The sequence below is a fragment of the Zootoca vivipara genome, chromosome 5 (assembly GCF_963506605.1).
Source record: "Zootoca vivipara chromosome 5, rZooViv1.1, whole genome shotgun sequence".
NCBI classification, from domain to species: Eukaryota; Metazoa; Chordata; class Lepidosauria; order Squamata; family Lacertidae; genus Zootoca; species Zootoca vivipara.
In genome coordinates this window covers 92943306-93187098 of record NC_083280.1, presented here as the reverse complement: position 1 = coordinate 93187098, position 243793 = coordinate 92943306, and the positions used below count along the sequence as shown (strand labels likewise).

The following is a 243793-nucleotide window of genomic DNA, read 5'->3' as shown; positions in this document are numbered from 1 at the left end:
TCTCTTGTGCCTGAAAGATAGCATGAATTGCTGTTAAATGTATTAGTAGCTATAGGGCTGATCTTTGGTAGATGCTGGAAAGTACAAAGTCCTTCAAAAGAGGAATGATTACAAAAAGCATGGGAGTGAATGCTTCTTGTCAAGTTAACAGCTTATCAAAGATCTCACGATGAATTTGTAAGGTTAAGAGAAGCCTGGAGTCTATTTGCACCATATCTAATGAATCAATTTTCTGTTATGGGTAATAATTCTGAATGCCTGAATATTCTTTAGTAAACTGGAATACGCTAAAGTTGTGAGAGCGGTTTTCTGATTAAGGTGTCTGGCATTTTCAGCCTTCTGTCATTATAAATTAAAGGCAATTGAACTGATGGTATGAAATTTGGAATGGGTATCCCACACAGAGGATAATCTGGGTACATTCTGATTATATTGTATTTTATAGTAGACTTCAATGTACTGGCTATTTTAATGTTACTTTTAAAGCATGTATTGTCATTGTAAACCTCATGAGAAGAGAAGACTCCCTGGAGAAGACCCTGATGTTGGGAAAGATTGAGGGCACAAGGAGAAGGGGACGACAGAGGACGAGATGGCTGGGCAGTGTTCTTGAAGCTACGAACATGAGTTTGACCAAACTGTGGGAGGCAGTGGAAGACAGGAGTGCCTGACGTGCTCTGGTCCATAGGGTCACGAAGAGTTGGACACTACTAAACGACTAAACAACAACAACAACCACCTTGCAATTGTACATTTTTACATTTGTGAGGATTTTTTTAAGGGCTAGCTGTCAGTTAATTAAATGAAAAAAGTATTTAATTAGCATTAAAAAGAGTATAAGGAAGCTGCCACAGTAAATAGGGTGCCACCACCCAAAAGGCCCTCTCGCCAGTGACCACCTGTTGCACCTCACTTGCTTGTACCAGAAGCCCCCTTCACAGCTACCTCTATTAAACCAAAATCATACAATTGTCTCCTCAGAAACACTGCTCTTCCTGAGTTCTGGGGTGATCCTGAGCCACTGTCATGGATACACAGACAAGAGCCCTCAAGTCTACTGCCAAAGGGAGCAGATGAGCTCTGTCTTAATTCTTTACCTCTCCCCTTTCCCTGTTTTGGAAAGAATTCTAGGGCATGTTCTAGGCAGTTAGCAAGCCTCTTAGACCTCACTATCACAGCATACAAAACTGACAAGAGTGGGTACCAGTGAGTTGTAGGTGCACAAGTCTTCCAGGCAACTTGCCTGCCATTACTAAACTGCTCATTGAGGAATCTCTGACAAGCTGGTGAGGAACGCTGGGTTTCCCGGAACGCAGCTTGAAAACCACTGCACTAGATCCTTACTAGACCCTTGGGCCAGGACAGATGTTGCAGTTGCCATGGGAATGCTGCTAAAAATGGCCTTCCTGCGGAGAGTGATCTTCCTAGGGACCAGCCAAGAGAAGCAGTTGCTACTTAGAATTGTGTTACAGAATCCCATGCCTTGATACTTTGCTCCACCTTCCTGGGAACCACTGGAAGGAACAGGGAGATTTGTAATGTGCAGGATAGTCGCCACAGGGAGGGTGGTTGAGCGAGGTGTGCAATTCAATCTTAGTGCATATGACAAGCCGTGGATGCGTTTTACACATCAGCACACATCCAGAAAGGATCGTCCCGGACTGCAGAATCCGGGACTGGCAGCCGTGTGACACCGGAAGTTGCGTCGACGTAACTTCCGGTGTCGTTTTGCCCTTCTATGGGCACCAAAAATGGCCACCGTCGGCTTCAAAAGTCGCTTCTACGCATGTCAGGAAGTGCGTCGACGCAACTTCTGGTGTCGCTCTGCCCATCTATGGGCACCAGAAATGGCCGCCGCCGACACCGGAAGTCATGTCTATGCACTTCCGGACATGCGTAGATGCGACTTTTGAAGCCGGCGGTGGCCATTTTTGGTGCCCATAGAAGGGCAAATCAGAAAGAAAAAAAATGGCTGCCGGCAGGAGAAAATAATGGAGAAAAACGGGAGATGAAGTGATACGGGGGACCACCGGGAAAAGGTAAGTAAAAACGGGGGTTTCCCGGGGAAAACGGGGTACTTGGCAGCCATGTCAGATTCACACATCAGAAGGTGAGTGATGATCACCAGTATGAAAAGGAATTTGATCAGGATCCTATGAAAAGCAGCCTGTCAGCAGAAGAAGGGAATGGAATCTACTTTAAGGCCTGTGGAAATAACTTTTGATTCATTGAATTCAGTGGGTTATGGCAATGCATGGAATTAATTTAACTGTGTTTTGTCAGCAAATCTGTTCCTTCCCAATTCCACATCTAATTGCCCCTCAAAGCATATGTTGCACTGCATGTGTTCTCTGCTGATCCTTATTTAGCACTTTAAATGAAATAGACAAAATATCTCACTGTGCAGTCAGAATAGTGTTCTGTTGCCAGGGGAAATAAAACTCCATTTATCTAGTGAACTGCAGTGCCAGAAAATGGATGCTACAAATGCCCTATTATAGTGTTTGGTCATCATTCCTGATCCTCAAAAGACCAGTCTGTGCTACTTCCCATTTGTACCTTCCTCAGTCTCAACATAACTGCTTGACGTAGCTCAAATCTTCTGAGTCTCTGTGCCATATGGAAAGAGAGCTGTCAGGAGTTAGCCACTTCACATCGGTGAACAAAAAAATCAGGAGTGTACCCATTGCTTGGGCTGGCCATGATTACTTAATTCATAAATGCAGCCTTACAAGTAAGCAATGAGATACTGGGCATGGCTGTTTCCTCATCTCCATCACTTCCAATCAAAAAGTTAACAGAGCATGAATAGCAGGGCAAAATCCCATCTCCCAGTTGGGTGAAACAGCCAAAGTGGTGCCAAAATGTTCAGCATGGTGGTTTCTTCAATGAATAAATGGCGGAATGCCAAGTGTGGGCACCCACAAGCTTCCAGGGAATGGTAGTGGCTTCAGATTGAATGACATGGAGTACAAGGAAAAATGTGGTTTCCTTTAACTGGCATTAACTGTGCGCCGGAGAGGCAGGAGAAGAAGTTATTCACAGATGTGCAAAGTACAAGGCCCACATCTTTTGCACAAAGGCCACTATTTCAGTCCAGTTAATTAAGGAAGGGTGCTTCCATACAGGAAATGGATCGATTGCCTGTCTTGCTATGATTCTGGTATGGATCTGGTATGGTATGGCAGGGATATTTAAGGGAACCTGAATTAGAGCAACTAGTAAGAATGTAACACAGTTCATAATAATTAGAAGCCTGTTGGAATTTTTAAAAAAGTATATTGATAATGTGTCTGGTCTAATATTTGTATTTTAATTGTATAAGAAAGTTAGGCTAAAATTCTGTACCTACCTGCCTCCAACTCAAGGGGACCTGCTTCTGAATAGATATGTATTGTTGTTGTTGTTGTTGTTTAGTCTTTTAGTCGTGTCTGACTCTTCGTGACCCCATGGACCAGAGCACGCCAGGCACTCCTGTCTTCCACTGCCTCCTGCAGTTTGGTCAAACTCATGTTTGTAGCTTCGTCCTCTGTCGTCCCCTTCTCCTTGTGCCCCCCATCTTTCCCAACATCAGGGTCTTTTCCAGGGAGTCTTCTCTTCTCATGAGGTGGCCAAAGTATTGGAGCCTCAGTTTCAGGATCTGTCCTTCCAGTGAGCACTCAGGGCTGATTTCCTTCAGGCTGGATAGGTTTGAACTTCTTGCAGTCCATGGGACTCTCAAGAGTCTCCTCCAGCACCAAAATACAAAAGCATCAATTCTTCGGCGATCAGCCTTCTTTATGGTCCAGCTCTCACTTCCATACATCACTACTGGGAAAACCATAGCTTTAACTATATGGACCTTTGTTGGCAAGGTGATAGCAGTTATGAAATTAAAAGACGCCTGCTTCTTGGGAGAAAAGCAATGACAAACCTAGACAGCATCTTAAAAAGATATGTATAGGATTGGATTATTAATTAAAAAACTATCTACATTTTGTTTTAATGCACAAAATACGTTGATGCATTCCTAAAGTGATAAGCAACTTGCCCAGGGTTGCCTTATTTGTTATAGTTTTATTATATTTTTAGCTTGCAGATTAAATCAATAATAAAAAGGATACAAGTGTGAAGCAAATTCTATAAGTGCCACCAAATTGTTCCTCGGGGAGACTATAGTCTGTGACAAAATGCTACCTTGAAGCTTTCAAGTCACTTTCTTGCAAGCTCAACACACACACGAGCAAAGAAATCTGTACATTTATTCAAGCTTGAAGGTTTATGTTCTTACGGCTCTGTCTTTTGAAACACCTGATTACTGTGCAAACAGAACTCCATTAATGAAGACCCCAAAAGAAATGTTCAATGCAATTATACAGAATTGCCCCCCTCCCCATAGAAGTTCATTGTTTTCCCATCATTAGCATAGATACTGGTAACAGCCTATGGCCAACGCCTTGGTTCTCTTTTCCAAGATGTGAAACAGCATTCTTCTTGTACCCCAGACTTTTAGAAGACATCTGAGGCAGTCCTGTTTAGGGAAGCTTTTAATGTTTAACAGACCATTGTATTTTAATATTCTGTTGGAAGCCGCCCAGAGTGGCTGGGGAAACCCAGCCAGATGGGTGGGGTATAAATAAAATAATTATAATTATACGAAGGCGATGGACCCAGCTGAGGCTTGGAAAATACTCTAAAGATTGCTGAGGTTGGTGGGGCACAACTCAAACCTTCTAGAAAGCCATTGCAAACGCAGGGTACATTTGAGCATGGTATGAGAGGAAAGTGGTTAATTGCTACCTTTACTGACTGTTTCAAAGGAATAATTATATCTTTATTAAAAATATATAATTACTTGATATGGAACTGCATATGTATGTGGTGTAAGGTCCTCACTTGGAAGCCCCTGAGACCCCAGTTAAGGGGGTCAGTTGCTTCTCTTGCCACCCACCCACCCATCAACTCCGGGCTGTTTTCTTCATGTGCAGAGTTGCTGGCCTAATTTTCCCCCACCTCCCAGATTCAACTTCTTTTATCCTGCTGGACAGAATTTGAAAAAGATTATAGAATAAGCCAAAGCATAGGAGGAGGACACAGAAACCAGGTGATTCTGGAGTTGATATAAGGGGTGATCACTGGTCTGAAACAGGGCAGTCTGAAACAGTTTTCTGGCCAGACTGGGAGGGGGAAGTGGTTGGTCTGATAACACCAGCAGGCATTGTTTTAGGGTTCATTTACACTTCCACTTGCCCTGCTGCTCCCCCCTGGGGGAAACCCACTGTTTGACGCTGAATTGGAGCAAATGTCAATCAGGCAGGATGCCGAGGGGCGGGGTGAACCACCCGGTGGCCCACGCGCGATGTCCGTATGCACACACGGCATCCCATACGGACTGCACGCGCCCTCGTCCGCTCTACAGCTGGGGGGAGGCAGGGGCCATCTTGTCACCCCCCCGAGTGGCACCCGGGGCAGACCGCCCCCTCCGCCCCCCCACTTCATACGCCCCTGCAATCAGGTTGTCTCTAGATCGACATTTGCTCCAATTTAGTGTCCAAGATGGGTTTTCAGGGCAGAGCAGTGGGGCAAGGACAAAGACCCTGGGACCCATGCCTAGTACAGCATAAGCAGAAAACTGCTCCGACCCATGGCGCCTAGGCACGGGGCAAGGAGCAGTGTGGATGACCTCTTAGTTAAGCAAACTCAAGTGACCTCTGTTCAAGACCAACAGCAGTGAGAGTCTATAATGTGTCTATCCTTTAGAAGAAAGGACAGATGGAAGGGACTGAATTTGCTCACTGCTCCTGTATGAATCAGATTATCAGCAAAACTTAGCCTATGCAGGCGACAGCTGAATACATTCGGGAAACATCTGTGCAACACTTGTGTGAGTGTGTGCTTCTACATCTAGCTCAGGCATCCCCAAACTGCGGCCCTCCAGATGTTTTGGCCTACAACTCCCATGATCCCTAGCTAACAGGACCAGTGGTCAGGGATGATGGGAATTGTAGGCCAAAACATCTGGAGGGCTGAAGTTCGGGGATGCCTGATCTAGCTCCTCAGGATATGTGTGCCTGTTTCCATATGTGTGTGTCCGTAACCGGATTGGCGCTTGTGGTATTCTATTTTCAGTCAGGTTCTACAATCCAGGTTCTACAATCCTTGGACTAGAAGCAAGATTTGAATGGGGTCTGAATCTCTGAGTGCTTTGGAGAGATCCTGGGCTTGTCCGAGGTGAAACGGGATCTGTACAAGGCACCTCAAATCATAGCAGGGACCCCCTGAAGTTTTTAACCTTATCAGATAAGCAAAAAATCAGGGTGGGGGATGAGTGAGGTAGGGCAAACACCAGGGCAAGGGGATTTACATTGCGACTGACAGGTCAGGCTTGTAATCAGAGGGGGTGATTTTACTCAGACTCTCCAAACCCAGCGCTTTGGGGAAGGAAAGTTAATCCCTTTTGGTTAATCCCAATCAAATATAAAGAAGCCTAGCACACACACACATGCAATGCTGAACCTGTTTGCCTGTAATTTAACAGGTTTCTTATCTCAGGACACCTGTCTCATGTCTGCTGTTTTGAGGCCAATTTCTCCCAAAGCTCTAGGGGAGAGAAAGATTCCCTTTTTACCCCTTCCACCCAAAGAAACTGTAAAGGCTACACATATGGAGAAACCACTGTGCCCATCATTCTGAAATTTGGCAGGTTTCAACCCCTCAGGAGGGGCTATTATGACTGCAAATTTCATCCAAGTCTGCCAAAATTAAAAATTATAGACATCTCCTTTTTATTTTTTAAATGAAGATTTAAACGTGCCCAACACAACAAAATTCTGAATCTAGTTGTATTTTGAAAGGATTTCATCCACTTGCAAATTTCATCCACTTACATCAAATGGGGGGGGGGGGTGAATAGCGAATGGGGAATGTATTAGGATGCAGCCAGACCGAGGCACCTGAGCCGAATCAGGCAGCAGCACCTGAAGTACTTCACCTCAAGGCAGGCTGTTTTTCAGAGAAACAAACAGGCCCCAACCAAATATTGAGGTTTCTGCACTCCATACTAGAAACATGTTACTTACTTATCTGAAGGATATGAACACAGTCTATGTAAAGTATAATTGATTAATTCACACTGAAATGGAGAATGCCTGTGTGTATTGCTGAAAGGGCTTTAACACGGGGAAATTCCACTGGAGTATAGTAAGTTTTCTAATAGCTAACATGTGAGTGTTTAACCTTAGATCGGGTGACAAAGGTTTGCCATTTCGAAGGGAGTTGCCTTTGAGTCTTTGTTCCCAGGCTCTGTGGAAGTAAGGGTGCATAAACAAAGCTCTCCAGGAGCACACAGCCTTAGGCTGTAATGCAATCCCATGCAGAGTTATTTTTCAGGTGCTGAGCCTGTGCTGGACATCACAAAATATTGTATGGAATTATTTGGGTGTATGTATTTTTGATGTTTTTTGTTCTGTTTTGAAGAAAATTCTGCAAGTAAAACTTTAATTAAACTTTTGGGCCTTGACAATGTTTTATTTCCAGAAGGAGTCAGCTTTTATGCATTCAGTTGCTTCAAGCTGAACAATAATAATATCTGCAATGGTCTATTTGAGAGAGAGAGAGAGAAACTGAACCATATTCCTATGTTGTAAAGAACGTCAAGGCACACAGTACTCGTACAAAGGCTGATTAAAATACCATATTAAACGGCCTCGGTCCAGTATACCTGAAGGGGCGTCTCCACCCCCATCATTCTGCCCAGACACTGAGGTCCCGTGCCGAAGGCCTTCTGGCGGTTCCCTCGCTGTGAGAATCCAAGTTACAGGGAACCAGGCAGAGGGCCTTCTCGGTAGTAGCACCCGCCCTGTGGAATGCCTTCCCACAAGATGTCAAAGAGAAAAACAACTACCGGACTTTTAGAAGACATCTGAAGGCAGCCCTGTTTAGGGAAGCTTTTAATGTTTAACAGATTATTGTATTTTAATATTTTGTTGTAAGCCGCCCAGAGTGGCTGGGGAAACCCAGCCAGATGGGCAGGGTATAAATAACAAATTATTATTATTATTATTATTATTATTATTATTAGCTATTTGGGAACAGTATAAGGGCATCTGCTTCCTTTATATCTTGGGTTCATATTAGTCAGCTCGGCGGTGGCGGTGGCGGGGGGGGGGAACGGCGCACTGTTGCTATCATAATGCAAAATATATCCGCAGCCTAAACATGCAATGTAGATACTGTTCTACACCTCCTTTTTGAGCAGTGATATACTCATGACTGAAAAGACCCCATTATTGTTGATGAGTGAAATTTTCAAATACTATATTGAGTTGGAAGGCTGGAACATAGAAGACTCATACCTAAAGGAGCATGCAATCATTAACGGGATAATAAATATAGAAACTCTTAAGGTCATTTCTGGTGAATCATCCTTATTTCATTTGAAGTGGAAGTTTGAGAGAAAAATTCAAGGGTGTGAAGAGAGGTTTTTTTAAGGTAAAAGGTAAAGGGACCCCTGTACATTAGGTCCAGTCGTGACCGACTCTGGGGTTGCGGTGCTCATCTCGCGTTATTGGTCAAGGGTGCCGGTGTACAGCTTCCAGGTCATGTGGCCAGCATGACAAAGCCACTTCTGGCGAATCAGAGCAGCGCACGGAAACGCCGTTTACCTTCCCGCTGTAACGGTTCCTATTTATCTACTTGCACTTTGACGTGCTTTCGAACTGCTAGGTTGGCAGGAGCTGGGACCGAGCAACAGGAGCTCACCCCGTCATGGGGATTTGAACCGCCAACCTTCTGATCAGCAAGCCCTAGGCTCTGTGGTTTAACCCACAGCACCACCCGCGTCCCAAGTTTTTTTTAAGGTATTGTCAACCAAATGCTGAAGACTTGTGATGCTACTAGCACTATATCATGTTGTGACCTCCTTCCAATAAAAGGGTTAAATCCATCCTGGTGGTGGTGGTGGTCTCTGTTCACTGCATAATTTACACAGAAGTAGACCTACAGTGTACTTCTCCTGATTTATTGTCATGTGCACAGCAGTAAACCATGCATCCAAATTTCAACTTCTTACCATAGAATCAAATAATTGTAGAGATGGAAAGGACCTCAAAGAAGGGATAACTTCCTAGAGCAGATTACCAAACATTCAGAAGGGATAGATGTGATAGTCATGGGGAGACTTCAACTTCCCCAGTATCTGTTGGAACTCAAACTCTGCCAAGAATATAAGGTCTGACAAATTCATCCATTACCTTACTGGCAATTTCAATTCTCATCTTTATAAACGACTTGGATGAAGGAATTGAGGGGAAGCTTATCAAATTTGCAGATAACACCAAACTGGGAGGGGTAGCTAATGCTGCAGAAGGCAGAAAGAGGATTCAAAGTGACTTTAACAGATTGAAGAACTGGGCCCAAACTAACAAAATGAATTTCAACTGGGACAAATTTAAGAATGAAAAGCACTTCAGTGGCTCTTAAAAGCTTTCTTCAAAGAAGAAGAGAACTTGACAAGCCCTGAAATTCTTCTCCTGTTCTGATGAGAATCCAAACTGGAAAAGAACCACTGGCTTCCCTGATGGACAAGTCCTTTGCATGGCCACAGAGAGACATCTCTCTTATCAAGCAAAACCTGGGGTGGCTAGGGATTGTGGGCATTTTGGTAGCCCAAGACCCACATGCTAAAAGAGTTTCCTCCACACTGGATCACTCACATCTAAAGCTCTTAATCCTGATGTGGCCGGGCGCATATGGAGACAGGGAGACAGTACCACTGTTATAATAGGAGGAATTCCTTCTTCTGCACAAATATTAAAGGTGCAGAAGTTCGGCATAGTAGGCTGTTCTTGTTATACAATGCAGCTGATGGAGGAAGCTGGGCTTCCCTATGGCCATCTATTAAGTTGAGAAACATTTTTCCAGCTCTTAACTCACGGCTGTGGACCTGCAGCCTACTCTCATCTTCTGACTCAGCAGCAGCTCTCCAGTTATCACCTAGGAAAAGGTGAGCCGAAATATGTGGTGCATGACTCAGACTTCTTTATTACTGTATTGTTTTTGTCGCCCCTATGGGACACTTCTGGCTGCCACTTCTTTTATCACCTGTTGTGACGTTACTAGCTCCATTATTTGCACAATCATTCAAATTTTACAGCCAGCTCATTCTCATCTGATTGTGGTTGTCTTTAAGTGCCAGATTCTAATACTGAGTTGCCTGAGGCTGCAATCCTACGCCCACTTATCTGGGGGTAAAAAAGGTAAAGGGGCCCCTGACCATCAGGTCCAGTCGTGTCCGACTCTGGAGTTGCGGCGCTCATCTCGCTCTATAGGCCGAGGGAGCCGGCGTTTGTCCGCAGACAGCTTCCGGGTCATGTGGCCAGCATGACAAAGCTGCTTCTGGCGAACCAGAGCAGCGCACGGAAACGCCATTTACCTTCCCGCCGGAGCGGTCCCTATTTATCTACTTGCACTTTGATGTGCTTTTGAACTGCTAGGTGGGCAGGAGCTGGGACCGAGCAACGGGAGCTCACCCTGTTGCAGGGATTCGAACCGCCGACCTTCTGATCAGCAAGCCCTAGACTCTGTGGTTTAACCCACAGCGCCACCTGGGGGTAAGCCACATGAAATTCAATGGAAAGGCTGAGGAAGCACGTTGGGGCTTACGTTTCACAGGGAAACGTAAGCCCCATCCATGCCTTACTCGTGTGGAGTGTGTTACTTTGAAATAGGGCTTTTAGCTCCACTCCTGATGTTGCATTGTTCACCGTTGTCTGGAGTGAAAAGCCCAAGGGCTGAGCTCCTGCTTGTGTGTATGAGCTCCCCCTGGTTAGGGTACACTTGCCCCAGTTGCATGGAGACACCTCTGCATGAGAGTAGTTTGTGGTCATGAGCTTTCTCTTCAAACATGCAGCTGCCTAGGGAATGAGTCACAATATTCGGGGTGTTCCTTAAAATATAGGTCTGCTTCAAGTAAACATGGGAGAGTAACACATGAGAGTAACACATGGGGAGGGCTTTCTTTTAACAGCAAATGTCTATATTTTTTAATTCCCTATATGTACACAAGAACAACCCACCCATTAGCTGTCCTTTGTATTGCTGCCAACATGGATCTGAAGCAAAGGCAATCTTGTGGCATGTGAACCAAAATGCGGCCAATTCTTGAAATTTGCACTTCTCTGAATTTTCCAGCGGAGATTCCCAACCCAAAATCTGCGCAGAACTGCATATATCAGTGAAAATAACATTAAAATGCACAATGTTTGAGGAACCTTTTTTTTATGATGGTGGTGGTAGTGGGGTTTAAAAAGAGAGAAACGGAAATATGCAAATGTGTCCATCCCTAATTTTTGTTTAACTAATGGAGGCTGAAACCCAAATAACTTACTGCAGTGGTTCCCAACAGGTGGTCCGCGGACCCCCAGGGGTCCGCGAGCTATGCCAGAGGGGTCCGCAAGTTGCTATTAGAATAAAAAATATATTAAATGTATTTCGTATGATAACAGATTTTTTTGTTTTGGCCGCTTCCTGCATGAGCAGAGTCTAGCGCAAAACTAGAATTAGATAGAGGCAGTAGTTCTGCTGTCTGCCGTTAGGTGGCGCTTTACAAACACTACTGTTTTGCAAAGAGGCAGCGCACGCATTCTACTAACGCTCACCTCCCCAAGATGCTTTGCGCGTGTCGGCTTCATTTGTGCACTACTGCGCAGGTACCCTGTCTTCTCCATTCCCCTCCCTCCTCCCTGGCGCGCGCTGCCTCTTTGCAAAACAGTAGTGTTTGTAAACAAAGTGTGGTTTTTTGCGGAAGCTACAGTTCGCGTAGTTAAAAATGGACCGTTGGTTAAAAAGTGGTTCGTTAAAACGACAAAGGCCTACAGATGAAGAGGAAGATAATGCATTTGATGTTCAAGTAAGTAAGTCAGTGACTCTCGAACCGATCTTGCCAGTGTCCATTGGAACCAAATCATTGGTGTCCCTTGAACCTAACCCTTCCAAGATCAGTGTTAAGCTTACTGGAAAAAATTAGATTAGGAATTAGGAATTAGATTTAGGATTAGGAATTAATGGGGGTCCTTGTCACAATAGTGGCTCGATGAGGGGTCCTCGAGAAAATTTTGTTGGGAACCCCTGACTTACTGAATTGCAACTTCAGAATAAAAAAGGATCCTATTGGTTTTCACAGGGCTGGGGTGGGGGATTGATATCATTTGCTGTCCCATTCATACTGCGCAGGGTGTGTGTTTGTATATGGAATCATTATGGACACGGTGCTGAAATACTTGTATTAAAAGCTATTAGTTTCTTGTGTTTGATGCATCATAATCCTGTCTGCTGTTGCATTTCCATTAGTCCACAGGTAAATTACTTTCCGGGTTGCGGTGACGGGCAGAGGGGAATCATTTCCGAGTGCTAATAGATAAATACAAATCAGCTAAAATGGGAGAAATGCAGTTCCATCTCCACCAACAATTTGTCACTGGGTCTACCCCCCGGCAAATCTGAAATCTCAAAGAAAATGGCAATTTGAGCTGAAATAGATTCAGGATGCTGACAGGAATTACAAACATCCTGCTTAGTTACAAATGTGGAACGCTCACTTTCAATAGCTCTTATCTGGACAGTGCAGCTTTCAAAACCATCTCTAATGTTTTGAACCTTGGGACATAAGGAGGTAGACATATCTCTGACTTCATTGCTGAAGGTAAAATTAGATGAGAAAAGGAACCGAGTTTCAAAAAAGAAAATATATATGGTTCATGGCACCCAAAAGGGTGTGTGTGTGTGCATGCGCGTACACACACATATATGATTAGTTCTACTGCTATGTCAATTAACCTGGAATGCAATCTGTGCACCATTTCAAAAAATGAATGTTTGACGCACATAGTCAACCAATTAAACGGGACTGGAAATATATTTCTGTCCCTTGAAATCTATGCCAGGTGACAGATATAATTGCTACAAAAAAATGCAATTTGGAACCCAAAGATGCAGAACACAATTCTGCAGTCCAGAGTCAATCATATCTGTACAGTGGAACCTCGGTTTATGAACACCTCGGTTTATGAATCTTCGGTTTACGAACGCCGCGGACCCATCTGGAACGGATTAATTCACTTTCCATTACTTTTAATGGGAAAGTTCGCTTCAGTTTATGAATGCTTCAGTTTATGAACAGACTTCCGGAACCAATTACACCCATGCTTCGGGTTAAGTGCGCTTCAGGTTGAGTACTCCGCGGACCCGTCTGGAACGGATTAATCCACTTTCCATTACTTTCAATGGGAAAGTTCGCTTCAGTTTATGAACGCTTCAGTTTAAGTACTCCGCGGACCGTCTGGAACAGATTAATCCACTTTCCACTACTTTCAATGGGAAAGTTCACTTCAGTTTATGAACGCTTCAGTTTATGAACAGACTTCCGGAACCAATTGTGTTCATAAACCGAGGAACCACGGTACTCATACAAAGGCTGATTAGAATACCATTTTAAATGGCCTCGGTCCAGTATACCTGAAGGAGCGTCTCCACCCCCATCATTCTGCCCAGATACTGAGGTCCCGTGCCGAGGGCCTTCTGGCGGTTCCCTCGCTGAGAGAAGCCAAGTTACAGGGGACCAGGCAGAGGGCCTTCTTGGTAGTAGCACCCGCCCTGTGGAATGCCCTCCCACAAGATGTCAAAGAGAAAAACAACTACCAGACTTTTAGAAGACATCTGAAGGCAGCCCTGTTTAGACTTCCGGAACCAATTGTGTTCATAAACCGAGGTACCACTGTATTAGCAAAGTCACTTAAATAATGCAGAAGGACTCCAGAGATAAGAGTCCTGATAACACTTTACTAAGCAAAACAAAAACGGCGTATAATTAGAGGAGAAAGGAACAGAGAGTTTGTGTATTTCTTAGGTCAGGTCTTTTACATATCAGGGAGAAATGTAACTAAACATAAAGAGGAAGACTCTCTCAGAACTATCAAGCCAATAATAGCATGTGTTACCTCAGTGAATATCATGCCACTCTGCTTGGTTGCTAAGCACCTGTCCTCTCCCCAGCTACTTGACTTTAACACTAACAGAATTAATCCATAAGTTATAAACTGAATGATCCCTGCTGTTGCATTTCCAACAATATGTGAGAAAACTAGAGATGGGTACCCTTTTGAGAAATTAACTATGTAACGAAACACAGTGTTAGAAAGAAAGGTCATACTGGCTGGATCTACACTGATCTGGGAAATGCTATAAAAAACAGCTATTAAAAATATAGCTCCCAATGCTCCCAATGCAATTTCCCATTGGTGATAGATCGCTGCACTGGTGTCACATTTTTATAACACATTTTTAACGTTATAATTCACCAGTGTAGATTAGTCCCCTGTTCCATTCCCTATTACACAGCAGTAACACACCAATGCCAAAATAGCCTTGATTGAAGAAATAAAAAATTGCAGCACCATGACATGCATGGGGTGTCCTTCATTTTCAGTAAGGTCTCTGCACACCCATATAGGTTCTGAGCCCCCCCCCCGTTGAATTGCTTTTCCACTCGTAGCAGTGATGGTGAGTAACGTTTGGGGTTATGCATTTCAGGCCCATATGAAAACTGAGCTACCACTCGAGCGGATAACCAATGGAATCTCCGGCCAGTATCTGATGCACAGCATTTCCTCCGCCACCTTTTCAGATCACTTATGCATCCTGCTAAAAATAAAGCAGCCCTTAAATAAGAGGACTCGCTAATTTGTTCGAGCTCCTAAATTCTATTTTTAGGCCAGTTGCAAATACTATGACATTTGTGAGATTCTTTCCTCCTGCTTCAATAAGGAATTGCCAGGCCTGTTCCCTTCCTCCTGGCAGACCTAAAATAAATTAGCACCTTCTTCAGTCCCAGGAGAATTTTGAATTATAAGGAGGAAATGTCTGTTTGTAAAAACGTTAGCAAAATAGAAAAAAATTCCTTCAGTAGCACCTTAAAGACCAACTAAGTTTTTATTTTGGTATGAGCTTTCGTGTGCATGCACACTTCTTCAGATGCATGCACACGAAAGCTCATACCAAAATAAAAACTTAGTTGGTCTTTGAGGTGCTACTGAAGGATTTTTTTTCTATTTTGCTTCGACTCAGACCAACACGGCTACCTACCTGTAACTGTAAAAATGCTGATATAGAATAAGGCCCACCTTTTTGAAAGGGGGGGGGCTTTTTAAAAATGCTTTCTCCAACTAGTTTTTTTTTACATTCAAATTAATGTACAAAGGCCACTACAGCTGGCTCATAGGATCTGGCTTCCTACTGCATTTTAATTCAATTAACTTGAGTGGCTTCTCTTAAAAGAGTTGAGCTTTCTGTTTCCCAAAATAGCTTCCCTGCCACGAGGAGATGATACTGCAAAGCATCTACTTTTTTTTTAAGGCCCTGCAGAGATAATTAAATCAGCATGGTGATGTTTTTGCATGTCTGAAATCTATGCTCTTGTCACCCCACTGGAGATCCAGGTTGCCATGGCTCAGTAGCAAGGTCGCAGTGGCAGTAGTGTGGGCAAAGGTGCTGTATTGGTGACACTGGCAAAGCTCCAGTGAGGTGCAATGATGGGGGCAGGGTGTCAGCTGGGTGGTGGTCGGATGCACCACCCAAAGCAAATGGCTTCATCTCGCTGAATGCAGAGACCACCCCTGGAGAAGTATCAATGTAAGATTCAGCTGCCAATGCACTTAGCTTCTGGAATTGCTGTGTGTGTGTGTGTGTGTGTGTGTGTGTGTGTGTGTGTGTGTATGCATGCACCATCTTGTTTCATTCAGTTCCCATAATGTCTTGAGCTGGCTATGCTTGTAGTTCCAGGGGGGAACAGGCCTTTTCTGTGGTTGGATCTACACCAGGCATAAGCAAACTCGGTCCTCCAAATGTTTTGAGACTACAATTCCCATCATCCTTGACCACTGGTCCTGTTAGCTAGGGATGATGGGAGTTGTGGTCCCAGAACATCTGGAGGGCCAAGTTTGCTGATGCCTGATCTACACACAGGAAAACCCCTACTATGAATAAGTCAGAAATTAAATGGTTATAACGAAGGGGGGGGGAACGCCAGGGAAAATTTCCTAGAATTTGCTCTCTAGCACCATCTGGGGTTGCATGTTTATAATGCATTCAAAACACTAGGTGTTTTTTTTAACTAATGTAGCTGAGTCCTGAGTGTGCTTGTGACCTAGGAATTGCTTATTCTCTAACATGAAGCATCCAAAAAATGCCTAAACTGCATTTCTCCACGACATTTCCCATCTTTGCTTCCAAACACGAGTCTTCAATGCATTACTCTGATAAGACCTCTGTGATTTGCCTCAGTTTCATAAGCTACCTCCCTTCTCTTTTTTGTGGCTCTGCTGAGCGACTGATAAAGGGATAGGCTTCATCATTACTAAGCAGAGCAATTTAGGAACTAAATAAGGAAACAAATCTCTTCAGGTTCCCAGTATCCCTTTGCCTTTCCCCCTTCCCATCTTGAACTGCCACTCTTATACAGTAATTCCTTCTTCCTTCCTTTTCAATCTTCATGCTCCATCCAGTGTTATGGTGTGGTTTTTGGGTTTTTACCCAGTTTTTTTTCCCCATCAGTAAAAATTATGCCGTACCAGACCTGTTGCTTAGCATTCAGGAGACTGGTTATATATATATATATATGCTAAGCAACATATATAAAAATAATGACATGTTTCAGTAAGTTAGATGTTGATTTTCTAAAACCTGGCTGCAAATTGCAGAAACATTATTGCCTTCTTTCTTGTTTGTTACTAAATTGAATTCATGCAACACATGAGAGAGAGAGAGAGACAGAGAGACAGAGAGACAGAGACAGAGAGAGATGGAGAGAGAGATCTTACAGCATTATTTAATGCGAAATTTCTTGGAAGCAAGTGCCAGTGGTGCAGTGGGCAGAAAAGGCAGGGAAACATAGAGCCAGGATACCCTGAGCAAGAGTGGTGATGTAATCTTTCAGAGTGCCAGTGAAACTGTCAAAGTCTCCTTGCTCTGGCAGTGAGCATTTTGACGTTAAATCTTGCCTCACCAAATTATTATTAAATTACCAAATTATGATGGAGGAAATCAGGGAATGAGAACAGTAGCCAAGCAGAGGCTAGGTACTCCTTTCATTTTCAAATATCTAATCCAGGGGTCAGCAACCTTTTTCAGCCGTGGGCCGGTCCACTGTCCGTCAGACCATGAGGTGCGCTGGACTATGTTTTGAAAAATAATATGAACAAATTCCTATGCCCTACAAATAACCCAGAGATGCATTTTAAATAAAAGCACACATTCTACTCATGTAAAAACACCAGGCAGGCCCCACAAATAACCCAGAGATCCATTTTGAATAAAAGGACACATTCTACTCATGTAAAAACACGCTGATTCCTGGACCATCCGTGGGCCAGATTGAGAAGGCAATTGGGCTGCATCTGGCCCACGGGCCTTAGGTTGCCTACCACTGATATAATCCTTCAAGCACCTTGACAAATAATCCATTGTGGTGGGAGGAATGGTGGAGTCATGGGAGAAACATAACCTTTTTTCTGGTCTGCAGTTCTGGTCTGGTCCATTTTGTGGTGTGCAATTGCACTTCTGCATCAATACAGAGCACAAAAACCCTGAACTTTTGCAGGAATTCACACAGCGACAGTGGCTGAGTGATGAACTGCAGAGCACAAGCCTGGAGGGCAAGATGCTTCTGCAAAGCAGGAACTTAACGTGTGTCTTTCCTGACTCTTCTGTTGCTCTCTAGGGCAATCGGTGGAAATGGAAAGGTCTTTGTGCTAGAACTTCTCTGGAAGGCATTAGGCAGCTGAAGAAGGAAGTTGCTTTTACCTATTGTTTCCACTGTTACCAGATGCAACTTGCCTGGTGGAGCAGAGCCGCAGTCACAGCCTCCTGGAAGCATCGCTGGGGCTGAGCGGACATACACCCTTGTGCAAATAAATGTTGCCTATAGCCCACAAATTCTCAATGGGATTTACGTCCGGGGAATTCCCTGGCCAATCAAGTACAGTACCTGTATTTTCTGCTCTGTCATGAATTTCTTCACCACTTTCGATGTGTGACAGGGGGCTAGGTCCTGCTGCAATATCCCAGTACCATTAAAAGGTAAAGGTAAAGGGACCCCTGACCATTAGGTCCAGTCGTGACCGACTCTGGGGTTGCGCGCTCATCTCGCATTATTGGCCGAGGGAGCCAGCGTATAGCTTCCAGGTCATGTGGCCAGCATGACAAAGCCGCTTCTGGCAAACCAGAGCAGCACATGGAAACACCGTTTACCTTCCCGCTATAGCGGTTCCTATTTATCTACTTGCATTTTGACGTGCTTTCAAACTGCTAGGTTGGCAGAAGCTGGGACCAGGCAACGGGAGCTCACTCCGTCACAGGGATTCGAACCGCCGACCTTCTGATCGGCAAGCCCTAGGCTCAGTGGTTTAACCACAGCGCCACCTGGGTCCCTAACGGTACTGTGTCCAGTACCATTAGGATACCTCTTTTCCAGCTCTGGAATAACTCTCTTTCATAGAACCTCAATATATTGTGGCAAGCGCATCATTCCTTCTATTGGCTGCAGGTTTCCGACACCATAATGATCAACTGACTTTTTGTGTTTGCTTTGAGTACAGGGTTACGAGTAAGATAGAAAACATGTTTTGTTTCAATTAATTTGCAGCAGTGAGACCACCAGATTGGCTCCACCAGTGTCCCCACGCAGTCCCCTGGCCACCACCCGTCTCAGCCCACGCAGCCCCAACCTCGGCATCCCCTTCCGCTCCTGTTAGGCAGAAGGGATGCTGCAATGCTGGTGTTGCTGTAGCTCCAACTCACAGGGTGAGCTGCTTGTGTTACTTTCTACATTGATTCATTGACTAGGTGTTTGTTTTTAAAGATTGTGTCGTTTTCTTTTTCTTTTATGATTTCTGGAAGTGCCTCCAGCCATGGGATGAAAAACAATAATAATAAAGGAAGAGCTTCAGAGTACAGAAAGGGTTTGCCAAGTTGTGCAATTGGTTTTATTATAACGCTTGAAAAATAACTGGAAACTGAGAGCTTTGTCTTGCTTTTTTCCAGAAAAATAATTTTGGAATAGTAACAAGCAGCTTAAAGATAGCAAATTCTCCTGGTACATTGAAGGCTAAAGGACCGGCCCATCTCTGTCTCGTCCTCCCTAAGGGCAATTGCACACAGAGGAGCACTTGGCAGGGGCCTCAAAGGATCACCCTCGGCCTTCCTGGCTAGCCACCACTTCCCCAAATCTCTCTAATGGTGAGCTTTTGGGGAGTGAGGCTCATCATTTAGCAATGGCAATACAGTGGTACCTTTAGTTATTAACTTAATTCATTCCGGAGGTCCGTTCTTAACCTGAAACTGTTCTTAACTAGAGGCGTGCTTTCGCTAATTCATTCCGGAGGTCTGTTCTTAACCTGAAACTGTTCTTGACTAGAGGCGTGCTTTCGCTAATGGGGCCTTTTGCTGCTGCTGGCACACAATTTCCGTTCTCATCCTGGGGCAAAGTTCTCAACTCGAGGTAACTCTTCCAGATTAGCGGAGTTTGTAACCTGAAGCGTTTGTAACCTGAGGCGTTTGTAACTCGAGGTACCATTGTAGTACAGCTCCTTTTCCTCCTAGGTCCCTCCCCCTGTTATTGTGCAAGTGGCAACAGTAGAAAATGTGCTGGCAAATGAGCCGCCATCTTGCATCCCCATAATGCCTCAGAGCTGGTGTCAAATGGTGGCCACTACAAAAAATAAAATAAAATAAAAAGATAGTGATTATTCCGAGAAAAATCTACCAAGTGACTTTCTTTTCCAAAAGAACGGGGGGGGGGAATACTCTTGCCTTCTGGGGGAAAAAAAGGATCACCCCCATGTTGAGGACATTTTCCTCAACAGCTCCAGTTGGATGAAAATTTATGGGAAGATGTGCAACAGTGTGTGTTAGCCTATTATCCGAACAGAACGTCTGTCCATAGGTTTCATGATGAGTCCACACACAATAAAAGGAAATGGAGAATTCTGACCATTTACTTCACATTTAATTAGCTGATAACAAAGAGAAGCAGGTACTAGACAGGAATGGTATTCAACATCTACATGGACTTCCATTTTATTTCAGGAAAAGTCTCTTAACTGGCAAACCCACATTGGCAGACTCTTTTTATTCCACACAGCCTGTTAGCCCACAGGGTGAGTCTCTCCCTCTCAAAGGAGCAGAGATGTTGCCCGCCTAGAGCTTTTGCCATAATGCCTGCTCCACGCCAGGTGGCCAGCCTCGTGGCTGTAGCGGTGAGCGAACGACCCCAGAACCAATCTCATGGAACACCTGGCAGGGTGGTCAAAATTGGCCTTCTGTAAAATGGGCAAGGCAATCCTAACCCCAGCTGGGCAGCAGTGGGGTGTGATGAAGTGCCATAGCCAGGCCCACATCTGCAATGGCACTCCTCATGCCAGCCAGGACACAAGGTGGGTGGTGGGAAGAAATGCTTTGCTTGGTCCAATGACGTCAAGTGATGGGTGGCCAGCTCAGGAACCTGGGTTGGCTCAGTTCCTTCCTGCAATGGGAATGAGCCACTTGGGGTGTGTGTGTGTGTGTGTCTTTCTGTGGGCTACCACCCACACTTCCACCTCCCTGCACTTTCCATAGGGAGGATGTTGAGGTCTACATGAGAGGAGGTACATCCCTCCAGCAATGGAGGTCAGAGCAGCTGTTTTGGAACGGCTGGAGGGAGACTCAACATTTGGATTGCCTTAGAAAGACGGACCTTGCAGTGGGACTCCGTTTATTAGCCAAGCCTCCACTCCAAGGTAAAACTTTTCACCCCGCATCTACCCGTCAGCAAAATGTGTCGATTGATGACCCAGTCCTGCTTAGGACTGTCTCGGTGTATGAATGAGAAGATTAATTTAGAGCACTAGTGGACTTAAAAGGACTAATTATCCTGGAGTTACCTTGGAGGAAAAAATACCAAGTTTAAACAGCAGTTGCGGCAAATGAAAGCCGAGTGGTGAGGGCAAAACCGATTGGGGATAGAAAATGACATCAAGAACATCTGAAACAATGTGAACATGTAATTTTGCAGTGTCACCTGGAAATTGCCAGAGAGAGAGAGAGAATAAGAACCTCTCTATAGTTTTCCCGCAGTGCTAATAATCTATTGCATCATATTGAAATTTAGAATATATATACTGCACAGAGCAGAATGAAATGCTGTTTCATTGCCACAAGAGGGAGTTTGCATGAGCTTTTGAGACTTTGCTCCTTTGGTTGGTGGTTATAGCGACCTCCCAGAGAGAGAGAAAAAACATCTGGCATTATCAAATGGTACTACTTGGCTGTGGTTCAGATGCAAATGGAATCAATCAGTCAAATGTAGGAATAAGTAGCAATTTCCTTCAGGCTTTTAACAATATTGATGGCTCTAAGAACCAGGGATGGGCACCCTGTTCATCATTTCCAAATTAAGAAAATGCATTAGTGTGAGGTGGAGTGCCAAAACGAACCTTATTGTATTTGTGCCACATCTTATGAGCCTAAGTGTGATCCAGGTTGAGCCCCCTGCAGAAAAAAGATGCAAGACCTGGGCTGATGGGAGGCAGATTATGGCGAGCAAATCCTTTGTGGAAACAAGCGTGAAGGAGGCAAGGGGTGGAGGAAATGGACGCTTGTGTTAATCTGAATGTAATTTTAGTAAATATGGAACATTCTAAATCGCATGTGCTGGGCACACAGCAATTGGAACCTAAGAAGCCCTGGTCCATCCTGCTCAGTACTGTTCACACTGATTGGCAGTAGCTCTCTGGGATTTCAGAGAGAGTGTCTCTCTTCCAACCCTCCCTGGAGGTGGCAGAGATCGAACCCGGGACCTTCTGTGTGCAAAGCAGGTGCTGCACCTCTGAGTGGTGGCCCTTTGTCCTAGTGGTGGCCCTTTGCCCTAGTAAGACGATTCTTCCTGGTAAGTTATTCTCCCCAAAAGAGGACACTGGAGTCGGGCTTCAGAGTTATTGGTAAACGGAAACAGAAATCGAACAAAGATATTTGGGGCACAGCTAAAATTAGTCATGATTAACTGCCCTTGGTATCAAGTGCGATTTGAGTTAGCGACAACTAATTCATTGTTTTCAATGAGATACAATCATTGTTTGCTTTTGCTATATTGTACTCAGTGTCCCCCCCCCAGCCTTATTTGTTTTTAGTCCTTTTATTTATGACCCTTCATCATTTCTGTTCACAGCCGTGGCTCCTGTCACATACTCAAATGGATTTCTGCAGCAATGAGCCCTAGAAACTGCTCTTCAGAAATGAAAACTGGAACCTGTGGGACACAGGATATATGCCACGTCGAAAAATCAGCAAGATGTTTGTGAAATCAAAACGAAACCATACATTGTTGCTTTGTGATGCTTTAGCATTTGTGTTCACTTAAATATCCCCAACAACACACTAGAATATACAGTACAAACATGGTCCATGCTTGATTAATTGGACTAAATGTTGAACACGATGATTGTCAGATTGTCCTTAAATGGAAAACTCATTGTGGAATGATATAAGTAGACCAAAGAATTAAGCAGATTTTCTTTTTTTGTAAAATGCATCTAAACAGACATGAAGTGTATAACTTACTAAAAACTCATTTCCCCCCCATTTCCAGTCTCAACGTTTCATATATATTTAAACCTGTATTCGGCACTAAATCCAAGAAGGATTTCCCTTTCCTTAGGTCCAAAAAAAAAAAAAAAAGCTTTCTTCAATCCGTGGGATTTCTTTTTCCCATCAAGAGTCAGCAGTGTGCCTGGGAACACGGTAATGGTCAGGTTTGATGCGCGCCTTCTTCTCTTGTGGATTGGCATACTTCCACTTGGATGGAGACATCTTCAGCTTTTTCCTCTTCTTGTCCGTGCACCACACTTTCTCACAATACTCCTCCACTCTCTGGAAGTTGCTGTAGCCTATTAGCTGCAGGAACTCCTTGTACCAAGGTCTTGAGCCCTGCGGTATGCTACTCTGAGCCGGGCAGGGCATCTTGTGCGATGCATCCTCCTCATAGTCTTTGTTGAACATGTCGTCCACACGCTCTTCTTCCACAACTTCCAGTGTGATCTTTCTTACTGTGTGAACAATGCTGTGTTCCACTGTCTGGCAGAAATACGTCCCGGCGTCCATCCTGTGCAGCCTTAAGAACAAGAGGCCAAAGTCCACTTTGAGTACCCTTTCATCAGTCTTCACCTGAGGGTGGGCAGCAAGGAGATGGTGTTATTCAGTGGAAATAAAGCAATACAGTAATATCACATGAGTGTGGTTTTTAAAATAATATAATAATAATCAGGAGAAAGGAGGTAATAAAGTATAAGGGGAATTAGAAACAGTACGACAGGATAACAGAATCGTGGAGTTTCATTGGATTTCTGGAAAGGGTCTGGAAAGATTATCAGGAGCAACCTGGGTGCAGAAGTTGGAACGAACTGAAGCATAATTTGTGTACAGGCCTGGCTCTAGGGGTAGTCTTGGTGGCGCGAGGCGCCAGGGTGCCGAGCTGGTAGGAGGGCGCTGCGCGCTGCGCCCGCCCACCAGGGTGGGGGCGCCGGAGCGATCTCTGCGCCACGGCACCAGGGCGCCCGACCGGCTTGAAATGGCCCTGTTTGTGTGTGTTCATTTCAAACATCTTTGAGTTCAGTGCAGTCAAAAACTAAGCACCTTAAGGCACCACTCATTTTAATAAGAGAGATCAACTCTTTAACTGAAATCAATGATATCTGGAGTGAAAGTTGATGTGCTCGTGGGAGATCCGTGTGTCAGAATAATCTAATCTATAAAAAGTGCAAGAGGTGCTTGATAACACAGCATGAGTGTGTGAGATGCAGATCTTGGGTTTTCCTGGTGGATTAGAGGCTCGACTCTAGGAAGGGCGCACAAGCTCACAGCTTGCTCCTCTGACCATGATGTGCATGACCTGCCTATTCACGTCATGTGTGAACTGGTCCACAGAGGAGGGATTACATTTCAACGAAAACTGCATCATTCCCAAGAACCCTTCCCCACAATCTAAATAAACTGGTTATTTAAAGGCGGTATAAATATTTACAGAGCAACCTTTCCTTTTAATTTAAAAAGCAGTAAGCACAACAGAGCGTTTCACAATATTGCACAATATTGTGATGATAAGGATACAGTGGTACCTCTACTTACGAATTTAATGCGTTCCGAAAGCACATTCGTAAGTAGAAAAAAAATTGTAAGTCGAATCCCATAGGAATGCATTGGGAGAAAAAAATTGTAAGTGGAAGCAACCCTATCTAAAAATTTGTAAGTAGAAAAAATCCTATCTAAACCGCATCCAAGATGGCGGACAGAGCTCCGTTCGTAAGTAGAAAAATTTGTAAGTAGAGTTATTCGTAAGTAGAGGTACCACTGCATGATGATGGCTGTAAAAAGGCCATTGATACTGGAGGATGTGAAGTAGACAAGGGGGCCCGTGCAAGAGAGGTTACACCCTTCCATTCAGTGAGAAAGTACCTCTTCCTTTCGTGCTTCGTGTGCTCTCTGTACAAACCAGATGACTTTGGCCTGCAAGGTCCTCGGTATACATTCAAGGAGAGTGCTGTTGTATTCTATTCCGTATGCTAGTCGCTCTTCGGTCTTATCCAGGATGTCTCCTATAAAGAAGGAAAACACACACAAAAACCTGGTAGGGTCCTTCACAAATACTTATTTGTCTTCACCCGGGCCAGCCCAAGCCATTTTGCCACCTGAGATTATAAAGATGGGCACCACTGCATCCTTGCAGGGCTGGTAGCTGCTGCCCACTGCTGGCAGCAGAGAGAAAGGGCCTCAGCTATTGCGAGGCTTCACCAAAACTCCTGGTTCAGGCAGCTGCTAGCAATGGAAGCTCAAGGGGCATGGGAGTGCCTGGCCAGGGCACCCACTCTTTCTGGCAGACCTGTAGGGGCCTGGGCAGGCAGCGAGAGGCACTCTGTCTGCCGTCTCTCCCAATCTGTGAGGCAGGTGGCTCAGGGTGGCAAATGATAGGACTGGCCCTGGCCTTCGCACTGAGCCCCCTCTAGACTTAGAATCATAGAGTTGGAAGAGACCACAAGGGCCATCCAGTCCAACCCCCTGCCAAGCAGGAAACACCATCAAAGCATTCCTGACATATGCCTGTCAAGCCTCTGCTTAAAGACCTCCAAAGAAGGAGACTCCACCACACTCCTTGGCAGCAAATTCCACTGCCGAACAGCTCTTACTGTTAGGAAGTTCTTCCTAATGTTTAGGTGGAATCTTCTTTCTTGAAGTTTGAATCCATTGCTCCGTGTCCGCTTCTCTGGAGCAGCAGAAAACAATCTTTCTCCCTCCTCCATATGACATCCTTTCATATATTTGAACATGGCTATCATATCACCCCTTAACCTTCTCTTCTCCAGGCTAAACATAACCAGCTCCCTAAGCCGTTCCTCATAAGGCTTCTAGGAAAAACTTTAGGCTTCACTTTTCAAAAACAAAATAACAAATAACTTCCATTATAACGACTCGTGGCAATTGAGGATTTATCAACATATGCCTACCTCGAGCAATTTATTATTGTTCTGGTTCCCAAGATCATAGGAAGTTACCTTTTGTTTTGAACAAAATGTTTGCAAATGGTTTTCCAACTGGAAGCAGGCTCTGCTGCTGATCTTTTGTTAAAAGTGCCAACAAAGCAGTGTCTGCCAAAGGGCTGCTTTAGATAATAGGTTTTTAATATAAGCATTGCATGTGTGTGTGTGATGTGGATTGCACTGCCTCTTTCCTGAAGGAAATGAGCGGTTCTGTGTCTGAGTTACAGGATGTCAGGAGTATGGGCAGGAGCCAGGCTCTGGGGCCTGTAGTGCTTTGCAGGACTGGGGCCTGCCTCAGCTTGTGCTGGAGAAGCAAGGAGTGGTCACTCAGGTGAGGCCTCAGCTTGTGCTGGAGAAGCAAGGAGTGGCCACTCAGGTGAGGCCACTTGATAACTCACTGCACCTGGTGGCAAAGGCTGGGAGGGATAAAAGCTCAGCATTTCCCTTTGGCTCTTTGCCACAGCAACGCGATCCCTGCCTTGTTGCATCTGGCCTCTTGCTCCTTGACCCTCGGACCTTCGCCTTCGTGATGCCCTGCTTCCCGGCCTTTGATTCCTCAACTCGTAACCTCCTGCAGCTTGACCTTCAGCCCCACGCCACCTGGACTTTCATTCCTGCTTCCACACCACCATCTTGCCCCCAGTCCTGACATCCTCAGGCGGGCCTGCTACCTCCCGCCCACCAGACCATGACACAGGATTTTGCAGAATGTGCATGCCTAGCAGTACTAACTTTTGCTTTTAGCCCCTCGAAGTGCTCCACAGAGCTACAATACCAGATTGAAATAAAGCATGACACTTGCACCAACAGGGCAGTGGGGCCAGGCATGCGAATTTCATCCACTTCTGTCAAAAGGGGGAAAGGTTGTTGTCATTTTTTTTTTCATTCCCCATGAAAGGAGATGCTCTAGCATCACCATCAAACCTTTATTGGCATCACTTACAAACATTCAAAATAAATAGGCCAGTGCGATCTCGTCGCCATTTCAACAGTACAGTCACTTGCCAAAGGGAAGAAAAGGCAAGCAATCTATTTCACCTCTGTGGGTCTCCAGCAAGGGCAGGGTCCTGTAATGTACTTCGGTAGCAAAAAATCAAAGAGAGGAACTTAGCTACTGTCTTGGTGAGCTCCTGGTCTCTCCCCTGTAATAAGAAGCGTATGACCTCTGACCCTGGTTTCCATATTGGGATACATAGTCGGTCTAGGAATTGTTGGCGGAGATAATCATACATTTAAGGACCATGTGAGCTAGAGTTTCCACCAAGTGGGCATCACATGGGCAGATCCTATCTCCTTCTGCCATACCTGCGAAGCTACCACAGAGGAGGCTAGAGGGATTAGAATGGATGTTCTATCTAGTGAGATTCATCAGTAGTCTATATGCATACCCTTTGATTCAGCTAAATGCTTGCAAACGGGACTTCTTGCTTTCACATTCAGGAGTTAAATTAAGTCTGAATGGACCACCACTAAACAACAAGCTCAGACTTAAGAACTTGGTGGGATCTTCAGTCTTCAGTGACTGCCACTGAGCAAATGATTTTGTTGTCCTGAGGCCAGAAATTAGTCATCAGCTGATCTTTATAAATTGCATAAACTTGCCAAGAGAATTTGCAGCCCTTTGCAATCACATGCCATGCTGAATAGAAGGCTCTTTGTGGATCAGTCCTCCCATAGGCTGCATTAGTGCTAGACCCATGAATGCCCACTCATTGTGCTCCTTGAAGAATAGCAGGTGGCCCCAGCAATGTCTTTTGTCTCTATTTTATAATTTGCCTTTTTTCCATGATAAAAACTTCAGTTTTTCTTAGAATTATGAATTTGCCACATTCTAATCTGAAGGTCTCTTGAGTATCTTACAATCCTATCTAAAATTCCAATGCATTTTTTTTACAGTTAAATATGGCAGTGTGCTATATATTCTACTGCCAATGTTCAGCAGCAAACTCTTCAGAGAATTGCATCAAAACCCTAAACAGTATGGAATTTCCTCACATCACCAGACAAATGTGAAAAATATTTGCGTTGTGAAATATTTCCCTTCCAGATTCTAATCTGCCCTGCATGGAATCACAATTCCATCGAAGCCTTCTCTGGCAAGGTATTTAGCAGGAGAAGGGAGGGTCAAGCTCTTTGGGTCCGGTCCACAAAATGATGCCTGCTATCTAAATGGTGCACTTGGGGAAAGAATGAAAGAGATCGGTAATTGTGAGTTCTAGGCAGGTTCAAGGATATGAATGCATTATGCTTCTGAACCCTGCTAGCATTTCTTTCTCTCCAGATTTATATATTGCTTCACAGCTGCTTCATTGCAAATTCTCTTTTGAAACTTCATGTTGGGTCCTTGTACTCAAGATTAACAGAGGCAGAACCATTGGAGGCAAAGGCCAAGTCCAGTAAAAGATGGCTGCTACATAGAGGACAACAAGTAGCAATGCTGACCAAACAGACAGATGTGAAAACTGGTAGCTAGAGAGAGCAGCAGGTGCTTAGGGAGACTAGGCAGGTAGAGATTATTGAACAGAGCGGCAGGCACCTGTTAGGCTTGACCTGGAACGATTTATTGCCAGGCCAAGTTAGAAAGAACTAGTGAGTTCATTTCTCTCTCATTTGCACTGAATGCTAAGCCAAAATTTGGCTTACTGTGAATGAGTAAAAGTGATTCTGGAGAAGAGACTGTAGCTGCTTTGCTGCTCCCCAGTTCTTTTCTTGGTGTGCAGTGCTGAACTAAGTAATGATTTCGCTAAGTGCAAGGGGGCTGGATAAGGCCCAAGACCTTTGTTTATCTGGCCCACAGCAACCGCTGCCCCCCACCCCCTGCCCACTCCTATCTGCGTGGCAGAGGGACCTGCTTCTGGGTCGGAGGAGCACTGGAAATAGCTTGTGTGCATGTGCAGGGGCCTATGTGTGCGCAAACACTATTTGCGGTGCTCCTCTGATCCGGAGGCGCACTAGAAATAGTGTGTTCGCACGTGTACGGGCGCACGCTCCCCCGCCCTCCAGCCTGCCGTGCAATCGTCGCTGGAGACCCCTGGCTTAGTGTGTTGTCCAAACCTGTGTTCATGGTTTAGCTTCCCCAGATAAATCACAAGACAAACCATTCTGGGAGTCCATGTCTGCTCCTTCATGCTAAGCAAGCCATGGATTGACTTAGCATTTTAACACACACACACACAAAATGGCTGGCTAGCACTTAACACTAAGTCATCTCTGGGAGCTGATTTGCTCATTTGCATTAAACCATGCTTTGCCTTAGCATTATGTGCAAATGAAGGCAATGGCAGCCAAATTAACTCACTGGTTCCTCCTAATTTGACGGCTAGAAATCTAGGGCTGCTATACGTCCCGGACATTACCAGGATTTCAAAGGCGGAATTGACGTCCTGGATCTTAGCCAAGTCAATAGAAAAATCAATCTTCGTAAAATTGAAGTCCTCCTAAAATAAGCTTTCAGGGTGTCCTGATTTTTACTTTTTGAAATGTGGCAACCCTATAAAAATCATCCCAGTCTATAAATCCTACCAGTGACCAGGTGCCCATGTTCAAGTTCCAGCAGATCCTGACACAAACTTGCATAATTCATCAAGTCTAGCACTCAAAAGGTTTTCTCTTGACAATTTAAGAACATTTTCTTGGACCACTGAAAAAACTACCTAAAGGTTTCATGTATCAAAGACCTTTGCCTAAGCCAGTGATGGGCAACCTTTTGAGCTTGGTGTGTCAAAATTCGCCAAAAAACCGAGCATAACTCGGGGGGGGGGGTGTCACTTTGAGAAAAAAACCATAATTTTGCAATATTTATAGTTTAAATAACAAAAATGTATAATTGTAATATATTACTGTATTTAATAAACCAAAAACTAATTATTTAACCAAACCAAACCAAAGACCCCTTATTTATCACAAAGTGCTGTTGTTGAGCTTTTTGGGGGGAGCTGCTGACCAATGTTTTGGAGGTTTTTTGGGGGGTGCAAAAGTTGCTTTGCTTTTTTGGGAGGGATGCCCCAAAGCTGCTGCACTTTTTTTGGGGGGGGGGAAGAGAACAGAAATAAATGACGAATAATACCTTCGCTGGAACTAACACGCAGCACCGACATAGTCTGCCAAAGGGCCAAAAAACCCAGCACAGAATGGGTTAAAAATGAATGCTGTCACACCCAATCATCGTCTGCCAAAGCGCCAGAAAAACATCACAAAGGGTTAAAAACCAATCTCTGGCTACCAGCAACAACAACCCAAAAAAGGATCCTGGTTTTAACAGCTTGTAGCTTGAGGAGGAGCAGGAGAACAAATGGGGGGGGGACAACAACAACAGCGCGAATGGGCCGATAGGGCGCGTGCCAGCAGTGAGGGCTCTGTGTGTCACGTCTGACACGCGTGTCATAGGTTTGCCATCACTGGCCTAAGCAATAACCCAAACCATATCTCCGATTAGGCTTGGTTTATACATTTATATACAAACTTGTATTGGCAGATCGTCAGGATGATGTACCTAAATTAATGAAATCATTGATTTAAGTTCTCGTAGGGTTCTTCTTGAAAAAGTATGCATTGCTAAGTTCCCTGTATTTCAAAGGTGGGGAATCTGTGGTCCCCACACTGTTTCTGAACGACAAATCCCTTTGTACCTGGCCATTGGCCATGCTAACTGTGCCAATGGGAGCTGGAGTCTAACAGCCTCTAGAGAGCCACAGGCCGTCCATCTCTGATGCGCTGACTCACTAAAGCATTCTAACGCACAGCATGAGAATTACCAAGAAATTGCTGGCCGAAGCACTGCTGAGCTGCATTTCCATGACGGACATCTTGTCTGCGGAAACGTCTAGGGAAAAGTAAAAAACAACAACACACAATTTGAAACAACACAGATGATCAAGCTTGTGAACAGCCCTCAGAAGCCTTCCCCTATTCCGGTGGGAAATTCATAAGTTTGTGTCATCTTGAGCTCCTTTAACTGAAAATGCTCTTCTAGGGTCTGGAAGGAAAATGTCTAGTATTTTAGGGAAACCCATGAGAGGTGCTTATGGAAATTTCATTTCCAGAATCCAGAGTGGCTACAGAAGGTCTCTAATCTCTGCTATTATTAAAGGAACACCCAACCAACCTTTGAGATCGGGGATCCAAACAGCATATAAACAAACAAACAAACAAACAAACAAACAAACAAGAAACTAGAATATTGGGAGAAGCCTAGGCCAGAACCTTTCTCCCTGACATCTAGTATTCTTTGTAGATAAATTAATTAACTATTATTAGATGTGGAGGAAAAGTTCACCTTGCAAACACCCTACAGCCCAAATGGTATAGCCTAGACATAGGTATGTCATCAGGTTGAGAACTTGGCTTTAGACTGCTTTGCCTCGAGGAGGGGACCATCCCTCTCATGTTCAATGAGCCGCAGGCCCTGGAATAGCTCTCCTCCTGTTTGCAGAGCACCTGATATAGGTGTGTAGATTAAGGTCGTTTCCTTCTTAGTGGCTGTTTGGTATGCAATATATTCTGCAGGAGCTAATGCCCTCTAGGCAAACACGGTTAGAGATGCTTCTTGCATTTGTGGACTGCGGTAAAGCTAATAGACTGAAAATGGCCATTGTAGGGTCTCCAATCCCTAGTGAAATTAAGGCCAGGTGGCACTGTGGGCTAAACCACTGAGCCTAGGGCTTGCTGATCAGAAGGTCAGCGGTTCGAATCCCTGTGACGGGGTGAGCTCCCGTTGCTTGGTCCCAGCTCCTGCCAACCTAGCAGTTCGAAAGCACATCAAAATGCAAGTAGATAAATAGGAACCGCTATAGCGGGAAGGTAAACGGTGTTTCCATGTGCTGCTCTGGTTTGCCAGAAGCGGCTTTGTCATGCTGGCCATATGACCTGGAAGCTATACGCCGGCTCCCTTGGCCAATAATGCGAGATGAGCGCGCAACCCCAGAGTCGGACACGACTGGACCTAATGGTCAGGGGTCCCTTTACCTTTACCTTACATGTAACTCAGGGACCCAGGTGGCGCTGTGGTTAAACCACTGAGCCTAGGGCTTGCTGATCAGAAGGTCGGCGGTTCGAATCCCTGTGACGGGGTGAGCTCCCGTTGCTTGGTCCCAGCTCCTGCCAACCTAGCAGTTCGAAAGCACGTCAAAGTGCAAGTAGATGAATAGGTACCGCTCCAGCGGGAAGGTAAACGGCGTTTCCATGTGCTGCTCTGGTTTGCCAGAAGCGGCTTTGTCATGCTGGCCACATGACCTGGAAGCTATACGCCGGCTCCCTCGGCCAATAATGCGAGATTAGCGCGCAACCCCAGAGTCGGTTACGACTGGACCTAATGGTCAGGGGTCCCTTTACCCTTTACCTTTACATGTAACTCAGCTAGAGGCATTTTTTCCCTGTTACATTTCTTTCCGCCTTCTTCCCCGCTGTCACTTGCCTACCTTCCCTCTGTGCTGCTAGACAGAAAGTTCAAATAACAATATATATAACTATACCACACACACACACACACACACACACACACACACACACACACACACACATGCCTAATTTGCAATAAACTTTGTTATCCAATCAAGGTGCACATTGTAGGGAAGGATTCTTCATATTTCCCAGTCCAGATGGGGCAATGCATTCTCCACCCCAATCACTTCCATGTGGAACAGCCAAATTCTACTTGGTTTAAGCAGATGAAAAATCTAAAGTTATTCTGTTGGGAATATTTCCCTGAGTGATGTTCAGGAAACGTGACGACAAAGGCGGAACAGTTTTGGAGATTCCCACTTTGTCTTCTACATTTAAACAAAATAATGTGCCACTATTGGAAAAGAATATTTCTAATCTTTGTTCTGGCCAAAATATGAGTGTAATCAAAGTTTTCCTTCATGTATTTTCATATCTCTAGATAATAGTGAAAAACTCTCTGGAAGGGATTTTGTGGGTGGATCAATCATGTGTTGTTATAATGATGTCATTTGATTGACAGATGGCCAACCCCACCTTCTTTTTTTCTTTTTTACTGTTGTTTTCATTGGTCTGGATTGGAAAGGGAGCGGCAGAAAGGGTGTTTTAGAGGGTGTTCCCCAGTTAGCGATTTTCACTTATGCATGTGGGGGCCTGGAATGTAACCCCCTGCATAAGTGGGGGGACGTCTCTGTACTGATTTAATGTGTAGAAATGTAGACATCTCCATGATTACACAGAAGATACATAGTGATAGTTTGGTAACAGATATCTTGAAGTCTGTCCCAAGGATTTGGGAGTCATGTATTTTGGGGGAAAGGAAATACAATTTATGCGTTTAGGAGGGTAACCAACCATCATGCTACACTTGCAAGCTTCGCATGGGCATCTGCTTTGATGGCCTCAGTTTAGGAAGTGGTTTATCGATTTGAAAAACACAGCACAAATTAGGTGTGCGTATATATGTCACCAATTATGCATTGGTGTGCATTTTTGTGTGAACTGGAAACAACAACAGTGAATACCAATTGTTTTCTTTGGATTGATTTCCGTTCTTCACATGGGACCAATAGGCAAATATTGGACATTTCTTTTTCCATTGAAATTCCCAGACATTCTTATTGGCTTGGTACCATTGTTCTTGAGAAATAGGTCCATCTCCCTCCCCAGTTTTCCAGGCCTGTTTCACCTTCCCCCTTCTCCCACCAACTGCTTTTAAGTGGAGGTGGGGGTGTAAGAAAAAATAGGGAAGTCTGATCATGCTTCACACATCTATGAATCTTCAGCTTTGAGCAATCCCTTCCTAATATATCTGCTCCCAAGCCATGAAGAATATCTGATTGTAAGTTTCTTTCTTCTACAGCCAGACGTACTTCACGGTTCAATGCCTGAAACTTTTGAAACAAATCAACGTTGTGGTGCTTTCTTTCTTTCTTTCTTTCTTTCTTTCTTTCTTTCTTTCTTTCTTTCTTTCTTTTTTGCCCTTTAAACATTTATTATTCACTATATTGTATCTCCTGAAATATGTCCTAAAAACAAGTGAAAAGAAGTGCAGGGCACCTGACTGTAGAAGAACAATCAAACATCATTCTGCACATCACTGTACACTGATAAATTAATTTACATTTCTAAACACTGTGCTAATAAACAACTGCCTACAATGAGTTAATTCAGTTTCCTTGTACAACAAAGCCCCATCTGCACTATAAATTTAAAGCAGTATCATACCATTGTAGGCAGCAATGGCTTCTCCCAAAGAATCCTGGCAACTGTAGTTTGTTAAGGGTGCTAAGAGTTGTTAGGAGACCCTTACTCCCTTCACAGGGCTGCAGTTCTCAGAGTGTTTTTACAGCCAGTCCCTCTTCCCAGGGAACTATGAGAATTGTAAGGAAGCCACGGCCGTTTAAAGTGGTACGATTCTGCTTTAAATCTATAGAGCAGACAGGGTGGAGGGGGGTAGATTTCAGGCACATAGTACTGGAGGGACCTCGTAGGGCATCTATTCTGACCCCTTGCTTGATGCTGGGAATCCAGAGCTGGTGCATTTTTTTAATGGATGGCTCTCCAAACTCTGCTAGAAGACCTTCAACAAGAGAGAGAACGGCCAAAGGCACTTCCTAATTCTGGAAGAAATGGAACCATCTCAGCCTGGTCTGGAGAACCTATTGCAGAATGCGAATTTGCATGCAAGAAAAGAGTCTCACCTCTTTGCCTGTGTTCCTGTTGGGTAGTATCGGGAACAAGAGATCCCATCCCAAGCACAGTAAGGATCCCTTGCGAGGCAGCAGTCGGCGCAGGCTGTTCCATACATGTCGCACTGGTGGAACTTCAGTTGTGCAACGGCGGACTCAGACCCGATATAAATTTGTTGCTGTAAGGAAAGCACCAATATTAGAGAATGTTGGAAGGCTGCTTCTGTTGAGCCATAATAGCCAGTTTCCAGAGTTCTATTGCATGGTGGAAAAGGACCAAGAAACAAAGCCTATTTAGGGGACCTGTTCTCCTTGAAGAGCAAAGACACCCTCAAAGTGTAACTTAGCTTTGGTGCAGGGAAACTAGAGGGCAGAGGCAATACAGCACCTCCAACATTTCTAAGCAAAGGCAGGACATTCTGGGATCAAATCTGAAGCCAGGATGGCTTCTGTAAATCCAGGACTGTCCATGGTAAATAGGGGCACTTGGAGGGTCTGGTTCCTGTGTTTCCCTAACTCAGGAGCTAGCTTTGGCCTCTCTCTAGGGCAGGGTGGGGCAGTTCAGGCTGACAGAATGGTGTCTTGCCTAAGCTCATCTTAGTCACCTGCACATCAGCATATCATCTTCAGGACCCCCCAGAGAGATTTCCATTTTGTGGCCATGCTAGAGTGTGCTGGAACCACGGAAATGCTTTGATACGATGCCATGATATATATTAAGGTAGATAGACTGCAGAGTCTGACCATTTTGCCTTAAAACAAAAACCCTTGAGTTTCTCCATTGAGCTGTGCTACGTTTATCAACCACTGAGTTTTCATCAAGTTCCCATTTCACTCATGAATCAGGATGACCACTGGCTTACTTTGCAGCTGATGTGGGACACAACATTTAAAACAGCTTAAGATAAGTGGGGGGCAGGGGGTGGGGCACATCTGAATATTTCATAGGGAAACAGTGCAGGAGAATGTGTTGATATTCAAAATTCCAGCATCTCTCCATGGAAACTCATTTTATATGGTATATTAAGTCACACCACGGTAGCAATGACATTTTATTATCAACACGGAGGCATTTTCCCACTTTCTGAAGTAAGGGGAAAGACAGCAACAGCAGCTGTAATGATCAATGCCAGTAAAATATTATGCTGTGATCCTAATTTTATTTAATGAAATTATACTGGTTTTTTAAAATGTGTACATTTAGGATTGCCTACTCAAGTACATTTTGGTTGGCCTAATAAAGGTATTGCCTTAATATGGATTATTATCATTATTTATTGTGTTGTGGGCCAATATTGTGACCCTAACTTTTTATGTACTCCAACAGTACGCTGTGTTTATCTTGAAAGATTAACATTGGCTCCCAGTATGTTTCTGAGCACAGTTCAAAGTGTTGGTGCTGACCTTTAAAGCCCTAAATGGCCTCGGTCCAGTATACCTGAAGGAGCGTCTCCCCCCCCATCATTCTGCCCGGACACTGAGGTCCAGTACCGAGGGCCTTCTGGCGGTTCCCTCGTTGAGAGAAGCCAAGTTGCAGGGAACCAGACAGAGGGCCTTCTTGGTGGTGGCGCCGGCCCTGTGGAACGCCCTCCCATCAGATGTCAAAGAGAAAAACAGCTACCAGATTTTTAGAAGATTTCTGAAGGCAGCCCTGTTTAGGGAGGCTTTTAATGTTTAATAGATTATTTTATTTCCTTTTTCTGTTGTAAGCCGCCCAGAGTGGCTGGGGAAACCCAGCCAGATGGGCGGGGTATAAATAATAAATTATTTATTATTATTATTATTATTTATTATTATATCTGTTGGTTCCTCTGCATTCACACTTTGGAGATTATCAACTCCTGTAAAGACATGGGTTGCTCCTGAGCATGCCAGCCTAGCGCAAAGGCTGCTAGGGTGTTAAAATGAGACCAGAGCAGGGAATATTGAACTACGGTAATACTGCAATGCAGACAATGAGGAGAGGAGTACACACACAGTTCCTTGAATCTTAGTCTGGGATTCTGAGTCTTCTCTCTCCAGCTCTTTCCCAAACTGTTGCCTCAATCTAGTGACAGGTAAACTCGCCCGGCTTACTGGTAATTTGTTCCATCTTTATCAGTTTTCTTCAACAGGTTTGCCTCCTCAACGAGAATGAGGCTACAGAGATCTGTGAAACATCTATAAAATAACAATCTTGCTTATCTAATTTATTTTTTGCTTCCAACGTCCTTTCACTTCCTTCAAAATTTCTTTTAGTCATTTCGCCAGAGCATGACTCTCAAAATTCACTCTGAATTTTGCTTCATATGAAACTCAGTGGTAATTCTAATTTATACATGGCATACATGATCACAGTCCCGAGTCATGTAGCCTTATCACAGAGCAACACTCACCCTTTTGGAAGAAATCTCCATGGATATAACAGGAGCTGGCACCTGAAAGTAAAGAATTTTCTTTGATTTAGGAAACAGACCACCTCTGTAGATAACACCCACACACCCACACACCGTGATATTGATTGAGATAGATAGATAGATGATAGAATGTTTAACAAAACGTTTATTATTTATTTATTTATGAAGGCTTCTGCACAGTAGCTCTGATAAAAATGAAAGGATGCTGTTACCAAGGCAGCAGTTAGAGAGCTTTGAGGATGGAAAGGCTTCATTTGCTAAAGTTAAATGCTGGTGGTACTGTTCTCCAGGCTGAGTCCATTTGGTGTCAAATGTGCCCAGTGTGTACATTCTGAAGTTATCCCTCTTTGCTTACATTTTAGGATCAGTTGGCATTTCTACTGCAGTTATTGGTAAGTCTGACAGGCTGCGGTTCTCAGAACTGAGATTTTTAGCAATTGGTTGCTCCCTGTTTCTTGGACAAAATGGCAGATTTCTGGTTTCTGAAATGTGTGTGTAGGTCAGCAGTAGTCTCGCCTACATAGTGGACATCACAGCAAGGTATATATTGCTTTAGTGATTAACCAATTCTGATATATAACTATATTTTGATAGAGAATGAAAAGCACTCTAGTAATTTACAGGTGCTCTTCCAATGTTGCTGAATATTCTGTTCCACAAAGTATTTATAATAACCTGGACATCATCATCTCATTGTCTGGGAGACAGGGATTATGACGCATGGTGCAGAGAGGCATGGATTTCTGAAGAAAGAAAACCAGAAGAGGAGAGCAACAAAGCATTCAAAGGAGTGGGATTATTATCACCTGGTTTGAAACAAGAAGGCAAAGGAAGAAGAATTTGGATTTGATATCCCGCTTTATCACTACCCTAAGGAGTCTCAAAGCGGCTAACATTCTCCTTTTCCTTCCTCCCCCACAACAAGCACTCTGTGAGGTGAGTGAGGCTGAGAGACTTCAGAGAAGTGTGGCTAGCCCAAGGTCACCCAGCAGCTGCATGTGGAGGAGCGGAGACATGAACCTGGTTCCCCAGATTATGAGACTACCGCTCTTAACCACTACACCACACTGGCTCCTCCAGGAACGTGGAGGCCGTGCCATTGATAGCATTTGACCGATGTGACGACCCGTGTCCCACTCTACCTTACTATCACTGCGACACAGGAATCCAGAGGGGAAAACACCCACCCTCTGCTCCTGCCGCCTCAAAAATCAACCCCTTTTACTGATGGGTTTCTTAGTAAGGAGAGCCTTCCAGCTTGCGTGACCTGGTACCTTAAGAAACTCTAGGCTGTCCCACGGAATAACCTCTTGCCTCCAGTAAAGGGTCTCCCTCAGTTGGATTCCCCACTGTAGAAGTATGCCCTATGCACTCTGGCAACTTCTTGGCACCTCAGGTTACCCTTCTAAGCCTCCTCCGTGTAACTCCAGGACACAAACTGCCACCTCTCTGCCTGAGGTGAGTTTTGCCCTCTCTTGAGCCACCCCGGCTGTGAGTCCTGGTACCTCGCTGGAAAAATAAAGACGGACCTTTTTTTTGGCAAAAACAGAGATGAAGTTTTATTGTGTTAAAAACATAAGTGTTTCTTTAACGTGTCATTTATTAATTGGCTTTGTTCCAGTTGTACAAAATAAACTCAGTCAAACATTTAACTTTAAGTTTTCCTAGCCTCTTCACTGTCTTCAAACAAGCCACCTCATAACACCACACTACACCTTCCTCCCTCTCCCTCCTAACTGACCAAACCGACTCTCCCTCCTTTTTTAAACCGGGCACAGTCCCGCCCCCATCAGAGTTCTAAGTCAGTCAGGCTGGAGGTGGGTTAACTCTTTGCCAGCCGGGCAGAAATAAACATTTTAAAAGTGCTTCAATTTGTCACATATCTCCCCCCACCACAAAGACATTGCGTCGGCTTGCTCTTAACTAACTAGAGCAATGCCAAAGCAATGGGCTTGGGGTCCAAAATACTTCAATGCATTCTATAACATTCATATTACAAAGTCAACTAAATTAACATCTCATAAACTTGTACACAGATAGACCTTGTGTGTCATGTGTTAGATTATAACGCCTTAGCACAAATGTTTTGCTAGGGTTCCCACCATTTCATATAATAATTTGCATCATTCTATACCTCTCAAAAATACCTAGACAAAGCGTCCGCTATGATGTTTTCCTTCCCACTTATGTGCTTAACATCAAATGTGTAATCCTGTAACTGCATGCTCCACCTGATTAACTTGCTGTTGTTACCCTTCATTTGGTTTAGCCATTTCAGTGGTGAGTGATCGGTATATAGGGTAAACTTTCGGCCCCACAGGTAAGGCTTCAGTTTACCTACGGACCACAAAATCGCTAGGCATTCGAGTTCTATGGTAGAGAGGTGCTTTTCCCTCTCCAATAGCTTCCGGCTGATATATAACACCGGGTGTAAAAACCCTCCTTCTCCCTCCTGTGCCAGTACTGCACCTAAACCAACACCTGATGCGTCCGTCATTAAATTAAAAGGGCAAAAGAAATCAGGTGCTTTTAAAATGGGCTCTGTCATCAGAGCAGCCTTTAAAAGTTCAAAAGCTTGTTGACACTGTGATGTCCAGATAATCTTGTCCGGGCGGCTTTTCTTCGTACAGTCACTCAACACAGCCGCGTGAGTGCTGAACTGGGGGATAAAACGCCTATAATAACCTATAGCTCCTATAAAGGCACGCACCTGCTTCTTAGTTTTGGGAGCCGGCCAGCTTCTGATGGCTTCCACTTTGTTAGTATCTGGCCTGATCACTCCCCCTCCGAGAACATGGCCTAAGTATTTTACCTGTCTTTTCCCCATCTGACACTTAGCCGCTTTTACTGTTAAACCTGCCGCTTTTATCCTCTGGAAGACCACACTTAGGTGTTGTAAGTGATCTCTCCACGATGGGCTAAATACTGCTATGTCGTCAATGTAAGCAAGGGCGAACGTTTTCAGACCCCTTAGCATCCTATCGATGAGTCGCTGGAACGTGGCTGCCGCGTTCTTTAACCCAAAAGGCAACACTTTAAATTCAAACAACCCATCTCTAGTGATGAAAGCGGTCTTGGGCTTATCTAAGGGATCCATTTCCACTTGCCAGTACCCTTTTGTTAAGTCAAGTGTAGATATATAATTCGCTTTTCCTATGGTCTCAACCAAGTCGTCCACCCGTGGCATGGGGTAAACGTCCGGCACGGTCACCTGGTTCAACTTTCTGAAGTCTACACAGGGACGAAAGGTATTGTCTGGCTTCCTGACCAAGAGCAGGGGCGATGACCAGGGGCTGTAAGAGGGCTCAATTAATCCCAGTGCAAGCATCTCCCTGATCTCTGAAGAGACCAAGTCGGCGTGCTCCCCCGTCACCCTGTAAGGAGGGGTAGCTATGGGTCTTGCTTCCCCCGTATCTATTTTATGAGTTGCTAGGTTGGTCCTCCCTGGGATGTTTGAGAAGATTTGAGCAAACTGAGCAAGGACTATTTTTAACTGCTCCTTTTGCTCTGGGGTCAGACCTTCATCGAATGACACCTCTGCTAGAGTTGTGCCATTACTCAGCTCTCCCCACCCAGTTAAATGAATTCCTTGTGACATCTTCCCCTTTACTTGTAACACCAACTTATTTCTGTCAAAATAAGGCTTAAGTAAATTTACATGAAAGTTTTTACATCGGTTCCCTTCCCCATCTAACTCTACCAAATAGTTCACCGCAGAAATCCTCTCGACCACTTTGAAGGGACCGTCCCATGACATCTCCAACTTCTTTCGACGTCTTGTTCTTAACACGAGCACACTGTCACCAGGCTGGAAAGATCTGTCTCTTGCGTGTGCATCATACCACTGCTTCTGTCGACGCTGTGCCTGCTGCAAGTTGTGAGCAGCTTGCTCCCGTAGCTCTTGAAGGTCGCTCTGCAGCTCCTGTAGATACGTCACAACATCAGGGCTGTCGATCTGTTCCTCCCCTGACCACGCTGCTTTCATCAAGTCTAGGGGTCCTCGTGGCTGTCGTCCAAATAGGAGTTCAAAAGGACTGAACCCTGTGCTCTCCTGCGGCACTTCGCGATAACCAAATAGGAAGTGTTGCAGCCTCTCATCCCAGTCGTTAGGATGATTGATGGAATAGGTTTTTAGCATTCGGCTCAGGGTCGAATTAAATTTCTCCGTCAAGCCATTCGACTGTGGATGATAAGCCGTAGTTTTAACATGCTTAATTCCACAAAGAGTTAAAAGCTCTTCCATGGTCTTGGACGTGAAGGATGTCCCTAAATCTGTTATAATTTCTTTGGGGAATCCCAGCCTTAAGAACACCGACATGAGGGCTTTTGCTACAGTCTTGGAATCAATGTCCTTTAGAGGTATTGCTTCTGGATAGCGCGTAGCATAATCCACGAGGCATAAAATAAATTTATTCCCCCTTTTTGTAACTCTGGAGATAGGCCCGAGGATGTCCACTCCTACTCTGGAAAAGGGCTCAGTAATTACAGGAATAGACTGTAACAAGCCTCGCGTTTTGTCCGCTCTTTTGCCTGCTTTTTGGCAGATCACACAGGACTTGCAATACTCTTTGATGTCTTTGCCCATCCCAGGCCAGTAAAATCTTGCTTGGATTCTATCACTAGTCTTCCTAATGCCTAGATGCGCTGCTGAGGGTGCGTCGTGTGCCATTTGTAGCACTTGCAACCGGTAAACTCTTGGCAACACTAACTGTTTCTTCCTTTCCCAAACAGCAGCAGTTTTCCTCCTCCTAGAAATTCTATACAGTCTTCCCTCAATGGTGGTAAATAAGCAGGGGTTCTCCACAGTTACTTCTGCAGTAGGACTTTGTGCTTTACTCCACAGCTCTTTTATAGTTTCATCCTCTTTTTGATCACTCAAGAATTGGGCACCGTGCTCCTGGACCACTGGCACGCTAATCAGCCCTTCATCCTCACCAGGCTCTATGGGTGTCTCTATAACTGCAGGAGGATTACTCTCAGTGACTTGAGACTGTGACCTAGTTATCACTTGAATACGGTGCTTCTGACTAGCTAGGTCATTCCCTATTAAAAAGGGCACCTCCAATTCATTTAGGATTCCTACTCTCCATTTGCCACAAAATCCTTTGTAGGTAATATCAACTTCAGCTAATGGTACTTCAAAATGTGGGCCCCATATGCCTTTTAAACTATAGGACTGACCCTTGAGGTACTGCTCCTTTGGAACAAATTGTGATTTGACAAGTGAGACTTCTGCTCCTGTGTCCCTCAAACCTAAACAAGACTGACCATTTAATTCAATTGGCTCCATGTAATCTTGGTTGCACTCCTGCTCAGCCCTCCAGACCTGTAAGACCTTAGAAGTAGTCTCAGCTGGACTGTCTGCTTTCTCTGAGCCTTCTGTCTGAGGCGAGCTATTTTCCTGTGACTGCATTACCAGTTTTACTTGTTTAGCTGCAGTAGGTGTAGTTTGCGACTTAACCAGCAGGGGGCACCTGGCACGTACATGGCCCTCACGATTACAGAAAAAACAAGTGATTTTCTTAGACCCTGTCTTGTCAGAAACTGATTCCCTGACAGGAAAATTTTCTTGCCTGTCTTTATTTTCTCTGTTTCTCCATGGATTACCCTTCTGTGAGTGTTTTGGGAATGCTATTTCATTGAAATCTCCTTGTAGTTCATCTAAGACCTCTGCAACCTCTGCCACAGTTTTCAGTTTTTTATCCCTCAAGAACCAACGTAAATTGCTAGGGATTTGCTTAAAAAATTGTTCTAAACAAATTAATTGTTTTAACTCATCAAAGTCCTTCACTCCACTCCCTTGAATCCATCTATCAAGTAATTTATCTAAGCGGCTAGCTAGTTGGGCATAAGTCTCTTTATGTTCCTTTTTTGCCTCACGAAAAGCCTTTCTGCTTTGTTCAGCCGTGAGCCCACATCGAACCCTGACCCTTTGCTTAAATACTTGGTAACTTGACAGCTCTTCTTCCCTCAGGTCAGCATAAATTTCACTTAGTATCCCACAAATTTGAGGTCTTAAATAAAGCATCCAGTTCTCCTCAGGTATTTGAAATTCCACACAAACGCGTTCGAAGGTAAATAGAAACGATTCGACATTATCGTCCTTTCCAAATTTGGGGAACCTTTTTAAATTAATTGCGATACTATCATTATTAACTGGGCTACTAGTTAATTCTGATCGCAAACGTATCTCTTCAAGCTTCATTCTGTCCTGTTCTAATTGAACCCTTAACCTCTCGGACTGCATTTCCCTCTCAGCTTCAATTCTGGCTTTTTCTCTCTCACTTTCAATTCTAGCTTTTTCCCTCTCACTTTCAGCTGCTATCTTTTCCCTCTCAGCTTCAATTCGGGCCATCTCAATTCGTAGTTTCATCAGTTCCACCTCAGAACCTGGGCTTCCCTCAGCCCCTTCCGTTCTTACATCTCCTTTTGCCTCTCTGGGTTTTCTTACGTGAGTCATTTTCCTCACAGGAAAATCCTGACAGACTCAAACCAAACTAGGCGCGTGAGCTTTGAATTTCGATCACGACGCTGCCACCAAAAATGTGACGACCCGTGTCCCACTCTACCTTACTATCACTGCGACACAGGAATCCAGAGGGGAAAACACCCACCCTCTGCTCCTGCCGCCTCAAAAATCAACCCCTTTTACTGATGGGTTTCTTAGTAAGGAGAGCCTTCCAGCTTGCGTGACCTGGTACCTTAAGAAACTCTAGGCTGTCCCACGGAATAACCTCTTGCCTCCAGTAAAGGGTCTCCCTCAGTTGGATTCCCCACTGTAGAAGTATGCCCTATGCACTCTGGCAACTTCTTGGCACCTCAGGTTACCCTTCTAAGCCTCCTCCGTGTAACTCCAGGACACAAACTGCCACCTCTCTGCCTGAGGTGAGTTTTGCCCTCTCTTGAGCCACCCCGGCTGTGAGTCCTGGTACCTCGCTGGAAAAATAAAGACGGACCTTTTTTTTGGCAAAAACAGAGATGAAGTTTTATTGTGTTAAAAACATAAGTGTTTCTTTAACGTGTCATTTATTAATTGGCTTTGTTTCAGTTGTACAAAATAAACTCAGTCAAACATTTAACTTTAAGTTTTCCTAGCCTCTTCACTGTCTTCAAACAAGCCACCTCATAACACCACACTACACCTTCCTCCCTCTCCCTCCTAACTGACCAAACCGACTCTCCCTCCTTTTTTAAACCGGGCACAGTCCCGCCCCCATCAGAGTTCTAAGTCAGTCAGGCTGGAGGTGGGTTAACTCTTTGCCAGCCGGGCAGAAATAAACATTTTAAAAGTGCTTCAATTTGTCACAACCGACCAGTGTCAAAATTCTAAAGAGCTCAAGTAGGAATTGTGTTAGGCTATTTACATGGAAGTTTGGTGTTGGAGCTCAGGCAGAAACCATAATCAAAACCACATATTATAACAATACATTGCAGCTTGGTGTGTTGTTCTTATTCAGCAGTTGCAAAATTCAGCAATTTTCATAGTCACAGTCCATACACTCTACTAGGGAAAATGTCTAATTTATAGGCTTTATTTATAGGCTTTATGGCTGAAATTCTGTGCTCATTCAGGGTGCTTAAAACTTATTTACCCCAATGAGCTTTAAGTAGCCTCATGTGTGTGCAGGACTGGAGTCTCTGCGGTTTGGTGGATATGAAGTCAGACCGAAAAGAATACCTTACTTTGAACACTTGCAGCTCTTCAAGAATCACTTCTTCCATCGATTCTGTGTCCTGGTTGTAAATTGTAATGACTTTCAGTACAATCCCATTATCTGCAGTCGTTTCAGAGAGAAAGAGAAAGAGAAAGAGAGACACACACAGAGAGATTGAGAACTCAGGACTGGTAACCATATTTATTTGTGCACCAGTAAAGTACAAAATCCTTCCAAACAAATATGACCAAAAGAATAGAATGTGATTTTTCATCCGCTCTAAAATATGAAAATACAAATGGCCAGAGACATAAGAAAAAGGCACAGTTCTCTTCCTCCCATCTGTGAAGTAGATTTGGCAGAGAGAGAGAGGGGGGGGCAATATGACCAAAAATGCTTCTGGCTGAGTGGAAATAGGACTTCCTGTTCCTACCCCAGCTCTGAAAAATCATTTGAGCTAGCCCTATGACAGCTCTATAAGGTAGGTCACTCATGAATATCCTACAAAAGCAGACCCTCCAAGTGTCCCTATTTTCCAGGGACCTCCCTGATTTACAGAAGCCATTCCGGTTTCTGATTTGATCCCAGAATGTCCCACTTTTCCTAAGGACATCCCTATTTTCATTGGAGAAATGTTGGGGGTATGGAGGTATCCAACCCCTGAGCCATCTGAAGGGAAGATTTTTAATGTTTTATTATGTTTTATATATGTTGGATATATATATATATATTGATCCTTCATGGATCAATGCCTTGCCGTGGCGAAGGGGCTTGAATAACTCAGAGAAGCTATGAGCTATGCCATGCAGGGCCACCCAAGATGGACAGGTCATAGTGGAGAGTTTTGACTAAACGTGATCCACCTGGAGAAGGAACTGGCAAGCCACTCCAGTATCCCTGCCAAGAAAACTCCATGGACAAAGACAACAGGCATATAAAAGTTATGACGCTGGAAGACGAGCCCCTCAGGTCGGAAGGCGTCCAACATGCTACTGAGGAAGAGCGGAGGACAAGTACAAGTAGATTCAGAGCTGATGAAGCGGCTGGGCCAAAGCCGAAAGGACGCTCAGTTGCGGATATGCCTGGAAGTGAAAGGAAAGTGCTGTAAAGAAAAATATTGCATAGGAACCTGGAATGTAAGAACCATGAGTGGAGGTAAGCTGGATGTGATTAAAAATGAGATGACAAGAATATATATCGACATCCTGGGCATCAGTGAACTAAAATGGAAGGGAATGGGCGAATTCAGTTCGGGTGACTATCATATCTACTACTGTGGGCAAGAATCCTGTAGAAGAAATGGAGTGGCCCTCATAGTCAACAAAAGAGTGGCAAAAGCTGTAATGGGATGCAATCTCAAAAATGACAGAATGATCTCGATACGAATCCAAGGCAGACCTTTTAACATCACAGTAATCCAAGTTTATGCACCAACTACCGGTGCTGAAGAAAGTGAAATTGACCAATTCTATGAAGACCTACAACAACTTCTAGAAATGACACCAAAGAAGGATGTTCTTCTCATTACAGGGGATTGGAATGCTAAAGTAGGGAATCAAGAGATAAAAGGAACAACTGGCAAGTTTGGCCTTGGAGTTCAAAATGAAGCAGGGCAAAGGCTAATAGAGTTCTGTCAAGAGAACAAGCTGGTCATCACAAACACTCTCTTCCAACAACACAAGAGACGACTCTACACATGGATATCACCAAATGGGCAGCATCGAAATCAGATTGATTATATTCTCTGCAGCCAAAGATGGAGAAGCTCTATACAGTCAGCAAAAACAAGACCTGGAGCTGACTGTAACTCAGATCATCAGCTTCTTATAGCAAAATTCCAGCTTAAACTGAAGAAAGTAGGAAAAACCACTGGGCCAGTAAGATACAATCTGAATCAAATCCCTTATGAATACACAGTGGAAGTGAGGAACAGGTTTAAGGATTTAGATTTGGTGGACAGAGTGCCTGAAGAACTATGGATGGAGGCTCGTAACATTATACATGAGGCAGCAACGAAAACCATCCCAAGGAAAAGGAAATGCAAGAAAGCAAAATGGCTATCCAACGAGGCCTTACAAATAGCGGAGGAGAGGAGGCAAGCAAAATGCAAGGGAGATAGGGAAAGATACAGGAAACTGAATGCAGATTTCCAAAAAAACAGCAAGGAGAGACATGAGGGTCTTCTTAAATGAGCAATGCAAAGAAATAGAGGAAAACAATAGAATGGGGAAAACCAGAGATCTGTTCAAGATAATTGGAGATATGAAAGGAACATTTCGTACAAAGATTACCATAATCAAGGACAAAAGTGGTAAGGACCTAACAGAAGCAGAAGACATCAAGAAGAGGTGGCAAGAATACACAGAGGAATTATACCAGAAAGATATGGAGGTCTCGTACACCCCAGCTAGTGTGGTTGCTGACCTTGAGCCAGACATCTTGGAGAGTGAAGTCAAATGGGCCTTAGAAAGCACTGCTAATAACAAGGCCAGTGGAAGTGATGATATTCCAGCTGAACTATTTAAAATTTTAAAAGATGATGCTGTTAAGGTGCTACACCCAATATGCCAGCAAGTTTGGAAAACTCAGCAATGGCCAGAGGATTGGAGAAGATCAGTCTACATCCCAATTCCAAAGAAGGGCAGTGCCAAAGAATGCTCCAACTACCGCACAATTGCGCTCATTTCACACGCTAGCAAGGTTATGCTTAAAATTCTACAAGGCAGGCTTAGGCAGTATGTGGATCGAGAACTCCCAGAAGTGCAAGCTGGATTTCGAAAGGTCAGAGGAACCAGAGACCAAATAGCAAACATGCGCTGGATTATGGAGAAAGCTAGAGAGTTCCAGAAAAATGTCTATTTCTGCTTCATTGACTATGCAAAAGCCTTTGACTGTGTCGACCACAGCAAACTATGGCAAGTTCTTAAAGAAATGGGAGTGCCTGATCACCTCATCTGTCTCTTGAGAAATCTCTATGTGGGACAAGAAGCTACAGTTAGAACTGGATATGGAACAACTGATTGGTTCAAAATTGGGAAAGGAGAAATATCAACAACCTCAGATATGCAGATGACACAACCTTGATGGCAGAAAGCAAGGAGGAATTAAAGAACCTTTTAATGAGGGTGAAAGAGGAGAGCGCAAAATATGGTCTGAAGCTCAACATCAAAAAAACCAAGATCATGGCCACTGGTCCCATCACCTCCTGGCAAATAGAAGGGGAAGAAATGGAGGCAGTGAGAGATTTTACTTTCTTGGGCTCCTTGATCACTGCAGATGGTGACAGCAGTCACGAAATTAAAAGACGCCTGCTTCTTGGGAGAAAAGCAATGACAAACCTAGACAGCATCTTAAAAAGCAGAGACATCACCTTGCCGACAAAGGTCCGTATAGTTAAAGCTATGGTTTTCCCAGTAGTGATGTATGGAAGTGAGAGCTGGACCATAAAGAAGGCTGATCGCCGAAGAATTGATGCTTTTGAATAATGGTGCTGGAGGAGACTCTTGAGAGTCCCATGGACTGCTAGAAGATCAAACCTATCCATTCTTAAGGAAATCAGCCCTGAGTGCTCCCTGGAAGGACAGATCATGAAGCTGAGGCTCCAATACTTTGGCCACCTCATGAGAAGAGAAGAATCCTTGGAAAAGACCCTGATGTTGGGAAAGATTGAGGGCACTAGGAGAAGGGGACGACAGAGGACAAGATGGTTGGACAGTGTTCTCGAAGCTACGAACATGAGTTTGACCAAACTGCGGGAGGCAGTGGAAGACAGGAGTGCCTGGCATGCTATGGTCCATGGGGTCACGAAGAGTCGGACACGACTAAACGACTAAACAACAACAACAACATATGTTGGAAGCCACCCAGAGTGGCAACCCAGTCAAATAGTAAAGTAGTTATTATTATTATTATTATTATTATTATTATTATTATTATTATTATTATTGAATACAATGTGCCTATTTTCATCAGAAAAATGTTGGAGGGTATGCACAATGTGAGGTGGCAGCTCTGCTACAGCCATGCAACTGAATTTGTGGTGAAACTGTGATGTGAACTGGTGACCTTCTTGACCAACCAGTATCATTGATAGTAACAAAATGACAACAGCATATAACAGGCTTGTATTAATAATAATAATAATAATAATAATAATAATAATAATAATAATATACCGACCTATACCCAGAGGTCTCAGGGTGGTTCACAGAATAAAATCAAAATATAAAACCACAAAATACATAATCAAAATTTTAGGCCCAGCTCTAGGATTATTTAACACAGGCAATCATCCTCAAAGTCTTAGGAACAATGTCACCAGAGTGGTTTGAAGATCACAGCTAAGGTCCCTTTACAAGGATGGAGTTGTGGAAGACGGCAGACTTTACCACTTCTAAAAACTTTTAGTTAGAAAACACAGCAATAAATCTTCAAACTGAGAAAATGGCCCCCTTTAGAAGTCTCCTGCGGAAGGAGAGGCCTGAGGAGGAAAGAATTCTACCCCAGCAAAGAGCGGACCGAGTTTTAAAGTAATTGGACACTAAAGTGATCTGACAAGCGTTTAAACTATGTTACTCCCTCACAACTCACAGCATGCAAGTACTCAATAAATCGGAATCCTGCCCAGAATTCATACTGCTCAACTTCCAACAATTTGTTCAAGTGCAGAGCGGAGAAGCCACATCTCAGCTAAATCTAGCCCTCTAGAACACAAAAAACATCTGGCATGTGGGACCCCAGGAGCCAAGGCTGGAGGAGGGCAGTGAAATGAGTAGCCCAATGGCCATGATGACAGAAGTGTAGCCCTGCCCATCACATGGAATTATATCTGAAGAATATTAGCTTCATTGCCAGGCAATGGACATGCATGCCCTTGCCTAGTGCAGGGGTGGTGAACATGTGGACCTCCTAAGTTGTGGGACTCAAATGGCCACCATCCCAAGGCAGCATGGCCAATGGGCAGGTAACACAGGAGTTATAGTACAGTGGAACCTTGGTTTATGAACACCTCGGTTCACGAATTTTCGGTTTACGAACGGCGCGGAACCATCGGGAACGGATTAATTCACTTTCCATTACTTTCATTGGGAAAGTTCGCTTCAGTTTATGAACGCTTCAGTTTATGAACAGACTTCCGGAACCAATTGTGTTCATAAACCGAGGTACCACTGTACTACAAAATCTGGAGGGCCACAGGTTTGTGATTATAAATCTTTCACCCAAGAGTACTAACCCCCAACCAGGATCTTAGGCATCCAGGGAATTCTCTCTCTCTCTTTTAATATACCATATCTTTTCCTTTAACCAAAACACAAAAAAACCCAAGAAATGAACATTGACTAGGGAGAAAGCACGTCGTGAGCATCAGCTGGGAGCCAGAAATTCAGGCCTGCAGGTAGCCAGGCCAAGGAAGACTGGTCAGAGTTCACCTAAGTGCATGGGAGCTGAGTTGGGGAAGAAAAGAAGGGAAAGTGGGCGCTTTTAACCCCTCCTCTTGCTTTTTCACTTACCTGTCCCAATAAATAAGACATCGTATTGCCCGTCTTCTGCTTCCACTCTGTCTACGACTATTTGTTTGAGGTTGTACTTCCCATCCGTCTTCACAAGAACTGGTCTCTTATGAACAGGCCTAACCGACTGATACATCAGTGGATGGCTCCTAGCAAAACGGATTGCTTCATCTGGATAGTCTTTGGTGCTCACGTACAGACCTCCATTCACTTTGCTGGCACACTAGGAAACACAAAGCAGATTACAGTTATGATACCGATAGCTCTCCATGGAAGAACACAAAGCTAGTAACGTGTGGATCCTGATTTATTTTGTAAGATTAAAGCTGCCCCCCTATACACGTTTACTAAGATAAAAGCACCACTGGACAAACTGGGACTCACATGCGCTGCATGGAGTAGATAGAAAGTTGTAACTGTGAACTTGTGATCACTTTGGAAGTTGGCTAATGCCAAAGCTGGAAAAAAAATGTAGAAAACAGAGCAGCTGCAGAACTTGAAGATTGAGGGATTTGTTCCGACCTGTGGAGAGCAATGATGCGTTTCAACGACTTTCCCTTGAAATGTAACTTCTCTAGCAGTCTGTCTCTCAAATGGCTTTCTAAACATCTCTTCTCCAAGAAGAGTAAAATAGTTGATGGGACAGATTCAAAACAATATTGTTATGAGTTATGGTGCCTGACAGTGAGAGCTGTTCGGCAGTGGAATTTGCTACCAAGAGTGTGGTGGAGTCTCCTTCTTTGCAGGTTTTTAAGCAGAGGCTTGACAGCCATATGTCAGGAATGCTTTGATGGTGTTTCCTGCTTGGCAGGGGGTTGGAACTGGATGGCCCTTGTGGTCTCTTCCAACTCTATGATTCTATGACTTGTAGGTGCAAGGCTCCCCTAAGTCCCTGGGCATCATAGGTGTTTGAATTTAATGAATGCTTGGAGAGTTAAACTGGAGGTCAGACTCTGAATAGCTGGACTCAGCTTTGTGTGTTCAGGAGATCGCCTGAGGGATGGACCATTAACAAAGGCAGAGATGGGCCATTGGCAAACTAAAGACTCTGTGCCAGCTGGCAAATGGGTTGAGCCCCTCCCTGAGCTCTGAGATGGTTCACAGAGACAAAGCAGAGTGGAGAGTTTAGGGTTGCCATTGGAAATGATGTGGGCTGGAGGAAAATAGTTGCAGTCTGTAAAAATGCAGCAAGCTGGAGAGAGGCTGAGCCACATCCGGATTCTTTTTGAATCCAAGGCTGCTGTGGCCATGGCAGAAGTCAGACCTTCTTGGAGTGTGATGCTGGAAACCCCTCCATCCTAGGCACATCAAGAAAGTAGAAGATTATACATCAGCAATTTGATGTTTGCTTCTAGGGCAGAGGAAGCTGTCGTCCCCCAGACACTGTTGGACTCCCAGCTCCCAACCGCACCAGCCAGCATGCTCGAGAGTCAGGGGCAATAGGAGTTGCTGTCACAAGTTTAAGTTCACTAACTGTACAACTTATCACCAAGCTCAAAACCATGGAGGGACCTGGTTTGAACAGAGACATAGGATTCTTATCTCATTATACATGATAAAGCGATCTTCAGCCATCTCAACCCTTGCTTTTTCATGCAAAACCATTTGCAGCCGTTTTCAGTCATCAACAGCTATCAGTCAGTCAATCACCCACTTCCACCACCCTTCTGAGTGATACCCCCTCCCCACCCCACCCCCTCCCCACCCCTTCTCCACATAAGCGCCTGGGGACTCCTATTTCAGTGTATCTGAAGAAGTGTGCATGCACATGAAAGCTCATACCAAAATAAAAACTTAGTTGGTCTTTAAGGTGCTACTGAAGGAATTTTTTTATTTTACTTCGATCCAGACCAACACGGCTACCTACCTGTAACCTGTACTAAAATAGACACATTTTTATCCTGAAAAGGAAGCTTTAAATTAGTTGATAGAAGTAGCTCCTTATAGAGTCTTCTGTTCAAAAGTTGTGCACATTAATTAGAACCATTTAAGGTTTTTGCTAGAAATAATCATTTTATTTCCTACATGGCTGTTGAAAACAGTGTGGTTTTAAGAGATGGTTCAAGCCCAGCCACAGTAGCAGGCTCTCCCTATTTAAATTGGATTTTCAATCAATAAAGTGAAATAAAATACTCTTTATGTTTACTGGAAACATTCGGTCTCAACTTGCGGCAGGGGCTGTAATTGACTCTAATAAACTCCTGCACTTGTCAAATGGGGCAGTGTTTATTTTCTTTTCCCTGGGTCTTGGCTATGCCCTGACGTATTTGCTCAGCCTCGGTTTTGAAGTGCATTTTCTAATCAGCCAGCAGCGGGATTTTCATCATAAAAGGCGTCGCATGCGGCTTTCAAGCAGGAGCTCGGACGTCTGGTTTCCCACGTGCAGCTGCAAGCCAATGAAGCAGAAATGCCAAATACTGTTGAAAAGTCCCAGCTTGAGCAAGATTTGAGAATGTATTATTTAGATGGATTTAAAACAAAGTATTGGGAAAAAAATATATGTGTGTAAATCGCTTCCAGGCTAACTTAGGCCTTCAGCACATTTTGGGCGGGTATTTTATTATTCTTTAGGGTTGCTTTGTAGTGCTGCTTTTGAAAGCACCATGCTGGGCATTAAGCAATTAAGGGGACTGTTTAGAGAGATGCCAACAGCAACAGGGGGAGGCTCTACGGAGCTCTAGCTGGGATTTGCCTTAGAATGAATCAATGTTTAAGATCCAGTGCAGTGGTGTGCGGTCAGTGGACTAAGGAGGGGCAGACTAGTCCCCTAAATGTTCCCAGTAAATTAGAGTATTAAAGTATCAAAGCCTGGTGCCTCCTTCGCAAAGCCCAGGAAGCTTCTGCCCGGCTTAGGGAGGCAGGCGCGATGCTCCAATGGGGTCCAAGAGCCCTCTCACCACCTCCCCAAAGCACTCCTGGTCTTTGGGAAGGAGGCAGCAAGGATCCAGCATTCTGTCCGAAGGCTTCACCCTCCTTCCCAAAGCCTGGGAAGCTTCTGTCCGCTTTAGGGAAGGAGGCACGATGCCCAGGCACATGATGTTGCTCCTCCACATTGCGCTCTCAACCTGGCACCTTCGGCCCTAACTGTTCCCCCACAAAAAAAAAATCATTGCATGCCACTGACCCAGTGGCATGAATACCATTCCCCCCCTGTTCATTTGCACCAAGTCTCTGCTTACTCAAAGGAGAGGTGTTCTGACTGAGAAGGCAGTTGCAGCAGTGGACTTTTAATTGCCAGAGGAACGCGGCCAAAATAAGTAAGTTAAGGAGTGTGCCGTCATCCTTTCCCAAGTCAAAGTATTTTAGGTCCTGTTCCCACACCCAGGATTGCAGCAAAGAATTCCCTTAACTACACCCAGTATCATGATAGAAAGGGAGAGAGCCCCATGTAGATGTCCCCCACCCCAGCCAAGCCCTAGTCACCCACAACATCTGGGAGCTCTGACAGGCCCCTCCAAATCAAACACCATGCCAGGTTGGAACAGAGGCATGGCAGAGTGTGGAGGGACCTCTGCTCTAGCTACATGCAGAGAAGCAGGCTTCTGCTTATGGACCTTCCTTTCTGGGCCAGGCAAAGGGCATATCTCACCTAGGATTTCTGCCAGTGTGAGTCCCACTGATATGGAGCAGGTTTTGCCCCCCCCCCCCAAGAAGCAAGCTTCAAGTGCAATGAATGGCAGCCCTTTGTTCATATGGGATAAAAGCAAAGAGTGATGACTCACCTTGCAGCGAGTCATCTGGAGAGACTTGGGAATTATGTTAGACTGTTGTTTATTGATTATAGCTTGGCTTTTAATACCATCCTTCCAGACATTCTTATCAAAAAAGCTGATGGAACCAGACCTTTCTACTACCATCTGTGACTGGATTAAAGACTTTCTGAGGGATCGGACACAAACAGTGGGGACTGGGCCTGTTACATCTACCTCCCTGAAGCTCAGCACTGGCACCCCACAGGGATGTGTGTTGAGTCCCTACCTGTACTCATTGTACACATATGACTGTATTTCATCTGATCCATCAACTGTAATTACAGTGGTACCTCTACTTACAAATAACTCTACTTACGAATGATTCTGCTTACGAATGGAGCTCTGTCCGCCATCTTGGATGCGGTTTAGATGGGATTTTTTCTACTTACGAATTTTTAGATAGGGTTGCTTCGACTTACGATTTTTTTCTCCCAATGCATTACTATGGGATTCGACTTACAATTTTTTTCTACTTACAAATGTACATTCGGAACGCATTAAATTCGTAAGTAGAGGTACCACTGTATTAAGTTTGCAGATGATACTAACATAATGGGTCTTAATTGCAGGCGGAGATGAAACAGCGCAAAGGGGGGAGGTTCAAAAAGTATCTACATGGTGCTTAGAGAATAACTTGCACCTAAATATTAATAAGACAAAGGAGATGGTGTTGGACTTTCGGAGGAAGAGAGGGGAACTAGCCCAGTTGTATATTGGGGGTGGGGTTGTGTGGAGAGAGTCTCTTCCTTTAAATTCCTGGGAGTTTACCTTAGTGAGACCTCACTTGGAACAACTCTATAACTCAGGTGGTTAGGAAGGCCCAACAGAGACTCCATTTTCTCAGGGTCTTGCGAAAGAACAATGTTAAACAACAATTGATGACCTCCTTCTTCCGGTCCACAATAGAAAGTTTCCTCTTATATTGCATCACAGTGTGGTACGTTGGCTTGACAGCCACGGACAGAAAGTCTTTACAGAGGGTGGTGAACGCAGCACATGATATCATGGGCTGTCCCCTGAGCTCACTAGATGACACCACAAGGGATCGTTGCCATAGGAGAGCGAGAAAAATTCTCAGGGACGATTCACACCGCGGCAAGCACTTCTTTAATCTTCTACCCTCAGACAGGAGATCAGTTGTACCAACAGGCTAAAAACAGTTTCTATCCATGGGCTGTTGGGCTGCTGAATGGGAAATAATATAGTGCAACTGACTTTTGGGGTTGGTGTATTGTGTGACAAGCACACAGAGTGCAATGAGATTGAGTGTTTTTTTTGGGGGGGGGGGAGGAGGCTCGGTTAATTTCATTGTACACAGGTTGTACATTGACAATAAAGGTATTATTATTATTGAAGTCAGAGGCATGTTTATGGGCCCTAAACCGACAAACTGCCCCTGGCAACTCCAGTTCTTATCTACAAAATTTGTCTGTTTTTTGTTTCAACGGTGCTCTATTTTATGACATTTGGGGGGTGGAGGGGAACCTCTCTCACTTACTGATCCAGGCCTTGGGTATGGCACTTTCCCTTCATACACAGACCAGTGATATTCAGGTCCCTCTTTATGAGCATATGGTCCATTGAAAGCTGCCCGGATGCTAGCCATGTGATAGACACAGATAGCGTATCCTCGGAATATGTTGCTGCAAAACAAAAATCAAGAAAGACTCTGGTAACCTCATGTTCAGATTACTGCAATACACGTTACATAGGACTTTCCTTGAAGGCAGTGCAGAAGCTGCCGCTGGCATAGTGTGTCACTAGAGGGCTGTGGAGGGTGTACTGACCATAACACACCAATTGTCCAAGAATGTCATTGGCTGCTGATATGCTTCTGGACCCATTTCAAGGAGTCGATGTTGACATACAGTGGTACCTCTACTTACAAATAACTCTACTTACGAATGTTTCTACTTACGAATGGAGCTCCGTCCACCATCTTGGATGTGGTTTAGATAGGATTTTTTCTACTTACGAATTTTTAGATAGGGTTGCTTCAAGTTACGAATTTTTTCTCCCAATGCATTCCTATGGGATTTGACTTACATTTTTTTCAACTTACAAATGTGCATTCGGAACGCATTAAATTCGTAAGTAGATGTACCACTGTAGCTGTGGGGAGGACAGGTGCTTAGCAACCAAGCAGAGTGGCATGATATTCACTGAGGTAACACATGCTCTAATTGGCTGGGTAGTTCTGAGGGAGTCTTCCTCTTTATGTTTAGTTACATTTCTCCCTGATACGTACAAGACCTGACCTAAGAAATACACAAACTCTCTGTTCCTTTCTCCTCTAATTATACACCGTTTTTGTTTTGCTTAGTAAAGTGATATCAGGACTTTTATCTCTGGAGTCCTTCTGCATTATTTAAGTGACTTTGCTAATACAGATATCATTGACTCTGGACTGCTGAATTGTGTTCTGCATCTTTGGGTTCCGAATTGCAATTTTTTTGTAGCAATTATATCTGTCACCTGGCATAGATTTCAAGGGACAGAAATATATTTCCAGTCCCGTTTAATTGGTTGACTATGTGCGTCAAACATTCATTTTTTGAAATGGTGCACAGATTGCATTCCAGCTTAATTGACATAGCAGTAGAACTAATCATATATGTGTGTGTGTACGCACGCACGCACGCACACACACACACACACACACACTTTTGGGTGCCATGAACCATATATATTTTCTTTTTTGAAACTCAGTTCCTTTTCTCAATTTTTTCCGACTTACAAATGTGCGTTCGGAATGCATTAAATTTGTAAGTAGAGGTACCACTGTATAAAGGTCTGAACAAATACTTGAAGTGGCGCCTCTTCCAGTATTTGTCAGCCTGGATGTTAAGATCTGCAGGGATCTCTCCAATGAGTGCTATCTCTTGGGACCTTCTCTGTGGTGGAATCCCTCCCCCTGAAGATGCACCCAACATTTCAGTGTTGAGTTTGCATTGCCAACTTGAGACGTACTTATTCACCCAGGCCATTGGGATGCTCTTGCACTTGGGCTTGGGTATTACTATTGATTTGGTCTGCTGCTATAATGGTATTATGGGGAAAAAACCTGAGAAAACGGCTTCTTAAGTTGTATCGTATGTTACAAATGCAATCACAATGGTTGCATTTTTGTGCTTGTTTTATTGAAATATTGTGGTCCACCCTGTGATCAGTTGATGAAGGGCAGTCGATAAATAAATATTTCTATTCTATCTCTAAGTCTCAGTCCTCTATGTCGATCGACACCTCAGAAAATATATCTAACCAGACCCTTCATTTGCTTGTTTTCACATTCACCATAAAGCAGGTTCCTCAAAATGTATCCATCTTTCATCTAGGGTCAGGGCTGGCTCGCCCATTGACTCCAGTGGCGCGGGGTGCCAGGGCGCCGGGGCGCTCAGGGGGGCGCTGAGGGGTGCCCCAGCAAGTGGAGGAGCTGCGCGGCGGCCTCCCTTTTCCCTTCGCCAGCCGCGCCGCTCAGGATCTCTGCTCAGGGAGGTAAGCGAGCGGAGCAGGGGCACTAGGACCCTGTTTCGCTCTGCAGCGCCAGGGTCATCCCACACCCCGGCGCTGCGTTTCATTGGCGTTCCTGTTGGTGGGAAGGCTCGGATGCCTTCCCACAGTCTAGGACTCTCCCCGCTGCCCTGCTGGCTCCGCGGGGCCGGGATGCCGGGCCTCTCTGCAGGCCGCACTCTCCCTTCCCGGCCCTGTGGCTCTCAGCTCAGCTGAGGCGTCACCCCAAGGCCTTCCGGCTCGGGAGAGACGGCACGCTCCTCCAGGGAAGATAAGAGCTTTCCTTTTAAAAAAAATGGAGGGGAAGAGCTGGAGGTGCAGAGGTTTTTTTTTTAAAAAAAAAGAGTGGGGGTGGGGGGTGCCCGAGGGATCCCTGCACCAGGGCGTCCGCTGTGCTAAAGACGGCCCTGTCTAGGGTAGCTATATCAAGATTGCTTACCTTGTAGTGTTGAAGAGTCCAAATATCACAGGGTTTTTGTTATCCCGAGTGTGGAGCAAAAAGACGTCCTCTGCAAAGTGGAGGTATGAAGCTGGTTAAGTATGAATAAACATTTATGGAAGAAAGTAGTCCTAGTGACTGCTTATGCAACCTAGCAAATGAATAGGTTTACATTCTTACTTCGTCTCATCACCACTGACACACAGGGCCATTTTGGATGTCATGGCAAATCACAATCGAACACGACCAGAACAAGCTGCCGTGTGTCTTCCCTCTTCTCTTCTGATATGAATGTGAGGACAAGTTGAGAAGGTTTTGCTTCCGTTTGTGATCGTCCACAGTTGAGCGCTACACCAGACGGTTTGTTGTAGCAAGCAACTTTATGATTGATAGTTTCAAACAAACTATAGTTAAGATTAGTTGCAATTTCCTGGCTTCAAATCTCCACTCAGCCATGAAGCTCACTGGGTGACCTTGGGCCAGTCACCATCCCTCAGTCAGGCTGACGTACCTCACAGAGGGAAGAGGAGAGCCAGGCACAGCCCCTTGAGCTCCTTGGAGGAAAAGGTGGCATATAAGTGTAATATATAAGTGTAAATAAACCAATAGTTAATTAAAATAAAATAAAAGGAAAGAATCTGATTTCCTCATGGCTGTGCCAGAGGAGGAAAGGGGTGGTGTGAAGCATAAAAGGCCAATGCAAATTTTGACTCATTCTTAACACAATAAACCATGTTTCATCACAATGATCAAACCAATTCATAGGAACCTAGCATAAGGTTAGTTCCAGTCACTTACGCACAGCTGTGAAACTGCATGAGTTTACAATGGGTTATGCCTTCCATCTGCAGTCTAAACCACAGAGCCTAGGGCTTGCCAATCAGAAGGTTGGCAGTTCGAATCCCTGCAATGGGGTGAGCCCCGTTGCTCGGGTCCCTGCTCCTGACAACCTAGCAGTTCGAAAGCATGTCAAAATGCAAATAGATAAATAGGAACCGCTACAGCGGGAAGGTAAATGGCATTTCCGTGTGCTGCTCTGGTTCGCCAGAAACGGCTTAGTCATGCTGGCCCCATGACTGTACACTGGGTCCATCGGCTAGTTAAGTAAGAAGAGCACCACAACCTCAGAGTCGTACGCGACTGGACCTAATGGTCAGGGGTCCCTTTACCTTTACCTTTATGCCTTCCACCTATGCAGAAGCACGAAGCTCACCTAGCTCATCAAAATGTGTGTCGATTCCATTCATTCCTGGCACAGAGCAGATCAACCTGGTTTTGAGGAAAGTGGTCCATTTATTCACCAGCATCCGTTGTCCACCCATGTCATTCTGGAGAGGAGAGAGCAAGAAAGAGAAGACAAACGTAGGGACAGGTTAGACATGCTGTGTTCTCTTCCTATTGGAGGGGAAATTTTGAATCACAACTTTGCTGCTATAAGTAGATTTGACACTTCCAGTGTATATGAAGACTTTATGGCTTTAACACCAAGCCAGCATTTTTTCTTCCCTCACTTGCTTTGCATAGTATCCGACATGATGAAGAGTTTTGGAGAATCTGGAAACCTGCTCAGTATTTTGTGACTTTTTGGTTGGTCCTAATAAAGATCTTTCCCTATAGTGGACCCCCCCTTTTTTTCCCTTATGTCCTACAGTGACCAGCTTTGCTTTTTATATAGCTTACATTATTACTCCAGGGTCTACATTTTATCTAAACTATCAAAGTACTCATTAAAAGCTGTAGTTTAGTAATATAATTTTTAAATGAAAATCATGCCAATAACAAGTTTTAACTGTCGAGATATTATTAATCCCTTTCCGATTACTCAATTCTGGCACATCCGTGACGCAAATATGCTAGCCAATTACATTCTTTGTTTTATTAATCACCCTTAGCATTAGTTCAGGGAGATTAAGAAATAATGACCCTCACATTTGTTTATTTCAGACTTGAGTTACTTCATGAAACTCATTCTGAAGCAGATGGTCTGGGTGCTGTAATCCTAAAGCAAAAAATCTTGTATATAATGACTACATTTACCTATTGCCCTCCTTTCCTAAGGGTGCAAAGAAACATTTCCCTCTCCCCCCAGGGCTGAGCTATAAAATTACATCTGTTCTGCAAATCTGCATTAAAAGCTGGCTACGAATGGCGATGACTTGCCCTATTCTGTGACATGCATTGTGATTTTTTTTAGTTTTAATTTTTAACGTTAATATAGTTTTGAGTAAACATGTGCAGGACAAGGCTGGGAAGCTGCAACCCACTAAGAAAACATGATTAAGATCAGGCGTGGGGGGGGGGAGACCTCCAAAGCATGCAAAGCTCTTTTGGTTTCTTCTTTTGGGCTTAATGCTGAGCTTTTGTCATTTTATTTTCCCTCAACAGAAGCCCTGAGTTAAATTTAGGAAAGCGTGCGCACACACACAAGATAAGGAGCAGACCAAAATTTTGCATGTGGCCTGCCACTCAAGTGACTGTTTTCTTTCCATAGCCAATCCCTTTTATGTTTCTCCTCAAGTTTTACTTTATGCCACTCAATAGGGAATGAACTCTACAGGCACAACTCATTGCTGAGCTATGCCAGAACCACAGTTAGGTGGGTGGTCACAACCATCTCCCACCCTGTCTCTGGACGAGGGGCTCTTTAATATGGATCCTGGAATAAAATCAGAATTCAGGCTTGGGTGTTCTTGTTCTCTCTCTCTCTCTCTCTCTCTCTCTCTCTCTCTCTCTCTCTCACACACACACACACACACACACACACACACACACACACACACACTTTTAGCTTTCCCAAACCCAAAGCATCTAAACCCCAGAGCAAAAAGAAGGAACACACTGTAAGCAGAAGTTTTATCATAAAAGGTTTCTTACGGCACACACTCTTCCGACTCTGGAATAGATGGCGTGAGCACCTGTCTCAGCCTCTAACGCTTTCTCAGTAAAGAAGAAGTAAACCTTGTGATCTTCTCGGTCTTCGTTGTCAGGAATCATGAAGGAGCTTACAAATTTTGGTTCTTTAAAAAAAGGAGATACCAAAAAAGCAAAAGGAAAAAGGGATGAATCAAATTTATTTTAGAAAAACACTAGTAATCATGCATATATAAAAACATGTGTAAGTGCAACCAGATAGCACACTTTTTATTTCATAAATTATGGACTGACCCAAGGCAGACATGACCACTGAGCTATCTATGGCTTTAAGAGGGGGGTTATGGGTCACAATCCAGGAACATTTGGAAATCCTGAAAACCAGAGTGCCTTCGTTTCTAGTCTCTTCATGTGTATCATTAGGAACTAAATGGGCAGACTCTGGATCTAGGGCACGGTTGGGACAGGGAACAGGAAGTCTTCCCATTCAAGCTTACAGACCTGGGAGGGTTCGGACACTTGGAACTGAGCGAATTCAGGCACACGTCTGCAAGCGTTTTATCTCAATGAAATATCAGGACTGCAGATCTAAGCTTGCCAAACTGCTGCAGGGCAACGCAGCGACACAAAGGAAGCCCAAAGTCATTGCGCCTTCAACTGCGGTGATGAATTTGCAAGGGCTGCTTGAGGTTAATAATTTTAGAAGGAGTACAAATGATGCGGACTGGGCATAATGTGGCCTATACATCATACACAGGATGCTGGCAGATTAGCTCTGACCGTGCAGCTCATAATAGATTGCTCGGGGGGGGGGGGGGCTTAAGTGGTGAGCAGGTAAGCCCACAATGAGATTCTCTCTGCTTTTTGGAGTGAGATAAAGGCACCAGAAAGAGGGAAACATTTACCAGCACATGTGCATCTTCCAAATTCCTGCTTAAATGTGGCCACAAAGTGGGGCACTGGGAGGTACTTCAAAAATGCACAAAGACACAATTTTTAGTAATATTTGCACCTCCAAATGTATATGAAGACAAAGAAATTAAAAACTTCAGTTCCACAGAGGGCAGGCCAAACAATTTCCCACTCAAATCACCCCAGACAAATTGCTAATTTCCACCCTACTCTAAATCATCCCAAATCTGTTCCTCTTCAATGCATTTGCCCCCAGTTAATTTCCGCGTATATCCTGCTCTAAATCAATTAAATTCCCCTTCACTGACACACATTCCATAACCCCCAAATCATCTGTAAAGTAGTCTTACATTAATTCATTTCCTGAAATTAATACACACATACACACCCAATTCTATTTATTGCAAAATTCATGAATGACCCAGAAGCATGTGAGACACTTCAGGAAAGATTTGGGGGTCCCTTCCTCATGGGTTTACCCTAGCAATACCTCTTGGTCCAGATCCTGGCTCACAGAGAGGGGAAGCCAAATTTCCTCTCCAGTATACAGTGGCACCTCGGGTTACAAACACTTTGGGTTACAGACTCCGCTAACCCGGAAGTAGTACCTCGGGTTAAGAATTTTACCTCAGGATGAGAACAGAAATCACGCGCCAGCGGCACGGAGGCAGCGGGAGGTCCCTTTAGCTAAAGTGGTACCTCAGGTCAAGAATGGTTTCAGGTTAAGAACGGACCTCCGGAACCAAGTAAGTTTGTAACCAGAGGTACCGCTATACTGCTCTAATATTTGGAATGTGCCTAAGTCCTCAGGAAGATAGCCTTAAGTACAAACATACATTTGCAATAGATATTTCTAGTAAATATGAATGGAACTGCAAAGCAATAACCACCAAGATCTCAAGGGGGACCAAAAGACAAACTTAAAAACTGTTTCATGCAAGTGAATGAACATATGGAGAATATCAGCTTTGAAAATATTTGTGTATCTCCAACTTACATATCAATATTTTTTTTTTACACACATACACAAAAAAAAAACCCTAAGATCCCTTTCCAATCTTACTCTCTGGGGTTCATTTATTTTAATTTATATTAGCCTGAAACTTGGCATGCATTTGATACAACCATCTGTGGCTGTATACAAAACAGGAATCAGAGCTGTTGAGGCATACTGATTTGCCACTGGGGGTGGGGGGGGGGTGGGGAGCAAGACACTGTGCGAGAGGGATGTGCAGATTTGAAAGCATTTCGCCTCTTTTGTTGTCAAATTGGAACCACGTGACTTTGCCCTGAGAAACCAAACACCGACGTTTACCCTTGGGATAGACCAGAATAACTCAACTCATCAAGGCTCTATAGGGACGATCCTTTGACAGTCATCATGGCCCTCAACCTACACGACGCTCACAACTTAAGCTAAAATTAAGAAACCCAAGGGAGTGAGTCTTCCTGAGCGCACATTCAAAATAGCTCGGGGCAATGAGAGAGTCAAACAGCGAGTCAGTTCACACACTCAGGTGCATGAGGACCTAAGTATGCATGGTAGGTGAGCTGATGCACACGTCTTACTTCTCCCACACCTGACGTGAGCAAAATAAAGCGTGGTGTTATGCACATTCATATACCAGATGTCTGACTTTCCCATCCCTTTTCGTGGGGGAAGGATCAAACAAATCGTGTCTACAAATGTCCATCTCAAAGGTCCAGGGGGATGGGGCATGCCGATTCTTTCTCTGCCTATGGAGTCCTTCTCAACTGACTGATTCTGTAGAATTAGCAGGGAATGATTTGGGTCTGTATGAACTATTGGTACTGCACAATTGGCCAAGCACACGATGTTTATGCTAACCTAAAGGACCCAATGCACAAGTTATAGCTGGAATCCCCAGTGCCCTCTCCCCAATCTGGACTCTCAAGCAAAAAGTACTGTTCCCCTGAGATCTTTTCGAGGGACCACCACTGATATTGCAAATATTGACTGCTACGGGGATTAGCAATGATTTGGAGAGGACTTTGCAGGGAGGATGAGGCTAGAACCTTGCATCGCTGAAGCCTTTTAAACCTCCTGGCGCATCTGGGCAAAACACTATGGTTCATTTTCATGATTACTATTATTAAACAACGAAGATTTCTTACGGACCCCTTGTACCTTTCAGCAGGCGCTCATCGTCTGGCTCAGTCCGGATGTGTGCCGTGCGGCCCATTGTGCGGAAGATGGCAGCATCTCGCCCCCAGTAGTCACTGTAGAGCCCAGCGAACAACTCGCCACCTGAAGGTCAGATGCATATCCATGGTAAGTGGAGAGAGGGTTGCCACACTCACACGACATACATGTTACATCACAGGTGAGGTGTTTGACCAGTCCTGTGGACACAGATTTTCCTGCATCGTACCACTTCAGGGTGCAGGTAAAGAGTTGCATACTTCAGTGCTTCTCTACAGCCCTTCTAGAGGAGGGCAGGGCAGGGACAGGCGGAGAGCATGACAAAATATAGCAGGGAGGTTTCAATCTAGATTTCTCCCTGGCATTCTGTTTTCCCATGCGCAGGGATGTGTTGATGCTGTTGTCAAGGCCCAAATTGTAGGCCCAAGCGTTACAGGAAATGCTGTTCCCATGCAAGTATGAAGCTGGCGTAAAAGCTTGAGGCAATTTACAGTAACCTTTTGAAACATGAATACAGTAAGTCTCCACTTTCCTTTCTCCCAAATCTCCTCGCCCCCACCATGCTGTGTAAGAAGATAGATTTATTTTCCTACATTAAATTACTTGTATTCTACGTTACGAGTTCAAGATTCCGCTCCAGAGTGAACTGCAAGGCATTGGCTGCCCGATGACATTTTCTGCCTCACTTGTCTTTTTAAAAGGGGATTTCATAATGTACTTGGCTTTCCCCCTTTCTCAATGTGCCTTACATTTATTTGCCACTGGATGGCACCCGTATACCACAAAAGAAGCAGAAGGAAGCCAATCCTTTCAGAATGGGAAGAAAATTAGCCCTTTGACAGTCTCGATTAATCTGTGCAGATCTTTTACTGCCCTCTTACAAAAAACTGAATACTTTCAACTTTTTTTAAAGCTATAAGCAAGCATATCTGACTAACTTTACTGTTACTGTTATGGTTTTTAATTATTATCATTATCACTATTACTACTTTCCCTCTCTCTCTTTCTCGGATTACCAATCTTTTACTTGCTGTCTGCAAATAAGTGTGGATCTGATTTCAGTGCAACTGGTGCTTTTGGAAGTTACTGATGCTGTAGTTCCTAATCATGACTCTAAATATTCTGCAGATATGGCAAACCCAGAAATCTTTACTGGTGCTAGCCAACCCACGTGGAGATCAGCTTCGCCACAGGAATAATACCTTTACAAATAAAGTAAACAAGTTACAGCAGTTCTTGAGAAAAAGGAATCCTTACGTATTTGAGATGGCATGAAAACCGCAGTCTCCAAACACCTGAATAATCACTTCCAACTTTGCAAGGTGCCTGGGCTTATTTAGCCAAAACAGTATGACAGCTCACCCTTGCAAAAAGGGGGAGGGGGTTATCAGCGTCCTTGGAAGAAGCATTCTTTTTTCCCTTTTTTCTGGTAAACCTGCATGCTTGCGCTGAGGCTACAGTTCGGCTTAGCATTACATGCACACTGTGTGGTGTAAAACTTCTACAAGGAAATTTTCTATGCATGTGTGATTTCCAGCCTTTCTCAGAGTACAGACATCCTTGGCAGAATGAAGGTCATGCATGACTTATGAAGTAAATTCTTAAGCTAAGTTTTAAATTCGTGAGGTAACTTTGATTTCCCAGAGGAAGTGTGTGTGTTGGTCGAGAGCCAAGGGCTTTACAGTTCATTATGTGGAGGGTCTTCCCACTCTTTCATGAGATAAGGGAAATTTGAGCATTCGTAGAGGCATTGTCACTTTGCACACTGGTGTTTATTTTCCTACTGGAGAGAACGCAAAGCCCTGGGATGGCTGCTTTGGAGCTGCCAGCACCGATTGCAGTCACATGCAAAAGAGAGAGTCTGTCAGGTGCTGTTGCTAGATGCAATTTAAGCATTTCACTACATGCATCTTGTCAGAAGCAAAGGGAGCAATCAAGCTAAAGTTAAGCACTTCAAATCCCCCACCAGTTTCAGTGGGAGGTGGTGAAGCAAGCACTCTTATTCTTCTGCTGGAATCATAAATCTGGTGGGATCACGTCCACAAAGTACTGCAATTTAACAAAAAATTAAAAGGGGATATTGGTAGCATTCCAATTCCACAAATATACTTTGGATTGCATCCAATCTGTTCTTCCATTCATGAAATAGTTTTTTTTGACCCAGTGACGGTTTGAAGAAGAAAATAGTTTGCAGTCAAATGTTAGGTGTGCTATGTAAAAATAGACGTCGTTTAATAATTGCAAACTGAACTATCTGGATCTAAAACTATAGAACAGGTAAGTCTTCTTTGTTAATAAACATGTGCAGAGGGGAGTGGTCGCAGATCAGTAACAGAGCATCTTTTTGCCACTGCATCTGCAGATAGGGCTGGGGAAATCCCCTGTATGAAAACCTAGAAAGTGGCTGCCAGTCAGTGTAGGAAACAATAATGAACCAGGGAGAACAACACGTCCTATGTTCTTGTGCATACAAAGCGCAGTTTCATACGTTCAAAAATTATAAGCGGATCCGCAATATGCAACTTGATACAGAGCAATTATCAGATCTCCATTATACTGCTTAGAGAGATGCCTATGCTTGTGGAACAGAAATGTGAATACTTAGTGATTGCTTCCCCTCCCATACCCCCATCTCTAACAATGTTATTTATATTGTTCTTACTTATTTGAAATATTTATATCCTACCTTCTAGTCTAAATCTCTAAGTCAGAAAATATACATATGGAAAGGGCACCTAAATGGGTGTATTATTTTTAAAGTGATGACAAACCTGGACAGCATCTTAAAAAGCAGATACATCACCTTGCCGACAAAGGTCCGTATAGTTAAAGCTATGGTTTTCCCAGTAGTGATGTATGGAAGTGAGAGCTGGACCATAAAGAAGGCTGATCGCCGAAGAATTGGTGCTTTTGAATTATGGTGCTGGAGGAGACTCTTGAGAGTCCCATGGACTGCAAGAAGATCAAATCTATCCATTCTGAAGGAAATCAGCCCTGAGTGCTCACTGGAAGGACAGATCCTGAAGCTGAGGCTCCAGTAATTTGGCCACCTCATGAGAAGAGAAGACTCCCTGGAAAAGACCCTGATGTTGGGAAAGATTGAGGGCACTAGGAGAATGGGACGACAGAGGACGGGATGTTTAGACAGTGTTCTCGAAGCTACCAACATGTTTGACCAAACTGCGGGAGGCAGTGGAAGACAGGAGTGCCTGGCGTGCTCTGGTCCATGGGGTCACGAAGAGTCGGACATGATTAAATGACTAAACAACAACAACGATGATGATAAATAGAAGGGTGGGAAAAACCACAGAACAAAAACAATGGAAATCATGCTTCAGTGTGAGGTAAAAGCTCTCTGGAGTTATCCTCCCCCCCCCCTCAAAAATGTCTTGAAGAGTAAGGAAGTTTCACATTGTTCAGGGCACTTATTCTGATTCTACATATTAAAAATGTGGCACCTGAATGTTATTGTGTGGTTATTGTGGCCTTTTAAGAATTCTTGCAACTATTCTTCCCCTGACACATCACCAAAGATGAAATACGAATAAATTGATTTTGTATTGTTATATACTGTCAGGGGTGTGTGTGTGTGTGTGTGTGCTTGTGTTTACTGGAGAATTTTTATGGCCTGTACATACATAGAAATATAAAGAATGGTCCTGAATTGATCTAGCTGGGAGAATTGACACCTCTGGTTTCACAGGGCCCTTCTCTGAACTGGTGTTACTCAGAGACATGGCACAAGCTGAGACCAAAGAAGCCTGGGGGTGAGGCACAAGAGCTATCCTGTTGCACAAGTTTGAGCAGAATGAGAAGCTTCAGCATAAAGGTCATCCCCAGGGCTGCTTCACCGGCAGCGTGTGACATGGTGGAGTTATTTGTGCTCATAAAATCATAGAGTTGGAAGAGACCACAAGGGTCATCCAGTCCAACCCCCTGCCAATCAGGAAACACCATCAAAGCATTCTTGACATATGCCTGTCAAGCCTCTGCTTAAAGACCTCCAAAGAAGGAGACTCTACCACACTCCTTGGTAGCATATTCCACTGCCGAACAGCTCTTACTGTCAGGAAGTTCTTCCTAATGTTTAGGTGGAATCTTCTTTCTTGTAGTTTGAATCCATTGCTCCGTGTCCGCTTCTCTGGAGCAGCAGAAAACAATCTTTCTCCCTCCTCCATATGACATCCTTTCATATATTTGAACATGGCTATCATATCACCCCTTAACCTTCTCTTCTCCAGGCTAAACATACCCAGCTCCCTAAGCCGTTCCTCGTAAGGCATCGTTTCCAGGCCTTTGACCATTTTCGTTGCCCTCTTCTGGACACGTTCCAGTTTGTCAGTATCCTTCTTGAACTCTGTCTCCTCCACCCAAGCATGGACCATTATCCAGGGGTTGATCTGGGCACTTCTGCATAAAAAGCATTTGCACTACTACCAAGTCTTGGGGATAAGTCACATCTCAGTCTCAGCAGCAGAAAAGATCTGGGCTAGAAAAGACGCAGATAACAGGGCTGCTACTACTGTGTGCTACATATCAAAAGCCACGCGCCTGAAGAAAATTATCCTTTCAAGAACTTCTGTGGTCTCTGTCAACCTGCCAATGAGATCTATTACCAAGTAGAGCTTTGCTTTATTGGAAACAGACAGGGGAATTCATTTGCTTTGGGTACTTAGGTCCAAAAATTCTTGATGGAATTTATCTAAACATTTAACATTTTTATGAAGCATTATCTGCGGTTGAAGGTCTGCTCTGTTTCCTGATTGTAATTTACAACTTACTCTGAGTTTATTCAGAAATGAAATTGTTCCTCGCTGCCTCTTTCCTTAGTACCAGGTCAAGAGAAAGTAACTCTTGAAGGTAATTTAAGGGGGGGAAACTAAACAACGGAAAAAAGGAAGAACTGAAATCCAATCCAAATTAATCACTTCACAGTGCAATCCTATACATGTGTATTCAAAAGGAAATCTCACTAAACTGAATGGGGCTTACTCCCAAGGTAACAGTGCCACCCTGAAATCTTGTCTATTTCAATGGAAAAGGTAAGCAGCTTCATCGGGTCTTAGGCGTCCTTAGTTTTGGCTTAGTTTTGCCATCATGAACCATCATTATTTCACTGAAAAACATGGTTGTTGTTTAGTCGTGTCCGACTCTTCGTGACCCCATGGACCATAGCACGCCAGGCACTCCTGTCTTCCACTGCCTCCCGCAGTTTGGTCCAACTCATGTTCGTAGCTTCAAGAACACTGTCCAACCATCTCTTCCTCTGTCGTCCCCTTCTCCTTGTGCCCTCCATCTTTCCCAACATCAGGGTCTTTTCCAAGGATTCTTCTCTTCTCATGAGGTGGCCAAAGTATTGGAGCCTCAGCTTCAGGATCTGTCCTTCCAGTGAGCACTCAGGGTTGATTTCCTTAAGCATGGATAGGTTTGATCTTCTTGCAGTCCATGGGACTCTCAAGAGTCTCCTCCAGCACCATAATTCAAAAGCATCAATTTTTCATTGATGCTTTTGAAAAACATGGTAGTGTGCTGAAAATTCAGGCATGGGCCACTGACCTGCAAGGTGATCTCTGGAATCAGGCCCAGGGTCAACAAGCTTATTGTGGATCTATGTCCCTACTCAAAATCAACATCTGTAAAAACCTTTCCTACCTGATTTCATTCAGGTGTTTAGCACTACAGTACAGCTGCCATAATCCTGGGCCATTGGCTGTGATGGCTGGAGCAGATCAGATTGTAGTCCTGATCTGTGATGGCAGATCTGGAGGACATGATTGATTGATTGATTTTAATGAATCTAATATACAGTGAATCAGAGCTCAGTGGGCAGTATTGCTTTGAAGTTAGATTACTGTCTGAAAAGTTGCCTAATATTATGCAACCATTGCATGTCTACCTATCAAACAGGCAAAAGAAAACATTGGCTATATGGTTGAACCAGTGAAACAAAGAGAATTAAACACAACATAAATGTAGGCACAGGTAGAACAGACACATCAAAGACATGTAAATGAATACTGACAACACCTTAAGAGAGTTGGGGAAGAAAACTCAGAAATACATTTTATAACATACGACAAGCCATTACCAATTAAAGTGGAGATGAAGGAGGAATTGGGGTCAAACGGGCACCGTCCACGTCCCCTCTCCAGTCTGTGTGCTTCTAGATAAAACAGATGATCCTTTGAAAAGAAGTACAGAAAGCATTACATAAAGTTCTGGTTTATACAAACAAAGCTGCAGCTACCTTTGTACCAGTGTTGCGGCTTAGGAACAACTAAATCACGAGCCCTTGTTTAAACACTTAGATGGCTGATGATTCTCTGCCACTAGGCATATGTTGAAATGGTACATCCAGGTACTTTTTTATACTGTGCTCATTATGAGACTTTCCCCCTTTATATTTGATTCATTTGATTTATCCATGTGGAAACACAACTTTGGTACCCCCTCCTCGTGTGAAAAGTGCTATAGAAATACTTTTATAAAATCAGTAATACAGAAACTTATTCAAACAAGACTCATTGAAGGATACTTATGCATGTAAGACACTCTCTTACAGGAGTACCAGCTTGGCCCCACAACCGTGAGTGCCTGGGGCCATGGGTGCCATGAAGCGTGCACGGCCCTGGCACTGAAATTTGTGAGTGCCCAGCCCCTTCATGGGCATCCAGGGGCCCCAGGGAATTGGCACCCATGTCTAGCACAGTAGTGCATTCAACACTGTTATGCTTCAGAGAATGACAGACCACTCCTTTATGCCAACTCCTCCTCCTTTTGGCCATCAAAAATATGTTATTTGTTTTGTAATTTATAAGCTGCTGTACATTCAGAAAATATACTTGAGCAGTGTTCAGAAATAGAATATAAAGCATAATCCAGCCAACAGAAAATCCACAGAAATAAAATAGGCCGAGTGGTGAATGGTCAAGGATGATGGACGTTCCCAGTCCAGGAAAATCTTCAGGGCTGCCCACCTCAGTCCAAAATAACATGCTTAGAAGCAAAGAATACTTATCCATTTTTTCTCAAACCTGGGTCTCTAGCTGTTGTTGGACTACAACTCCCATCATTCCTGACCACTGGTCCTGCTAGGGATGATGGGAGTTGTAGTCCAAGAACATCTGGAGACCCAGGTTTGAGAAACACTAGCTTAACTGGATGGTGACAGGCTTGCCCCATGTTTGCCAATCGCTGGTAACGCAAGTGTCATAGTTGTCCATTTCTGAAACAGTACTTCGCGGATGTTTAACAACCATCAGCATCTGCATCCTGGTGTTAGTGCACTTGTTCAAAGAAGAAAAACAGAAGACAAGTCCCTGTCCTGAGAAGCTTACAATCTAAACAGTCACAGAGAAGCAGATAAAAAAGGAAATGAAATGAAAAGCAGGGCTAAGTATGTACAAATGCAGCTCTATATGCACTCAGGATCTGTTGTATGCAGTTCTATGCATGTTTACCTCAGTGCAGTAGCAGTTGGTGAGGAGGAGGAGGATCGCAATCCTGCACTCCTGCTAGTGCATTTGCACCATGCTGACCTTGTCTCCACCTTGCCCCTCCTTCTCCCACTAAGCCCTAGCAGTGCCTGTGACGGAAAGTCAGGTAAGAGCTGCTCCCTTGCCAATTACAACTGTATCAGAGTCAATCCCCCACTGAGCTAAAAGAGACTTACATCTGAGTATACCTGCATAGGATTATGCTGTAGAGGGTTAAGCCATAGAAGAGGTGAATCTTGAAAAGCCATTTCAGGAAACAGTATATTTTTAAGCAAGATGACAATTAGGTGAAACTTAAAGTTGAGCCTTTTTCTTTTAATCTGCCACCACTCAACTCTCAGAACTAATACCGTATGCCCACAACTTTTGCACATTTAACCTGTGCGCATTCAGGTTTATGTACTTGGCAAAATATTAATTTTTTTTAAAGGGGGTGAAGAGTTTGGGGAACAGAGCAACGGGAGCGCACCCCGTCGCAGGGATTTGAACCGCTGACCTTCTGATCAGCAAGCCCAAGAGGCTCAGTGGTTTAGGCCACAGCACCACCCATGTCCCATGACCAACCATTGCACCCAATGTGTTTTGGCTATATGGGATTTTAGCTTTAGGCACCACCCCCAGAATGTAACCCCATGTAAGTTGTCAGGTCACTGTGGTTCTATAGCTTTAGCAGTAGCTGTTTTATGTACAGTGTGCCTTAAAGGTAAAGGTAAAGGGACCCCTGACCATTAGGTCCAGTCGTGACCGACTCTGGGGTTGCGCGCTCATCTCGCATTATTGGCTGAGGGAGCCGGCGTATAGCTTCCAGGTCATGTGGCCAGCATGACAAAGCCGCTTCTGGCAAACCAGAGCAGCACATGGAAACACCGTTTACCTTCCCGCTGTAGCGGTTCCTATTTATCTACTTGCATTTTGACGTGCTTTCGAACTGCTAGGTTGGCAGGAGCTGGGACCAAGCAACGGGAGCTCACCCCGTCACAGGGATTCGAACCGCTGACCTTCTGATCAGCAAGCCCTAGGCTCAGTGGTTTAACCACAGCGCCACCTGGTTGGATGCTAATGGGTTTTTCTTTAGGGGGGACAGCCCCCAAAAATTATATATGGAAATATGGCTTATGTAAACTATAATTCCTTGAAATTATTAGCTGCTCAGGTATTACCCCATTAAAAGGAACAGCTTTAATCAATCTGGTAAGCAACCACTGGAAAAGAAAGAGTATTGATATCATATTATTTTTCTCTTCATGACAGCATGAAATTTTAAACCAGCAGTCTTTAAGAGAATTTAGCAAAAATTAGTAGTTAGAAATGAAAAAAAATGAATTTTATAGGGTGAAGACTGGGAATATTATACTTTTGTATTATTATACTGGAAATACATTTTGCAGAAAAATAATCAATGGAAGACTAGCTGAATTATTTGAACCTTCTCCTGTTTGCTGGGAGTGCACACAAGCCCAAAATATAAGCCTCATAAATCAAAGCTATCCCAAGATGTGTGTTTGGGGGGGAGGGAGGGAGGGAGGGGGAACCTGGTTCTAATAACATCTCAGAATAAATCAAGGCAACATCTAAATCCAAGCTCAAACTTGCAAATCAATAAGCTTAAAGGAAGAGGTTTATGTCAGGCTAACAGAAACCAACAATGTGTCCAAATGGAAAGACCTGTTGATGGCAATTTGCAGTCGTTGGGGCAAGTATAACTATGCCAGAAGATTCTGCAGGAATATCCTGTGGCAGGAATGAAGCTAGATCGTGTTTGTTGCAAGAGCAAAGATCAAAGGCCCAGGTACATCCCTGCTTCTTCTCTCTTAACAACAGAAATGAACTGCTGGTCCTAGTCATCATCACCTGTACAGTACCTTTCAAGAGCAGTTCAGGGAGCCCCACACCAGAAGGGGGCAACCAAAATGGTCAATGGCCTGGAAACAATGCCTTATGAGGAACGGCTTAGGGAGCTGGGCATGTTTAGCCTGGAGAAGAGAAGGTTAAGGGGTGATATGATAGCCATGTTCAAATATATAAAAGGATGTCATATAGAGGAGGGAGAAAGGTTGTTTTCTGCTGCTCCAGAGAAGCGGACACGGAGCAATGGATTCAAACTACAAGAAAGAAGATTCCACCTAAATACAAGAAAGAAGATTCCACCTTGGTATTTTGAGAAGCATTGATTCTCAGACTTCAAATGGATAGCTCAGTTGGTTAGGTCATGATGATGACAAACACCAAGGTTGTAGGTTCAATCCCCGTATGGGACAGCTGCATTGCAGGGGGTTGGTCTAGATGATCCTCAGGGTCCCTTCCAGCTCTATGATTCTTTGTATGTATTTACTTATCGCCACCTAAGTTAAAGTGGTTTCATTCAGAAAGGCATTAAGTTTTTTTAAAAAACCTTTTTGCTGGTTGTTTGAACACTTGCTTTTAACTTGGCATTTAAGTTGTGCCATGTGCCATTTCTAAATTGCTGCTGGTTTTAAACATCGCATTCTGCTTTCATCGTTTACAACAGTTCTGCTTAAGACTAAAAAATTGGGTTGATGAAACTGTTTTGAACAATTTTCACCGACATTAGGTTTTTACTCTTGCCAAACCAAATCTTCTCCATTTATACAATGAAAGAAAATTTTCTCTTGTGCAAAATGCTCAGTGTTTTGGCTTAAGCCTAACAAGTACAGTAAATTAGGTGGTGCTCGTACTGTCTTTTCCTATCTGTTTGCACAGCTGCAGTTTCTGATTGAATAATGTGGTTTACATTCTTCAAGGTATGCTTCCACGTTAAGGTGGACCACAATTTATATTCCACTGAAACAGAGAGATGTGTTTTTTCAGTAAATCTTACCCGATTTGACAGAAACCAAAGCATATTCTTCATAAATGTTTGCAGATGCGCATGATCGCTGGGGAAATGGTCTGCAAAATTTCAACATTGACTTTTTTATTTTCCTTTAGAGTTTTCCCATCTCAACCTTTCAGGACATTGCGGCCTACAATTCTTGGCTGCTCTGAAGCACCCAGCGCTGGTGTTTTTCACCATGAATCGAGTGATTTGTGTGTGTCAAGTTCCACAAGTTCCACATGATGCTAATTTCAAAGGAAAACGGTTCCCTATTAACATCAGTTTCAAGGACTAGCACTGTAATTTCAGCCACTCTTTGCCATTTGTGAGAACGGTGCTGTAAAAGAAATGCCAGGAGAAAACTGACATGCTACAGGATATGAGGTAGCAGTTTGGGGTGCCATTAGTCATGTCCCCATCTCTTTCCAATGACTAGGATAGAGTCATAGAGGAAAACACAGAAGAGGAACTAGAGATTATTCTGTCTCAGTGTAGCTGGGAAGGAAAAGGTTTGATTTATGGTACCTATGACTTAAGAAACCTGAGAAGTATTCATTGGGCATTAACATTGCCATTTTAAAAACAAAATAAAAATCAGCTCACTATTTGTTTTACGAAGTCTTAGCTACTCTGTGAGGGACCCAGGTGGCGCTGTGGTTAAACCACTGAGCCTAGGGCTTGCTGATCAGAAGGTCGGCGGTTCGAATCCCTGTGATGGGGTGAGCTCCCGTTGCTTGGTCCCAGCTCCTGCCAACCTAGCAGTTCGAAAGCACGTCAAAATGCAAGTAGATAAATAGGGGGAAGGTACCTACAGCGGGAAGGTAAACGGCGTTTCCATGTGCTGCTCTGGTTTGCCAGAAGCGGCTTTGTCATGCTGGCCACACGACCTGGAAGCTATACGCTGGCTCCCTCAGCCAATAATGCGAGATGAGCGTGCAACCCCAGAGTCGGTCACGACTGGACCTAATGGTCAGGGGTCCCTTTACCTTTACCTTTTAATGGTACTGGGATATTCTTCTTAGGACCAATGACATTATTTTGTTGTACGTAAGATTTTTAAGCTAACCCTTTCTATTGTATAAATGAGACAAACACACGTTCTGGATTTCTGACACACCCTTCGCCATAAGATCCTAGGACAGGTTACAATAGAAAAACACGATAAAATCCGTTAAAATCCGTTAAAATGTATATCAGACAGGCATGAGCACAAGAGCCTCAGGTTTTAACATCCAGCTCCTTTCATACATTCTGACCTAGCACCTGCAAACTGTCGCCAACAGCCACAATAACTTGTTGTTGTTTAGTCATTTAGTCATGTCCGACTCTTCGTGATCCCATGGACCATAGCACGCCAGGCACTCCTGTCTTCCACTGCTTCCCGCAGTTTGGTCAGACTCATGTTGGTAGCTTTGAGAACACTGTCCAACCATCTCATCCTCTGTCGTCCCCTTCTCCTTGTGCCCTCCATCTTTCCCAACATCAGGGTCTTTTCCAGGGAGTCTTCTCTTCTCATGAGGTGACCAAATTACTGGAGCCTCAGCTTCAGGATCTGTCCTTCCAGTGAGCACTCAGGGCTGATTTCCTTCAGAATGGATAGGTTTGATCTTCTTGCAGTCCATGGGACTCTCAAGAGTCTCCTCCAGCACCATAATTCAAAAGCATCAATTCTTCGGTGATCAGCCTTCTTTATGGTCCAGCTCTCACTTCCATACATCACTACTGGGAAAACCATAGCTTTAACTATATGGAACTTTGTAGGCAAGGTGATGTCTCTGCTTTTTAAGATGCTGTCTAGGTTTGTCATTGCTTTTCTCCCAAGAAGCAGGCGTCTTTTAATTTCGTGATTGCTGTCACCATCTGCATTGATCAAGGAGCCCAAGAAAGTAAAATCTCTCACTGCCTCCATTTCTTCCCCTTCTATTTGCCAGGATGTGATGGGACTAGTGGCCATGATCTTGGTTTTTTTGATGTTGAGCTTCAGACCACATTTTGCGCTCTCCTCTTTCACCCTCATTAAAAAGTTCTTTAATTCCTCCTCGCTTTCTGCCATCAAGGTTGTGTCATCTGCATATCTGAGGTTGTTGATATTTCTTCCGGAAATCTTAATTCTGGCTTGGGATTCATCTAGTCCAGCCTTTCACATGATGAATTCTGCATATAAGTTAAATAAGCAGGGAGACAATATACAACCTTGTCGTACTCCTTTCCCAATTTTGAACCAATCAGTTGTTCCATATCCAGTTCTAACTGTAGCTTCTTGTCCCACATAGAGATTTCTCAGGAGAGAGATGAGGTGATCAGGCACTCCCATTTCTTTAAGAACTTGTCATAGTTTGCTGTGGTCGACACAGTCAAAGGCTTTTGCATACGGTAGTCAATGAAGCAGAAGCAGACGTTTTTCGGGAACTCTCTAGCTTTCTCCATGATCCAGCGCATGTTTGCTATTTGGTCTCTGGTTCCCCCTTATTCCCACAATAACTTGGTTCCCCCTTATTCCCACAGATGTGAAAATACATATAAATAAGTTTTGAAACAATCCTATAAACTCAACCCTTATGACAGGAACAACTCATGGGTGCTCCCCAAAGCATAAGCTTCACTCTCCAAAGTTCTCTGAAACCCCAGAGATTCTTAAGGTTTTGAGCGGCTGATTCTCCCTGCCCCCAATTGATTTATAATGTATTCTTCTCCTGTTATTTACATACTTTACCATACTATGATGGCTGCTTTAAGAAAAGCAGGCAAGAAATAAAAAGGCTCACTTGTTCAACCCAATAAGTTAGTTGTTACTTTCTTAACCCGTATGTTTTTCCTTAGATCAATTGCATTCATACACTACATCTCCCCATCCTTTTATGAAGAGCTGGAACATTCATTCAGTGAGGTCACCGAGTTGAGAGTTCAGTTTGGAGCCTGCGCTTGGATTTATACAAAACACTAAATTTTCTGCTGATTTACTGACATGTCCTGTGGTTTTTCAGGTTTAAAAATATAGTGTACAAGTCAGAGTTCAACTGATATAGCCATCCTCAATAAAGCTTCTGTGGCATATATTTAACAACATTACTGGAGATGGAGTGGAAAGCTGGTAACTTTAGTCCCCCCCCCCCAGTTTACTACAGAATATATAGTTTTTACAACAGCATTCAAAAACATGGATGTATTTGTAGGTAATCTATGTTAATTAGTATATTGCCCTTTAATAGCAAATGAATGCAAAGCTTAAAAACACATCAGGACAACATGTAACTATTTCTTTGTTGTTGTTTGTGAGCGAGGAAGGTCAAGATTGAATGTCAATTCCTTATCATGCAAAAACCCACTCCATTTCTTGTTACAGGTTTCATATTCGATGAAATAAGCAATGTTAATATTAATGAGAAAAGTATTATCCTAAGCTGTTCTTGATAGCTCTTCAAACACAGAAATACCCTCTGGCCCTCATCCTGCTAGCGATTCTCTATCCCCTCAGTCTGTGTTCATGCAAACTTCATTCTGTTTGCATTCCTCCTCTGCTCTTTTGAGACAATGGCCTTCACATTACCGCTAAAGACAATTTAGCAGAGGCAAATAAGAGAAATAGTGGATGCTCCATGGAATTAGGAGTGTTGACACTGATACGCAATAGGGATGCTTCCAGTCATCTCCGTGAAAATTGGAATATGCATTATTGATGTAGCTATAAATGAGAAAAGGGGGTATTTCAAATCCCTCTCCCATGTGAACGTTGCTGAGAAGCTCTTCCTTGTGCAGATTTTTCTGGCTGCATGGCTGTCTCTCATTCCGCCATCTTTTGCCCACTGCACTTGAGGAACTAGTGCAATGAAGAAGTACTTCTCTCTCCTTCTAACTGCAGCTCATGGTGCACAGAGGCCACTTGCAAGGGACCCAGAAATGTGCTGCACTAACTGTGGGATGCATCTGGACAAAGACATATGGAGAGAAGCTTTTAGAGAACTTTTGTGTGGGGTATGATCTTGTGTGATGATGTTCTTGGGTGGTGTTCTTGTGTGACCCGGCACTTGGGATTAAATATAAAGAGGACAGCTGACCATAGATGTAAAAACTCAAGCAATGCACCTTTCTGTACCTCACACCACTACAAGCACAACTCACGTATACTTCCCATCTCCTGCATCTGAGTATTGTTGACGTACCGTACCAGGTCACACTCCAGCAGTTCAAAGTAATGCTACCCAATTGTCAAACTGCAGACTGGTAACCAGAAGGGCCCCACAAATTGATATACTCCCTGCCCACCCACCTCCTGCCCCCAGCTTGCTGTGCTCTTTCCCCTCTGCTCTCCGCTCAAAGTTAACAATGTGTCAGTCTTTGTTTATTTGCACCCCTTCTTTGTGAGTTAAAAATGGCTTACCTGCAAGTTTAAAGCAATATCAAATATAAAATATCCAGGCATCCTGTCCCCCGTCCCCCGTCAGAAGTATGGGCAGGAGTCAGGCTCTGGGGCCTGTAGTGCTTTGCAGGACTGGGGCCTGTCTCAGCTTGTGCTGGAGAAGCAAGGAGTGGCCACTCAGGTGAGACCACTTGATATCTCACTGCACCTGGTGGCAGGAGCTGGGAGGGATAAAAGCTCAGCATTTCCCTTCAGCTCTTTGCCACAGCAACGCTACCCCTGCCTGGTTGCATCTGGCCCCTTGCTCCTTGGACCCTTGCCTTGCCGACGCCTTGCTCCTTGGACCCTTGCCTTTGCCGACACCTTGATCCTCGACCCTTGGACCTCTGCCTTGCCGACGCCTTGATCCTCGACCCTTGGACCTTTGCCTTGCCAGACCTTCGCCTCTGCCTTGCTCCTTGACCCTGCGACTGCCTGCTGCTGGACCCTCAGCCCTGCACCTGTTCCTGCTTCTACAGCACCATCTTGCCTCTGGTCCTGACGTCCTCAGCCAGGGCTTCAACCGCCCGCCGACCGGACTGTGACACCCCTCCCACTTAAGTGGGGGATACGTTCTGGGGCCCTGCATGCATAAGCGGAATTGTGTAAAGTGGGGAGCACCCCACTTTAATAGGGAGAGCCCATGGGGAAGGAGAGAGAGGGGGGAAGAGAGACACTCAGCCTGGAAATTGCTCAGGGCCTGTCTCGAGCCTGCCTGCCTGTGGGGAGCCAGTGTGTGTGGCGGCAGCTGGTCACAGAGAGTGAGGGCTGAGAAGGGCACCCAGCAGAACTGGTGCCAGGATGGGGGAGCAGATTCAAGGTGGGACGGTGGAGACTGGTCAACTGAAGGTGACCTGCATAAGTGTGGGTGGGTGTATATTAATAGAGAAACAGTTGCAAGAAACATGAACCAGCAGATGAAATAACCTTCAGCAAAATGTTAAAAGTCTGGGCAAATGGGAAGGGTTATGCCTAGTGTCTGAAAGAAAACAATGTTGGTGCAACATAAGGCTCCTTGGGGAGTGTGCTCCATAGCCAACCAAGTCCTCTCTTGCTGCAGACAAAGGTGGCACTAAGAGAAGGGCATTAACGGATGAATACAGAAAACAAGGAGGTTGAAACAAGGAGGTTGATATGAACCGTGTTATGTCAAATCTGGGTAATTAAGGCCAAAGGTATCAATGGAAAGTATGTGTAAATCTGTGCTGGACTGAATATTCAGGGACTTAAGAAACTGAAATTTCTGAAATTTCCAATCCAGAACCTGAAGTATCTGCGACAGACTTCGTATCCGGGTAAATACCGGACAGGAAATTTGTTTTTGTCCTACATTTTCATATTATGCTTTTAAAGAACTTTTGAAGGACTGATTGAAGGACACATTATTTAACACGCTTCATTGTATAATATCTGTTGTAAGTCACTTTGTGAACTTTTAATGTGAAGTGATGCAAATCAAATTAATCAAATCAGATATAAAATGGCCAGACTATTACACCATACATAGAAAGTTCTCAGTGAAATATTTGCTGAAAGAATGTTCCTTATGCTATTGATTATGTGTGGACTTTCAAAACAGGTGAGCTTCGGGAGATCTCTGTGGTGCTTAGACACATTAAGAACTTTACTACTGATGGCATATTGGGCCAAAGGGACACTGAACTTGAATTGTTTCAAACACATTGAAAATTTAAAATCAACTAATATAAAACCACATAGAATCATCTGTTCCTTTTTTAAAGAACATGTTGAAAGTTAATACTTTGCAGCCATTTCCCCAAAGATCTGTTTTTAATCTTCTTTATTATTGAAATTTATTGAATAACAATAATGCTAGGTCATGAAATCTTTATTATTAAAGATAAACAGCAAAAGAAAGGAAAATAAATCAAAACCTAAAGTATGATTTTGCAGTCTATATTTTTGTTACACATAAATGATATAGACAGTATATGGAACTGTAAAGTAAAAACAAACTGGGAAATCTGGAGTGAAGTCAGATTTCTACTTCTTCTTGTAAGTTTACAAATTTGGGATTCCTATCAAAATAGCCATCCTGATTGCTGTGATCAAGAAATGCCAGATTGTTTTAATGCATACTGGGTGCGCAAATCCATGCATGCATCAGTTCTCCCCCCTTTTATTCCATTTGTACTTTTCTCCGCTTATTTGTCTGTTTTGTAACACAAGAAAACCTTCAATATAACCTTTTTTTAAAAAAAAACGTTGGTTAGCTTACTGCTTGGAGTTAGGGATCCAAAATGGTAACCATGTCAACAAAACAGCGATTGAAAATTTCCCAAACTCTTCTTTGCATGGGTGTATAGTTCACTTTAATGATGGTAATGACGGTGCTGTGAGCCACAGCAGTAGCAGACCTCGGGGGCCCACTACTCATGATCTATTCCAAATCATAGTTCTGGCTTCCCCTGCGGTGCCTGCGCTCTCCTAAATCTGCCTCTGGCCATGGACAACTAACCTGTGGCTCCTGTGGCTCCCAAGACGTTTCTGGACTACAGCTCTCATCATTCCTGACCACTGGCCATGCAGGCCAAGGCTGATAGGCTTTGGAGTCCAACAACATTTGGAGAGCCAAAACTTTCCCACCCTTGCTGCATGACCTATTTTTCTTGCTTTTGTTGAACACCTGGAGCTCCCCTATCCCGTGTTCAATCACCACTTTGTGAAAACAGTTCAAAATGAACTCTGCCTAGCTAAACCATGCATTGCAGATAAAAACAATGAAGACTCATGTAGCACCGTAAAGATGAAAAAATGTATTACAGCATAAGCTTTTGTGGAATAGAACCTGAAAAGCTAGTTTGTTCCCTGCTTCCGTCAGGATCCATCAGGCCAGACCTCTAACATAATCCACCAGCTTCTACCCTCCCAGATTCTGTCCTGCTAGAATCTGCTAGCATGTGTTTAGAGATTCTTCCAGGCCCAACCCCTAACCTGGTGGGATTCGGTATGACCCCACCCAGATTGCCCATCTTTTGAAAATAAAGACTTGCCACCTGCAGTTTCATAGAAGGTGCAAAAGCCTTGCATAGTACAAGAGGAAAGAAAAAAGAAAATAAAAGAAAAAGAAAACAAGATTTGGTTACTGGAAATTGTAGAGCTTATCAGAAGAACAAACAAGCAAAAAAACTAATGGAAAGTGAAACATAGCAATTTTTCCAAGCCTATGAATATTTAAGATGTAATTAGCATTCTACATGAATGACTCAGTGAAAATGAGGAGAATGAAAAGATGGCACACCTAGGGGGGATGACCTTTCTGAGATAGGGAAGAAGAAGAAGTGAAGAGTCTCTTGATAAAAACCATTAATTAATTTGGGATAATTCCGGAATAAATCTCAAATATTATTAAATACAGATTAAAGACAGTGTTTATTCCGGTTGTCTAGTACTTTACAGCACAGTCAGCTCATGAATATCAGCAGGAGTCATCACAAGCTGAAAGATTAATTGTCAAATAGAGCTAGCAGAATGAAACCCGAAGACAGGTCCAAAATCAACTTATTTACTTATTTTCTCACATTTGCAGCAATTTGTCAGTCATTGGAAGAATATGAAGGATCACTTGAAGATGTCAAGTTACATTCGGACTGCTTTTTTTTTTTAAGACATCATCATTAACCTGAAGCTACAAGTGCCATGTTAATGAATCTAGAAAAAATATTTGTCAGTCAACAAATATTCATTTGTCCTGCAGAACATCCATGCATCCTGACAAAGAGAAGCAAAAGTGGGGAGAGCACTGTTTGTCTTTAAGGAGTGGAGGATTACAGACATTCAATAAATGAGTAGCCAGGCCCAGGAGACGGACATAAAAATGAGCAAAGGGCCTGGGCAAAGGAAGCTTGCGTTCTAAAGGCATATTTCCATTTTTTCAACTTTGAGCAATTCTCCTATCAGTGTTTTTCCCCCCACTTGGAACCTTCTGCACGACAGGATTCAAAGGAACAGAAGTGTTCCATCCCATCTCATCAGCAATGTGTTCAAAGAAACGACTCCATTCAAGGGACTTGCAAAAGTGGAAGAACGTGGACAGCTGCCTCATGGTTTGTGCCCTATGCAGAATTACCAGGAAGTAACTCCCAACAATCCCAAGTGGGTCTTATTTCTGAGTCAACACATTTGGGATTAGGCTATAACGGTGCTTACACATGTCACAATAACTCTTGAATCGAGCTTCTGCCAAACGTTTGAAGCAGGCCCTACCAATGGAGCCATTTTCTTATTTGGTTGTTTTATCCTCCCCTCTCCCCAGAGGCTGAAGCACTCTGTCCAGCAGTTCAGAGCTTCTTCCAAGTAAACCTGGCTGCCGGGTTGCAACAGTCCAGGGTTAGCAGGGCTTCACGATGAAGCAAATCACAGGCTTTCTGAGCGAACCATTTTAAGAATGGGCTGTAATAATAATAATATAATAATAATTTATTATTTATACCCTGCCCATCTGGCTGGGTTTCCCCAGCCACTCTGGGCGGCTTCCAACATAAAAATAAAACACAATAATCTATTAAACATTAAAAGCCTCCCTGAACAGGACTGCCTTCAGATGTCTTCTAAAAGTCTGGTACTGTAGTTGTTTTCCTCTTTGACATCTGTTGGGAGGGCGTTCCACAGGGCAGGCGCCACCACCGAGAAGGCCCTCTGCCTAGTTCCCTGCAACTTGGCTTCTCGCAACGAGGGAACTGCCAGAAGGCCCTCAGTGCTGGACCTCAGTGTCCGGGCAGAATGATGGAGGTGGAGGTATACTGGACCGAGGCCATTTAGGGCTTTAAAGGTCAGCACCAACACTTTGAATTGTGCTCGGAAACGTACTGGGAGCCAATGTAAATCTTTCAAGACCGGTGTTATGTGGTCTTGGCGGCCGCTCCCAGTCACCAGTCTAGCTGCCGCATTCTGGATTAGTTGTAGTTTCCAAGTCACCTTCAAGGGTAGCCCCACGTAGAGCGCATTGCAGTAGTCCAAGCGGGAGATAACTAGAGCACGCACCACTCTTGCTAGACAGTCTGCAGGCAGGTAGGGTCTCAGCCTGCGTACCAGATGGAGCTGATAGACAGCTGCCCTGGATACAGAATTGACCTGTGCCTCCATGGACAGCTGTGAATCCAAAATGACTCCCAGGCTGCGCACCTGGTCCTTCAGGGGCACAGTTACCCCATTCAGAACCAGGGAATCCTCCACACCTCCCCGCCTCCTGTCCCCCACGAACAGTACTTCTGTCTTGTCAGGATTCAACCTCAATCTGTTAGCCGCCATCCATCCTCCTGTAGAAGGAGGATGTAGAAGAAACACACAGAACGTAGAAGAAACACACAGAACGTGGTGATTCTGAATGCAGGCAAAGCCTAGCGAACCAACCCTAGTTGTAAAGGACATCAATTTAGGTAGGAATGATGAAGGTTCGCTTATGATATTTCTTCACATTCTTTCTCAATGGCCTGTGCTTGCTTTCCTAATAGCTTGTCATGAATGTAACCCACCCAAACCTCATTGATTCACTTGAGAGCCGTGATTGTACAAATATTTATTTTTGTTATTCGAAGCTATCTTTTTTGACCTATCATGTTGCAATCCAAACCAAGGCAGCTCTGTGCAATTATTTCTCCTGGATACATTTCCTTATGACCTCATTTCCACGGCCCAACGTGCAGGGGCTTAGGGAGGCAGAACATCTGGTTTTGCTGATCAAACAGGAGTCAGCCCTTCACTAGATGAAGAGTGTGACAAATTCTTACCCTGAGCATATTCAGCCAGACACACTGCTTATGTGTGCCTGAGTATGTCATTGTCTGGTCAAGAAGCCAACCATCCAGAAAGCCACCAATTAGGGCTGTTTATCAAGCAAATCCAGTTATATAATCAAATATGCAGTGCTAGTTACTATTGAAATTGTTTGCTTGCTGCGCTCTGCCCTTGAATCCACTTTTTATGTGAGCCAATTCAGGAAGCTTTGAAATTATGGCATGATTTCATGAACTTAACGTGGTTCTGCATGAAGTGGCCTTGCAAGAACAGTACTGTAATTTGCAAACTGCACTCCTGTACCAATATGCCACGAGGAAAAGGGCTGCCATCCTAAATCTGGGAGGAAGTCCCAATGAATGCAATAGACTTCTGAGTAGGCAAGTTTGGGATTGTGCTGCAAATAAAGCAAATCAATTAAACAGGCAAAGTCCAAAGTATCTTTGCACACTTTCTTGCCCTGCCCACATGTCTTGTGAATCAGCCTGCCATACCTGCCAAGTCCTGGACTGCAGAATCTGGGACCAGCAGCCGTGTGACACTGGACGTTGCATAGACGCAACGTCCAGTGTCACTTTGCCCATGTATGGGCACCAAAAATGGCCGGCACCGGCTTCGAAAGTCACGTCTACGCATGTCCGGAAGTGCGTAGATGCAACTTCCGGTGTCGCCCTGCCCATCTATGGGCACCAAGAATGGCCGCCACCGACACTGGAAGTTGCATCTACGCACTTCCGGACATGCGTAGACGTGACTTTCGAAGCCGGTGCCGGCCATTTTCGGTGCCCATAGATGGGCAAATCAGGAAAAAAAGCCGCCAGCAGGAAAATATAAGGGAGAATAACGGGAGATGAAGAGATACGGGGGACCGCTGGGAAACAGTATGAAGAAACGGGGGTTTCCTGGGGAAAACGGGGTACTAGGCAGCTATGCAGCCTGCCCTGGGGCAGAATCTATGCAGGGGAATTGTAGTCCAAAACATCTGGAGGGCCGAAGTTTGGGGATGCCTGGACTAGACTCTTCAAAAAAGCAATAATGCATTTTTACCCTTAGTTCTCATCTCACACTGGCAGGATGTGCACATAAAAGTGAATAACAAGACAAAGCCATGCCTTCTGCAGCTATCCACAAATCCTATGTCTCATACAAAGACTCCTTGAAAACAATGAGCCATGACTTTCTCTGCAGTAGTGAAATATACTAGGAGTCGAGAGTGAATTTCATGCTCCTTATTCAGCTCATAGTCATCAAGGAGAGGAAGAGAAGAATGGCTCTTTTCCCAAAACCATCTGCTTATATACATTATTTACACAATGGGCCTTGTGTGATTGGCTACTTCAGAGCTACACCTGTGGGCCAATCAGGTTGTGGATTGACTTCTGCCTGCAGCCTGATTGGCTGCTCCTACAGGCCAATCAGGTTGCAGATTCACTTCTGCCAGCCGCCTGATTGGCTGCTCCTGCAGGCCAATCAGGTTGCGGATTCACTTCCACCTGGAGTTGGATTGGGTAGCTCCTGCGGACCAATCAGACTGCTGATTCTGAATCCTATTGTTCTAGGATTCAGCTCAGTACATAACAAGTAGTTTGCTCAAAAAGTATTAATAAGTGCCATCATTAGAAAGGTCAACTATTCTAGTTCTAAAGAACCAGCTGAGTCAATATTCCTCATTTGCTTTACTTATTCCTACAGTTTTCTCACTCGCAAAAGTCTCCGAATCAAATCACACATCATGCCTGCAAAGGGGGAACAGGGCACACACAGCAGACCCATGCAGACAACCAAAACATTTCATTGCTTTTTGGGTGTAGTAATACACACACAACCCCAGTTTTAATCATAAAGCCAGCCTATAAATATTTTAAAATAAAGAAATAATTTTAACTACTTGTTATTTTATATGCCGCAATGCAAAAATGACAATTTATAAGTAAAAACAAAAAAACCTAAATGCACATTAGAAGATAAATGTCCATAATTAACAGCTCCTCATTCGCACAGCACTGATTGCTATGGTATCTACATACCAAAATTGTTAAAACAGAACCTTAAAATATGGCTCTTCCATAAAATGAGCTTCTCGCTGAAGATGAGGCAGTTTTATTATTGGCAGCTGATTACAATGTGGTTGGCAGGAAAGATAGATCTGGGCTGTCTCACACTAGAAAGTGATGGTTACAGTATAGCTAAGATTGGGGTATCTCACTGAACCACAACTCACACCATCCCCAGCCATGGGCCATGTTTGCTGGGCACGATGGGATTTGTAGTTCAGCAATACTTGAAGGGCTCCACACCCCTGAGCTAAGAGGATGAAAACCTTGCCTTGGGTAATGTGGGCCATTGTGACATTGTTACAAAGGTAACTCAAAATTATAAAACGAGGTGTCAGGCGTGAGGAATTCTCTTCCTCCCCCGATGGCACCAAGAAGCAGGGAGGAAACAAGCACGTTCTTTCTTATGATCATTTCAGTCATCACGGTGAAAGAGAAAGAATCCAGCCATTCCTCAATGATGGCGTTGCTCGCACTGAGCTTCTCCCCCTCCCTTCTAGCAACAACACCTGCCTCTACGGCGTCAGTCCGTGGTCAATTGTCTTTGTGCTCTTTGTTCTTGCACTCGTATGGAACGCTGCATTTTGGGAGAAGGGTGTTGGTTATGCGGCCAATGATATGTCAGCTAACTGCTCTGTCTCTCCTCCTCCTCCTCCTAACACCTCATAACTCTGTTGTCCACCTGTCTCTGAGCTGTTATCTTCCTCGGAACCCTGCTGTAATTTGAGAATGCATTCCTTCTCCTCTTCAGTCCAGTCCCTGACATGAGATTTAAGGATGTCTTATGAAACTGCCCTGCAGCAGAAGTTTCTCAGACTTTCTTCTCTACAGATCACTTACATTGCTAGGGATCTTGGTGGACCACTTTAAAAACTACAAATCAAAACACATAGGATCTTGAGGTAATGGGCAACATCATTGCCCCAAACAGTACCCTATTATGAAAACCATGTGCCAAAGGCCTCATTGATAATACAGCCTTTGTCAAAAGGGCCTCAATCTCCACTGTCAGAAAAAGCAAATCAAGCGCAAGGTAGGAATAAGGAGATAAAATAATAATAATAATAATAATAATAATAATAATAATAATAATAATAATAATAATAATAATATATTATTTATACCCCGCCCATCTGGCCGGGTTCCCCCAGCCACTCTGGGCGGCTTCCAACAAAACACCAAAATACAGAAATCCATCAAACATTAAAAGCTTCCCTAAACAGGGCTGCCTTAAGATGCCTTCTAAAGGTCTGGTAATTGTTGTTCTCTTTGACCTCTGGTGGGAGGGCATTCCACAGGGTGGGTGCCACTACCGAGAAGGCCCTCTGCCTGGTTCCCTGTAACTTAGCTTCTCGTAGCGAGGGAACCGCCAGAAGGCCCTCGGCGCTGGACCTCAGTGTCTGGGCAGAACGATGGGGGAGGAGACACTCCTTCAGGTATACTGGACCAAGGCCGTTTAGGGCTTTAAAAGTCAGCACCAACACTTTGAATTGTGCTCGGAAACGTACTGGGAGCCAATGTAGGTCTTTCAGGACCGGTGTTATGTGGTCTCGGCGGCCGCTCCCAGTCACCAGTCTAGCTGCCGCATTCTGGGTTAGCTGTAGTTTCCGGGTTACCTTCAAAGGTAGCCCCATGTAGAGCGCATTGCAGTAGTCCAAATTTGGTTCAATTTGCATTTATGAAGCTGTGGAATTGGAATTCACCAGCTAATTATGCACCATGAACTTGACCTGGGTCAAATTCAGTGCTGCAACATGGACTCAATAATCCTGGGAGTGGGAAATGAATGAATGCAATAGCCCTTCTTTAGGTGTTTGTTCCTTTCAACCACAGAACGTCCTGCTCTGCTCTTTACCAGTCACTGCTGGTCTCTCAATAAATCTTGTACTACTTTGTTTTATCCTGTATTATTTGACCGCTTTGCCTCACTCGGTTAAAAAAACAACAACCCTTCTCTCATTACACCAATTTAGGTAAATACATCATGCCTTGTATGAAGTCTGGCTCATATAAGCTCATGTCACAGAACATTTGTTCATCTTTGAAGGTGCCACAGGACTTGGAAACGGCTCTCTTTTCTTTCAATTGGTGGATTTGCGCAAGCGATTCATAACTTACCATGAGGTGAAACCCATTTTTCAATACTTTTGTCACATGGCCTCACGGTTGACTAATATCACTAATCCTATATAACAGATGTCTTATTAATATAACAATATCCATTTATCCACATTTCCTTTACTTGTCAGATGTACAGAGTGGGGTGGGGTGGGGGGAGCCGCAACATAAATTTTGGTTATGGAGATAATTAATAAAAAGCATTTCAACTTGTCAGTTTTAGATGCCTGGTGGTTTTTTTAATTAAAAAAAACACAACACCAATACATGCATGTCCAATGACATTCCATATTCCACATTTAGATCCTGTGACAGCTGTACAAGTTTATATCCCAGTTCCCTTGTGAAAGTTGTAGCGCTTTGCCTGGGTGTCTATAACTACTGAAAGAATTAAGGGAATCTGTTTGCAGGCTGCATGAGAAGGACGGAGAGCAAAAACAATGAACTGAAAGTCTGTGAATTAAAACAAGGCACTGGAGCTCAACAGATAATAAATGGCAGATAAAATCTCAATTCATGCACAGTGCAGTTGGAAATGTAATTCGGCTGATGCTGGGCTCAGCTCAGGTAGATTTACACCCTAATCCTAACCTTGTTTGTGTCACATTAAGAGCTAAAACAGGTGAGCAGAAGCCCCTTATTGTTTCATGGCTGCAGGAAAATCAAATACAAAACGAACAAGTCAAGAGAAAAGGTTCTAGATTAGCATGCTCCCCAGAATGCTATTTTGGGGGAAGGGGGAGGATCAAAATGTTTGTGCACTTCTTTTCCACATGCGGGGCTCAAAATCATCCATTTCAGCTCTAAGGCTTCAGTCCTAAGGACAGTTACTTAGGAGTAAGCTTCTCTGAAATCAATGAGATTTACTGTGCAATCCTAACCACGTCCATTCAAAATCAAGCCCTATTGAATTCCTTTTGGCGTACTGCCTACTGATATCGGTGGGATGCACTTTCAAGGCTACAGTACATAGGGAGAATTGCAGCTTTAGCATTCTGTTTGGTAAAAAAAAAAATGAAGAAAAAGCCTAGTTGCTTGAAAGGCTAGGGATACGGTGGGATCAAACATCTCAGTACAATCCAGACAGAATTAACAACCACAGCGATCAGAACAACCATTGCCTCCCGTGGAGCACTTTTGAGTGTTCAAAATGCTTCACGGACATGCGCTTGCTATAATCCTTACACAACAGCTACATAGGTTGGTGAGCATAACTCCCATGTACTGGGGAATAAGGCTGTACGTCTGAGTTCATGAGTTCATGGAGGAGGTGAAATCTGAACTGCTGTCTTCCCGATTCTGAGCTCAGTCTCTTACATCCCTCCTCATTTTATGCATTTTTCATTTTTATTGATTGATTGATTGATTGATTGATTGATGAGGAAATACATGGAAGCTCACAAAAACAGCTAACAGAACCAAGAATGAGAAACAGGCCGGCAATAATTCCCCGAGTAATTAATTACAGAGCATTTCGTCAACGCTGAAGCGGAACAAACCATTGGCAGCCCTTTCAACTGGATGCATTATTTATTTCTAAAATCATTTATAGGCTGCCTCTAGAGGACGTAACCAACCCAAGGCAACTCACAATATCATAGAAGTAGAGTGACTACAAATAATTTAAAAAAAAACCCTAATCAATCAATCAATCAATCAATCAATCTGATGTTTTATTTGGTCGCCACCTTTCCAAAGTTAAAACCATGCTCAGGCAGCTTACAACATATAAGAGATTGCATAACATGAAAAGTAGACATAAACAATAAAATCATTAAAAAGTGCACAACCAAATTGAACAATTTCCACCTAAACTAACAAAAGTGATCATAGAATCATAGAGTTGGAAGAGACCACAAGGGCCATGCACTCCAAACCCTCTGCCAAACAGGAAACACCATCAAAACATTCTTGACATATGGCTGTCAAGCCTCTGCTTAAAGACCTCCAAAGAAGGAGACTCCACCACACTCCTTGGCAGCAAATTCCACTGTCGAACAGCTCTTACTGTCAGGAAGTTCTTCCTAATGTTTAGGTGGAATCTTCTTTCTTGTAGTTTGAATCTATTGCTCCGTGTCCGCTTCTCTGGAGCAGCAGAAAACAATCTTTCACCCTCCTCTATATGACATCCTTTTATATATTTGAACATGGCTATCATATCACCCCTTAACCTTCTCTTCTCCAGGCTAAACATACCCAGCTCCCTAAGCCGTTCCTCATAAGGCATTGTTTCCAGGCCTTTGACCATTTTGGTTGCCCTCCTCTGGACACGTTCCAGCTTGTCAGTATCCTTCTTGAACTGTGGTGCCCAGAACTGGACACAGTACTCCAGGTGAGGTCTGATAATGTTCATCTGAACGGGGTTGGAGGTAAAGGGACTATTTAGCTATGTATCTAGGCTCTTGGCTCTTGAAAAATGTATCTTGAAGGAACAACAAAGTTTATTGATCAAACAGACCACGAACATAAACACACACACACACACACACACACACACACACACTCTGATACACATATCGGCGAAACAAAAAAAAGCAGCCTAAGAATAAAAATATACACAGTGTATTGCTGTACTAGGGTGATTGTGAACATTCCCTCACAAAACCAATACAGTATATCCATTGACACGTATGGTCTTCAGAGGTTTTTGCTTTCCCATAACCTGTTTGACAAACAAGACTAAGGTAACAGCTCCAACTGGCAGGCCTTAAATTGAGAATGCAAGGTATATTACTGCTATAGCAAGAACATTTACTCAGGCGGAGCATGCATAAACATGGATGTCACTCCTATAGTAATGTCTCTGACTGAAACCACACTTTCAAAACAAGTGTAGCATTTGATGAGAAATATATGTGATTTGTATACAGTGCTTTTACACCAATGTAAATATCGCTCGCGAATTCTGCTCCAAGCAATTAGGAGGAGATTTTCAATATCCTAGGAAACAGCAGATCCTATTCAACCCATCCAAATCCTTCCCTAGGAAATCTTTCAGCAATACTTTTTTTTCTGTTGGGAATTATGGCTAGAATTTATATGTACACACTCTTTGATTGATAGTTTATAATAAAATGCAAACTATTCTGGCAAACATTCTGATATGTTTGGATACAAACTGTAAATGGAAAGGGCAGCCTTTGTAATTGCATATATTTTCTAAGCTTCCTTGCTGTGTCTGTAGGGATGTCAGTTGATGTTTATCCCTAAGTTGGTAGGCTCTCTCTGCTGCAGCTGAAAGTTCATGCAATAAAAATGCATTAAATCAAATCTAATGTTGCTTTCGGAACATTATATTCATTTCTATTTTCTTATTGGGAGAGTATGAATGATACAACACAACTAATCACACTCATGTAAGAATCATGGTGGTCTTTTCACACTTGGCTCTGGAATTAGAATGGCAGCTTAGAGAGTCAATAGTGCGGGTTCTCTATCATAGAGAGCACGATTTGCGGTGGGGGCTAGCAAACCACTCCTGAGTCAAAGGTGGGGGCATGAGTGGCCACCGCTCGATTGGACCTGGGCTGTTGTTGGGCAAAATAGCATGTTGCAAGTGGTAGTCCAACCCCTGGGGTATAAATGGCTAAATGCTTGGTTTCTCTTTCTCTTTGGCTGCATTTCTGATCCCCACCCTCCCTCCACTGTTTTTAAGGCTTCTGTGTTGACATTGCTGTGCCTCTTCAGGGGTCGCCTGTATTCAGGGGCCTGGTAGGAATTTTTTCCATTTGGCTGATTGGCGGTGCCATCTGGTTTTTTGCCTACTGCATAGCAAATAGTCACAACTTGTAAGGTTGGCGGTTAGGCATTGGTTATTTTGGTTGTATTAAAGGGTCTTATTGATTATGTTGGCCCCAAGTTTATGCCTGCGTGGTTGGGGAAATCCTGGTCAGGAATACAGGGGCTCTATGCTGTGTCCGTAACCCCAAGGTAGGGGGCCAGGACGGCGTATTGAGGCCCCTGGGTGCCTGAAGGGAGAGGGGAGAGTTCATTGCACCCGGGTCCCCGTCTCTCCCTGTAGGATTTCCCCGTGTTGACAAGGCAAGTTATTATTATTTCTGTCCTTACGTGACAGTTGAGAACCAATGCCTACACAACCATTCACATGTTTGTATTAAATAAAAGTTGTGGACAAATTCATGCCAAAAACCATTAAACAAAAATTCTGTCTATGTGGTGAGTTATTTGAGGGGTGGTTTTGGGGACCTCCACACGCAAGTCTGGCTGTCTTGGTCTTCACAACTAGCTTTCCTTCTCCACAGACTCGTTCTCACCAGAATGCAGGTCTCCTGAGTAATAATGGTCTTTATCTCTCTTTGGGACCACGTTGGCTGTCATAGTATTGTATCGCTTTCCCCAAAGGCTTTGTCAATGAAGCAATTCAATGGGAGCTTAGGAGCTGTAGACCTTTCAAGGCTCATAGCCTTGACTTCCTCTCCTACCAAGCAGCTTCACATACATACAGCAGTGGCTCTGAAGCTCCTGCCTAGCTAACCACCTGTGGTTCTGTGGGCTTGGGGGAAAGGGTGGTTTCTGAGAGCCGATAAAGAATTCATGCAGCTGGTGTGGCCTGAAGGAAGAGTACACAAACTTTCCCCACTCCCATACTTACAGAGGACTTCTTTGGGCTAATTGTGCAGAGTGTTTCTTACCTCTGACTGATGGCCAACTCGGATAAAGGCACAGACGGGATCAAAAGCTCCTGTCCCACAGGCCAGCAGGTGTGTTCGGTTGAATCGGTGCAGGGCACGGATGTAATTTGCACACTCTTCCTAAGAGGAGAGATAAGAACTGCAATTAAGTAGGCCTCATTTAAAAGCAATTCTTCTGTCTCTTGAGGTGACATCATGAGATCCTCTATCCATTTGGCACATGGATGTGCTTTCCAACTCTAAATGGAAGTTCCCTTTCCACAGAGGAGAAGGGTGAAATAAGTGAGAGTTGTCAGGCCTCCGGAGCCTCAGACTCAGGGAATCTGGAAGAGGAGCCTGTGAGAGGAAGGGGCGGCCAAATTGGGAGATGATGGAGGCAGGGAAGAACATCTGGCGCATCAGAGGCAGAATCTGATGGACGTGAGAGAAGAACTAATAGCAAGGAATCTCATTCCTTTTAACAAGCCGAGCGGAAAAGGGGTATAGGCCTTCTTTCCTTATTCTAATGCTAATATTATATACTGCTTCTTGGGAACCTTGAGAACAAAGGTGAAATACATGACTATACTCAGTCCTACTCAAAAGCATGTCCCTTTGGGGCTTACTTCTAGAAGATAACTGTGTATAAGATCACAGCCTAAACCCTCCAAACATCAGGCCAAATGAAGAAGAAGAAGAAGAAGAAGAAGAAGAAGAAGAAGAAGAAGAAGAAGAAGAAGAAGAAGAAGAAGAAGAAGAGGAGGAGGAGGAGTTTGGATTTGATATCACGCTTTATCACTACCCGAATGAGTCTCAAAGCGGCTAACAATCTCCTATCCCTTCCTCCCCCACAACAAACACTCTGTGAGGTGAGTGGGGCTGAGAGACTTCAGAGAAGTGTGACTAGCGCAAGGTCACCCAGCAGCTGCATGTGGAGGAGCGGAGACGCGAACCCGGTTCCCCAGATTAGGAGTCTACCACTCTTAACCACTACACCACACTGGCTCTCCAGCTAAGAGGCCTAGCAAAGCGCGTCCTCCAATCAAGGAGAGCAAGGGTTGCGGGAGGGGTTAAAGACATCTCCAGGGTTAGGGGTGGTGTCGGAGGAGAAGGAGTGAGTGTAATAGGACCCTTTTTGGTTGCTTGGGGTAAAAGCATGTAGCAATTTTGATTGGCAGGTTCTGTCCCTTAAATCCTCAGCGTCTTACGGTTTGTTTCACTTTTGCAAAGAGCTTCGGATCTCCCGCCCGCCCGCCGCCTTTTCTTTAATGGTTAGCCTGACATTGCTTTGCCTGTCATGGGGTCGCTTGCTTTGCAAGGGCCCAGTAGGAATTTTGCCAATTGGCTGATTGGCTCTTGCCATTGCTTTTTGCCTACTGCTTAGCAAATCGTCACAACTTGTTAGGTTGGCGGTTAGGCATTGGTTAATAATTCTGGTTGGTAGAGGGGTTTGGCATGGAGGTGCCTACCCCTCTTTAAATTGTCGCTCCACATAGAAGTATTCCGTTAAAGGAATCCTGGGGCTCCGGGGCTCTAGTCCATACACCCCCACAAATGGGCGGGGCTGGGGCCATTACAGAGCACGAGCCTTGGGGAGCATTTCTGGGTAAGGGGAGAGTGCCTGGACACAGTTACCTCCTCTCCCATGGGGTGTTTACTTGACTTCCCTATACGAATAGGGAAGTCGGAGCTGATCTGTCCCAGGCGGGGGACAGATGGGGTAACCAATGCCTAAGCCAACACTCACATTTAATTTGTATTTAAATAAAGTTGTGGCCAAATTAATGCCAAAACCCAAACTAAAATTCTGAGTGTTGTGTGAGTTATGGGGGGGGGGTTGTCTGGTACCCTTGATACGCAACTCTTAAATAGGACAAGGTGCCGCTGCAAAAAATCCCCCTTTCTAACCTACTGTAAGGGGTCTCATTTCCCTTTGCAGAGGTGTTATGGCCGGCCAGGTATTTGACTGCCCCTAGTGTTTGCAGTTCCAAGCTGGCTCCAAAACCAAGTCCTGGTGGGAGAGTCCTCAAAACTGAGCTATGTTTGGCTTGACACCTCCCTCAGTTGTCCAGGCCTGCTATCAAAGGATGCAGTAGTGCTAAATCACTACTACACGAGTGATTTAGAAAAGCATTAAAACATGTTTTGAGTTGGGCATTTTGAAAGAATTTTGAAGGGAATGTTTCAGGAATGGTTTAAATTATTATTTTTCTGAAACAGATATGAGATTTAAAAAAAACTTAGGAAGTCAAAAGGAGAAGTCATTTTAAATGGTAGAGATAAAGTGACTTCAGTATTTAATATTTTTATAACCCCATCCATGGTAACATCTTATGCCAGGCACCCCCAAACTTCAGCCCTCCAGATGTTTTGGACTACAATTCCCATCTTCCCTGACCACTGGTCCTGTTAGCTAGGGATCATGCGAGTTGTAGGCCAAAACATCTGGAGGGCCGCAGTTTGGGAGTGCCTGTCTTATGCTCTTGAAAACTATAACCTTACAGATGGTTTCATGTGCAAAGTTCTGAATTGTGAAGTTCCTATGGGCCTCAATGTGACATTAAAATAACAGAAGAACTCTTTATATACACCTAGGAAACTCCTTCCGTCAGTGCCATAACCTTTATGGAATATGCTGTTGACGCTGATCTGTGATCTGATCAGCTGTTACACCAGGTATTGAAGAGCTGTCCTGGGTGAGATGCTGGCTGCTCATCTCTTGTACCCACCAGGGCTGCTAGAACAACATGGCCTATATTGCAGCTGGTCAGGAATACACCTGTGTGCCTCTCCTGCATCTCAAGTGGTCAATTCCGGGCTTAAGCCTCATTCCTATGATCTCCAAGGAAAGGAATAACATATAAGAGCCAGATTGAAGGCAGGGTCAAGTTCTCTCTCTCTCTCACTCCCTCCCTCCCCCCTCCAACATTTCTCTGATGAAATTAGGGACATCCCATTCCATAATGATAATATTACTATTTATACCCCACACATGATGCTTTTGAATTATGATGCTGGAGGAGACTCTTGAGAGTCCCATGGACTGCAAGAAGATCAAACCTATCCATTCTTCAGGAAATCAGCCCTGGGTGCTCACTGGAAGGACAGATCGTGAAGCTGAGGCTCCAATACTTTGGCCACCTCATGAGAAGAGAAGACTCCCTGGAAAAGACCCTGATATTGGGAAAGATTGGGGCACTAGGAAAAGGGGATGACAGAGGACGAGATGGTTGGACAGTGTTCTCGAAGCTACGAACATGAGTTTGACCAAACTGCGGGAGGCAGTGCAAGACAGGAGTGCCTTGCGTGCTATGGTCCATGGGGTCACGAAGAGTCAGACACGACTAAACGACTAAACAACAACAACAACAACCCCACACATCTTACTGGGTTGCCCAGTGGCTTCCAACATACATAAAAACATAATTAAACATTTTTTTAAAAACCCTTCCCTATTCAGGATTGCCTTCAGGCAGCTCAGGGGTCGGATAACTCCATACCCTCCAACATTTCTCCAATGAAGATAGGGACGTCCTTCGGAAAAGCAGCACATTCAGAGATCAGATAAGAAACAGGAACGGTTTCAGGGACATCCCTGGAAAGTAGGGGCACTTGGAGGTTCTGCAACTGGGGGCTGTGCCCTCATGTTCGTGAGCGGATGCTAAAGGAGGCAAACATCTTCAACCCTGTTTGAGTGCCATGGAAAATGGGGCCCCTGTGCATGTGGGAGAGAGGGGTCTTGCATAAAGAGGGATTCCCCGCTCTGATACTCCCCTCCCTTCAGTAAAAGGATAATTCATGAATATTCAAGTTAATACATACAGCATATCTTCCTTTGATTGTGCATTCCTCCACCTGCAGGGATGTAGTAGGCCAATGAATCTGCAATAAAATGAGTTATTTAGTAATCTAGAAAAAGGATCTATAATTCTCAGTTTATACTTATACAACCTTTTGCTCATCTTTCCTTGTACGGAGCAGCCTCAACAATAACAACAAATCTTTATTACAGTCGTCGACCAGCATAAGGAGGGAGGGGTACAATAATTTAAAATCATTTTAAATCTCAAAAAAAAAACTTTGAAAAAACAACTAAAAGGAGTTAAAACAGAAAACATATATAAAAACCCATAAGAATCCAAAAGAGGCTAAGAAAGTCTTAAAAAGGGGGTTAGGAACATTAGACAAGGGTGAAAGAGCACAAAAGGATAGTATATCTAAGATCATATCCAGCATGTGCCACAGGTCATCATCTGACAAATCTTGAGCGCTGTTGTGCGGAATCTGGCAATGTTTTATGTTGTAGCAGGATTGGTATCTGAAAGCAACAGGGAGGTATAGAATTGTCCTGTGTGCCCTGGATACTTATGCAGTGATGGTAAAATGAGGCCATAATTCTCAGTTTATACTAATCCAATCTTCTGCTCACCTTTCCTTGTATTGGGCAGCCTCTGTTCTTGACTAAACAGAATGAAAGTGGAAATTTATCAGAAGAAACTGAGATTATGTGACAGGCAGTACAAATTCAGACATTTACAGAAGTTCATGGGTACTTGAGGTAGAAAATATTTTGGGCGGGTTGGCCTACTCAATAGACAAAATGAGGCTTAAAAAAAAATTAAGATTTTTCAAAATGCAATAAAAAAACGAACTAATCTAGGCCCCAAAATAATAAAAGCAAAAAGCAAAAAAGAAGGAGAAATGAAAGGTCTTCTCTCACAGGTATATCTCAACTTTTGTCCCAAACAGAAAAACGGTGAGTCCTATCAGCTCTCACCTGAGAGCATCCCTTTCTCTGCCTCCCACACAGGATCCTTCACCAACTGTCCAACCCAGAGTAGAGGGCAACAGGGAGAAAAGACAGATCAAAACCAAAACAAAGCAAAACAGAAAAAGAGCAGGTAACAAAGAGATATGAAACAGAGAAAGATAAGAAGAAAAATGAAACAGGAATAGATGGAAAGAAATAAAAATACACAGAACTTCCAGCTCTCTGTCTGTCAGTTGTATATACGTACAGAATTTCTTCAAAATATTTGAAATGTTCACTCCAAAATAATATCCAGTTTTTCTTCCTTCTGCTAGATGTTGTTTCTCCCATCTTCAATTTTTGAGGGGGAGGGTGTTATGTTATCTTGCCAGCTGGTTATGTATTGTTTGTTGTTTTTATGATAAGTAAGCCTTGTCTAAAATGGTTTTTGATGGGGTGGGAATCAATATATCATGTAAATAAACAAATAAACAGATAAATAATGTAGCCTCCATACAATTGTCCAGTAAGTTAATTCATTCTGCAAGTGGCAGTATGGGCCTAACGGACAGCCAAAATCCAAACCATTATCCATTTCCAACCGAGTTTTAAACAGTTTACGTTTGAAAAGCAGGATGAAGTTCAAGAATGTGGAAACTTGCAACTTCTCACCAGCAGATTATGGAGCCAACTAAAAGGTATTACTTTTCTTCGGGTGAAAGGTGGATTTATCCATAGTAACGTGGCCAACATCCTTTTTGCACATATGACAGACAGCACGTGAGTGGATTTATAGCCTTTGCACAATGCATTCCCCCTCCTTGATTGCAAGTGTTTAATTGCTGAATATTTTCCACACAGATAATGTAAGCTATGTTTGCACACTACATAAAGCCAGGAACTAATTGATTGTAAATGGTGGCCTTTAGCCCTCCATGTGTGTTTCCTGGGTATTATATGCTGTTCGAGAATTCCTCACGATGACTACATCCTTAACTTGGTATTGGGTGCTTGCCAAGATGACAACCTTTTGGCAAACTGGCAATCCCTATCGCTCAGTGATTACTCCAGAGCATTTGAGCTGGAATGATATTATACTAGCAAACGTTTTTTTGGCCTTTGTGTGTGACTTTTTTTTGTTCAAACAGAGTTACTCAATAACTGTCATGACCATGAGTCAGTGTCTGAAGTATTTTGTAAATTTCAACGCGAGCAATTTTTTTCTTTATCCGTCACATTTATTTCACCTTTGAAATACACAAAGCATGCAAGAAATTTATGCTGGAGGGGGAAGCTGAAACAATAGCAGGAAGTAGCTTTGAAACATGTACAGTGGAACCTTGGTTTATGAACACCTTGGTTTACGAATTTTCGGTTTACGAATGCCGCGGACTCATCTGGAACGGATTAATTCACTTTCCATTACTTTCAATGGAAACGTTCTCTTCAGTTTATGAACGCCTCAGTTTATGAACAGACGTCCAGAACCAATTACACCCATGCTTCAGTTTATGAACGCTTCAGGTTGAGTACTCCGCGGACCCGTCTGGAACATATTAATCCGCTTTCCATTACTTTCAATGGGAAAGTTCGCTTCAGTTTATGAACGCTTCAGTTTAAGTACTCCGCGGACCATCTGGAACATATTAATCCACTTTCCATTACTTTCAATGGGAAAGTTCGCTTCATTTTATGAACGCTTCAGTTTATGAACAGACTTCCGGAACCAATTGTGTCCATAAACCGAGGTACCACTGTATTCTGTTAGACCATACACTGGAGATCAGTGCTAGAAATGAGTGACCTAAATTATCCTACTTATTTGGTGGACAAGGCCTTTTGTGGATGGGACAGCTGTGCCCTGCTCCCAGGGGGACATTTCCCCTGCTGTCATAGAGAATGGGGTTCTTGGATAAGGAGGATCCCCACAAGTTGGGGGATGAGCAGTTATCCTCTGGGGCCAAAGACAGACCTCTAGGGGTGGGAGGATTTTGGTAGTGGGCAGTTCGAAAGTTAGGGACGTAGTTGGGTGTGTGATGGGCAGGCAGACCACGCGGTCACTTACCTGCCTGGCATAAAGATTGTGGATGTATCTAGAAAGTCTGGTGGATAGTATTGGGGAGGAGTGAGTGGCCATAGTGCATGTTGGCACCAATGACACGAGAAAATGTACAGGTAGGTAGGCGTGTTGGTCTGCCGTAGTCGAAACAAAATAAAAAAATTATTTCCAGTAGCACCTTAGAGACTAAGTTTGTCATTGGTTTGAGCTTTCGTGTGCATGCACACTTCTTCAGATACACTGAAACAGAAGTCACCAGATCCTTATGTATAGCCAGAGGGTTGGGAGGGGTATTAATAAACAGGTCTGGTGACTTCTGTTTCAGTGTATCTGAAGAGGTGTGCATGCACATGAAAGCTCATACCAATGACAAACTTAGTTGGTCTCTAAGGTGCTACTGGAAGGAATTTTTTAATGAGAAAAATGTAGTCAGGCATGCTATGATTTAAGAGAGAATGTAATGAAGATGCAATATAGATGGTACCTGACCCCTGTCAGATTGGCCAAATTGTATAAAAACTGTACAGTAGTGATGTTTGCTGGAGATGCAATAATGGGGCAGGCACCTTCTTACACATGTGGTGGGAGTGCAAAGAGATGGTAGGATTTGGGGATAATAACGAACTGAAAAAGATGTTTAGATTTTCATTTGAAAAAAGCCAGAATCCTTTCTTTTGGGGATCATGTCAGAAGAATTTTTTTTTAACGGTCAGACCAATATTTATGTATGTGACCACAGCAGCAAGGATACTAATCATCCCAAAATGGATAAGTAGCAGTGTCCCCTGGTTATCTAAAATGATGGAATACTTTCATATTGCTGAATTAATGGGGAGAATTAGAGGAAACATGGTACAAAAAGTTAATAAGGAATGGACTATCTTTAAGGAATACCTTAAAATCTATGTGGAGAAAGTAGAACTCCTCACAGATATTGATTGAATCCAGAAAAAGAATAGAACGAAATTAGAGTAGAGTAGAGATGGAGGAAGAGATTTAAAAAATAACGAAATGTGTTTAAGCTAATTGGAAAAATAAACTAGTGCAATGAGAATGGTTGGAAGTCAAGTCACTATGTGGGTGTTTGTGTGGGGTAGGTTTATATTGTAGGTATGTATAGAATAGTTTTGTGTAGGTACGTTTTATGTTAGGAGGGTAAGGTATTGTATTGTGTTGTGTTGTTGTATTGTATTGTGTGTATCTTATATGTTACATGTAAAGGAAATCTCAATAAATAAATAAATAATAATGATTTAAAAAAGAAAATGTAGTCAGGTCCATGTCCTGCTCTTGAATACAGTGGAACCTCGGTTTATGAACACCTCGGTTTATGAATTTTCAGTTTCCGAATGCTGCTGCTTCAGTTTATGAACGCTTCAGTTTATGAACAGACCCCCCGGAACCAATTACACCCATGCTTCGGGTTAAGTATGCTTCAGGTTGAGTACTCCGCGGACCCGTCTGGAACGGATTAATCCACTTTCCATTACTTTCAATGGGAAAGTTCGCTTCAGTTTATGAACGCTTCAGTTTAAGCATAGCTGCCAAGTCTCCCATATTCCCTGGGAAACCCCTGTTTTTCCACCTGTTCCCAGCTGAAAAAACAGATTTTTTTGGTTTTTTCCCCGTGGCCATTTTGGAACTGGGCGGAGTATGCTCAGAAGCGACTTTTGATGCAGCTCTGCCCAGTTCCAAAATGGCTGCAGTGCGACTTCTGGCGCCGCTGCCATTTTGGAACTGGGCAAAGCAGCATCAAAAGTCGCTTCTGAGCATGCTCCACCCAGTTCCAAAATGGCGGCAGCGTCTGCTACTTCCGGTCCGGTCCCTTATTTCTCCGACAGGAACTTGGCAGGTATGAGTTTAAGTACTCTGCAGACCGTCTGGAACAGATTAATCCACTTTCCATTACTTTCAATGGGAAAGTTCGCTTCAGTTTATGAACAGACTGCCAGAACAAATTGTGTTCATAAACCGAGGTACCGCTGTATATTATATAGTACAGTGCAAAAAGAAAATGTGGGGTAATTAATAAAATAATCGGCTGGATCCCTAGATCCAAAGTGAGGGGCTAAACACACTCCCCAGCAAGAGAGCCCCCAGCAGAGTTTAAAATTACTGAATAATGCAGCATAGTGAAGCATGGGATTAGTAGGCTGTTAGACCTTTTAAATATTCCGTTCTAGTCTGTTTTCAGCACTTCCCCTCTCTACCTCTCTTGCAATGAACAGACTACACCATTAGTAAGTTTACATGCTTTACTTACAAACTCCAAAGATCAGATTCATATTTTATTCTATGCAGAATAATAATAATAATAATAATAATAATAATAATAATAATTAATAATAATAATAATAATAATAATACACACATGGACCTGGATGCACAAACAAGCAACTCACAAGTGCTAATCTACTTAATTTATTTTAAATGTGTTCCTTGAACCAGGTGACCTTTGGGGCCAGAAGAAATAGCCATAAAGTAAAGAGCCCAGAGAGAGTGACCACCTTACATTCTTTGCCAATTATTTTCTAGTTATGGCCTCATAAAAATCCAAGTGCATTTTACGTCCACCCAAGTCTTTATTGCTTCATCCTTGGAGATTCCTAAACCATTCCTTCTTGCTGAAATTTCTAAGATATCATTCAATTGTTTAATGAGAGAATGAACACATCTGTGATTAACATGTTTCCTTTCCGCTGTTGAAAAATATTTGTTAATCTGACCCAAGGCATCAGGTTGAAGCCAAGCTGGCTAAATAAAACCTTGGTTCATAGGCAGTCTTGGAGAGATGTGAACAGCACAGCAATCTGACTGAATCCAATACTTTTCATGGGACTGAAGATAAAAATAGATTTATTAAGACTGTGCACCATTATAGTAATTAAAGTATTTCTGTTCATTCTGCTGACTTTAGTCTTTAGAGGGGGGGAATAGACAGGATTATTTACCTGTTCTCATACATTACTATTCCTCACTATATCAGATTGTAATTGTGGGTTACAACCAAAACTATTTCCACTCAGAGTAGACACACTGGAATTAATGACCATTATTTACTTGGGTCCATTAATTTCAATAGGTCTACTCTGTGTGTAATTTAGTTGGAGTCAACCCATTGTTTCCACTCTTCTGCCTTTAATAATAAGGAAAACTCCTCCAAGATAGCTAACAAATCATGGCAGAAACTTTACAACGAGTAAGCTGGGCCCTGCTTCCCAAAACTAACCCCTGGGAAATAGTCACAGAAATGCTATTGAATTTTTCTGCTGAAGGCTGGGACTGAAAACTTTAGAAGCATTCCAGCTCAGCCCTAATTTTTTAATCTTAGTACTTTCTTTCTGTAATTGAGAATGAAAGGGAAAATATAAAAAATGGCATTTCCTTCTAATAACAAGTGATAGTTTTTGTTAATGAAACTGCAAGTTGTTTGACACACAAAAAGGCAGCTGTGGTGGATTTGCTGCAAACTGAAAAGCTATTTCAGGCATGTCCAACAGGTAGATCGTGATCTACTGGTAGATCACTGAACGTCTGTGGTAGATCACTGGTAGATCACAGGCTCGCCCCGAAGAAACTCAACAATTTTGGCTCCTCTAGAAAAAGCTCAACAAATCTGCCCTGCCCTCCTAAAAAAAATGGGGCTTTCCTCCTCCCTAAAAAAGCTTAACAACATTGCCCTGAACCCCCCAAAATGGGCCTTCCTCCTCCCTAAAAAAGGGGGGTAGATTACTGCCAGTTTTAAACTCTGTGAGTAGATCACAGTCTATTGGGAGTTGGCCACCCCTGAGCTATTTGGATGGGTTTAATCAAGATTTCAGTTAAAAGGCAGAAGACCAATCAACTACACGTTCGTTAATCGGAACACAGACCCTAATTGGAATCTGACAGCATCTGAGAATTAAGGTAGAATTATTACATGCAAACATTTCATGTGTATACTGTAAACTGCTCTGTGCTTATCCTATGGTACAGCTCTCAGGTCTGTTGAGGAGCCTGGCCAACACATCGCTCATTCCTAATATGACCTTTTTTCTTTCTTTTTCACATTGGATAACTCGGGATAGAAATTTAAAAAGGGACAGATAAGGAATGCAACACCTCTGCCCCACCCTATCAGCTGCTAATGGTCTGCTTGCTTCCACTGTGGTTCATGTGTAAATAAAACATTTTTTAAGATACAGTAAAACTCCAGTTGTCTCTCATCGAAAGAAAACTAAAACTTGCAATGCTGCTTCTCAACAGCATAATATTTTCCTCTACACATCTCCTTCCTTTCACTTTTTTTTTTTTTTTTTTTTTTTTTGCATAGTGTTTCGCAAATACAGTGGTACCTCGGTTTATGAACACAATTGGTTCCGGAAGTCTGTTCATAAACTGAAGCATTCATAAACTGAAGCGAACTTTCCCATTGAAAGTAATGGAAAGTGAATTAATCCATTCCAGACGGGTCCGCAGCATTCGTAAACCGAAAATTCATAAACCGAGGTGTTCATAAACCGAGGTTCCACTGTACTTATTTTTTATTTGGCTGTCTTGCACTGAAGCCTCCAGGCAAAACAATGAGCTATGCAGGAAGTGAAGCAATACTTATGAATCTAAAGAATCTGTTCAAATGGAATAAATATTTCCCCTGCAAACAGACACTGAATATTCAGTGTGTCATTTCATAAGATACAGACCTGGTCTTAATAGCTGAAAAACGCATTACTTTCTAAATTCCTTTGCACCCTCTTGCAATCCAGGATCCGTATGCTATCAGTGGACATAATCAGATGGAAATAATAGCTTATCTTCCCTATTTTTGTCTGGAGGATTTCTAATGGTACTTCTTATAGAGATTGCTTTCCTATTGAGATAAATGTATATGGCACCTCTTGCGTGTTTGCGGCACCTGCTTATCACCCTGATATTATATTCCATGGTAATCAGATGAAGCTCCTTCTTTAGATGTGCTGTATATGCTTTGAATTGATGCAGATGAAAGAGGTTAGGCTTTTTGAAAAAGATAATTCGCAAAATAGGTGGATTCTCCACTGCTGGCATATAAGGGGTGTAACATTTGTCATTTCCCAAGCTGAGCTAAAAGTCACAGGCGAGGGAGGGCAGTAGAGCTTCTGAAGCCTCCAGCAAGCTGGAAGGATGCCCATGCAATTTTCAAGTGGTGGTAGAAAGGTGAAAGATGTCAAATGAAACCAAATGAAGCCAAAACCTCAGATCTAACATCTTTGAGGTTTCATGTCAAATGGCAGGTAACTTTCGTTATTTTGGTGCCCCATAGTCGTCATGTTCTCAAGCTAATCTCTACCTCCAGCACAAAGCAATCCCCTTCTTAAGCCATAGGTGCCAACTCGCAGATTGAAAAATCCGGGATCGGCAGCATTGCGCACTGGAAGTCGCACTGTGGCCATTTTGGAACTAGGCAGAGTGGCACCGGAAGTTGCTTCTACGCATGCTCTGCCCATTTCCAAAATGGCCGCAGTGCCAGAAGTCGTGCTGCGGCCATTTTGGAACTGGGCAGAGCAGCACCGGAAGTCGCTTCTACGCATGCTCTGCCCATTTCCAAAATGGCCGCAGCGCCAGAAATCGCTTCTGTCCAGAGACTCCAGACATGCGCACAAGGAGCCTCCCTGGGCCAGTAAGAATCCGGGGGATTTATGGGTTTTTTTAAAAAAATCTAGGCTTCCAGCGGGAAATGGCTGGGAAAACGGGGGTTTCCCGGGGAATATGGGAGACTTGGCAGCTATGCCTTAAGCTTGCACAAACATTTGTGGCTTAAAACGCAGATAGGTCATTCTTTCTCTCAGTTTGGATTGAAGCTGGCTTGGGGCAGAAATGTATCAAAGCACAGCAGGATAGATACAGGATAGAGACGGATACAGGATAGAGACGGCCAACATACACTGATTTCTAAATCAGCAGTGGGAGCCACTGATCCAGAGTGAATGGGAGCGTGTACACAACTGAACTTAGTGGCAAATCATGTCCTCCCTCAAAGAGGGCACGTGTTGCAGTGAGATCTATGAGACTGACCTCTTGGTTGTGGGTGGGGTCGTTTGGATAGCCACAACACCCAATTGGAGGTCCCTCGATGCTGCGTTCAATCTGGCCAATGGATTGCAGTGCAAATGGATCGAGGGACCTCTATTTAAGCCCATGCACATGACCCAGAGCTTCCTCTTTCAGCTTGTGCATCGGAACACCCGCCCACCTCTCCCTATATTTAGGGTCTTTTGTGACTGACCTTGTTATGCCGTCGTGTGTCATCTGCAGTTGGGACAGGGGCATGGCAGGAATTTTCCCACTTGGCTGATTGGCTGGGGCCATTTGGGTTTTGCCTGCCGCGTAGCAAATCATCACAACTTCTAAGGTTGTGGATAGGCACTGGTTCATGTTGGTTAGGGATGTGGAGCTGTGCCGATCCCTATGTGAAGGGTATTCCATTAAAGGAAACCAGGGACTCAGCTTGGTTTGATCAACCCCCGTAAGGGGGTTGTGCCTCTGCCTGAGTCCAGGGGAGCATCTGGGGAGTGAACAGAGTCTGCTCCCAGCCTTTTCACCTTCTTCAGGTGTTCACCCTTGGCTGACCTATGCTGGTGCCCAGGGTCAGCGCTACTTGTAAGGGTGTAGGGAGCTAGTCGAACCAGGGCCTATGCAACCACTCACTTTTCTGTAACCAATAAAGTTGTGGCCTAAGTTCTGCCAAAAACCAAAACTAAAATTTGAGTCAAATGTGTCTTTATTTAAGGAGAGAGGTCTTGGGATCTGAACACACAACTTCAGCTACTAAGAGACAGAGCAATGGAGAGGCAAGAGACTGCACAAATGAACCCACGAGAAACTGTGCACTCAAAGTAAGTGCAAGAAGTGAATGCCAAAAAAAGAGAGAGAAATTATGTACAATCCCTTTCAATTACCCCGGTTATGTGTTACATTCAAGGTAAGATCTCGGCACACAAGGAAATTGACCTGCATTAGGCCTCATTGAAGTGGACATTTTGGAATGAGCTTGCTCAAATGGTGTTCCCATAGTACAGTATTGTGCTCCTTGTATTCCATTTGGTAAGCCAGACTCCTTCCCGCTCCACAAAAGAAAGAAAGAGAAAAGAGAAAAGAGAGAGAGAACACCCCACATTATAAAGAATGTGTTGCTATTACTGTAGCATATATAGTTACTGTACCTCTCTGTAATTTTCACTGACTCGGTCTAAGCTGAGAGAATATACCAGGTTCTTTCCTCCCACAAAGAGCCGATCTTGATACTCATCCAGAAGCATTACATGAAGGCCGAGGTATCCAGATGGACTATGGAAGACGGATGTTCTGTTCAAATCCCAGAGCTCTGAAATACAACCAGAGTGTACATTATAAGTGCTGAAAAGCCTTGTGCTCATATTCCCCAGGGAAATTAGGAAAATGGTTCCGGGATAGTTAGATCTTCCCAAGCTTTTAACTTTGTGGAATACAAGGGTTTTCCTTTTTGAATTTCCTTAACCTTAAAGAAAGGCTGGGTAGAGGAGCTTTCCAATTCAGTATTGCTTCACAATACATCATACACTCCCACAATAAGGAGTTTTCCTTTTTCAAGAAAGATATCTTTAGAAAAAATCATAAAGGTCAGATTAAACCAATTGAAAGTCCTCTTCCATCCTTCTACTTGCCAGAGCTATACAACTGTATTGTCCTGACATAAATCGTCTAATGCCTAACACGTTTAGCTAGATTTTGCACACAATTATATGCTGACACTTACTACAAGACTGAGGAATATAGATTTGTAGATTATATATCCTAAATTAAATTCTTCTTTTTTTTAAAAAAAAAAAACCTACTACCACCAAAGATGCCACAATAAAGGTAGTTACAGGTAGGTAGCCGTGTTGGTCTGAGTCGAAGCAAAATAAAAAAATTCCTTCAGTAGCACCTTAAAGACCAACTAAGTTTTTATTTTGGTATGAGCTTTCGTGTGCATGCACACTTCTTCAGATACACTTGAAACAGAAGTGTCAGTGTGCATAATGAGATAAGAATCCGATGTCCCACCTGGGATGAATAAAGACATCGGATTCTTATCTCATTATGCATGATCGAGCTTTCTTTAGCGCCTCAGCCCTTGCTTCCCCCCCCCCCAGGACTAATTGCAGTCATCAGCAGTCGTTAACAGCCATCTACAGGTTTACCACTCCCATCAGCCCATCACCCATTCCCACCCACCCACGCCACCCTCTGTATATATATATAGGGTCTGACACTTCTGTTTCAAGTGTATCTGAAGAAGTGTGCATGCACACGAAAGCTCATACCAAAATAAAAACTTAGTTGGTCTTTAAGGTGCTACTGAAGGAATTTTTTTATTTTACAATAAAGGTATTACAAGATACTACAAGCCATGTCTGTGCCTCCAAGAGGTGTAACCATTGCTGTGATATCTTTGGTGACTAGTATTCAAAAATATGCATTCTAGTCTTCTGTTTATGTCTTGAACCTGTCAACCCCATGTTGGCAAGGATGAAAAAGCAAGACTTTGCAGCCTTGGAAAATGATTAAAACAATTTCTACTTCAGAACCACTGCCATAAAGAGCTGCAGGTTCTTGTGAGCCTTAGACATGTAGACTGCTTCTGCTGTTTGATATTGTTTTGATTGATGTATTTTATGCACTGTACTTTCATTTTATATTTATTTTGCATTAGCCTTTGGGCCAAAAGGTATATAAATATATGTGGTGAATAAAAATACACTATAGTACGCCCACCGCACCATCAGGTCTGATGTTTGATGGAGCAAAGGTTGGAGCTTAGAAGCGCACAATTTCAAATATAAAAAGAAAGATCTCAAGTGATGAGTGATGATGTAGATCAGACACCCCCAAACTTCGGCCCTCCAGATGTTTTGGACTACAATTCCCATCTTCCCCGACCACTGGTCCTGTTAGCTAGGGATCATGGGAGTTGTAGGCCAAAACATCTGGAGGGCCGCAGTTTGGGGATGCCTGGTGTACATAATGCCATTATATAGTTTGGTCACTAAGAGGTACTAAACCTTAGCTATACCTGGGTACTGTCATAGATTTTCTATTGCTGTTCTTAGTTAAGAGAAACCTTGTCCTGCTCCCTAACTTGTGTGTCCTTTAAGCCTTCCGAGTCAATGACACTTGCCCCAGCTCAACCTAACATGAGATTGTTTCCCAGTCTACTCTTACCTCCCAAGCAAGCTTACACTCATGCACTGGGGGGCAGGAGAACATTAGCTGGAGGCGAGAAAAGCTGCAGGAGAAAGGAGACGCCTCATCAGCCTCATCTTTAAGGTATGAATGTTCTGGAAATATTCAAGAGTTGTTTAAGGATTTTAGTTTCCTTCTGAATATCTTTAGGAAAAGAACTAAGATCTCAGGTGAGAAACCTTCTAGAAGGATGGGGGGGAGCTAGTTTCCACAGGACCCATCTTGAGACTTACCCACTGTTCCAAAATTCAAACCTATTGGCTTTTGTATTTTGGCTAAAAGAAAAATATTAGATAAAATAAAAAGGAGAATTATTGGATTCCTGGGTTCAGGTTTGTGGCAAGTACTTTTGGGTGAGAGAGCCCCAGCAGAGACTTTTCAATCCTGTTCTCATGAGACCAGATCACAATAGGCTATGCATAAATATTTACAATATTCAGCATCCCTAGGTACATTTTTTAAAATGGAATCTTAATACATTTTAATGTTCATTTTTCAATAGCAACAATTCTTCTCAAGCAAAAAAGATAGCATGGCCGATGCTTTGCACTGAAAGTAAAACAGATTCTCAATTGAAACACAATTGATTCTCAATTGAAAAACAATATTTTCCTCCCATTTTGATTCTGTGTGTATTTAAGCAGGTTAGTCTTAGTCTCAAGTAAGTAACATATTTCACTTTAATCACGGGAAGCTTTATAGAAAGGTGAGTGAAGTTAGCACCAAAATGAAAAAAAAATTCCCTTAGACCAGTGAATCATATGACCCCCAAATTCTCTTAAATGATAGGTTTTCAGTGGAAGGAACCTCAGTCATTATCTATTGTACACCTAGTTGATATTCCGGTCAGAGCTGTGAAGACATTTCTGACAGACAGACAGACAGACAGACAGGTGAAAGATTTTACAGAGTATATCGTTTGCACAAGCAGACCTCCTTCACAAATTCTCTAACCGCTTGTGAAATCTTCCTCAATCTCAAGTCATTATATGGAGCATCTTTCAAGGAGGATGCCTTCCAGATGTGGGGCACTGGTGAGTGGCATTTTGAACTCATCAATATGCAAGGGACCCCTTTCATGATTTCTCTATGGAGCAACGATCCACGTTACCATATGTCCCAAGCAATAATATCCCAAACTGTATAATGTAATAATCTACAAAGTTTCATGTAATGTGAGCAGACCATCTAACGGGCATCTCGTGTCTTCAACTATCAAATGGATTTCCTGCCATTCTTAAACATGGGAATATTTGTCAGGATGTTGGCAGGCTACCAAGACATTTAATTTGTCTACATTTCTTGGTACCTGCTGGAGAAGAGAATGCAAAAAATGATAGACGTAGTCAGGTGTGGGGGGAAGACAGAAAGACTTCTTGTTTGGAGAGGGTGCAAAATTAGATGGCAATCCAATCCCTTGGGCAGCGGTGGCAAGGCCTGATGGAGAACTTCTGTCCACACCACACAGCCCTGCTGCTCGTGCCACCCTGGGGGGATAGTGGAAGGGACAGTACAATGTCTCTTTGTAGATTTTTACCAGAAAGTGGAAATGGACCGGATAACCACAAGCAATCTCGTCCATGGGCATACAGAATTGTTCAAAGTTGTGCTTTATTTTAAAGCATTCCCATGCCATAAGTTGGCGGTACAAAAGCGAATTGTAATTCATAAAGACAAGTCAACATCTGAAATTAAATAGAGTGATTATTGTTCTTAGAGCAGGTTAAGTGTTTCATGACGTTCAGAAATTTATCCTCGCACTTTAAAAGAAAAGAAAAGATTGGACACTTTTTTTTTTTACTGGAGCCATCCTGAAGACAAGCAAGACAGAGTGGTTTACATTTCCCCTTCTCAGTTGGATCTGGTTGCTATTACTGCACAGAATCCAAAAGGCTGTAAAAACACGAGACACATCTACACTGTAAAATTGGTTACAGCCTGTCTAGATTTTTAAGGGGCTCTGTATGACTGAAATTATTTCCCTAATTTTTCCTCTGTCATCTCCTATAAGAACTTGGTTTAGGCTCCTTTGTGAACACATATCAAATTCAGCTAGTGTCATTGAAACTGATCTGTTTTTAGATCTTAACAATGGAAATATAAAACATAACAAACCTGCCAAGATCTATGGCAGGAGTCTTCGTATAATCCTACTGAAACCAAAGTTCATGATCACAAAGAATTATGGTGTTTGCTTCCCCTCCCCGGTTTCCACTGGGAGATTGGAGTTTCCATGAAAGGGGATGGGGCAGTAACTCTACATATGAACATTAAGCAACTTGTATAGCTTCAGATTTTACAATTTAGCCTTAGGAATAGGTTCCTCTCCAAACAAATAAATGAGCACCCTTTCAAATAAACTAATTCAATAACAAACTGGTAATTATAATCTAATAAAATTCCTAATCTAATATTCAAACAAACAAGTTCTCTAGTATCCTTTTTCAATCATCCTTCAGTTTTTTTGGAAGGGAACACCATTAAAATGTTAACCATTTTATAGGTGGTCTCTTCCCCAAAAGAAAACTTGAAAGAGACATTTTTGTTTATTTTTTAAATGGGAGTGAGGGGGGGCATAAAATTTACTGTTTGGGGGGGTCCTTTTGTATTTCATTCATTCATTCATTCATTCATTCGTGTGTGTGTGTGTGTGTGGCTTACAACTCATTATCTCCACACAGATGAATGGTTAAAGATTTTGAGACTAGATAATAGAGATTCCTATTGTTCTGCCAAATCAAAATTCCTATTGATATGAATATGTGAAAGACAATCTCACTGTCAGCAACATACTCGATGTCAACAGCACAGCTGAGTTAGATTTGTGGGGCTGAGACTGTGTCACACTAATAAGTCAGAGAAGCAAATTTCCAAGAATTGTCAAAAAATATTTCCTCTAACTGGGAGTAGCTCTTGGTCTCGGGCTGAGGTACCTCCTAGCCCTGCTATCTAAGATCCTTTAAACGGAGGTGGAAAGTGAGCCTGAGACCTTCCTCATGCAAAGCCGTATGTTGTGCCACTGAGTATGGCCTCTCTACTGAGGGATCACAACATTATGGACAAGGAGATATGACATACCTATAAAACCAGCCAGCAACATACTGCCATACTAATCTTGAAAATGAGTAAGAGAACACTTCTTTGTTCACTATCTGAACATCACGGTCAACTCAAGCAGGACCCCTTCCTTGGTGGCTGCTCCATAGAATAGGGCAGCAGCTCTACAGAAAAGTTCAATGCCAAGAGCTTTCCGCCCCATCACAAGTCTGGGTCATATGTATCAGCTAATCACATGAACTGACTAAAATGAAAACTTTCAGAGAAATGAATTCATACAAGCAAGCCACTGTTTGTCTAGTCATGAACATTCAGACAGCAGCGTATTCTGTCTTCCTGACATTTTCTTACGTGGTGTTTTACACAACATAAAGGTCTCTTCTGGAAATCTAGTGGAATCTACTGGAAGCTTAGTGATCATTTCCGTGTTAATTGCTTCCAGAAAAAAAAGGCAACCCTGTTTACCAGGAGGTTTAATTTAAAACCCAACACCTGGTCCAGAGCTGTGATATAATTGACACGGTACACCAATGTTTGCTTGTTCTAGTTGTATGTTAAAAACAATCATAATGAAGAAATCTTTTTTTTGGGGGGGGATAAAAGGTTTATATTTTTCTCTGATCAACCACTTATTCTCCAGATGCTTTCACCAGAGTCAATGCCTCTCATTAGTCCTTGAGTTCTTGGTGATTTCACTGAGTAAACTATTTTGAACAGTATCAAAATCAAAACCTCCCTGAGTCTTGAATGGGAAAATTTGGGAGAGGGGGGAATTTGGGGAAATGAGTGAATGCTTCAGTAACCTTTAGACCAGGCATAGGCAAACTTGGCCCTCCAAGTTTCGGGACTACAACTCCCATCATCCCTGACCACTGGTCCTGTTATCTAGGGATGATGGGAGTTGTAGTCCCAAAACATCTGGAGGGCCGAGGTTGCCTATGCCTCCTTTAGACCCCAAACTTGAAGGTCATCAAACATGGTACTTGGGGTAACGTAGGTACTGCTTTGTAAACTAGCACACCTATCTCATTGCCCCCTGCTCAACATGTAGATTGTAAAATGAAGAGGCATTACAAATCCCCAATACTTTAATGTGAGTCTCCAATACTTTTCCTGTCAAAAGGTCATGGAAACATTTGAGCAGTCCGGAAAGTGGAACAATACAATGCTCTTCCCATCTGACAGCAGTGTGGTTGGGAATATTTTATAATGCACATCAAATTAAAATCATTTTAATAGTTGAAATCATGGATCATTATGTTTTAGAAAGAACACCTGGTTCAAATAAAGCAACATATTTCTTCTGATCAGCCACAGACAGGCAGGTCCTTGGGGACGCTGGTTTATTAAGGTGTACCAGTCACTTACACACTTATTACCAGTTGAGACAGAGTGGAATTCTTCCTACAGTGTTTTGACAGAAAAGGTATCTGCTGCCTTCATTTAAAATGAAGATGCCGGATTTGAAGAGGTGGGGGCAGGGAGGGTTGGTCTTCAGAATGATGTTTAAATTGAATTTCCTTTGAAATAATGGATAGAAGTAATCTATCCCTGGAGAGTTACACTGGACGTTCAATCCACAGGCTAGCATGGCATGTGACTGGCAGCTCATGTAAAGCTATCTTGATCCCAAAACATCTAAAGGAATAACAACACAAAAGCAGCATTGTACTGACAAGGAAAGGGAGGGGGCAGAGAATGTAATGGGACAGCAACAAAAAGGGGCATTTTTCCTCCCATGCCGTCTCCCTTACCAAACTGGCACCATAGAAACCAATAGATTTCAAGTTGCACCGTTAAAACTGGGGATGGGGAAAAATTATGGCATATCCGTTGAAGAATGCAAAATGACAAATATCAGAAAATATAAGCAGTTAATAAATGATGTGTAAAAATAAAGTTCTCATCACCACTAGGACCAATCATTTCCACGTGGAGCTGATACAGTTTTCAAAAACAGTGCAGGGGCAGCAATTTTAAGTTGCCGTTAACAACTGGAAAGGCACCACTCATTCCAATGTGCAGGGATTTACTGATTTGCACGGGATAAGGCCACATGTTTCCTATCTCACGCAGCCTGCAAAACGTGACAGTCGATACAAATTGCTGTATTGTTATGTACTGTCCCAATAAGCGCCTTCTTTGCACGTTCAGAACTTCTGCGGAGTATCAGCAGGAATTCCAGAGGCACACAAGCACACCATCATTAGCAAAATCCAGCTAAATCAGATTGTTTACTTCAGATGAATTTTCACAAGTCTGATTTATTAGCACTTTATTTGCACCATCGCCCCTTGGAGTCCTAATTCATTGTGATGTACTTGCGAAGGAATTTGGGCTCCAGCCTCACTGCTGTGCCCAGAGAGGGAAACTGATGTACCAACCAGCTTCAGCTTACTGAGAATCTTAGCTTTTTGTTCTGTTCTGGAACCCCCCCCCCTTTAAAGCAAGTTTCTAGCCATAATGGATGGGGAGGTGCACTTGAAAGTTTGTGAGAAGTGGCTGCTGAAATCTCAAAAGCTAAAGAAGAGGCTGAACCAGTTTTCCAGTGGTTTGCGATGATTCTGTGGCATCCTTGCCCTTCTCATGTTCAGCACAATGAGAGCAGGGAAAGCATATTGAACAATTGAACCCAATGTAAATTAAGGAATAGATAATGATGTAAATAGGCTAAGAATTGTGCGATATAGCAAGGTTAAAGTTCACAAATTGCAGAGAGGTAAATTGGAAGTCAAAATAGAAGATATGTAAATGATGTTTATTTAATGATTATTCTTTTTGTATTTATCTAGTATTTAGTGTGTTGCCTTTTTTCTTTCTTTTTTGTTTGTTTTTGTCTCTGTGTTCTTTGTTTCTTTTTTCTTATACATTTGTCTCCACATTCCTTTTTTTTTGTAAAGGACGCGTGTGGATGAAGATTGTTTGTTTTTGTCATTATGTTGTCTGTTAATGTTTTTAACAAGAAAACCAATAAAAAACGTTTGTTGTTTTTTTAAAAAAGAGAGAGTAGGGAAAGCATACAAGTTTTTATAATTTATACAGGCTGTATAATTTGGCTTCTCTTGACAGAAAATCTGGATTGTCCAAGTGCAATATTCTATTTTAACAGTGAGTACATACAGCCTATTAAGTGGGTATATAATGTTTCATAATATGTTCAGTACATCTGAGATTTTACCACCAGCAAAATTACCATAATCCACATTGCGGATGCTGAGAGTGGCTTACCTAAGATTCCCCTGTGAGTTCATAGCAGAGTCAAGATTTGACCTTGATCCATATTTTCGCTGTGCTGAACCACCCCCATTTATTTGATTTATCAAAAGTAAGACATAACTCATATGCATGCATCATTCCACTGAAAGCTTTTACATAGCTCTTTCGACCTGGAAGCTCTAAATATACACTGATTGTGAATTCCCCCTTTCTGGGCAAGGTTCTTGAAGGGGTGGCTGCCAAGCAGATCCAGGCAGTTTGGCTAAGGCTGTTTTGGGGGATCCATTTCATTCAGGGGTTTGGCTCAGTTTGGGTATCCCTGAAACCACCTTGACCGGCCTGCGCTTGTCAGGAGAGAGAAGGGGGCGTGTGACCCTGTTGATCCTCATTGATCTCTTGACAGCTTTCAGCATTCATCAACCAGGATATCCTTCTGCAGAAGTTGGGGAGCAAGCCCCACTTTAAGTCAGGCTCAGATTGAAGGGCATTGGCTCCATCTCAAAGCAAAATCACCTTCTTTAATTTCAAGTTCTGCACATCCTGAATATCTGCCTCATTGTGTGTGTGTGTGTGTGTGTGTAGATTTTCAAAGGCTCCAGCATTCAAAGTCTGGGAGCCACTGCTTTTCTGTGAGATTTAGATTTTCCCCTTCTCAACTTTAATAACAGAATTGTTAAGCATGACTCACTTTTTTTTTGAACCACCTGCATACCAGCTGAATAGTCTCGCCTATAAGATCACATTATAATTTAACTTAAGTAAGGACTGGAGGAACCATACTTTAAAATTATGGCTCTGAAGGAATGTCTGCAGCAGTCTGTGGGGCCTTCCGCAATAAGTACACTCACGCCAAAAACAAAATTTAGTGATATATTGTAGTATTATAAGGATTGAGGTCCTGAATAAACAATCTAAAACAGGCATCCCCAAACTGCGGCCCTCCAGACGTTTTGACCTGCAACTCCCATGATCCCTAGCTAACAGGACCAGTGGTCAGGGAAGATGGGAATTGTAGTCCAAAACATCTAGAGGGCCGAAGTTTGGGGATGCCTGCTCTAAAACAATGAGTACAGGAGCAGGCCCAACTGGAAACGGCTTTCTTTAGTGTGCACTTTGAAGCCATCCACCGTGAAGCCGTCTGCAGATACACTTGAATGGTCCCCACAAAATTTCCTACAGCAAATTAAAGAGTAGTTGCTTCGTATGCAACTTGTGACCCCTCCAGCCATTCCCTGTGGTCTGCCAGGTGTTAAGATAGCTCATTGAATTCGCAACAAGCAGCCCCTACTACCTTCTCCAGAGGCAATAGGTTCTCAGCGTCAGAAAGCTTGCCAACCCCTGCCCTGGAGAGCTGCTGCTAGTCAGATTACCGTATATTGTGCTGGAAGATGAACTACAGACTGACTTAGTACAATGCAGCTTCCTGTGCCTTCTGGACCACAAGTTGAGGAGGCTGCTATGGGAGCAATGGTCCTGTAAGAAAACTTGAGTTCCTGGCAGTCGGCCCAGTCACAGTCCGGTCGGCAGGCAGTTGAAGCCCTGGCTGAGGACGTCAGGACCAGAGGCAAGATGGTGGTGTAGAAGCAGGAGCAGGTCCAGGGCAGGCAGTCGCAGAGTCAAGGAGCAAGGCAGAGGCGAAGGTCTGGGAGTCAAGGAGCAAGGCGTCGGCAAGGCAAAGGTCCAAGGGTTGAGGATCAAGGTGTCGGCAAGGCAAGGGTCCAAGGAGCAAGAGGCCAGAGGCAACTAGGCAGGGATAGCGTTGCTGTGGCAAAGAGCTGAAGCGAAATGCTGGGCTTTTATCCCTCCCAGCTCCTGCCACCAGGTGCAGTGAGGTATCAAGTGGCCTCACCTGAGTGACCACTCCTTGCTTCTCCAGCACAAGCTGAGGCCTCACCTGAGTGGTCACTCCTTGCTTCTCCAGCACAAGCTGAGGCAGGCCCCAGTCCTGCAAAGCACTACAGGCCCCAAAGCCTGACTCCTGCCCATACTCCTGACAGGCCCAGAGGATGACCATCTTCTAGAATGGGCCTTGTCTGCAGTGATGGAATGGTCTCCCCAGGAAGGCTCGCCTGGCGCCTTCACTGCATATCGTTAGGCGCCAGGTGAAAACTTTCCCCTTTGGCCTTCAGCTAACTGTGGCCTTTTAGAAGTGGGTGGGATGTTTTTAATGTATTTCTCTTTCCTCTTGGTTTTAATGTATCTCTGTGGGGTTTGTTGTCTGGTTAGTTGGTTGGTTTGATGTACGTTTCTTTGGGTTGTCCTGGGCAAGATAACGCCAATAGCAAATTTAATTAACAACAACAGCAACAGCAGCAGCAGCAGCAGCAGCAACAACAACAACAACAACATTGTTGGTCTACATGGAGCCCAAATTCTACAGTCACAGTTCAACAGATTTCACAAGGGAGACGCGATAGCCACACAACCCAACGGGACTGTTTGCTCTTATATTTATATACTGTCCTCTTGCAACACATCAGGTTGCGTACAGCAACATGAAAAACAATTAAAAGCAGTACAGAACAAACATTAAATGACTGACTACTCCAGAAAATTTTATACCACTGCATCGCCTGTCAGCATATCTAATAGGTATGTTTGTGAGGATAAATTCCATGCACTGCCTTGATGTGGATAAAAGTATGGTAAATGAAATGATACATTCACTGGGCAACACAGCTGTTGCCTCTGTAGTTGCCATAAGCAATTGCAATGCATTACAGATGATAAGCTTTCAGAAACTACGATGGAATCTATATTAAAAAAAATGCTGAAAATGCTTTTTTTAAAATTAAAAAAAACATTTTGAAAAATACATTGAATTTTGCATAGCTCACTGTCTCCATCTAGTGTCACATTTGTATCTTGTACTTTACAACACATTTAAAATGTTTTATTTGCAAGTGTGTAGCTGAGTCCTAGGTATGGAAAAAACTGGTAGAACATATGTGCCCAGACTTTATGTACTTGGAGTCAACAATCTCTAATTATATACTCAGCATTGCCCAAGCTCAAGGCTCCTTAAGAAAACACGGGATGTTTTAGCTTCCATCATTGGGTTTTAGCTGGAAGTTGTTTGAGGCTGGCTTCCTTTGTGTTTCCTATCAGAGCTTAGATCTATTAAGTACTTCATGCATCCGCTCATCTACTTCACACATAGCAATGTGCACAAAGCAGGGAGCTCTGCCACTTCTGCTTTTTTTTGTGGACGGAATCTTTGCGATAGAAGTACATTGATTAATATATAGCACATTTAGTTAGCAGGGATAAGTGGATGTTCGTAGCACACTTGACAGCTAGACCTCCTGGACTGAGGCTCTTGCTGTCTTCCTTCCTGCTGTGTGTGCCAAACATATTGCTTTCATTTCCTTTGGACCACTCCAGCATGGCTGGGGTGTCTGTGTCTTGTTGTCAGGGCAGCCCTGGATCTTCAGACACACTGCCTAGGCTAGCAACCTGGGGAGGTCATTTCAGCAGTGGCGGAGCTTTATGCACCGGCACCAGAGGGTGGAGAGCAGGCGGGGGCCGGGCTGGCATGCATCCCAGGGGCATGATGTGCCACCCGCAGGGGCATGACGTGCGTCCTGGGGGTGTGGTGCGCAGTGCAAGCGGGGGGGGGGGGCAGCTGCGATGACACCCCATTGGGATCGCGCTGCCGGGTCAGTGAGCTCCCCCCGCACTCCTCTTCCTCTGCCAGTGCACTTCAGTCCTTCGTAATGCAGTGGTTTGATTTCACCGGGGGAGGCACACTCCATTGTCTCTCAAGACAGATGAGTGCCAGCCAGAACAATGGGGCCAGCCACAGGGTTGAATGATTTATGAAATTTATATTTCACCTTTCCTCCAAGGAGCTCAGGCTTAATGATGTATTTTTATTGCTGTACAATAACAACAATAACAATAACAAAGTGCCGTATATTGTTCTCCCTCCTGCACCCAACATTTTCTCTTTACAACAATTCTGTGTGGTAGGTTAGGCTCACAGAGAGCTGCATGATTGAGTGGGGATTTGAACCTGGATCTCTCCAGCCCTCACCCAATGGAGGGTCAGCATAGGAAGAAAACACCACAATCCTCTGCCATCTGATTCCAGTAGTTTTCAAAGTTGCTTGGAATGTAGCTACCACTAGAGGCAGGTGCCCGGAAGCCTGACCGGTTCGGTCGCTCTGGGTCCGGAGCCTCAGGGAGAGGGGTGGAGCAAGGTGGGGGCAGTGGGGGCAGCCGCCCCAGGTGTCGTCTCCGCATACCTGCCAAGTTCCTCTCTGAAAAATAAGGGACCGGACCGAAAGTAGCATACCGGAAGTAGCGCGGTGGCCATTTTGGAACTAGGCGGAGCATGCTCAGAAGCGACTTTTGATGCTGCTGTGCCCAGTTCCAAAATGGCCTCCACACCAGAAGTCACGCAGCAGCCATTTTGGAACTGGGCAGAGCAGCATCAAAAGTCACTTCTGAGCATGCTCCGCCCAGTTCCAAAATGGCCGCCGCGCCAGAATAAACCGGGGGGAAACAAAAAAATCTGTTTTTTTCAGCTGGGGACAGCTGGAAAAACGGGGGTTTCCCGGGGAAAATGACAGGCAGGCAGGCAGGCAGGCAGGGAGAGGACGGGAAGGAGGCATGCAAGCAAACAAGCGGAGGGTGGAGGGAAGGAGAGAAGCTCTCTCAACTCAGGACCCAAACTCTGTAACCCCCCAAAAGCTCAACAACTTTGCTCAAGCCTTCCCTAAAAAATCTCAACAACTCCTGGCAATGACAATGGGTAGATCACAGCCAGTCTTTTTATACTGTGAGTAGGTTGCAACCTCTTGGGAGTCCAACAAGATTTCAATGTGGGAGGGGGTGACAAGAAATTTTTCGCACCAGGTACCACCTGACCTTGCTATGCCACTGCTCAGGGATACCACATCTATGATGTTGAATGGAAGACGAGAGGCTCTGTGTGTGCCAAATTTTGACGCCGCACAAGATGCCACTGAAATCTGAGATGCAAAGCTCCGCCATTGTTACTGCATTTTTATAACAATGCAAGTGATAGCCCCAAGCATAACCAAACACTAGATCCCAAATTTGCATTGGCATGATGCAGCACTCCACAACTTAAAATCGCCACGTGGAAAGACCTAAAGTGGCTTCTTCCATGCGGCAGCCACAAGATGAGCCTGCCTTTGTCCTTGTTATGGAACAAGTAGTTGCAATTCTGAATTAAAGTGGTGCACACGAGTGTGGCTTTGCAAATTTAGGGAAAGCATTTGTGATGTTTTATTCTAATGCTTGTTTCTCCAGAGCAGAATTTCCATAGCTGGAAATTCTGCTCTCCAGAGGCTCAGAGGGTCTGGCGAGGTTGTTTCCTTATTGAATCTCCATGATATCATTCACTCTCTGCGATGGATTTCTTTGATGGCTTACAGGGAATTGGTTGTGGGTCACTGGCTGGAGTAGAGACCATTGGGACAATATAATCACGAATGGCAAGAAGACTAAATGGACACCATTGCATAACCCGTCTCCTTTGCCAGTTCAAACAAAGATCAGAAGGGGAAGGGACCATAGCCTATAAAAATGTGTGTGTTTTAATTATAACGTATGCATGTAGCAAAACATTCAATGCAGCTGGTGCCAGCTGTTTTATAATGTGAAACTATTTTAGTGGAAGAGGCCGTTTGCCATCACAAACAGTGCTGGAGGAGTGGGCAGAAAAACCCATGTTGCCAAATTAACAAGTAAAATAGTAACCCAAACAAAAGCAGACTTCTATTTTTCATATGAATTTAGGCTAGGTGTGAGCAGCTGCTGATAATTTTAATTTGGCTTGGAAACAGAGAAACAGCAGCCTTTAGAAAATGCTACTATTGTATACTCTGGACTTAAAATATTTTTCTTTTTCTTTTTTTACAGTAAAGTACCCTATGTTCTGCACAAAATGCTGTGTTATGCCATGTAAATACACTATTGCAATTAAGCCATTTTGCTTATATTTTCTGGATGCAAATAATTTTTCTGCTGCTGTAAATCACAAGGCCTGGGGCAAACTGAACATTATGTTTAAATCCTGCAGGCCTTCTTATTTATATTTTCCATGGCGGTTTCAGAAAGAGGGAATTTCAAGCACAGAATAAGTCCGAGGGGAAAGGGTTAAGTACCTGTGTTGCAAGTACTGTAACAGGGTCAGGAATGCCTATCACTGTTTTTCACATTCGATAGCAAATTCTGATCAACTTTGCAACCACACAACATTATCTTTCTTCTTTTTCAGTTCTCTAATTTGCTTGATATTCTTTGTGCCCACACATTTTTCACATGGCCACTATGAAATTTAATGGGGGCTAAAGTAAGGCAGTTAGAAAAAGAAGTTAGAAATGAGTAGTATTTTCCCCCTCACCAGAAAAAAGGCCCTTTAGGGAAAGCGCTTTATATTATCAAATATAAAGCAGGTTGTGGAAGGGCTGGGAAGAAGGCCCTTAAGGTTTGGGCTGGGGCCTAGGCCGTACCAGGAGCTGAGTAATGGGGGGCGTGGTTATTTAGATGGACATAATTTGATTGGCAGGAGGGCCTCTACTTAATCTCAGCTTCTTTCACTTTTGGGCTACTCTTGCTTTGGTGTCTGAATCTCCCTCCCACCCACCGCTTTCTTTTACAGGTTTAGCCTGACCTTGCTTTGCCTTTTATGGGGTCGCCTGTTAAAGGGGCCCAGTAGGAATTTTGCCATTTGGCTGATTGGCTTTGCCACTTGGTTTTTGACTACTGCTTAGCAAATCGTCACAACTTGTTAGGTTGGCGGTTAGGCTTTTGGTTATTAAATTTGGTTGGAGGAGGGGTGTGGCATCCAGATGCCTACCCCCCTTCTTAATGTTGCTCCACATAGAAGTAAAGGAATCCTGGGGCTTTCGCTCTAGTCCTGGAGGTCCTGCATTGCTGGGTTCAATTTGGCCAATGGGAAGAAGGCGAGGGCTTCAAGGGACCTATTTAAGCTTCCTCTTTTTGCTCGTGCATCGGAACACCTGCCCACCTCTCCCTATATTTAGGGTTGTTCTTTTTCCCCCAGCGATTGACCTTGCTATGCCATCGTGTGTCGTCTGTCATTGGGACAGGGGCCCGGTAGGAATCTCCCCACTTGGCTGATTGGCTGTTGCCATTCGGGTTTCGCCTGCCATGTAGCAAATCGTCACAACTTGTAAGGTTGCAGATAGGCACTGGTTCAAGCAGGGCAGTCTCGAGCAGGTCGCGCGCCCTGGTGCTGAGGGGCAGAGATCGCTCTGGCGCCCCCGCCCTCGCAGGGTGCAGCATGGTTTCCGCACGGCTTTGCCGCACGGTGCCCTGCCTACCGGCCCGGCGCCCTGGCACACCACACCACCGGGGGTCTACCTAGAGCCAGCCCTGGGTTCAAGGTGGATAGGGATACGGAGCTGTGCCAATTCCTATGTGAAGGGTATTCTGTTAAAGGAATCCAAGGACTCTAATTGGTTTGGTCAACCCCTGGTAGGGGGTTGTGCCTGTGCCCGAGTCCCGGGGAGCACCTGGGGAGTGGACAGAGTCTGCTCTCAGGCTCTTGACCTTCCCCAGGTGTTTACCCTTGGCTGTCCCATGGTTCGCCCTGGGTCAGCGCTACCTACCGTGGGCGTAGGGAGCTAGTCGGACCAGAGCCTATGCAACCACTCACTTATCTGCAATCAATTAAGTTGTGGCCTAAATTCTGCCAAAAACCAAAACCAAAATTTGAGTCAAATGTGTTTTTATTTATGGGGGAGGTCTTGGGATCTGAACACGCGAACACGGTTTTAATAGTGAGCCTGAGAAGTCCCACACATGCTGACCAGGGATGGAAGAGAAATCCAACTCAGGAAACATCTAAAGTGAAATTTATCAAATCTGCACTATACAAAGCAATATAAGCTGCGGAGCACAGCTATCATTTGAAATTTACGCTTATCTGAATTTTTATATGCAGTTCTCCAACCAACATTTGCGTGAAAAGAGTACATTAGAGGAAAATATGCATAAAAATGAAGGGGTTAGTGAAAATAACATCAAGCGGTGCTTAATGGGGAAACGGCTTGCAACAATGTGTACATTTGTCAAAAATGCATACAGCGGTACCTCTACTTATGAATAACTACTTACGAATATTTCTACTTACGAATGGAGCTACGTCCGCCATCTTGGATGCGGTTTAGATAGGATTTTTTCTACTTACGAATTTTTAGATAGGGTTGCTTCGACTTACGAATTTTTTCTCCCAATGCATTCCTATGGGATTCGACTTACTTTTTTTTTTTGACTTGCGAATGTGCGTTCGGAACGCATTAAATTCGTAAGTAGAGGTACCACTGTATAGACATGAGTTTATTGGGAGAAATTCATGCCAAAATATTGAGGAATTTCCGTGATGACTTAAATAAATAAATAATGAATTGCTGTAAAATGTAGAGAACTGAATTTAAGATTGGAAAAACAAGAAAGTGAGAGAACCAGAATTGGCAGCTGCACCCCCTCCCCCCGGCTGATAAGCATAAGCCTGCACTGTTATCTGGAACAAATTTTGAAGAAGACCTTCCCTGTTAAGAATAGCCTGATTATCCTCATGCCTCTTTTCTTCTTTTCAAGTTCTCCACATTCTATACTGGGAAACATTTCAGTGATAGACATTTATGTGCGTACTCATGCTTTCTGTATATACTATGCTGCTTATGCCTCTTGAAATACCGGGTTCTGAAGTGAATTCCATGAAAGACATGCAAGAAATCTCCTTTATTTAAATATTTACTTTATTCTCACCACTCTATCCAGTTTAAATGGTTTAAACCAAGTGTGTGTGTGTGCGCACGCGCATGGGAGGGTAAAGGCGAGGGGAAGGAGAGGACAGAGTTCTTCCACCTTTAACTGTGCTATAGCAGGGGAATGTCAGCTGGTTTGGCCTGGCATGCCAGTTTACATTCCCTCTCAGAAGCTGGACTATAAACATTCCGACCAATTTCTTCTCCAGCGGCTTCAAGTCATGCTAATGCAACCGATTGGTGCCAGAAGCGGACTGCCTGCCATATGCACATTACAGTATAGACTGAAAATGTTTTGTGAGTCTTTCTGTTTAACAAAACACACCCTTTAATGGAAATTCAAATCCCCCCCAAGGAAGTGCTAGCATTAAAACTCTGCTCCTGCAGTGACATCCAAACAAGCAGATGCTGCAGAACTCCTCCGAGAATCCCAGTGGATTTGCATGGGAGTCTGCCTACTCAAATGCTGTGGCCAGTCCGACAAGGGCTGAAAAAGTACTGCATCCAAAATCACTGAGCAGTGACAGGAGCAAAAACTGAACGAGCAAACTGAGGCTGAATTCTGGGTCATTTTTAAGACTCAAACATGCAAAAATTTCAGAAAGCTTCTGTTGGGGAGGTGGGGGGCAAGGATACCCGTGAACAATTTTATGCCAGTTTGCTTTCGGAGTAGCTAGCTTTAGTGACATGAAAGAAAACATTGCACATATGTAAATTGTATCTTTCTTCTCTTATTTAAATTTAATTTTTGCATATATATATATATTGATATCCCGCTTTATCACTACCCGAAGGAGTCTCAAAGTGGCTAACATTCTCCTTTCCCTTCCTCTCCCACAACAAACACTCTGTGAGGTGAGTGAGGCTCAGAGACTTCAGAGAAGTGTGACCAGCCCAAGGTCACCCAGCTGCTGCATGTGGAGGAGCGGAGGCGCGAACCCGGTTCCCCAGATTACGAGTCTGCCGCTCTTAACCACTACACCACACTGGCTCTTGTTGAAAGGATGTAGAGTAACTGATCCCTTCCTAGACTTAAAAAAATAGGTAAAGGTAAAGGGACCCCTGACCATTAGGTCCAGTCGTGACCGACTCTGGGGTTGCGTGCTCATCTCGCATTATTGGCCGAGGGAGCCGGTGTATAGCTTCCAGGTCATGTGACCAGCATGACAAAGCCGCTTCTGGCAAACCAGAGCAGCGCATGGAAACGCCGTTTACCTTCCCGCCATAGCAGTTCCTATTTATCTACCTGCATTTTTATGTGCTTTCGAACTCCTAGGTTGGCAGGAGCTGGGGCCAAGCAACGGGAGCTCACCCCGTCACAGGGATTCGAACCGCCGACCTCCTGATCAGCAAGCCCTAGGCTCAGTGGTTTAACCACAGCGCCACCTGGGTCCCCTAGACTTAAAAAATACCAAGGCTCAAAACGGCAGTCCCTGGGGTTGGGTGCAGCCGGCCTTTATATGTGTGTGTGCATTGGGGGGGGGTAGACCAGAGTGAAGCCTGTTTCACTCCCGTCTTCTCCCAAGCTCTGCCCACTTACCCAATATTCAAATGGTCAGCCAGCAGAAAAGCCAGCCAATCAGAGCAGCTGACCTGGGAATTCCCCAACTGGCAGCTATCCAACCCCAGCGTCGCTCCCAGCGAAGTGAAACCGCCGCAATGGGCTGCAACAGCTGCCCACCCCACTAGCTGGGTAAGCAGCCATTGTGCAGCAATATCTGAACCACCTCAATGAAGCTCTCTGTCAGGGCCCCTAACATTCTCATGCCCACATAATTTGTTTGACATCCCCATAATTCTTCCTAATTTTCCCCAGGCGTGTAGACCAGAGCCATTTATCTGCTACTGGATGCTGGAACGTTACTTGTCAACAAGCCTTTTGGATTTCAGATGCATAGCAAGTTTGCTTTCCTCTGTAGAAATCACAATGCCATATGTATGTCGGCTCAAAAGGCAGGAGCGTGTTCAACAGAGGAAGCCACATTATTAATGCCTTTATTTTAGTTGAATAATAGGACCCAGCACTGCACCTCCTTTAACTTGTGGAATGTAGAATTGTTTTCCCAGCAGAGAGTGGGAGAGAAAGATAGCAAGGTTGACTGGATGTGGGGTGCAAAATAATGGAGTCTTTTGGAAGCAGGAAACCTATTGGTTGAGAAGGCAAAGTCCTGGGGTGAACAGACAAGAAAAATGATGACCGATATGAAGTATGATGAACTCCCCCTGAACATAAATGAAATAAGAATGCTCATCAAAGCATTGCTGTGCCCTTCGACTGTGAGGTAATAAGAAAGTGCAAAGATGAATAAACTTAAGGCTGTATCTCATTAATCATACGTCTCTTAAGAGTGGCACTGCTCCCTTTGCTTTTTCATTTATACATTTGCATGGCGAGGTACAGCTGATGGGCTCCTACACATTTTTGCAAGGTAGCCAATGTGTCAGAGCTTGACAAATGAGCTCCCCCCCACACTCCAAAGCTCAAATTATGTTATTTCTATACAACGTTGACTAATGTAGGAAACCAAAGTAAGATAAATTATTTCAAAAATCGAAAATGATTTTGGGCATTCTTGGAAAGCGGAAGGCGAAAGGAGAGATTCCACAACACCGGATAAATGAGGTTGCTCCACTTCCATGCTGCCAAACTCTATTTCAATATATTTAAGGTATCTCTGCATGCCACCCTCCAGGCACAAAACCCCAGGATGGTCCACCATTTCTAGATGTTCTAAATGCTTCTCAGTGTTTCCAAATAGTTTTAATTAATTTATACTTTGAATTGTGTTGTGCTAACATTGTGACATTTGCTACCCTGGGCTCCTTTGAGAGGAAGTGAGAGGGGTGAAGAGATAGAAATAAGACTTTTCCATTCAAACGCAACCAAGTTATTAAATGACTACGAAAACACAAAATAAAAGCACTTTCCAAATTCATCTAAAAAAGCAACTCAGAAAGCAGAATCCTTTTTTGAAATGCATTCCCATTTGATCCAAACCAATTAATTTCATTTATAATGTCTGAGAGAATAAAACTGTTTCAGTCTGGAAATGAAGGAATTACAACGCGGGCACCAGCCAGAGGGGTTACACCAGGATGGCAGGGGGTTTTGTGGGTTCACAATGTGGAATGCCATGTGCCCTGATTTCAATGCCACTCTGCCCCGCTATCGCTGGCGGAGGAAGAGGAGTGCGGGGGGACTGCATTGCCCCTGGCAGCGCGATCCTGGTGGGATGCCATCGCGGCTCCCCCCCCCCTGCGCTGGGTGCCACACCCCCGCAGGTGGTATGCCATACCCCAGGACGTGTGTCATGCCCCTGCGGGTGGCGTGCCACGCCTCCAGGACATGGACCACACCCCCAGGATGCACACCACGCCCCGGGACATGTGCCAGCCCCTCCCCTACCTGCTCTCCGCCCCCCGGTACCAGAGCATGAAGCTTTGCCACTGCCCGCTATACCTTGGTACATGGCCGTGACACAGCTTCTGAGAGATCCATGCTGCTTCCCCTCCCCACTGGTCTTTCTTGTGCACCATACAATCTTACCTTAGCCCTTAACAACAAACAAGTATTTGAAGATTGTGCTAAGATTGTCTTGGGAGGCCCTGCCTACAGGGCCAGGACCAAATGAGGTTTGTCGGGGGGTGGCACATTTGAAAGGACATAGAATCAACCCAAGGCCTGGTTGAAGAGGAATGTCTTTGCCTTGCATCTAGAGATGTTTATGAAGGTGCCAGGCGAGCCTCCCTGGGCAGAGGAGCATTCCACAAGCAGGGAGCCACTGCAGAAAAGGCCCGTTCTCATGTTGCCACTGTCTTGTGGAGGTGGCACATGAAGAAGGACCTCCAGTGTTGACTGCAGGGTCCAGGTCCAACACTGCTGACTGAGTGGTATTTATACTGGCATTTCTATAAATTAATACTATGCTATCGTTCACTTTATTTGTTATTTTATGTTTTGTTTTTAACTACTACCTATACTTAGGGGTGCCATACATCCGGAATTTCCTGGACATAGTCAGGATTTGGCCGTTGAAAGCTGTCACGGTCCGGTCGGCGGGCGGTTGAAGCCCTGGCTGAGGACATCAGGACCAGAGGCAAGATGGTGGTGTAGAAGCAGGAGCAGGTGCAGGGCTGAGGGTCCAGCAGCAGGTACTCGCAGGGTCAAGGAGCAAGGCAGAGGCGAAGGTCTGGGAGTCAAGGAGCAAGGCGTTGGCAAGGCAAAGGTCCAAGGGTCGAGGAGCAAGGCGTTGGCAAGGCGAAAGTCCAAGGGTCGAGGATCAAGGCGTCGGCAAGGCAGAGGTCCAAGGGTCTAGGATCAAGGCATCGGCAAGGCGAGGGTCCAAGGAGCAAGAGGCCAGATGCAACTAGGCAGGGATAGCGTTGCTGTGGCAAAGAGCTGAAGGGAAATGCTGAGCTTTTATCCTTCCCAGCTCCTGCCACCAGGTGCAGTGAGGTATCAAGTGGCCTCACCTGAGTGGCCACTCCTTGCCTCTCCAGCACAAGCTGAGGCCTCACCTGAGTGGCCACTCCTTGCTTCTCCAGCACAAGCTGAGGCAGGCCCCAGTCCTGTAAAGCACTACAGGCCCCAGAGCCTGACTCCTGCCCATACTCCTGACAAAAGCAGAGTCACTAAATCACTAAAAATATCCGGGAAAATCCAGACGTATGGCAACCCATGTTGGAAGTGTAGATTTGGGTGATTTCCTTAAAAATAGCTCAAAAGGTAAAGTGATTTTTGGGGGGGGGGAGATTTTTCAAAACAAAATCAAGAACTTGCGGCAAAACTGATTTCTCCTATCTCTCTATACCACAGTCATGGAATCACCAGTGGGAATAACACACTGATTATTCACATGCATTTAAAATTGTATTTCAAATTGTAGCCCCAATCCTTGCAGTCCAATCGTATGTGTTTACTTGATAGCAAGTGACACTTGAGTTCAGCGCACCTTAACTCTCAAGTGTCTCAGTCCTCAGTGGTAACATAAATAAATATCACGAATGAAAATCATGTGAACCGCTGCCCCATGATTCAGTCTGCCCCAGGCTTTGCCTTTCCTGGCATACATGTGTTCATGCTTAAACTCGGAAAGAAGCAAACTGAAAGCGATCACGTCTAACGACGTGACAAGAATTCTTGGACGGTATATTATTCCTACCCCAGAGACAACTTTTATAAACACAAGCAATTCTGTGATTCAAATGGGGGAGAAATGTAGGCATTGCAAAAGGCACTCCCCACAGTACCGTTTCTAGCAAGGAATCAGCCAGAAGCTAAGAAAATATCTCTAGGAGTTAAAGGCATTAAATACGAAGATAGGAAGAAAAACAAACAGAGGATCTAACGCCTCTGCTCAATTGCATGTATTAAAACACATCTCATAGCCTAGATAAATATATGAACAGGATTCCCTGCTGTTCATGCCTAACCATTGTTTGCACGAATATGTGATATATCAGCAGGACCCCTGCTCCTTCTCTATTTAGTTATGCTCAAAAGGGCAGACTCACTCTGTTATGGTTTAGAGACCTGCTGATAGCACATGGAAGATTTTGAAATATGTGTTTTTCAGAAAAAAAAAAATTCTACTATTACTGCAGAACAGATATTCTCCTTTGTTTTCCTTACTGCCGAAGGTGTTTCCATTGGGGAGGGGGCTCTTTGTTCTGCTACCTACCTGCTCCTGCTACTAAGTCCTTCTGCTAAAGTTATATTTTTGAGGTTATAGATCTGTTTCTAAACAATAGCAATATACCTTCCAAGTGCCCCGATATTCCAGGGACAGTCCTAGAATTACAGAAGCCATCCCTGTTTCTGATTTGATCCCGGAATGTCCTGGTTTTCCTTTTTCCTTCCCTCCCCATCTCAGACAACAAGTAAAATTTGCAGTTGTTGTGTGTGGGTAGGCAGGTGCAAACACGGAGTCCTGTTTCTATGGAAAATAAAATCCCTGCACCAAACGAAGGAAATGGTGAGGCTGGCGTGCAAAGCCCTTCCTACACTTTTGAAGGAAAAGGTCACCAACCCACTTTAAATTGTTTAATTGCAATGCTTCAGCAGCCAGTGACATAGTGTGGGTGGGCCACTGGAGTGGTTTTCCCAGACTAAAATTGTTAGGGGGGCACAATATTTTAACAGCTGCTGCTGCCTCAATACAGTTGCAGGCTTCCGTTGCTGGGCTCCGTTGAAAACGGCTTCTCCATGCAACCGTCTGGAGGCGGCTGGAGGATGGATGGCGGCTAACAGACTGAGATTGAATCCTGACAAGACAGAGGTACTGTTTGTGGGGGACTGGAGGCGGGTGGGTGTGGAGGACTCCCTGGTCCTGAATGGGGTAACTGTGCCCCTGAAGGACCAGGTGCGCAGCCTGGGAGTCATTTTGGACTCACAGCTGTCCATGGAGGCACAGGTCAATTCTCCATCTGGAACGCAGGCTGAGACCCTACCTGCGCGCGGACTGTCTCGCCAGAGTGGTGCATGCTCTAGTTATCTCTCGCTTGGACTACTGCAATGCGCTCTACGTGGGGCTACCTTTGAAGGTGACCCGGAAACTACAACTAACCCAGAATGCGGCAGCTAGACTGGTGACTGGGAGCGGCCGCCGAGACTACATAACACCGGTCCTGAAAGACCTACATTGGCTCCCAGTATGTTTCTGAGCACAATTCAAAGTGTTGGTGTTGACCTTTAAAGCCCTGAATGGCCTCGGTCCAGTATACCTGAAGGAGCGTCTCCACCCCCATCGTTCTGCCCGGACACTGAGGTCCAGCGCCGAGGGTCTTCTGGCGGTTCCCTCGCTACGAGAAGCCAAGTTACAGGGAACCAGGCAGAGGGCCTTCTCAGTAGTGGCACACACCCTGTGGAATGCCCTCTCACCAGAGGTCAAAGAAAACAACAATTGCCAGACCTTTAGAAGGCATCTAAAGACAGCCCTATTTAGGGAAGCTTTTAATGTTTGATTTCTGTATTTTAATGTTTTGTTGGAAGCCGCCCAGAGTGGCTGGGGGAACCCGGCCAGATGGGCGGGATATAAATAATAAATTATTATTATTATTATTATTATTATTATTATTATTATTATTATTTAACCCAAGAAGTGACCTCTCCAGACAATGGAGCAACTCTTCTTTTCATATCTCTGTAGCCGCGATCTCTTGGGTGATGCGGATGCCATTAGGCAGTTGAATGAACACGTGTACTCCATTTCCCTCCCTCCCACCCCAGGGGCTGGCAACCCATGCTATGCCACTGACAGCAAGCAGCCCTTTTTTTCTTTTTCTTTTTAAGGAAACATGTGGAGTGTTCATTCCTTTCCTGTAACCTTGAGTATTGAGCCTGGTTACTGGGTAAAGACTGGGCAGCCTTACACTGCAAGGTGACAGGTGTATATGATGTTTGTGTGCAGCCAGATCAAATGCAAGAGACGCTTCCTGATGTAGACGAGGATCTCCCTATTTTCTTCTGAGAAATGTTGGAGAGTAGGGTTGCCATATTTCAAAAGCGCCCGGAAACTTTTTTTGGGGGGGGGGGGACCACCGAAATTGTTGCACTTCAATTCTATCTTTGATTCATGCCTCAGAAAATGGCAGCCCTATTGGAGGGTATGTGCCAATGCACATACCCTGCAAATCTGAAAATCTCACCAAGGATCATGACTGCAAAAATATACAATCCTTAAGGTAATACCTTTATTTTTTTATTTTTGCTTCGGATCAAAGAATCATATTAGTTCACTGCCATAGGTATTAAAGATAGGAAGGGAATTTATGGGCCTAGCCATACCCCATAAATGCCGTATACCCCAGCCACACCCCAAGCAGAGACATTGGTCAGCGTTCATCTGAAGGGAGTGGGAACTCTGGTCAATTAAAGTCCTTGTCCCCATTTCTGAAAAGCCTGCGCATGCAGAAGGCTCAAACTGATCTTCTCATGTGTCAGCTGGGACATTGCCACCGAGGCACATATTCCTGCAGTCACTTTCACACACCTGGTACCTAAGGACACCAAACACCCAAATAGAGCTTTGATCTAAACTAGGAAAACTACAGGCTATTTTGAATATGTGGAGACCAATACCTGGTAAACCGGTCTCTCCACTACAAACGTTATAAAGGGGAACCGCCTGGAGATAACCTCATTTTAGCCACATGGATTTGCGAACAATGAGGGCTTAGAGCAAAGGAGGGGGAGCACCAGAGAAGTTAACTGGAAATACTTAGCACTTAAGAAAACACTCCTATTTCATTTCCATCTGCTGGGGTGACAAAATTACGCGGGGAATATAGTTGCTCCTGGGAAATTCAGAGTTCATAAATCTAAAGTCTTTAGTGCTCCGTGCTTCTAATATAATCTGCTGTCATTACGTAGTGCTTTCACATTTCAGAAGGCAGCCGGAGTTAATGTAACCGTGCCCATTAATCTAACGCTAATGCAGAATTATAGGCACAGGCTGCCTCTCGATACCAGAAAACCTGAGGCATCTGAATATATCGGTCTCCCAAGCACATGATTCATAGATGCTTCACACAGCATCTCTGACACAGGGCTGCCAGAGGTCCAGCCAAGTTTGGCCGTTCATTGCTGCACAGCAAGCACCCTCGCTTGCGAGTCACGGAGGCCGTCCGTGCTGCAGTTTGTTTGCATTGCCTCGAGCAATGTGCACAGGGGACTTGCATGTGTTTTCATGTCAGAAGGCAAGTCAGGGAATGACTTTAATGTTAAATGGCCTCCCAGAGAGAGAGAGAGGGAGAGAGACTGGCCCCTGGCATATATGTGTTTGATTTTTGATTAAAAAAATTAATAAAAATGCAAGCCAGACACTATACCCTGGGTTTTATTACACTGTAGAGTTATACAGTGCAAAGATATGAGATTTGGAGGGACGTTTTGTAGAGGAAAAGAGGGACCTGTGTGAAAAGCAGCTGGTTAAGTCCTCTGTGTCCCGTCCCCCCCCCCAGCAGTACAAAATGAGCCGCAATGGGTGGAGTAAGAACAGGCTCAGGAACATAAAGAAACGAAAGCGAATGTACTCCAAATTCCTGCTTCCAAAACTGATCAGCCAGATGCTTCTGGAAGCGAAGTGGCGGGGGAAGAAGAAGAAGAAGAAGAAGAAGAAGAAGAAGAAGAAGAAGAAGAAGAAGGAGGAGGAGGAGGAGGAGGAGGAGGAGGAGGAGGAGGAGGAGGAGGAGGAGGAGGAGGAGGAGGAGGAGGAGGAGGAGAGTTTGGATTTGATATCCCGCTTTATCACTACCCGAAGGAGTCTCAAAGAGGCTAACATTCTCCTTTCCCTTCCTCCCCCACAACAAACACTCTGTGAGCTGAGTGGGGCTGAGAGAATTCAGAGAAGTGTGACTAGCCCAAGGTCACCCAGCAGCTGCATGTGGAAGAGCGGAGACGCGAACCCGGCTTCCCAGATTACGAGTCTACCACTCTTAGCCACTACACCACACTGAAAAAGGATGGGACAGCATCCTAGATCACACCAAGGGAGGCAGCCTAGCTAAGAGGATGCCGTTCTGCCCTCCAGCAACCTTGCCGCTGCTTGAGGTGGCTCCCTCTGGCAGTGCTTACATCACGGGACCAGAGCATCTCATGCGCAGGTGTGGACTAGGCTGGCTGCCTCACTCCCTGTCCACCTGGCTGGGGGTCTTTCCCAATGGCCACTGTCTGTGGGAAGACAACTGGCAGGATCTGTCAACCAGCCCCACCCAGCATCAAGCAAGCATCACTATGATGGTGCCGACTCAGGAGGAATGATCATTATTATATTATTTCTTTCTTTATATACCACCTTTCTCTCAGAGCTGGGATTCAAGGCAGCTCACTGCACTCAAAAGAAGCACAAATGAAATGCAGAAAGCTAAAAATGTATAAAAGATAACAGCTAAAAAAGCAATTAAACTATAATAGAATTACAATGAAGTAAAAACAAATCTATTAAAATACAGGTAGTGAAAACAGAACGGCGCTAGCAAAAACCCTTTCCTCAAAAGCTGTCAGTTCCCCCGGGTCTGCTGGAATAAAGCAGTCTGCACCAGAGCAGCGCATGGAAACACCGTTTACCTTCCTGCCAGAGCAGTACTTATTTATCTACTTGCACTTTGACGTGCTTTCGAACTGCTAGGTGGGCAGGAGCTGGGACCGAGCAATGGGAGCTCACCCCGCCATGGGGATTCGAACTGCCTACCTACTGATCGGCAAGCTCTAGGCTCTGTGGTTTACACCACAGCGCTGCCCACGCCCTGCCCAATGAAAATAGGGATACCCTATTCAGTAGTAGTAGTAGTAGTACAGTGGTACCTCGGTTTATGAACACAATTGGTTCCGGAAGTCTGTTCATAAACTGAAGCGTTCATAAACTGAAGCAAACTTTCCCATTGAAAGTAATGGAAAGTGGATTAATCTGTTCCAGATGGGTCCGCGGAGTACTCAACCTGAAGCGTACTTAACCCAAAGCATGGGTGTAATTGGTTCCGGAAGTCTGTTCATAAACTGAAGCGAACTTTCTCATTGAAAGTAATGGAAAGCGAATTAATCTGTTTCAGATGGGTCCGCAGTGTTCGTAAACTGAAAATTCGTAAACCGAGGTGTTCGTAAACCGAGGTTCCACTGTAGTACTATTTGTACCCTACCCATCTGACCTGGTTGCCCAAGCCATAATATAACATGAAACATTTAAAAACTTCCCTATATAGGGCTGCCTTCAGATGTCTTCTGAAGGTTGTATAGTTCCTTATCTCCTTGGCTCAGGGGTCACATACCTTCCAACATTTCTCCGATGAAAACAGGGACATCTTAAGGAAAAGCGGGATATTCCAGGATCAAATCAGAAACTGGGTTTATGGCTTCAGTAAATCCAGGACTGTCCCTGGAAAATAGGGACACTTGGAGGGGTGGGGGCTCTGAATCATGTAGTGTGGATAGGTGCCTTATGGGTCAACCAGCGATGTCTGGCACTGTTACCATGACACCAACAAACCTGTGTTATGGGTGGAACTGAGAGCAAGGGCACAGAAGAGGCCCGAGGTCAGCCAAGGAGCAAGAATCAAAACCTCGATTTCCACACAGCTTTTAGCTGTCACAGACCCTCACAGTGGCTTTGCGATCACTTAGGCATCCATTTGGAAGATGTTTTGCTTCAGGGCGTTCCACAAATCTTGCTGACAAGTTTGAAGCAACTCTTCTAACACAACGCCTTTCTTAATATTGCCAAGAAGCTTTAAAAAGAAGTCATGTGTGCTTCATTCCATCCCTCCAAAAAGTCTCACTTTCATACACTATTTTTTTCTAAAATGTACACAGGAGGGAAACGTTTTCCTTATTCCAGAGCTGCTTGGAAATCAGGACAGACACAGGACGCTTTAAGAACTTAGGAGGATGATAATAAACCCTATAATTTTTTTAAAACTGTTCATCACCAGAATAGGCATTGACTAGTCTGTTTACTGTAAGGCCCATTATCCAACAAATTAGTCATTAATTGCTGTTGAAAATCAGTTTGCTGGAATAATGGCTTAAATGTATTGCCTAGTGGTTTGTCACAAAGGATATGCAGCAAAAGAACGCCAGAATTTCACGTTGCAATTCAGAAGTTGTGTCTGGGCTGCCAATCATTTTTTAACCACCAGGGCACTTTCTCCACCCCCCAGCGGTAGGAAACTCTGTCAACATTTTCACAAGAGCAAAATAATTGAATTAACGACAAACTCCTAACATTATTCCTTTTCAGGCACACTGAAGAGAAACAGAATTACACTTCTGAGAAATGCCGAAATGTTTTAAGACAGGATCAATTAGGCATCGTAAAAGCAGGCTGACCCGGCTAGCTGGCTTCCAAGCACGGCTACATCTCACTGCGGCATTATCAGAAGCAGCTGCAAATGGGAACATGGCTTACTGGAGAGAGAGAAGGCTTACTGAAGCCAGGAAGAGCATCACCCCCATGGACTTCGGTAGATCAATATTATTGTAATTTTGCTCCTAGATTTTCAGAGCCCTCCACTCGCTCGCAGGCTTCATGCATTGAATGCGTAAGCACTGAAATATTTGACTTCAGCAGAAAAGTGGAGTGAACTCCTTTGGGAGGCTGAAAAGGCTCATTTTCCCGTGAGAGGGCAGTTATGTCTCAGGAATGACACATTTAATGTTTCTCAGTTTGATTTCTAATACAGCTCCAAGTTCCACCACTGTCCAAGTTCATACATTTTAGAGATGGAAAACATATTAATTAGCCGGTAATTGTCATTCATGAATAGGGTACATAGCATTTTAGATTAATTTTTTTTAATAGACTCTGCCATGAGTTTACAACCCAAAGCTAAAATATATTAACTAGAAGGAAAAAAGCAGCAAGAGAAGGAAGTTCCCCTAGGAATCGACATCCAAAAATTCAGGGATGACATTTAATACGGTTTGAAATTCGTCCTTCAAGGATTAGCAGCTGGGAGCCCGTGAGACAAATCCAAGGGTTGAAACAGGACTGCTGTAATTGTGCCAGAGGACTTGCTGTCCTGCCATTTGCAAAGTGGACTTCTTTGGGGTCAGAATATTTGGTGTGATAGATATTTTGACTCTGTAGTTCCATACATGCATTCGCTGGGCATGCGCTGAGGGAAGATGTTGCACATTCAGCCCTCAGCGCCCAAAATTGGTGTGCCTGCAGGCCCCATCCCCTGATAGCTTCGCGTTCAGCCATAGTGCAAAAAAAAGGGGGGGCTCCATATATAAATGTGGTTCTCGGTTGCATGTAAGAGCAATGGAATTTATCACTTTCACCCTTATGCTGAACACGTGCATTTGGGAAAACGAGAGACAGCATGTGGAATCAGTATGCATATTGGGGAAACGGATACATATCTGGTATCAGAGCACTTCAGATACGCCCCCTCCCTGCTGTGACTTCGGAAACAATGCTCTCAATGGACTTCAGAATATCATTTTAATCACCAATAGGTTCCCTTCTTGGGTTTCTTTTTTTTTGGGGGGGGGGAGATAATCTGTTATGGGCTTTATTTAATTTTTAAGATTGCTATCGGTTTTAATTTTCTGTTGTTTTATTACATCATTGTAAGCCAGCTTGTGAGCATGCTTGCTTAATCGTGTCATCCCTAAAAGGGGGCACGTGTTGCGGTGAGACCTGGAGACTGACCTCCTGGTTGTGGGTGGGTCTATTGGATAGCCACAACACCTGATTGGTAGGTCCCTCGTTGCTGGGTTTAATCTGGCCAATGGGGTGCAGTCTAAATGGATCAAGGGACCTATATAAACCCTTGCACGTGTCCCAGAGCTTCCTCTTTCAGCTTGTGCATCGGAACACCCACCCACCTTTTAGGGCATTTTGCAATTGACCTTGCTATGCCGTCATCTGTCGTCGGGACAGGGGCACGGCAGGAATTTTCCTCACTTGGCTGATTGGCTGTGGCCATTTGGGTTTTCGCTTGCTGTGTAGCAAATCGTCACAACTTGTATGGTTGCGGATAGGCACTGGTTCATGTGATAGGGATGGGAGAACGGTCTCGCCATCCCTATGGGAAGGGTATTCCGTTAAAGGAATCCAGGGACTCAACTTGGTTTGGTTAACCCCCGAAAAGGGGTTGTGCCCATGCCTGAGTACAGGGGAGCATCTGGGGAGTGAATAGAGTCAGTTCCTAGGCTTTTCACCTGCCTCAGGTGTTCACCCTTGGCTGGCCTATGATAGAGCTCTGGGTCAGAGCTACCTGCAAGGTGTAGGGAGCTAGTCGAACCAGAGCCTATGCAACCATCACTTTTCTGTAATCAATAAAGTTGTGGCCTAAATTTTGCCAAAAAAACAAAACTAAAATTAGAGTCAAGTGTGTCTTTATTTAAGGAGGAGGTCTCTGGGTCTGAACATGCAATAAAAAAGGGTAAAAATATATGAAAGCAAAGAACCATTGGGTCCTGCAGTTCTTTGAACACAGAACACAACAGTCCAGCTGCACTAGTCATTGATGGCTTCTGAGGAAAAGAAAATATTTCACTTTCTTAAAGCATCCTGGTAAATATTCTAGCATTTTAAACTGGAATGATTTTATATACCAACAGTGGATTTGGATAAGAGTTTGGCTAAGTGAAAATATTACTGACTTTCAGCCAAACCCTGTGAATTTTCACTTGACAGTGGGCCAACTGTGTGGAATGAGGCTCACTCCTTGGTAAATGTGTTCAGGATTGCAGCCTCTATCCAACCCCTTCCTACCACCTGCCTCCTGCTCCAGCATCTCTGTGCTGCTGCGAAAACTTACAGGCAGCATTCCAGAGCGAGAAGGGCTTCTCTCACTTTCGTGGTGCGAAAGAATCAAGTTCCTGTTTTCCTCTGCCTCTTCCTCCCCCTCTGCAGACTCTTCTCTGCCGGCCATGTCTCTGACACAGACTGATGCTGAAAAAAGCACCCCTGCCCTGGGCTGCACCCCCCTCTGTGACCCGTAGTACAAGTGGTTCACTTTTCAATATACCTTTGACACCTGCTGTGTATGGAAAGACAGGGGAATGCCTGTGGTAGAGGGAAAGTTGTGGTACATGTTAACAGGTGGCAACAAGGGAAATTTGAATAAGGGATGCATTTCAGGTACCAGCCCTGTGCTTCTGTGGAAAGGCTGCTGGTAATGCGGGTTCACCATCATGCTGAGCACGATTTGCGGTGGGGGCTTCACAAACCACTCCCGAGTTGCAAAGGTGGGGGCATGAGTGGTCACCATTTGATAGGTCCCTGGCTGTTGTTGGGCAAATTTGTATGTTGCAATTTGATGGGTCAGCCCTCTGGGTATTTAAGCCAAGGAGAAAGGTTTCTCTTTCTCTTTGGCTGCGTTTTCGGATCCCCACCCTCCCTCTGCTGTTTTTAGGCCTCTGTGTTGACCTTGCTGTGCCTCTCATGGGGTCGCCTGTATTCAGGGGCCTGGTAGGAATTTTTCCATTTGGCTGATTGGCTGGTGCCATCTGGTTTTTGCCTACTGCATAGCAAATAGTCACAACTTGTAAGGTTGGCGGTTAGGCATTGGTTATTGGTTGTATATTGGGTCTGTTGACTGCATTGGCCCCTTGAGTTAATGCCTGAGTTAGGGGAAATTCTGGTCAGGAATACAAGGGCTCTATGCAGTGTCCATAACCCCGGTCGGGGGCCAGCAACCCTGGGAGTCTGAGGGGAGAGGGGAGAGCCTATTGCACCCGACTCCCTGTCTCTCCCTGTAGGGTTTCCCCTTGTTGACAAGGCGAGTTTATTTCTGTCCTTAGGTGACAGTTGGAGAACCAATGCCTACGCAACCACTCACTTATTTTATATTTGTATTTCAATAAAAGTTGTGGCCAAATTCATGCCAAAAACCATTACACAAAAATTCTGTCTACGGTGTGAGTTATTTGAGGGGTGGTTTTGGGGACCTCCACACGCAAGCTGCATTGCCTATTCTACCAGCACGCCATGACTTGACCAAGTGGAGCACCTGCTTGTGAGAAAGTCTGTTTTTGCTCCTTTGGACCACCCCCAATGTTTTGCACAGAGCAACAGAGCATCCCTCCTTGTGAGTCCTCTTTAGCTTCCAAGAAGCAGGCTTGGTTCATGCATCTCATACTGCACTTCGGAGGCACTTGGAAGGAGGAAGCGAGAAGTTTGCCCTCCCCTCTAGTGTCCCAGAGAACACAGGAGAGGGAGAGAGAGGGGGGGGAGAAGCTGGACATTAGCACAAATAATTTGTGGACTTCTAATCATTTCCTTTGGTTTATAAATATATCAATGAGAAAAGCTCTGTTAAAAAATTATTGACATTGTTGTTCATTTATACACCTCTTTTCAGTCCTAGCCCACCCACCCCCAAAGTGGTGAATAGCATATTATTCATAGCTGCCAAGTTTTCCCTTTTCTCACGAGGAAGCCTATTCAGCATAAGGGAAAATCCCTGTAAAAAAGGGATAACTTGGCAGCTATGATATTATTGCCAGAAATCTTTTAAAAGTGCAATAATTCATTCATACAAACAAACACATAAATTCCCCATATATCCCCCATTTTCACTTCTTTCTTTTTTTTCAAGGGGGAGGGTGCAAGTAAATAGGGAGAAATACAGCAAGCACATTTCATTAGATGTGATTACACACTTAATTGCTTTACCCCATCCATTAGTAATTATATTAGTGTATTCAAATATACAGACACACACAAAGGAAATTGATTGAGAAAGGTGTATTGAAATAAAACTAATAGTAATAATAGTAATTAAAATGGGGTATATAAGATAGAGCAGGGCAGAGAGGAGGAAAGAAAGGGGAAAAGAGAAAGAAAAAAAGGATAGGAAAGGGGAAAGAGAGAGAGAAAAATTGTTCGTAGTAATAAAAAAAATGGGTTGTAATCCCAAAAAAGGTTGCAAACCGGGACACGCACTTCCGGGTTTGGCGTGTTTGTAATCCAAAACGTATGCAAACCAAGGTACCACTGTATTAGCACAACCCATGAAATGCTGTGTTGGTTGGCTTCACTTCCAAATAATTGTGTATATGAATAAGAGTATGGGGTAGGTTTTTTGCCACTGCTGGAACAAAGTTTTTTAAAGCTTTTTGATCAACGCCTCACTGTCTAAGCACATCACAGAGTTACATCAAAGGTAGCTCAAAGGCAAGAAAAATAATATATACCTAGCCCACTGTTGGCTAAATTCCAGTAGCAGTGGAAATTCACCTTTATAAAACAACAAAGGCTTGCTAGCAGGGGCCCATCAGGTTATAAAGCTTCTCTCTTCAAATGTTACAAGTCAATATTTCTCAAAAAGAAATGCAACATGTAATGTATTATTCTGATAATTCTCCTCCGTTCTTCCAACAGCTTTAGTTTTTCATTCTTGGAACGACACACAGCACAGCCGACAACTGGGGTTTTCCTCAAGAGCCCTCTAAAGCACGAGCAGAAGTTCCTGGCAGAACACTTTCCTAGCCTGTAATAACTCAGGTTGCTGAGTAAATGTGAGCATGCAAGAACCCCATGTAAGGGATGCAGGTAGCAGAAAGTTTTTATCAAAAGTCCCGGCATTGTGCTACTCTTTGCTTATATGCGGCATGTCAGACCTTCTCTCTTTTCAGATTCTTATTTTTCAAAGCGAGCATTTTGAGAATAGAAGTTGTTGACTCAATGAACTTTGACATAGGGAAATACAATGAATTTTTCATCCACAACTACCGGTATTTCAAATCTGCCTTATTCTTTCTCGTGTCTTGATTTTTCTGAGTTTATTGAAAACACCAATTCCCTTCCCACTGCCGGGACTAAGAACACAACCTCCTTTAAACTTTGTGACTTGCAAAGGAAGAATCAGAAGCATGCTCTAGTTGCTCTCCCAATTCTTCCTTTCCTCCGGCTTGAATATAAGCTGTGGCTGCAAAGGGAGATTTTAACACTACAGCCCTGTCTTGAATTCAAGCCAAGGCTGCAAAGGTAAATTATTTATTTTCAAGTCATGGCTGTGGCTACAGAGGAAGTCCTACTAGAGTATTCGAAGGGCACTCCCGTCCCAGTCCTTCCTTTCTAGTTGTAGCTCAGTGCTTCTTGACTTAGGTGTCTTCTTCTGTCTCTGCAGAGTGAAAGAAAAAGACACCCAATTCAAAATCTGCCAGTATTCACCAGCCACTGGTGTAATTTGGCCCTGTGGGTCATGTGACACCCGGTGATGGACAGGTGGGAAGGTCTGGGGACAAACCATGTTGTGACCAAATGGGGAGTTCTGGCAGGTCTACCTGGGCCTAAGAGTCTCCATGGCTCTCTTAATCTGCAAACCATTGTTTTAAAATGTCAACTGCCTTGAGTGTTTTGGAAGGAACAAAGCACACAAAGACAGTTATTAAAACATTCATTGTCCTCATCACACATGCACAGGCGAGGTCTAGTGTGGCCTGAATATTTCCTTCTGCTGTGCTTGTTCGTAGAGCATATGCACACAGCAAGACATATCAGTGAATCCAGAATCCACCAGAGGGGAAACTATTAGTTTTCCCCAGTAATGCTGCTAAAACATGAGGGTAGGCAGTGCTGAGAAGAGTCAAATCAAGCTGATCCTGTAAAATAAAGTAAAGAGGCTGTATTTCCCCCATCAAATGTCAGATTAATCTGCCATATATTTTAATGTGTACAAGATGGGCTCACTGCAGTTCATGTTGACTTTTAAACCTCCAGCTTAATCCCTAACTTTGCAACACAAGGAAAAGGAGATTTGGGGCAAGAATGAGTTATCATGCAAAAATGCTAAGATGATTATACAGTCAAAGTATACCACGGCATACACCTGGATATATCCTGAGATCCAAATACGGGGCGCTTCAGCTGTAGATTGCAAAGCTTATGCTTGTTGGTAATTTCTGACAGTAAACCAGCTCGTCAGCATTTATCCCCTGCTTTCAGAAGACACATTTGCTATTTATAATTTTGCCTTTCATACCTGCTTGCTTGACAAAGAGCAGCCTGCAGACATCACTGCTCATTACATTTCTTGGTGTCAGGATATTTCTGATTCCTGTATTATTACAAGCAGTTTTCAATCCAGAGATGAGCTAGAAGAGCCAGAAATTTTTAAACCTATAGATATATTCAGTTCCCAGTGATACACGGCTCATCGTTGTCACAGCTGCAGACTGAATATCTGACAACAGGCAGGCTCTGACAGCACCCACAGATGCTTCCATCTTCCTCTTGAATTGGAAACTTTTGATCTGGCCTCGTTCAAGTCTTTCTACTTCCACTCTCCCTATCATTCAAGTTGACCATTCACTCAACTTGAAGATGCTCGCTCATTATTAAGAGTCAGAAAAGGTCCATACGCACAAGCTGGACTAACTTTATGACACGCCCTGGTTTAAAAATAGGTAGAAAGACCTTTACTGTATGTGGAAGCTTTTGATGCCTTTCCAGGTTATGGCTTTGGACCAATATTTGGATTGTTGTTGTTGTTTAGTCGTGTCCGACTCTTCGTGACCCCATGGACCATAGCACGCCAGGCACTCTTGTCTTCCACTGCCTCCCGCAGTTTGGTCAAACGCATGTTTGTAGCTTCAAGAATACTGTCCAGCCATCTCGTCCTCTGTTGTCCCCTTCTCCTTGTGCCCTCCATCTTTCCCAATATCAGGGAGTCTTCTCTTCTCATGAGGTGGCCAAAGTATTGGAGCCTCAGCTTCAGGATCTGTCCTTCCAGTGAGTACTCAGGGCTGATTTCCTTCAGAATGGTTACAGGTAGGTAGCCGTGTTGGTCTGTGTCGAAGTAAAATAAAAAAATTCCTTCAGTAGCACCTTAAAGACCAACTAAGTTTTTATTTTGGTATGAGCTTTCGTGTGCATGCACACCTCTTCAGAAAGCTCATACCAAAATAAAAACTTAGTTGGTCTTTAAGGTGCTACTGAAGGAATTTTTTTATTTTCCTTCAGAATGGGTAGGTTTGATCTTCTTGCAGTCCCTGGGACTCTCAAGAATCTCCTCCAGGACCATAATTCAAAAGCATCAATTCTTCGGCGATCAGCCTTCTTTATGGTCCAGCTCTCACTTCCATACATCACTACTGGGAAAACCATAGCTTTAACTATACGGACCTATTTGGATAGGGTGGGCAAATTCAAAGTGTCCATGCATACCAAGTAAGTGGTAGTTTCTAGAACTTAAACATATTAAGTGGTAGTCAACTCACAGTAAACCCATTGAACTTAATGGATGACTAAGTTAGGCCCATTAACTTTAATGGGCTACTCTGAGTAAAAGTTGAATGCCACTGCTTTTCATCCACTGTATGTGCATCATCTATACCCTCAGGGCACCTGGAAGATCTGCCCGGATTACTTGGCCTGCCAAAGCCAGCAGTCAGCTTATATAAGTGATTCTCATATAGATTTAAGCTGGATATATCATACCTCCATGAGGAGTGGAATAGGCAGTTGGAATGTCCTGTTCAACTTAAGCGGTTCTCCATCACACTCTCATCTACCTCCTTTGACCTAAGCATGCATCTGTTACAACAAAAGCTGATATTCTGCAGAGGCTCCATGATAAATGGTTATCTTTGTCCCTCAGGTGTTGGCAACGTGGAGCAGAAATTTGGCCTTTTGTCCACATGATGTGAAACTGCCTCATTGTAGGCCAGTTTGGTGTGAAGTCATTTCAGAGACATACACACTTTGTTGAATTACATTCCTGTTGTTTTGAGTTTACTACTAGGCCATGAACTAAGCACTGGGCACACGTACACCAGGATCAACCATAAATATAAATACTGTACTTCAAAATGGAAGGAGAAGTTATCACCTCCCACAAAGCAATGAATTAACTATTTGCAGTCTGTGTCCTCATTTGAACCTGCAATGCGTCAACATGAGCACACACACAAAAATAGATTGTTTGGTTGAGACTTATGTATCATAGTATGTGCCCAGTATATTTGCATTTCCAATTTCTAAGGTTAGATCATCTTAACCTATGTCCCCATTCTCTATTTTAACTTTTGTGTATGCGTGTGTGTTTTGTTTTGATGTTACTTCGTCTTGTTCAAAAATTATAATAAAAAACTTTGGTTTAAAAAAAGAAAACACTATTCCCCGCCAACCTACGAAAAGTGTCAGGAAACAGGGAAGGAAAGGCTAATGCTTGTATCTATAAAAAGAATTCTATACTGGAGAATTCACTAGGCACCTTTAGTCTTAGCAGCTACCGGTACTTACTCTGCACTTGCCTTTAGGCTAGTCCTGGAGGTAAAATAATTTAGATGGAATAACTCAGTGTTGCCCTTGAAACACAAACAAAGCCACCTCAGGCAAAGGGAAAGTTAGTTTAAATAATGTGAGCCGTGCTTGCATGAAATCCTTCATTAGTATGAGTAACACACCAAATCCATTAACACGGCTTTAAGAGTGAGAAAGTTGTTATCACAAAACCTCAGGGGGTATCCAGGACTGCTGAACTAATTCACTTTCTGGAACATCCAAACTGGTGCTGATGCTGCTATTTCACTTGCTTCTCTTTTACAAATAATTTTTTTAAAAAATCAAAATGGAGAGTGTTCTACTGGATTCTGCATTCACCTCCTTCAGAAGAATCTTCTTAGGCTGCAGTGATTCATGGTGTGCAAAAATAACGAAAACAAGTTAGAACTTATTCTATTAAGCTTGCTGAGTGATGTAATTTCAATATCCAATGGGTGATATTATGAGTAATGGGTGGAGAATCAAAAAATATCCCTTGGTCCAAAACCATGTTCTATCTTGTAAATATTTCAGTGTTTGTTCTGACCACAGGCCAACATGAGTTTGTTCATCTTTCTTCTTCTTCTTCTTCTTCTTCTTCTTCTTCTTCTTCTTCTTCTTCTTCTTCTTCTTCTTCTTCTTCTTCTTCTTCTTCTTCTTCTTCTTCTTGAAAAAGGCCTCATATTGGCTTATGCTCAAGTTCCTCCCAAACTCAAAGTGCAGTGAGCTTTGTGGCTGCCTCCCCATGGCATTGGTTCCTCCTGCAGTTGGCCAATCTCAGAAGAGCTCTATGGGCCCCCTATCTCCATCAAATGCTAGACTCCTTCCAATACACTAGCATGTTTGCTGGAGGAGCCAATAAAACCATCTCACCGTGATTTGCAGTGGCCTGCCAGGGGGGTGGGAGGAAGATCACAGAGATTGGTGGTGCTTTTTTCCTGGGGGTAGGCATAACCCAAAACATTTTGTGAATCTACGTTTGGCCTCATTGAGGGGCAGTATTTCAATATGAGTAGAAAAATGGGAGTATCCCTAAACATTTCTTAAGGGGGAAAAAAGCACTGGTGGTGTTGCACAGTGTTGCACAGCCCAGCACAACAGACTTAATTGCACCCTCAAAGTTAGGAGGCTTTGAGCATCCCTAACCTGAGTTTTCCAAGTCCATGGACAGCATTATAATAACAATAATATTTTTTTATTTGTACCCCGCCCATCTGGCTGAGTTTCCCCAGCCACTCTGGGTGGCTTCCAACAAAGATTAAAAATACATTAAAATGCCACACATTGAAAACTTCCCTAAACAGGGCTGCCTTCAGATGTCTTCTAAATGTCAGGTAGTTGTTTATCTCTTTGACATCTGGTGGGAGGGTGTTCCACAGGGCGGGGGCCACCACCGAGAAGGCCATCTGCCTGGTTCCTTGTAGCTTTGCTTCTTGCAGTGAGGGAACCGCCAGAAGGCCCTTGGCGCTGGACCTCAGTGTCCGGGGCAAAACGATGGGGGTGGAGATGCTCCTTCAGGTATACTGGGCCGAGGCCGATTAGGGCTTTAAAGGTCGGCACCAACACTTTGAATTGTGCTCGGAAATGTACCGGGAGCCAATGATAGGTCTTTCAAGACCGGTGTTATATGGTCTCGGCAGCTGCTCCCAGTCACCAGTGTAGCTGGATTAGTTGTAGTTTCCGGGTCACCTTCAAAGGTAGCCCCACGTAGAGCGCATTGCAGTAGTCCAAGCAGGAGATAACTAGAGCATGCACCACTCTGGTGAGGCAGTCTGCGGGCAGGTAGGGTCTCAGCCTGCGTACCAGATGGAGCTGGTAGACAGCCGCCCTGGATACAGAATTGACCTGCGCCTCCATGGACAGCTGCAAGTCCAAAATGACTCCCAGGCTGTGCACCTGGTTCTTCAGGGGCACTGTTACCCCATTCAGGACCAGGCCCGGCTCTAGGGGTAGTCTCGGTGGCGCGGGGCGGGGGCGCCGGAGCGATCAGGGCAGGGGCGCCGGAACGATCTGGGCGCCAGGGCGCCCGACCAGCTTGAGACGGCCCTGTTCAGGACCAGGGAGTCCCCCACACCAGCCCACCCGCTGTCCCCCAAAAACAGTACTTCTGTCTTGTCAGGATTCAACCTCAATCCATTAGCCACCATCCATCCTCCAACCGCCTCCAGGCACTCACACAGGACCTTCACTGCCTTCCCTGGTTCCGATTTAAAAGAAAGGTAGAGCTGGGTGTCATCCGCATTCCACCCAGTGCACCAGACTGATTCTGCTATTTTAAAAGTGCAATTTTAAAGTATATTTTGCACTTACTTTTGTAGGAGCCAGCTTGGAAGAAGGAGAGACCAAGTACCAGTCACAGGAGAAATCCTGTTCTTGCTGGTATGCTCTGGTCTCCCCCGCCCTCCCAGCCCAGCTTCTTCCCTGTAGTGCTTAATTTCAGAGCTGTCAGGGCTGAAGCTGACCTGTAAATCACAGTCTCTTTTTCCAGTCATTGGCTTCTGGATGCAGTTAGGCACTCAGAAAGAAAGAGGAGGACATGCGCAGCCTCACCCACAGCAGCGAACAGAAGAAAGAAACCTGTTCCCTATCCTCTGCAGCAGCCCATGCGCCAGAGTCAACGTTTAGGTGTCTGGGTTTCGCATCCCAGATTTTTATTTATTTATTTGCAGAGCAACAAAAGCAAAGTACAGGGTATAATCCTGGCATGCTAGCTTTCTGTGTGTAGGGATGTTCTTCACTAGGCAAGAATCCTAGCACAATTGGGAGTAAAGCCTGTGTGTGTTGACAGGCGTTCTCTGGGGAGCTGACACATAAAGGCTCAATGTCTTTGGATCAGACCAAGGTTTCTTTAAAATAAGTTTTCAAAATGAGATGTGCTGTACAAACACTGAACTCTGAAAGCATTTATTTGGATTACTAGTGTGGTTTCTTCAAAAGAATCTCCCGGTCACTTATGCTGTGCCAACTTGTGTTTACTGATTTTTTTTTCTTAGCGCCTTTCTTCTTTCAATATTTCTCCCTTATCATTTGTATACAGACCTTCCTTATGTTTAATGGATGTATATACACAATAGGAAAACTGGAATGGAATGATTTATACAGTATTTACAGCGCAAGTCCTTTCCAGACAGTGTTTAAACATACATGGAGTGGGGGGGGGGGTGCGGGGGGGGCAATTATCTGTGCTCTACCCAGAACTGTAACACCAGTTTGAAGGTCAGGATGGAACCCACATATGTGGAACCGTTCATGTGTAGGACGCTTTCGCAAGCAATAAGGAAACTTGATTTTTAGGATTTCAAATCACACAGAGAGAGGCCTATAAGTACCGTATATAGGTGCTATTCTGACATTCAAATGAATATATCCATGATGGGGGTGGAACCTGAACTGCAGTTCAGCTCCAAGGACGTAGGTTCAGCAGATTATGCCTCAAGGGTTACTTGGCACAGATGAAAGGGTTAAACTCTCCTCCTGAAGCGAGGGCAGTCCCAATCTGCTTTGCACTCCCATCTCCCCACCCCACCCTGGCATTTGAAATAAGGTAAAGGTAAAGGGACCCCTGACCATTAGGTCCAGTCGTGACCGACTCTGGGGTTGCGCGCTCATCTCGCATTATTGGCCGAGGGAGCCGGCGTATAGTTTCCAGGTCATGTGGCCAGCATGACAAAGTCACTTCTGGCGAACCAGAGCAGCACATGGAAACGCCGTTTACCTTCCCGCTGTAGCGGTTCCTATTTATCTACTTGCATTTTGACGTGCTTTCGAACTGCTAGGTTGGCAGGAGCTGGGACCAAGCAACGGAAGCTCACCCCGTCACAGGGATTCGAACCGCCGACCTTCTGATCAGCAAGCCCTAGGCTCTGTGGTTTAACCCACAGCGCCACCTGGGTCCCTGGCATTTTAAATACTTTATTGAAATTCATAGGTAACATACACAATATACCAAGATGAAAACAATTGTGTACTAATAATCTTACATATGTTTACATAAATTAAATTTATATTAAATTTATGCAATCTCTTTTTTCCCTATCATTTTACTAACATAGAATAGACTTCCTATCATTTCCCGATGCATATAACCTTTCTGGTGATGAATGTACTTATCATTATTATCTTACTCTTTCTGTATTTTCTAATACTTTCTTACAACAATCCGTACCTTTTTGCTTGTTTCTTAACGGTTCGTTTAGACATGGGTCATTCAAACGCTGCCACAGATATTGTACCGTTGTTATTATTCTGTAAATATCTCTTATACTTATCCCATTTGCACTTTGCTTTGCTCTCCCATCTCAACGCTGGAAGCACATTTAAAAACCCGCTGCAGATCCACAGTTAGAGACATCTTCTTTGGCCTTAAACGATTGTGCTGAAACCAAGCCCAACCTAAACTAGCAAGGATTGCCCCTCTCAAGAGTCTTCAAGCTAAAAGCTCGCTGTCCCAAATCCTCCAACACTTCCATAACACGAGTCTTCAAATACTCGCTCGAGTGCCTAAGAGCCAAAATCTCACCACAAGATCCTCAGCTAAATTAATCTAAAGTACTTGCTGCTTGAACTTCCTGGCACTAAATCAGCTGAAGTTCAAGCAATCCAGCCTAATGGGGTTATGGGTGGGTTGTTAAGTAACCAACTGCTGCGCACTAAAAATAGAAAAAAGGACCTTGTGGTGTATGCAGACAATAAAGCCACTAAAGTGATAGAAAATGTTCTGGCTCTGTGTTTCTAAGGGATGGCATCTTTTTCATTACCATAGGTGATCAAATGTAGCTTGAAGTAGTTGCAGGGGAACTTGGATCCTATGGGTGTTGCTGAACCACAACTGACATCCTCTCTCGCCACTGGCCTTGCTTGCTCATGGGTGCTGTAGTATAGCTGAATTTGCAGCACCAGCAGTTCCCTACACGTGCCTATTGAAGGAACTCTGAATGGGTTATATAGATGAATCTCATTTTGCTCCCATAACAATCCTGTGAGAGAGTTTCGGCTGGGAGATAGTGACTAAGATCTAAGCCAGCCAATGAGCTATCATGAGTGAGGAGGTTGTGCACGAAGATCTATTCAGGAGCTTCACAACTACACTGGTGCAGTAGATTAGGCTGGGATTGAACTGTCTAATTCAGGCATAGGCAAAGTCGGCCCTCCAGATGTTTTGGGACTACAACTCCCATGATATCTAGCTGACAGGACCACTGGTCAGGGATGATGGGAATTGTAGTCTCAAAACATCTGGAGGGCCAAGTTTGCTGAAGCCTGGTCTAATTCAACCTTTTCAGACTCAGGACCCACATTTAAGCCAAACATACATTTGGGGACCCCTTTCTTAATCTTTTGCCATATTCTTGCATAGTGGGCCTGCTCCTATTGTGACCCACCTTGGAACAGGCCTTGACCCACCAGTTGAAGACCAGTGGTCTAAGGCCATGCAGAGAGCTGTATAAAATAGGTTCCCTCCACCCTTTCTTCATCTGTTGAGCTGCACTGTTGTGCTTAAACAGCATGAAAGTGTTAAACTGGAGATGGAAAGCACTAATGCTATTTAAATATTTCAGTATTTCCGTAGCTGCAAGGTAAGTAGCCACTTCAGAGGGAAGGGGAGAAAGCTATTTTAAGTGGAGCTGCTTGAGTGTTTGAATGAAGTACCAGGTGTCGATCATGCATTCTTTCATTTAAAAAAATAGTTACAAAGATTGTTTGTTTTGATGTCCTAACTGAAGCCCAACCAATTCAGGTCATGTTTTTATTGTGTGAATTTATTTCACACGCCTTTTATTTTTATTTTAATAAACAATATCCTTTAATTGGCATTAATGTGCGCAGGCTGGCTAGAGGGAGAGACATATCCCAATTTCCCCATCTTAAGTGTGATCAGTTTGTCAAATCTAATGAGAAAAAGAAGGGGAATGAAGTGCTTTGCTTTGTGACTGAGCTGCCCTGCATGTGTTGCATTGTTTAAGCCTTCCCAATGGTCAAACCCATTTGGATTATGGATGTGCTGCCTGCCATCCATGATGAAACCGATCCCTCAAGATGCAAACAAGTAGCCTACTATATGAGCCCACTGAACGTGGGACAGATGAGACATTTCAAACGAATCCTTAGTGAAATGGAGAATATAGTTCCCCCATTTAATTAATAGGCAGGAAGTTGGTGGGCTTGAATGCAAAAACACCAGGGAGCTCTCATTCCCGAATACCCCATAGGGAACAGCAATTGTTTCTTATGCACCCGCCTTTAGCACCCTGCCGGCTGCTCACAGTGGAAGACTTGATGAGAAAATTGAAAGTATGGAAGCTGCTGCTCTCTAGGGTTGCGGTTTTTGTGGTTGGGGGGGGGAGTCCCCATTACAAAATTGTGAGGGCTGGTAGTTAAAAGCTGAGGGCTTTCTCTGTCATAACAGACTACAAAGGCCATTCACCAAAGATTTCTTAAACAGTAATGGTATGGCAGTTCATCAGTTTGCTGAAAAGTCCCTACAAGGTTGAAGGAACAGGCTTCGGGAAACTAAAATGACGGAATCATAGCTCCCTTAAAAAACCCCAAAGACCTCTGAAAAGGTTGGTGTCTGCAGCATACTTTCTGGGCTTGCTCTAAAATAAAGAAATTCTGGGGCAAGGTGCTGAATGAACCAGAAACAGTCACAGGATATATGCCTTCAATGGACCTACTAGTTACTGTATGCTTTTAAGGGATATTAATGATTTAGTTCCAACAATCAAGAAATAAATGGTTATTAATGTATTAACTGCTAAATAACTGGAGAAATGTGGGATGTAATCTACTGGGAGCAGTCAAGTACAACATTCCTTGTAACGCTAGAGAAGACATGCGAGGGGATGTTTGGTCCAGCCAGTTGAAACTTCCTGTTCCTCCTGGCTGGAACATCCTTCCTTTTGCATGTGATAGAAGGTGGGCGTGACCTAACCTGTCCAAGCACTAGCAGAGGAATGGGGGGGGCCCCCGGCACCATCAGGGAGGGGCCTACCATCGCAGCGCCCCCCCCGGATCCCACACAAGACACAACTGTTGGTTGGTTTTTATTGGACTACTGTTCTAATCTGAACTAGAAGCTGTTTTATATGCTGGTGTGTTAAGCTTAAATTTGTAGGTCTTTGTCCTATTTCCAAAGCACTCGTGTTGATTCTTAGCTACCCTGAAAAGACCTTTTCCTCTAGGAAGTGGCATAATGTTTTTAATAAATAGATAAATAGGACTAGGTTTGCTGCTCTGATGCAGAAGGGCCACACAAGCAGTACATTGGCTACATGAAAGGTGCCCGAAAGGGATAGCATTCTTTGGCTATATGGCCTACACAGATATAAATCTCCAGCAGACTCCACCCTAATAGACCAACACAGCCTGGAGAACATCAGTAACTATGACAACTTCTTCCTAAAGCTGAAGACCATCACATCAGGCACCTATTTCCATGATCGCTTTTGAACAAACCTAGGCATGCAGATTTAGATAAGAACAACTGGCTTCTGTCTGGGATAGAGTTCTGCAGGCAGTCTGAGATGGGAGTCAGAAAGCAGGAAGCCTTGCAGCTACTAAAGAGTAGCTCACTGTGAAGAAACACCTCATGCAACCATTTGATAAGAAGGCGGAGGAAATCTACTAGCTAGCTGGTGTCATCTGACCCCTGTTGAAATAGTAGCTGCAAGACTCATTCTAGTTATCTGCAGTGATGGCCCTGAAGCAGTCCAGCAGTACCCTCTTGTAGACCTGGAAAGGACACTAAAGGTCATCTAGTTCAACCCCCTGCAAGGCAGGAATCTCAACTAGATCGTACCAGACTGATGGCTATCTGAGCTCTGCCCGAAAACCTACGTGGAAGGATTTGTGCTGCATGTGAGCCCCACTTCCAGAGCACATCACATATGTTGTCAGGTGTGGGGCAGGTGGGCATGGCTGGGGGGAATAGCCTCACAGTCCAAGTGGGATCTGTGCTGGGCACATGGGCTGGAGGTATCCCACCCCTGGCACAGAGAATAAAGCACTTGCGCCCAAGCCTTTGACCAGATATTCTTGGCATCCAAGTATCTAAGAGGAGTAACATCAGAGCCCTTGGGTTTAGGAGGCTTTTATGTGGATATGAAGTGAATTTCCAAACACCACTGGTGTACACAAAGAGCAGGACTCAATTAGACCCATGACGAACCTCTCACACTCCATGCTCCAAGCACTTTTTCGGAGCAGCAGGAAGGCTCTATCTCTGCGTCTGGCTAATAGAGGAGGATAAATGGGGGGCAGATGGGAACAGTTAGTGCCTTGGGACCCTGGAACGATTTCCTTGAACGGACAATGGCAAGGCTCTTTTTAGAAGAGGCTTGAAGATGTTCTGGCAGCTAGAACAGCTAATGTGGGGGGGGGGTTGATATGCTGAGGTTCCCTGGGTTTTAAACCTTTGAGTGAATTAAACATGGGCATGAGTGCAGGGCTTGGAGATCAGAATAAGAAACCCTGGCAATGTGGATTGCACAGGAGCATCTGTGACAGGTGTGGTGAAAGCAGAAGCTGCTCTCCAGGTAGGGTGGAGCTCCTACGCTAGATTCTCAGCTGCTAAACCACTGCTGCTCACGGGGATGGAGAGGAGGAGGGCAGAAGAAGCGAGGAGGTCAGTGCGCTGCAAATGTACTGGCAGGCCCATAGGACTGGCTACCTCCCCACAGCCTCAGTCCTTGCCTTCCTCCTAGTAAGCAAGAGTGACCCACCAGCTGGAAAACTAGTCCAATGAGCTGAGTCTGGGTGAAAGGAGAACCAAGTGGGGGGTTAACAAAGAAGACCATGCCGGATGAAAATTCAGGAATCATGTCCATGTTAAATGGCTATAAAGTGCTGTGTATAAACCATTTGGACTGGAGCTGGGATGGAATGAGTTGATCCATGCTTCCATATTTAACTGTTGCTGTGTCTCCAAGGGAGGCAGAAGGGAAATGGGACGCCAAGGCTTCTGCTCTGAAATGTTGCTTCTTTCTACCTGAGGGCTGCCCTCTTGCTGTTGACCAGTGGCAGGGCCTTTTCCGTGACCGTTCCCTGTTTGTGGGGTGCCCTTCTTGGTGAGGTGCATCTGGCTACCTCAGGACTTTCAGGGGGTATTGGAAAATATGTGATGCCTGCAAGCCACTGTTTTTGGCAATCCAGAGACCACTCTTTTTAACTGAAACTCTTTAGATTAAAAAAAAGTTTTTATTGTGGGTGTGTTTGCTTCTTCGGGAGCAGGGCAGGATTTAGGTTTGATGAGGCCCTCAGCTACTGAAGGTAATGGGGCCCTTTATATGTCCAGCTGTCCTTTGTCGACAACAAATTGTCGCTGTCTTTTGTGTTGAATATATGCTATATGCAGGGCCGTCTTAAGCATATCTGGCGCCCTGGCGCCGTGGTGTGAAGATCCCCCTGGTGCCCCCCCTGCCCCATTTCCCAGTGTGGCTGTCTGGTGGGCGCAGCGCCCTGCACCACCCAGCCTTGCCGTAGGGCCGGCCCTGGCTATATGGTAATTTATGGACCTAATAGGTATCTAAAGCCATTTGCACATAACAAAATATGTATTTTATCAAAGTAATTGTTGAACTGAAATACAATTAAGAAGAAGTATATTAATAGTGAAATAATTATTAAGATCTAACTTAAAATGATTTTTTTTATTCATAACAAACTTAATAATGCAAACACATTGGCATTTGGCAATAACAAAAGCTCCTTTAGAAATGAGCAAACCAGTGATATTTTAGGGAGCAGGCTAGCAGGCGGGCCCCATTACTTACATCACAGGAGCCTACACAACACAAAACACTGTTGCTGTATGTAGGTTTTGTTTTAAAAAGGTAAAGGGACCCCTGACCATTAGGTCCAGTCGTGTCCGACTCTGGGGTTGCGCGCTCATCTCGCATTATTGGCCGAGGGAGCCGGCGTATAGCTTCCAGGTCATGTGGCCAGCATGACAAAGCCGCTTCTGGCAAACCAGAGCAGCACATGGAAACGCCGTTTACCTTCCCGCTATAGCGGTTCCTATTTATCTACTTGCATTTTGACGTGCTTTCGAACTGCTAGGTTGGCAGGAGCTGGGACCAAGCAACGGGAGCTGACCCCGTTGCAGGGATTCGAACCACCGACCTTCTGATCAGCAAGCCCTAGGCTCAGTGGTTTAAATACAGCGTCACCTGGGTCCCTAGGTTTTGTTTTATTTGCTTTTTTATCTTATATTTTGGAAATGTACATCCAGTTCTTTTTTCCTTTAATTTTTTTGGGAGCCCCCAAGAGAGTGGGGCCCTAAGATATAGCTTGTTTAGCTTATACGTAAATCCGGCACTTTTCGGGGGGAAGGGCAGGATATACATTGAATGTATGAAACCCACCTAGTGGACTGAAAGCTCTTGGTGCTGGTGGTGAGATTCTACCTGCATTTGTGGGGATGGGAAGCCCTGGGAGGTTAATGGCCTCAAACCTCTGCTTGAAAACAGCTTTAAAACTACATTTTGGCTTGGCCGTAGGAATGGGTATGACTTCCAGACAGTTCTTCATTTGCTCAAAATTTGGTCGTTATCCCGGACTTCCAAGTGCAATTATTTCATCACCAAAAAGCCCAACAAGAAAAGGAACATGAAATTGTACTGGAAGGCAGTATTACAATCTCCACATGAACACGGCCGCTTGGATTTTCACATGTTTTTATCCCAGTTACAGGATTATTATTCCCTGTTTCCATTTGTATATCACTTAATACAGTATTTTAAAAAACTAAGTGGTGAATCTCAGAGCTTTTTTGGTGTCACAGTTATATCTCCTGTCCCCCCCACCAATGCTCATGTATGTGTGTGTGTGTGTGTGTGTGTGTGTGTGTGTGTATGCTACAGTCGATGGAAGCTTTAGTTATCTTCAGAACTATAATCAACAAAAGCTTATGCCACAACCAAACAAAACTCTATTAGTCTTCAAAGTGCCATAAGACCCTTAAAAATGAAAAAAAAATTCCACCAGATCTAGATTCCACCTGTCTCCATTGTTTCAGTTGCAGGAAGAGGCTACTAAAAGAGTCTGGAGCCGGATCTTCTGGAAACAGCTCTCATGATGCTCATGAAGTAGGCTTAGGAATCTCAACTCTTAGTGAAGGGAGCCCCATTAATTCGTTGCATAGGGTAAGAGCATAGCTGCCAAGTTCTCCCCTTTTTTAAGGGAAATTCCCTTATGCTGAATAGGCTTCCTCGCGAGAAAAGGGAAAACTTGGCAGCTATGCGTAAGAGCCTTCTCTTTCCATTACACAAGAACAGAGAATCAGTTATAGGGAATCACACCAAAAACAAAACAACAGCTGCACCACTTGGTATGGTTCCCAGTGCTTTATCTTCATTGCCTTACACTATTTCCTAAACGAATTACATGGAAATAAAACCTACTGATTTCAGAAGGGTCCTACCTCCATATAAGTACATGCTTAAACACTGGCATATGAATTAGCAGAGTATCACAGATCCACGTGACACTGGTTTTCCAGATACAAAGGTAAAGGTACCCCTGACTGTTAGGTCCAGTCACGGACGACTCTGGGGTTACGCACTCATCTCACTCTGTAGGCCGAGGGAACCGGTGTTTGTCCCCAGACAGCTTCTGGGTCATGTGGCCAGCATGACTAAGCCGCTTCTGGAGAACCAGAGCAGTGCATGGAAACACTGTTTACCTTCCCACCGGAGTGGTACCTATTGATCTACTTGCACTTTGACGTGCTTTTGAACTGCTAGGTGGGCAGGAGCTGGGACCGAGCAATGGGAGCTCACTCCGTTGTGGGGATTTGAACTGCCAACCTTCCGATCGCCAAGCCCTAGGCTCTGTGGTTTAGACCACAGCGCCACCGGTGGCCCCAGATTTTCCAGATGGGTAGGTCTAAAATTGATAAAGTGAAACTTACTTGAAAGTGCCCTACTTACTGAAGCAGTCTGCTCTGCTTGGGGGTGGTGTGTGTGTGTGTGTGTGTGAAAGTGCTCTTAAGATTCCACAAAGTAGGTCCCATAAAATTTCCTTGAGTAAGATTTTAAGCGAAACAAAAGAGAAGACCTCAAAGGTGCACTGCAAATATTTTATTTAGCTCAATGCATTTTAGAGTCAGTTATTCTCCTTTAGGGGCACATATTATTATTATTATTATTATTATTATTATTATTATTATTATTATTAATACCCCGCCCATCTGGCTGGGTTTCCCCCACCACTCTGGGCGGCTCCCAACAAATACCAAAATACATTAAAATATCATAGGGAAAGAGAAGGCTCTTACCCTATGCAATGAATTAAAATTAAAAAATTCCCTAAACAGGGCTGCCTTTAGGTGTTTTCTAAATGTCGGGTAGTTGTTTATCTCCTTGACCTCCGATGGGAGGGCGTTCCACAGGGCGGGCACCACTACCGAAAAGGCCCTCTGCCTGGTTCCATGTAGCTTTGCTTCTCACAGTGAGGGAACTGCCAGAAGGCCCTTGGCGTTGGATCGATCTCAGTGTCCGGGCTAAACGATGGGGGTGGAGACGCTCCTTCAGGTATACAGGACCGAGGCCGTTTAGGGCTTTAAAGGTCAGCACCAACACTTTGAATTGTGCTCGGAAACGTATTAACCAAAGCAAGTATTCTACATTGCTGTATGCCCCCAAGTATCCAAGCGGTCTCCCCCTCCCCTTGGCTTCCTAAATGGCTCATTACCTTTCCTTTGTTTTCTTAATGGCTCATCTCCTAGGTGATTAGCTCATGAGGAAGCTGCCCTGGCTTATATTTTAACACTTGCTGGGTCCTGTCAGGAGTATGGGCAGGAGCCAGGCTCTGGGGCCTGTAGTGCTTTGCAGGACTGGGGCCTGCCTCAGCTTGTGCTGGAGAAGCAAGGAGTGGCCACTCAGGTGAGGCCTCAGCTTGTGCTGGAGAGGCAAGGAGTGACCACTCAGGTGAGACCACTTGATATCTCACTGCACCTGGTGGCAGGAGCTGGGAGGGATAAAAGCTCAGCATTTCCCTTTAGCTCTTTGCCACAGCAACACTATCCCTGCCTGGTTGCATCTGGCCTCTTGCCCCTTGATCCTTGGACCCTCGCCTTTGCCGATGCCTTGATCCTTGACCCTTGGACCTTTGCCTTGCCGACGCCTTGCTCCTTGACTCTCAGACCTTTGCCTCTGCCTTGCTCCTTGACCCTGCGACTGCCTGCTGCTGGACCCTCAACCCTGCACCTGTTCCTGCTTCTATACCACCATCTTGCCTCTGGTCCTGACGTCCTCAGCCAGGGCTTCAACCACCCGCTGACCGGACCGTGACAGGTCCAGAGTTTCGTGAGGCTTGATTAAATTCCGATGCTTATTGGAATTTAGACGTGCCTCACACCCACAAAATCATAACAATATAGTTTCAGAGTACACCAACCTTAGTTTGAGATAGTAAAGAAGACTGGTTTAACACGGGGGTGAGGAACCTCAATTCCAGGGGCCGAATGTGGCCCTTCATGTCTGTCTGCTTTTGGCACTCTCCCCACATGCACCTGCTCCCCAGGCCACACTCCCTCTTCCCAGACCATGAGCTTCACCAGCCTTGCTTGCCCTACTCCTTGACTATTTCTGCCTGTCTGGGCTGTCTCATTGAACTCAACAATGGTTCTTGCTTGCCTGGATGGAGAGAGGTGTGTGAGCGTGTGTAGAAAGCATCCCATTGTACAACGGTAAAGTTTGCCTTGGTTGTTCCATCCACTTTTGCTTCTGGCCCCACCTACCACTGGCATGCACCCCCCACCCCCTACTGAAGGTTGTCCAGAAGGGAATGTGGTCCTCAGGCATCCCTACTCCTGGTTTAATTCAGGGCCCGTTCTCTTTTTCTTCATAGGCTTCTAAATCCTATACTCCAAAATCAGGTTTCAGAAATCTGAAACCCCGAATGCGCCATTCACAAAGCCTGTGATCACTGTGGGCAGGTCTCAACGACAAACTTATAAATCCTGCTTTATGCCAGTTGAATGACCTTCCCCCAGCATTCTCACTTAGGGCAGGAAACTGTCTGTCAAAGCTCAGTGGAAAAAAAGGGATGGCAGTTGAACCAGTTTAAGAAGCCTCCAGTTTTTTTCCTTTATCCAAATCTTTTATCTCCATAGTGCTTCATGGCCCAAAGTAAAACAGGGCATGTGAGGGGGTTTATCTGTGTTTGTTTAGGCTTTTGGTGGTGAGGATAGGCAGATCAATCAATTTCTTTGTTCTCCATTTTCCCAGTCTTAAATTCAGTTCTCCATATTTCTGCATCACTCTGAATTTTTTTTAAACAGTCCTCATAAAAATTCACCAGCATTTGGGTGCAAATTTATCATACACATTTTGTGTGTAATTTTGCTTTATATACACTTTTTTGCATGCATCTCCCCCCAATACAGGGCATTTTCTGTTATTTTCACTAAAATATACACATTTTTATGCATCCTTTCCACCAATGTACACTTTTTAAAGCATTATTTGGTTGGAGAACTGTCACAACATTTGGGAAAGTGTGCATTTTGAATGACAGCTGTGTTTCAGTTTGCATATTGTTTTGGAATTAGGCAGGTCTGCATTAAAAATCAAACAGAATCAAATTTTTACCCATCCATTATTTGCTGGGCAGATTTTAAAGCTGAACCTTGAACTTGACTCAAAGGGACAGGGTAGCACCAAAAAAGTAAAATATAATCTCAGGATATAAATCCGAAGGCAGAGAATTAAAGCATGGTAGTATGCTTGTCCTATTAGAGAAATAAGATATTGAGCGAAAGTGGTGCCACGAGTGATGAAAAAACAACAAAAACGAATAAATGCAGAATAGTGGGTGGCTAGCTCCTTGGATATAAATTTAGCATATACTTCATCGTCTGGTGTGGGTTTGAGAAAGATGATCTTCACGCCTCCACAGTAGCTACTTCAAAAAAACACTGTAGGCAGAGCAAATAAGAAGTCTTGCCCTTAGCACATATTTCAATAATGGAGCAAAGTACTAAAGAATCAGATAGCAATATTTGGTGGACTATGTAATGGCTAAGTGTGACGACCCGTGTCCCACTCTCCCTTACTATCACTGCGACACAGGAATCCAAAGGGGAAAACACCCACCCTCTGCTCCTACCGCCTCAAAAATCAACCCCTTTTACTGATGGGTTTCTTAGTAAGGAGTGCCTTCCAGCTTGCGTGACCTGGTACCCTAAGAAACTCTAGGCTGTCCCACGGAATAACCCCTTTGCCTCCAGTAATGGGTCTCCCTCAGTTGGATTCCCCACTGTAGAAGTTTGCCCTATGCACTCTGGCAACTTCTTGGCACCTCAGGTTACCCTTCTAAGCCTCCTCCGTGTAACTTCAGGACACAAACTGCCACCTCCCTGCCTGAGGTGAGTTTTGCCCTCTCTTGAGCCACCACGGTTGTGAGTCCTGGTACCTCGCTGGAAAAATAAAGACGGACCTCTTTTTGGCAAAAAACAGAGATGAAGTTTTATTGTGCTAAAAACATAGGTGATTCTTTAACGTGTCATTTATTAATTAGCTTTGTTCCAGTTGTACAAAATAAACTCAGTCAAACATTTAACTTTAAGTTTTCCTAGCCTCTTAACTGACTTCATACAAGCCACCACATAACACCACACCTTCCTCCCTCTCCCTCCTAACTGACCAAACCGACACTCCCTCCTTTCAAACCGGGCACAGTCCCGCCCCCATCAGAGTTCTAAGTCAGTCAGGCTGGAGGTGGGTTAACTCTTTGCCAGCCGGGCAGAAATAAACATTTTAAAAAGTGCTTCAATTTGTCACATATCTCCCCCCACCACAAAGACATTGCGTCGGCTTGCTCTTAACTAACTAGAGCAATGCCAAAGCAATGGGCTTGGGGTCAAAAATACTTCAATGCATTCTATAACATTCATATTACAAAGTCAACTAAATTAACATCTCATAAACTTGTACACAGATAAACCATGTTTGGCATGTGTCAGATTATAACGCCTAAGCACAAATGTTCTGCTAGGGTTCCCACCACTTCATATAATAATTTGCACCAGCCTATACCTCTCAAAAAGTGCTTCAATTTGTCACACTAAGCATGGGGTGTTAAATGGGCTTTATGTGCTGTTTAATCAGCTGCTCACAATCGGTGTAGAAGGCCTGACATCAGTGGGAGTGGGGGCCATGGATGGCCATTTGGGTGGTATACACAGTGTGAAAATAATAATAATAATAATAATAATAATAATAATAATAATAATAATAATAGAATGCTTCGAACATTCCAAATGGAAACTGTGGAGAAGTGCTCATTGCCAGTAAAATTGCAAGTCCAGATGTGCAGCCAAAACCCCTTTGTATTTAGAGTTGAAGAGAAACCAGAGTTTCATCAGAGGCCTCGTTTCATCAGAGGCCACCTCATTCATTCACCTCCAAACGGAGCCTCCCAAAATCTCACTTGGATTCTCAAAACGGCTGCAAGAAGACAAAGCTACAGCACCAAATGTCACATCAAGTTCAAAATACTGTTGGGAGCTTAGCCAGGAAATGCAAGAAGGAACTTAGGAAATTTCTGCATGACAAAATCCTCCTTTATGCTTTGAAATGGAGTAGCTTATATTAGTGGTTAATCCCACAGCATGGTAAACAGCAGAAGATCTGAATCATCCAACTTCGGTCAGACAAGATGTGCCGCTTATTCCATGTTCTGTGAGATTCCTAGGCTTTGCCCATGTGGCACATGTGCCAGGGACATTGCTCTGAGAAAGCTCCCTTTGTGAAAAGTCATGACTCCAGGCTTATTTGTGGGCAAAGCAGGGTCTATGTCGTGGTTGAAGCTGGAGCTGCATGGCAAAACCAAGTATCTTTCCAGGATGTCTTACAAAATCAGCCCAACTTCCTCTTTATGCGTCCTGACTGCAGAAAGCCTTCTCTCATTAAATTTCACCTCCCTTTTTCGAGGGTTGTAAAGACCAGGGCATCAAGTACCATTTTATGTTGTGAATCGCCCTGGCATCTGCAGATGAAAGGCGGTATACAAATTTAATAAATGATAGGTAAAGGTAAAGGGACCCCTGACCATTAGGTCCAGTCGTGACCGACTCTGGGGTTGCGCGCTCATCTCGCATTATTGGCCGAGGGAGCCGGCGTATAGCTTCCACGTCATGTGGCCAGCATGACAAAGCCGCTTCTGGCAAACCAGAGCAGCACATGGAAACACCGTTTACCTTCCCGCTATAGCGGTTCCTATTTATCTACTTGCATTTTGATGTGCTTTTGAACTGCTAGGTTGGCAGGAGCTGGGACCAAGCAACGGGAGCTCACCCCGTCACAGGGATTCGAACCGCCGACCTTCTGATCAGCAAGCCCTAGGCTCAGTGGTTTAGCCCACTCCTGCCAACCTGGCAGTTCGAAAGCACATCAAAATGCAAGTAGATAAATAGGAACCGCTATAGCGGGAAGGTAAACGGCGTTTCCATGTGCTGCTCTAGTTTACCAGACTTTGCTGGCCACATGACCTGGAAGCTGTACATCGGCTCCCTCAGCCAATAATGCGAGATGAGCGCACAACCCCAGAGTTGGTCACGACTGGACCTAATGGTCAGGGGTCCCTTTACCTTTACCTTTAACCATAGAATCATAGAACTGTGGAGTTGGAAGGGACCTCATGTCACCTAGTCCAACCCCCTGCAATGCAGGAATCTCAGCTAGATCATACATGGCAGATGGCTACTCAACCTCTGTTTAAAAATCTCCAAGGAAGGAGAGTCCACAGCCTCCTGAGGGATACCATTCCACCATCGAACAGCTCTTACTGTCAGAAAGTTATTCCTGATGTTGAATTTGAATCCTTTTTCTTGTAACTTGAAGCCATGGGTCCAGGTTCTACCCTCCAGAGAAGAAAACAAGCCTGCTCCATCATCCATGTGACAGCCCTTGGGATATTTGAAGATGGCTATCAGTCTCTTCTTTTCCAGGCTAAACATACCCAGCTCCTTCACGCGCACCTTATAAGGCTTAGTTTCCAGACCCTTGATCATCTTGGTTGCCCTTCTCTGCACACGTTCCAGCTTGTCAACATGCTTCTTAAATTGTGGTGCCCAGAATTGGACACATTATTTCAGTTGTGGTCTGACTAAGGCAGAATAGAGTAGGACTATTACTTCCCTTGATCCGGACACTAGACTTCTGTTGATGCAGCCAAGAAGAGCATTGGCTTTTTTGCTGCTGCATCACACCGTTGACTCATGTTGTGGTCTTCCAAGACCCCTAGATCCTTTTCACATGTACCCGCTACAACCAGTCAACCAGCTACAAATCCACCTAACAGTTACCTCATTCAACCCACATTTTACTAGCTTCCTTGAAAGAATATCATGGGGGATTTGGGCAAAAACCTTGCTGAAATCAAGATACACTACATTCACAGCATTCTCCTGATCCACCAATCTTGTAACACTATTTAAAAAAAGGAAAGAAAGGAGATAGGACTGGCATGACTCATTTTTGAGAAACCCATGCTGGGTCTTAGTAATCACAGCATCCTTTTCTAAGTGCTCACATTTTAATTATCTGTTCTATGACCATTCCTGGTATTGACAATAAGATAACTGGTTGGCAGTAGTTACATGGATCTTCATTTCCCCCCTGTTCAAAAATGGGGATAACATTTGCCTGCTTCCCGTCCTTAGGGACCTCACCTGTTCTCCCAAAATTCTCAAACATCATAGACAGAGGCTGTGAGATTACACCCGCAAGCTCCTTTAGTACCCTTGGGTACAGCTCATCAGGCCCTGGATTTGAATTCATTTAAAGTAGCTAGGTGTTCCTTTACCACCTCTCTTCCTAGATTGGACTGCAGCATCCTCACTTATTTTGTTATTACCAGCTTGGGCAGTGCTTTCCTTTTGTGTTTTTTTCAGTAGAGGAGGCGTTTCCTCTGAACTTCCCTATTGTTTTTACATTACAGTTGCACCCTGGAAGTCGAATAGAATCCGTTCCAGGAGTTCTTCTTGACTTCCAAAATGTTCGGAAACTAAGGCAAAGCTTCCGATTGGAAGCTCCTGCAGCCAATCAAAAGCCATGGAACCCGCGTTGGATGTTCGGGTTCTGAAGAAGGTTCGACTTCCAAGGTACAAATGTATAGGAAGAAAAAGATTTCCACAAGTTCCTGTGTTACAACCTAGACAGAATAGAGTGGGAGTCACAACCTAGACAGCATCTTAAAAAGCAGAGACATCACCTTGCCGACAAAGGTCCGTATAGTTAAAGCTATGGTTTCCCCAGTAGTGATGTATGGAAGTGAGAGCTGGACCATAAAGAAGGCTGATCGCCGAAGAACTGATGCTTTTGAATTATGGTGCTGGAGGAGACTCTTGAGAGTCCCATGGACTGCAAGAAGATCCATTCTTAAGGAAATCAGCCCTGAGTGCTCCCTGGAAGGACAGATCGTGAAGCTGAGGCTCCAATACTTTGGCCACCTCATGAGAAGAGAAGAATCCTTGGAAAAGACCCTGATGTTGGGAAAGATGGAGGGCACTAGGAGAAGGGGACGACAGAGGACGAGATGGTTGGACAGTGTTCTCGAAGCTACGAACATGAGTTTGACCAAACTGCGGGAGGCAGTGCAAGACAGGAGTGCCTGGCGTGCTATGGTCCATGGGGTCACGAAGAGTCGGACACGACTAAACGACTAAACAACAACAACAAGTTCCTGCGTTAAAAATCAAACAGGGGTGACTTTGTTGATCTCTACCACATATGTAGGGATTCTATTTTTAAAATGGCACTCCTAATAGTTTGCATTTGCCCTAACAAGCAGAAAAAGTGAGAGGAAGAATGTGGCCTGCAGACTAGAACTTATTGATTGGGTCACATGGCTAATTACTTTGCAGGTCAAGTTGCAAGCAAGTATCAGAACTACCCAGGATTAGCAGCAGGAACCACAACCAGAATTGAAACCAAGGTGGAATCTAGACATATATAAATAACCCTGTGAAAATGCATTTTATTTTTTATTTTTTTGAAAAATATATTGAATTTGCAAAAACTATCTTGTTCTACAGGTAAGCATGGCAGGTACTTAATCTCAGGCCAAATATCTTTTTAAAATAAACAGCCATAATGTTTTTCAAGCTTTTAGAAGTACAGCAAGTGAGAAGTGAGAATAGTAATAAATTGAACAAAGCCACCAGCAAACTAACTCCTGTAAATATGGTACAGTTGCTGGCTACATGCTTGCCTAAAAAGTGGGCAGGGGGGGGGGGTCGTGACTTTATAGATTGTCACTCTTCTGCTTTGTTTCTTGACTCATCAGTAAATAAATTATACCCCTTGTTCTCACAAGCAGCTACAAGTCAAATGATTTACAGCTGCTTCTCTCTATTTTCATAAGCCTGCTAAATAAATCTGTTGCACATTACAAGGAACAATTCACATCCCACATCCTTATAAAACAAATTTAGAACCATTAAGAAGCTTCCCATTTGACTTCCAATAGAAGTTTAATTGCATCACAGTTTGAAGCCAATAGGCCTTTAGATAAAAAATAAATAAACAGAAGAGAGGGGAGTTTGGAGCAGATGCCAAAACTGCAGAAGGACTTGGGATTCTATACGCCTTTCTTCCCAATATTAGTTCGCTGGCTCGCAGAACTGCCACATTTAACTGCTTGCCAAAAATAATCATTACCATATGAAAGGGTTTCATTTAAGTCCCTTCTAAATCTATTAGTAAATATTCATTTTGCCAGGAATCTGGAAACAGGCAAAATGATAAAGTTCAGATGATGCGCTCACAGGACCATACGGCTTGAAAAATGTTGCTGCTTCCGTGTTGATGAAACTTTTAAAAAATGTGAGCAATGCGATTTCGTAAGGATCACACACTTAACTGTGAAATTTCTTTTCCTCAACAGCTGCCGCTTTACTGTAGCCCATGAGTCCAGAGAGGACCATATATCTGCCCTTTCTCAGGGCATTGGCATATGGCCAAACATCATAGACTGCAGCCAACAGGAAGGGAGTTTAGTAAGATGCTGAGCAAATAATTCTTAACAAATATGCTATTCAGTGAATTATCCTTATTTCCCGATGAAGATTGCAATTTCCAGCCTACTTATGGTTTCGAGGATCACTCATTCATGCTATGCTAAGTTTGGCTTGGCTGCAGACTTCAGAATATATCTCTGCCTCAAATGGAGGCATATTACACTATGGACTTAGCTGTCAAAAACTCACAGGAGGAAACATAAGTTATGGAACTATGATGGCCTACAAACCAGTTACAATACATCCAGGTCCTTAGATGTCTCACAGCACACGGAAGTGTCTACCTGTGTTTGATGTTCCAGTTTGACAACTGACAACCTGCCCTCCTACATTACCACTAAGGCCCAGATCCATAAGTGAAAAGCCCAGCTATGGCATGCAAGGGACACATGCCCAACGAGGGGCTTGGGCTGCAAACCTATGGGCACATATATTTAGGAGTTAGCCCACTGGGCAACTGCAAGAAGCATCCAGAATGTTAAAGCTAGTTTTCCTCAGGCTGGCGCATGTTAGGGCTGGGTGATATATCAATATATTGTCCAAAACTGGTTTGAAGTCCACATCGTGATATCGGTTTCATAATTTTTGACCTGGCTATAGATCACGAAACATGATGTGTATGCTATGCAAAAATCAGGATGCAAGAAACACCATGAGGCCAGCTGGTGTCTCTACAGAGCTCCGTCTTTATTTAGCACATCATTGATATATCAGCATTATTATTATTTATTCAACTTATACATCAGTATATATATATCAGTATATCACAATGTTGATCTGGTGATATATTGTGGTGTTGAAAACTAGATATCTCCCAGCCCTAGTGCATGTATTCTGTCAATACCAGAGAGACATTTGACAGTCCAACACTTTCTTTTGTTTGTGTGTTTTACAGATAACCACCCCTAAGTGTGTAGTTGTGGACGTACCGCTTGCTTGCTTAGTAGTTTCACTGTATCTGCAAGGATTTGTAACTAGCCAATGGTTAAGGATGTTCCCTGAAACACAAGGAGATGCACAAAGCTTTGACTTAAGGTATTCTCTCTCCAGAATGAAACTATGCAGATGCTTGGCTGGCATTTGTTGCCATCTGGGTGACCTCAGAAACTATCTAGAGGCAAGAAACCCAAGGGCAAAAGGAATGTCTCCGGCAAACAGGAGAGTGCTTAAACATTCCTTCTTTCCTCTTGTGGCCAAAGCTGTTTGCATCTAAGAAGTGAAAGATTCAGGGCAAATACAGTTATCAGAACTGAACTTGACAGTGGCCACGAAGACTGTAGGAGTGTTTTCTGAAAAGCAGTTCCTGTGTCTCTGTAAGAAGGCAAAAACAGGATCCTAAAAGTATAGGATAGGAGACTCTGAGATGGTTCACACTTATTTACATGGACACACAGAACGCAACCCTGTTTTTCCCCTGCTTCCTCAGTCCTGGGTGTGACCCAGTACCAGCTGCTTGCTGAATATTTTCAATCCCAAAGCAGGGAACAGTAAAAGAAAGTAATAAATGTATTGGGGGGGAATAACAAAACACAAAAATTCAAAAATCATTAAATCAGGTCCAATAAATAACAGTGACTTAGCAGCTGCATCATAAGGCAAATGAAGCTAAGCCACAATGAAGACAACAATTAGAAAACAGATGTGAGAAGAACCAAGTCTCTCCTCCTGCAAACCCATTCCCTGGGCTCTTTCCACCACACTGCCTCTGGAACATGGCAACAAAATGTGCAGCATCCCAAATTCAGTGAAGCTGCCAGCCATATATTGTGGCGTGACAAATGGCTCAAGTTCCAAGTAGGTTAAAAAATCATTATAAAAAAAGGTGGGCCTCTGTACATGGCTGAAGGGTTGGATTCCGCTTAATGAGTCACAAATGATGGGAGCCTTTTTTGAAGCATCAGTGAAGTCAGTCCTGATGATCTCAGCGCAACACGTGCTGTCTGTGAGGAGGACACGATTTGTAAAATTGGCCAGGTTTGCAGCAACTGCTCAAAATTTGAGGAAAATGATTTGTTATTATTATGTACAGATAACTTGCAACTTGGGACCCAGGTGGCGCTGTGGTTAAACCACTGAGCCTAGGGCTTGCTGATCAGAAGGTCGGCGGTTCGAATCCCTGTGACGGGGTGAGCTCCCGTTGCTTGGTCCCAGCTCCTGCCAACCTAGCAGTTCGAAAGCACGTCAAAATGCAAGTAGATAAATAGGTAAACGGGAAGGTAAACGGCGTTTCCATGTGCTGCTCTGGTTTGCCAGAAGCGGCTTTGTCATGCTGGCCACATGACCTGGAAGCTGTACGCCTTGGCCAATAATGCGAGATGAGCGCGCAACCCCAGAGTCGGTCACGACTGGACCTAATGGTCAGGGGTCCCTTTACCTTTACCTTTAACTTGCAACTTATGCACATTTAACTTGTGTGCGTGCAGCTTTACATGCCTGGCAATTTTTTTTTAAAAAAGGAAAGGGAGCAGGGACCTCTGGGAAAAAAAGACAACCAAACCCACCCACTATGGAACCCAGTGTGTTTTGACTACGGTTTTGGCTTTATGCACAATCCCCTGTGTAACTTCAGAGTTGCCTGTATTGCAGTATTGTTGTGATTTATCTTTGTAGGCTGCCTTGTGGAGATGCGGATTATATTTACAAAAAAGCAAATAATCTCTTGTATTTGTTCGGACTAATCCTTAGTTTCCCTCTAGAGTTGCTCTACCCAAGAGAACTGGGGAGCAAGGTGAAGAACTGCAGTGCTTCTTCATTTACCTTCCAAGTCCTGGACTGCAGAATCCGGGACCGGCAGCCGTGTGACACCGGAAGTTGCGTCGACGTAACTTCTGGTGTCGCTTTGCCCTTCTATGGGCACCAAAAATGGCCACCGCCGGCTTCAAAAGTAGCTTCTACACATGACTGGAAGTGCATCGACGCAACTTCCGGTATTGGCCGCCCATCTATGGGCACCAAAATGGCCGACGACGACACCGGAAGTCGCATCTACGCACTTCCGGTCATGCGTAGATGCGACTTTTAAAGCCGCCGACGGCCATTTTTGTGCCCATAGAAGGGCAAATCAGAAAAAAATGGCCGCCGGCAGGAGAAAATAACGGAGAAAAACAGGAGACAAAGTGATACGGGGGACCACCGGGAAAAGGTAAGAAAAAACGGGGGTTTCCCGGGAAAAACGGGAGACTTGGCAGCTATGTTCTTCACATATGGAATAATTGCAGCTGCTGGGGTCAGCCCTCTTCATGCCTGGCTCATAAGCCCAATGAGACACTTGACTTCCCACTGTTGGAACCAGAATGCTGGGCTGTATGGACCCTTGAAAGCATTTTTTTTGTATTCCGTGAGTGACTTAAAGCAATAGATTTGGTAACACGCAAAGTGGCCATCAGATTCGTGGTAGCTATGTTCAGGATTGGTGCCTCCTCGTTTATCTGAAGCCGAGCTGGCCTTTGTATGCTTTAGATCTCCCCTCAGCTCCTCTCATAACTGCACCTTGTCAAGAAAAGCTTCTGTGGATTTTGTGCAGCGGGACTTGAAAGGGTTTGAAGTTGCTTGGCATGAAGAAGACGGCAAGCTGCGTCAACTTCACTCCTCAGGCTGTTTTCAGCTTTTGTTCTTTACACTGGAGAAGAAGTGAGTGTCACTTGAAGTTACAAAACATGAATGGGCTGGATGTGGCTGTTTATGTTCTCTTATCTCTCTGCTTTCAAAGTGACAACACCATCTGTTGGAAACTTTATGGTGCAAGTCAGTACTCCGCTAGAAACAAAAGTTTTTACTTAATGTCGCATTAATATTCGTGAGGTGATTTACTGTATGCCGTGCAGCAACGCACATCTGTTTTCAGCCTTCCTGAGGAACCTTGGGTCAACGAGTACTGTAAAACGTTGCAGTTGGGAATACTTAGCATTATTAAATCTGGTGTCCTGGTTCTCTTCGTGCTGCCAGACAAAGATGATGAAATGGCAGTGTGCAGTCAGCACTAATTAGGAAACCCTCATCTTTTACATGCTTCCCTGGGAGAGGGAAAGGATAGAAAACCACTCCAGTCCATTTGAAACATTTGTTCATGGAAGCGCTTTTCCAGTTTAGCTGGTGGCCATATGTCCAGTCCGCTGAAATCCCCCATGGGGGGGCAGCAGTTTCGCAGCCACAGGAGCATGGAAGAAGTAGCGTACGAGACAAATGGGCCACTGAGTTTGCCAGGAGCACCCTGCATGAAGCCAGTGGCACATTTCTTTTACCTGCTGCGTAGTCAGACTGCTCATATATTTGTTCCTAGTAAGGATGGCAGCCTGGGGGATTTTAGCATGTATGAACTAGGCCCTAGACAAGCTGTTGAGATGGAATGGCACTGAACATTCCAGGGCTGATGAGGCATGAAATGGAGTTTCCTGTTCAAAAACAGATGGGGAGCTTTGCATCACAAAATAGCGAGACCAAAAGACCATATAGCCCATCAGTTCTTAAACTTTTGTTGTACAGGGGGACCACTGTTATGGTTTGCTTCTTCTTTGTGAACCTCCACAAAGTATAGGAAATGATACAGACGGTGGAATAAAAGCATCCCAGAAGTCTCCAGCCAAACACGTGGAGAGCCCTCGAGGGTGCTGAATAAGCACTTGCTCTACCACTGCTTCCAGGCTTCCCAGAAATATTATGTTGGAGAAAGTGGTGAGGGTGGCAACCTCAGACACTTTGTTCCTGATGGTGAGAATGGCGTATAAGTCCCTGCATCTGCCATGGGGAAAGATGCTCTGCAACACCCATCTCTTCCTTCCACCTGTTCCAAGGTAAGTTTCTGGGGACACTGGGGCTAAGAGAGACAGCAGTCAGCTCACAGGTTCACTGTCTTGTTCACAAATCGTGTCGTCCTCCCAGAGAGCACGCGTTGCGCCGAGATCTTCAAGTCTGACCTCACTGGTGTGTGGGTGGGAGCGATTGGATAGCCACAACAACCCGATTGGAGGTCCCTTTTTTGCTGGGGCAAATCTGGCCAATGGGACCGTGTCATGCATCAACTGAGGGACCCATATATACCACCACACATTGCATTGAGCTTCCTCTTTTCGCTTCGTGCATCGGATCACCTGCCAACCCCTCCCTATATTTAGGGTCTTGCTATGACCTTGCTATGCTGTCGTGGGTCGCCTGTTTTGGAGACAGGGGCCCGATAGGAATTTTCCCGATTGGCTGGTGCCACTTGGGTTTTTCCTGCCGCGTAGCAAATCGTCACAACTTTGTAAGGTTTGGCAGTTAGGCATTGGTTCAATGGTGGTGGAGGGGATGTAGATAGGCTGTGCCCGCCCCTCCAATGCTAGGTTATTCCCTTAAGGGAATCCAGAGGCTCGTCTTGCTTTTGTCCGATCCCCTTCCAGGGGTTAGGGCCACGCCAGAGCCCCTGGGAGCATTTGGGGTGAGCTTGAGTCTGATCCTGGTCCAATGCTCCCCCAGGATGTTTTCCCTTACTGATGTCTGCCGGAGTCCAGGCGTCAGCGCCGCCCTGCTGAGGTCAGGTGCAGCTATTTGGGAATCAATGCCTAAGCAAACCACTCACGATCTGTAATCAATAAAGATGTGGCCAAAATTATGCCAATAACGTAATCTAAACTCTGTGCCAATTGTGTCTTTATTTATTGGGGGAGGTCTTGGGGTCTTAACATGCAAAAATCATGCAATTGGAATATAATTTTGAGCTTGATCAAAAGCATCAAGTTTTTGTCTGACTGTGTACATATGGACTAAGTTACAAAAGAGAGTGGAAGTAAACAGTGATTAGTACAATTGCATTCTTAGAGGATTCAAGAATGTCACAGAAACACATATAAGTTCCGATTATCATTCCTGTTTGTATTCACACTCCATATAAGCTCTCGCCATAATACAATTCTCACCTTTCCAAACACTATGAACAGCCGTGTGTGTGTGTGTGTGTGTGTGTGTGTGTGTGTGTCTTTCTTTTCCCTTCCTTTGCTTTCCATGTCTGTTTCTCAAGTCTATATCTGCAGGCAGAGAAAAAGGCGTGTAAACAGATATAGTACGGCTTAATATAAATGTGCAATTGTCTCTGTGGGCCATGTGAATAATTGCAATTTGGAAGGCTTATCAGCGACAGACTAGACCACCAGAGTAGAATTAGATCCATGACATTAGGCTACCAAATAATAAGATGATGCTGAGGCCATTTTATGCAGCTTCTAGGATCTTGTTACAAGCCTATGAATTCCAACACTTACATTTCTCACGAAGTCAAAAGGAAACAAGTATGTGTTTTTTAAATGTTTTAAACACATTTTCATTTAAACGGTATTGTCTTGCCATTTTGGTTTTGGCTCCCCTGCTGGGCTCCTTTAAGAGGTCCCGCTGAGGCCCTTTGGGTAACCCAGAAGACTACCTTCTTCAGAAATAATGCCCAACACAACAGGAATGGGAGGAGATGTGTGACTTTGGGGGCAGGGCTAAGCCCCTTTTAACATGCTTGCACATGAGGAATTCCTGAAGAAGACTCAAGTGCTTTTCTTATCCTTTTATTTATTTAAAATATTTTTTTTAAAAAAAATTATTAAATGTTTTCTTGGTTTACAAAAGTCCACCCATTGTCTCTTTTTTCTAACCTGGAAGTGGCAGCAACTGCAATATAAGAGTCAAATTTAGTATGGTACTGAAACCTGACGTCCCATTTCCTCAAATGTCCCCTCTCCCCCAAGAAAGAGTTCTCTATGTTTCTTCCTTGTTCTCAGAGCACTTCAGAATTTCTTCCTAATTCCGGTTTGTATGGGGTAGATCTTACTATATCATTGTGAGATGGGCGAGGGTGACTTGTGTGGTTTTATTTCCATTAAATATTTTCCCAGCACCCTGCAGCCTCCCTGACTGCCTTCCTCATGACCAGACAATGTCTTCTCCTGTGCTATACCCAAAGTGTGGAGACCTGGGGAGGCTGGGGGGACCAAGGGCCTGAGACTGGTATTCTTACTTGTCTTGTTTTTAAGGGAAATCCTTCATTCCATCTTAAAGAAAAACCCCACCCATGAGAATTTCACTAAAATGTTCAAATGCAGTTTCTTTTCTCATTAGGTGATACAGGATGCTTCGGTAAAGCTCATTAACCCCATATGGAATAATGAGTGTTGCGGCCGGACCTAGCAGAAAAGACTGTGTGTGTGTTAAGGGGTGGGTCTAAGCTCAAAGAGAGAAGATGATTGGAGGGCTGAGTGTTGCTGGGGTAAATTGCGTGTATCAATTCCTTGATTGACAGGGCGAGTGCTTAAGTACTCAACGTCTTTCGTATTAAGCTCATTCCTGGCTAGTGATTTTACTCTCCCTCCCACCCACCTCCTTTTCTTTGCAGGTTTAGAGTGACCTTGCTATGGCGCCGCCTGTATCCAGGGGCCAGTAGGAATTTTTTCCAGTTGGCCGATTGGCTGTTGCCATCTGGTTTTTCGCCGACTGCTTAGCAATAATCACAACTTGTTAGGTTGGCAGGTTAGGCTTTGGTTGATGAGTTTGGGAGGGGCATCGCATGGAGGTGCATGCCCCTCAGTGTTGCTCTTATAGAAGTATTCTGTTAAAGGAATCCTGGGGCTCCGGGGCTCTAGTCCTTACACCCCCGCAATGGTGCGGGGCTGGGGCCAATACAGAGCACGAGCCTTGGGGAACATTTTTGGTGGGGGAGATGGCCTGGTCTCAGCTATCTCCTCCACCATGGGGTGTTCACTTGACTTTCCTTCCGTAGGAAGTCAGAGCTGGTCCTGTCCCACCGTGGGGCAGAAGATTAACCAATGCCTAAGGCCAACACTCAAATTAATTTGTAATTTTGAATAAAGTTGTGGCCAAAATTATGCAAAAAAAAACACCTAAAATAATGTGTCTGTCTGAGTTATTGGGGGGAATTTTCTGGGGGTCTTGGCACGCAAACAGGGAGGAGAAATTTTAATTGGAGCACTAGTGAGGGTAGGCTGGAACAAGGGTGTGAGGTGCCTATAGCAGAGTGGGTGCAGGCATGGCACTTGTTTGGTCATAGCTGCTATTGGAGCCTCAACAAGCATTCCTACTCCAGTAGACCATCCTTGAAGTTAATGCTATTTGTAAGATGCTTCTGAATCACGAATGGCTTAATGAAAACATGTACCAGGCACCAGTTACTGTATACTGTTCTTCTTAACAGGTTTCTGCATGTCAGTTTATCACCAAAAGCAATTATGAGGGAAAGTCGTGGCAAAATAGAAGATAAAGATGTTTGCAAAAATGCTAATATTTACAATGCATTCTCAAGAGTTCAGAACGTGACTGACAAGTTGCTGAGTGATAAGTGGGCTCTTTCTTACCCGAGTCTTAATGTTAGTCATTCTACGCAAGCAAAACAGATGGAAAGCCGTTGTTTAAGAAGTTACACCTCAGAAATGTACATAACTACCTAACACTTCATAATACTGTAAGTGTAACAAATCACTGGCCATCAACAAGACAATAAAAGACCAATCGGTGAAGGAAACAACTTATTACTTCAGAGTGGAAGGTATTATTTATGCCTGTCTCTCACACACACTTCGTTTTATTGCTTTCTGCAGTAACCTTTCTGGAAAGCCTGTTCAGCCATCTAACTAGTTGAGCATTTCTCTGCAGGAGTATTTGAGTAATGTCGACGGAAGTGAGCATTAAACACATTTTGGATGGGTGAAATATTTTAGCTTTCGAATTTCACAAAAAGCGAGCTTAAGTCATCCGAATCCCAACTATGTGTACTTCATGCCATGTCTGGAAACAAGTATAGAATTCAAGCTTCCATTCAAAAACAAGAGAATCTGCCCTCAGGCATCTCACAGAGAGAGGGGCAGTTTGCACAATCCAATTAGTGCATTGAGAATGGGCTGGGTTTGGCCTGTGGCAGAATCACTGTAATTTTTCTCTTAACCTTCCAGTACAATTTATTTTGGGTGTGTGTGTGTGTGTTAATGTCATAGTACAAATTGATGATCATCTTCCAAAACAACTACTCTATTCCGAACTTAAAAATGGAAAGTGTAATGCTGGTGGTCAACAAAAGAAGTTTAAAGACTGTCTCAAGGCAAATCTTAAAAAAATGTAGTATAAACACTGACAACTGGTATACACTGGCCTGCGAGCGCTCCAGTTGGAGAACAGCCTTTACCAAAGGTGTCATGGGCTTTGAAGACACTCAAACTCAGGACACAAGGGATAAAGGTGCTAAGAGGAAAGCACACTTGGCAAATCCACACCATGATCAACTCCCATCAGGAAACCAATGTCCCCACTGTGGAAGGATGTGTGGATCCAGAATTGGCCTCCACAGTCACTTACGGACTCATTGTTAAAACCATGTACAGTGAAGTCTGCTGCTTCAAATTGCTTGGGCCTCCCCTCCCCATTGGTCTGACCACCACAACCCAAGTTGCAGCCACTTGCTCATGATAAGTAGCTTGCACTATATGCTTTTGTAAAACACATGTGGAAAATGGACCTGACAAATTCTCATCATTTTGAAGAATGCATTGGGACGAATGCCAGCTGACTCAAGTACAACCAATATCTAGGAGAGACATTTTTTTTCATGTAAAAGAATTGCCAGAGTTATGATGTGCTACTGATTCCCTGCAATACTTGAAGAAAAACATAGTGAAATGCACTATTCATTTCACATTGGGAAAACATTTATGCTAGCAAGTGAATGCAGAAGCGTGAATACCAACACCACCTGAGCAGGAAGCCAGCCCAAACCGTCAACCAATGTACTGCTGTGTTGCAGAAGTACAAAAAGAGGTTTATTTATTTCAGACAATAGCACACGCACCTCAGACACAAAACTGCACACATTCAGTCTAAAGTTATGTCCACTTTATGGGAATTGAATGTTTTACATTGTGATAGTTGCAGGAGTGTATTATGTGTGGATGTCATTTTGAAATCAATGGGGTTTTACGCAACTGTCTGATTGCCGCAATTATTTCCAGCAAGGACAATAGTTTGGTTAATAGTTGCTAGGGTAATTTGAAATCCCTGTAACCAGATATTTCTTTTCATTTTTTATATATATTAAAAAGATGTTTATGGAGGGAATGAGGAGAATCAATCAAGCCATTTCCTTTCAGTGAGGACAATCGACGATTTGCTTGTTCAAATGATGAGACATTACTTTTACCTCTGGGCCAGAATGAAACTCGGATAGGACAGTAGAAATGCACACGGCAGGAATGTTCCACCAGCACTGCAAGCATATTTATTGGTGCCGATGTTTAGATTCAGACAAATCAGAAACCTATTTTCTTATGGGGTGCCCCATACAGCTGGGCTTCAGAGAGCTTTGTGGGGATGCGTTATATAAACCATAGTAAGCCGTGTATGATTTTATTAATCATGTAATTCTATCAATGTTTAATTGCTTTTTAATTTTTTTAAATATATGTGTTTAGCTGTTTTTGTTTTTATATAAGCTGTGTTGAGTTCTGTCAAGGAAAAAGGTGAGGTATAAACAAATAAACAAACAAGAAAATCAAACCTAATCTAGAGTACTGGTTGAGCAAAACACTTTGTTCCATCTTTCTGTTTTCTCCTTGCAATTAGCAGTTTGTGTCACTCTATGAAGCATAGTTGCAAACTCAAGGATGCATACTGAAGTTCGCAGTTTTCTCCTGTCATTCACCTGTCGCCACAACTAGAATCAAGCTGGTCAATGGAGTTTCCTCCTTCCACCCTCTTTTGAGGGCATGTCTAGCGTCGAAATGGGGGTTCTAACTCACAATAGTGAGTACAGAACCAGGGAATGGTGAGCAATTACTCTGATTCATATATGGCTATAAGCAGTCCACGGGATAGGTTTCAGATGCTAGGGAGGTTGTTAAGTGAGGTGGCCATATAATATTAAGCTACTTCAGCATGAGGTCCCCGGATTTCAATATAGCTGAAACCGAGAAATACGTTGCTGCCCCGGCAGCGTATCTCTTTTACCTTGAATCCAGAAACTCAAGAAGAGCCTTCACGCTCGCCCGAAGCTCGGCATTGCCCTCGCCAGTGCTGCTAGGCTCCTTCGGAAAGATCCCATATGAGCAGAGACTCTGCTCCTGCCCATTGGGGGAAGTAGGCAGCCCTGAGCATCTTTTTTTTTTAGATACCCTCTGTTCGATAAGGCACACAGAGATACCATCGCCCCCATTCTGGAGAGCCTGGCCGACCTCCCAGATAAGGCCAAACTAAAGGCCCTACTATTAGGAAAGGAGCAAAAGTTAACTCGGACAGTAGCCAGATTCTGCACGCAGATCTGCAGGACCAGTCTCCCACCCCACACCCCACCCCCAGAACAAGACAGCCATTGGAATAGCAAACTCGGTATTGGACTGTGGGAAGTAGTTCCTCCGCTCGGGTACGAAACTGAGAACTTTGAGCAGCACCAGGGGAAAGGCCAGCTGGACCCGCCCTCTGGAAACAGAGCCCCTTCGAACTCATAGACTCTAATATCCACCCTGAATGACAACCCCATAGCCTTGTAAAGCATTTTTATTTTTAATAGCTGGTATATGACCGTAATAAAGCTTGATTGATTGATATTAAGCTACTTATCAGTATCATCCCTGTGCAAAGCACATTACTCAGCTTCCGTAGTGACAAAAATATTACGTATCTTCAACACTCCAACTGGTGATCAGAAAGAAGAAATCTGAGAAACACTTTAAGATTAATGCAGCAGTTTTCTAATGTCTGAAGCCTAACCTGTTAAATAGTTTGATTGACTACAGTTTGGTTTGAGAAGAGTACTTGCCAAGCTGGGTGCCCTCCAGATGTTTGGACTACACCTCCCATCAACCCTGACCAGCACAGCTGCTGGGAGTTATAGTCCAAAGCATCTGAAGGGCACCAGCTTACTCAGAAGCAAAGTGCCCTGAACGACATGAGGTTTATTCCCAAGAACGTGAACACAGGTGTGGAGCCTTAACAGCCAGGACCCCTCTGTGCGTACTCAGAAGCAAGCCCCACACAGTTTGATGGGGCTTAGCTCCCAAGTAAATGTCTGTACACTCTCTTTTGGGTAAGCAGATACAGCTGCAGCATTATCGCCGTTAACTTGGTAAGAAGCCCAACTGAACACAATGAGACTTCCTTACACATGAATAGGATGAGGCTCAATGTAGATTTGGTATTTGGACATTTAAGCACCATCTGTTGCGACCATTGTAGTGCAAGTCAGGGTGCAGGCATGTTTACCCAGAGGTCCTGGGTTTATAACTTTTCAACATATGCTGCCTCTGCAAGGAACTAGGCAAATGCTCGGCCCTGGCCCTGCTCCCTAGAAGCCACAGGTTAGCCTCTCCATCAAAGCAGCTTTTGACCAAACCCCATCATGAGCAAATGAGAGTCTAACTTCCTGGGTTGCTGCAGGCATTCTGCAGAGATGAAATATCAGCAGATGCATGGTTTTAAACTCTGGGATTTGGGGAGATGAGGTGGCTTCTTTCTGACACTCTGCCTTCACTCTGCCTTCACTCAACCTGGAGAGTTGAGAAACAGTTCAGAAAGGCACAAATATTTTCTAGTCAAGTAACATTTGACTTTGGGCTATATATTTAAGCTGGAAGCAGACTGCTATTGGCAGTCAGTCAGCTTAATTACAGTGTGATGACACTTGTTCGTTTGGAAGATGATTCATCTGGTGGCTTAGGAATCCAACCCACCCCCCACTCTGCCAAATACCCAGACTAGATCCAAAAAGGGAGATTCAATTTAGCTTGCTAATTCTTAATGGGGATCGGTCTTTCAATGGCAGGGCAATATATACACAAGTTTGGGGTGGCCTAATGATTATTTTGAGGAGCACGGAAGTGCAAAATTGAGCTGCTTGCTTGGGCTGGTTCTTCCTGAATCAGGATGCAGCTTCACAATACAGAGAAGTCTCAGTACATCCCTCCCTGAACTTTACATTTTTAAGGGGTAAACTCCTAGAATTCAGACATCCCCACTTTGCACGGTAATTGAACATACCGGTACTCCAGGTGTGTGGTGCTTGCTGTGTTAGCTTCGTTCACCAGCTCATCCTAAAGAGACTGCTACATCACAGCATCTAGACTCGATCACACTTGCTGAGGGTGAACGTGAATGAAAGAGTTTCACTCTCTGCTGCCTGCATCTTCAAGACACACAGGTTCCTGGCTGGTTAAGTACAACCGCAGGTGCACGTGTTTGCCAAGAGTGGAAACGAAGCTGTCCCGTGAAGGCAAGTCTTTAAAAAAACGCCTGGGGGGAAATGGCACTTACGGCTGGTGGCACAATTCCATGCCAATGAGGGCATTTTTTCCTCTCTTTTTTTTTTTAAAAAAAGCATTTCACACACAAATACAGAAGTTGCCTTACCTTTATGTGACAGGCGTAACCTTGGCTGGCTTGTGTCTGTCGTGTGGCACGGACTCCAGAAGTCTAGGAAAACACTAGACAGTGCCAAAATGAAGAGGTCTGTAGCTGCCATGCTGCCCCAGAATAATGAGGATGTTCTTTGTTTTAATGGGTTAATAAATCGATAATAGCAAAGCTCAGAATTTCCACTTTTCACTCCGAAGAGTACTTAGATCTTTCCCACCCCAGGTTCCCCGTGGAGCATTTTATGGGAAATCCTTCAGGAGAAGAAATTCAGGGATCTCCAGAGAAACAGTCATTTTCTTCTTCCTCTTCTGGCAAAGATCATGAAAGAAAGGAAGAATGAGGAAGAAAAGAAGGCGCCCTCCCTAAGACGGTGGGGGTTTCTGCACAAGCAAGGCGTCAAGTGGGCTGCGTTGTTGCGTCTTGTTGGGCTCGGTGGCAGCAAAACTCTGCGACTCGAGTCCAGGAAGAGGCTGCGATTTTCGCTCGCTGCAAGGAAATTCCTTCAGAGGCGAGGGGGTGCGTGCGCGCAAGCGGGTGCTGGAGGAGAGAAGGCGAAGCAACCCTCTTCGGTCCTCTCCAGAACTCAGCCCCTTGCTCGGACTTGCCAAGCAACTCCTTCCTTCCCCCCCCCCCACCCCCGCCAATCCGCAGCTCACCTCCACTCCCTCCCTGCCTCCCTCTCCCTCTTTCCTTTGGCTAATTGGAACCGAGAAGGGCTCTTGCAGTTGTCAGATCCACCCTCGAGCAGGGATGCATGCAGCTTGCTTCCCTGCAGTCACTGGCAAAGTTCAGGGCGATTTGGCGAGATGCCGGCGCGGGGAGCGGCTTCTTCGAGGGAGCATCTCCGGCCACGTGCAGTTGTGCGCGCCCGGTCCTCGCGGAAACAGGGGTTGAGTGCCCAGCGATGGGGGCCACGTTTCTCTCTTCCCCGCCCCGCCACCCTCTGGGGAAATGCAGCAGGGAGCATGTTCCTAAAGCCCGGTTTGAGCCACCACCCGCCGAAAGCAAGCGATGCTGCCCGATTCCCGGTTAGAGTTCTGTATCTGGAGAGCCAGACGCACAGACAGATAATTAGACGGGCTGTCAAGCCATTAAATAATTGTCCCCCGGTGCGCACTAATCAATTAAATGGGAATGAATTTGCATTTTGCATATTACAAAGATCTCCGCAGAGGAATCTTTCTTTTCCAACACATTAAAGGGAAATGGGAAGGTAACCATTTAATGCACTCAAAGATCGAAACATCTTTTCGCTTTCAGTCCATATTGCAGTAATGTAGCAGAGCCTAAGTAGTCTTAAAGAAACACATTTAACTTAAGGCCCCGTTGCGTAAAAGAAGCTGCAGGATACAATTCTATACACAGTTACCTGGGAGTAAGTCCAGCTGTACTCAATGGGGCTTACTTTTGAATAGAAATGCTGCCTAAACAAATTAATGGTATGGATAAAATTTTGTGTCTCTCTCTCTCTCTGTGTGTGTCGAAGAGAGGGAGGGAGGGAGGGACAAAGGGATCAGATTTACTTGGAAGTTAAGTCTCATTCATTTAAACGGAATTTCCTTCCAAGGTTACTTCCAGACTCCAATGCAAATAAAATATTTCTTCTGCAGAATTGAAATACTGTATATGAAACAAAAAATGACAGGAATCGATTGTCTTTTTAGGATGGTTAGTTAGCAGTATAGTGTAGTCATTCAGTAAAGTGGGGGCCTAGATATTTTAAGTCCTCATGATCCACCCACTGCCCATAGAACATGTTTGCCCTCAAGTCCTGCTTGCAGGCTTCTCATGAGCATCTGATTGGCCACCATGAGAACGGGATGCTGCTGCCCTTGTTGTTGTTTAGTCGTTTAGTCGTGTCCAACTCTTTGTGACCCCATGGACCATAGCACGCCAGGCACTCCTGTCTTGCACTGCCTCCCGCAGTTTGGTCAGACTCATGTTTGTAGCTTCAAGAACACTGTCCAACCATCTCGTCCTCTGTTGTCCCCTTCTCCTAGTGCCCTCCATCTTTCCCAGCATCAGGGTCTTTTCCAGGGAGTCTTCTCTTCTCATGAGGTGGCCAAAGTATTGGAGCCTCAGCTTCACGATCTGTCCTTCCAGTGAGCACTCAGGGCTGATTTCCTTCAGAATGGATAGGTTTGATCTTCTTGCAGTCCATGGGACTCTCAAGAGTCTCCTCCAGCACCATAATTCAAAAGCATCAATTCTTCAGCGATCAGCCTTCTTTATGGTCCAGCTCTCACTTCCATAGATCACTACTGGGAAAACCATAGCTTTAACTATACGGACCTTTGTAGGCAAGGTGATGTAGGCAAGGCTGCTGCCCTAGATGGGCTTTTCACCAGATCCAACTTTGCTCTTCTTATAAGCCCAGCAAGCCTGCAGCTTACATGGTGGATACGTTTCAGGGATCATGCCTAAAACCAAAATCTCGTATAGCCAAACTACATTGGGTTCAATGGTGGGTGGGATTGCCAAAGTCATATTATTCCCAGAACCCTGCTCCCTTTCTGATTCCCCCCCCCCCGTGTAAAGCTGAAGGTGCACAAGTTAAATGTGTGTGAGTTGCAGGCTTACTGTATAGTCCACATGATCTGCACCAAGAAGCATGATACAGAAACAATCGAAATGTGGCAGGAGTGGCTGCTTTCGGCCCCTTTCCCATTCATGCCTACAGTGGCAGGTGAGCAATTTCTACAATGAAATGTGTGCAAGGGTGAGGGCAGGGCAGTGAACCTGTGGACCTCCAACTCCCATCAATCACAGCCAAAATGGCCAATGGTCAGGGTTGAATGGGAGGTGTAGTGCAGCAGAATCTGGAGGGACACAGCTCCCCCACCCCTGGCTGAGCGGATCTGAACCTTAGGCATGCTGTTGCCTTCCTCCCTCAGACCTTGTTACTATAGGCCAGGGGTCAGCAACCTTTTTCAGTTGTGGGCTGCTCCACCGTCCCTCAGACTATGTGGTGGGCTGGACTATATTTGGGGGGGGGGATTGAAAAATTCCTATGCCCCACACATAACCCAGAGATGCATTTTAAATAAAAGGACCGTCCGCGGGCCGGATTGAGAAGGCGATTGGGCTGCATCCGGCCCACGGATGCCTACCCCTGCTATAGGCCCTTTACTCCCACCAGGCTGAGAAAGAAACTTCTGTGCTTCCATGTTCAGCCAAGTAATGTGGGGAAGAATTCTGCTCCTTTCACCCACTCCATTTATCATCATCATCATCATCATCTATCCCATCTTTCTTCTGTCATGAACCTCAAGGTGTAGTTCCAAGGCTGTCACCCATCCAAGCCCTAAACAGACCCAGACCTGCACAGCTTCAACAAGGTGGTGACCTCATGTGCTTTAGCTGAGATCCCTGCATTGCGGAGGCTGGGCTAGACGACCATTGGAGTCACTTCTGTTGTGATATGAACAGGACAGACACCTGAATATGGGCAGCTCCCCATTTACGTGTGTTTAAAATGTGTGCATCAGCCCGAACTCAGAGGTGACCCAAAAAAAGTCACAAAAAGGGGAGGAATACAGTGGTACTTCGGGTTACAGACACCTTGGGTTACAGATGCTTCAGGTTACAGACTCCACTAACCTGGAAGTAGTACCTCGGGTTAAGAACTTTACTTCAGGATGAGAACAGAAATCGCGTGGCGGCAGCAGCAGGAGGCCCAATTGGCTAAAGTGGTACCTCAGGTTAAGAACAGTTTCAAGTTAAGAACGGACCTCCAGAATGAATTAAGTTCTTAACCTTAACAATGGTGTTTCAAATATACGAAACGTCACTTGTGTGTGTGGTGCCTTGGAATGTAACTCCCACATAAATGTAATAAGAAAGCAGCTGTCGCGCTTAGCTAACCAGGAGACACTGAACAGACACAAGCCCAAGGCATGGCATCTGTGAATGAGACCTTGCCTACTTAGTATTATGGGTAAAGGTGAAGGTAAAGGGACCCCTGACCATTAGGTCCAGTCACGGACGACTCTGGGTTGCGGCGCTCATCTCACTCTATTGGCCGAGGGAGCCAGCATTTGTATGTGAACCATTTACCTTCCCACCGGAGCGGTACCTACGGTATTTATCTACTTGCACTTGACATGCTTTTGAACTGCTAGGTTGGCAGTATTATGGGTAGAAATATATATTTTGTCCTCCCCATGACACTTTCCCCAAGTGCAGGGTTTTACTTTCATTTATATTTGGAAGAAATGCAGGGTTACACTCAAAGACGCAAAGGTGGTGGGAACTCAACTAAGCCCTGGTGGCTTCATTTGCCACAGGAAGAGGATCTGCACCCCCTTTCAATAATTCCCCAGATTGAAGCTGCATGATTCAGTCATGGGAGTTTGCTAGGTTCCCAAGATGCAGCCACCGACCTACCGTAGTTGAATTTTGTTGGTGATGTGACACCAGCATGCAATGATGGATCCTGGGCTTTTCAGTGTTTGACAAATGGAGAGTATGGCTGTGTGTCCACACTCCCATTTACTGGGCACTTTGTATTTCCAGTGTGGGGTTTTTAATATGTGTTCGTAGAAGGTTATCCGAAATGCCTGTGTGTGTGTGGGTAAAGACACCCCCAACCCTGACTTGCCAATGTGAAGAGCTGGGGAGAAGAGCTATGAAATATATGGAGAAAAACTTCATTGCACTTGGCAGGGGGGATGTGAACACACCCATAGTAAGTCTCTCTCTCTCTCTCTCTCTCTCTCTCTCTCTCTCTCTCTCTCTCTCTCTCTCTCTGAAATGTCTTCCTTCTTCTTCTTCTTTTTTAAAATGATTCTGTTTTCCCAGCTGAAATGCAACGGTGCGGCAGAGGCCAGCATTCATTCAGGCCATATGGATATATCCAGGCTAGATGGCTAAGATAGAGCAATTATGAAAACACACACACACACCCTTGAGATGCTGAGGACTCTAAGAGCATGCATGTGCATAGGGAGACTGAAGGAAAATTCTGAGTTCCATCTCTCCAGTTTCCCTTCTGTGACTGACATCAAATTTCCCTCAAATCCCCTTCAAGAACCTCCTTCAAGCAGCTGTTGTTCAGATTTATGGCCTTCTAATTGCCACTTTCATGATTGCCCAGTTCTCTTGGAAGGACAATTAATTCTGGATCTTTTTGCTAATCAATCCCACTTCCTGCAGGAGACTTCTGCTTCCCACAGTGCTAGGGACAATTTTGCTGCTCACCTGAATGGTTTCCATTGTTATGGTATTCAGTCCCTCCAACTTCCTTTTGTTCAATTTCTGATGTATACTTTGCAACAAAAGACAATGCAAAAGAGCTGGGTAACTTAAAGGGCTGTGACGGAGCACAGGTTTTGAACTCCGAAAGTCCCAGATTCAACTGCTGGCATTTCTAGCTCCCTGTGTGAAATCTCGGAGAGCCCCTGCCACTCAATAGGGTAGGCCTGCTTCCTTTGGGGTTAATCTGTTGGGGGGCCACACTTGTCCACTCCTAACCTCCAGAGCAAAGGAAAACAAGCTGGCTTCCTCCTCTATGTGACAGTCCTTGAGATATTGAAAGATGGCTATCATATCTCCTCTCAGTCTCCTCTTTTCTGGGCCATTTCAGCAGATCTTAACAGAAGGCCTTGGTAGGAAATGTACCGGTACATGTGACAAGTCTTTTTCATGTTACCCCTGTTTTGCCCCTCAACCCCTTCAGTGTGGCATTATGTATGGCCCTGGTGGAGCTTGCAGTGAGAGGGGGTGGTGATGTCCTCAAGGCACAGATTCCTTCACATGGAAGAAGTTAAAGGACCGCCTCGGGTAAGTGTGCTGTGCTGTAAAACCTTGCTTATGATGAAGTGTACAAGAAGGGATATTATTATTATTATTATTATTATTATTATTATTATTATTATTACCGGTATTAATTTATTATTTATACCCCACCCATCTGGCCGGGTTCCCCCAGCGACTCTGGGCGGCTTCCAACAAAACAATAAAATACAGAAATCCATCAAACATTAAAAGCTTCCCTAAACAGGGCTGCCTTGAGATGCCTTCTAAAGGTCTGGTAATTGTTGTTCTCTTTGACCTCTGGTGGGAGGGCATTCCACAGGGTGGGTGCCACTACCGAGAAGGCCCTCTGCCTGGTTCCCTGTAACTTGTCTTCTCGTAGCGAGGGAACCGCCAGAAGACCCTTGGCGCTGTACCTCAGTGTCCGGGCAGAACGATGGGGGTGGAGATGCTCCTTCAGGTATACTGGACCGAGGCCATTTAGGGCTTTAAAGGTCAACACCAACACCTTGAATTGTGCTTGGAAACGTACTGGGAGCCAATGAAGGTCTTTCAGGACCGGTGTTATGTGGTCTCGGCGGCTGCTCCCAGTCACCAGTCTAGCTGCCGCATTCTGGGTTAGTTGTAGTTTCCGGGTCACCTTCAAAGGTAGCCCCACGTAGAGCGCATTGCAGTAGTCCAAGCGAGAGATAACTAGAGCATGTACCACTCTGGTGAGACAGTCCGCAGGCAGGTAGGGACTCAGCCTGCGTACCAGATGGAGCTGATAAACAGCTGCCCTGGACACAGAATTGACCTGTGCCTCCATGGACAGCTGTGAGTCCAGAATGACTGCCAGGCTGCGCAACTGGTCCTTCAGGGGCACAGTTACCCCATTCAGGACCAGGGAGTCCTCCACACCCGTCCGCCTCCTGTCCCCCACAAACAGTACCTCTGTCTTGTCAGGATTCAATCTCATAGAAGCTGTACCGTGCTGGATGCACTGGGAGTCTTCCATAGCCAAGGCCAAGCCAACTCCCGTGTTTGCAATAGCAAAACCCAAGCTATGACTCAAAGGAGCATCTCTATTAAATGTTAACAGACTCAGGTGATTCCAGCAACTTGGAATTGATAGCGGTGACTTCATGCTTGGAAAAAGAACAAAGATTCTCCCTGAAGAACGATGGCAACATGGGGCTCAGGTTCTGTGTGAAACATTCGGCTGCAGGCCCTGCTGCTGTAGTCTTACTTTTTTCAGAGAACTAGAAAACGAGGCAGGAAATATTGTGAAGCTCAGATGTGCTTTTGTCTGCAGATGAAATAAGTAGCATTGTCTTCTACCCCAGGGGTGGGGGCTCTCAGTTCCCGATGGCCAAATACCTCTCAGTGTGGCCTTTGGGACTCTCCCCAGGACACACCCCACTCAGTGTCCCTGCTTCACTCCTTCCTTGAGTGTTTTTACCTGGCTCAAATGTGTGCTTGAAGTCTGATCATTGCTCTGGCTTCCTTAGATGGAGAACACAGAGAGGGGTTTATGAGCTTGCATAGAAACTAGCCTACCGTACAAAGGTTTTCAGGGATGATTTCATTGTCTTTTTCTTTTCTTATGAACCGCTTGGAGGTTAAATAAAAAAATTCCTTCAGTAGCACCTTAAAGACCAACTAAGTTTTTATTTTGGTATGAGCTTTCGTGTGCATGCACACTTCTTCAGATACCTGTAACCAGAACGCTTGGAGGTTGTTGGTGTTGTTTTTTAAATCAAGCTGTATATACATTTTATAAAACAAATAACTAAATAAAATAAACTTCACATTTGTTGCTCCATCCACTCTTGGCTCTGGCCCCACCCTTCAAATGCAGCCCCTGGAAGGTTATTCAGAAAGGAATGCTGCCCCTGGGGTGGAAAAGGTTGCCCAGGCCTGTTCTAGCCTATACAAAATGAGAGAACAAGTTATACACAACTGATACAGATATTGAAACAATGATTGTTAAAGGTTTCCTTTGAAATTGAAAACAAAATAGCATGCTGCTAGTTCTCATGGTTACAAGGAGAGATCTGAAAAGTTTATAAATATATATGTTTTTTTGGTCTTCACTGTCATTAGCAAGGAAAGAGTGGTTTCTGCTTCTCTATTTCAGAGTTTTGAAATATGACAGATATGTCCTTGTGATGATACATTTCTGCATTGAACAGGCAGCCCACTTTTGAATGGACGTTTTGCATATTGACACACACACAAAAAACCCTTTATTTGATCCATGACTCCATCATTAAGGCAGGGTATCATTCTTTTTTTCTTTTGTTTCCCTTGTTGTTGTTGTTTAGTCATTTAGTCGTGTCCGACTCTTCGTGACCCCATGGACCACAGCACGCCAGGCACTCCTGTCTTGCACTGCCTCCCGCAGTTTGGTCAAACTCATGTTCGTAGCTTTGAGAACACTGTCCAACCATCTCGTCCTCTGTCGTCCCCTTCTCCTAGTGCCCTCAATCTTTCCCAACATCAGGGTCTTTTCCAGGGAGTCTTCTCTTCTCATGAGGTGGCCAAAGTATTGGAGCCTCAGCTTCACGATCTGTCCTTCCAGGGAGCACACAGGGCTGATTTCCTTCAGAATGGATAGGTTTGATCTTCTCGCAGTCCATGGGACTCTCAAGAGTCTCCTCCAGCACCATAATTCAAAAGCATCAATTCTTCGGCGATCAGCCTTCTTTATGGTCCAGCTCTCACTTTGTTTCCCTGCAAAGCTATAAATATTTATTGAACCAGAATAAGCACCATTATAATTTAACTACAGATTGCCCAATTCAATGCTCATTCTGCTCTCAAGTATTCTAAGATAACCCCTGGGAAAGGGGGGGGCTTTTAACACTAAACATCCCTCCCAGATTTGTCATGCAGAGGAGGAACATGTACACTGAAATGTAAATTCAACGACATGATATAAAGCATGATGGTGAACAACAAGACATTATAATAAATTATCTGTGTCAAGTCTATAAAGCAAAATGAAGTTTTGTTGTCAAGCCCCCAGGCCTGGGAATGGGTCAACATGTGTCCTTACCGTATTTTAAAAACTAGTCTAGAAAGTTAACAGCCTGTTATAAACACAGAACCTCCTGTTAGCCCTTGGAGCTGGGAATCCCCTTTCCTGCCCTTGGGAACAGAAATGGGAACATTTTTTAAAAAGCATATTGTTCACTTTCAGTGGCTTAAACCTCACCCTCCTCCAAATGCACAAGGGCATTTTAAAGAGCCATGCCATCCAATGTTGATGGCTCTGATCCTTTCTGGAGTGCAGTTTCCAGAAAGTGGACCTGGAAGTCTCAAGGCTCAGTTTTGTCTCTCATGCTTTTTTGGGCCAAGGAAAGAACCTGTTCAGGAATAGCTCCTCCAAAATGGAATGCTCTCCCCAGAGAAGTTTGCCTGGCCCCTTCTCTGGTAGCATATTGGTACCAGGAGAGGGCAAATCTTCTTTCCCCAGACTTCCTGATCCACTTAAAAAAAAACATTTTCTAGATCTGCTTATTTTATTTCATACGGGGTTTTAAAAATTGTATTTTTTAAAATTGTATTTTAGTCGTTTTATGTAAGATGCTATGATATTTACAGTAGTACTTTATGAAGCTTCCTGTCAATAGTGTTTACATAATCTAGAACAGGGGTCAGCAAACTTTTTCAGCATTGTCCCTCAGACCTTGTGGGGGGCCGGACCATTTTTTTTTGGGGGGGGAAATGAACGAATTCCTATGCCCCACAAATAACCCAGAGATGCATTTTAAATAAAAGGACACATTCTACTCATTTAAAAACACCAGGCAGGCCCCACAAATAACCCAGAGATGCATTTTAGATAGAAGGACATTCTACTCATGTAAAAACATGCTGATTCCTGGACCGTTCATCACGGGCCGGATTTAGAAGGCGATTGGGCCATATCCAGCCCCTGGGCCTTAGTTTGGGGTTCCCTGATCTAGAACTAAAGCTGTTAGCAGATGCAGCAGTGAATAAGTATATCAAAAGAAGGCTTCTATACACAAATACCATTCATTTTCGAGAAACAACAGTGGCAGGGAAAGGTTGCCAAACCCATAAAACAAAAACAAAATGAAACAAAAAATATTAATGACAGCAGGGCAAGAAGGTAGCTAAACTTCTGTGCTCTGGAACTGCCTCCCCCCCCCCCGGCAATAGTTTGCCCAGCTGACCCCTAGTTAGAAAGCCAATTTTTCAACCTCTATCTTACGGCATGCCCTCTTTCTTCCATTTACTCTAGAGCATCTAGGGCACAGGAGTTGAGCTTTCTCAGTAAGTACTGTTGGTATAAAGTGTCCCCCTTGGGCAAAGGCATTTCCCCAGCTATTTGGCTTCCATCTCATGGCTTTGCGGAATTTGCTCCATCAGTTTCTAAGTGCAACATCCGAAGTACATCAAGGGCTCCTTTTCTAAATCTAGTTGACATCAGTTGCTGAACCATGATCTTCTGGAGTTCTTTGTTTTTGGCCAAATTCCACCAGCCCCCAGCCCCCCAGCCCCGTAATGGGAAGAGTTTTTCAAAGGTGGATGCCTTTGGACAGGATCTAGTTTTCTGTCTAACAGTTTTAAGAAACCTCAAGCTTTCAGTTCGAGTTGCCAAAAATGCATTTTTGAGGTACCATTTCCATGTTGTTCTTGGTTTCTTTTTGACAAACGAGCTGTGACAATCCATCGTGTTCTTTTTCTAAGATGGATTTTATTGCTCGTCTGGGTGTGGATAGCTATCCTGAAACCTCTGTGTATCTGATTTTAATTTATTTTCTGTGGCGGGGAGGGATGCAGAAAACTATTGCACAAAGGGCTGGATGCAGAGACTCTTGCACGAGATAAGCAGAGAGAGAAAACAGAATGTATAACAGAATGCCACAATCTGTCAGCCCTGATTTACTTCCAGTGAGACATGTGTTCGAATGCACATTCCTCTCCACAACTAGAGAAACTAGTGACAGCAAATGCTGTCCTGCTGCTATGATGTGCACACATTTGGACACCTGTTGAAGGAGGACAGTCCCTTTATGCTTTAATAATAAAGGTGCTGTGCCTGTCCTTTTTTTTATTCTCACTGTAGACAGATACATGTTCATCTCCGATGGAAAGAAATTAGTATTTAGCTGTCTGAAAAGCCAGGACAATTCTAAAAATGAAGCTTATAATTAGCTTTCTGCCATAACAAGGAAGGTTTGCATACACAGCACCTTTTTTGGTGGGGGGGGGAGTGTTGTTTTGTTTTTATTGTATAATGTATTTATATTAATATTTTAAAATATGCTGTACAGTATAAGTCACTTGGTAACAAGCTACTGACAAGTCTAATAAGCAATGCTAGTAAAGTTTATTTTGTTTCACAAATCTTTGTCTTGTTTTTTTTTGGGGGGGGCTAGTTTTTAAATAGCACTATCTTTTAAAATATTTTCGCATGCCTATTGCTATTCAAGTATACCTTTTTAAAGCACTTTAATTTATGTTGATTGGTCCCTTTGTACATCACCGAGACAGGGATCCGACAGACACCCCAACCCCAAATATGTCAAATATACTTAGAATCATAGAGTTGGAAGAGACCACAAGGGTCATCCAGTCCAACCCCCTGCCAAGCAGGAAACGCCATCAAAGCATTCTTGACATATGTCTGTCAAGCCTCTGCTTAAAGACCTCCAAAGAAGGAGACTCCACCACACTTCTTGGTAGCAAATTCCACTGTCGAACAGCTCTTACTGTCAGGAAGTTCTTCCTAATGTTTAGGTGGAATCTTCTTTCTTGTAGCTTGAATCCATTGCTCCATGTCCACTTCTCTGGAGCAGCAGAAAACAACCTTTCTCCCTCCTCTGTATGACATCCTTTTATATATTTGAACATGGCTATCATATCACCCCTTAACCTTCTCTTCTCCAGGCTAAACATACCCAGCTCCCTAAGCCGTTCCTCATAAGGCATTATTTCCAGGCCTTTGACCTGATTAGCTTCTTAACAGCAAATCCTGATCCTACAGTATTTTATATCCAACCCTGAGGTCATTTTTAATATGGCTATTTTGTTCAATGTAACTTAGATGATAAATAATAAACCGTTTTAATCACAAATTAGTTTCAGGCTTGAAACCAGTTTCAGGCATCTAAAGTTTCATTTGAGAGATCTGAAAATCAGTTCTACTTTTGACATCCTAATGTCAAAATCGCAAGAAATTATGAATTATGAGCATATTAATTACATTGGGGAGCATATTTGCCATAACCATGGATGAACAATGATCCAGGCAGCTTTTAGACAAGCAACATTGTTCAGCTGTGGGAATATTTTGCTGCTGATTTCTTGGTGTGTGAACTATGCTTTACATCATATGTCATTTGAATTGTTTTTAGGAATTTCAGGGGGACTGTTTTATTCTGTTACATTTTATGCATTCTTATCCCCCATCTTGGGGCAATTTTTATTAGGTAAGGCAGTGTAAAAATATTTTTAAACAAACGAACACATAAAGAGTTGCTTCGTTTTTGCAAATGCTACGGCCATAACCCCAAATGCACAATACAAAAATTCCATTGTAATATATTGGGGGGGGGGGAGTGCAATTCTGTGCACACTTGAAAATCCTCTTGAAATGAATGAGGTTCCTTCCTAGGAAAGAGGAATGGAATTGGGCTATAAAAGACAGCTCATATTTTGCAAGAGCCAGTTGAAACTCTTCGCATAAATAATCTGCACATGAAATCATGTTGGATGCACCAAAGATTCCAGAGCAACTTGTGTGTGTTATGAATTTTTATTTATTTAGAAGCTCCCCTCTCCTTTTCTCAGAGACACTCTGCAGGTTGGTTTTCTCATCCATGTATGGTGATGGGATGATGGTGATTCAAATAACAAACACACAGGAGAACAGTACACTGGGCACACTGTGAAATCTACTAATTCAAGAAATGTACCCGTATATTCTGGCGTATAAGATGACTGGGCGTATAAGACGACCCCCAACTTTTCCAGTTAAAATATTGAGTTTGGGATATACTCGCCGTATAAGAAATACGTCCCAGTGTATAAGACGACCCCCGACTTTTGAGAAGATTTTCCTGGGTTAAAAAGTAGTCTTATACGCAGGAATATACTGTATTTAGCTATTGATGCTTCATGGTACAATTGATGCATACAAACCAATGACTTGTGCCAGTTTTCATTTATCCTTAAATAGTGCAAATAATGGTTTTCAACCTAGTAAAGGTAAAGGGACCCCTGACCATTAGGTCCAGTCGTGACCGACTCTGGGGTTGCGCGCTCATCTCGCATTATTGGCCGAGGGAGCCAGCGTATAGCCTCCAGGTCATGTGGCCAGCATGACAAAGCTGCTTCTGGTGAACCAGAGCAGCACATGGAAATGTCGTTTACCTTCCCGCTGTAGCGGTTCCTATTTATCTACTTGCATTTTGACGTGCTTTCCAACTGCTAGGTTGGCAGGAGCTGGGACCAAGCAACGGGAGCTCACCCCGTCACGGGGATTCGAACCGCCGACCTTCTGGTCAGCAAGCCCTAGGCTCAGTGGTTTAATGCACAGCGCCACCTGGATCCCTTTTCAACCTAGTAGCAAGGGATAAATAATGGTAGGAGGAAAAGCTAGCAAAGGGAACAAAAAGTTAAGCACAGCTAATAATATAGTCATCACTAATCTGTTGTCACTAGTATTGGGCTTTCATATCTGCTAAAATCGACAAAAGCAGAAAAAATAATATTTTGTTTACTGAAGTAGTGAAGGTTCTGAAAGATCACAACACAAAACTTGTGAATTTGTTCACTACCAGCTTGTGTGAAGGCAGAGGACTGTGTGTGTTACCATGTTTAATCCTTAAATGCATATTTGTATTGGTTCCTCTACTGTCAGGGTTCAAAACGTATTTTATTCAGGAGTTGGAGATAAACTCTTACATTGTCAAGAGACCTGTGTTCTGTAATCAAATAATAATAATAATAATAATAATAATAATAATATATTATTATTTATACCCCGCCCATCTGGCCGGGTTCCCCCAGCCACTCTGGGCAGCTTCCAACAAAACATTAAAATACAGAAATCCATCAAACATTAAAAGCTTCCCTAAACAGGGCTGCCTTGAGATGCTTTCTAAAGGTCTGGTAATTGTTGTTCTCTTTGACATCTGGTGGGAGGGCATTCCACAGGGTGGGTGCCACTACTGAGAAGGCCTTCTGCCTGGTTCCCTGTAACTTGGCTTCTCGCAATGAGGGAACCGCCAGAAGGTCCTCGGCGCTGGACCTCAGTGTCTGGGCAGAACGATGGGGGTGGAGACGCTCCTTCAGGTATACTGGACTGAGGCCGTTCAGAATAAAGATACCTGAGCTTTGATCTCAGACGGATTGTGTCTCTTTGGCATTTGGACACTGGGCTCAGAGACTTACTGGTAACCAACATTTCCATTACTCTGGCTTCTTCTCAAATCGTATATATCTTTCGCCTTTTAACATTTCCATTTTAAGTTAACTCAGTACAATCAATCAATAAAAGCAGTTTACTTCAGATTTATCATTTTTTTCCAGCTGCAGTCCCAAATGTCTAACTCAGACAAGTTACCAATGGAAAATCCTAAAGAGCTAACTGTATTTGTCATTCATTATGGCTGGATTAAAAACATTTGCCAGAACAATGAGCACAGGGTGCATTTTCTTCCAAACAGAACATCTTGCGAGAGCATAACTCACTGGTTTCTTTTTCTGCATCGCTTGAGAGCGAGAGCCTCTCTCCTGGGTGATCATTCTACCAGAAATACTTTTGCTGATCATTGTTATTATTGTTACATTTTACACTTGACATCAGCCACTGGATGTATATTTACTTGGGCAGACTCGCAACTACTACTTTTTTATATATATACAAAAAAATCTAGTGGTTGAAGAGGCTTGCTTTAGTGGCGATCCAAGCACTTCATCTGCTAGCAGGAGGATATATGACAAGACATCAAACAGCATGTGAGTAATCCTTTAAATTATGACCTTGTGAAGACGCAGAAGTAGCAGTACCTCCTGTTTCAGCTGCTAGATATTTGAACACTCCTATCTTTGGGGAATTGGTTGGCACCCTGCAGAGAACATTCACATCATTAGCAGGAATGGACGAGCAAACGCACACCGCTTACTATCTTCAAAATGTCCCACAAATCACTGCATGGGAATTCATCCAAAAAGATAGAACAGGGACTGTGGTTTCAGACACTGTACTTTAGAATCAAAATTAAAATCCATTGTCAGAAGGCTGTAATACTCAGGGATTTAAATAAAGATACAGCGCTCATGTGCTCTTTGTTGAGTCAGCAAGAAAGCAAGTAGACACAAATCTTGTGGAAATAATTACATGTTTGTCAATAGTGCAATGGAAAGCAAAGTGACTGTTCCAGTTAGGCCACTGGTGTGTTGCAGTGTGAAAGTACTGCTCTCTCATATAGTGGTACCTCGGTTTATGAACACAATTGGTTCCGGAAGTCTGTTCATAAACTGAAGCGTTCATAAACTGAAGCAAACTTTCCCATTGAAAGTAATGGAAAGTGGATTAATCCGTTCCAGACGGGTCTGTGGAGTACTCAACCTGAAGTGTACTTAACCCGAAGCATGGGTGTAATTGGTTCCGGAAGTCTGTTCATAAACTGAAGCGTTCATAAACTGAAGTGAACTTTCCCATTGAAAGTAATGGAAAGTGAATTAATCCGTTCCAGACGGGTCCGCGGCATTCGTAAACCGAAAATTCGTAAACCGAGGTGTTCGTAAACCGAGGTTCCACTGTATTTCAATGCTTGATTGGCCAATCTGGATGGCTGGAAGGTGGGGGACTTGACTGTCTAGAGGTGCCAAAGACAACTTTTAAGGCACCAGAAAGTATAGGTGCATTTTTTTGACAGGGCAATACGACATTTGGTGTTTTGAAAGGGATCTATAAAACAGGAGATTAAATTGTACTAACCATAACCAATGTCAGAAAATAGATGTCAGAGGTGGACTTAAAATGCACAGCTTATCCAGGGGGTGGGGGTGGGGACTAGTCAAGTCAGCAGAGGTGTGTTCCCTGCTAAATATTTCACAGTCTAGGGATCACGTATTTGTGCTGTTGCTCAGATTTGACATTCTGCAGAATTCCGCAGCCTGGTTGCTCGCCAGGGCAAGACAGTTTGAGCATATATTTTATATTTCCAATCCTGGTCCTATAAAGCACCAAATGGCTCAGGACTGCAATACCCCAAGGACCGCCTTTCCCAATATGAACCAACTCAGACCCTAAGTCATCTTCTGAGGCCCTTCACAAGAGGAGGCAACATGAGAACAGGCCTTTTCTGCGGTGGCTCCCTGTTTGTGGAATGCTCTCCCCGGGGAAGCTCACCTGGCACCTTCATTACATATCTCTAGACACCAGGCAAAACCACCCCTCTTCTCCCAGGCCTTTGACTAACTAAACCATCCATGGCCTTTTAAACTTTGGTGGGGGGGGGGACTGTTTTTGTTGGTTTTTATATTCAGGTAAGTAGCTGTGTTGGTCTGATGCTGTCGAAAAAATAAAAAATAAAATAAAAAATTGTCCAGTAGCACCTTAGAGACCAACTAAGTTTGTTCTGGGTATAAGCTTTCGTGTGCATGCACACTTCTTCAGATTCTACTTTCCACACGAAGGCTTATACAGTGGTGCCTCACTAGACGAATTTAATTCGTTCCACGGGTCTATTCTTATAACGAAAAATTCGTCTAGCAAATCCCATAGGAATGCATTGAATTTTTTTGATTTTTTTTTTTTTGCCCATAGGAACATAGGAATTTCAATGCATTCCTATGGGAAACCGTGATTTGCTAGACGAATTTTTCGTAAAACGAATTCGTCTAGCGAGGCAACCTCCGCTACAAAAATCCTTTCTTTAAGTGGTGTGTGTGTGTGTGTGTGTGTGTGTGTGTGTGTGTGTGTGTGTGACACAGGGAGCCCCATCTAGTCACTGTCAGCTGTTTGGAACAGTTTCTTTATGAAACCTTTTTTTTTGGGGGGGGGGACCACTATTTTTGTTCAGTCATTATTCTGCAGGCAGTTTTCTGACTCACAAGCTTGTGTTTGAACTGAAGTGGTCTTTTCCCTCCAAACACCAAAGGAGGGCATGACTAAAGCAGAGAATCGCAGCCTGCCATTTGCTATGGCTTGGCTGCCCCTAACACAAAACACATGGCCATTCCCTGAAACAGAGAGGTAACAGTAGGTAACAGCAGAAAAGTGGACAAAATACAGCTGCCTGGGGGATACCCTGATTTACATGTCAATAAGTGGTTTGACTTCACTGCAGAAATTTATTACTCCAAATAACTACCATAACAACTACCATGATAAACTTCTAAAAGGAGGTCTTATTCACTAGATGCTAATCTACTGCTGTCGTGAAATTAAGCCAGTTGGACAAATTATTCATGCCTCTTTTTATTAGCTAAACAGGCAGCAGGAAATTCTATTACAATGTGTTCAACTCTTCGTTGTATTTGTAGAGTTTGCTTTTACAATTGGTTGGAGAGGAAAGGGAAACTAACAACTTCCAAAGTCCAAAGTCCCACCCTTGATGAATTTTTTGCAAGTCCGTCTCTAGGAAAGAGTCACCGTTCCCTTAATGTTGACTACCATTAGCCCAGGAAAGACTTTGCCATCAAGACTTTGCCTCCAGCGCTAGCGGCCTCTCCCCGCCTCCAACGCTCGGCCTACGGCCGGATCGGGCCCCGCCTCCAACGCTAGCGGCCTCTCCCCGCCTCCAGCGCTCGGCCTACGGCCGGATCGGGCCCCTCCTCCACCGCTAGCGGCCTCCCGTCGCCTCCAGCGCCCGGCCTACGGCCAGATCGAGCCCTGCCTCCGCCGCTAGCGGCCTCCCGTCGCCTCTGGCACTCTGGCTACGGCCGGATCGGGCCCCTCCTCCACCGCTAGCGGCCTCCCGCCACCTCCATCGCTCGACCTACAGCCGGATCGGGCCCCGCCTCCGCCGCTAGCGGCCTCCCGCCGCCTCTGGCACTCGGGCTATGGCCGGATCGGGCCCTGCCTCCATCGCTAGCGGCCTCCTGCCGCCTCCATCGCTTGGCCCACGGCCGGATCGAGCCCCTCCTCCAGCGCTAGCGGCCTCCCGCCGCCGCCGCTAGCCGGCCTCCCACCAGATCGCCGCCTCCCCCACTCGGCCTATGGCCGGATCAGGCCCCCGCCAACACCACTAACCTGCTGCCTCGCCGCCACCCGCCCGCACTCCCTGCACAAAAAGGTAATGTTGCTGTGCATGCCTTTAAAGTCTTTTTTTAAAAATAATTTTTATTGATTTTAATATAGACAAAACAGAGCAAAACATAATATATATACTCCATCCTTCTTCCCTCCCTCCCCCCACAAGTCCACTTCTGCCACCAGTAGACCCCGTGGGCATTGAGAGTCAAAGGTGGTCCATTTTAAAGCTGGGTTTGTCCTCCCCCCTCTTCCCCCCTGACCCCCCCTGATACCTCTTTTAAAGGGTATTTTTCCTACAGATACAACCGGCCCTTTGAGGGTGACCAAAAATTCTGATGCGGCCCCCGATGAATTTGAGTTTGACACCCCTGCTTTAGAGGGTGTTTGTGGTGGATGTGTCCAAAAGTACAACAAATATGGCTAGAAACATTTGCGTGATGAAGCTCCCAGAAATCCCCCCTAAATAACTCACAACTCACACATTATTTTAGCAAAATAAAAAAATTCTTTCAGTAGCACCTTAAAGACCAACTAAGTTTTTGTTTTGGTATGAGCTTTTGTGTGCATGCACACTTCTTCAGATACATTATTTTAGGTTTGGGTTTTTGGCATTGTTTTGGCCACAATTTTATTTAAAATACAATTATATTCTGAGTGTTGGCTTAGGCTTTGGTTAATCCATCTGTCCTCTCTAAGGGACAGGACCATTTCCATCTGACCCACGTTGGGTCAGGACCAATTCCATCTGACCCATTTGGGACAGGACCATTCCATCTGACCCCCTTTGGGTTAGGACCAGCTCCGACTTAACTATGGGTAGGTAAGTCAAGTAAACACCCCAAGGGAGTGGAGGTACTGTTCAACAGACACTCTCCCCTCGACCCCGGAATGTTCCCCAAGGCTCGGCTCTGTAATGGCCCATCATCCCCACCTGGCGGGTATGTGACTAGAGTCCCTGAGCCCCAGGATTCCTTTAACGGAATACCTCTATGAGGAGCAAAATAGGGGGGTAGGCAATTTAAAGCCAGGCCCTTCCTATAACCAATTTATTAACCAAAGCCTAACGGCCAACCTAACAAGTTGTGACAATTTGCTAAGCAGTAGGCGAAAACCAAATGGCAACAGCCAATCAGACAAGTGGCAAAATTCCTACTGGGCCCCTGAATACAGGCGACCTCTGGAAAGGCAATGTCAGGCCTATAGAAAGTGGCGGGTGGGTGGGAGATTCATAGAATCATAGAGTTGGAAGAGACCACAAGGGCCATCCAGTCCAACCCCCTGCCAAGCAGGAAACACCATCAAAGCATTCTTGACATATGCCTGTCAAGCCTCTGCTTAAAGACCTCCAAAGAAGGAAACTCCACCACACTTCTTGGCAGCAAATTCAAAGCCTATCTGAGAGTGGGCTAGAAACGAAAGTAACTGGGCTTAAGTAAGGTCAGCCTGTCAATCAAATACAGCTACATGCCCCCATGACTCAGCCTGAACTACAGCCCACCCCCTCCCAGATTTCTTTAAGCTCTTCCGCAATCCCCATTACCCTCTATGGAGGGTAATGGGCTTTACATACATACATATATATATATATATATATATATATATATATATATATATATATATATATAAATCATTAAAGATTGCATACAATTCACTCCAACACTTGTTTTATTTTTACAATTCGAAGGGACAAATAAGGACATTAAATCTAAAGAACTACTTATCTTCCTGGTTCCTGCTGCATGTTCATCCTTAAACCAACACTGGATGACATCCAATTTCAAAATCGGGACACTTGGAAGGTATGTACTGTACTGCTTTCCAAGTGGTTTGGAATATATCTTGGGAAGCCTATATCAAGCTCAGTTTGTTTTGCCTCATTCTGATCTAAACTGCCCTCTGACCATTTTGGTGATGGGTGGTACAGAAATGTTTAAATATATAAATAATGAGCAGATCCTCAGGGTAAGCTGATAATGCTTCCAGGTTCCTAACACCAGCTGTTGCACCAAGCTGGGACCTTTTTGTAAGTGAAATCTTCTTAGGTGGGTTGGTGAACAGGTTCCCCCTCCCTGCAGCCATTAGCTTCCTAGAGGAATCTGACCCCACTTAGCAGCACAATTAAGAACTGTTGAGATAGTTTGGAATCTTTGCGTGAATTTAGCATTGCATTAATAAGAAGAAGCTGAACCGGCAGCCTCAGGGGATAAAACATTGGCAGTTGCTCTCAGAAGAGCTTTTATCGCTCGCCCTGTCTTAACTCTTCACCTCAAATGGGCTGGAGTGCAATTCATTTTACAGGGGCTCATCCATTTTGTGGCTTTCCTGGTATGGCTATCGAGGATCGGTTGCATTTTTCCATCACTTAATTGTTCAAATGGTTTGGAGCCATGACTCGACTTGTTTCTGAGAGGGAACTGAAACGGCAGCAAACACCTTTCAACCGTCCAAGGAGGTGTTATTAATATTATGTAGTACAGGCTCTCTTCTGTATACTTGTAACATTACTGATGTCTCATCATTAGAGATATCAGTCATTCCCTCCCACAACACACATACAATTACAATTAATTAAAACTATTTCTGTTACACCAGGGTTGGGGGAACCTGTGACCCCCCCAGATGTTGTTGAACTCTAGCAACATCTGAAGTGCCTCATGTTCACCCCTCCTTGTTGTTGTTGTTTACTCGTTTAGTTGTTGTTTAGACTGAATATCTGACAACAGGCAGGCTCTGACAGCACCCACAGATGCTCCCATCTTCCTCTTGAATTGGAAACTTTTGATCTGGCCTCGTTCAAATATTTCTACTTCCACTCTCCCTATCATTCAAGTTGACCATTCACTCAACTTGAAGACGCTCACTCATTATTAAGAGTCAGGAAAGGTCCATACACACAAGCTGGACTAACTTTATGACACACCCTGGTTTAAAAATAGGTAGAAAGACCTTTACTGTATGTGGAAGCCTTTGACGCCTTTCCAGGTTACGGCTTTGGACCAATATTTGGATTGTTGTTGTTGTTGTTTAGTTGTTTAGTCCGACTCTTCGTGACCCCATGGACCATAGCACGCCAGGCACTCCTGTCTTCCACTGCCTCCCGCAGTTTGGTCAAACTCGTGTTCGTAGCTTCGAGAACACTGCCCAACCATCTCGTCCTCTGTCATCCCCTTCTCCTAGTGCCCTCAATCTTTCCCAACATCGGGGTCTTCTCCAAGGATTCTTCTCTTCTCATGAGGTGGCCAAAGTATTGGAGCCTCAGTTTCACGATCTGTTCTTCCAGTGATCTGTCCTCCTTGTACACTAACCATATTTCTGCTTGCATCTTAAAATGGCTATAAGGCTGCCATCCTACACCTGGCATTTGGATGGAACTCAGTGGGGCTTACTTCTGAGCAGGGCTGGATTTAGGTTTGATGAGGCCCTAAGCTACTGAAGGTAATGGGCCCTTTATATCTCCAGCTGTCCTTTGTCAACAACAAATTATAGCTGTTTTTGTGTTGAATATATGCTATATGGTAATTTATGGATCTAATAGGCATCTAAAGCCATTAGCACATAACAAAACATCTACAGTCGTACCTCGGTTTACAAACACAATTGGTTCCGGAAGTCTGTACTTAACCTGAAGCGTACTTAACCTGAAGCGAACTTTCTCACTGAAAGTAATGGAAAGTGGATTAATTCGTTCTAGACGGGTCTGCGGAGTACTCAACCAGAAGCGTACTTAACCCGAAGTATGAGTGTAATTGGTTCCGGAAGTCCGTACTTAACCTGAAGCGTACTTAACCTGAAGCGAACTTTCCCACTGAAAGTAATGGAAAGTGGATTAATCCGTTCCAGACAGGTCCGCGGAGTACTTAAACTGAAAATACTCAAACCGAGGCGTACTTAAACCGGGGTGTGACTGTATTTTATCAAAGTAATTGTAATTCTCTGTGATGAATGTAACAACACCTTCCCAAGCAAAGAGTCTAAAGGCACCTTTAACATGTCTCCAGTTATCAACGAGGAGACTCTAATCTCTTGGTTATTTAATAAAAATAATAAATCAATATTCAGAAAGCCATAATAATTGGTTTATGTTGGTACTAGCTGTTTCACCTGCTCTCTGATAGAACAAGCTCTCATTGGGATAAATGCTGAACGTTATAAAGCTAATATCCGGCTTGGATAGCTCAGTTGGTTAGAGTATGGTGCAATGATAATGTTACGGTTGCAGATTTGATCCTTGAGTGGGAAAGCTGCATATTTCTGCATCGCAGAGGGTTGGACTAGATGATCCTCAGGGCCCCTTCCAACTCTGCAATTATTCTATGATTCTATGTTTTGGGAAGAGCCATCACAAATAGAATGAGAGTGATATAAATGAGAGCTAGTATTTGAATAAATTCATGATGACAAAAATCTCGGGGGGGGGGGAGATAATAATAGTTTAAATGTGATTCATTTACACTTGTAAGTGTAATGAAAGCTATGTGATGTTTAAAATAATATTTGGAATGATATGGCCAAAATTAAACCTTTTAATTCTCATTTATTTCTGTAACAATTCAGCACAAGCTTAAGAATGCAATCCTATGCTCATTTAAGAGTAAGCCCCATGGAACCTAGGGAGCAAGCATTTTTAGGATTGGGATGCACCTGTTTCAAAACATTGGAACTTTAACAGTTACATTCATCTTTCCTTTTTTCCCTTTTTCCCCTTTTTATTTTTTAACAGTTACATTCAGAAGTTCAATGAGCTTCTCAATACATTGGGTTCAAAGAGTCTTACTCTAAGGACAACACTGTAAATTATTCAATTTTGGCAGGATTATAATTGAAATGTGAAAAAATGCAACCCAAATTTAATCATTCTTCAACTTTCTTATGCTGGAGGGGATTGGGCTACATCTGCCTTCGGCCTCGGTTCAGTATACCTGAAGGAGCGTCTCCACCCCCATCGTTCTGCCCGGACACTGAGGTCCAGCGCCGAGGGCCTTCTGGCGGTTCCCTCACTGCGAGAAGCCAAGTTGCATGGAACCAGGCAGAGGGCCTTCTCGGTAGTGGCACCCACCCTGTGGAACGCCCTCCCACCAGAGGTCAAAGAGAACAACAATTACCATACCTTTAGAAGGCATCTCAAGGCACCCCTGTTTAGGGAAGCTTTTAATGTTTGATGGATTTCTGTATTTTAATGTTTTGTTGGAAGCCGCCCAGAGTGGCTGGGGGAACCCCACCAGATGGGCGGGGTATAAATTATTATTATTATTATTATTATTATTATTATTATTATTATTATTATATATTCAAACTTGAATTCAAATGACCAAAATACAAATAGGCATTCTTGACATTCCAGTACAAGTCAAAGAAGTAAATGTCAGTGCAATTCTGCAATAGAACTTTAGCCTCACTCAAATTCAGAACTTAAAGCCCTTTGGAGTGGTATATTTAAGCCTGACTTTCATCCAAATTCAAAGTTAAATTTGTGCACATCCCCCTTTGTATGAATCTGCTTTTCCGCAGAACTCTGGAATTTTTTCCTAACTCCAGAGTATAATGTTAAGAAACCAAAAACTCTTTGTACCGAATGTCTCAGTTGAAATGTAAATGGAAAAAGAAAGTGCAAGGTAAGCTTATCCTATGAAAACATTACAGGAACCTAAATATTAAATATTAAATTCTATATTTAATATAGAATTAGAATAGTGGTCCTCCACTTTAAGAGAGGGCAAAATTATTACCTGGTGTTTCATTATTAAAAAGAAGAAATTGATGACAAAAGGTGGGGTGGACTCACACTCCCTAAAAGCTTTTACTGCCGCACTAAGGTTTGTTGTCAAGAAATAAAACCCATTATTTACCTGGAATTTGCTTCTAAGTGAATCTGTTTGGGATTGTGATTCCTTACAGTTTATGAAATCTTCCTGACTGCTTGGAATTCCCTCTTGCCATAGGAGTGTCAGCAAATGGCTGATTATAAGCCATTCCACTGTATGTATCTGGATTATCAACAATGGTGAATTTACTTGTAAGACCCCAAGAGAACACTCTGCTTCAGACCTAACACTAAGCTATGAATTTTGGGCTCAGATCCTTCTGCCCTCCACTTTTCTTCTCTGGCACAGCTGTGAGGAGGAGAGCCTTGAATTCCATTTTCAGTTAAAGGCCGTTTAGTTATTATATGTGAAACCTAGGTAAAGGTAAAGGGTAAAGGGACCCCTGACCATTAGGTCCAGGCGTGACCGACTCTGGGGTTGCACGCTCATCTCGCATTATTGGCAGAGGGAGCCGGCATATAGCTTCCAGGTCATGTGGCCAGCATGACAAAGCCGCTTCTGGCAAACCAGAGCAGCACATGGAAACGAACAGCACATGGAAACGCCATTTACCTTCCTGCTGTAGTGGTTCCTATTTATCTACTTGCATTTTGACGTGCTTTCGAACTGCTAGGTTGGCAGGAGCTGGGACCAAGCAATGGGAGCTCACCCCATCACAGGCATTCAAACCGCCGACCTTCTGATCAGCAAGCCCTAGGCTCAGTGGTTTAACCCACAGCGCCACCTGGGTCCCCATGTGAAACCTAAACAGTGCTTAAATTATTGAAACGACACAGCTTCATAAACCACAGTTTGAATTTGGCTTGTTTAAGTGCACCATAGTTAAGACTAACCACAGTTTGTTTAGACTCAGACATCACAGTAAACTGCAGTTAATTTAAAACTACTCCCGATTGCCTCTTCACAGCTATGTCGGATGGCGCAGGCGGAAAGTATGACCAAATATTGAAATGGCTGTGCAATGGATCTTCCCCTCTGAATCCTCTCCTTGCACCCCCAGCCCCCCCCCCAAAAAAATCTGCTCTGGAGGGTTGGGAGAAACCCCACAGCAGATTTAGGGGAAGGGGGCTTGCAGTGAGAGGAGGGGGGGTGAGGAGTTCCACTGTGCAACCAAAAGTCCTTTCACTTGCCTGTAGAGGTCCCCAAAACACCCCCCAATAAATCACACTTCACACAGAAATTTAGGTTTCAGGTTTTTGGCATAATTTTGGCCACAACTTTATTTAAAATACAAAATGTGAGTGGTTGCTTAGGCATTGGTTACGACTATCTGACATCCGCCCGCCTGCGAAAGTCAGGGTGAAGGAAAACAAATTGAGGAGAGAATGGAGACGGGGGTCTGAGACTCTCCTCTCCTCAACTGCTCCCAGGGGCTCTTCCGTGGCCCTAGCCCCTTGTAGGGGGTACGGACAAAAGCATGGCAAGCCCCTGGATTCCTTTAATGGAATTCCCCGCAGCAGCAGCAGCAGCAGCATTGTAGGGTCGGGCACGGCCAACCATTTTCCCTACAGCAACCTTTGGAGGGGCCGGCACAGCCAATCCTGGCCCCTCCACCAACCAATTTTTATTAACCAATGCCTAACCGCAACCTTACAAGTTGTGGCGAATTGCTACGCAGTAGGTGAAACCAAGTGGCACCAGCCAATCAGCCAAATGGAAAATTCCTACCAGGCCCCTGCCCCAAAAGCAGATGACCCCATGACAGGCATAGCAAGGTCAAACGCAACAGCCTAAATAAAGGGAGGGTGGGTGGGTGATCCGAAGCTCGCAGCGAAAGAGAAAGCCCGTGCTGCGAGCAAGGAATATAAAGCCAGTAGGCTGTCAATCAAAAATTGCAACATAGAAATCTCCCCAACAACCCAAATTCTCCAGTTACAGTTGTGGCCATCCAAACGATCCCGCCCAAGAGCAAGAGGAGGGTGCCCCCACCACAACACGTGGCTCTCCATGAAGGAGAACATGCTTAGTAGAACTGTTTAGTTGAGTTTTTAAATCATTGCTAATGGATCTAAAGTACTGGATTAGAGTTTTAATATTAAGTCTAAGACAAGTTGTCTTCCCACACCCATGATATCAAATGGTAAAACAGAACTACCAGTCAAGTAGCAAAAGAAACAGTCAAATGAGAACTTCCAAGATTTTTCTGTGGGGCTACCTATAGGCCCTGGTGTGAAAAGAACTACCTGAGGATATCTATGGTGTTACTCATAGCTAAAGCACCGGTTACCTGGGTTCTCAAAGGAGGCCCTTGGAAACATTAATCATTGAGTAGAAAGCAGACAGATAAAAGCCTGCACTTATATGAATGTAGGGAAAATGTGAAAAATAAGGGATGGCTGAATAGCCAGCTATGAAAGAAGTTCCAAAAATAGACCATACTTGTTTAGGAACTAACACTAATTATGGGACCAAATCACAGTGTTGGCAGGAATTCTGGATAATTTCCACAGTGAGAAAGTTGAAAACACCACTTTACAGAGCCGTCAGTAAATTTCCACATGAACCATCAAGATTTGCAATCCTTTCCCAGGGCGCACCATAAACCAGAATTCTCCCTCCCCTCGCTGGCTTAGCACATTGACAAGTTTTAGATCTCACACAGAGCTGAGGTTTCTGGTCTACAGATGTTTTTCTTAAGATGAATGTGACATTATAACCCCCTGTTTTACTATGTTATTGGACTTATACTATAAAATAATTATAGGGCATTCTATGGAATATTTAATATTTTTTAGCTTTGCACATAAAAAGGAGCAGTGTGTTCTTAATTCAGGAGATTGAATTTCTCCTTTTAATTTGGAAAATGCACCCACAATTCATATCACTTGTCTCCACAGTATCTTACTACTGGAAGCTTCGGGGCACAATTGCTGCAGGAAAGCCCTCGCCATTGCCGACCGTCCAGTCGCACGCACCGTCCCATGAACATGCAAAGAGTTATGCTGGTAGGTCCCTTGGTAAAGCCAGTGCTCCTCACACATTGCTCTGTTGGGTATATTCCACTGGGTGACCGAGCACAGGGTGCAGTGAGCAGTCGAGCTCATCCGCAGGGAATTCAGTAGTGGCGCTGTCAAGGCAGGACTTCTGGGCAGAGGTCCAGGGCACCACTCTGCAGAATTAGCAGAAGCCCCTGTGATGATCCCACCGCTGCCACCAAAAATGTGAGGGATCCCCCCCTCACTACTGCTTTAGCATCAGAGGCTCTCCCTGTGCTTCTCTACAAACAGGAGAAGAAAACCTCGAGTGTCCAAATTGGACTTGTCTCCAGATTACCTCAGGCGCTGCGTTCGAAACCTATGGCCACCAGTGGGAAGTCCCTCCCATGGACCCCTACTGCTACAGTCTGCCTCTTCCTTAGGCAACTATGTGGCTCCTTCGGCTTCGCTAACCAGCCCTTTGTATGACAGGAAAAAAAGCAAACAGTTTCCTCTTCCCCAGGAAAGCTTTGTTCTCCCCTCTTTGTCACACCTCTGAAGGTACTGAGACACTGCCGAGTCAGTGAACATTTAAGCACATTTAACTTTATTATTTAACTTATAAACATGAATTTCTTTGGTTCTTAAAAGCACATATCTTCCTTTTATTTAACACAGACTTGTTAATACAGCTCCTGCATCTCTCTCTGACACTCTACTCTCCAACTCCCAACCCCCAACTGCCAACTGCCATTTAAACTGGGAACAGTCCCGCCCCCATCAGAATGTTATGTCAGTCAGGCTGGAGGTGGATTAACCCTTTTCCAGCCAGGTAGGAATAAATATTTCAAAACTGTGTCAATCCATTACAGCCCCCCCCCCAATGCCTCAGGGCTGGTTTACTAGAACAAAAGAGCATCCTTTAAGACAGTGATGGCGAACCTATGACACGCGTGTCAGACGTGACACGCAGATCCCTCACTGCTGGCACACGCCCCATCGGCCCATTCACACTTTTGTTGTTGTCCCCCCCATTTGTTCTCCCTCTCCTCCTACAGCTTGTCTCCGCTACAGCTTTTCTCCGCTGTTAAAACCCGGATCCTTTTGTTGTTGTTGCTGCTGCTGCTGCTGGTAGCCAGAGATTGGTTTTTTAACCCTTTCTGTGATGTTTTTTTCTGGCGCTTTGGCAGACTATGATTGGGTTTAACAGCGTTCATTTTTAACCTGTTCTGTGCTGGGGGTTTTTGGTGCTTTGGCAGACTATGTCGGTGCTGTGTGTTAGTTCCAGCGAAGGTATTAGTCATCATTTATTTCTGTTCTCTTTACCCCCAAAAAAGCGCAGCAGCTTTGGGGCATCCCCCCCAAAAGCAAAGCAACTTCTTTTGCACCCCCCCAAAAAAACCCTCCAAAACTTTGGTCAGCAGCTCCCCCCAAAAAGCTCAACAACTCTGGGCACTTTGTGATAAAATAAGGGTTTTTTGGTTTGGTTAAATAATTAGTTTTTGGTTTATTAAATACAGTTATATATCACAATTATACATTTTTGTTATTTAAACTATAAATATCACAAAATTGTGGTTTTTTTCTCGAAGTGACACACCACCCGAGTTATGCTCGGTTTTTTGGCGAATTTTGACACACCAAGCTCAAAAGGTTGCCCATCACTGCTTTAAGACCATTATGCCCAGAATCAAAGCCAATGGCTCAAAACACAGCAAGGTTATTTTCCTCTGCTGTATTTCAAGTCACACTTTTACGTTGCTCTACACTTGCGGGGTTGAGGATGTCTCCACCCGATGCCCATTGCCCGATTTGTTTTCCTGCGCTGAACTCCAATGCACTAAAGCTGTCCTCTGCACCTTCGCAATGACTGTCTCACATGTTGCCACCTCAGCTTAACTGTGAATTGCATTTTCGAATTGAATGGAAGTTGGTTTGAGGGAAAGCTTCCACAGTATCTCTCAAGCGACTGCAGGATATATATGGCTAATGTCATTTGTTCTTGGTGGAAGTGCACTAGAGCCAGCGTAAAGAGAAATGCGCAAATAGCCTAAAATTACCTAAACCACAGGGACCCAGGTGGCACTGTGGGTTAAACCACAGAGTCTAGGGCTTGCTGATCAGAAGGTTGGCGGTTCGAATCCCTGCAACGAGGTGAGCTCCCGTTGCTCGGTCCCAGCTCCTGCCCACCTAGCAGTTCAAAAGCACATCAAAGTGCAAGTAGATAAATAGGGACCGCTCCGGCAGGAAGGGAAACGGCGTTTTTGTGCGCTGCTCTGGTTCCCCAGAAACAGCTTTGTCGTGCTGGCCACATGACCCAGAAGCTGTCTGAGGACAAACGCCGGCTCCCTCGGCCTATAGAGCGAGATGAGCACCGCAACCCCAGAGTCGGACACGACTGGACCTGATGGTCAGGGGCCCCTTTACCTTTACCTTTACCTAAACCACACTGTGAACCATCAGTAATGAATATTAAGCCAAGCAGCAGTGGTATCAAATGGTTATAACAGGGTGTGATCGGAAGGAACATAATACAGTTCAGCTTCTGGAAAATGGCAGATCTGTGTGATAGGAGACTGTCTGCAAACCATATGCAAGTTGTCCTGGTATTTTGGAAGAACACATAAACAAATTCACCAGTAACTATGTTTCATTGAATTGACTACTGGTAGTCTGCACTTTGGGCCACCACAGAGCCTATTCACTGCATTACAGTGTAAGAATCAGTCCTGCACACTGGTGTTTAGACTGAGAATCATCCCAGGGACACAAAGCTTATGCAAACTTAGCAGCGGTTCTTTGCAGTATTCCTCTGGCATCTCTACAGTACTTATTGTTTTCCATTGTGGCACATGTTACATCTGTACTGGTGTGCACAAGGAGGCAAGCTGTAATTTAGAAGCCTTTCAAGTGGATTCAACTCTGGACTGTGCCGCATGAAAACAGTTACGAAGGACAACCAGAGTGGAGGCCCAGTGTATGACAGAGATGGAAAACTAGCTAGTTAACAAAACAGAAAAGCATATACGTGTGATACTTCGGTTAAAGGTAAAGGGACCCCTGACCATTAGGTCCAGTCGTGACCGACTCTGGGGTTGCGCGCTCATCTCGCATTATTGGCCGAGGGAGCCGGCGTATAGCTTCCAGGTCATGTGGCTAGCATGACAAAGCCGCTTCTGGCAAACCAGAGCAGCACATGGAAACGCCGTTTACCTTCCCGCTGTAGCGGTTCCTATTTATCTACTTGCATTTTGATGTGCTTTCGAACTGCTAGGTTGGCAGGAGCTGGGACCAAGCAACGGAAGCTCACCCCATCACAGGGATTCGAACCGCCGACCTGCTGATCGGCAAGCCCTAGGCTCAGTGGTTTAATCACAGCGCCACCTGATACTTTGGTTACAGCTTCAGAATACTTGACTGCACAATCACAAATTTTCAGAGCAAGAAGCTGAACAATGTCTTGCTCTTAATGGGTGATAAGCTTTACAGGAACCACTTCCCATGAGAAAAAGGATAATCCAAGCTAAAAAAGAAGCTTTTACCACTGAAGAAGAGATCTAAGGGCAAGGGTTCTTTTTGGCTAACTGTGTGGGAAGGGGAGGTTAAGATGGTGGATGGTGGCTAACAGATTGAGGTTGAATCCTGACAAGACAGAAGTACTGTTTGTGGGGGACAGGAGGCGGGCAGGTGTGGAGGATTCCCTGGTTCTGAATGGGGTAACTGTGCCCCTGAAGGACCAGGTGCGCAGCCTGGGAGTCATTTTGGACTCACAGCTGTCCATGGAGGCGCAGGTCAATTCTGTGTCCAGGGCAGCTGTCTGTCAGCTCCATCTGGTACGCAGGCTGAGACCCTACCTGCCTGCAGACTGTCTCGCCAGAGTGGTGCATGCTCTAGTTATCTCCCGCTTGGACTATTGCAATGCGCTCTACGTGGGGCTACCTTTGAAGGTGACCCGGAAACTACAACTAATCCAGAATGCGGCAGCTAGACTGGTGACTGGGAGCGGCCGCCAAGACCACATAACACCGGTCTTGAAAGATCTACATTGGCTCCCAGTACGTTTCCGAGCACAATTCAAAGTGTTGGTGCTGACCTTTAAAGCCCTAAATGGCCTCAGTCCAGTATACCCGAAGGAGCGTCTCCACCTCCATCATTCTGCCATCACACTGAGGTCCAGCACTAAGGGCCTTCTGGCGGTTCCCTCGTTGCGAGAAGCCAAGTTGCAGGCAGAGGGCCTTCTCAGTGGTGGCGCCTGCCCTGTGGAACGCCCTCCCAACAGATGTCAAAGAGGAAAACAACTACCAGACTTTTAGAAGACATCTGAAGGCAGCCTTGTTCAGGGAGGCTTTAAATGTTTAATAGATTATTGTGTTTTCTTTTTCTGTTGGAAGCCGCCCAGAGTGGCTGGGGAAACCCATTCAGATGGGCGGGGTATAAATTATTATTATTATTATTATTATTATTATTATTATTATTAAAGCATAGCTGCCAAGTTATCCCTTATTTTAAGGGATTTTCCCTTATGCTGAATAGGCTTCCTCGCGAGAAAAGGGAAAACTTGGCAGCTATGTATTAAAGAGAGCTGTAAGGGGTTTAACAAACTGTGGTGGAGGGAGAGTTGATGAGGTCTAAGGTTTGTGAATGAAGTCAGCAGAGGTGCAACCCCTAGTCTCTCTCTCTCTCTCTCTCTCTCTCTCTCTCTCTCTCTCTCTCTCTCTGTGTGTGTGTGTGTGTGTGTGTGTGTGGACTTTGGTTTTTCAAATTTCAGCAGTGCCCTGTGTGAAGCCACAATTGGCACCCCCTGCCTCTTGCCTTCCATTTTGCTCAATTCACGGCAACATAATTAAGGTGCCTTGCAGCATCCCATAAGCCAGGCGCCCAACGTGGCAGAACCGGTCGCACTGCCCTAAATTGGATGGCAGCCACATTTTCCTGCTGTTCAGCTGAGCCTAGAAGCAAAATGCCTTCCCAGCGTTATAGACAAATCACTAATTGAAACAACTTTCCTTTTAAAAAGTGTTTGTTTAGATGTTGACATGCGCATCCAATTCATATTATTTTCTTCTCTCACACAACAGAACCAAAAGAAAGCTCAATCACGATCGCCTCTCGGTCAACCAGCCATTTCAAAGAGGATTGGAATAACCATACTGGAACAGGAACCCTGCTTTCTTCCATTAGTGACCGGCTGTCACTGTGATGGGAGCACAAGAGTTATTACTTGGTTAATGTTTTCATCCCCTCAAGCCTAACTGAGATCAGGCTCTGACCTTATTTCCTGAAGGTTTGGCAAAGATTTTTGAAGGCTAGCCCGTTGTTCGGCTGGATGTGCCAGGCCTCCCTCCTACTGCTTCCTAGCTGGCAGGAGATGTTAAATTAATTAATCATGCTCAAGGAATGACCTTTATTATTATTATTTATATTGCTGACTCTACTCCAGCACGAGATCAGATTCCTGCCCAGAGGGCAGCGCTGCTGATCAGAGGGCACAAGCTGAAGAAAAAAGTGGAGAACACACAGCAGAATTTTAAACCTTATAACCTGTGTTGACATCTGATGCCTTGATACAATTTAGAAGAGAGAAAATCAAATTTTGCCACCTTGACTGAGGTTAGGTATTAGTACCTCGCTCAAAATTGGGGTCACTCAGCCAGTTTGCAGATGGAAGCAGTTTTTCAGTGTAGGAGGATAACCAAACAGATTTTAAGGCCATCAAAGTGAGGACATTAAGAGACTCTAGAGACAACTTGAAACTGAATAGAATGGTGGGGTCTTATTAATTAAAATCTCCATCCTCCGAAATACACTGCTATAACATTTATCTTTGTATCACTTGTGATGATGCCAATTCACTTTCGATTCAGACTTATCTGACTGCAGCATTGAGCCTCTCGCTGTTGAGCCTGCAAACTAACTTCACTGAAAAGCATCATACTAGCTGTCAGGCTCTGAGGTGTTTGGCCAGTGATGGTTCATTCGCATTGCAAAGCAAATGGCCCACAAAGATTGAGGGCACAAGGAGAAGGGGACGACAGAGGACGAGATGGTTGGATAGTGTTCTCGAAGCTACCAACATGAGTCTGACCAAACTGCGGGAGGCGGTGCAAGACAGGAGTGCCTGGCGTGCTATGGTCCATGGGGTCACGAAGAGTCGGACACGACTAAACGACTAAACAACAACAACAACAACACATCGCCATAGCAACCACATTCTACATACACTGTTCTTCCCTCTCGGTTGGCAACTGGGGGGGGAGGGGGGATAGGCTGGTATTTCTCAGAGCGGACAACTTTAGTCCAGGGTCTTCCAGTTCTTGATCCCAATGACCAAGTCATTAACTTCTTAAACTTCTTAGAGTTTCCGTCGCTGATAATTCTGGCAGGATAAAGTGGCAGAAAATAGATGGAAAGAAAACACATACGGAGACAAGCTTTCTTGTGACAATTTTGTTTCATCTCCACTGCTGTGGAATTCTTCATCTATCGACCGCTCCTAAAAGGCTGTGACGTATCTGGTCAGCATCACTGTTATATTAGACATAGATGAGTTACAGCGTTTCTGCAAAACAAGAGAACATAGCAAGCCCTGTTTCAGAGTTTGTCTTCTGGATTAAATCAACAGAAAGGCGAGGGATGAACATTTTGAGCTCTGACTTTACCTTGTTATTCTCTGTGAGTTTGAAGGTGTCCGACTGTGATGGGGGACCTGCTGTGATATACAATATAAAACCCTAGAAAATCAGGTTATCTCCAACCTTTGCAGACCCAGGGCCCACTTTTAACCCAAATATACATTTGGGGACCCATTTCTTAATGTTTTACCATATATTTGCATTGTGGTAGTGTTCCTGTTGTGGACTAACCTTGGACAACCCACCAGTTTGTGGGTTGACTCAAAGAGCCAATGCAGATTTTACTGCAGCCGACTACCCACTGCAAATGCTGCTATATGAATGGTCTACTTGTGTGAACAGAGTTGATGCCAGAAGATGGGAAATGATTGCTCCCCTTCGGTGAAATCACAGAGTGGAAGGGGCATTCTGAGAGTATGTTTGCAGCAGTTTTATGGCCCCAGAGCTGGACATCTCTCATGTAACCTAGCTAAAAACAGCCCAGTAACCTATCTTCCATTTCCTTATGTTTGCTCAGTGTCCATCACAAGGGCCTCTCACCTCCAGTAGAAAACCAAACAACAGGAACAAGAACATTAATTATAGCAGCTGGTTCTTTTCATCTGCATCCATAGAATTCAGTACAAACAGCTAGAGTCAAGATGTTCATTGGGATCAGGAGAAAATGTTCTAAAATGAAAGGAGGCTAAAATGAGAAGAGAAGGCCAGGACCTATAAATAACAAATATGAAGAGCCTATTCATTTACTGTTCTATAAATCTATTAGAAAAACTATGCCTTCAGTCAGGAGAAGGAACCCTGTTATTATTGCAGGCAAGAAAGTGTTCCATTTTGTTTATTTTTTACATAATCTTAACTCTTTCTCTATTTTTAGCAATTGATTCCTGTTTATCAGTGTCCCCCCTCCCCCATTGTTCCTACCTTAAAAGCCATTTGATTAAATGTGTTTCTCCATCACCATCCAACAATGGAATTGATTTGGGATATTCATGCAAGAGGGGGAAAAATGATAGAAGAATATTCAGATAAGAAACAACAGATGGTGTCCTATGCAGTTGAGAAAGACAGAGTCAGTAATTTCAGATATGAATCTTAAGATTCCACTCTGTCATTTTTGGTTTGCCACACAACACCAATTTTCATAAATTTTAAACAAAAAAACACACACAAAATGTATCATGTTTAGGGTTTGACAATAATGATTTCCATATTTTGCCTCCATGATATCCAGTCAGTTTGCCACACTCTAAGTTTCCAATTATTATCTGCAGGCTATGGAATAAGGCAATAATTTTCTGGGTTAGTCATCTATCACCTTACAATCTGGTCTTCTTCCATTCCTTAAAGGAGAGAAGCCTCTGGAGTCTGTGAGAGTCTGAAATGGCTTTAAACATTGTATGGAAATAAGCAGCAGTTTTTGAGACACTTCAGTGTGGAAATGATAGAGTCTTATTGACCGGGGCTCATTTCTTTTGTTCCATTGTTGTCTTAACTGAAAGCAAAACACATTTACCAGAGCTGACAGTAGGTTTAATGTGCAGAACCACAGGCAATATTGCCTTCATCACATTTCCTGCAACAAAAGACTTCCATCTGCCTCTAGCCAGCCAATGCTATGCAACTGACAGGAGGTGCAGTTTAACGGTAATGTTTGCAGCTTGGCCAAGAAAACTTCAGACTTTTGCTACCTTCGGGTGGGATTCAATCACATATCAGCAAATCCGGTTCCCTTTGTGTTCTTGTGCCTTTTTGTGTGGTTTTTCTGCCTCCCTCCCTCTTTATCCTACCTGAAGTCCTACCTCCTAGCAGCCGTGGATTGCTCTAGAGTCTAGGCCAATCCAGCTCAACTCACAGTGATCCATGGCTGTGTGTAGGTGATTCATCCAAAACACCAGCTCCTCTGAACATGCGTGACTTTGCCTCAGCCGAAACTAGAGCACAGCCCTAGTCAATAGAGCATGAGACTCTTAATTCCTCTTCCAACTCTACAATTCTATGATTCTATTCTACTTGGGTAAGGTTGCTCAACCAGCTATGAACAGCAATATCATGCAGACCAGCTTATCAACAAGGATGCCCCATTTCCCTAAAGGGGAAAAATGGAAATATACCACATACATGGATTCAATTAATCCAAATTGCTACATTTGATAAATCTCTAGCTTGTATGGGTTTTATGTTCTCTAACTCCTTTTGGACCCTTAATTGCTCAAATATCTCTGGATTCTAAAAGCTTGGTATCATATAGCCTCCTCCCAGGGTTTTAGGACATCCTGAGACGGTGACCTTAAATGTCAGATTGATTGACAAAAATGGGATCTCATTTGGGTAAATTCTCCATTAAAACTATTATCTCCTAGGATTTAAGAATCAACTCTAAAAATTATACTTAGGTGGTCTTCGGTGCACTTTCCCAAAATCAATACAAATCTCTCTCCACTTTGCTGTCAAGGCTGTAATGCTATTCTAAGTATATGTGGTGGGAATGTGAAGCTTTATATAGTTTTTGGATAAAGGTTTTTTATCATTATCTCTCAAATCATAGAACAATCACTAACAGCAGATCTAGTCTTGGCCTTGCTTTCAATAGAAAGCAATACAAATACCATAGTATCTCATAAGATGATGCTCTTTCTATTACTAGCAGTAGCAAGAATGCCAATAGCCAGTCAATGGAAATCTTGCTTACCTCCCTTGTTTGATTATTGGTTTCGTAGAGTCTGGGATATAGGTCTTTCTGAGCACCTCACATATCAAAGAAAAGTAACTGGGGGAGTAATTAGGGCTATTTGGTCTAAAGTTTTTATATACATTAATATGACAGAGACAGAACATAGGCCCCCAAGGCACCATTTAAGTTTGTGGAGAGGATATCCTGTAGTTTAGAAGGTTAGGATAAAGTGATTTCTTGATGCCTTGGATTGTAATTACAAAAGATGAATCACACGAATTAATGTACGGTATTATTTTCCATTTTCTTCCCCTCCCTCTAGCTTTCCTTCCCCACTTTTCTATCAGCATGTTTGATGTTGTTTTGTATTTTAAAAATTAATAAAGTGGACGCCCTTAAAAAAAAATACCATTGGAGACTTTGTCAAATGTTTTGCTGAAAATGCAGATGCACTAATCCTAGGTAGACGAAAGAAACTGGAGTGTAAGTGGAACTTATTTCCAAACAAAAGTGTGCAGGATTGAGCCAGAAGCATTATGCCTCATGACAGTATAGGAACTTCCACCCTGTAAAATTAACCTTCTTGTCAGAGGGTAGAAGAGAGCCATTAAAAATAGCTCAGCCTGTGCCTGAATAACTTCACGTTTTCTGGCTTTTCTGTCCTTTATGATGCATTGCTCAGTAAATGCTAAAAGAAAAAAAATAAGTGTTTGAAATGCATACCACTACTAAAATTCTTTTCACTTCCAATCAAAGCTTATTATAATGCCAAGCTGTTACACCCATTCCCAGCCCCGACAGTTAACAAGTAGTTTTGCTTTTAAGCCTTGGTACAAAGCTAAGCATTTGATATCCTGCCGAACTCCAGTTCTCAATCAACTGGTGAAGTTCAAAGAACTTTCATTTTGCAGTTGAATACAGAGCCTGGCTCAATGGAGCAAAGTGTTGATTATGGAATCCCTTTGTTTATGCCAATTAGCACCTGTCAGTAAATATAGGGTCAGATGGAGAAGCTGCTTTGTTTTTGTCATTGTGTTTTTTAAGAAATCTCCTTTGCTATGCACATGCAGAAGTAGCCAAAATAAAAAAGGCATGGCAATAACAAAGTTCACAGAAGCAAAGGCAGCATTTCAATCTGACTAAAGCCACCGACTTAGAAGTGATCTCTGCTTAAGATCTGTGAGCCTCACTTCGTGCCTAACCTGCTTAGAATTGAGGTGTCTGTTGTTCTTAGTAGGAGCATATGCACAAAAGCAATATAGTGTCTCCTGGAGAACAAGAGAGAGGGTCTGCCCCAGGGAGCTTACAATCCAAAGAATTCCTGAAAAAATGAGATTTTAGGATGGAAGAGAGGTTGGTGCTCAGTTAGTGCACCATATACCCTAAAGATGATCTGTGAACCAAACAGACTACTGTACAGTCCACATCAACCCTCTATTACATCCTATGTGCTGCTTGATAACCCTGTTTACCCAGTCCCAGGACAACAGCAAAAAACAGGGAACATATAAAGCACCACCGTATGTCTATATTAATGTAATTTATAATATAATCTTTATTGATAGTATTAATAAAGCAACAGTGAATGTCGCACAGAGCAGATGTGCTCTGCCACCTATCAAACATTTCCCAAAACCACATTTTGGATGTTATGGCATCCATCTTACCTTTTCACTTTTGCTTGGAAGAAAAAGCCAGTGGCAAAGGGTAAAGGGACCCCTGACCATTAGGTCCAGTCGTGACCGACTCTGGGGCTGCGGCGCTCATCTCGCTTTACTGGCCGAGGGAGCCAGCGTACAGCTTCCAGGTCATGTGGCCAGCATGACTAAGCCGCTTCTGGCGAACCAGAGCAGCACACGGAAATGCCGTTTACCTTCCTGCCAGAGCGGTACCTATTTATCTACTTGCACTTTGAGGTGCTTTCCAACTGCTAGGTTGGCAGGAGCAGGGACCGAGCAATGGGAGCTTACTCCGTCACTGGGATTCGAACCGCCGATGTTCCGATCGGCAAGCCCTAGGCTCAGTGGTTTAGACCACAGCGCCACCCGCGTTTACTGTAGAGTAAATCCAGTTGAAGTCAGTGGGATTTACTTAGTCATGACAAAATCCCATCCCATTCAGGGCCAGCATCACCGTCGGCAACCTTGGATCTCTGCCTGGAACCCATAGCAGGGACGGCTTCACCATGAGGCAGACGGAGGCAGCCACGTCGAGCGGCGGAATCCCCAGCCCCGCCTGTCCCTGCCATTACTGCTGAGAAATGAGATGTGGCAGTGGCAGTTTCCAGCGAGATCTCACAGAACTCATCAGTGCCGCTGCTTCTCCTCACGTTAGCCATGCTGGCTGGTGTGTGTGTGTGTGTGTGTGTGTGTTCCGCCTGCCTGTCACCGGTGCTGGAGAAGCAAGAAGAAGTGGCAGTGAGACCTTGCAGACCTCACCGGAAGCTGCAGCCAATAAGCATGGATGGCTTCAGCCGGGGTGGGGATGACAATACCTTCTTTTTTTGCTTCAGGCTGCAAAATGAAATGAGCCGCCCCTGCCTAGCAGGACCCACTGCCTGCCCTTTTACATAACTGACCGTGCTCTGGAGCAATGTGATGTCAGGCTATCTAGGGAAGCATGGGAATTTCAACTTTCTAACTTACAGGTGTTCACTGCTGCCATCACTGACCGACGAGGGACCCCCTTCAAACCTGGATCCAACCAAGATCACTTGCAGCTTCAATGGAACCTAGTGCCAACTACTTTCTTTTGGATTGCACCCAGCTTCTCCTGTGATTTTTAAGAGAAAAGAATTAACAAAACTCTGAAAAGAGTTTCTCTCTATTGTCAACTCAATATGAAAGGCGATACTTTGAATTTACATAAAATTCAGGAAATGCTGTGGTCCAATTAAGTTGAAAATAAAATTGTCACCAGTGAACTCTATTATTATTATTATTAGTAGTAGTAGTAGTGTCATTCAGCCCGTTAAGTAAACGGGCGCTAGAACGTATGTGAGAGGAGCGGCGGGGCCGCGGCCTTCCCTCCCTCTCTGCGCTCGGCCGCGGGGAACGCAAGTAAACAAACTCACTCTCCCATCATGCCCCGCAGCCGAGCGCAGGGGGGGAGGCCGCGGCCCCGCTGCTCCTCTCACGGGCTCCTCCGTTGCTGCTCCGCCTCCTCCACCGCGGTCCATGCCTAGGCAGGGGAGGGGGAAAGGTAGGGGCGGCCAGGGCCCTCTTTCCTTCCTGCCCTCCCCCTGGGCTCGAGCCCCCTCCTTGTCCGCCGCCGCCTGAGGACCGCGAGGGAAATGGTAGGCAGAGGGGTGGGGTGGGGAGAGAGTGAGTGTGTGTGCGTCCAGTCTCTGCGTCCAATCCCTGTGTCCGTGGGGCACATGCGCAGTAGCGCAGACACAGGGACACAGGGACTGGACGCAGAGACACTTGCACTTTATTATATAGGATTATTATTATTATTTGTTGGTGGAGCACATGGTGGAGCAGATCTGCCGGGCTCCCTTCCCAACACCAGTCCAACAGCTTAGGAACAACCTTAGGAATAATCCTTGAGAAAACCAAAAAGCTTAATGCCCTCCGTTTTCTTATTTGTGTTGATGGTTCCATACATTCGTATAAAGGTGAATCCCAGGTTTGTATTGAGGGTGCTTTGGGGTTTGATGGATTGCTGCATTGTGGAAGGAATGGGAATAATCAGTGTAGTTGGTGGAATTTATTTTAAAGTGCAAATTCACACAAGTGTTTAATTATTTTGCAAAGAGTTAAAAACACAGATCATTACAAATGTTGAGGTGAAGCCATATTCCATGCTAGATTGATTAGTTTACTGCGCCAGCTCCAACTCCCACTGCCTCATATAATTATGAAAAATAAGGGCCACGTGATATTGCCAAGTCATGCATTTTTACATCATCTCCATCTCGGACTGGGGGGGGGGGAGCCTTTTCAGACTTCTTTGCCTAGAAGGATCAAAGGACCCTCCACAACAATTGGAGAAGGCAGTTGAGGTTTACATATTTTTGAAAAGTAATTACGATGGAACCATGCCATGCAAAATAGCACACAAAAAACCGAGTGCATCAAAGTCATGTGTGAGTCATGTCTCCTGAACATTATTTTGATCCATTTGGATTTTTATCCTATTCTGGTCAAAGTCTTAGTAGGATATTGCATGTTTCAACCACAGGCTAAAAATACTAGTAAAAATCGGTGATTTAAAGGTCTTAAGATCCTATGTATTTGGATTTTTTTCTTTCCCACTGTGAAAATGGGTGCCAGAGTTAAACCTGAAATGTTGAATAGTATCCTGAATGTACACACCAAATTTCAATATGGCATCTTAGTCATCAAGGCATATCTCATGTAAAAATATGTTTGGCTATTTCTTCCCCCAACTTCCCTGTGAAACTGGCTGCCCAGTGAAGGTGGTGTTCAGATTTGAAACATTAAATTCAAGTGCGCACCACTCCCTGAGGTTATATGTCCCTTTGCATTCCAATATCCTGGTTTTAAAGATAGATATGCCATTAAAATCTACTTTCCATTTTTCCTTCTGACCTTGAAAATGTATAAAGGTGTTGGGCTGATATATGAACTTCAAAGAGAATGGCGGCTTCAGTAGAAATACCATCTATCTTCGTGTTCAAAGTTGTCATCACATTAAGGTATGTTAAAATCCCCCCCCCCTTTTTAATTAACAGCAGCAACAGAAAAGTTGTTTGATAAGTACGCAAATACTAATTGTTATTCCACACTTAGGTTTACTGATGAAAAGGGAAAGGAATGCAGATGGAAGGAGATTTATGCGAGTTTGATGAGTGTTTTCTTCGACACAAGTCCGAAACACTTTATAAACCAGTCTCTCTTTTTGTCCGGGGCCTGGCCTGTTACAATGAAGTAGTTATAGGTTTATTTTTTCAAACTATTTGATTGGCGGCCTTTTGGATGGAAGGTGTTATTTTTAAATGAGTTTCTATTACACCTCCTTTGGGACCACAGATCAAATAAAGCTCATATAGTGCAGTTATAGTCAGAAATTGACACAATTAGAAAAATGTCCTGTCTAGTCCAGCATCTCATTTTGAATAGTGCTCAGCCAACTAGGAAGTCCACAGCATGGAGGCCTTATTATTATTATTATTATTATTATTATTATTATTATTATTATTTATACCCCGCCCATCTGGCTGGGTTTCCCCAGCCACTCTGGGCGGCTTCCAACCAAATATTAAAAACAGTACAGCATCAAACATTAAAAACTTCCCTAAACAGGGCTGCCTTCAGTTGTCTTCTAAAAGTAAAATTGTTGCTTATTGCCTTGACATCTGCTGGGAGGGCGTTCCACAGGGCGGGTGCCACTACCGAGAAGGCCCTCTGTCTGGTTACTGAGTGAGTTGTTTGTTTTTAATTTATCAGATCATCTTTTGTCACCAGCGTTTGGCTCAGTTCTTTCTGGGAAAATAAAAAATAAAAAATGGTTCTGGATTAAGATGATGATGATGATGATGATGATGATGATATCTATCCAACAACTGCTCCAGATTCAAATAATTCGTTCTGCCCGGACACTGAGGTCCAGTGCCGAGGGCCTTCTGGCGGTTCCCTCGCTATGAGAAGCTAAGTTACAGGGAACCAGGAAGAGGGCCTTCTCGGTAGTGGCACCCACCCTATGGAATGCCCTCCCACCTGAGGTCAAAGAGAACAACAATTACCAGACCTTTAGAAGGCATCTTAAGGCAGCCCTGTTTAGGGAAGCTTTTAATGTTTGATGGATTTCTGTATTTTAATGTTTTGTTGGAAGCCGCCCAGAGTGGCTGGGGGAACCCGGCCAGATGGGCGGGGTATAAATAATAAATTATTATTATTATTATTATTATTATTTGAACAGCGCCTCAGCAGTCTCCATAGCATGGCAATCCTCTCACAAACTTTGCTCTCCGTCATCCAGTTGATACCCTGGGCTGGGTTCCCGCTTTGGAAATACAGTACTAAAAGGGATTATGTTCACCTCCCCTTTCTTCTTAAAGAGTTTTTATCCTCTTCACTGAATTCATTTATGAACTTCTGATGGTAAATCATGTCACTACCTTAGCACTGGCGGAGGAAGGGGGTGCAGGGGGTGTGGTCGCCCCCGGGTGTCATCCCTGAGGGGGGTGACATTGCTGCGCCGCCCCCCCTGGGATGCTTGCTGTGGGTGGTGGCGCCCCCATGCTCACCACCCCGTCGCCGTGGGAAGCTCGCCTCGCCGCCGGGTGCACAGTATGTGCATTGCTCCGAGTGCCAGAGCTGCTAGCTCCACCTCTATACCTTAGCAGTGTGCGGATCATTACAAAGATGGCTCCTTCCAGTTCCACTGAGATACGGTTGCAAGGCTGGAGCTGGTGTGCATTATGGGCCCTTTTTTAGCTACTTCCCAGGAGCTTAGACCAGGGGTCGGCAACGTTTTTTGAGGCCAGTCTGGTCCACTCCCCAGCAGACCACACGTGCTCGCCTGTGTGTGCACTCAAGCTATTTGCGGCGCTCTTCCGTGTCAGAGGAGCGCCCGTGTGCATGTGCACATGCTACTTCCGGCCCTCTTCCAACCCGGAAGTCGGTCCCCACGGCGAGGGGAAAAAAAGGCGCCATGGGAAAAAAGAAAACACGGAATCCCCACGCCGATCCACGGAATGGCCACAGGCCAGTTCCTGGAAACTCATGGGCTAGAAGCAGCCCATGGGCCTTAGGTTGCGAACTCTGGCTTAGACCATGGTCAGTGGCCTCTCCCAGGCAACCTTTAGGCTTCCCAGCGCTTCTCAGTATCATGGGAACACGGCATCACTTCCCAAGCAGCAGAGGCAACAGGAGAGATGGACTTTCATTCATCCGAGCCGTAAAGAGGAAAGAATATCCTGTATTCTCCATGGTGCATTTATTCAGGCATTTATGTATGCTTATTAACATACTACAAAAATATGTCAGGCATACAAATATAATAAAAGAGAAATTCCTTGGCCGATAGCTATTAACCAATGGGGATACCTATTCATCCTGGCGGAAGCCAGATTTATGCTGACTTTCCTGGTTCATAATGAGTAGAATATATGAAAGGCCTACTGTACTGTAGTCTTTTTGCCAAGTGGAAAATGGTAACTCTAAAATACTAATTAAAATGTTACCATAACTTGCAAGCATTTGAGAATCCAAACCAACAATACCCAGAGGGACAAGTAGTCTCCTGACCTGAGATCCTGCTTACATAAATGTTACCTTCATGGGTATTGCTAGGAAAATATATTCCCAAACAAGTAAAACCTATGCAATTTTTATTCAAGTGCTTACGTGTAAGGTGGGGGCACAAAGTTGACTTCTATTGCTGGCAGCTGCCAATTTAACAGGACATGAAAGAATGTCTAAAATGATACTACTTGTTCCCAAGAGCACCTCAATACAGTCCATTGAAAAATTCAAGAGAAAAGTCATTGCCTAAAACATATCTTGGAACTGAAGTATCGTGCGGGCCCAACGGAGTTCTCTACTTAGCAATTTTCCCCACTCATCTTCCATATCTACGGGACCGCCTCTCCTGGTATGCCCCGCGGAGGACCTTAAGGTCCACAAACAACAATATTCTGGAGATCCCGAGCCATAAGGTGGCTAGATTGGCCTCTACTAGGCCCAGGGCTTTTTCAGTATTGGCCCCAACTTGGTGGAATGCTCTTTCACAGGAGACCAGGGCCCTGCGGGATTTGTTAACTTGCCGCAGGGCCTGCAAGACAGAGCTGTTCCGCCTGGCCTTTGGGTTGGACTTAGTCTGACCCCTGCGTTTTTCCTCCCTCATGGCTTGAATTTGACTACTCAAAATGAGGCTGCATTTTAAATTTTAATACTGTATTTTAATTAATTGCTTTTTATGTTTTATTGTAATTTTATTGGTGTGAGCCGCCCTGAGCCCGGTTCTGACTGGGGAGGGCGGGGTATAAATAACAATTTATTATTATTATTATTATTATTAGCGAAACAAACATGTTATTTTTGTATATCCTTTCTTGAAATTATTTATGATCAGAACTTTGATTCAAAATGGCAGGTGCTTGGGGTTGTGTTTCATTGCTGAGGCCTCTTGAGTTTTCTAGAAACGCTACAAAATTGGTCCCAATTTGTTAACGCCTCCTCATCCCCACTGGCCAGGGAGGTGGCTTAGTTTAATCACTGAACCTATGTATGCAGGGTCCCAAGCTCTACAGGGCTTTTGTACACCAATACCTGCACCCTGAACCCAGCCTGGGAGCTCATTGGCAGCAAGTGCAAATCTTCCAGCAGTAGCATCACATATATGACAGCGATATTCTGCTTCAGGGAGCAGCCAGGCCTCCACATTTAGCAGTAGCTGCAGCTTCCAGGTGAGCCTTAAGAGCAACTCCACACAGGGCACATCCAATCTGGAAATTGACGGCAGAAGTCAGCCTATCTTGAGCCAAAACTGGCCGTCGCTGTCTTGCCAACAGAAGCTGGTAAAAGGTACTCCTAGACAGTGAGGTCATGTTCAAGAAGGCATCAGATACACGTTAACTAATAAACAAAACCTAATAGTGTGTTATGGGGCATGTTGCTTTGTCCACGGACAGGGAAGGAGAATGGTCACATGCCCTACTTAACACAATAATATTAATAATTTCCCCAGCCACTCTGGGCGGCTTCCAACAAAATATTAAAATACAATAAAATACAATAACATATTAAAATACAATGCAGTGGTACCTCGGTTTATGAACACAATTGGTTCTGGAAGTCTGTTCATAAACTGAAGCGTTCATAAACTGAAGCGAACTTTCCCATTGAAAGTAATGGAAAGTGGATTAATCTGTTCCAGACGGTCTGCGGAGTACTTAAACTGAAGCATTCATAAACTGAAGCGAACTTTCCCATTGAAAGTAATGGAAAGTGGATTAATCCGTTCTAGATGGGTCCGCGGAGTACTCAGCCTGAAGCGTACTTAACCCGAAGCATGGGTGTAATTGGTTCCGGAAGTCTGTTCATAAACTGAAGCGTTCATAAACTGAAGCGAACTTTCCCATTGAAAGTAATGGAAAGTGAATTAATCCATTCCAGATGGGTCCGTGGCGTTCATAAACCGAAAATTCGTAAACCGAGGTGTTCATAAACCGAGGTTCCACTGTAGTCCTTAAACAATTCTCTGCATTGGAATTCAGAACTTTAAAAATATTGACACCCCTCTCTGAATCTGCCCCGTTCACTTCTCCATTAAATGAAATCTCAGAAACTAACAAATGACCGTAAGGTCACCATGTGTTAAGATGTTGCCATCCATTATGGAGCCACCGTTGTGACCCTGGGCTCCTGGGGGTGGACATTGAACCAGTCCAGTTTCTGCTCCTTTTCTGTCACGCTCCACTCTGCAAAGGGATTCGCAAAATGCAAATGCCCCACAGATCAAGCGCACTTGACAGCAGGGAGTTGCGATTTACAAGCCACTGTGGCTGCACGAAGGCAGAGCAGCTGCGTCAGTGACAGATGCTGATGCACTCCTGGCACATTTTCCTCCTGTCGTCAAAAGTAGTTTATTAGGTGTAATCTTAATCTCTTCAAAAAGTTGGTGCCCTAAATATGGCTTGCAGCAACACTGTGTTAATAATAATGACTAGTGAAAGCTAATTGGCAAGCCACTCAACTCTTGGACTTTACAGTCAAAGGATGAGGCCGTTTACCTGAAGGAGGCCAAACCTTTGCAAATTTCCATTGTTGCTGCTGAAAATCAAAATGGCCTAAAGAAACCCTGCTTACTTTGGGGCAGCTGCTGGGGCTCCAGCCCAATGGTGGCGGTGTTCATCTTGGGCCCACCTGCCCCCTGCCCATGATCAGCACTTGGTCAAGGGTCACAGCAGGGCCAGAAAGGTCTGGAGCTGAGCCACGGAGTTCTAGAGCAGGAACAAGGAGGTTGGCAGCAACAGAGTTGTGTGTTCCTGAACTCAAAATGGAGCTGTTAACAGAGGTGGGTTTAGGAGAGCACAACCCGTTCGCCCACACTGGGCGCCAAGTTGATAGGGTGCTCCAGGGAGTGCTGCAACAATAACTTAGAATGGGAGGCGAGAGGGTGCCAAATTTTATCATTGCACAGGGCACCGCTGACATTTGAAAGCCCAAAGTCCACAGTTCCACTTGTTCCATGCCTAGAAAACATGAGTCTGTGCAATCTTCATGTTGCCAGTGGCAGAGTTTTATGCTCCGGCACTGGGGGGGGGGGCAGAGAGCAGGCGGAAGCTGGGCTGGTGCGTGTCCTGGGGGCATGGCGCGCCGGCCACAGGGGCGTGGTGTGCATCCCGTGGCGTGGCATGCTGCTTGCGGGGTGTGGCACCTAGCGTGGGCAAGGGGGAGCCACGATGGCACCCCACCAGGCTCGTGCTGCCGGGGGTGGTGCGCTCCCCCCGCACTCCTCTTCCTCCGCAAGTGCATGTTGCCCTGCTCCTTTCCCAGAGAAGGCCTGCTCCTGACTGCTAAATGGGAGTAAACTGCTAAATGGAGCACTAAAGAGCGGTTTTCCCCAAGGGAAAGCAGAGGGAAAAGAGGGAGGATGGATAATCGTTTATACATAATCATCCCCATCTCTTCTGGTGATGAGGGGCATTTCCACACAGAAAGGGGTCATTTGGCACAGAAATGACCCAATGCCATGTGCCACACATTGTAGATATACATATTTTACATGCTGCATATAGAAGATTACCTAACATACTTAAAAGTAAGTATGAAAGAAGTGAACAGCCTTTGGATTCCTCCCTTCTGCAGCCTCTCATGCCTTGCCAAGAAGGTCAGTGTGGGGAGACAGACAGGAAACCCTTCTCACACCTGGTTATATTGTGCCTCTGGAAAGTGAAATTCCTCTGCCTGCTATTAAAACCTGCAGGTATAAATGTCAGCCCATGTGGGTGGCTGTAGGAAACCAGCTGTGTTTTTCTGATTTTAGGTTGGGAGGTAGTGTTTAAGGAATTACAAGGCGAACAGTGTTCTAGAACGTGGAACTCAACATAGAACTACAGTGTGTTGCCGTGGTAACCAGCTGGCATGGCCCTGTGCCCCATTGAAAACATTTTGCATCACAGACAAGCAGGAAAGATGAGAGCTTTCCTAGTGACAGGGATGGTCTTTGTAATTGACTCTGAAAACAGTCATTTTTCTCCATTGATTCCCCCCCCCAGTTCCTCCAGACTAGGCTACCAGGATAGAGAGAAGGATAATTTGGTTGAGACAATCACAGTCAGTTTGCATATTATAAAAAGCAGGGAATGCAGACATTCACAAGTCCTCGTTCTGGTTTCCAGAACTCCTTGCAACAAACAAGCAAGACCACTTTGAAATGTTAGTGAGTACTTCAAGAGAAGTGGGTCACAAAGTCAAGAACGCATAGCTGTATACAATTTGGAAAACCCTTGCATTGAGAATGCTAATGTGTGACAGTAGTTTAGCTCCCAAAACTGGGCAGGACATATCCTGGCCATGTGTCAGGGCTGGCTCACCTGTGAGACAGCTGAGGCTACAACCTCAGGCAGCAGGATCCACAGGGGCAGCAGATCCCGAAGTAGATCTTTCACCGCTGCCCCCCACCCCGTTCCTGTTGCAGATCTTCTCCCACCCCTTCTTCCCTGGTTCAGAGGGGGCACCATTTTGCCTTAGGGGGCAAAATGTCTTGGGCCAGCCCTATGCGTCCTATCTCACAGAGGACCGTCCTCTGTTTGAAGTGCATTTTGGAGTCCTCTTTCTGTCTAGGGATCAAGAACCATGAGAGGAGAGGGCTGGAGGGGCCTTGAAGTTGCTCATCAACACTTGGACAGCAGACTGTGCCATAGCTGCCAAGTTCCGGCCTGAGAAATAAGGGACTGGACCGGAAGTAGCAGACTGGAAGTAGCGCTGCCGCCATTTTGGAACTGGGCGGAGCATGCTCAGAAGCTACTTTTGATGCTGCTCTGTCCTGTTCCAAAATGGCCGCCACACCAGAAGTCGCGCTGCAGCCATTTTGGAACTGGGCAAAGCATCATCAAAAGTCGCTTCTGAGCATGCTCTGCCCAGTTCCAAAATGGCCACCGCGCCAGAATAAACCGGGGAAAAACAAAACAATCCGTTTTTTTGGCTGGGAACAGCTGGAAAAATGGGGGTTTCCCGGGGAATACAGGAGACTTGGCAGCTATGGACTGTGCAGGCACACAAGTCCCCTATGGAGAGATGCATTCCATTTCTATTTAAATTAGAGTAATTGTTTCACATCTATACCTATAAATCAGCATATGCAAATGCTATTGTGTCCCTTTTGGGTGACGAATTTCTTCTTTTTGGATGACTTGTAAGTGGCTAGCCTTGCAAGACACCCGCAGTGAGTCTACCTACTCGCTGGCTCTGTTGCTCCTCTGCCTCACCTTTTGCTTCCCAGAGGGAGACAACAAGCAAGAAGGCGGTGCCAGGCACTCCCTCTCACACCCACAGTTGTTTAATTGTTCATACCCTTTGGGTAGAGCAGGAGGTGGGCAAACAAGCAGGTTATGATCGTGATCATGAAGAGAAGGAAGAGCTCCAAGGTGCTCTTGTCAGCCACCCCCTCCACCCGCTTTGGTGTGGGGGCCTGACCATGCCAACCCCCAGCAGCAGCCAGGATACTGGGGTATGGGTCGGAGGATGCAAAGTTCATGCATGGCATTGGCCAGGTTAGTTGGACCCCCATTGTGTTAATAGTGAGTGTACAACAAAGGAACCTCCTAGTTAAGGTCAGCAGTTTGAAACCGCGGGACAGGGTGAGCTCCCATTGCTCTCTCCCAGCTTCTGCCAGCCTAGCAGTTCAAAAGCACGCCAATGCAAGTAGATAAATAGATATCGCTGCAGCAGGAAGGTAAACGGCGTTTCTGTGCACTCTGGTTTCCGTCATGGTGTTCTGTTGTGCCAGAAGCGGTTTAGTCCTGCTGGCCACATGACCCAGAAAGCTGTCTGTGGACAAACGGCTTCCTCTGCCAGAAAAGCGAGATGAGCGTCGCAACCCCATAGTCACCTTTGACTGGACTTAACCGTCAAAGGTTCCTTTGCCTTTACTTTTCACTCACAACAGCTGATTTTCCATTTGAAGGATCCCCTGACTAGCTTCCGGGAGTCCCCCAGATTCATACTTGAAAACCACTGGTGCAGAATAGGTTTTCCAGTTGCATATCTTGCAAGATAATGAATATAATTTAATAATGATCACTACATGCGCTGCTCTGGTTCGCCAGATGACCCGGCCACATGACCCGGAAGCTGTCTGCGGACAAACGCCGGCTCCCTCAGCCTATAGCGCGAGATGAGTGCCGCAACTCCAAAGTCGTCTGCGACTGGACCTAACGGTCAGGGGTACCTTTACCTTTACTGTATTGACTAAGTCTACTGAAATACGACAGGGATTTGGGAAACACACACTCCTTCCAAAGCTGCGGCTCACCAAAAGAAGGCTTCAGATTAGGCAACTTAAAAACAAAATGCTACTGGACCATAAATGGTAATTCCAGGATTCCCTCTCTTTTAATACCCATTTAAAGATGAAAAGGGGCTTTGCTAATCAGTTTGAAGTCTCACAAGTAGCGTATGGGTTGAGTAACATCTGCAGGCTCACAAATTTATGAGGTGGTGTTATGGATATAATTTTTGTTCTGGCACACAAGGTGCTGAAATAATATATTTCAAAATGAAACACATTGGTGAAATAATATATTCAGCAACCACAGAATAAGGGAAAAAAACAAGGCACATCAAGAGTTGAATTTATACACAAACCTAGGCAGCTGGAGAGATGCTCTCCTCCAACATGTCCCCGAGCTTTTAAAAGTAACGACCACTTCGAACACAGTATTGGGGAATAGTTGTAGCCATGAATGCATGCAAAAGGGTTGATAAAAACGATTCTCCTTTTTCCCTGGAAGAAAACACCAGTATCTACCTGTTGTGGAGGTCAGAAATCAAAATCAAAATTACAGTTCCTAACCTTGCACAACAACGTTTATTCTTTCTCTAAATTTTGGTGAAACCCAGAAAGAAAAGAATCCAGTTGACTACTTGAAGTCACTAATTAATTGGGTTTTTTTTACCTGATTCTGTTAGGTATTAGAAGGCAAATTCAAAAAGTTTAACTTCAGCATAGCAAATACTTTACACATACTTTCTTCTGGGGCATTGGCTACCCCTCCCAGTTTGGTGTCTTTGTGCATCTCCTCAATTCCTTCCTCCAAGTCCTTTTTCTAGATGTTTAACAACAATGGGCCCAGGACAGCACTCTGTGACACTCATTTCTCCCCCCACCCCACCCCAGGATGATGAGGAAACATTCATGGGCACTCTTTGGGTTCAATCAGCTACAAATCCACCTAACAGTTATCTAGTCCAGCCCACATTTTACCAGCTTCTCCACAAGAATATCATAGGGGACCTTTTCAAAATACTTAAATAAAGATTCACTGCATCCAAAGTATTCCCCCATTACACCAATCTTATAACTTTATCAAAAGAAAAGAGAAATGAGATTTGTTTGGCATGATTTGTTTTTGAGAAAACCATGTTGGGTCTTAGTCAGGCATCCCCAAACTTGGCCCTCCAGACATAGCTGCCAAGTTTTCCCTTTTCTCACGAGGAAGCCTATTCAGCATAAGGGAAAATCCCTGAAAAAAGGGATAACTTGGCCGCTATGCCTCCAGATGTTTTGGGACTACAATTCCCATCATCCCAGATCACTGGTCCTGTTAGCTAGGGATAATGGAATTGTAGTCCCAAAACAACTGGAGGGCTGAGTTTGGGGATGCCTGGTTTTAGTAATCACAGCATCCTTTTCTAAGTACTCACAGACCAACTGTTGAATTATCTGTTCTAGAACCTTCTTAAATTAGCTGTCTTAAAGTCCAGACTACACTCAGCTTTCCCTTGCCTCTGTATCATGAAACCCAGGAGGACATGATTACTTCCTCCCAAGTTTCTGAGTACTTCCATTTTGTCAATCAGTTCCTCCCTGCTAGTGAGAACCAGGTCCAAGGTAGATGGTTCCTTTGTTGTTTCTTCCACCTTCTGGAATTTGTGAGACCTTACATTTTTGGCGGAGTTTGAGTTTGAACAAGGAAGCTGAAGTCTCCCATGACTACTATATCTCTCCTTTTCGAATGTTTGGTAATCAGCTCTAGGAAGGCATCATCCAAGTCTTCAGTCTGGCTTGGTGGTCTATAGTAGACGCCGATAGTAAAGTCAGTGTTGTTTCTCTCTCCTACAATTTTTACCCATATACCCTCAATCTGCCTTCCATGCTCCAGATCATGGATCTCTTCACAAGGGTTCACATCCTTTACATATAATGCTGCTACTCCTCCCTTCCTGTTATATCCCTCAATTTCTACATTCCAATTCAGTTCTGTGCACCAAATGGGGATTTGTGTCAGGAGTATGGGCAGGACCCAGGCTCTGGGGCCTGTAGTGCTTTGCAGGACTGGGGCCTGCCTCAGCTTGTGCTGGAGAAGCAAGGAGTGGCCACTCAGGTGAGGCCACTTGATAACTCACTGCACCTGGTGGCAAGAGCTAGGAGGGATAATAGCTCAGCATTTCCCTTCAGATCTTTGCTACAGCAATGCGATCCCTGCCTTGTTGCATCTGGCCTCCTGTTCCTTGAGCCTTCGCCTTGCGCCTTGGACCTTTGCCTTGCCAACACCTTGATCCTCAACTCCCAGACCTTCACCTCCGCCTTGCTCCTTGACCCTCGGGCTGTTGCCTCCGTGACGCCCTGCTTCCCAACCTTCGGTTCCTTGACCCTGCGACTGCCTGCTGCTGGACCCTCAGCCCTGCACCATCCGGACCCCGTTCCTGCTTCCACACCACCATCTTGCCCCCGGTCCTGACGTTCTCAGGCAGGCCTACTACCTCCCACCGACCACATCGTGACAGTTCGATATTTTGCTCTTCAAAAGAGCAGCCTTCCATTCCATATAGTAAGGCTCTTTTGAGGTTGAGAGGAATTTCAAAAGCAGGTTGCAATATGGCATGAGGTTCTGATACTCCAGAGGAAAAAATACAAGAAAATCTAACTGGGCATGCCTCAAGTGTGCTTTTTGGGTCTTGGCCATGGTAAATACATGGAGTGTTGAGATGTATTAAGCAAGTAGTGAAAGGGGGGGGGGAGATGCAATCTGCTGCAGCCACCCAGACCTCCAGCCGCCACCCCCCCTTTCCCCAGAATGCCTCTGGGCCCAAATATATTCTTTTCAGTAATGGAAAGGAGAAAAGTGGGGAAGAAGGCCAATGCCTATTCAGATGGCAGCTTTAAAAAAGCAGGTCGGTGTTTTGTCACTACTTTTGCTCCTCTCTGCCCCTGTTTCTACTTCTCTTTTTCTTATACATTTCTGTTAATAAGAACATAATAAAAGCTCCAATGGACCAGACCAAAGGCCCACTGGGCCCTGTATCCTGTTCTCTCAGGGGCCAACTACCGGTAGATGCAAAGCCCACAAGCAGAGCACGGGTGAAAGAGCAGCCTCCCCACTCTGGAAACCTAGTAACTGGAATCCATGCCAAATTGTAAACCCGCCACTCCCTGAATCCACTCCCTGAATCCACTCCAAGCCACTTCACTTTTTGACCCTTATCCTTGAAAAATGTTTCAGTTGATGGACACCTTTGCACCCAGTTAAGCTATCAAAAGGCATTAAGTTTCAAGGAGATGGATTTCAATCAATTAGGTAATGTAACATTGTGATTTTAAAAGTTTTAAGCCTCCGAGTTCTGCTTTCACAGTTTTCGTAGCCACATTGTTAAATGCTTATTAACCTTGCCTTCATCTCCAGTTCTGTTATATAAGTCAGCAGAGGACTAAATGGTGGTTACTGTGGGGACTCGCACAATTCTCTGGCTTCTAAAATCTTCATTGTAACATTGCATTGAAATTTTAATAGCATACACACTGAAGCTGCAATGTTATTACTTTATGACTACTGTGTTATACAGGCACTGCAAGTAAGTTTATACAGCCAAATGGTTACCAGAGCACTAAATGGGATAGGAAAGACAGTAAAGACAAGCAGCAATAGGTTTGAATATACAGTATGTAGGAATTTGTAGGAATGGGGGGCACACACAGACAACACTTAATTAGTGACCTGTGATAACTTCACAGTTATTATTATTACTACCAGAAAGTAATAGCTCCTAACATCAGCAGGGTTTAATTTCAACTAAATGTGTGAGCCTATGTGAGCACAAATGGATGGACCAATATTTTTATTTCCAGTCTGTACTGCTTTCTCATGTGCTCATTCACAAATCCATTCCATGCCGTTTCTGAATTATTTAGATCCGATTTTAAATCTACATTTAAAAGTATTTTCTCTCAAAATTCACTTTCTGAAATGCATTTTTGACATTTAGGAAGTGAAAAAACCACTAAGTTCCAATCAGTACATTTAGCAGGGCAGTTCATATTGAAAGTCACAAAGATTCTTCAAGTTTATGAATAGGTGCTACATTTTGCTACATGTTTGCAATGGATGCCTGGAAAAACGCTTCTCACCTGGTGTTACATATTGTAGACTAAAGTACTTACACACACATTGCAACAACTTACGGCTTCATCAGCAGTCATTATAAATCGCTCCAAAGTCACACACTAAAAATTGTGCCAAAGGAAGAGTGAAGTATTGCTTAGAATGTTCCAAAGTGTGACAAGGTTTGTGTAGAAACAGAGCGGATGGAGAAAGTCACTAAAAGCAGTATATACTTTTGGCCAACCCCAGATTTCCTTCTGATGCACACGTATTATCCCTGAACACTTTAAACTGATTTTGCCTCACCTGGGCTCTGGCACATGAAGTTAGCACAAAGAGGCAAGAATAACTGAGTGAGAAAGGTGTCAAGACCTATCGCTGTGATCCTCTTTCCTCCCTCCAAGCTCTAAATGTCCAAACCAACAAACTTGTGCTTGCTGAAATAATATGTAGTTCTAGCAGACAATAATGGGGGGGGGGACTTGCCTGAATTCATACATTCTGGTTTCACTATCTTATCACTTATTTGGCTATTTTTAAAATTGGTTATGTCTAATAATGATAATGTCTAATACTATGGTTTATTCCATAATTCAACTCATACTACAGTATATCCAAATTTCAAATTGTGAAAATAGGTACATAAAGAATTAAAGAAACAGGAGGATTTTAATGATTTCTTGTGCATTCTATGTAATAAGAATAGAATGGACCTTCAAATTGCTTTGAAACGTCTAAAGATCTTTAAAACCTCCCACACAGCTCCCTCTGCTGTTGTAATTAGTTTTAATCTGCCAGGGGAAAAAATGAATGTACCTAGGCAGGATAACCCATTTACTAAAACCAATTTTAAAAGTTTCCTTATTTGCCTGTGTAAGTCTGTTCAAAATAACCCAGTTGTGCAAGGTTGTAGGTTCAGAGTGAAAGCAGATTATTTTTTGGTTCAAAGTTTTGTGCTGAAACAAAACTTGAGTGTCATAAATGACTTTAATGGTCTAAAGACCATTGTGAATTCACATTAGTATCATCATAATTAGTCTACCTTTGAATAAATATAGGCAGGAAAAGCTGTGTTAGTCAGTTGTACGGTATCTCCTCCAAAAAGAGAGAAAGCAACTGTCATCTTGTGAAGAAGTTTCTTAAATGAACTTGAAAGTCTGAGAGCACCACTACTTATTCTTGTTGTCAGGGAAGAATTATGGATGATGGGATCATAATTGTGTTCTCTAATTTATTGTAATCAGAGAGTGGATACAATTAACTTCCATTTATTTGAACCAGATATCTTGTTGTTTTAATGTAAGGCACAAGGAAAGAATGATAAATGCCTGATTATCAGTGGCAGTTCCCCTACATTAATCCAAACACTTGATACAGGAAACATTTAAAGTAAATCAGAATAATTTATAAAAAAATAAAATCAACTGAAAATACTTAATAAGAGGTATGCATTTCTTCATATTTGTATTTATTAATTTATTACTTGCAATTTACATGTGTGCCAAGGCAATTTACAGATGCATAATAAACACAGCTAAAAATAGTTTTAAAAGCTGCTAAAAAATAACTGAAGATTGGGTTAAAAGCAATACAACATGAACATCTAAGACAGAAACCAGCCAGGAAAGCTTTTTGAAGCAAAAATCTTCAGTTGATTCTGGAAAATACAGAAAATGAGTTTGTGTCATATCTGATAGACATATCACAGTGTGGTATGCTGGCTTCACAGCCACGGACAGAAAGTCTCTACAGAGGGTGGTGAATACAGCACATGATACCATGGGCTGTCCCTTGAGTCCGGTAGATGACATCGCAAGGGATTGTTAGGAGAGCGAGAAAAATTCTCAGGGATGGCTCACATGCCGGCCATCACCTCTTTAATCTTGTACCCTCGGGCAAGAGATAGGGAAGTATAATCAGCCATACCTAAAACAGCTTCTATCCGTGGGCTGTTAGGCTGATGAATGGAAAATAACATAGCGAAATTGGCTTGCAAGGTGCTGTGTTGTTCGGTAAGAGATTGAGTGTTTGCGGGGGGAGGAGGGAGGCTCATTTGATTTCATTGTACACAGGTTGTACAATGACAATAAAGGTATTATTATTATTATTATTACATGTGACCACAGGGCAAAGCCATCCAGCCCCTCTGATGGACCAGGTGGGTTTGAATGGGGATGTCCCTCTGCCCAGTTTCACCAGCTTCTGCCATTGTGAAAGCTCGACCATCATCAAGTAAGCACCCCTGGCAAAGAGCAGCCCAGTGTGCCCACCAAAATAATGGGTGGAAGCTACTGCCAGTAGCATCCCCAAGGACAGTAGCTAGTGGCAACTTCTAAAACAGGATGATGTGGGGGCAGGGTGGGACCAGCAGAGAATCCCTTGGAATCATAGAACTGTAGAGTTGGAACGGACCCCAAGGGTCCAGCCCACTGCAATCTCAACTAAAGCATCCATGGCAGATGGCCATGCAACCTCTGCTTAAAAACCTCCAAGGAAGGAGAGTCCACAGCCTCCCGAGGGAATCCGTTCCACTGTTGAACAACTGAACAACTCTCACCATCAGAAAAGTCTTCCTGATGTTGAGTCAGAATCTCTTTTCTTGTAACTTGAAGCCATTGGTTCAGGTCCTGCTCTCTGGAGCAGGAGATGGCAGCCAGCCTAATCCAGGCCTCTTTGTTGCCTGAGAGCTGGTGAGGCAAAGGGGTGTTTATCCTGACCCCACCCTCTACCCTGGCTAGTGCTCATGCCGTGTGTGTGTGCTGGCTGCGCCCCCATCAAGGCCTGCCACTGCCGATTGGATTGGACCCGTACTCATGTTTACCAAGGGTTATGCCTAATGAGGTCATTCCATTGGAATAAATGAATATGACTAAGTTAAGCCCATTGATTTCAATAGGTATAGTCTGAGTATGAATTGGTCAGATGCATTTAAAACACCTGGGACTGTATCTTGCTTTAGGACAGGCATCCCCAAACTTTGGCCCTCCAGATGTTTTGGACTACAATTCCCATCATCCCTGACCACTGGTCCTGCTAGCTAGGGATCATGGGAGTTGTAGGCCAAAACACCTGGAGGGCCACAGTTTGGGGATGCCTGCTTTAGGAGTTATTCCTACACACAGTCAAACTGCTTAATCCCACTGAAGTCAATGGGATTTAAGCATCCCAAATGTTTCCAACATCGCAGCTGCTGCTTAATCTCCTTTAGCTTTTCAGAAACAGAATTCGAATATCTATGTTCCAGAAAGCTTACATTATCAAGACAACAATTGATATTTCCTTTTTGAGTGGAAATGGGGTGAATAGCAAGAGTTGTTTTTTAAAAAATACATTGGGATTTATCACTGAAAAATAGATGCTGATCTTGGTGACTAGTAGGCACAAGAACTTTATTATTGTGTTGAATGAGGCTGTAGCTGTCTGATCACAGACAGCAATTGAATGAAATCCTTGAAGAAAAACCGATTCCACCCAGGTTTGTTCCCTCCATTCCCCCGGCTCCATTTCTGAGTCAAAGTAGCCGTTCCCCTCTTGGAGGGAGTTGCGCTCGCTGCCAAGGAGAAGGTAAGTTCAATAAGCAATGGAATTGCATCAAAAAGGAGCTGCTTGCCAGGGCAAACAATAAACTACTTGAAAACACATTACTATAATGGCGAGTTGGCAAGGAATCTTGCATCATCTCTCTGTTAAGTGATTTCTTTATTCTTATAACAACAGCTCAAGTATGATTGAAAACAGAAACTAATTGAGAAGCAGATATGTAATGAAACACAAAAAATAACAATTACTCCCTTGGTAAGGAGTAGCAGAGATGGAAAGCTTTACATCTCCCCTACATACAAGAAGAGATTAAAATACACTGCTGCAATTGTCATAAATTTCTCTCCTGTAACATTGTTTTAAACGTGTGTGTGTGTGTGTGTGTGCGTGCGTGTAAAATACATTAGAAACCCATTTCAAACCACTTCGATGGAGACAGTAACAGAGGATAAGCTGAAAATATTACATTTGATATGTGGAATAAATTTCATAGAAGCAATAATATACACAGAGCAGCAGAATATATTTTAAAATAAATGACGGCATGGATTGAATAAATAGTGAAACTAGTTCCACCCTTCCATGCTGACTCTTTCTGAAGTAGCAGCCCCCATTCCTGACCACATAACAAAAGGAAACAGAGAGGGCTTCAAAAAGCAACTTGTGAAGAAAATAAGTATTATTATTTTAGAAAAACAACTTCCAAATCCCTGGACATGCCCAATATTGCTCCTTGGAGCCTAGGCATGATTTATAAAAATAAGATTAAAATGTTTTTCTATCTATAACAGGAATTAAAAAAATATAATTTATTGAGAACTACTGTTAATGTTGCTTCCTTTTACTCACTAGTCCTTTCCTAAGGATCACTGCATTGTTTCCACATGGTGCTGGCAGCAGAGGCAAATAAAGAAACTGCCCAGCCTGACTCCAAGGTCAATACCTCCCCCAAAGCCTGAAATGATTATAATCTAGGTAAGCATAGAGGCCTATCTAGAGCTGTCCTTAATTCTCCCCTTCCCCAAATGTCACGACATGCAATGAAAATGGTAGAGGGTGGATAACTTCAAAGGAAGGAAGCAGTTGTAGGAAACAAAAAACTCTGCCCTTGCTTTGTTGTTGTTTAATTGTTTAGTTGTGTCCGACTCTTCGTGACCCCATGGACCAGAGCATGCCAGGCACTCCTGTTCTCCACTGCCTCCCGCAGATTGCTCAGACTCATGTTCGTAGCTTTGAGAACACTGTCCAACCATCTCGTCCTCTGTCATCCCCTTCTCCTAGTTCCCTCCATCTTTCCCAACATCAGGGTCTTTTCCAGGGAGTCTTCTCTTCTCATGAGGTGGCCAAAGTATTGGAGCCTCAGCTTCAGGATCTGTCCTTCCAGTGAGCACTCAGGGCTGATTTCCTTCAGAATGGATAGGTTTGATCTTCCTGCAGTCCATGGGACTCTCAAGAGTCTCCTCCAGCACCATAATTCAAAAGCATCAAGTCTTCGGTGATCCGCCTTCTTTATCTGCCCTTGCTAACCATTCATAAATATCACTGGTGTGGAGGTGGCACTGCACATTATAAACATAAGCATGATCATCAAAAGGTTCTGAGACATCACAGAAATGAAATATACATTACAGAACAGAACACAGACGAACAACTCAATACACACCAAGGTATTGCATGTACACCCAGTGCTAATATCAAATGCTGCTTGATGACCTGCACAGTTGCTTATAGTCTTCTCAGCAAGGGGATCCTGTGTGGCCTAATATATAATGCATTCAATCGTCTGAGAGGAGGAGGCGGCTTGCGGGCATGGTGGCAGTCACAGCTTGCGGAGGTTTCAAGAAGAGTGATGAAAAGCTGCCTGGGCTTATGGCAGAGCAGGTGATCAGCATGGATTCTTCAACGCTTGCTACAAAGAACAGAAAGCACATTGCAGCACACCAAAAGGGGAATGTGAGTTGGTCCTTTTGCAAATTCCACTCTAAGGCCCTTCTCTATCAGCTTGTGCCAAAATCTTTTTAAAATCCCTGATATTTCAGCGTAGGTATATAAGTAATTAAGGGACGCAAGTGGCGCTGTGGTCTAAACCACTGATCCTTGGGCTTGCCGATCGGAAGGTCAGAGGTTTGAATCCCCTCAGCGGGGTGGGCTCCCATTGCTCGGTCCCAGCTCCTGCCAACCTAGCAGTTTGAAAGCATGCCAAAAAGTGCAATTATATTAATAGATACTGCTCTAGCGGGAAGGTAAATGGCATTTCTGTGCACTGCTCTGGTGTTGGTGTTCCGTTGCGCCAGAAGCAGCTTAGTGATGCTGGCCACATGACCCAGAAAAACTGTCTGCGGACAAACGCTGGCTCCCTCGGCCAGTAAAGAGAGATGAGTGTCACAACCCCAGAGTCGTTCGCGACTGGACTTAACTGTCAGGGGTCATTTACCTTTACCTATGTAAGTAATTTAGACAACCATATAAAATTAAATTAAAAACAATGAAACTTGGTTCCATGGCACCAAATCCCTAAAGGATTCTTATCTTTCATTTTGCCAGAAAGTAGATAGGAAGAGTTTATGGCGCAGTAAAAAAAAAAAGTGAAAGGGGAACTCTTCTCATCATCTATCATTCATATTTTGAGTTTAATTAGCTGCTAAATGTGCAGCTTGTCATTACCTGCTGCATCAACATGCATTAAGAACCACCATTAAATGGCTTTTTATTTGTTTAACCGCAGTTCTGTGAGGGTTGGGAATTAATGTATTTCTGAGATTTGCTTCATAAAAATGTCAAAGGACAGTTTAAATTTTACACCTGCTGGAAGGCTAGATATTATCTGCATACTTGTAATGGGAGTGTTTCTCAAGTTGGTCTGACCCATTTAGACTGCAGTCTCTCTCTCTCTCTCTCTCTCTCTCTCTCTCTCTCTCTCTCTCTCTCTCTCTCTCTCTCTCTCTCACACACACACACACACACACACACACACACGGATGTAAATCCCTGTGGAAACAATGAGATTTACTCTTGAGTAGATACACAAAGGGCTGTGCTGCTGTTTACAACAAGTTGGTTGCCTAAGATCAGGCATCCCCAAACTGCGACCCTCCAGATGTTTTGGCCTACAACTCCCATGATCCCTAGCTAACAGGACCAGTGGTCGGGGAAGATGGGAATTGTAGTCCAAAATATCTGGAGGGCCGAAGTTTGGGCATGCCTGCCTAAGATCAATGGATGCTGGAGGCAACACAACACAGTGGACACAATGTATTTCACAATCTTGACTCACTTGGATGCTTGCTTTGATTCTTGCATTTCCATTTTATGAATGGTTTATGATCCCCATGATCCCATACACCCATACACAGCATGCAGCCGTAGCGAAGAGGTTGAGAGCAGCAGTGGGGCACGGGTGAACTGCAGTTCCCATAAGCCATGACCATGGACCAAGCTTCCTTGCTGGGGCTGATGGGAGTTTTGAGTCCATCAAAATCTAGAGGGTCATAGGTTTCCCATCCATCCCTGGATTAGAGTGAACCATGTGGTGAGTGGCCATGTTGGAAATCATCCCGACGGCACTTTCCCAACACCTGCAATCGACAGAGATGGCTGCTGACTCCCTGTGTACAAGGCCTGTTTACTCTAGTCTCTATGAATCCATATATACAACCCAGTGAAGGGATTTGAAAATGTAAACTGCAATAGAAGGAACCAACATTGTCTAACATACAGTGGTGCCTCGCTTAACAAACGCCCCGTAAGACAAAATTTTCGCTTAAAGAAAGGATTTTTCTAGCGGAGGTTGCCTCGCTAGACAAATTCATTTTACGAAAAATTCGTCTAGCGAATCGCGGTTTCCCATAGGAATGCATTGAAATTCAATTAATGCGTTCCTATGGGCAATTTTTTTAAAAAAAAAAAATTCAATGCATCCCTACGGGATTCGCTAGACACATTTTTCGTTATAAGAATAGACCCGTGGAACGAATTAAATTCGTCTAGTGAGGCACCAATGTATATGGTCTCTCTGGATAAGCGCATGAGCGGGGAGGGGGGGGGAGTTATTTCAAGTTAGCTTTGATTGTTTTCACACCAGTGTCCATTCATGCTTTCATACCAATGTCCATTCACATTTTGAGAAGGAAGAGAAACATTCTAGTTCTCCTCCCTGCTACACACTTCTCTTTTATCTCCATAAATGGCCTAAGGGTTAAGCCACCTTTTCACGCTCATTGCACTGCAAACAAATTATAAAGCTGCAAAGCTATATTGTCCTCCTCTCCCATTATGCTGCCCTTTCCTTTGGAGTTGTTTATTTCTGGTGCTATCTTTCATTGTTTGTGTACTATTGTGAGCTTGCTTTAACCTTTCAGACCTTCGTTGACTTAGAAAGGAAGGAGGCAGCAAGGGGCTGACCTTTCTGCAGAACTTGGATTTGAAAACAGACAAATAAGTTTGTATTAGCATGTGAGTTAATGAGAAAGGAAATGACTGAAGTATTTCAAAATGGGCTTAACAGAATGCGGGCAACTAAATGAGTTAGCATTCAAGAATGCCATCTTAGTAAGAGGTTGCATATCAGACTGATTATTTACAGAAGTCATCGTTTTGGTTTGAGAACAGAAAAACGGAAATGAGCAAGGGTTACATTATAATTCAGGGCATGCTTACAGTAGTGGAAGGATTTTGAGAATTTTGGAATTTCTCCATCATTGGACCAATCTCAGAAGTGAGCGACACAATATCCAGTGACACAGTTCTGTTGCATGGTTGCACATTTTTGTAACTTTACACAAAGAATATGTACCTTTTCCCAATGCACTTACTGGTGTACAAAGGCCACATGGGAATGCTCTCTTCCCCTTCTCAGATGAGGGCAGGATATTGCAGTACTTCTGCCAGCCGGGCCTGCCTTGAGTACACAGCGTTACCGGTGTTTGCCCATTATTTATTTCTCCATTCATTTCTCATTTATTAATTACAAATCTCACTTTCCCTCCAAGCAGCTTACATATATAAGCACACTGCCAACATGTCAATAAACATCTAGGTCAAGTGGGTGGCACCTGATACTAAAATGCAATGCCCAGTCTGCCACACATATTTGTTGAACATATGGAATCCACCCTGAATGAAGGAGGGAGGGCTTGTCTATGCTTCTGCTTGTCCATGCTTTCCAGGCATGGTTCTAAAAAGTTTTTCATTTGTCTCCCTTCTTTCCCTGGGAAAACCTGCTCTTTACTGCTGAATTGGAACAAATGACAATTTGGGTTTTCTGCAGGTTGCTGTTTGCTCCGATTCAGCAGCAAAGAGCAGGTTTTCATGGGGGAAGCGCTCAAACACAGTGTTTTAAAGCACTGACCTGAGCCTAGAAATGTGGCACAAAAGTCTGGATGGTTCCTGTATTGGAATAAACGTCAATTCGCAGAAAAACTGATTGGTGTTTGTTCTGATTCAACGGCAAGCAGCAAGGGAGGTGGTGGAACAAGCAGAAGTGTGGTTGAGCCCTGATAAGAGCATGTTGTGGATGGGACCATATGTGACCCCAGTATTTCAAATGCTAGCTGGTTTTCAGTGTCATATTCTTTTTTAAAAAGAAGTTTTTTAAAAAATAAATAAACTAAAATACCACACAGGCTATCAATGGCTCGTGTACTGCGATTTGCATTCTGTGAAGGTCTTCAGACTGTTAACAATCAGCTCTTTCATTCTGCCCCCTCCCCATTTTTTAAGCAGCTGACAAAACCTTCGCATAATTGAAGAAACATTTTCACTCGTCCTTCATTATCCTTCAGGGAAAACTAATTTCTCCTTCAGCAGCAGCATGTTCGCTGGCCTGAACGACATCTTGACTGTTCAATCAATACTTTTCTTTTCTCTACTTAGTCTATCCCTTTATGTTCATCAGAGCACTAAGCAGCACACGTCTTACCTGGCAGGCAGATGTTTGCAGTAAATCCATGAAACATTGTCATGAAAAAGTAGCCCCCAGAGCATTTACCCCTTCCGTTTCAAATATCAATACTTTCAAAACACAGCAAGGATCCTTCGCAGATGATTTAGTTTTAACATTGGAAAATCCAAAGGAAAGTGTTGCAGAAGCTATAGAAGTAATGGAGAAATTTGGTCAATTGGCAGGATTCAAATTAAATAGACAAAAAACCAAGGTTATGGCAATGAATATGTCGAAAGAAGAAAAACAGGAATTACAGTTAAAACATGGACTCGACGTGGCTAAAAAGGTAAAATATTTGGGAATATGGATGACAGCAAAGAATATTAATCTTTACAGTGATAATTACGAACAAGTATGGAAGGAAATAAAGAAAGACCTGGAAAGATGGACTAATATGAAAATGTCATTCTTAGGAAGAATTGCAACAATAAAAATGAATGTATTACCTAAGATGTTATTCCTATTTCAAACTATACCTGTGGTTAAAGGTACGAGGCAATTCCAAGAGTGGCAAAAGATTTTATCAAGATTTGTCTGGCAGGGGAGAAAACCTAGAATAAAACATAAGATTTTGGTAGATAAGAAAGAAAGAGGTGGATTCGCCCTGCCAGACTTGAGACTTTATTACGAAGCGTCCTGTATCTGTTGGATAAAAGAATGGATAACTCTAGAGAATACGGATTTGTTAGATTTGGAAGGTTTTAACAATAGATTTGGATGGCATGCATATTTATGTTATGACAAAAAGAAATCACATACCGGGTTTACGAATCATGTGATAAGAAGATCTCTGTACGAGGTGTGGGAAAGAAATAAAAGGCTGTTAGAGACTAAAACACCCTGGTGGGTCTCACCAGCAGAGGTATTAACAGTTAAGAAAGTAAATATGGAAAAGAGGCGGGCCACGTATGAGGAAATCTTGACGAAAACTGAAAAAGGATGGAGTTTAAAACCTTTTGAGGACATTAAAGGAGTGTTAACAGGATGGATAGAATACCATCAAATAAATGATGTGCTTAAAGAAGATAGAAAAATAGGTTTTGAGGATAAAAGATCCAAATTTCAAATAGAAGTGCTAGAAGGCAAAACAAAGCTTTTGACAAAGATGTATGATCTGTTGTTGGAGTGGTATACAAAAGATGAGTTGACAAAAGAAGTGATGATTAAATGGGCAAAAGATTTGGGGCATAATATTGAATATGATGCGTGGTTGAAACTATGGAATCAAACTTTAAGATTTACAGCATGTACTGCCTTGAAAGAAAATGTATATAAGATGATGTACAGATGGTATTTAACTCCAGTTAAGTTAGCTAAAATGTATAGAATGAGTGATAAAAGTTGCTGGAAATGTAAAGAGAAAGATGGTGAATTTTATCATATGTGGTGGACATGCGAAAAAGTTAAAAGATTTTGGGAAAGTTTATATAATGAATTGAAAAAGATGTTTAGATATACCTTCCCAAAAAAACCAGAAGCATTTTTGTTAGGAATAATAGGAGGAGAGATTAGAAAAGAAGATCAAACACTGTTTATGTATGCAACAACCGCGGCTAGGACTTTGTTAGCCCAAAAATGGAAACTACAGGAATTACCTACAATTGTGGAGTGGCAGATAAAAATGATGGACTATGCTGAACTTGCTAGATTGACATGCAAGATTCGTGACCAGGGGGAGACAAGGTTTCAAAAGGACTGGAGTAAATATGTGGACTATATGGAGAAAAACTGTAGATCATTAAAAACTCTCGCAGGATTAAAATAAACCTTACGAATTGACCAATATGTTAAAAAAGGAACTGCAAAAAAGGGAATTAACAAGAAAACCGCATGAAGGGAGGGGGGGAAGTCATAGCTCGGCGGAGCAAGGTAAAAGATGTGAATA

At 44.1% G+C, this 243793-nt stretch overlaps 1 protein-coding gene across 2 annotated transcripts; it reads right to left on the bottom strand.

The window, feature by feature from the left end:
- Positions 1–19997: 19997 nt before the first annotated feature.
- SEMA3E (semaphorin 3E) lies at positions 19998–179512 on the bottom strand. 2 transcript variants are annotated; one of them, XM_035138052.2, is made up of 17 exons: positions 178887–179512; positions 106710–106870; positions 96542–96601; positions 92741–92860; positions 69520–69613; positions 63408–63536; positions 60359–60501; positions 58698–58812; positions 57485–57554; positions 55034–55178; positions 49784–50006; positions 44302–44393; positions 36598–36639; positions 34235–34401; positions 30347–30414; positions 24514–24653; positions 19998–23226 (listed from the first exon to the last, which is right to left on the bottom strand). In XM_035138052.2, exons 1-17 carry the CDS (start codon positions 178996–178998, stop codon positions 22774–22776), a joined length of 2334 nt encoding a protein of 777 aa, XP_034993943.1. In that variant the 5' UTR covers positions 178999–179512; the 3' UTR covers positions 19998–22773. The 2 variants fall into 2 exon arrangements, with proteins under 2 accessions (XP_034993943.1, XP_034993944.1); XM_035138053.2 differs by having other exon boundaries at positions 19999–23226; positions 63417–63536.
- Between the last annotated feature and the right edge of the window lie 64281 nt (positions 179513–243793).

Excerpts from the sequence above, each read along its gene's own strand:
- SEMA3E (XM_035138052.2), bottom strand. The coding sequence starts at position 178,998 with ATGGCAGCTACAGACCTCTTCATTTTGGCACTGTCTAGTGTTTTCCTA. Across the intron at positions 106,871-178,886 it reads GTTACGCCTGTCACATAAAG|AGCTCTGGGATTTGAACAGA; the intron begins GTAAGGCAACTT and ends GTTGTATTTCAG. Across the intron at positions 63,537-69,519 it reads CTTCATCTCCACTTTAATTG|GTGGCGAGTTGTTCGCTGGG; the intron begins GTAATGGCTTGT and ends TCTGACCTTCAG.